Below are 288,358 nucleotides of genomic sequence, written 5' to 3' on the forward strand. Positions count from 1 at the left end.
TACCAGTTACTGAGAAATATTAAAATCCCAACCGAGATCAAATTAAAGGTTGTGGAAGTTGAGATATGAAAGTGTGTGAAGGGATCATTTCTACGGTGAAGATGGTGAGACCCAGAATTTGCAGAATGATCATTACCTGAAAATCGACAAACCTTTCCGTGCAGTCATTGAGTCTGGATTCTTTCTGAAGTGTGAATGGTAAGGTCAAACCTCCTCTACTGACCTCTCTTCAGCTCTGACGGGGTTTATAGTTGTTACTTCAATGGGGACCAGTAACCTTGACAGTAAGGATGGGAGGATAGAAGCGACTGACTTTCTGATAGTGATTTCCTATTGATGTTAAAAGAGCACTATCAGATGCATCGTTATGTTGGGACAACAAATTAAAACATGCAAGGGCTAATTCTGTCAAGCTTAATTGGACACAGTCTATTAAGTACTTCGTCATGCTCCTTACAATCTAATAGTGCAGCTTTCTATTAAAACATTTACTGTAGCAAATAAAAACTTCAGTGTATTACAAAACAACAAACATAACATGATGAAATTATATTTTATTCATATGCGAGCAGGTTAAATAGCCAGAATGGCACTTTTTAAATCTAAAAAAAAAAAAAAATAATCAAACATTCAAACTGTACATTAGTAGACTTGATAGATACAGATGTAGAAAGCCACACATAATTTCTTTCTCTTTTGAAGCCATGCTGACAGATCAGCTTAATGAGGTCATGAAATGCAAGTCAGTCTGGCAGACGGACAGAAATGTTGCCAAACTGTCAGTGTTGGTCTCTTTTACATAACAAGCGGAACTTGATGTTTTTCAAATGACATTTGTGCTCCCAAATAAGTTGAAATTGCTCCAAAATGTATCTACACAGATGACTCTATCTGTATTTCCTGCTATTGGGGTCAATGCATCTTTTTGGCATTAGATTCTAGGCAACATCAAAAAGGCCATATAAGATACTGGTGAACTCAATCCCTTTGATTGCTTCATTTTAGGAAAAAGGACATTACCTTTAAAGTTAAATGTGTCACCAGGAAAACTGGGATGAAAAAAACTTCATGCTAAACTCTAATGAGAGTTGCATAGCCTTGCGCAGACTATCCAGGGTCACCTTTGTGCCTTGCAGACTGATCAATAAACTGTATAAACCTGGATCTTCAGCTATAATAACTCAACTACACATGTACCCGAGGAAAGAAAAAACTGCAAAAACAGGCTGCATGTCAGAAATGCACAGACACCTGCACAATGGATGCTCAAGCTTCATATGACATGAGTTTACAACACAGGTTTCTAGTTGATTATATATCCATCCTCTATACACCGTTTAATCTCCATTAGGGATGCAAGAGTGGGGGGTGGAGCATATCTCAGCAGACTTAGGGCAAAGGCAGGGGACATCCTGGGCAAGTTATCAGTCTATCACAGGGATACACAGAGAGACAAACAAGCATATTCACATTCACACCTACGGCCAATTTAGAATCACCAGTTAACCTCAGCATGTCTTTGGATTGTGAGAGGGAGCTGGAAAACCCATGCATGCATAGGCAGAACATGCAAACTCTGGTTTGCGTCCTGACATGGGCCTGGGATGCGAACCGGGGATCCTCAAGCTGCAAGGCGACAGTGCTAGCCACAGAATCACTGTTCAGCCTTTCTAGTTGAATATGCAACAGATTATTGATCGTGCCTTCATTCAGGTGTGGCACCCTACTTCCGGAACACGTGCACGAAAGTTATTAGTGACGTCATTGGGAACACCTGTGTTTTTACGGTTCAAGTTGAGAGGGAACATTTACTTCACTGTTTGTAGATTTTTTTTTTCACTATAGCTGTTTTGTATTACTTTTTAAACTGTTTTCTGTTACTTTTCTTCCAATTGTTTAATTATTTCTCCATTTATGCAATTTTTGCAGGAAGCTCAAGGTAGGAAATTTAAGCCAGGTAACTTGGGAGAGCAAAGTTTTTGCGCAGTAGTTTGGTTAAAACCCACCTGGTTTCACTGACTGACAGAAAGACACTATATTAAATGCATGAGGATGGCTTACCTTTTTTTTTTTTTTTTTTTAACCCTCCAGAAGTTGTTACTTAGTGGCCACGTTTCTCGCCTACACGGTGTTCGCGGTCTGCCTCGGAGCTCCGTCAGCGCAGGCGTGGTGAGCGGAGCCGCAGGCAGGGGGCGGCAACATGGCGGTGACAGCAGCAACAGCAGCAGCATCGACACGGAGCCGCGCATCCAGGAAAGCGGCACACACGCACATCTACGCAGCTCCGTGAACGCAGCGCGTGTCAGTCAGCTCGGTTAACCGGCTGCCACCGACAGCACGCCGGGCTCACTCACTGGAACTCTCCGGAGTGGATTTTACTGACAGAGCGTGCTTTTTTGTTTTGTTTTTTGTTTTTCTCCGGTGTTTATTATTATTGTTTTTTCCTCTTAATGCTCCAGAGCAGTGGTTAAATATATTACACACACACAGGTAGAGAGAAAAAAAACAACAACAACGGGAAGCTTCTGGGGGAAATGACAAGCGAGAGACCGGTGACAATGCCGGGCTCTCTGTCGCTCTCGGACCGACAACCTCCTCCAGGTCACGGGCAACGCGCGGCCGCAGTGTCCGCTGCTGCCGGCGAGACGACGATGATGTCCGGCTCAGGTTCAGTGGTCCTCCCGGCTGGGATTATAAACCCGGCGCTTCCTATCCGGAATATCAAGATGAAATTTGCTGTTCTCATCGGACTGATCCAGGTTGGAGAGGTTAGCAACCGGGATATTGTGGAAACGGTGCTGAATTTGGTAAGCAAACATTTTTTCCTTCCGTCACATCATTGCCTAAAAAACAAAATCTGGAGTGATGTGATGCTGGCATGAGACAAACTGTTAACATCTAGACTGTGAGAATTATTTGCAGCAGCATTGATAGAGGAAGCCTGGGTGCCCCGGGATATGTGAGAGTGGTGAACATTTAAAACTCACACATGCACACACAGGGTGCACTGAGGAAAAATAAAGCCACTTTTTAAGTTTTGCAGTCCAACAAACTTCCCTGTGTTTTCCTGACTCGTGTAAGTAAGGGTGACTTGCACACTTGGGGAGATTTAAGGAGCAACGTGAGTTCTCTGTAGCCTTCCTGGTGCACTAGTTCAGATTGCATTTAGGTGGAGGTGAATGAGCAGAGGCAGCAGGCATGTGTGTGTGTGTGGGGGGGGATTTCAGTGGGCCCAGACCTTCCTCATAACATGCCAGGCTCTATAGCTGCTGGTAAGCTGCTTTCAGGGAGCCCAGAAGTACCACAGCACCCCTAATAATTTGATCAGTGCAGCTCCTCAGCAATGTGGTAAACAGGATGAATATTCTGGTTCTGCTCATAACTAAAGTGTGCACTTGTGTAATGATGGCATTTATTTTGACCCACGGGGTATTTGTTTGCAGCCGTTTCAATCCCCCTGTCTAAACAGGCCTGAAGAGTCCATTCTCATAATTCATTGTTTATTATGGCTGCAGCAAAGTGAGTCGAGAGCGAGAAGTAATGATTTCAGTACAAGGTGTCTGGGGATTTGAACCCGTAGTACGACCAGGGTTGGTAAATGAAACCAGTCATCTCACTCGGCGTGAGCTAACACGGAATAAAGAGGCTGTGAAGCCAGTTCATACCTTTTGGCTTTGACCATCTGCAGGGGTATTACAGAGCCTGTTTGGAGTCGTTGGCCTCTTCTTGTTAGTACACTGGAGATTAATTACAAACCGTTCTGGCACAACAGAGATCCACTTTGTGGAGCAGGACAAATTGTAGCCTTTGGCATGTTCAGACATGAGAGTGGTACTCTCTCTGACACCTTGCCCCCTAACACTTTGAAGTGCTATGCTCATAGGAAGTGTGCACAGGGCAAAAGGAATAATACGCTACACACTTGTGTCATTTCAATACTGATTCTCCAGACAAAATTGCACATTTATACACACTAGAGACTGATCTTTTAGTCATTTCTCTACGTTGCTTGATTCTGTTGACCTACTAATTGCAGATAAATTGTCATGGCTGCCTTGTGCTCCTTGGTGCATGTTTTCTTTCAAACTAATTTGTCAGTGCTCTTCTATGTAACATACAGTAGGATGCTGTGTATTCCAACAATTCCTAGCTGCATACAGGTCACAAACTTTTGAATGACAGAATTAATTAACAGAGTGCACTGCTGTGGTTAGCTATTTAGGAGATCAGATCAATTTGATTCTGCTTGACTTGTTTGAGAACAAAAAAATCTTCTTTAATCGAAACAATGTGCATACAAATAAACTACAAATAAAGCAGCAATCTTGGGACCAGACGACACAGTAATTGGTAATATATCTGCCTCTTCATCTAAATTGCATCACAGACTGTGCACTAACCCGCCTGTCTGTCAGATTCCATTAACAGGATTTTTGTGTCCCGAAAAGTTCAGGTTGGATTTCAAGTGCAGAATGTCTGAAGATTCTGAATGATTCCAAACTGTATCTCATCGGGTCCAATTTATGTAGTAATAAAATAATAGTGTTTTTCTTCATCTCCAAAGTACAGCTCAGAAAAGAAATTGTGGTTTGAAGATTGGCTTGAACATTTGAAAATGTTTCTTATTCTGTTATTTTCTGATTTTAGAGTAGTCAACCTACTGCTTTTTCCAAGATGAGAAAATAGGAGTCGATAATTGCCACCTAAAATGAGTCATTCAATGAACGGTTCTCTGACAGAAGAGAAGGTCACATTACTCAGCCTGCATCTTCATAATCAAAGTCAAGTATGTTCTGATGGATAATACATTAGAGATTGGCATTAAAAGAAGCTGGTGTCACCTATAAAATTAGGGAAATGCTTTCAAAGCACATCTTCATCTTGAGCTTGACATTTGGGATTAACAGGGTTCCTGTGTGCTGTCAACAGATTGTTGATATTAAAGCAAAAGCATGACATGTATGCCATGTCAGGTTAATTATCACAGCTTATTTAGGCCTAAATAAAGGGATGCTTCACCCAAATCCTGTGTTTTTAGTATCAAACTACAACCCCCTGCAGGCTTGCAAGGTAGGCTTTAAAATATTCCTACTGAGCTGTCATCAACTTGAACTTTATACCAGTTGCATCAAGTCCAGCAATTTTTCATCTCAAAACACTCATTGAAATCTGTAACATAATCCACTTACTCTCTATATTTGTATGCTCATATTTTACCCAAGGAAGCCAAACTTTCTGTTTGTAGCTCCTGCACTCAACAGTTTGTGTTTGCTTGTCTCAAGGTCTTGTCTTAAGCAAAGCTAACAAACAGGTGAAGTATTTTTCAGCAAATGATTTTGGCTTTCACTGTGTGTTAAAGGAACATGAGAGGATAAAAATGCTGCAGGACTGGCTTGATTCTGAAGTACTGATGGGACTGATGAACAGAGATATGCAGATCTGAGCTCAGGCTGACCAGAAGCGCAATTTCCCATGAAGAACAAAACTGCCAATATGGCCTTTCAAGCCTACAGGGGGTGTTGGATGCTGAAAAGATTTTTGGTGCGTTATCACTTCAATTACATGCTTCACCTTGCTGGCTCTATAAAAGGGGCATGAAATCCTCTACCAGCTGCCAAACATAGGGTTTTATGAAAAACATTTTCAGAAAACTCTTCTGCTAACAGAAGTAGATTGCTCTTGCTACTGCAGTATTCCCTTTCCATCTGTGTCCGTGATTTTACAGTAAATTCTGTTACTTGCTAAGTCCTTACTGTAGGGAGGCCCACTTTTTGCTTATTTAATATAGCTTTGTATTGTCAGCTTAGACGGAGAGCACAGCAGCATATGTTGGTGTTATATCTGTCCTCAGTGCTTTATTAAATACATTATTGATGATAGTTGCCAAATCAATTATCACTAGATTAATGACATTACACATGCTACTACAATTAACATTATGACAGGCGCAATGATGCACACTGAACTATACTTAGTAATCACTGATCCTCGCTGTTTCTGATTCCAACATGCTCTTGAGAACAATTTCCCAGAATAGGAACCATATAAAGAAAGGACATGCATTACTGTTCAAAACCTCTAACATGCTCAGCTTTTGAATAAAAGCAGTGCAAGCTGACACACCTGAATTGTGTGAATGCTCCAACAGAGTGGTGTTATTATCTGGAGCTCAAGCAGTTGCACTAAATAGGACTTTGTCACTCTGCCTGTGATAATTAAGGTTCCACAAGTTCTAACTTGTTTTGGTTTGTAGTACTCACACTCCTGAGAAGTCAAGTTTGCTATATATATGCTAAATACAGGTAATTTTCTTTCACAATGACATAATCCACCTGGAGATTTTTGCACAGCAGTTTTTTTTTTTCTTTTTTGAAAGCTCAAGACTGTTACAGCTGGATCTGGGGTTTGTAGCCTGAGTCCCACATGTGATTAGCTTCAGGAAACAAAAGCTCTTTGGTCAAATTTAGAGAGCTACTGTGGTGTCTGGTAAACTTTATCGATTGTTCTTTAGTGGTCTTTCCTAAAGCAGCTTGAGGTCACAAAATAGTGTATGAATACAATGCCAAGTCCCTTTGCTTGTCATTGCAATACATGTTTTTATTTATTTTTTGTGCCATTTCTTGCCAAGTAGTCTTGATGAATGACTCCCTCCAACTGAAAAGCTAAAAATGTGTAGATAGGATACATGACATGGAGTGCGTTTATATGTGATCCAAAGATATAACGTAAGAACCAAGTGCTGCTGATGACTGCATATAGTTTACATCCATAAATGAGTTTATTAATGCTGTAGTCATCATAACAAGATACAAGATTGGATTTTTGAATAGAATATATTGCCTGTGATATATTCTGTATAAAACATTTCCTCATGCTTTTTGTTTAAAATGTAATCTGACTGACATTAGATTTCTGTCAAACATGTATTTTGTGCAGGAAATTAGTTGAATCGAAAAAGTGGACTTAATTTCTCTTTGAATATGAATTATGTTTTGGAAAATTGTATTGAATTTATTTCCTGAATTGCTCAATAGTTTTGGCACGAGCCAGCAAATTTTAGAAGTATGCTATAAATCTCTTTTTGAAAGTGTTGTGTCACTGGGTAGTTTTAATCAGACTGCAACGGAGCCAGTTGGCGTTCTTTAGGGACAAAGTGTGAAGAGGAAAACACTGTATCTCAGAACCTTCACATCCTTTTTTTGAGAGGCTAAGTTCTGTATGTCACTACAGGATGCAAATCGCTGCAAAGAATGTACAGACGGGTGGGAAATTAAAGCAAGGACCCTCGGCCCCTTCAGCGAGGTGATCCGGTGGCTCTGTTATGCTGTCGAGGGGCATTTTGTTGGCATGGTTTGGATCCACTTGTACCCTTCGAGGAAAGAGTGACTGCAAATCAATACCAAGCAGTTCTCATTGATCACCTTTATCCTGTGATGAAATCTTTCTATCCTGCTGGTATCTTCCAGGGTGACAATGCTCCCATCCATAGGGCACCAGGGGTCACTGAATGGCTTGATGAGAATGATGTGAATCACACGCCCTTGCAGTCGCCAGATCTCAACCTATTTGAAAATCTATGGGAGATTTTAGACCACTGTGTCAGAAATCGCTCTGCACCATCATCATCAAAACACCAATTGAGGGATTATCTTTTGGAGGAATCCTGTTCTTTTTCCCCAGTAGAGTGTTTGAGACGTAGAGAATCAATGTCAAGGTCCGTTGTAGCTGTTCTGGCAACACTTGGTGACCCAACTAAGACACGTTCTGCTGCTTTTTTCTCTAATTATTCACCTGTCTGTATATGAGAAGTCATTTACCCCAGAGGCAGTTGGCTTGAGCAGTTTTGAGGGACTAAGTTTTGATCTCACCTCTGTATTGTATTCAATTACAGTTGTGTGTGTTTAAAACAATAAGAAATCTGTGATGGGGAAGTGAGCAGATGTCACCTCACATCTGTATCCAATGCTGCTGTTCTGCCCACTGTCCAGATATTTAGTTAGAGCGAATGCTTTAAATTGCTCATAGATGTGAGGGTAAGTTACTTTCTGTCTGAGCTGGCCTCAATCATGGGCTCATGATGTGTCCAGAGACTGTTTGTCCTCTGCCAGCCAAATAATAAGACGGGCTGCAGCCTCCTGCATGTGAAAACAGACCTAATGAGAATGTTCTGTATGTTCCATTTAAGTGATTGATTAAACAGCTTGGGGAAACATCCGTTTGGCACATCAACAGACACTGTTTCACTGTAAACATTAGCGAGTTAATGAAGTAAGAGTTGGACATAATTGCCCCGCATGACCCCCAAAAATCTTGTTTGTGCAATTGAGCAATTGAATGAGCTAAACACTACGATGCTCCAGTTTTTGTGCCACTGTCCCTTATCAAAACTAATTAAAAGGGGATGCCATTAATCTTTCATGTACAGTCAGGCTCAAATGAAAGCTGTAATTAAGATAATGTGTTATAAGACAGGTTGCAAAGTCCTGCCTTCAAGGTTGATGTAATTCCACAGGAATTAAATACAGTAACAAAGGGAAGCTTTTGCTCTGCAATTTTGCCTAGAGACATTATCCTACTTGTATCTATGGAGTTTGTCTTTTGCATGTCACTGTATATTAGATATGCATCAATGTAGTAATGTCCCTTGATTTAAAAAACAAAAAGAAAAAAGCCTCTGTGGTGTTTGCCTGTCTCACTGAGCAAGGTAATGTATTCTACAGCACTGGAAGTACTAAGAAAATGGATTGCTTAATAATCTTTGGAATAATAAGTAGCCTGCCTCCTGTGATCTGAGTGTACGTGGTGTAATATAAGGTCTGAGGAGTTCTGCAAAATAGGAAGGTACTAATCCACCGAGAGTTTTGTTGGTAATAAGTAGCAGTGTGTAGTCTGACCTGGATGAGGCAGGAAGCCAGTGGTGTGAAGGCAGAATTGGTGCTATTATTTATTTATATACTTACTTATTTTCTTTGAGTTATTTTTCTTTTTCCTCCTAGTAAGACTACATTATGTGCCAGCTGGAATTTCTCAATGCTACTAAGACCTGAGAGAAACATGTTGCAGATGAAAATAATACTGCTACCCAGACTGAGAGCTGAATTTGATAAATGTGATTATGACAAACAATAATAGGCATTTTGGCCTTGGATTGTTGCCTGCATCTGAAAAACAGATGTGACATAATTTTATCATTGTGTAAACTCCACTTCATGTTGGCACCACTATTACTTTTGTTCTCTGCTAACTCATAGCCTCATTATGTCGCTTGCTTCCATCCACGTAAAGTTTGTAACAGCTTGTCAAAATTGCTTGCAGTTGTTAGATGATATTGCCAACAGCTAATCTGCCAGTCGCTAAGAGACTTTGTTGAAATATTGAACTTCTTCCACTGAAAGGAAAGCAGACAGTGCTGGATCAAGGGAAGCTTTCTGAGGTCTCAGTTTTTCAGCTATAGATTCAAGATTCGACATGGATTCGGTGCCGTTCTTGTTAAGAAGCAAATGTCTTCTCCCCAAAGTCAAGCCACTACTTTAATATTCTCTAGATAATTACTAAAATGGTGTCAATTGTTTGACCTCATCTGAACTTTTGAAGTCCATCACGCGTGGCCTCTTCGGTCATCCTGCCTAACGCTGAGATCTGCTTTAAAAACCACAGATAACATGCTCATTTTATGCAACAGCCTCCTCAAGCAATCACAATCTTTTATATTATTATGCAACAACAAAATGAAAACAATATAATATTTATTATATTATTAATTAAGTACGTTTTCTCTTTGATACATCATCCTTCTGTTGAAACCCTGATAGATTGTAGTTCTGTTGCAAAATGCTGATCTCTGACAGATGAAGAGAACATCTGCCATTCCAATAAATCAGCCACTGATGAGTATTTTAGTATAGACCATGACTCAAAGGAAGACTTTCAGTTCCTACTCTGTGAAGGCTGTCTTCAGAAGCATCTGGAATCCTTGTTGTCCTAAGCTGAAAGAGGTGATGGTAATTTTAACATGTATGTTTTTTCTTTGGGGCAGTTGAAAACAGTGTTTATCAGGCATTGCAAACGAAATGTTTTGCATATGGATATTAATTAGAAATACCCTCGCAAAATTAATTAACTTTTCTTTCACAGTGTTGTTGAACTGAAATCCTTGCCAGAGCAAAACCTTTATTTCCCCATCTGCCTTCCCAAAAAAAACAAAAGCAAAAAAAAAATCCCTGACAAATAAGCAAAACAGGACCAAAAACAAACAAACAAATAAGAAAACTACTTTAGTCTGCGGCTCACTTACTGTCGAGGGACAATCAGTATATCTGGAAATGCATAATAGATGAAAGAGAAGAGCTGAGACTTGTGTGTGGCTTCAGCTGCTTTCAGTTATGGTTGGCCGACACTGTGAGGGTCCCTCTGCTGCTGTTCAGGCAGTTGCACACTTTGATCAATCTTGAATCAATCTGACCTCTGGGTGCTGGTACAGTTTTACAGATATCACACTCACTCCATTGTTTGTGTGTGTTTTTCTAGAAATATTGGCTCGTGAGATCCTGCCTTTTTTTTTGCTTTTACCGAAGGCTCACAGCATGTATGGCATCCCCCTTAGACATACTATGTAATTGATTTACACTTCATTTTCCATTAGTCCATTTTTCAGAAATTCTGCTGGAAAAAATACAAACAAGTCTGCAGTGACATGAAGAATCATTCTGAGATCGCAGTCTGCTTTTGGATTTGTTCAACAGAATAAACAATTGTAGAAGTGTCCTATTGATCTGTGCATTGTATCCTGCCGATGCTCTCCTGTAGTTGAATACATTCAGACCTCTGTGTGGAGTAGGGTAATGAGAGATCATTGGAATACATGGATTTAAGTATCATATTAATGCTGGTGATACACCAGGAAAAATACCAATATGCTACATCCTCTATATGATAATAGAGTTAACTCATCATTCATCAGGAGCAGCTGTACTTACCTTCCTGAATTCTTTACTGAGCCTTTCATATTTTTCAGTTTGAACCACATGCACTGTAGGGAGCTATAGTACAGTAAAACTGTGCTTCTGTAGTGAAGTTTATTTTCTACTAAGCCATCCAATTTCTGCCAACAGCAGTTTTCTCTGATCTACTCCATGATAATCTTCTTAGGATCTGAGGGAAAATTGAAATTCTGATTCTGTGCAAATTTGTTTGTTTAAAAGTGATTTATCTGAACTCTCAATTGAGTCGGGGAGTGTGCTGATATGCACTTTCCTGTCCTCAACCAAGGACAAAGCGAAGGACTGTACTTTTACCATTTTTTACATTCTGCAATGTCAGCAAATGCTTCTTCTTTTAATATCTAAGTAAAACAGCCTTCTTAATTTCCATGAGGTCTCTGCAGGTTTTGTAAAACGTTCTTGTTGCCCAATTCATCTTATTTTTATCACTAAGTTATTTTTTGTTGCACTTTAAAAAAGAGATACAGTGCTTACAAGGAACAGTAGTATTTGTATTTTTAGTTGTTGTTGTGAACACTGTCATAGTCATTATTCATGCAACTCCTTGGGCTACTAGCATACTTTTACTTGCCAAATTAAGATAAGAGATACGAAAGATGAGATACAACTCTATTAATCCAGATGGAAAATTCTATTCCCAAATATTGCTCAGAAAACAAAAATAGATGACATGAGAAATGCAGTGCCTAGTAGAAAAAGCAAAAAGATGTAAGCAGGATACATTACTGGAAATGAAAATAAGTGACTAAAAATAGGACGTGAATAGAAAAAGTATTAAGTAATACTAGGAACCATACTGAGATAGTAAAGCCTCACAAATGATTATGAAATATTGCACATGATAAAGAAATTTTGCTTATTAAAACAGTACTACAATGAAATTTAATTCTCTGTCTGTTCACTTGTGCTGAATTAGGAATTTAGAATACCTGTGTAAGCCAGCTTTCATTATGGCAACATCAGCAACATGGAAATGCTGTTTTTTTCTTAAATGGTTCCACTGATAACAGCCAGTGCAGTAAGGAAATATTAAGAGAAGGGTCAAACGGCATTGAAAAGGCCACGGGTCTATTTTCTCTCTGTTGTCCCTTTGGCCTTACTCTTCTCCCGCTATTCATCCGTCCTACTTGTGCACTGTTACCCCAGAGAGATGCTGATAGTATATTATTTGGCTGCTGCCTACATTAGTGTCAGGATGCATTCTAGCATGCATCCCCCAATTCAGTGGGGTGATGTTAACCAGGGACACAACTGAGTCCTCGGTGTGGGGACTTTGTCTTTCAGGGCTTATTCTGATGGAAGTGTGTTACTGTGTTACAGTACATTATGATGTAGAAAAGTGTGGAAAATGTTGAGAGAGGTGATGATTAAAAAGGACTGAGATGGCAAAAAGCCCTTCTTTTGTTCTAAGTAATCTTTTCTGCTTCCTTACTATCCAGGACATGGTATAGTAACACCTACATGCACTTGCACACCCACTAAACTGAGAGCTGAAGGTTTTAGGTTGAGCTGAAATTTAAATTTGCCTGCTCGCAAAACCACCTTAAATCTGGTGGCTTTCTTACCAAGTATTACTGTATTTGCTCATTTATTTGCGCGTTTAGCCATTTATTCACAAGGAAAAATCATATTCAGATTTCAAATCTTATTCATTTCCTGGCTGTGCTGCATAAAAGTATTTCCAACAGCATGCTGCTGCTTTCTTGCCAGATGTCTGTTTGCGGTTGTGCTGTGATGATAATTCTTTGTTACACTGAGAAGACATTCCATTGATGTTTGATCCAATTTGGCATCACTCATCCTCCTCCAACCTCCGAAGGGCATATTGCAAGAAAGTCCATGTTACAGTCTGCCTGTAGAGATTAGTCTGTGATGAAGTTAGACAACTGTACATACTTTACATACTGTATATATATATGAATGAATTCCCTCTGTTTTTGCTCATCTAGATTAAACATATTTTTGAATGACATAGGTACATTTTACACCTTACATGCCAAAGTCACTGACAGAACAAAATGATCTTTATTACATATAACACACTGTTAGCCTTACTCAACTGTGGTCACTTACTGCACCATTGTTACCAAGACTTGTTTACAGCCAGGGACAAGTGTGCTGGATCATCATCATCAGTAGCAACAATGTGAATACTCAAGCTCTCTCCCTGGTGGAGCTGGTGCTGGCAGTCGCCCAAATCCCAGCCTAGGTGTTAATGTGTCGTCTCCCGCCGCAGGGACAAAACCCTGCATACACATGCTCATTTCTATGGAGATGAGCTGCATCTCTGATCAGGCAAACATGCAAAGTCATATTGCTCGCTGCAGCAGAATAACAGCACTGTAGCAAAGTGTTCACATCGCAGTGCAGATGCAGCAGAAGCAAAGATAGAAAGATTTGATAACTACAAAGCGAAGGTGCTAATAGAATCTGTGGCCCTGTTACTGACAGTCATTATGTGTTATAGTGGTGCTTGAAAGAAACAAAATCTTTGTGTAATTCGCACATGATGAATAAACACGCATAGGATTCATTACAGATAATAAAAGCCAGGACATGTCCTCATCTGCTGTAATGTTGGAAAACAGCCTGTGCATTTGTATTGGATGTGGTAGGAATGAACTTTTTTCACATGGAGGAGGAAATGATTACTCGGCTTTCTTACTGTCTTTGTAACCAGGTGGTGATTAGAAAGGTGATGAACAAAAAGTGAGTAAAGTAAAACATGCACATAATGTATGGTCTAGGGGTGAAAAAAAACATTAAGATCCATATGCTTGTGCCCCTTATGTTACATTTTGTGGAGGCAGTGAATGAAAGAATAGATCTGTCAGGATTGTGTGTTCTAACATAAGTCATCGTTCTGAGTGCTGTGCTTTCAGAAATACAGGTGCTTGAACACATGTTCACTGTCATACAACAGGAGTTTCCCAGTGAGAAGGCAGAGCATCTCTTCTCTCCATCTCTGCTAGTAACAGAGCACATACAAGACAGAGGGTAGCCCACTTTATTGGTGGAGCATAAGGAATGATGTCCGTATTACAGGAAGTGACAGATTTATAATTCTCTGTTGCACACGAGCCACTAGGCAGTTAATGATGTGTGCTGTGAATACAGATTTCTACATTATGCCTGACAAAGCTGGCATTGTTGATGGGATGGTTCTGTTTGGAATATGTTATGTTTTCATTTACACTTCATTCCCTTTGGTCTTGAAGTGCGACAGCACTGTTGTCTGCAGGGTGTTAACATTATGTCTGAGAGGCCGGGATGCTGCATGTGTTCATCCCGCCGCAATACTTTTTTAAAAACCTGTGAGGGTTTTTCTTTTGATAAAGGTTAGTGTAATCAATCTCCTAGATGTTTATATTTATTGCTCCAGTACAGCTGGGATGTTTCCATTTCCTGCTGATATTGAAGCATGAAGGACTCCCTAAGAGCCTGATCATACACTGATTTAATGTAGCTGAAGTAAGGGAGAAATAATGGAGGGCTTAGTGAGAGTTAGAGGTTTGGATTATAATTAATACTAAGGGATCGACGTAATGAACGAAGACTCCATCCATTTTTATGGCTCATTATCCTTCTTGCCACATTCTAACTGGATCTTTTTATGATTAGTCACTTGGACATTGTCTGCTGTCTGCTTGACTTTCCATCTGGTTCAGTGAGCCAGCTTCCAGATTTTGATAGTCTCTCATCGTGTGCTGGTGCATATTTAGGTATACCTTTAATGAAACATCGGTGGAGCATAACTTCAAATTCAAATGCCATTTAACGTCAGACTTCCTCAGCACAAAAGTCTTGCTCATGCATATAAACATGAGAGACTAATGGAAAACTACCTGTGTTCTACTTCCCTTCTTTAATTAAATGAATTGGAAATGGCAACTTCATTTCTCTTATTCAGGTGATCAATTCAGAGTGTGCTTATCCAGTTAGAGGTAGCTCAGTGTTTGTCCTCTCTCATCTGGGAGTGCATCATTAACTATGGACATAATAATAATGTGTGGTACCCTATAGATATTTTTTAAGCTTGTTTTGATTTGCTTTTGATGTAGCTGAAACCCGTGTACGGTTGTGCTTGCTGTTTACTTGATCGAAACTATCATTTGGAGAGGGAAAAATGTAAGTTATATGCAGTCAAAGTATCAAGGTTACAATGCTTAACTCCATAGAACAACAGAGAGTGAGTGCTGCTCATCTCAAATATACTGAATAGTATCTTTAGCCTTCCTCCATGCTGCAGTGCGCATCAGTTATGTAGCTTTGGGGATTCAGTTCGCTCTCCGTATGTTGTATCCATAGGCATATTGAAGCCCAATTTCAAGCAAAAACGAGATGCCGAATGTGTCTCGGGCTAATGCTATTAGTTGTGAGAGCTGGACTGCTTTGAAAGGAACATCTGGCTGGAGAGCCTCACTGTTGCTCCAGAGTCTCAAGCAGAGACGGATTACTGCCGTGGCATTTGGTTGAAGATGATTTAGCATGGAATTAGATGCCCTATATGGAACATGGCTTGGGACAGTGTGACAGTCTTACTCTTCTTATTAATATGAATACAGGGTGTTAGGAGTGGTAAAAGACTGCTAAGATTGCTGAATCCAAGCATCGGGCTTCAGACTGATAATACAGGCTTTGATTCATATTTAAGTTGTTTATCTCATATTCCCTGATGTTGGGCAGAAAATCCTCACTCTGGACACAGCTTACATTCACTTGTTTATATAAATTTTGTTGACAGGATTTTGTTTCTCAGCAGGATGTAGCTTTTCCTAAGCTGCAGGCTGATTTTTGATATTATCTGTCACAGTAAATGTATCCCACCTCTTTATCCCATCTCTTCCCTCAAGCTTTACCTTTACTTGACAAATCTTACAGGTGTACGATATAAAAAACATTTAAAGGCAAAATAAATGAAAAAATTGAAACAGCTGGTTTGTAAGAAATAAACAGAACTAATCAGTGTTGATAAGGTTTTCCTCTTTTGGGCTGACATTAATGACTGTTTTCCAATCAATTCATTTCATTGACTATTCTACCAATTAGACAGAGAATCTAAATGGTTAACTTTCCTTCAAAGGCAAAATGACGATTTAATTTTGTTTTGACAAACTGTTTCATTAAATAATGAACTGTAAGGGTTAAATTACGAAAATGTAGGGTTAAACTGGAAACTCCAATATGATAAAATCAATTTTAAAAAGGGCTTAATATTCAAGTCATTTGTGAAGTGAAATCTCTTAACAAAGTACAACATGGACATGGAGCAGCTAAAGCAACCTCTTTCTCCTTATTGTGTAACTGTTGTAACTGTTCTGACTATACATCAAAATCCACTGCACAGCTATCGACTTTAACTCATTGATGAGTGGTCAGTTGACATCGTGGTTAGAAAATCTGGATTTTATAACCATGGAAATTGGAAAATGACTGGTGGTTCACGTGTTATTGAACAGCATTTCAGTCACTATGTCATACCGGCTCTGCTGTCTGATGAGAGAAATGGAATAATATGTACATAAGAACAGCTTTATTGTGATTTCAGCTGTGGTAAAATACAGTCTGTATGAGCACAGAGAGCAGGAGAGAAGCAAACATGTCAAGTGCCTCCACATCAAATAGCAGCTTTGTCTCTCTCTTATTCTGTTCACGCATTGCACTGTGCTGTTGTGGTCTGCTACTGAAACTCCCCACAGTTTACAAACCATGCTTTTGTTCTGTGACCATTTGAAGTACTCCCATACTTCCAAAGGGGTCTCTTAAAACCTTCACGCTCAACTGAGTGGCACCCTTTTTTTTTTGAGGAAGTTAAAGAAATACATAGACCTGGTAATGCTGACCATGCGAAATGGCCCCACATCATAATTCTAAATTCCAAGTCACTCTGGAAAGATTTTCTTGGTCCCTCTGGAAACTAGACAGTGGAATATATTATGTATTATTATCTTGTTACTGCTGTCAGGTTTGTGACTGAGAAGTGGACTGCTCTCATTGAGTGAAAATAATAATCTGTGCAGCCCCATTGTTATCCTAAGGCACTTAAAAATTAAATATTCACATCAACATTACTGCATTTAGATTTCCATTCAGACTGATATTTAAAGTGAATGAGGCCACAGCCACACAAGAACTGCAGCTATGCGTCTTCAAAAGAGGATAAAAATCCTTAGTGAGGAGAGTGGTTCTGTATCCCAGGTGTAAGTTTTCGGAGGTGGCATATTTTCTCCTCGAAAGCACACTGTTATTGTGCTGACCAACCTCGCTTTCACAGGTAAATATGGGGCTCCACGTTCCTGGAGAGAATCAGGCTGTACTATTTATATTACTGGTGTCACAGTATTAGAAGGAGCTTGTGGATATGTCATCACAAAGCTAAAGTAGTACTGCAGGTTTTCACTTCGACCAAGGCCAGAATTACTTTCACTGAGCGTCCGAGGAGTGTCATTATGTCCAAACTGGGTGACTGGAATGAATAATTCAGTTTGGCAGATACGAGCAGTGTGACAGCTAAATTGAGCCTAATTGTTGACCATGAATACATATTAAATATTAATAAAATGAATGCATTTAACTCTCCTTTTGGTGCAGAGTGATGCTGCTTCAGAAGAGAATTATGCTGTCTGGCTTGTTTTTGACAGCTGGTTTTACAGTTCTGGGTTTGGTCACAGCGGTGTAAGCATGTTTTTTGCTTTCTTCTTCAATCGTACATGGGCAGGCATGGCTGATACAGGGCTCTGCTAACCTTGGAAAAAGCGCTGTTTCACCACATGGGGGTAGTAGATGGGGGATGGGTAGTGAGGTGAGGAGCAGTTCAGGACAGCCTCAATGCTACTCCAGGGCACAGGAGGACAGCCATGCGAAATCCATGTGGCAACTGCATCTGCACTTTATAGCAATGTGTTCACAGCTTCGGCTTTACACTAGTTAGATTATTCCAAGTTGATCGTCACGACTAAGAATAGGAAGGTGTTCCTGTGGCCATTGTTAACATTTTCAATCAAGCGTGCAGCTCTGTGTCTGTGGGTCAGTTTTGATATTTTCCTTTCTCACAAATAGCTCTTCAGTACTATCCTTTCTGTAAAAACTGCATTTTGTTTACACTTGATCTGTTTTCGACAATCTCAAAGAAACTCTGTATGATTGAGTTTAATAAACACGGTTTACGTGCACGATCTCCTCAAGTGTCTGTACACTCTCTGTGGTCAAAGCTGGTCTGCTCTTTCTCTGGAATAGTTTTGCCTGGTTTACTTTATTAAGAGCATTGAGAAAATTATTGAGCTACTACTGATCCAGAAATGTCACTGGGGCTTGAAAGTATTTATACTGCCAAGTCTAAAAAAGTCATACATCTTTGTACAAATCAGTACAAGTCTTCCAAAAATCCCCAGTGATCCTGTGCCAATGCTGACCACACTATTCTTTCTGTCTTAGACCAATCTGTGTTTTAAATTTGGAGCCACTGTTAGGTTGTGAAAGCTTAAAACAGCAGTGTGAATGTCATATTCTGAAGTTGGGCCAGCTAGCATATACTATGAGATACAGGGAGACTGATTACATTTAAATACGTACATTATTGTTAACAGTCTGCCACAACAATCAGATTCTTAATTATTAGTCTTTTTCATGCAAAAGCACATCTCGACAGAAATGTCAGAGCAAAAAAGTCTGAGTTACTTTATCAAGTGTTTGTTTCTAAAATTCTACTTGCATTCTAAATATTTTGTCTTATTACAGCCTTTATTCAAAACACAGATTATCAGTGAAGCATCTTGGTTTCTTATATTAATAGAAAAAAGAAAGAAATCTGCCCAAAATCACATATGCTGCAACCAACCCATTTTATTATAAAAATAGTCAGACTTTTTGCCTGATCCCAGATAAAAGATATCTGCCTTTGCAATGTCCATTTAATTTAATTTAATCAGTCTGCCTTAGGCAGTACTGTATGTTTTTTTGTTTTGTTTTTGTGCTTTCACCAAATTTGACTCTGCTGTTGCAAGGTTTCTTATTTCTTAAACAATCTTTTGCTGTAGAGGATGTTCTATAAGACAGCAGTTGGATGTTTTTTGCCGTTCTTTGTGCTATAGATGCCACAAAGGATTTTTTTATCACTCATTATAAACAAACTAAAATGTGAATCTTTTCGTGAGAAATTGGTCGTGCTTGTTCGCATTTCACACTACCAAAATACATTCCAGCATCTCAGCTGCATATACTGTATAGTGTTCCTATTTTTGAGTTTTCAGTTGCCGTGTTATGTCAGTGAATTCTTGTTCATTCATTCACTCTGACAGCTGTCATTTCAGTCAGTGAGTGGGAGTGATTTTACTGTGCCTCTAGCAGTCAACCATATTTCAGGTTTTGGCCAATGCTTTGTCGCTAGTTTAGAAGACTGAGCGTGTGACCTGTTAAATGTGAGGTCGTCTTGAGTGTGGCAGGTGGAAAAGAAGAAAGTAGCCTGAGAGTCACAGGAAAACAAAGTTGGCAGTAGTCATCATCACACCAGAGGCTCTGGTTTGTAACTCCATCAGTGTGATGTAAGTAGAACCTCAGTTACAGCCCCACAAGAACTATATTAATGCATATCATTGGTATATATTCATGTGAGCTGAAAAAATTGCTGGAATGTTTTGTTTTTCATTAAAACAAACACAATATGCACAGCATTCATTAGCATTAATGAAGTTTGCCACTAGTCCACAGAATGATTGTAGAGTTTCTGCTGGCTCAGAATGAGCCTTTGTTGGGGTGAATATGAACAACGGGAAACACAATCAGTCCGGGTACAGTGAACACAGTGAGTATGTAATACCTTATTTGACAAAAATCTTTGCCTTTTCCTTTTATTTATTGTGTGCTTGAGAAAAGTAAACCCCGATTAACAAAAATGGTTAAAACTTTGAATTTTGTTCTGTTATCATTTTGACACTGGTGATTTTCCTTTGGTTCCTGCTAAGACCTCTTTGGTGGATGCCAAAAATCCCTCTATGCAGGAAAAATCCTGCCTTGTAAATTGTATAATTTTAAATGAACAAAATTGTTGAACTGTTTCTGTGCAAAGTATGAAAGATCTTTTTTCTAAAAAGTGAATTCAGAATGTAACACTTGCTCTGCTGTCATATTCAGCTATATTTTATTCCTTCAGGCAGTATGTAGCCCTTTCATTGGCTGGGCCCCAGTGTCTTCAGTTAATTTGTCATCTTTCATGTCGGACTTGAAATTAAATTATGGATCTAAACACTGCATACATTCAATTACTGGCAGAAATGCTAAGTTACTGTGGGATGAGCAGCTTGTCTAATGTGTTAATGTTGTCATTTTAATAATGCTTGGTAATGTCTAACAAAACATCTCTCTTGGGTATGAAAAAAATGAGTAAACCTCACAGTCTGTCCTGTGTGCTGTGTTTTTGGAAAACACTCAGTTAGGCTCTGTAAGTCACCATATGTGAGGACTTGTTTCTTGTTACCATCAGAATATAAACAGGACTGAAAAATGAAATACAGTTGGCAGAGACATTATTTGCCAAAAATGAGATCAGTGAGCGTTTACAGTTTACAAGCTGATGTATCGCAGTATGACTTCATCTCCATAATAGCAGTCAGAGCTCAACCGGGTTATACTAAACAACTTGGCATTTACACCCTAGATTACCCTACAAACCAGATTAAGGATGGAAGTTTCCATGCCTGTGAAAGTGCCCACTGATTGAATCAAATCCTCGCTTTTAATACTCACAGTTCAGCTGCTCAGACCTCTCTGTCTGTAAATGCTCCAGAACGACACTTTGGGGGGGGAGAGACAGTCGGTCCGTCAGTACATTCAGTCTCGCTCAGAGGGGCAGCTGCTGCTTCCAGGTCTGTCACCGAGTCAGGGGTGTCGCAGACCATGCGCCTGTGTTTCTGCACTGAGCCGTGTGATTGCCATGTGTCAGAGAGCATGGCCAAGTCTCACTCGGGGCATCTGCTGATTAGTGTGTGTGTTGCATGAGTGACTGTGTTTCTTGGCCACCCCGTCCTCTCCTCCGCTTTCTTGTCCTCCGAGTCTCTGAGATACTGGCCGGTATGGCTGGCTACTCTTTTGTTTGCCTCACATTAGTGTTAACACAGCACCATTTGGAGTCCTTCAAAGTAATTAACTTGTGCTGCTATCACAAACATTTGCCGCATTGGAAAAACAAAAACATGCTTGCTAATGAGAGTTTGTTGCATATTTTTATTGTCCAACACTTTGTCTGTTTTCTCAACACAAGAAGAAGAACTGGGTATTTTGGCATTTTTCAACAGACAGTCTGGAGAAACAATACTGGAACACTGTTTACACAATGTTTGAAAAGTTTAGTCTGAAATCACCCCCAGCTACATCTGCATCTAAAATAATGATCAGCGTGCACATTTTTCAGCCAATAACCATTCTTGTTTAGTTTTTTATTTAATATGTTTTATTCATATTAACCCGACTGTCAAATTCAGCCATCATTAGTTTGTGTTAACTTGCCTGTATACCGGAATAGACACAGTGGACTCTTTTGTGCACAAGTAACCTGTATATTTAAGAAAACTAAAGCAGCAGCGGATTTTCTGAAAGTGTCAATATGCCGTTTGAATCAGAGAAAAAAAAAACAACGTTACACCTGTTGCAGCGTTTGTCTAAATGTTCTCAGCTGGCAAGCCATGTTACTAGAGCTAAGCTGGATTTCACTTGTTTAGTTGGTGATCTTTTGCCCATTATGTAATTATGGAAGCATACTTTGGCTTTTTCTCCTCCACTTCTGGAGGTAATTGCTGTGCTTTTTGAGGATGAAGTGAAGGGCTTCACGCTGTGGGCATACTCCTCAGTTGGCACTGTAGTGTGACTCTGCTGTTTCACAGCCATCTGGCTCCACTGTCTGTCTAGACTCAGGTTGTTCACCACACCCTGCTCCATCTATAATTAATGAATGTCCACATGTGCTTGTGTCCATAAATTCTGCAATAATAATTGCTCTTGACTTCCATCCTTCATTTGCAGTAATACAGATTGGTGTCTTTGCTGCCATCAGTAGTATTCTCAGTTCCTTGCTAATTTCAGGAGCATGTGTGCATGTAATTACCTTGGATGAACATTGCTTTTTCGCCTATTTGCCGGGTCATGAGTACAGGAGCACTTGAAACTGAAGCTCTATCCATAATGGTGTGAGAGTGCATTTTTCTCTTGTGTGGTGGTTTATAAAACCTCTTTCACATATACATTCAACAGCATGCCAAGGCCCAGGCAGTGGTTTGCAGGCATTCACACATACATGTAAATCTCATGCATAAATAATATGCTTGTTTGGTTCCAACATATCACATAACTGTATATGGGGAAAACAAAAAAGATGTGGTGACAAAGCTGGGTAATACTTCTCATTAGTCATGTTCCTAACCTGGGAAATTACTGTGTCTTACATGACTCCTGTTTATGTGTTGAAATGTGACACTGAGAGGAACTTGTTTTTGTTTTCTTCTGTTTTTGTTCAAATGACTAATTTTGAATAATGTTTTTTGACAGACTAAAGCAAGTTACAAAGTAAATTACTGCGTTGCAATGCCATTCAAGCACTGTGTGGTAGAAATCCCTTAAGCTAAAGCATCAAACATGATCAGAATAATTACCGTGCCACACTTTTTTCTGTCTTATTTTATTTGGTTGCTAATCTACACGCTTGCACCCATACGCTGAACAAACAAACCTCACATTTTGGCCATTTGAGTGGTTAAGTCTGGATGAGTATGGATGTACGCCGCAGAAAGAATTGGAGACGGTGCTCTGTCTGCAATTCTGTCTGGAATTGATCAGCGTATGTGAATGAGAGGGATGCATTGTTGACATTACTCCCACTTTCAGTGAGCAGCATTCTGCTCAGCGGCCTCATGACGTCAGGCAGATTGAAGCTGACAGATTGTGTTGATGCAAGTAATTACACAGTAGATCAAATAAGAGCATAATAGAGCCATCAATCACTGTGCTGCAAACATACCACAGCCATGCAGTACACATGTGTGTAACCACACAATAAGAGCCATTTTGATAAAATGACTGTAGTCATTTAGGCATTCTTTCTGAAAAAATGGCAAGTATGTGTTTGTGATATCCTCTGTTTTAACCAGCAGCCCTGTTTGTATCATTTTTTCAAGCATCTGTTTGCTTACTGCCTGAAATACAGTTGTTTTTTCTGGTTGATTTTTACAAGTTATTCCTTCAATGCTTCACTGCCACGAGACTGTCAATAGAAGCTTTCCATGCAGGTGATTCTGGCTTGTTCTTGCTGTCTTGTGTTTTTGGTGTTTGATAACATATTTGACATTCAGCTGGAAAGAAAAGTGAAAAGCACTTTGTCTTTGACTGATGTAAACCGAGCATGGCACTTGGTTGTGTTGTTTTATGTTGCCGTGGTTTGTTTCATGGCAGCTTTCAGAGCTTGTAAAAATCTCTCTTGCAGAGAATCGTCTCCTACTGCATCTCTGTCCACTAGTAGTTCAGTTTAATGGGTTGTATCAGTGAATATCACACATTCAGGTACAGTCCTGCAGCAGACTGCAAAGATTTTGTGTTTGTGTCTGAATTCTACATATTTGCAAGCTTTAATGCATATCCATACTTTGCTTTTCGCCATAGAGAACCCAGGCAAAGCTTGAATTATTCATTCTCTTTTCATTTTCTCCCAGCATGAACATGACAGTCAGGGTTGAGGTAGAGGTTGCAGTGAGCTAAGGAAGCATTCTTCTTTTTTTCTCCTCTTCATTTTATAAAGTCTCACTAAGTGAATAAAGCATTTTGAACTCTATAAACATTTGAATAACAATAATTTTGGTCCACACTGTTATTACTGGGGAAAAGTGAACGCACATTAACTAATCTAACAAAGTATGGACAACATTTTTCCACCACATCAAGAGTTAAATATTTGCAAACTCTTTTCTACTGTTGATGGATCCCCAGTATTAAGGTACAAAAATGTTTGGACGGATCAGGAATATAATTCTTTGAATTAACCTTTTATTTTTGTCAAAATCTCCTTTTGTCCAGGGAAACTCTTCAAACTTCAATCTGGAAGCTGTTCTTTTTACTTGTATATGTAATATTTTTTAATATTCTACAGCAACATAGCTATAGAGTAGCCAGACAACAAAAACACTTTTGTGCAGCGTGTAATATGCTTTTTGTGTGAAATTGATTTTAGTTAAAATAGCTCAATATAGTTATAATAACAACTCATTACATGACAATGTGGCAACACCGACAATGTCAAAAGGGGCTGTCATGGAGATCTGTAAATTCTGGATGTGTGAATAAGCAAGTCTTTGCCAACAAGTCCATCACATCGATGTAAAATGTGATGGTGGAGTCGTAATTGTATACTGAACATACTGCATGCAAATATATTTTCTAGACAACATGCTGCTTCCAACACAGTGCGGTATGCAGTCCGTGGAAGTTACCATAGAGTACTACTTAGTCACATGACAACCGGGCTTATAAGATCATCAGCAGCCATAACATGAGTCAACTGACAGGTACAGGGAAACTTCGGGTCCTGGTATTAATATGGATGTCACTTTGACACATACGGCCCAAATCGACATTGTTGCAGCCCAAACACACTCCCTTATGAAAAATTTTTCAATTTCAGTATCCTTAATCAGCAGTTCAGCGCACCCTACCACAAAACGAAATCTGCTCAGGAACGGCTCAAGGAATGCAACAAAGAGCCCAAGACTTGCCCTCCCAACTCCTTAGAGGTACCTCATCAAAGCAGCTTTTAAAAGTAGCCACTTTGATTATTACTGATTGATTATTTTTCTTACTTGTGCTGTTTAGTTGTTTTTTCATTAATACAAACAATGTTGTAAACATAGTCTTTGACATATTACTGTGAAGGTTTCTATTAGCTCACCAGCAACATGCATCCTTTTTGATTTAGGAATATTGAAGACCCACTGTGTGTCTATCCTGCCTCTGTTAAATTCTACTACACTGATTTTGTATTCTAACTGGCAAGAGAGGAGAATCAGGGATGATACCAGCAGCCATAGGTAAATCCTTTTCCTCAGTCTCCTGTAAATACTCGCATTGAATACATGAACAGTGCTGAACATTGCAGTTAAATAATTTTGCCAACTTCCACTGTTGTTGCCTTGGTACTGTTTTCCCCAAAAGCATCAAGTGGAGCAAATGGGGTCCAGCACAGGTTGAGATTTGTCCTTTTGTCTATTGGTAATGGCCATGAATTTTCCAGGACCGACAGGCCAGGCAGCTGGGGCAGGCAGCAAGGAGTCAAGTAATTACACTGCAGGACTAGAGGGGGAAAAGGCAGCGCTGCAAGGATTCTGAGGTGTTGAGATTGGCTGAAGTGGCCGGACCTGCCCCTGTGGAGGTGACACAGTGGTGAGAGAGGGCAGCTGATTCTTGAAGAAACGACAAGCAGTGAGGCTAGAGACAACCAATCGGTCGAACCTTGTAGAGGGAGCTTATTGGAAAGACAGTATTTGACAGTATGCAGACGGCCAAGCGACGGCTTTACTTAACCACTGTCAGTCACAAGAGATTGCCATAGAGTCCCAAAGAGTGGAGGAAGGCATCTAATACCATGCTTCGACACCTCGTTGCTCTTAGCACTTGCCTGTGTCACTGTTTAGTTTGACCAATAGAGTGAAAAGATGAAGCAGCCCAGCAAGTCCTCCAGATTTAATTGGCCAGTGTATCATGGCTATTGGACTGTAATTAACAGCATTAGATGACAGTAGAGTCCTCCCTCCTACTAGTCCAGCAGCATGCCTGGACTGGAGAGGCCTTTGAAGCTCCCATGAAGCTGTTAATGCACCTGCACTAAGAGACAGCAGGGTATCCCTCTTGACCCCTGCCTCATTCTGATGTTGAATATGCAAAACTGTGGTGCCGCTACAAAAGCACGTATAATGAGCTTGAACCTCTCATTAATTGTCCTCATCTACTGGTTGTTAGAGCATGCTGTAACCTGGGATCTAGTACATAATGATGTGAGGACAACCAGCATCTTGTTTCATTTAATCTTCACCTGCCGCCCCTGTGTTTTGTGTGTGTGTGTTACCATTGAATGATGCTATAAGACTGGCTGTACACTCACTAGAAAGCCCACACACTCTTAAGCAAAATGCAATTTTCTCCGTAATTACAACTGAGACATTAAACCATTGCCAACATGCTTTATTTTTATTAGTCTTTTTTTCAGCAATTATTAAAATCTGCCTTATGAAAGCTTGTGCTATGAAATATCTATATTTCCTTCATCCTAACCTTTTGATGGCATAGCAGGGAAGAGGTCTTGTAGGTATTGTGGACATTTTTGTTGTGTGTACTTAATTTCCGCTGTTTGTCAGGTGGCTCAGATCGACTTGATGCGAAAGTCTCGGTTGGTTGATCACGTAAGACATCTCCAGAATGTGAAGTAAGGCCAATGGATGGATGGTTGGTGGTACATTACAATACAAATTACATTAAAGGGGAGAAAGATTAAGAGGATTTAAATGTACATGCCCCAGGGGAGAATATGTGAGCGTGGGAATCAGAGTCTAAAAAAAGAAAAAAAGGAGAATGCTTTATGATGCTTATGCGTGTATTAGGTGCTAAAAGGGTGAGTGTGACAAGTGCTCTGTTCTTGTTTACGGGCTCAAAAATGAAAATTTTGCCCTTATGAATTTTAATGAAGAAATGTATCCTTTCTTTATTTAATTGGCTAATTGTACATAAACCCGGTGGGGAAATGGAATGTTACCGAAGTACCCTGATGAAATATTTGACTTGCTATCCAGCAGAGAGCTTTGGCTTCAGTAGCTACAAGTGTATTCTTGTGGTTTTCGCTTTTTGCAAGGACTTTCAGTTTGCAGGAGGAAAGACAGCTCCAAACTCACAGGATGTGTAATTAGTTGCTCATCGTGGTTAAGAAAGAAAGCAGTGGGTTGACAACAGAGTTGACATTGTTTGTATGTGTGTTGTATGCTTTAAGTTGGCATTACTCCTCTACAAAAGCTTATATTTTTAGGTTTAACCTAAGTGCATTGCATTTGCATTTCTGCCATAGAAAGGAAAACTCAACTTAGGGACGTTTTCTAGCACATTTATCTTGCTTTATTTTTTTCTGCAGAAGCAATTACTTTATGTTTAACACTGTTACTGTCAGGGTAACATATTTCATTTGACAATATCATAATCACTTATTGAAAGAAGCCAGTGTGGCTTGCTGTCAGAGCGTGATGAATCGTCTGTGAGGAAACGGCTTCATTAGAGTTGTGGTCAGAAAGAGGAAGTGGGGAATTGCTGCAGTAAACACTGTGGACTGTCTCCACCACTTTCTTGCTCTCCCCTCATCAGTTCTGTGACCTGCATACTGATCCCTGTTTTTAACCTAGAGGACATCTTGTCCCAGTCCGAGCCTGGTTGAGAAGTGACACTTTGATGGTCTGGAGAGGACAGATTCAAGAGCCCTCGACTGTCATACTCGTTTCATCTTTTGCCGTTCTAGCCTTCTAAAGGTCTACCTCAACCCTGTTTCTGTTTTCCGTCTTCTCTTTTCTATCTGTGCCTCTGGTATCTGCATTGCAGTGCACTTTTCTTCCCTCTATCAAGTAAGAGATGTTTATATCAGCAGTGGGCCTTTAAACTCATCCTCTCCTCTCCTCTCCTCTCCCCTCCTCTCCTCTCCTCTCCTCTCCTCTCCTCTCCTCTCCTCTCCTCTCCTCTCCTCTCCTCTCCTCTCCTCTCCTCTCCTCTCCTCTCCTCTCCTCTCCTCTCCTCTCCTCTCCTCTCCTCTCTTCTCCCTTGCCTATCTTCTTCCTATCTTCCTCCTATCCTTTCCTTATCCTCCTCCTATTCTCTTCCTTTCCTCTTCCCTCTCCAGATGGAAACTAGCAGCACACATATCTGGATGGATGCGCTTCGTAATATATGAGACATCAGGAGAACATATGTTTTTTGACAGCACTATTCAGCAGGAGGAAACTGTGCAGACTAATCACAAAAAAATCGAATTTTTTGTCTATCCACCAGCTGTCTACTTTATCCACAGCAAATCGGCAACTTGACGTGTTTCAAATGTGAGCTTGATTTCAACCAAATTGTATCTCAAGGTCAACGGGGTCAGTACAAGCTCACAACTGTTGCTCCGTATCTAATGTGCCTAATTAACTGGGAATTAGAGGAGCTCGGTTGGTACTTGTGTGTTCAGAGATGGAGAGGGAGATGCTTTTGTTTGACTTGACCTGTTCTATGGGATTATATCACAGGACTTGGCTCCATCAGCAAAGGCATGCAGAGGAGTATGCTGCAGTGCAGAGAACAGTCAAGGTGACCACCTGTCTTGGGTCAAATTTATAACTAAATTATTGTAGGTGCCAATTTACTCAGGTGTGTTTTTTTTATAGAGCAGCTTCATATCTCTGCAGCGTTTCTTGCCGGCCCTGTTCAGATGATGTACAAAATATTTCACTTTTTCTACTGTTTGATGCCTGTGGTGCTAAAATTGGCCAAGAATCCTTTATTGACAAAGGCATTTTCAGAAATTCGACTGCATTTTTTTTTTCTTTCCTGGGTCCTTGTCAGGTTATAACTAAAACTGGATGATGTCTGTTCTTTGACTAGCACTATCATTCTGTCGACTTTCCTGTTAGCTATGTTCACACAGCACAGTTTTTTTTTCCTTTTGCAAGATATATTTCCTGCAAGATTGCCTTTTAATTTTCTTCCTCTCCCCCTCTGGAGAGGTGAGCACTTCTCCTGTTTGACAATTCCAAGCATTTCAAGGGATTAGAGGAGCGACCACATGATACAACCCACCAGAATAGTAAACAGGCCTGTGTTGCCACACAGTAAGCTGCGAATATGAGATAGGAAAAGCAGCGTGGCATTGGGAGTTTTCCCCCCTTGGACTCAAACTGCTTTCTGACTAACTGCCCCACTGAGTGTGGCCAGCTAAAAGGTGTGATTAATTAGTGGAGTGGAACAAAGGCAAAGTGTTCTCATAGTCTTTCCTTAAGTGGCATTCAAAGGCAAACAGACCATCTTTATTGGGCTTTTATCCCCATTTTAGTTTGTATCAGTCAGGCTGCTTTAAAGTTCCAGACTGGCCACAGATGAAAGGCCTAATTTCTATGTTCATTGGCCGCTCCGCATGACAGGGTTTGGCATGGAACTGAGGAGCTGAGGGTAGACAGTGTAGACACCACATAAAAGCATTTTACACATTCATGAATCCATAGAAAGTGAGAACTCCATGTTACAAAGCTAAACCTGTCAGTTTCACTTAAAGCGGACCTTCCTGTGTGGCACGTCAGAAGTCTAGCGCTGATTCTCCACTGTGTTCCACAAGAAGGGAGCTGTCCTCAGTGCTGAAATCAAGACAGGCAGCTGGTGTCAAGGGTAAGAGCTGCGAGAATCTGCTGTTCAACTGCGTCTTTATCACGGCGGTAATCAGCCATTTTCCTGTTTTCCACGTTGGAGGAATCTTTCAGGACCCAAGTACTTTGCCCTTGAATCGAAGTCTTTCCTGATGAGCTTTAAGTATGTGATCTGATGGCGAAAACTTTGCAGGGTCTAATTTAACTTCATATTCTGAAAACAAGACCTCTCCATTCCACTGGTCTCCAGTTTTACCTTTTTTCATTTAAACACTTCCTTGCTAACTGTTAGATGGCAGGTTAAAAGCTGCTGAGAATGTTTATTATACTGGTTAAATTCTCAATAATCACATTACATCGTTCGCCTTCAAATTAAATAACTGCGCATATTATGAAATGGGACATGAGACTAAATGGTTTCACCACACCTGACATATATTTCCATTTATTCCATTCTCATAAGATGGTAGATGGAGTCATGCTATTAATTTAAGCATGAGCAAACAACCCAATGATTTTACCGTAAGCCGAGGCAGCTAGACAAATTGCACTTTCTGTGCCTTTTGAGATTTGCCGCATTTCATTTTCCATTTAATTTATTGGCAGAGAAGATGAAAACAGTGAGTTCACATCTTTCCCAAGGTAAGGTCTCTTGACAGTGGAAGGGGCTGTTAATATTCAGGTCATGTTCCTGTACTTCTGTGGTCTTTTTGTGTGATCACATATTCCCTTCCTCTTCAATAGATCACAAATACTATTTACTGAGGGACTGCTGATTTGATATACTTTTCTCTGTGACTTAAACCGTTATAGCAGTTACGTCAGTTAAGGGAAACATTTTCAGGCCTGACATGATTTTATTTAAGATATTTCGTGTGAATGTGTGAGAGAGTTGGGGTACATCTGAGTTTTACAGGGTTGAGGTTAAAATACAATGTTTGCTTGTTTGACAGCTAGTTTACTTCATGTTCTTTCAGTTTAGTGTTTTCCTTTTTCCCTGTTATTCCATCTTAAAAGTGAAAGCACATATATTGCTGATGTTGTAGCAGGCAGAAGAGGCTGAGACATTTAATACAGCTGTACACTGTCAGGATGAAGATGAGATGAGATATATGAGGTCCCTGTGATGCATGGTGGGGCACAGTCATTCTGCTGTGCACAGAGGATGGGTGGAAGATCACATGAGGAGATACACTGCTCTGTCAACCATGTCTGGGCCTTATATACATGATTTCTCTCTGGCTTCTCTTACTATGAAGTCTTACTTATGTTTTAAATTTTCCGCCTCAGTAGTAGTTAGATATGTCCCCTCACAGACAGCTCACGGATTTGAACCCCCCTATTTAAAAAAAAAAAAAAATTTGTAGGTTTTATCTGGTCTGTTTTTCTGCCTCTACACCAGTGCATGTGTTTAAGTAAGCAAGCAAACAAGCAAGTGAAAATGAATCAATGAGTGGAATACAAACAAATGCGTACAAATGAATTATGTTGTCTCCACTTCACTGTCTTGTCCCTGTAAGTCTTGCTTTTCTGTTTTTGTCTCTTGTTCACACTCTCCCACTGAGCTGCATGTGACTGCTGTTCTGTCGTATCTTCCGTCAGCTGCTCTTTTAATGAAATCCCCTCAGTAAACATATTGGCTCATGGTACTCTTTGCCAGCCTTATTTCCACTTCACTCACAAACAAACACAGTGTATCTCTCTTCCTCTAGTTTCCCAATCTTAGGTCAGACAATTCAGACATAAAAGCTGGTGTTTGTTGCTGTTGAACATCAGCAGTTGTTTCAGAAACTGTTGGAGGACAGATTGACTGTCAGCTCAGGAAAATGAAGGATTATGTGGCAGATTGTTTGTGTATTGTCTCAGAATTTGTAAATTTCTGCAGACATGCTCAGACTGATCCTCTGTGGCTACGCTAAGCCCAGCTCATAATCAGAAGGTGGAAAGACAAAGTTTTCGCTAAACTAACAAACAGGTGTTTACACAAAGATGATAAATTGATGCTATTCTGAATGCAATTAGGAGAAGCCAAGTAACACGACATGACTGTGTTGGCTGTTAAGATTTCCAAAATCCTTGCTGATGGACTTCCTGTTAGATGGAATGATTATGATACACCTTTCATCTTTAGTTTCCTTGGAGGCGTGTTAACCACATCTGTATGCTGCAAGCATCCACTTCAGTGAAGCATAAACACTGCAATCTTTAAATCTTTAGCAGTGTTTCCACAAACAATACAGCAGCACCTCCTGACGTCTCTATCACAGTGTGGTCACATGCAAGGAGTTAGTCAGTTATTCAGGTCACATTCTCTCCAGGCTCCCAGTGCTTACTGGGAGGTTTATGATAATCTCTAAATGCAGTCGATCAGTGAACCTTCCTGTTTAGGTTTGTTTTATAAATACACCTGTAAGTCTCACTTTTTAGTGTGGAAACAGTGGTTTTTGAAGTTGGTTACCCAGCAACTTAAACACTGCTGTTTTTATTAGTTTCTTTGCTTAATTTAATTGCATTCATTTTTTGCTGTTTGAAAGCACATTTTCTCTCCATTTTATCCCTGTTGAATGAGCTGTGAGAAAAACAAGTGTTGGCAAATTTGTCCACCACCGTCAAACATATGGATGTCAAATATAGTCTCACTGTGTATCCACACTCTGACTGTACATGGCATGAAATGTACTCAGAAATTCAGACATAGCAGGTGGCTGCTGTCTAGTGGCTGTGAGACTGAGTTTAATTTTTAGTGAAGGCTCTGCAGGTGTCACACAGAAGGCGGTGGACATAATACAGTAGACATTATGTAGTTTGTGTCCTCTCACCTGTCTGTTTAGTGCTCCTCAGTCATGTACTATACTCTCAATTATGACACACACATCCGCTCTGTAGCCTGTAGCAAAATGAGAAATAATCGGTTCTTACTTCTGGCTGATGCCTGTTGGTGTAACTGGTTGATTTGCAACAGTCTCTGGCTGTGTTTGTTATTGTTGTAGCATGAAATCAGAGAAGAGTGTGTGTGCAAGATCCCTGCGTTGTTGTCATTCAGTAATCCACAAGGCCAGTATTAAAATTTTGGCCCGAGTTAAATAGATGCGGTTTTCACATGATTGCGTGATGGTGGCAATACAAATATACATCATGATTACGCAGAAAAAAATGAGTAAATGTTCCAGACTCTTAAGCATGTGAGGAGCAAGATATGGTCCTGTGCTGCTGTCACATTTTAGAGACTTTCATATATATATTGCAAGTCCTTCTCTCTGTGTCTCTGTATTTTCCTTTGTTTATCTCTCCACTCTCTCTTTTTCTTCTTTTTTTTTAATGAAGCGAATTACAAATTAAATTCAAGACAACTAATATATAAGCGCGCTTCATTTGCAAATTCATAATTAAGTACAAAAAGCTCTCTCTTGGCATGTTGTCATAGAGTTCATTATTTCTGTCACTTGTGCCCGTTGTTATAGGGCATCTTGTTCACGAGGTCCCAGGGAACGACTTGACCTTGTTGTGAGCTGATCCAGATACTGCAGCAGTTTTCCAGATTGTTTGATTTGCACTTGTAGTTGAAGTGTGTTGATAGATGAGTCACAGATGGCAGTTGTTCTCTCCTATATTGAGCAATATTCAGTGAGAAAGGGGGGAGGCAGCTGACAATGTCACTCTAATTTGCACTAGTCAAAGACATATCCAGCTGGAATTATCTTGTCATCACTGTACCTTGTCTGACATCATCTTTTGTAAGTCGAGCACCTTCCATGTCAACATGCAAACAGTATTTCACAAAGAAAAACTACATTGTGAGTTATACAGAATTTGGAAAAGTTTGAGCCTGGTGTTTTTAAAAGTCATTACATTTTTGCTCACGATTATAGAAATGGATATCTCCCTGTGTTCATTAGACAATTATTACCTTTTAAAGGGAGAAAGAATAATTATTTTCTCACTTTCAGCCAGTGTGCAGCTCTGTCGTGTGCTTAATGGATAGATAAGGCATTAGTGTGGTCATTAGCATAGTTCAGCATTGGTGTGAAGGCCATTCATCAAACTTAATGGAACCACAGAAGCAATAAACTGATTTCTTATATATTTGACACTCTCTTTTCAACGTTCTGCACCCTTCTGCCTTAAATGGCTTGACCTTTATTTTGGTGACATTTTCAAACTAAAGAAAGAATGGCCCCGGCTAGACTTCCAGCTTAACACTTTAGAATTGTTCCCTGCAGTGGCAGTTCCATTTTGTCCCAATGCATGCTATTGTTTACATAAAATCTTCATACATTTTTCTACAGTCATGACAGCCTGGAACGAAATGCAAATACTGTCAAGTTAGCTGTTGGGCTCTGGTTTTTGCATTTTTCTTTTTCTTTGTGCATTTGCAAATTGTCTTACATAAATGTTTTTCCACATTAGTTTGGCTTTAAAAAAAAAAAAAAGTTTTGCACATGGTTCTCAGCACCACACTTTCTGTAGTTGCTTTATTAATTAGCCTGTCTATTCTTATTTTCCTGGCAAGGTGTGAAAGAAAAATCTAGACTGCTCAGCCTTAGGTCTATGCTTCAGTTGGTTCAGGTTTTCAATTGCTTTGTTATAATTACATGTTTTTTGACTGAAACATGCCCAAGTTTGCTTAGTTTGGTTCCAGAAGTAGGGAATGCTTTTTACCCCTCTGTGTAATTCTATTGTTTTTGGTTTTAATGATGCACAATTCAAAATACAGGTATTTGAAAAGTATTCATTATTTTTTTTAATGTCAGATTTCAAAAAGAATGCAGGTCTACATCTTTAGTTATTTATGCTGGTGTTTCTTTGTGAATATATTATGTTATCATCACATAACATTTCTTTTGCACTTCAGACACGTTCATGGGCCCTTGATCATTGCTGCTTAAAATACCCTATTGTGTAGTGAGTGTTAAGGAGTGAGCAGAGTTGTTACAAAATCCAAGTATTCTGTACGAATATTGTGTTTTGTGTTTAACTCCCTCTGGTGCTGATAAGTACTTGGCTGAAGACTGGTCAGTTCATTGTTTCCTCCTCTTAACTTCTGTATACCACATTTTTGCAGCGTACTTTATCCCTTTGACTGAAAGGGTTTTACAGTAAAAGGTAGCTGCAGGCTTTTCTGATTCTGTAACTGAACTTTAGCAGAGTTTCTTCCAAGTACTGGTGACACTTTTGCTAGAAAAAGCCACCAAGTCATACTGTCCTTTTGAATACAAATAAGTTTGTTGTTGGTTTAATTTTTCTGGACTTCTGCTTGTGAATGCAACACCGAACATCATATTTATCGTGTTTTAACCGTTACTGAACACTTGCCTCTAATCATTTGGTGCAAGTTCAAAACAATCTCAGCTGGCAAACCATAGATGAATGCAACTGATTTTTTTTTTATCCATCCAGTGTATTCTCTCATTGTAGAACACCCAGTTTATTGCAATTAGGTGTAAAAACTGTTTTTTGAAAAATGGGAAACACATGTCATAATAACAAACTTCACTATCAACAGAATGGACGTTACTTCTGTCCACATCTGCTGCTCTCCAGCGGTCTAGTTGAGTGTGTCTTTGAACCAGCAGCACTTTTCATTTTAGAGATATCAGGGAGGACATTCCTTCCCTCCACATCTTCTGCCAAGGACTCCTTCCCTGCTACGTTCACACTACACCAGCAGTCTTTGTAAATAGGACATCAGTTCTATTTATTTTCACCCAATTTAGTGGCCACTGTAGGCTTCCTTTGGAAACTGTCTCAAGTCCAATCTTTGCTGCCCATCACCATGGCGACAGCAAGCCTTTAGCTGTGGCCTAATCAGAAGCAGCTGAAAGTGGAGGGATTCTTGAGGGCTCAGATGTAACTCTCTTAATTCTTTGCCTTGTGGCTATGAGACATAAATGTTATTCTTTTTAAAAGGAAAAAAACCCTGCTTGATTGAGGCTCATAACCCTGCTTCACTAAAAGAGTGTCCACTGGGGTAAATAAATGACTTAAGCACACACCTTAATTGCTTTTACATAAACAATATTTGGTTTTGCTGTGCAGTAAAATAAATGCATGCTTAGTGGAGTGTTATTCCCAGCACAGTAAAAAAAAAAAAAAAAAAAAAAAAAATCCCTGACATAGCTGGGCTGCTTTCATTTCCTCCAGCTCTGCTGGGTTATCTGTAATATCACAGGATCTCGTTACTGCCAAGGCAGCCAGGTGAAAGCGACTAACCTCATATGTTTGTGAGCAGCTGAGTGATCGCCCATTCTGCAAGGGTGACTGAAAGACGTTGTTGCTGATCTGGTTTCACCTGTGGTTTGTGAATGGTAAGGTATTGTCTTGGCGGTGAGTCTGAACGGAGCTCGCTGTCACTCAGTCCTGCTGCAGTCACCCTGACATCTGCCAGCTTGAGCTGCACAGATACCAGTTAGAGCCTAATTTAAGTGTTACTACTCTCCTGCCTCACATTGGGGTGTTGTTTCTGTAACCTCCCTCTCTATTTTGCAAATCATCAACTCGCAGTTCCACTGAGCTTCTGGGCGTCTTAATAAGCCAGAGCAGATATTCTTAATTGAAATTATATGATTAGCCGTAGCTACAGGAAGCAGGTTTCCTCCTTCTGTGGGCCGCTCTCCTGGGAACAGGGGAAATGGGTTAGCTTTACTGCCGTATGCAGAACCCTGATTAAAACCAGCACATGGGTACTTGCATCATACAGCATGAATTGCTGGCTGCTGAATTTGCTTCTCTCACTTACATTTCACTTCCACGTGGCTAAGATCTTCTCTAACAGTGTGTGTGTTTGTGTGCTTCCACCATTCAGTGCATTCACTCTATGTTGAACTTCGATGCCCCTTTGATGTTGAACCGCGGTGCATTCAAAGACGTGTCGAAAGTTTTAACTCCATTTGTGTTTGAGTGGAAACATCATGAATGCAGATTGGTTAAATGGGTGTGCAAAGACTATGATAAATGCTTAAGCTGTTGACTGACAAGTCGTTCTTTGCTACGGCTGCAACGCAGACCTCAAACATTTGTAGCCCCTGAAAGACGCTACAAATCCGTCATTTTTCAATTTCCTCCCCTTAGTGAGATACTGAGACAGAAAAGAGAATTATGTTTATGGAATCATTAATTGGATAAGTTGGATGCTCCAACCACATATAATGAAAACATGGAATTGGTAATCTCTCCCATGTGGATGAGGAAACTGTGATGGTGTCATTATATTATCAATTAACTGTCTACAGACTGTGGGCTGTGGATGTGATGATCTAATTTTGTTGATGTATTGTTTTTACTTGTAAAAAGATGACACTAAAATGATTTCTGCGATTTTGTTTGTGATGTATCAGACATACTTTTCAGTATTTATTCATGAATCAAGCAAAGTTTTAAATCACCACATAAAATGACAGCTATGAACAAGAGAGGCACAATACAGATTTACCAAACACATTCACAGCAACTTTCTCAACACACATACACCTGTAATGAACGCCTACATAATTTTAAGTATTGTATTGTACTTTTCCAAAGACAGACTGCTCGATTTACAAACCATTTTTAACACACTAGTACCTTTTCACAGCTTGTTCTCAGTCATGAGTTATGAGTAATCCCTGTTCATTTCCTTTAATATCTTGTAAAGTTCTTCTTTTCCCCACACAGTCTGATAGCAGTGACGGCCTTTAATTAATTCATACATTCACTGAGGAGCGCACTTATCTTTCAGCGCATAGAATTACAAACAAATATAGCAGCACTTTCTACTATAAATCAGTACAGTGGCCCAGTACTAAATGTGGTATTTTGAAATATTGTTAAATTAACCTCTTTCTTTGAACGTCCCGCCTCATTTGCATCTGAATTTATGGCCCGTGCGTCTTAGAGAAAGCTGGAGTTTTATTGTGCAGATTGCTGATAGTGCTATCATCTCTGAGTGTCAGTGAGAAAGGATTTAGCAGAAGAGCTCAGCATCACCACCACACTGAGCCTCCGCTCAGTTTAGCTGTGGTAAACAGACCAAGGCTAGCAGTGTTCTGTCATCAGGAACCATCAGGGGTAGAGAGATAGGCGCAAAATAAATTAGTGTGCAGCCACATTCTCTCACTGTCAGTGTTTCCTGCTGTTGTTGGGTCCTGGCGAACCAGCAGGAAGTGAGAAGGAATATGAAATATTTAATTTTGACAGTGGAGTTTTAGAGGAAGAAAAAATTTACCTTGTGGCCACTATTGAAGATAGAGTAATCCATTGCTTTAGCTGAAATGCACCACATCCACAGAAAGTCTAACATTTAAGTTTTACGTTATGGGAAAATACTAAAACTTTCACGCCACGGGAAACTTTAAATACATAGCTTTTGCAGACATATTTTTTAGTAGCTGTAAAGTTAAAACATGTTTGAAATGATACAAATTCAGTAAAGCGCATAAATGTCTGATTTGCTTTGGTATTCAGACTCTTTATTACCCTCCAAAGCCAACATTTGCAGCAGACACACCTTTAGGTTATGTACTTTTTTACCGTCTACCACACTTTTTGTGCTGTTTGTGCCATTGTTTTTGTGGAGTCCCTGTCAGCTCCCGGCAGACTGGATGGATACAGTGAAAGGAAAAGCCTTCTTCAAGTCTCTCCAAAGATTTTTAAACAGGTTTACCTCCAGGTGCCAGCTGGGGTCTTGGCCACTAGACACTCAGACACGTTATGAAGCCTCTGCAGCATTGCTTGTGCTGAAAGGTCATTGTCATACTGAAAGGTGAGTCCTCATTGTGACGCCATCTGCAGACTTTCTTCAAAGACCTCTCGCCTTTAAGCTTTGTTTGCTTTCCTCAGTCCTCTTGGTTATGCTGCAACCATCATTATCTGCATTGTTAGAACAGTATTAGCCGGGTGATGAGCCGTGCTGTTCACTTCATCTTAGTTTACCTTGTGATATTCAGGCCAGTGCTCCGTTTTTTCTTACTACATAATAGAATATTTTCTTTTTATGCTGTCATGTCTACTGTCATTAAGTAAACCCCAGGCAGCCTGCCATCTGCCTTTAATTTAGGAGAGGAATTTATCTGGCTATTCTCCCAAGAAGCCCTGATTAATGGCGTGTTACAGAGATCTTTCTGGCAGGTTCTCCCTCTTTCCAGCAGAAGCTGTTCTCATATAATCCTAATCTAACAAATCTGAGAAATTGTTCGGATAAATTCTAGTTGATGCAAAGAGTTTTTTTAAATACCTTTTCCCAGATTTCTTCCATAAAGCAAGCCTGCTAGTATGTAACGTTTGTTGAGTGGTAAAAAGGATTTCTAAAACTCTGATGCAGAATCACCACCCGACCATTTCACCGGCAGAAGAGGAACAAGTCAAACACCTCTGCCTGACCCAGTTAAAGCTGCAGTCAGTTTAGTTAAGGGTAGTTTCACATGCAACAAAGATCTCTGACTCCTGGAGACAATATGGTTTACATGCTCAATGCCCATATAAATTTAAAAAAAAAAAATAGTTAGTTTATTTAAGCATGTATATATTGCATCCAGTGTGCTTCCTGAAGCAGCTACATATTGTAAGAATTTATTTAACCACTCATGGAATGTGCTGGCGGAACATGAATTGAAGTTTACAGGCTGCATTCGCGATGTAGCAGCTATGTTTGCTCTGCTGTACTGTGAAAGATCAGGCTGCAGCAGTTTGTCCCTGATTTTGGTCATTTGCATTGATTATGGGGTTTACATCACTTAAATTAAGTGGTATTCAAACTGCGCATTGATTTTATTCCGTCGAATTTTTGCGTGGCTCTGATAAGCTCTGCTCTCCAAGTGTAAAGTGTGTAATCAGTGATTTAATGTCTTTATTTACCTCTTGTAACATAATGGCTGAAAATTATTCTGGGGATCTGAAACTGCAATTGCACCACCTCTCAGGATTGTGAAATGCCCGTGAATAGCGTGATTAATGGCAATAGCACTGAAGAATGATGAGGTTTCGTCGAGACCTCATGGCTCTTGCTCCTTTTTTCATGTGCTGTTGGGTGATGACTGTCATTGTGGCTGCAACAGGGGGAGCGTTTGTCTGTTAATAACTTCCTTACAGACGAACAGCCTTAAAACCCAACTTAAAAAGTCTCTCCTGTTATATTAATCAGTTGATGTTGAGGTATTCTTTATGCCACATGGTGGTTAGTAAACTGTGGTGTGTACAAACTGAGTTGTTGCCGTTGTTAATTCATAAAAGAAGGGAATGGGGCAGTTTACTTCATAGTGCTGTCAGGTATTTTTGATTTTGTTTTGTGCTAGTCCATTATATATGAGTGTGCGTATGTGGTCTACTTGTTTGACAATCTTGATGCATTATTTGAATTATGTATGTTTTGTTAAACACATGCTGAAATGTCAGAGTGAATTTGTAAGATGTGAATAAAATGTCCAGTACTGTAATAGTCCTTCGTATGACCAACCAGACCTTTTGGCATGATTGGGGGTTTAGCCACCAAACTGCTATTGTCGTGCAAAATATAATGCTCATCCAGTTAGACTTGGCCATCAGATGCAACCTGTTTTACCCAACAGAAATATGAAGCAGTAAAATGCTGCTTTATTGGAGTCTACGTTTGACATTCTGCAGCAGGAGATGCATCGTGGCATCAGGCAGGTGGTAGGAGGAACCGGTAGTTTGGCTTTGATAATTGTCTGTGTACCGATAACAAGCTTTCCACCAGTCTGTTAATTTTCCATACCAGTTAACATAATGACTATATTTAGACAGACTTGTTACAGCTTGTTTGGTTTTATAGAAGTCGTCTGCACATTTTGTCCACTGAGCCGCCTCAGACAGCGTATTACCTGCACCCCATGAGTTTTCAAGCTCTGAATTCCGGTTACTGTTGGCGCCTCACTGAACAATGTCTCTGCTCTCTATGCTCACTGATGAAGATGTCTGGTTTTGGGCAGAATGTCAACGTTGGGATGGTTTTCAAAATATTGGCAGCAGCTTTTTCTCTTTATTGTCTTTATAAGTGGCTGAAAATATTCTGAATCTAGAGTAATTCTGTCACTTATACCGTCATGAGGACCACATGATACTGAATTTAACTGACATGGTGGTATTTTGTTTTAACAGTATATATTGCAGAAGGAAAAAAATAAGAATTTTCACCAGATGGCTTGAATAAATCTATGTGGACATAATTAATCACTCTAGAGTGAATTTGTAGGGGGAATCATTTACATAGAAGCTAAAATAATCATTTGAGTAAAGCTGTTTTAGAGCCTTTCTCATGAGGTGAGGAAAGGCATCCAAAATAGTTTTTTGCTTTGAATAAAGTTCAGATTTGGCTTTGCACTTGTCATACAGCTTTGTGGTGCTGATTTAAGTGGTCAAACAAATTAATATCTGACATGTGAGATTGTTTCTTTTTGCAACTCTTTTTCAGTGTTTCTTTTCCTGTTTCCTGCTCATTTTGCTCTGCAAATGTGCAGCCTGCATGTCAACAAATTCCATGTCTTGTAAATAAAGTTTAACCCTCATCAGTACATGTGGCAAAACCTGTTCATCTGTACACTTAGGATCCAGCTGGACCCCAGTAGTATTTCATCTGTTTCACATTTCTCTACCTGTATATATCCTCTTAATATATATTTTCGTAAAACGTGTGTCGTCTGTAGATACAAATATGAAAGAAACAATGAAACTTTGGTGACTTATGATGTTTTTATTCAAGAGTAAATGAAATGAGAGTAACACAACATTTTCACTATTTTCATACTTTTGTGATTTTTGGTGCAGAATCATGTTCAGGAAATGGAATTAACATGTAGCATTATACCTCTGATGGTACAAAGTAAGGAGACATTAATCGTTCATAGTAGAATAGCATATATATGGTCCTTTTAATTAAAACTGCCCTCTTTGCCACTGGGGTCCAGGTGTGAGTGTGATTGTTTGTCCTGCTTTAAGTTACTGTATTGTTTTTAAGTTATTCTCTTGTTTTTCACCGTGAAGCACTTTAGTCACCCTTTGGGCTGCTGTGAAGGGCTGTAGAAATAAACCATAGTTCAGATGATTACTATTAATGATTACTGATGTGTATTGCTTACAATATTAATCTAAGAACTCCTGAATTGAAATGATCTTTCTGCATCTTTCTGCATGGAGTTTGCATGTTCTCCCTGTGCATGAGTGGGTTTTCTCCAGGTTCTCTGGCTTCTTCCCACAGTCCAAAAATATGATGAGGTTATTTGATTATTCTAAATTGTCCGCAGGTGTGAATGTGAGTGTGATTGTTTGTCTGTATATGTAGCCCTGTGATTGAATGGTGACCAGTCCAGGGTGTCCCCTGCCTTTGCCCCTAGTCAGCTGCAATAGACTCCAGCCCCCCAGAGACCCTAATTAGGATTAAGCGGTGTATAGAGGATGGATAAATGCACAGTCTGGCTGGGGTCCGCATGGACCCCGAACGATTTTTTTATATAAAACTCCACAAACCTGGTTGGAATCAAATAAGCTTTGGTTTATGTGATAGCAGCTAAGTGGGTGCCAGCTACCTAAAGGGACTGAAAAATGCAACTTGCAAATAAAAGGATATTGGAGGTACTGATGAGGGTTAGTAGAAAAACTTTATGTATTCGAGAACCTTTAAATCAGAGTGAATTATATTCTATAAGACTTTCAGATTAGTCATGGAAAATATGAACTGTGCAAGTTTTCTTTTTGTATCAAGCAGCAAATAAGTTGTAACATAATGTGCTTGAGTTCATTTGTCTTAAGGCACATTGCACTTCCTGCCATATGACTGTTGTGCATGTGTACATTGCAATACCTATACTATTTTGATATATTGCGCAGCCCTAATCTACATAACCTACAACAGCAGTTGAATGTAGATAGCACAGCACTTTTCTTTTTTTGTGCCCATTGATGTTTGCTATACATCAGCTTTACTCTATTTTTATCAGCACAACCACTTCACTCTTAGCAAAGGCTGTCTCTCAGATCTTCAAGTCCAAACAGCGCAGTGATATACATCATTGTAATGTAATTGAGCCGAGATCTGATGATGGTTGAGGTAAGGCTCGATTCATATCTCCATGGAATAGTCTCCTGCTGCTTTAGTCTGCTTTTGCTCTCACCTAGCTATTACCTGTCAATCACAGTAATGTGCTGTGGGTATCTAGGTCCATTTTCCACCTGCTTGCTTTGATGCCCACCAGCAAGTTGTTGTCAGTAAGCTCCATATATACTATGCACCTCTTTAGAGGGCTAATTTCATGCTTTTTGGACTTGAGGAATCGCATTATTGATTGTTGTTTTCTACTTTCTTAATAGTGATTATCATTTGTGATTTAAAAGGGGCAGTGGGGCTATAGGGACTCCATTTCCCTCCTCTTTTCATTAAATGCTAGACAGTTTTATTTTCATGGGTGTTTAAATTCAGATCAAAATCTTACAGTATTAAAGAGATAGCCACTTCTTTCTTCCAGTGCAGACTAGCCCCTTATGACTGGAGTAGTGACCTGAATTTTTTGTGAAAGGATCCTATTGGTTAATTCTCCCCATAGAAACAGTCCTAATCAAGAAGAAGTTTGAAAGCTGGATCCCACAGCAGTGCTCTGTGTATTAATTAGTTTAATTCAAGCTACATCAGCATAACACAGACTAGAATTTAACCAGCATGTGACAGGCATAAAAATGCAATCTTTTCTCACGTTTGTCATCTGTCCCACCTTTTTTTGCAGTTGGTAGGTGGCGAGTTTGATCTGGAGACCAACTTCATTATCCAAGATGCAGAAAGCATCGGCTGCATGGTGGAGCTGTTGGAGCACTGTGACATCACCTGCCAGGCCGAAATCTGGAGCATGTTCACTGCCGTCCTTCGAAAAAGTGTCCGAAACCTGCAAACAAGCACCGAAGTGGGGCTCATCCAGCAGGTGCTCCTCAAAATGAGCTCAGTGGAGGACATGATTGCAGGTATGATAGTGATGTGAGCAGGCCTTTATTTTGTTCAATAGGAGTGAAAGTACAGGTGTCTTTATTTTCAGATTGATTGCTACCATGTGATTGTCCAGCAATTATAGTTATGAATTCTTGGTTCGGGCTTTCAGTTGGGCTAGAAAGCCGTCTCTATGTATCTTTTAACAGATTTGCAGTTTGACCATGAACTAATAGAATAACAGTATGGATTTTAGAAGGAAAAGGTCACTCTTCAGCAATCAAGGTGACTTCTCCATAGTAGTCATACACCAAAAATCTAGATTATAAAAGAATATGAATATAAAAAGTGTGGTTTTAAAATTAGGTTTCATTTAGAACTATTTAATCATTGTCAGTCCCTTTCATTTTTTTTCCAGTAATTCAATCAGTTCTTTGAGACAGCAGTTATTACAGAAAAAAAATATCACAATGGCACTTGAAAGTAAATTTTAATTAGAAGTGAATTTCAAGTGTTAGCACTGTGGGTTTCCATTAATAGTTAGTCATCTAGCTTTACAAAACACTTTCATTTATACAGTATATTTCAGTTATATTTAATGCAATATGACAGTTATCTCCCCCCCACTAGTAGCAGAACCTCAGTACTTCTTTTGTCAAGTTTCAGACACATTGCCATGAAATCTGGCACTGCCATCAGGTCAGAATTTCTCCTTAACCAACACCGAGGCATAGTAACAAGTGCTGTAGCTGGTAGCATGATGGTTTCACACAAGGGGACTTAGAAACAGGGGAGGTTATGAACAACACAGTCTGTGGGGGAGAAAAGTTGAGGCTGAGTTCTTTATATGTTGCTCATTAAGCTGTTTAATGATACCAAGCTGCAAGTGATGGATTTTAAATGCATTTTCACTGCAGTGTTTCAACTTACCATAGACTAGTAGATAGTAGTTATGTAGTTATTGTCCATGTAATTGTAGCAGAAGTGTTTTTGTATTAAATACAATAGAGTTCTACGGACAATGAACTCTAAGCTAAAGTGAAAGTTATCTCAGAAGTTGAGGCATATGAATACTTTTCCCCATGAGGGTCTTCTGTGCAGAGCAGATGAATTATAATAAATCTAAAATGCGGTTGTGTTTGATGATTGTCCGCCCTCTCCTCTTTGTCCTCTTGTTTCTCCTTGTGCATCTTGCTTTAAAGACTTGCTAGTGGATATGTTGGGAGTGCTTGCCAGCTACAGCATCACCGTGAAGGAACTGAAGTTGCTGTTCAGCATGCTGCGAGGAGAAGCTGGCCTCTGGGTAAGTGATACCAGGTGTGTGGCGGTTTGACACCGTCACTTGAGTTGCCTCCAGAGATCCATCAACACAGATTTGTTTGGGGCTTGTTCTGTAACAGACTAACTGCAGAACGAGTGAATGAGGCAACTGATAAGGTATTGAGTGTCTACGGTCCAGCCAGTCTAACAGAACGCTGTGACTGTCTTGTTAATGCTCCTTTTATCTTTGCCACTTTTGCAGCCGAGGCATGCCGTCAAAATGTTGTCGGTGCTGAATCAAATGCCCCAGAGACATGGTCCAGATGCCTTCTTCAACTTTCCTGGTCGCAGCGCAGCAGTAAGCTTTCATATTTTTGAGTTGTGCATTCTGATGGGAGAATTGCCTTTTTACACAACCTGACAGGTTACCAGGAAAACATTTGGAGACTAACAAATTGACAAAACAAGCAATCTTAACTCATACAGCATTCCATGTCAAAGATTTGTATTAACAAGTCACAACCAAAAACACATTTATACACATCCAAAAAATGTGTCCTACACACCGTGTGCACTCTGTATAGTTGTATACTAGAAAGTTGATGGCTATGTTAGGACAATACACTATCAGGCTAAAAATGTGTGACATATTGTGCAGTCCTTTTTCCCCACTATCCGTTACACTTTGTTGCATCTTTTTCCTGCCTTGCTGCACTTTTAATCAACAAGTAAATGAACTATCACAGTAATGTCATTAAAAGTAATGCTTCACTCATGGTTAAAGACCTGTTTTAAACAGCTTTGTCCAGAATCTTGGAGATTAACAGCAAATTTACTCAAACAGAAATGTACCTAGAATCATCGCTGGATTTCTTTCAGAGGCTGGACACTTGTCAAAATAGAATATTCTGCATGAGAAAGAATCACAATGTCATCAGCTGGTCTATAACATCATGGATTTCACCACATGCTTGCAGTTTTACATCACTTATTGGACCTAACATAATAAATCAACTAGAATGTGCATATTTGTATAACCTAAACATTTTTCGCATTAGTTACAAAAGCTGTATGAAAACTCATATGAAAAACTTTTTGGGATTTGGATTATTATCTTTATTTGTTTGTTTAGAAATATTGAACACATTAGTTTTTATACCCTGACTTTGGTTGATTTCTATAATGTGCATTAGTGTGTATTACATACGTAACTATAAACTAACTGTAATCCAAAGGCACTGTAAAGATCTTAAAATTTTCTCTCATATTACATGATTTAGTCTTTTTCTGTATTTTGTTGTCATAGGCAATCGCTTTACCTCCTATTGCAAAGTGGCCTTATCAGAATGGCTTTACATTCAACACCTGGTTTCGAATGGATCCTTTAAATAACATCAATGTTGACAAGGATAAACCATATCTCTACTGGTGAGTATACAAAAACATATGTTAGTCCTCGGTAGGCTCACATCGCTCTCTCGGATTCTGTAAATCCACATTATGACACTAAAGAGAGGAAAATGACACTTTACTGTTTTTCATCAATCTAATTGCTGGAGCTTTGTATGTGAAATCATGTCCTCTCTGCAGAGACCTATAAAGCTACCAGCAGCTTTATTGACAAAGCAGTATGCTGTCTGATATTCTGTGACCTACAGGGATTTTCTCATCTAAGCAGATTATGACTGCAACTTGTTTTTCAAGGTTAAATTAGTTTTAAAGACACTATTTTTCACACACTGGAAACACTTATGTAATGTGGTTTGTGAAAGGGCTTCATTTTTCCAGATAATGTTCATGAATTATAATGGAGAAAGAGGGGAATTAAGTGAGATTATTGAGATTAAAACCCACGGAGGCATGAACTACGGCTGGAACTGTCTGCTGTAGAGGTGGATTGCTGCAGTGGGAGACACTATAGAGGTATTAATTTAAATTTGAATATCTGCCACATAAGGCTCACATAGCAGCTCTTGCAGGAGGCTTATGGATAATTAGGGCTAAAATCAATAACCAATCAATAATAAGTGTAGTGATAGTTACCTGCCACACTTTCTGTTTGTTGAAGGGAACTTTGAGAGAAAAATCACAGGATACAATGGCACATAAAAGAGTTGTAGAAGAGAATGAAACAGGGAGAGTGGATAATAAAGATGAAACAGTCGAGTTTGCTTACGGGGGAGACTAATTGGTTAGAAACAGTTAGTTTGGTGTTTATCATCTACTGGGTGCCATTATTTTATCTGGATCTAACAGTCTGAATGAAAGAATCTACTCACCTTCGAAAGACTTTTTCTGTTTCTCTGATGTGCAACATCAAAAAGGAGAAAAGAAATATTGGCTAAGCTAAGATGTTGGTATTCATGTGGCAGCTATTCCGTACTGACACAGTCACAAAAAGGGTGAGATATGCCAAGCTAATCCTGTTTATGCACTGCTCCGAGTGCCTCACAGCACAGTGGCAGGGCATGTAGACAACAAAAAAGAATTGTATCTTCAGAGTGGGACCGAGCTTGTCCACAGGAGCGTCTTGGCTCAGTGGTAGCTAGGTGTGGGTCTCTATATCTCTCTGGCCTCTCAACCTCCCCACAGAGTAAGAGCCTATACTCTCTTTATCTGCCTTGACAAAGAGGTCTGTTTGTTTTAGATGATCCCAGTGGGTGGTGGTGGAGGGGGTCTTTGAAGTGGGAACACTGCAATAGACCTAAAGACTGTAGGAGTGTATTGAGTACGTGTCAGCAGTAAAAAAGATGTTCAGTCCAAGCTGGGAAAGAACGGGAAACTATTGTGGTATTGCAAGGTTGTGTGCACAGAGTGTGGGTTGTATCGGGTCTGCTCATGTTGTGTACGGCTTGCATTTCCTCAGTGCTGATGTTTCATATGTTTTGTGGAGTCAAGTGTATCAAACTGGAGGGATTAGACACTGGAAGCATTACTAAAGTGTGACCTTCCTCATCACCAAAGATGCAGATTTCATAACTCGGTAGTCAAAATCCTTCCACCTCAGTTGGTTTGGAATTATGTTCTGTTTGTGGATAAATGAATTAAGGTTCCATTTTTGCAAGTTTACAAGTTTGCACCTCATGATATGAAGCATGCATGTGTCTGTTTACAGTTTTCGCACTAGCAAAGGCATCGGCTACTCTGCGCATTTTGTTGGCAACTGCTTGATTGTGACGTCTCTCAAGTCTAAAGGAAAAGGTTTCCAGCATTGCGTGAAGTATGATTTTCAACCCAGGAAGGTAAGCTGTGGTTTTCAGTCAGTTTTTGGTTGGCTTTCAATATTTTGCAGCTATTTTACAATGTGATTATGTATGATATGTTATCCAAACATACACGTGTATCTCAGACAATTAGAATTTAGGAAACATATTTATTATTTTCTTATTAAGTTGAAAAAAAATATTAAAATAAACAAACTGAAGGCCGCTATGAAAGCAACCTGGGCTTCAGTAACACCTCAGCAGTCCCGCTGGCTCATCACCTTCACGCCACACTGCATGCATTTATGCATTCATTCATGGTTATGGAGCCCCAACCAAGTATTGAGTGTAGAGATGAACATAGTTTTCAGAAATTGGACATTTCTGTATAGTAAATTCTCTTAATTGATTGATATTGTTATGAAATATTCCAATAATTAGAGATCATTGTGTTCATCATAAGCTATGATCATCAAAATTAAACAAAAAAAGCTTGTAGTGTTTTATTTTATACATAATGAAAATAGAATATAGAAAATTTATACTTTTTGAATGAAATTTCCCCCAAAAAACTTTTTCACAGTATTGCAATTGCTTGAGCTGCACTAGTATGTCATTTTTATATACCCATGGACTTCATATTTATTCTTGGTAATTATTATTATAATAAAAATATCGTTCTATCTTTGGATTGAAATAGTGGAGAATCCAGACATATGTAGTAGCTCCTTTAAATCTAAGTTAGTCACATATAAACCTGAATTTCATTGTGTTAGCCAATCAGTGTTAGATTTGCAGATTATTGTGGCTTGACTTTAAAGGGATGAGATAAAGGCTTTAGATTTTATTTGAAACACACAACACATATGCTGCTCTTTTAAGTCACCCTATAGTTTTGGCTTCACTTACCCTCGACTCCCTGCCCACCATCTGTTCTTTTACTGGCATTGGTTTATTTGTAAAGGCTCTATATCTACATATAGACCTGAAGTGATTGTAAATCTCTGAGGAGTCTTACAGGTCTAATTGGATGTAAATGTAGCTGAGAAAATGAAACTTAATTTAGCGTGGTGTGTCAGTGTAGTGTACCTGTCCCTGCAGAGAAGGGAAACTGTCTCAAAGCATGTGTCAAACAGTTAGAGGCTTCAAATAACACCTGGGGGCTGCTGTTTCTCATTGCAAGCATCACAATGCAGGTATTGTATTGTTTGAGCTCTTGGAAGATAAAGCATGTTGAATTAAGTTTTCTAATTGATTTTGGGCTCAGACATCTGTGGAGAAGTGCAGTTCTAAATTATCTCTTGGCAGCTTGCGCTCCTCTCCCTCCTCATAGCCATGAATCCTCTTTTAAGTGTCCTTACCTTTGTGTGTAGACAGCTGTAATTCTATTAGACTGCTCACAGCGCCCTTCATGGGTCAAACCAATAAACAGTGGGCACACAGTCACACAAGAGACGAACAACCTATTCCTTACTGCTGTGAGTAGTAGCCACTCTTACCCAGCATTCATAATGTGAACAGCTTGTGTGTGTTTTGAGTGGTGAATCCATGTAGAACTCTGAGGACTGATTTTTTTCTTATGTCTAGCTATACTGTTTTAATGAGATTGCACTGTAACAGCATTACTCAGACTGCACTTAACTTAGGATAATATTAAGAGAATGTATTTTTAATAAAGCCTTTAAAAAAGCTAGCAGTGTATGTTGCTTATGTCCGTGAAACACAAATACTCTGTTTTGAAAAGATGTCCTGAGAACATCTGAGGCCTCTTTTTTTAGTCAGTATACTTCTACAGTTGTCTATATATTGGTTTTCTACACGCACACTGTTTTTTTTTTTTTTTTTTGCTGTACCACTGAAATGCTATAATAATAATATGTTTATATATTAAAGTTTAGTTATGGGATGCAACGGTTTCTGCATCACTACTTCTGAAAGACTCCACATTAGTATTTGAAGCAGGGACCACAGTGGTTTCCTTTCACTCTCAAAGTTTGGACTCATGGCTAAACTGAAAGATTCCTTTTTAACTTAAAAAGAGAAAAAGGTTCAAAACTGCATAAAAGCATAAACACTGACATGATGAAGATGGGATAAATCGTATTCATTTTATTTTATTGCTATATAATACTACTGCAATAGATTTTTAGTGGTAAAAATGATGAGGCAACAACAACTACTGTGCATGTGCAAAAACAACAAAAAACAGGTATTAATCTAACTGGGCATTTACTGTCCTCCTTTAGTGTTATGTATTATATCGTCCCCTTTTGTATTTGCTGTACTTACCTTAAATTATCTAACAACTGTATATTCACAAGCAACAGCAACATCAGCATTTTTTTTTTTTTGGACTGCGAGCAGGTGAGCCTTTGCCTCACTTGCCCAAAATTGAATGATTTGTTATTACATACAGTAATTAATATAGGTCAGTGGTAGCAAATATAGCAGGTTTACTCCAGTTGATGAAAAAAGATTTGGGAGAGCTGTTATTAAACATGTCAGTTTAAATTATTACAGTGACTGTATTTTATTCTCAGTTTTTTTAGTGTAAGAGCTCCATAAACACAAATCAGTTGCAGTTTACATGTTCACATATCAGTAAATATACAATTTTTAAGAAGTATGAGATTTAAAGTCCCTTTGTGTTTTCTTCTCCTAACATACACCTGGTTTAAGACCATTGTTTCCTTGGTAGGGTGTCTTTAATGTGATTTTTGTACCTACTTGACATAACAGCTTTTCAAGTCACCTCTCTGGCTTTAGTTAGTGTTTCATCCCTAAATAAGCTGGTGTCTGACGTGGCTTTGTGCAGAGTGAAACATGAGTTCTTCTGATCTATTATTCACTGTCTTCCATTTCATTCGATGTTAGAACATTAGGTAGCAAATCTCACTGCTGTGGTTTCTAGTATCTTTAAGGCCCACCACAATTTCTTTGTTTAATAAATAAATAAAAATATAAATAATTGGAGTACTGACTATGGATATTAGCTACTCCTCTGAAGCTTTTTTTCTATTTACACAAGAAACATAATGACCTATTTACTAAGTGACATGTTCTGTGGCTCACATACTAAATCTATTCCATCTTGCTCCCTGCTCTCCTTCAGTGGTACATGATCAGTATAGTTCACGTCTACAGCCGCTGGAGGAACAGTGAAATCAGATGCTATGTTAATGGACAGCTCGTTTCTTATGGAGACATGGCATGGCACGTCAACACAAATGATGTAAGTGCTCTTCCTTCTTCCTCCTCCTCACTGTTGTCACGTTGCCCTGGTTTTGATGTATATTGGCACGAGCTGCCACATCAGTGTTTTGCATTGCGTGTAATTATGAGGGTGAAGAAATGTACACATCTTCAGTTCACTGAGCAGAATCAGCTTCAACTTACCAACATTTTCTCTCAGAAATGTGACTGGAATTTTGGTGTTAAGGTGAACATTCATATGTCAAAGAGTTGCGCTGCTGTAGATAGACATGAAGATGCAATATGAAACATTTGAAGAACACATTTATGCATAGAGTGGAAAATGACTAAATTGCAGCAGCTGCTTTATTTAAGTGTGTATAGACTGGCCCACTCCTAAAGAGAAATTTCAGTGTGAGGAGCATTATGTAAATATATTTTCATGTGATGACTGCAGGAACAGCTGCATCACGCACACACAAGCACACGCACACACACACACACACACACACACACACACACACACACACACACACAGAGTAAATTTTAAATCAGATTGGCCTATTTCAACCAAGTGAGAGGCATGTAAAATATATAGGATAAAGCTGCAAATAATGATCACACCACCATCAGTAAATCATCTGCACATAAAATACTGGGTTCCCACGCGTCCTGGCAAACCTGGAAAATGATTGACCAATTTTCCAGTCATGGAAAACATATGGAAAATGAGAAAAAAAGGTCAAATGTCCTGGAAACAGTTAACTTATCCTGGAAATATATTTATCTTCCCCCTGTCAATGCAAACGGGTTAAAAGTTATGTGCATGCATGTCTGTTGTCACCTTATCTTCTGGGCAACATTAAGGCATATAATATATATATATATATATATATATATATATATTTAATTTTGTGTGTGTGTGTGTGCGTGTGTGCGTGCGTGCGTGCGTGCGTGCGTGCGTGCGTGCGTGCGTGCGTGCGTGCGTGCGTGCGTGCGTGCGTGCGTGCGTGCGTGCGTGCGTGCGTGCGTGTGTAATCGCTTCTCTCTGCTTTTAGCCAGCACAGCGCCCCACGTGACGCTACCAGCCAATAAAATTTGCATTTCCACTTTGAGCAGTTCTGCAACCCAGTTCTTCCAATTGACTACATTTAGCAGCTTTTCAGACCCTGTTAGGGACTTACCGCCTAGAGACAAAACTAGTGACTGTAAGTTGAAAAGTGTGGCTAGTGTTGGTCCACCAGTGTGAGGGTTTTCTCTCCCGTGGACGGCCTCAGGCTCCTCTCTGTCCTCCGTTGAGTGACAGGCAGAGGAGAGTTCTAGTGGGCGTATCGGTTACTGAGTTACCTGTGAGCTGAGAGATGCAACATCTCTGATTTCAGCACAGCAGGAGCTGAACAGGTAATCTGAATGGGCCACGTTTCACTCAGTAGTTCACACTTCTTTTATTGTTTGACAAAAATGAGGAACATTTTTATTAGAATGACATTGCTTTGTTTTATATTGACCTCATTGCACTGCAGGATAAAGTTTTATTTTGATATTTTAGTTATATTTATGACAATTTATGATTTGCTTGGGTATATTGGGAGTAATTTTGATTTTAATTATGTTGGTGCCAGGTGTGTAAAAAATCTGAGTTGTGCAGTAAACTGACATGAAACAAAGGAAATAGTTTTTCAGCGATTTATTGAAAATATACAAATATTTTTAAATGAACTGCACCAGAGAAAGTAAGAGAGAAGAGAAAGTTGAGTTGGGAATTACCCAATTGAACACTGTAGCTCCAGTTTGTCATGCTAGTGCTACGCTGTAATCTGTGGGTGTGTTTGCATTATTCTATGATACATTTGTCATAATTATTTTTCATAGATAAATTATAGCCATAGACTGCACATCAAATGCCTGAGTAATAAAAATAGAAACAATCTGGGTAAATGCAAGTTACAACTGTAGTAAAGAACCCGTCCAAAGAATGAGGGGGACGGGAATGTATTAGTGTATGACGTGATAACGTGTCTGTACCGGCTGAAAATGTCCTGGAAAAGTCCTGGAAAATAATTTCAGGGAAAGAGTGGGAACCCTGAAATATTCTAAGCTTAAAGCTATATAAATGAGATGAACAAAACTAACAAGTTGGATGAAGACATTTCTGTACTTCTGTAAGGTCTGCAGAAAGATGTATGATTTGTATTATCAGCATAATTTCTGTTTCTGTACATCTACTATTTCCCTACCATTGTGGCTCAGCAGTCTGAAAACTTGAAATAAATTTTTTTCCTGTCATACCCTCACTGTGTCTTTAACGTCCACACTTTCAAAAATATAGACCGTCGCCATCCTTTTGCTCTGGCCTACTTAAAAACAGGGCTGACATTAAAAGTTTGGGTAGCATTATTTTACATTTTACAGTTCTATGTAGTAATGTGTATTTTATTCAGAGATGTTGCAGTGTTACATATTATTTGCATTTATTTATTTTTTTCAAAATTAATCATTAAATGCTTGTCCGTCACATACAAGTCTGGTTGGATGAGATTTGCTAACGGGGCAAAATGTGTGAAAAAACAGATCAACTGAACAAAGCTGATGGTTCTTTTGACAGTACAACTTGTGTAGGTCTTTAATTTTTACAGGATTTACTGTGTGTATATATGTATGTATATATATATATGTGTATATGTGTGTATGTTTATATATGTGTATATATATATATATATATATATATATATATATATATATATATATATATATATATATATATACCACTATTACGTACGTTATATTGAAGTTCATATCTATGTAAATCAGAGCCAGTAGGATGACATGGGACGTTGATGTTTTGGATTACTAATTTGAATTTCTAGGCCACAATGCAAAAAGTAACCCATCTGCAGAATCAAAAATTGCATATTTTACCATTTCCCCTGTCTATTTCAGCTGTGTATTTTTTATTTTTTTTTGTCTCTTTAGTCCCAAACTACCAAATGATGTAGCCTCTTTTTCTGTGTCCCTCTTGCAGAGTTATGATAAGTGCTTCCTGGGGTCCTCCGAGACAGCCGATGCAAACAGAGTATTCTGCGGGCAGCTAGGGGCTGTCTACGTGTTCGGTGAGGCCCTCAATCCCGCACAGATATTTGCAATTCATCAGCTCGGACCAGGCTATAAGGTATGTGCTTGAAGGTGACTAAGTTAGATTACATGTAAGCAGTCTGCATCACCTATCCATCTGTGAAATCAATGAGCGGTGTTGCCCTGCCGTAGTTCCTTTGCCTTGTGTCTGCATCCTGCTTTTCCTCCCAGATAAACGACTGCATAAATTACCTACTTCTGGGGAATAATAGCACAGTACACAGAGGGAAGCAGCAGGCACTCGGAGGGGATAGAGTCCTGAGCCAGCTTATATCAGCTGCAGCAGGTGTAGCACTCCCAAGCTTCTCGACAAAAATCAAAAGATGAATGCGAATGTAGAAAGATGCTGACCTGCCCAGAAGGGGATTTGACTGTGAATGTTTATCATCTGGTGACAAAATATAAGTTTTTTTTTCTGTGGTATTTGGCATTTTTCATTGAAATTAGTTGTATTTATTTATACTATATCACAAATATTCCGCCTATCTTGAATATGATACAAAATGTGCTTGTTTATTCCCAGATTCTTCTTTCTGCATCTCACTGTCTCACTTTTTCACCTGCTATCCACAGTGTTGCTGTTTCTTGTCACAGATAGAGAAATGACACGCGCTGTCAAATCAGCTCTGAACACAGGATGTGTCTCAGCGAGTTTACAATATCTCTGGCCATTTTATGCCACCTCTGTTTCCTCTCATGCTGTTTTTAAGATGAAATTAGACTATTTTATGCGAGAAGGGGAAAGTGGTCCAAGTAAAACTGACATTGTTGGAAATGATTTCAATCAGGTCTATGAATGCCTCAGGATTCCTGGGAGAGCTCATTGTTTGGTCTTTTTTGCTAATGACTGGTGATTTTCCGCTCCCCTCCTTAACTGCGGTTCTGGACCTTCTATTAACACACAGCGGAGCAGTTGTTCAGAATTCTTGTAATAATGAAGAGCGTGTCCCGGGGAGGTAATTTACCTGAAGCTGATGAAGCTGTGAACAGTGTGTTGTAATGGTGGATATGATAGAACTGGACAGGTGAGTTGAGGAGAAAGGTCAGAGAGTTTCCACCAATTGGTTGTTGTAACGGGAGCTGCTGTCGAGGTGACGAGAGATCAGTCTGTGAGTGCAACAGATCGCAGCATACATCTGTTAAAGCACGTGCACTGGACTTATGTCTGTTTAAACTCAGCTCAGTTGGAGAAAAACATCTGCACTGATGTTCAGTGTAATTTATTTTCTGAACCATGGTCCTCTCATCCATGTTTGATGTTTGACACGCTTTCCCTTGCTCGCATAGTGTATTGGGTATGGCTGTAACTTCTGCAGTTAGTTTAAATGCACAGATTATTGCTGCCTAGGGTTACCATTTCTGCTGCATGTTATGATTTATGGCAGTAAATCTGACAGACCAGTTAGTAGAATCTGCTCCCCAGGCTCTTTTCATATTGCGGTATGTGAAAATGTGCTCTGACCTAAGATGGACTTCTGGTTATTTCATTTAAAGCACCAACAAACAAGTTTTGCTTTATATTACCAGCTTTATGACTGAACCGAAATGTTCCCACCCATTCCGGGATGGCATGAAGTGGCAGTAGGTCTGCAGACACTGAGGTTGACAGAAGCAGACTGTAATATCTTCCTGTCATTCATCGCTGCTGTTTTAGCAGAGTTAATCCTTCGTCAAAGTCTAAGAAATTGTGGGCTGAAGGTTTCATGCAAGGTAATTGCCTCCCAGTTTTGTGACATGGACACTGTATAAACACCACAATTTACAATGGATTCTAGTAAACACCACTTAACTGTTTTAAAAAGCCCTCTTTGCCTACTTATTCTTCATACATATCCTTTTCTAGCTCTGGGGAATAGCCTGGCCATAAAGTCACATCCAGCACAGCAATATCCAGAGACGGATTCTCTGCACACCAAGTATTCGTCAATGATTTGACTAGTCAAAACAATTAAGCCGTGACTTTACGTCTTTTCATATGATGCACTTAGAGTTATTTCTGTCTTTGCCCTCTATCATCTCTACCATATGTGTTCTACATGAGGCAGATTAGTCCATTGAAACTGTGCCAACACTGCTCTGCAGCATGCACAGCAGATTGCCCAAGAAGAGAATGAGGGAGTTTCACAGCTCTGGTGCTCCTTTGTCAGGAAAAGCAAATATGGAGGATACACAATACCTGATATAGAGCATCTCCCAGGTATGAAAAACTTGAGGTATACTATGCAGGCTATCTTAACATACATTTCTGGCAAGTGAAGATGCTTTAAGAAATAATGTGAATAGCTTTTCTGTGTCATTTATCTTTATCAAAATGCAGTAAATAGAAAACCCTGAATAATGTTGAGATCATGTTCCTGAATGATTTTCAACAGATCAGATGCCTTTCTGATGGGATTATGTGAGAATAAGTGTCTAAACACCTAACAAGTCTAAAAATATTAGAGTACCTTTTATAGCTGCAGATATTGGTGTATTGTAGTAAACATACCTGCCCATTAATGCTTGTGTGCTGTCAGTGTATCAACAACTTTGTGTCATTCACAAAACTAGGGAGTTTGTAATGCCAACAAAGCTTGACAATAGGCTGTTAAATTTTATTTGTTGTTTTCATCTGATTCAAAGTAGACAATCATTGGATTCATGTGGATACCTTCTTTTCAAGTGAACGGAGTCCTGATAAATTAAATCAATTCTCTATTTTGCAATAAACTAACTGAAAGCAAAATCCTTGACAGTGGTAATGAAACAGTAAAAGACATGGTTAAATTCAATCAGCATACTGATGTTCAGTGCAAGTTCAGCTTTAAACATTGAGTCAATACTAAGAAAACTCTTATCTGTTCAGTTTGACATCATTGCATCATTGACTGTATTGTTTTAGTTTGAGGTCACACTCAGATCACAGGTAACAAGGGAGTGTCTCAGTTCTTCAAATGCCCGTTTGTTGCCGGGAGATGTGGGGTTGTCCCTGGTCAGTGACAGCGTTTGGCTCAGGGAGAGGAAGGAGGAACTGTGCTCTAATTCTTTTCTATGACTGGCTGGTCTGTGGAATGATGCTGTCATGCTACAGGGTTTGATAGCCAAAGCCCATGAGATCATTATTTTCTCTCTGCGGCGCGGCTCACACAAAAGTGTGGGGCACTGGAGCTTGTTATTTCTTGCCACTTGGGTTCCATGAGTAGGGACTTTTGAAGGATGTTAGAGAATACACGATGAGATGCATGATGGCTGCTGTGTGGACTTGATCATAGCAGATGAACAGAATATCTCTTATGCGTTTTTATCATCTGACTGGAAGGGGATATGCCATTAAATGTGGCTCAACCCTCTCGGTTTGTGGACCTTCTTTGCAAAATTCCTGCTAAAAAGCTGCTGTCAGGAAACTGATGTAACACCAGCCAGTATACAAGGATATTGAGCAATGTCATTTGGAACAAACAACAGGATTAACTTGCTCATGGCAACATTTGAAGCACAGGGGATAAAGTTTTAGGGTCCGTGTAGCTTGCTGCAGTACTTTGTTCAATTCACACCATCAAAATTAATCAAATGAAAAATGGGTTTGAAACTTTTCTAGCCTTTTTTCTTCATTTACTTGTTCATTCATTCATTTAGGCTGTATTTCAGGATTTGTATCATTACACATTCGCACCTTCCGGGTCAGTTGTGGGAAGATGTGGGGATTTGGGGAGAAGCACACTCGAAAAGGTACTTGAAGGCTGCTACTCTATTCAATATCAACAACAGGAACACTAATAATAATGCTTTGGCCTCTGGGTCCAGTCTACAGTATGAGTAATGTTCACATACATCCCCAGACCCTCCCAAAATAGAGAAACCAATAAATTATTGCGTTGTCAGATATGCTACATCTATAATGCGACTGCACTACAGAGTCTGTCACTGGCTTTAGACTCCCCCAGGATCTTACGGTACAGTCTAATCACAACCACAAAATACAGAAAGAATGTTTCTTTTTTTTCTTATTCAATAATCTAATTCTAAAGCAACAACTCAGATATAAAGAGTTACAATTGATTATCCATTTATGAAATAATCAAGAAGAAGAAAGGATGACAGTTTCAGACCCATTTTTATTTGTTTTATTCTGGTGTGGACTGAACAAAGCCTGCAAAGCATTTCTGGATCCTCAAAGATCAGAACAGATATCATTTGAAATGATTCAAGGTGATTTCATTGTTGCATTGTGCAATATTTGTAGCAAGTGTCCAATATAAAAGAAAGGTATTAAACACTTGATGCTGTATGTTTCTTCTAAAGGTTGCTGCCCACTTAAAATTCTGCACTTGAGAGGCACTCGGAATAGAAGCACAATCATTGTAGAGTTGACATCCTGAGTCAGCTCACCTTTTTTATCCATTTTCTCTCTCAGTGAAAGCAAGCAGCCCAGATTTAGATGCCTTTTAGGCAGGTGCGTGAACCCTGTTTGCTTGTGTTGCATAACATACTGTATTTATCTACAGTCCCTCTAGGAGCAGATGGTTGTTTCCTCAATGTTCCTCCAGCTCTTTCTACCTCTCTTTATCATATCGCCATCCACTTGGTACCAATGAATAAGAGAGGGAAGGAAAAAAGCGTTTCTCTCATTCATTAATAATTCAGCCCTACTGATTAGAGAAATTGATTTCGGTATTAAGCATATTCAATTCACACTGCATTGACACATTAATTCAGCTCATCTGTCAACAACTAAGTGATTGAGTAAATTAAGGCTAGTCTTTTATCGATCAGCAATTTATGTAAGCCACATTGAATGTGTTGCTGAGCCACTGACTGAGTGAACCTGATTGTTTATGCAGCATCAAAATGTCCTGAGACATGTTTGTGAAGGCATAATAAAGACTTAAATCATCATTGTAACTATTAAATCAATAGTGTATTTCACTGTCTTTGTGAGAACTAAAGACAAAAATGGTCAGAGTAGCATATATATGATTTGCCAGTACATTTTTATAGAAATCTCAGCAGGGTGTAAAATTGTCATAGATTTCTCTCTCTCTGATTACTATGGATGTGAAGCGACACAGTAACTCAAAGGTAATTTGTAGACTGCCAGCTTTAATTGAAACACGTTTTCAGACATATTGGATGATCTTTAATTTGCTTCTGTTCTATGAGTGTATTTGAACAGAAAATTACTGATTCTGTAAAGAAACCAATGGTAAATAGCTTATTTGTGTGTTAAGTTAAAGACTGCTCTTATGGTGCACCCTCTGAGCCTTTTTTTCCATTTCATTGTCTCTTTATGAGAATTCAGGAGTGACTGCTCTGCTTGAAATTGCTCCAGAACAGGCAGGAGTAAATGACTTGGTTAAATTAATGCAGGTAAACAATCAGCTGTGGTTTCAAAGCAGCTTTGATCCTTATCGTCAGCCCCATTCCTCCTCATAATTGTACTCTGCTGCATTAGAACTTGAAGATTTTCATCAATGTTTCACAGAGGACAAAAAAGAAAGACTTTCACTCAAGCAATCAAAGTAAAAGAAAATTAAACCAACTGAAAAAAGATTTGCAACTAGTATCTACATGACGTAACCATATAATGTCATATGCCTGCCTGGAATCATAAAAATGATATTATTAAAATGTTTTAATCTTTAAAATGTGCAATAATATTGAATCATATGTCTCATTTAGTGGAAATGAAATTGCAGTCCATGTTTGTCTAGCGTTCTTATTTAAAATGTAGATTTTCTTCTGAAGCTGCTGCTCCATTCCGCTGCTTGTGTGCTCAGCTGTTAATTGTGTCAAGAGTGGTTTGCATCACTAAAAAGCAAATAGTGTTGCCTTTTGTTGTTGATTGCAGCCATACAGCTTGATGGAAATGAAAAGGACAGCTTTAATCAATGGAGAAAATGCTTTTTTTTTTTAAATGTTGCTAAACTGTAACGCACTTAGTGTCAGTCATTTTTCATCCTTAAATGGATATTTTTTCCATCAAGTTGTAATTAAAAGATAACACCTAGGAGACACTGATAGGGTGCATGTGCAGGAAGGAGCTACTCTATCACTCTTACTCTCTCCATCTCTCCCTTTATCGCTCTTGTGGCTTTATTTGCTTTTTTTGAGTGGGGGTATTTTTCCATTATTTGATAGATAGAGCTGAGGGAGACTATAGGGGAAGAAAGTGGGGGAATAATGGCATGCAGAGAATAGTTTGTCCAGATTCGAACCATCGACTCACTACTCAGAGTTTTCCCCAACACACTGCTATTCAGCTGCCTTCTTTTTCTTTTTCTTCAGAGCACATTTAAGTTCAAGTCAGAGAGCGATATCCACTTAGCAGAGCATCACAAACAGGTATTGTATGATGGCAAATTAGCCAGCTCCATCGCCTTTACCTACAACGCCAAGGCTACCGATGCTCAGCTCTGCCTGGAGTCCTCGCCTCGAGAAAATGCCTCCATTTTTGTGCACTCACCGCACGCCCTTATGCTACAGGTCAGTCACATTACTCTGCCTCTGTGTACACTACCTCGGGCACTGATTAATTTTTTTTATGCTGCACTGGTTTTAAAGTTCAGTCAGTATAAAGTGTGTTTATGGGTTTTATATTATCCTCACAGGATGTGAAAGCCACAGTGACTCACTCCATCCACAGTGCCATCCACTCCATTGGTGGCATCCAGGTGCTTTTTCCCCTTTTTGCTCAGCTGGATTATCATCAACTGAACGACAGCCAGGTGGAAACAACTGTGTGGTAAGAGAGAGAAATATTGTTACTGTAAAATGCAAATTTACCGTTTGCTAATCTGAGCTAATGGAGGAAAAAAATATACAGCTGAAATTACAGGTGACAAAAAGCTGAATATGGAGGTGTGAATTTGATTATTTTATGATCCTTTGAGCACTAACTTTTATAGATTTGAGTGTGAGGTTGTGTTTGTAACTGATGGAGAGAAGAAGAGTAAAGCAATGCTAATTAGCTTTTCAGAAATAAGAGTAGATTTTTCTGTAAATGTATATGATTATCTGTACTGTCAGGCTAAAATAAAACGGCTGCAGAAGGCAAGTACCTAATTTCTGCTAATTAAGATGTAAGATGTAATTATCATTTCTATGTTAGTGGTGTTATGGCTAAGGAGTATATATCACAGAAATGCAAGTGATGGAACTAGAAATGTCTTCAAAACAGCAGCAAGCGTTGGTGGCGGTGTTTGAATAAAGACGAGTAGTCACTTTGCTGATGTCATAGTACATAACAGATTGCAAATAAAGTCTCAACACCCATAATCTCAAACAGTTGGACAAATAATATGGAGTTTTTTTTGTATTATACACCAGCTTTGGTAAATCTGTAGGCCACTTTTCATTATTATCTATACTCCCTGGTTCAGACTTCTCTCATTTCCGTCATCCTGAGCTGGTCTTCCCAAAGCTTCCTAAGTGTTCCAAGGGTGGAGTCTGAGCCCTTCTCTAATCCTGTGTTAGTTCAACGACATGGATGGACGCAGGAGTGGCCACATAGCAGCACAAATCCCTGATGCCCAAAAGCTCTCTGCCTCTGTAGATTCCTCTCATCTCAGCTCGCTCTCTTTTCTCTTTCTCTCTTGCATGTTGGGGTCTTTGGCTCACAGTGAGCAACTCTTCCAAACACTTTGCTTTGTCCTTGCTGTGGCTTTTAGACTGAGTCCTTCTAAAGCCTGCTGGGCTGAGGAGTTCAAAGCTTCTGCAACAATTAACTCCCTGCAAGGCCTGCTGATCTGTTGTGGTTGTTCTCAACAACACCCTCAAATACAGACTTTTAAAAAATCCTTTTAATAAACATTTTTCTTCATGTTACTCTGCGCCACCTTGAATTCCCAGCAGGGGTGATATAACATCAGTCACTACTGCTTTGCCAAGTTGGAAGGAGTCTGAGCTTGCAGTAAAGGATCAGAGGATAAAGCAAGAACACACAGAGTTGAGCGTCACCCAGTTCTGTATGTTTTCACTCTGAGTCAGCTACAGTGAAGTCGGAGCCGTAGTGAAAAAGGAACTGCAAAATGACAGCGCAGACAAACAGACACACATCAGATTGAAGTTACCAGTGATTGGATGAGTTTGTATGCATGTGGTGTATGTGCACTATATATGGGCAAGCCTGCACAGGAGTGATTGTGTCCTTGTGATTGTTGCACTGGAGTGGAAACCACTAGAGGATGTGAGGGAAAGCCGATTAAGAAGTGTCACCAAGCACCACTGTCACTCAGCCAAAGGCTTCAACTGAAAAGCCTTGCAACAAAGAAAAAAAAATGCCTTCACTGCACTGCACTGCCCCCTTGAACCTTCTTCCCTCACACCCCACACGCAGATGCATACACACCCTGTTACAGTTCACCCCAAAGACAACTCTCTGCCCCTAGAGAACCCGGTGAACCAACCTTTTCTTCTGAATTTGAATAGGGATGAAAGTGGCGAGCGAGCGCTCCCAGCTGATTGCTGACATCCTCTGAAAATGACCTTCTTTTTCTCCTCTGCCACGCTGACTTTTCATGCTGCTGTAGTTTATAGAATACTTCTTCACAATCTTATGAGTGTGTGAGTTGATGAGTATTTTATTCTTATATGAGAAATTGTGTCTCTTATTTTTCACAGCGCCACTCTGCTGGCCTTTCTGGTTGAATTGCTCAAGAGCTCTGTGGCCATGCAGGAGCAGATGCTGGGAGGAAAGGGCTTTTTGGTGATTGGATATCTGTTAGAGAAGGTATCGTAGAACCTCTGTAAGATGTTGTCACTGTTTCCCAGCCAGACTTACACATCACTTCTCAGAAATTTTCCAAATCAGCCAGTGTCACTTCACCCATATGAATACTGTTGTATGTCATGCAAAAGATCCTAATACATATGCACCAATATGCTAGGGCTCACCTCCATCTCTAATTTTTCTCATTTTGAACAGTGATTTGTAAAATGAATATGTCCAACTCTTCATTTCCTCTGTCAATGAAATGATGATTGGGAAATGATGTGCGTATTATTTTTCTTCTTCTTCTTTTTTTTTTTTTTCAACAAATGTTTCACTGAAAAGCTGCTTTAGAAACTGCATTGACTGTCCCCGCTATCAAGGTACACTGTGTTTTATCCGAACCCTCAGAGCCCTGTCAGCAGTCTGATCTTCCATTGCCTGTAGCAGAGTCCTGAATGTGTTTGTGAACCTAACAGAGCTGGAAGAAGAACAACCTCCATCTCTTTCTGCATCAATCTTTATTTACCCATTTTGTGATGCGGATCTAGCAGCAGGCATCCCCAGAGTGCTGGCTCTTTTGGAGCACTGAGAAATGACTCCACTTTGTCACTCAGTGACTTCCCTGCCTGCTGGCTTCAGCTGCTGTTAACTAACAGCCAGGCAGATTCGGCACCTGAGAGCTGCCGTTCTTTTTTTTTCTTTTTTTTTTTTCTTGCTTTCTTCCTGCTGCCAGGTTTCACACTTTCACATATCGCACCATCTGTTCATTATCTGTTTATGCCACACCTCCCCTTCTTCCTGGGCCTTCATTTTCCCTCTCCCCTGCCTTCACCAAGTCCCCACCTGGACAGAGAACAGGTGCCAGACAGGAGCGGTGATGGTTCTCATCAAAGTGGAATTCACCGCAATGTCAGGACAACTTGACCAAATTTTATTTAAACATTTTTCTTGGCTCTGTAGCTAGACAAAATGACTGTGTGTGTCTATTTATCACCTATACTAGCTACACTACTAAAATAGAACAACAAAATATGTGTGCTTTAGTGATTCTTTGAGTTCACATATAGAGGAGATACTGATTCTCGAGTGAAAATCTATTTTTTAACCTTTGACCGTATCGTGTTTCTTATATGTAACAAGACATATGTAAAATTAACAATCCGCAGCTTATCTAAGCAATTCCACCTTGAAACTACAGTAGGCCTATACCAACGACAGCCTAAGGAACCAGTGTTCAGGGTTTGGCTTTCCATTTAAATATTCTTCTTCAGAATCAGTCTCTGGTTTGAACATGTATGGTTCAGTTACTTCAGTATTGCAACTAACTATTATGAAAGTGTATAATACACTGCACAGCCAAAAAAAAGTTGCACACTAATATTTTGTTGGACTGCCTTTAGCTTTGAGTATGGCACTTATTCGCTGTGGCATTGTTTTGATGAGCTTCTGCAATGTCACAGCATTTATTTCTGTCCAGAGATGCATTAATTTTTCACCAAGATCTTATATTGATGATGGGGGAGTCGGACCGCTGTGCAAAGTCTTCTCCAGAACATCCAAAAGATTCTCAGTGGGGCTGAGGTCTGGACTCTGTGGAGGACAATCCATGTGTGAAAATGAAGTCTCATGCTCCCTGAACCACTCATTCACAATTTGAGCCCCATGAATCCTGACATTGTTATCTTGGAATATACCCATGCCATCAGGGAAGAAACACTTAATTATTGAACTTAATTATTAAACATTAATTGAAAGACCTGGTTATTCAGTATATTCAGTTAGTCATCTGACCTTATTCTTTGGGAATGTAATTTTGCTGAACCGAACCAACCCCAGATCATAACCCTAACCCCCACAGGCTTGTAGGCACTAGCCATTGATGAGTGCATCACTTCATCTGCCTCTCTTCTTACTGTGATGCGCCCATCACTTTGGAACAGGATAAATCTGGGCTCATCAGACCACATGACGGACCACATTTGTTCCTGGAAGATGATGGTTCACCACTATCCTTCAGGTTTTAATAATGTGTTAGACGTTGTGTTCTTTGCTTGATGCAGCCAATAATTTCACACTCCTGAGACAGATTAACATCTTTTCCATGACCGCAGGACATGTCTTCCGACATGGTTGTTTTAGAAATGAGAAGCTCCTCACTGCATCAGCTAGGATTAAATAAGTTGTTGCAGCCGAAACATATTCATCACTGCAGTAATTATCCAATGGAAGGCTCTCACCTATTTGCTTAATTAAAACCAGGTGGCGACTTTTTTGTGTGCGTACAGTTACATTTAAGCCATTCTAATGCATCAATGGATTATTATCATGGAAAAAAAAACATCTAAATATGTACTTTCAATACTCTGAGATGAGATATTTAAGGTTTAAACAATGGCCGGGGTGGGTGTTTTAATAAGTCTACCTATAAGGAGAATCATGGTGGTGATGGTGATGGTGATGATGACATTTCAAGAAAAATTACTTAAACATTTAAGGAACAAAATTATCTTCAATTTACCTGTTATAATACTCATTAATATAATAATATTTTAATTGAAGTGCATGCAACAGAAATGCACAAAGCACACACAGCTGGCCAAAACATTAAAAGCATATAAAAAGAAAATACACACATAATGCACAAAAATTAACATTCCCAATTTTGAAACATAGGATTTTTCATACATCTGTGTATGTTGTTCTATCGAAAAATCTAAAGCCTTCCTCCTGTCTTAACCATTTTATCTGTCCATTCTGTAAAGATCACTACCTTTGTGCTTTTCTGGTACTTTTAAGACCAACTTTAATGTCATACTAGAAACTTTAGGATTGGAAATTGCAAAAATTTTTCTAATGTGAGTCATATTTGTCTACATGACAGCTACCAGCCTTTTTTGTATCTCCTACCTCATTCAACTCAAAGTGACCCAACTTTGTGACACTGTTAGGGATGCATTTCTTCACTTTGTGACACAAGTTTCTTTCTTCTTCTGGGTATTGCAAAGATATTTCATGAACAGTTACCATGGGGATTTGCTCTACACAGTGCAGTCAGCATCAGGAAAGATAAATACATACTTACAGCAGAGTAAGTTTGGCAATGCAATTATTATTCAAAATGACTTTGTGCTTCTTTCTACAGTCCTCACGTGCACACATCACCAGGGCTGTATTAGAGCAATTCCTCTCCTTTGCAAAGTATCTGGATGGTCTGACACATGGAGCTCCACTGCTGAAGCAGCTGTGTGACCACATCCTGTTCAATGCTGCCATCTGGATCCACACCCCCGCTAAGGTGAGCTTCTGCAGGTAACTCTGGCTGAAGTAGATGCAAATTAAGAGCTTTCAACCACGCAGGGCTTCAGTAATCCTTCACCACATCATCGTTTCTGTAAAGATGGGAATAGAAAATCGCAAATCCTCACACGTGCCTGTGTTTCACACTGGTTTCAGTTTTGATAAGTTTCACAGTGATGGCAAGTGTTTGTGCAGGTGGCCATAAAACAAACTAACGGTTAAATGTGATTGCAAATGAAACAAAAATATCTACGCACATTTTTCTGATATTACAAATTGTCTTAATAAGAGCCAAATGAGAACTATGTTGGCTCTGTCAGTGAAGTTGCTAAATGAAAGAATATTATGTAGTTTCACTCCAGACAGTGCTCAGGGCCGTTCAACAAACTATCACTGTTCCAGTGTGTTTTAAATGTTCCAGAGGTTTTTCTCGCTCTTTTTAAATAATGACCCATAAGAAATGTGATGAGGTATATCAAAGAAGTTGAGTTTGTGTGGCAAATACATTTGCCTCAGGACTGCTGCTGGTGGGGCCGAGCCATGAATAAATAAAAGGAGGAAATAAATACAAAAGTGTCTGGAGGCTTGCCTGTGACACTCCTCCAAAATAGAGCGTAGAGAAAGAGGGAGGAAAAAATGAGAGAAACAGCTAGGTAATGAAGTGGGTTAGAGCACTTTTAGCTACACGGGGACACAGCAACACTGGCTCCTTCCCTTAGGACATGCTACAAAGGCCACATCTCTTCTGTTGCTATCCTCAAGCTGCAGAGTACAGAGAGCCAGCTGTGAGCATGTCCTAAGGGACAATGAGCATGAGAGCATTCAATATACATTAATTAGACTGGACCTGTGACCTTGTTCCAGTGGACAAATATGATTTTGAGAGTGTGTTTTACTGCTCTGTTCTCATGGAAATTACATTACTGCTATAGCTATAATGTGGCATTCAGTTATCTCAGAGGCCTTAAACCACATCACATCACGCTCGTATCATAATCACACTGCCACCTTTCTGCATGGCTCACATATCACTTATTGCTGTCCTATAATTTATGACATATGGGGGAAAAAAGCCCTCAGTATTTAGTGCGAGAATGGCTGTGGTGGGATTAAGGATTCTTGTCAGGTCTGCTGCTAATTACGGAGGACATGCTAATCATCGTTGAACAGTGGAATTGAGTAATACAGGATCAGTAGCCATCCCTAACATACATCTGCAAGGATAATGGGCTCAGTTAGTGCAAACCACAACAGGAAATGTCTTGGTTAATCTAAAAAGAATCACTGGATAAGGCTGCCGTTACATGTACTTAAGAAGTAAACTTCATGGTGCAGTTTGTAACATCAATACTTGTATATTTGTGTGTTTCCATTCCAGGTACAGCTCTCTCTGTACACGTACCTTTCTGCGGAGTTCATTGGCACAGCAACCATCTACAACACGATTCGTCGAGTGGGCACAGTGCTTCAGCTCATGCATACGTTAAAGTACTACTACTGGGCCATCAACCCTGCAGACAGCAGCGGCATCACGCCAAAGGGTCTTGGTGAGCATTTTGGATGTTTTTGAACACAAGTCAGGCTAAGCTAATTTGTCTTTTTTTTTTTTTTTGCTGTGGAATATGATTTGATTTGGGTTGTTGTTTATGTAAACTGTTTGCCATCCATCTGAACTCTTATCCAAGCGACGCTCAGTGATTTGGAAGGGAAATCATTGGGAGTGAACCAATCGCAATCATTGTGTGCAGCCACAAGCCTGCTATCAAAGTGTCTTCCTGAAATGGCAGCAGCTCCCACACATTTGAAATGACTCATCTCCACATGGAAGCGCTTGCCTGTCAGCTGTTAGGACTGTCGCCATCACAGGAGATGACAGTGAGGCAGACGCACCATATCAATATTGTCATCCCACTAGGGTGCTTGGTTGTGGGTGTTAGGTCTCTGAAACCTGGGCCAGTAGTATGACTGGCATCCTCAGTCTTTGAAGCAACAGCACGTTCCCAAGCAGGCTGTGCTGGAAGTGAAAGTGTCCTTGAACTGTCATTTCTTTTTTGTTATCCATTATTCTTTTCTAAAAGTGTCCGTGTCGTAGTATAGGAGTTGCTTTATGTTAGTTCTGAAAGCTCACTTTATGCTGCACCAAGGCACAATGAAATTTACTTGCTGAAGGTTAAAGCTTGTATTCTGACAACATTGATGTAATACTCGTAATATCTGAGGGCATATCTTCCAAAAATGATCTTTCTTTACCTCTGCTATTATTTCCTCCAGCACTGATGATTTTTATCACAAGTGAACTTCACATTTAATAACGGTGCAAAATGAGAACTAATTCTCATGGGCAGAGTGAGTGCTGGCTGAATATTGCAGCATTTTAGCCTGTATATTCCACATCAGGGCACTTATCCTGCAGTCTTGATGTGTTAGAGGTGAGAGCGACCCTTACTGATTTTCCTCTAATAGTGGTATTGTCCTCTAGACCGAGGTTAGCTATAATAATATTGGCTCTTAGACTTAGGTTAAGTCTGCCCATAGATCTCTCATTCTCACCTTTCCTGACTTTACCTGGTTCCTCATCCCACCTGCCTGCAGTAAGCAGCATCCCATATACTCACCGTGTACTCTCTCTGGCATCTAGGGGACATTTCTCATAACTGTATATCTATCATATCCACCACCGCTGGACACTGTGGGTTTTTTGTTGCGTTCACTGCTTCTAAATAATAGATCATGATGTTGAAATCACTTGTTTGGGAGAAACGTTTGTTTGTTGCCTCAGGTGCTACAGTATAATACTGCTTTGTATAAAACATTCCAAGTAGTCCTCTGATTTGTCTTAAGCTGTCTTTTTGGTAGGGATGGCACTGTAACTAGTGCAGGACACAGAACAGGATTTAGGATTTTATCTCTGTAAATTGGGGGTGACGAATTTCTGTTGGCTTCATCAGTGTCTTCCTGCTTGTGGGTATGCTGTGGTAGTTGAGCAAAATATGAAGTGGTTAGGATTAGAGCCATTGCCATGTCTGAGGACTGCCAGAAAACAGAAAATTGCTACCTTTGGGTAGCGATTCGCTGCCCCAAGTGAGAGGAGATCAAGAATCTCAGGGTTGCGGGAGTGCCATGAAATTTGCAAAAACCATGAGATAAAAAGGTAAATGGGTCAGCAGTAATGCAGGCGTTGCTCAGAACTCCCATGGTGAGGAGTGTGCAGGGGTTGAGGAAATAGCTCTTGATTTTCCAGTCTGTCTCAAATCGCGTCTTAGAGGAATGGGGTTTTTGCTTAGCAACTGAGAAAACTGAACGCCCAAATGAGGTGTTTGCGCTTAAGGGGAACAACACTGAAGTATAAAGGGGAACGTAGGAACAAGGTGATGAGCGCTGACATCCAGACAATCACTACTCTACAAAACTGTGACTATATAGACAGTTTTTCCAAAAGTGTGACAAAGAGACCTGATGGTATGTACTTAATACCCAAATTTTCCTAGTGTTTTTGATTGCAAAGAAGTGTGCATACATATACTGGATGATACTCAATATTTGTTACCTACCATCCACCACTGGAAAGTCTACATTATTGGAAAAGCTAACCATAACACTCAAAGAGAAGGGTACTTAGAATGCTTATTGTTGTTCACTGGTTGTAATGGGCTAAGAAAATGACTGAGTTCTGGGAAAGACATCTCAAAATGGATCACCTTCCTGTGGTACCTAATTTTCAGAATGAGTCTGGTTTCATTGATCTGCTCTTGATTTGGCAGCTCAGTTTTTCTCTCTGTCCTTCTAAACTGAGAAATGACCAAACAAAGACACATACAAAAAGGGAGAGAGCCAAGCAGATAATGAAGTGTTCAATTATAGGACACAGAGAGGACGTTCAAAACGGATCTCCTCCAGCTGCTCATTCTTTTTCTGCAAGCGCCGCCTCTTTTTTTCTCCCCTGGTCTTAATAGAGAGTGCTATCAAATTAAAGCCATGTGTCATTCGGTTATACACAGAATCAGTGCAGGCACTCATAGAAAGATGCTCATTTCTCAACTTCTCCCAGCCTGTGACATGAACCCACAAGCCAGCACATAATCTGTCTCAATCTCTATCACTCTCCTTTAGTCTCTGTCTCTGCTCTGCCTCTGTTTTACTAAATAATGAGTAATGAGATGGGCAGCACAGTTGCTTTGCCAGTCACCACGTTCAATTCAGGCGGCTTCTGTCTCATCCTCATTATAGGAGAAATCACCAGTGACAGACATAGAGGGGTACTTCAGAGGAATAATCTGATCAAGACCTGTGGGTGAATCGATTTTTGCATGCGCCTTCATTCTGATGAATTAATCGCATGTAGGACACAAATTACTGATAACAGGGAAGTCGGGTAACAGTTTGGTAAATGTATGCTCTTCTTTCAACACTGTCTAATATCACAGAGCACGTTTACACCTGAGAAATCTACTAGAGCAAATGGAGGTTAGGGTGGTGCATTAGAAAAATAGTTGAATGTGACATGGGGATCTTACCTATTCACTTTTGATGTTTATTTCCTCATGTGTGACCTGCTATATCTTATGAAACATTTGATCATTGCAGTTCAAAGTCCCCATACGCCAGCTATTCTAAATAAAGGAGAATAACAGACAAATCATGCATTAACTTGAGAAGAATTCTATAAACCAGCCTTTGCTACTGAAAATGCTTATGGGAGAGTTTTTTAGTATTTGTTTAATTTAAAGCATTCAGGGAGTAAAAATATATTTATTTTTGTTTAAAGGCTTCTTCAAGTATACAAGGATGCATGTTGTTGTGTATGCTATGACTTTATTATCATCGGTCATAAGCTGGAATAAGATTCCTGCATTAATCACATGGACATTAATCGTTTTTCAATAAACTCTTTCTCCTTGTGCCCTTGGGATGCAGGAAGTAAAGCAATCTGTGAATGAGAAACAAGAGCTGTGCCGAGCTGCTGAGCATAATTGGTTGTGAATAACTTAGATGCAGTGGCTGCGGTAATAATGTTCTTATCGTCCCTTCCATGTCAGCCTCTGTCCCTGCCCTGGGTTTTCCTCTCTCCCTCTATTAATCAGTGTCGGGATGCAGCAGCACTTGCCATCCTCCTGCAACCTCAGGGAGCCTCGTCATTGATTACATTGACTGGCTGCTGGAGAAGGATGGTCAGCTGCTGTTGTCTTTGTCATCATGACACTGTCCTCATTTCAAATGAACATGTGTCCAGCCAAGGTGGAGGTTGGAGTTTATCAGGGCTGAGAGGAAAAGAGAGACATTGAGGAAAGTGACCAATTTTTTTTCCTGAAATGCTCTTGCTCTTGTATTCACACCGTTACTGTCATTTAATACGTCTGCAAATGCATAAGATGTTGTCAGTGTGTTTATACCTGGTTGGCTGCACAGGATGAATAAGAAATGAATGTATACAAGGTTTTACTGCCAAAATGGAGCCTTTGTGCTACAGTGAGGGTGCTGCTAATCCTAGGAGGATTGGTTTGTATTGTTATAACTGGTAATGTATGCCATATCCTGCATTTTCTGATGTGCCTCACTGAATAGGTCTGTACTGTATTGATCTGCCTGTTGCTGCAACTCATTAGAGTGTTTGCTCAGTGTACATGAAAGCATTTTTTGGTTAAAAACAGTAGAGCTCAGCATACTGAGTAGGATCTGATTGTCTCACATTTAATTCTTGTGCCAACCCAGCCAGTACAGCAGGAGCAGCTCTTTGATGTGACGGTTAATCAATGTTTTCTGTCATATTCTGGCATCCTTCTTTATTTGCACAGCAAATGTACACCGGCTGACACTGCTCAGCTTGTCAAATGTTGAATGAGGTTCATAACAGGGGTGGATGGCAATGTGAGGCTAACTTCAGAGTGCCAAAGTGACCTTAAGTTGCCGAAGCATTCTGGGTAGTTTTAATGAGATGTTGGCCAGTGTGATGGGCAGGTGTGGCTAAGGTGACCTTGGGCTGGCTGCCTGGGCATTATGTTGTGGCCAAGGCTACCTGTGATACACACTGAATTTGGATGTGGCATGAATGATAAATATATTTGGGATTATTACTTCAAATGATCCCTCCTCAGCTTAAACCATAAAGTATTCAATCAGCCACAATATTGAAACCAACCGTCTAACGCCTCTGACCCTACAAGAGCTTTAAAGGTGTTTTGTGTTATCAGGCGCTAAGACATGAACAGCAGATCCTTTAACACACTCCGACCTGGAAAAAGTCAGCCAAGCACATATTTTCTTCAGGCTCGACTGCTGTAACTCCCTCGTTTCTTGCACAAACCTAAAGTCACTCTCTCACCTCCAACTAGTTCAGAATGCAGCAGCTTAGCTTCCTACTGAATCTAGCAGATGGCATCACATCACCCTAATGCTGGTTTCTCTCCATGTCTTCCTGTTCATTTCAGAACTGATTTTAAGATTTTACTGATTACTTTTAAAGCACGTCTGGGTCTGGACCAAACCCAGCTCACATTCTTGGACTCTCAGGTGGGGTATTTCTAGCTATTTCAAGGTTGAGGCTTAAATCTAAAGGTGACTTTGCATCAGGGCCCCTCGGCTTTAGAGCAACGTGCCTGAGGAGATGAAACCCGCAGAATCAAGGACTTCTTTTAAATCACCTCTTAAAATCCATTTTCATAGACCTGTTTTTTATGTGATGTGATGTTTATATTACTTTACAGTTTTGCTTTCATTATTAGTATTTATATTGACATATTACATTTTCTATTTTTGCCTCTTTTTCTTAATTTTCTTTTGACTTTACCTTAACTATACATTAATTTTGCTGTGTTTTGTTTGACCTCACTGTCGGGCTTTCTCTGGATCTTTTGCTTTGCAGAGTTAAGGCAGTTTGTAAACTATTGTTTTTCAAAATGCTGTTTAAATAAAGCTACTATTACAATTACCAATAATAGTTTTTTAAAGTGCTTCAAGGACAGGCCAAAAAAGGAGAATATTAAAAAAAGTGGGAAAATATGAGTTAAACACAATAAAAAATACAAAATGCAAAATACAGAATTTCAGTATGTGAAATATATAAATAAATCAATACAACAAGCACCAATTGATATAATTAAAACAGCACGATTTCACATTAGAAAAGGAATAAATTAAATTTTAAATAATAAATTGTAAAGCCATAAAAACAAGGAGAAATAATAATAATAATAATTATAAAATGAAGTAATTTAAATAAGTAAATCAATGAAAAAGAGAATACAACAGACTAATTAAAGACACAAATATTATTGTTATTAAATTCCTGTAGACTGTAAGATGGAGCCTCCATTGAATATGACTTGTTTTTCCGGCTCAATTGGATCGACGTGGGGAATTTGGCGGCCAAGTGAACACCTTGAACTCTTTATCGTGATCCTCAAACCACTCCTGAATAATGTTTGCAGTGTGACAGGTTGGATTTTCCTTCTAAAAGAGACCATGAAGAGTGTACGTGATCTACAACAATGTTTATGTAGAAGTTGTCTGACAGAGTACATCCACAGGAATGCCAGTACCCAAGATTTCCAGTCCAAACTTTGTCCAGAGCGTCACACCAGGTCTGCCAGCCTGCCTGCTTCCTGTAGTGCATCCTGCTTCCATTTTGTTTGGCAGCCAAATGACCCACATCAGTCCGTCGTTGTCTTTGTTACATGCCCATTGTAAGTGCTTTCGTTGTTGCACAAGGGTCAGTAAGGGCAATTTGAACAATCCATGGTGATGCATACACAGCATAGCCGACATGAAAGTTTTCAGCAGATTTTTGCTACAGTAGCTCTTCTGTTGGAGCCGACCAATACACGCCAGGTTTCGTTCCCCATGCGTACCCGTGGCCCTGTTGCCACTTAACTGGTTGTTCTTCCTTTGATCACTCTGCGTTGATATTAACCACAACACAGCAGGAGAACCCCACAAGACCTGCTGTTTTGAAAATGTTCTGATGCAGTCATTTAGTTTTCATAACGTGGTGTTTTTCAGTTGCTGAGATCATTAAGCTTGTCAGTTTTTCCTGATTCCAACACATCAAGTTCAAGAATTGATGGTTCATTTCCCATCCCACCTCTAAACAGGTGCCATTGTAATGAGATAATCAATTCTGTCCACTTCAGTTGAGAACGCTTCTACTGTTGTGGTTGATCTGCTTCAATCGTGCTAAAGTCTAGGAGGAGATTGGCTCTAGCTTTCATGCTTCCTGTTTAGGTTGATGAACCCTGTGATACAGCAAAGAAAACTGAAGATGTCTTTGAAGGTGTCCCTGTTTTGTCTGCTTTCTCTCAAAAGCTCAAAGAAAGTGAAATAGCAGGATTTTCTGAGACAAATATTTCATTATCATCAAAAAAATATTACTCAAGCATAAACTTGCCAGTGAAACATTAAACATAGAGATGGGACTGGGAAACAGACAGCTGAAAAAAGAAAGATATTTTATTTGGTTCCCGTACTACTTTTCTCATTTTCACCATCTTTCCAACTACAGATGGTCCAAGGCCAACCCAGAAAGAAATAATTTCTCTACGGGCATTCATGCTTCTCTTCCTCAAGCAACTAATCCTGAAGGTACATCCCACCTGTCGTCATGCCTCACAGCACCTCACATGGTTGCACTGAGAAAATATAGAGATCGTCCCTGTGTTGTCCTTTGAATCGTTCTAGTGGTCACCTCCTTAATAAATTCAGAAACCAGTTTAATGAATCCATTATTTAGTCAAGAGAAAATTAAAGGATAACAGTTTTGATAATTACATAATCGTTTAGATGAAAACCATTTATGGCTTCCAGATTGATAAATGAGACAAACTGCTGTTTGTTGTTGATTTGGTTAATTGTAATTGACCACATCTTGGTTTGTTTACAGTTATCAGATGATGTTCACGCTTTTAAGGCAACACTCTTGGTTGAGTTACTGATAGCTGGGTGACCAAAAGAAACTAATCATTAAAAAAACTAAAAAGATTCACTAGCCATAACAAAAACATTATAGTGCTAGAATACATATTTAAATCTTAATTAGATTTTTATGTGTTTTTCTCTCGTAGTTAAAATTGTTGTGTTGCTGCCCACATGCCAGCATGTTATAACTCTGCAGATAATTATCCTGCCACAGCCTGTAACCGGCTTCCCATGGCAAGACAGAAAAAGAGGAATTTTAACACTGGGCAGAATACAGAGTTAGAAGCAAAACTTCTTAGGCTGGCATGTGTTTCTGCAGCAACACAGACTGAACCGCCAAACAACGCAAGCGCATCAATTGCAAACTCGGTCTAAACACAACAATAAGAATTCATACACATGATGCCAAAACACTTTTGGAAGAACCGATACACTGTGAGGCTTTCTGTCATGATATTGGTAGAGACTGTTCTCCAACTGTTTGCCTTGTACATCATTTAATTTTTTATTTGCTTTCGTATTTTTGAATTCTTCCAGGACCGAGGTGTGAAGGAGGACGAGCTACAGAGCATCCTGAACTATTTGTTAACAATGCATGAGGTACATGACAGTCTGTCTCTGCTTGAAGTGAATTTACTCAGTGGGTTAGTGTTCCACTTTCCTTCTCTGAGCATCAAGGTCACTAATCATTTTCAGAATTAATATTCTTGGAGAGGTTTATTTTTGAACCCTTAAACTCGGTGAATTAATATTTTTGACTGCCAATGCACTTTCCATTGTGCACTAATCAGCTACTGCCCATTGTACTGTCAGGTGTACCAGGGGCCCAGGTGTATACAGCAGGGGGTACATTTGAAAGACACATAAATTATATCTTTGCTGCACTTACAGCAAAGAACAGAAACAGTATTTTCTATCTGCACCTGCTCCCTTTTCTATCTTTCCATCTCTCAAATTGTCTTTTTCCTCGGGTTTGTCTACAGGATGAGAATCTGCATGATGTGTTGCAGCTGGTGGTAGCCCTCATGTCCGAACATCCCGCCTCCATGATCCCTGCATTTGACCAGAGAAACGGAATACGGTAAGTCCCTCAGGGGAAGACACTATCTCTTCGCTGTTCAGGCACAAAATGAAGAGGTGATTTCACAAAATAAACCTAAGCTCCTAATTCTTGTGCTGTTGCTTGGTGCCCTATGATGCATGAATAATTTATATCTTCTGTGAGAAAAAAAAGCTATGCATAGAAAAGTAACAATATTACCATATTGATTTCATAATACAAGATGATCAAACTTACCCTATGTGATCCTATGAAATATAAATGCATGCAGTGTAACTCTGCTTGTGAGTTCTGAGGAAAAGACTGCTGTTTTCATTATGACATTCTAATGTTAATGCAAATTCATTCTGAAGGAAAGCAGTTGTCAGCTAACCAGTGTGGGGTATTTTCATCCACAGGGGTGTACTTTGTTTTGCTAAGACCGTGTACAGTTGCCAATTTTTGTTGTTTGTGCCTTTTTTCCAGGGTAATCTACAAGCTCATGGCCTCGAAGAGTGAGAGCATTCGCGTACAATCCCTTAAAGTCCTTGGATACTTTCTGAAACATTTGGGCCACAAGTAAGCAACCCTTTCCAGTAGCTGTTTTGTAGCTTCTAATTACGCACTCTTAAGTGGTTTTATAATGAATAATCCAAAGATTAATGGGTCTAATACATGCCTAATGCTGTAATCTACTCTATGTTGTTGTTTTTGGACTTTTCATGTCCATGTAATGTCCATGTTTACAACATTTCATAGGCTAGTAGGATAGAAACTGAAAACTCAGGCTCCACATTTAGAGGGAAGAATCATCTGTTCCTTCCTCACAAAAATTAACAGACAGCTCTTGACTAGATGCCAGTTTTGCAAATAGGGGTACACTTCCTGGTAGAACACCTGAATTTTTTGGCTTTCTGCCCTAAAGCGATTAATTCACAGAAGAGAAGGGTGGATGAGGCCCAAGTTACCATCCTGCAGAGTAAAATAAATAATAAACTTCTCAGTAAGATGTGAGCATTTCATCTGTATGCTGCACATTAGGGAGACAGAAAGCCTATAGGTAGAGAGCTTATGGATGAAAATGCAGGTTGCAGGCATCGATGGAGGAGATGTGGAGGCGGTGCAGAGCTCACAGTGGTGAAGCACCAGGTAGCGTTACTTGTGTTTGCTGAATGTAGAAAAAGGGGCAGGCAGATCCCCATGCTAGACCACCTCCAGCACATGTGAACAGTTCATATCCTCAAGGTTTTTACTCCTCACTTTAATAGCTTTCCTAGATTCTAGTTCACTATGAGCTCCAGTGCAGCTCATAAAGAATTAAAAAGGTTTCTTCAGTGCTTTGTTGAGGTTATCAGTTTTTGATAATTTAATTAATTTATTGTACTCATTAAGACAATGTTGTTGGATATTGGTAATTCTGTCTAGGTTGATATATCAATCTGATAAACAGATTTATTTTACAAATTAATATCTTCCGGGTGACAAAAAACAAAAATTAATAGGTAGGAGCAAAAAGATATTTGCCTGAAATGTTCATTTCTAGTTTAGCTTTAGTTTAATTTCATTTACTTCCACCATAATCATAGAAATGATGATAGCTGAGTGATTTTCCAATATTTCCTGTCTCTCTGCCTTATCTCTCTCAATAAAGGTACCACAAAGTGCCCCATTCCAACAAAAAAGACAAAAACCATAATGAATATGACATGCCAGGTTTATAGTTTTAGAGCTAAATGTGCCTCCTGCTGTATGATTACCTTATCTCTCTAATAGCTGGGTATTAAGTCTTTTCACACCGAATAGCATATATCCAATGTTCATATTTTAACCAGTGTACCTTCATTTTTATATTGTCCAAATTGTTAATCGAAAGTATAGCCAGGGAAGAAGAGAGTGACATTGTCTTTACTCTCATGAAAACATTTAGAACAACGCATGTCCTCCTCCTTCATGTCCTTGATCAAACAGACTTGTACTGTAAAGCTGATCTTGCGATGCATCATCACTCTACCCTTTTCTCCCTAATTTCCATATTTATACAGCTGACAGAAATGTTGCCCTTCTCCTAAGTGTCCAATTTGCCAATCTCTGAAAAATCCAAAAAGAAAAAAATGTCGACTTATTAGGAAAGTCCCAACTTGTGTAGAGGCAGTGGCAGCAGAGTAGAGCAGCTTTGGGTTCGCATTGTGACAACAGTCCTTACACTGCTTGCAGATGCAGTTTGTCACCGCCGAACCTATTCACCTGTGGTATGCCTCTGTTGTATCTTGGTGCCGTTCCTAGTGACAGGCTAACTTCGTTATCCTACACACCTCCAACAAAAATTCCCCAATTTATGACAGCAGGCAGTTCCTGACACTTGCCTCCAGAGCTTGGCTCCCAGTGGGTGAGAATGGGGGAAGCAAGCTGACGGCACTCACTGATCCTTTCAGTGGCTTAGGGAGCTCTAAACAAGCCACTTTACCATTATGCCTGGGTGTGTGTGCGTGTTTATCTGCAGGAGGAAGGTGGAGATCATGCACACACACAGCCTATTTACTCTGCTGGGAGAGAGGCTCATGCTACACACCAACACTGTGACTGTGACGACCTACAACACTCTTTACGAGGTAGCAAAACACTTTCCTCTTAAACGTCCTGGCATTACTGCCACATTGGTCTTTGTGTGCAGAAGGTGTGACTGACGTCTTCTCTCCACTTCCTGCACCAGATTTTGATAGAGCAGGTGTGCACACAGGTAGTTCACAAACCTCATCCTGAGCCCGACTCTACTGTCAAAATCCAGAACCCAAGTAAGCCTGTTGTGTGTCACATAGCCTTTTTTAAATCCCTTGTATATCTGTTAAAACTGACAATATGTGCATATATTTTTATTTCTATGTGGTGATATCAGTGATTCTCAAGGTGGTAGCAACTTTATTGAAGAACTCCTCCCCCAGTACAGAGCTGATGGAAGTTCGGCGACTCTTCCTTTCAGATATGATCAAACTGTTCACCAACAGTCGAGAGAACAGACGGTGAGCAGAAACTTAACCACCTTAATCATCATACTAATTATTGTATCAAAGAAAAAGGAAAAAATGCACACAGTCCCCCCTCCTTTTACTAGGTTTAATAGGCTCATATTGATGCTTAATCCTCTCTAGACATGCACATGTTCCCTAGCAGATGTTTCTGACAGTTTTTGACAGTTGCTCATTCTGGCTTTCTCTTTTTTCACTCTCACACCGAAATCTTGCCTTCTGTACCACACATATACAATTTAGTCATATAGAAATTAAATTATAGGTCTTAGCAAACCTCTGACCTGAGGCCACAACATGTTGGCAAAAGTGCTTTGTGTTGTCAAATTGTTGAACTTAAAAACAACACTTAATTACTTTTTACTTGCATCTCTTTTACTGTCTGTCAAACCCTGTTCCCAAATTAATAAATAAATTAACATATAAAGTTATTTTGGAGGCCCAACAGCATCAGTCAGAGTGACTGCTGATTGAAAGTTAAACTTTTGGTAAACTTTGCTACATTTGCATTTATTTGAATGTTGAATAATGTACGTTGTCCCTTTTTGAAGTAACAAATTGAAATTGAAGTGGTCAAATTAATCCCAAAAGTCTGTTGTGATGTGATTAACAAACTTACAAATAGCACCGGTATGTTCCAAAGAGTGACATAGAACTAATAATTGGACTAAATGGTTTTTAATCTAGTCCAATTATCAGAAGAGTCATACCACAAATAATGATTATAAAACCTGAACAAAAGCTATAGATGGAAGGATCACAGTTTACTTCAGTCACAATGTTCTGTTGAGCTTTCTGGAGGTTTTATTTGTTGATTGGTGATGTGTGTTTTGCAGGTGTCTACTTCAGTGCTCCGTCTGGCAGGACTGGATGTTTTCTCTTGGCTACATCAACCCTAAAAACTCTGAAGAACAGAAAATCACTGAGATGGTGTACAACATCTTTCGCATTCTGCTCTACCACGCCATCAAGTATGAGTGGGGAGGATGGCGAGTGTGGGTGGACACGCTCTCCATAGCCCACTCCAAGGTGAGTACTGTACAGTACAACAAAGAGGAAACACTGACCTCTGCTGTTGAGGGAGACATTTTTATATGCACTGCCTCCTCTTAACTGATTGTCACAGATGTTTGGATTATACATATGTGTCTGATATTGTCTGTTACATTGATCTTTTTATAGGTAACATATGAAGCACATAAAGAGTACTTGGCTAAGATGTATGAAGAGTACCAGCGTCAGGAAGAGGAAAACATTAAGAAAGGGAAGAAGGGTTTGGTCAGTACTATCTCTGGTCTATCTGCTCAGGCCTCTGGCATTCAGGGTGTGATCGAGATCAGAGAAATAGACGACAGCTCCCAGACACCAGAGAGTGAAACAGACTACGAGAGTGCTGACTCTCGAAACCTGCTGGCTGAAGGGAAGGTGAGTGAAGAAGGTTTCAAAGGAACAGAAGCTACAGTAGATGGAGTCAGGGTCGAAGTTCATGACCTTCTGGTGGATATCAAGGCGGAAAAGGTGGAGGCTACAGAGGTTAAGCTGGATGACATGGACTTGTCCTCTGAAACTTTGGGAGTATCTGAGAACGGAGCGCTGGTGGAGGTGGATTCTCTGTTGGATAATGTTTATTGTGCTGCAGTGAAAAACATTAACGGTAATGTCAGCAGTGTGTTGTTGCCAAAGGGCAGTATTGATGACCAGAACGCAGCCCCTCTCATTACGCTAGATGACGACAAGGACAGCATCCCTCACAGCAACAATTTCCTGTTTGGAAAGACGACAGGCAGCATTGAGGACAAGCTACTGCCTGATCTCAATCCAGCTCAGTCTCTGGTCCTTCCCAGCCCAGAGCTGCCAGTCCACAGCAGCGCCAGCAATGAACTGGGCCTTCTAGCTCACATGACGGGCAGCTCCTTACCCAGCATCCTGGAGAAGGATGAGTTTGAACTGCAGACAGTCCTGGAGGGCATAAGCTCTGCGGCTGGTACTGAGGCTGATACCTCCTCCAAAAGCCCAGAAGACACTGAGGGCAGAGCAGCAACAGAATCTGAAGGGGACCCGTTGGATGGTAAAACCGGCAATGCAGCTGATGCAACAAGCAACGTTTCAGACACCGAGAGATCAGATGATGACAAAGACAGAGAGATGAAGAAGATTCAGACAACAGCCACCACACAGGTTAGTCTAAAACTAAACAACAGACTTATGAAGGAAATGGTAGAGATTCACCATAGTCAGAATAATTTGAAAGCTCTTACTCAAAAGGAAGTATAATAATAGATGATCATGAATATTGTAAAATGTCAAAGAGTCAAAGAGAGTAGAATGAGGAGGGAGACTAAGGTCATGGTCAGGATGTAATGGCCCTTAGTGAACAGGTCTATATTAACAGAGCCACAGAGATTTTCATTCTCTTCCCAAACTGCACATGTAATGGGGACAGGAAGGCCCAGTGCACATCAGGCATCACTCCTCTGAGACTCAGGAAACTGGGCTGCTGGAATAGCTGGCTGTGCCAACAGGAGGGAAGAAATAGACAAAGCCTTATTCTGCAACAATCGCCCGGGATTTGTTCATTGCTCCCCTCCTCTCCTATGAGCTGTGCTCTTTCTCAGAGGTCAGGCTCTTTCACCTAGACTGGGTCACTGATGGAGGGCCAGTGGGAGGCAGAGTTTATTTTTAAACCTTTCTCTGCTGTTGCATAATTGCTCATGTTGAATTCATTGCCACTGTTTTTTAAGCAGGCTTTTTGTGGCACCTTGCTGACTCATTCATCTTATGTTTCGAGGTTGCGTTGAGCTTGTTTTCTCTTCTGTACTCGCAAGCTGGAGGAGGTTATCTGAGGACTCACTTTAAACTAGCCATTTATCATTCAAAGTGAACAGTATGACAGTAGCATTTTATCTGATTATGGATATGCTACTGATCAGAGAAATAGGATTAGCACCTAATTTTGTATGCATTATTTCACGATGGACAGCGGTTGTATATGTGATGCCAAATTCATTAATTGTAATCATTAATTGGTTTCCTGTCAGAGTCTGCATGGACGCCTAGTCACTCAGATGGAAAGGGACATACGTGTGGACCTTGGCTTTAGGGGGACGCCCATGACAGAGGAACAGCGACGTCAGTTCAGCCCTGGCCCGCGCACCACCATGTTCCGCATCCCAGAGTTTAAATGGTCAGCCATGCACCAGAGACTGCTCACTGACCTGCTGTTTGCTCTGGAGAGTGACGTCCATGTCTGGAGGAGGTGTGTAGTGATTTATGTGCACTTAGGGTGAGCATGGTACAAGTAGTGATACTCAGAATACCCCTCAGTATCAGAATGAACACAAGGTGTTATTGCTGTTTCAAACTCAAATGGAATCTATTTTATACATTGTGTTAATATTTTCTGCTTACTGCACATTGCAATGACCTATTGTATATATAATGTGAAAAACACTGGCATCTCTAATAACCTTGTTTTTCCCACCTTTCTCTGCAGCCACTCCACTAAATCTGTCATGGACTTTGTTAATAGTAATGAGAACATCATTTTTGTCCACAACACCATCCATCTCATCTCTCAAATGGTAGACAACATCATTATCGCTTGCGGAGGGATTTTGCCCCTTCTCTCAGCGGCCACCTCTCCTTCTGTAAGTGCAACACTGACTTCACTGAAGGAGAATAATGCCATCTAGTGGTAGTTTGTTATAGCTGCTGGATCTGTGTTGTCCTGTGTTTACAACAGTACAGTTTGTACCAGTGGGAAATACGGCTTGCTTGTGTTTATTGATTGGGGCTACCTTTATTTGCTCAGCTTCAATCTGCCACAATTAATGCTGAGGACATTACTTTGGTACAATTTTCTATGCTTGTAATTAACTTCCCTGTGTGTCATTTATGTTTACTTAGATCAATCTGCTACAATTATCAGATTTCATTTGCGGTCTTGAATTGAAATTGATTTTAATCATCTTCTTTGTGTATTTTTTTCTGTGCATGTCTAGAGTACCAAGGTTAGTAATTATGCTATTTTAATTTCACTCTCTTAATTTCTTACTGTATTCACAATAAATTTTTACTTAGTAGTCATTAAGTAGATCTGAAAATGAGCCATCCTCCCTCTGGATAGGTAAAAATGGTTTTCTTATCTTGATTTTTCTTTAGAATATATCTGCTTTTGTTCAACCTCCCCCATCAAATAGCACATAGAAAATTACGTATCCCTTTGGGCAGAGTTTGATAGTCAGCTGAACTCAGATCAAACTCTACACCAGTTTCCATAATTGTGCTGCTTTCTCAGAGACCCTGCTCACACTCACACAATAATAATGGCCCATATTGCTGCCATCTTCTGACCTGTGTTTTTGTGTCCTAAATTCAGCAGAAACCACTGCTGTGTCTATATGCATAATAAGCCTATCTTTAAAGATTTTATTACTATCTTAATATATTTTATTACACGTTTAAGAATAATTTAATCCCTGCTAGATCTGAAAATGTGTCAGAGAAGACATTTTACATTTGCACTGTTGACCTATATGTCTTGTTCCCTTCTTTGCTTCAAGACGGAGTTAGAGATCATCGAGGCGACACAGGGCATGTCCTCGGAGACGGCCATCACTTTCCTGTCCCGACTCATGGTTATGGTAGATGTCTTGGTGTTCTCAAGCTCCCTCAACTTCAGTGAGATTGAGGCTGAAAAGAACATGTCCTCCGGTGGCCTGATGCGCCAGTGCCTCCGACTTGGTAAGATCTTGATTATATATTTTCAGCCGCAGATGTAAATAGCAGTCAATGCAGAGGAAGAGTGAAGGAATTATAGTACCTTTATGTGGTGTTTGTACACAGGAATATGAATGAGTTGGAAAATGCCGTGATAGTATTCTCCTCACACGTTCTAATAATGCGTCTAATCCCTTTTGATCAGCCAGGCTAATTAATTAAAGAATCCCGTGCTAATTGTGTACTGCAGTGGAGAATGAACCGGGTTTTTGCTGCAGTTTCTGGCAGTGAAAACATGGCACAATCTTAATTTTAGAATTCACAACAAGCAGAGAGAATCATTTGCAGTGCAGTCAGGTTCTCTTTGCAAATGGTAGCCTTTTGTGTCTGTCATTAGTGTGTCTCATAGGACTCCATGATGTCCTCTCTGCCCTTGTGTGTGTTTGATTGTGTCATTGTATATAATAGAGGCCTGTGGAATTATATATGTTGAAAATATTTGAATGAAAAATAAATGTAGAATTACTAAATTGTGGACTAAGATCCACTGAAAGTTCAGAATTCAGTTATTTTGATTGAATTATTTGACACATAAAGTAAGGTGGTGTCTACATTTGTTTGTGCCCATGGGTGTGTGTGTGTGTTTACAAGCCCATGTTTGCTTGATGGTTGATTCCAAGTTGTGCTCTGGGGGGATGTGAAATAGCCTTCAGACTTCACAGTGTCCTTGTTGCAAACATACAATTTCTCATCACTGGCTTCAGTGTGAAATCAGTCTGGCTGCTGATTTTGCTTCTGCCCTCTTTCCCATCAGCCTTGAACAAATAGTCATCAGAGATAACTGATTAGTTTTAAAGAGGTCATGCATGTTATCAACATTTAATTTCCATTTAACTCTGAAATGAGAGCCTATTTGTGTGCTCTCTCTCTGTGTGTGTGTGTGTGTGTGTGTGTGTGTGTGTGTGTGTGTGTGTGTGTGTCTGTGTGCAGTGTGTTGTGTGGCTGTTAGGAACTGTTTAGAATGCAGGCAGAGACACAGAGAAAGAGGAAATTTGTCTTCCATTCCCAACAACAAGACTCAGGAAATCTTGCAAAATGCTATGACTTCCAGCAAGGTAGGATGTGATATCACATGTCGCCTGTCTCAGGTGTCCATAGTAATAAACTTTATTTCTATTGTACCTTTCAGAAGTAGAATTACAAGGTGATTTACAAAAAAGACAATAAAACATTAAAATTATTTAGGTTTCTGTGACTCTTGTTGAAAATTCAATCCATGCAGTCATAATGGGCCCTAAGTAGCAAAACAAAAACAGTTTTCCCCTTGTATATGTCATCTGTTCACCCTGTGATACCAAATCTGTCTTTGAACCCATTATGTCTGCAGAAAGATTGTTTCTCTTCCATCTCTATCCTTTTTCTTATCTCTAAAATGATGAAAAAAGAAAAGTAATATTAAAAGCATGTTAAATTTGGCTTTCGACTGAAAAGAGAAGCATGTTATATTGTGTTATCTCTCTGCTTTAGACAGCCATAGAGACTGTCCCTAGTAACCTGTCTCCCATCAAGGACCCAGATCGCCTTCTGCAGGATGTGGACATCAATCGACTTCGCGCTGTGGTGTTTCGTGATGTGGTGAGCCAAGTCCGTGTGTGTGTTTGTGCGAGACATGCATTGTGTTTGTCACAAAGACTTGACTACAGGTAGCAAGGATGAAAATAGGATTAGTTTGGGGTTTTTTTGACAGACATGCAGGTGTGCAATGCAACACCTTTCCATCAGTAAGTGAGATACCAAACACACCCTTTGCATGAGTATATGTCAGTGTATTTTAAAGCAAGTATTAGAAATATGGTATTTTACATCTGTTTTGCATGCATTATGCAAGGTGCATTTGCTGTGAAAAACCATTTCAGGCAGCAGCAGTGGATTGTGTGAAATGACAGTCTTCTGAATAAAAGCTGTTTTGTGATTGTTCTTCACAGGATGACAGTAAGCAAGCCCAGTTCCTGGCTTTAGCTGTGGTGTACTTCATCTCTGTCCTCATGGTCTCCAAATACCGCGACATTCTGGAGCCCCAACGTGAGACTGCCAGGATAAGCAACCAGTCAGGCCTCAGCATGCGTCAGGAGATCAACTCACCAACCAGCACAGGTGTCGACGGCTATGCTCTGCCTGTCTTACATCCATTCCTCTTCACACCTATTCTAAGTTTGAGATGACTGTACCTGATATGCTCAAGTGTTAAGTGTCCTTGGTCTGTTCTGTTACTCTGGTACCAGCGTGCAAGAGCTGAGAGCTCATTCAGTAAAATAACAGGGATACCCTGCCTGCACTCCACTGGCTCACCTATGATTTATTCATAAGCTCTGCTAATTGCACCGCACAGAATTAAATGTGGAAGCAAACAGACTGGTGCTGGAGATGGTGGTTTTGAACTTGAAAAGGCATCAATGTTCTCTCTGAAATAAAAGGTTGTATGTGCCTCAAGTCATAAATCATACATTAAGTCACATGAAAGGAAATCAGTGGATGCCTACAAAGGTTTAACGCAGTGTCTGCTGCAGTGCCAACTTGCTATTATGAAATGCATAAGTGAGCATACTTTATCAACTTTCATTCAGACAAAAGGTGAAGTGGATAAAAGAAAACTAGAGGAAGAGGAAGGAGGCCAAAGGAAATGTGTAAATGTAATTTATAGAGCTCGGAGCGCAGAGAATGAAGAAAGAGAAGATGAGCAGGGAGAAGTTGAGAGATGAGAAAGCAGCAGCATGTTGGCCAACTACTGTGGGTTTTTGGGGCAGTGGAGCCAGGCTTGCTATTTTCAGCCCCATCTGTCAGTGCCCATTAGGCAAGCAATCCACCAGAGGAGAATGGGATCATAGAGGTTGCTGGGAGGAGAGAGGCACACTGCTGCCTTCATAAATTTCTCCAGAAAATGGGGGAATTTTCCAGACGGCATGTGGCAGACGATTGTCTGATGGATCAGGAAGCCAGACGACTTGCTGGCTAAATCAGGCCCTGCTGACCTCGTTAGGGCGCATGTGATGAATATTAATATGGTCGCCCTTAGATGTAGGTAACCATTCGGTCAAGATGAACCCAAATGTTACTGGAAAGGCACCTCTGCAGTTTTTGGGAAAAATCTGCAAACGTTTGTTTGGAACGCACTGATTACTATGTAGAGCCAATTTTCACTGTATGGGCAGACCGAATGTTGCAGACTATTATAAGACTCGGTCCTTCATAAATAAAGAAAGGAATGGTGTACGGTATATTACGCCCTTGAATAATAGAGCAGTGTATCTGTTTAACTACCTCTGTGTCTAAGCAGTTACAAGGATATGGCTTTAGGCGTGAGGAAGCCGAAGAAAAGGACTCATGTTTTATTAGTGTAGAAGGAGAAATACAGAGAGATAATCTCACCAGAGAATCAGAGCTTCTGGAGAGAGATCTAAGAAGCTGCCCTGGCATGTGGTTCTCTAAACATGCTAAATTTACTCTTTGGCTAGAAATGTAATGCTAGCTCTGGAATGTTTTTTTTTTTTTTTATTTACTGTCATTGGTATCAAATTATTTAGTTTTGATCCCCATTTTTCACTGCTCTTCACAAATATTCTGATCATTTTAAGATGGCATGTAGAAAAATGACAGAGAATTAATTATTGATTTTTATTTTAAGCACTAAACTCATTCATCCTGTAAAAGCACCAAAGGTTATAAGGTTTTTAACTTCTCAGATGTTAGGATTTTATTCATATAATTGAAAATTTGATAATTTTGGAGACTGCTGGTAAGGTAGAAGTTTTAGTTTGAAGACATCTCTTTGGACATTTTACTGCTTTTTTCGAGTAAAAGACTTCTGAAACAAAATGGCTATGTGACTAACTGCAGTCTCAGTTACTACATGTTTTGTATGTTTTTTCACAGAAACACCCTCTGTATTTGAAAGCACTAAGGGCCATCTTCTGCCATCAGAAGACCTCCAAATGGGAAGCTCTCTTCCCCACACAGACTCTGGGATCGGAGAGGAGCAAGTAGCCAGCGTCCTCAACGGCTCTGACCTGGACCACTGTGTGGGAGGACCAGGCGCCATGAGCGAGCTCATATCTACACTGTCATCAGAGGTGAAGAAGTCTCAGGAGAGCCTGTCCGGATCCCCCAACGTGGACACCATCATCAGCACTAATCAGCCCAACAAGGGCATCAATGTCAAGGAGATTCTAAAGAGTCTGGTAGCAGCTCCAGTGGAGGGCATGGAGGCTGGGCTGGAGCCTGTGTCCTACCCAGATCTTGCTGCCAAGGCCCACGCCATGCTGCCAATGCAGTTTCACTCTTTTGACAGGTGAGGAAGTCTTATTGGTTAGTTGTTTGTTGCTGCTGAAAATGTCTGTTACGGAAAAATAAATTACACAGCTTAAGTTTGTTTGGTTAATTTTAATGGACAAAACAACCTTTGCATCACTTGCCGTTGCATACAAAAACCGCTTAGTTGGTTTTTGTATGCATGTTTCCAGTTATTCCAGTTATTTCTTTACAGTATGGAAATCTGTTAAACTCTTGACTGAATGTTTAGTCAGCATACATTTTTATCAGTCTCATTTTTATCGTTGCTTTTTCATCATGACTGGGTGAAGCATGGAATTAAAACACAATGACAATAAAAATTAATTCATGGTTAAATTGAGCCTGCTAATAGATTTTCATACTTCACAGAAATGATCGGGAAGCCAGTTGTTTTCTGAAATGGTAGTACATTTAAATTTATTTTTTTAACCTTTAGCTTTGAAGAACTTTAATTTGTAATTATATCTCTGAATGAATCATCAGAGCTTTACATCTCTATATCACGATAACTACCCAGCATTTAAAGCCACAAAGGCTGTGTGGATGTGGGTGTGTCTGGCAGTGAGCAATCTCTCAAGTGATTGTAGAATGGTGATGTTAATCCTCAGGGTTTATCTCCGTTATCCAGTAGACCACTAATGGTTTTTAAGTAGCCTGAAACACATCATTCATTTCAGGCCACTTATATTGTACTCATTCCCCAGAGCGAGGAATTCCTGTGTTTGAAAGGGTCTCTGAAGCGCCGTGGTACTGCTGCAGTTTATTTACATTCCTGGATTAGATAAAACCACACAGTAATCTATCTGGATTTGGGTGTTTACAAACCTGCTCCTGCAGGGATTTCAAGCTTCAGCTCCCCCTGATCCCTGCTTCCTATGGCTGATAATGTTTTGAAAATCATAATTTTTCTTAAAGTAATTAAAGTTAGTTTGGCACAAAGAAAAGCTCCTCGTCCCCTCTGGACAATGTGGATTTGGTTAGAGTTTTCATGTCCTTCCATGTAGTCACTTCAGACCCAAGAGGAAAGGCAGAGGACACAGTCAGTCAGCCTCAACAATGGGGCCTCCTCCTCTTCAATGCATGCTGCCACTGAGCTGGGCTAAGGTGAGCCTGATGAATAGGGAGAAAGATGGAGGAGTATGTGGGGAGAGGACAGCTGAGCGGGTGGGGTCTCCAGGGCGTTGATGACAGATTGAACAGAAGAGGCCACGCACCAAACCATGGCCAGCCATCGTCCTCACTGCTCGCATCCATAATGGGACCTGGCAGCCTGAAATGAGTCGCCACGGCGAAGTGTATTATTTTTGAAATGCTTTCACACAAAGCCTCCTGACCACATTTACAACTTTGTCTCATGCTTTTCATGTCACTCCCCCCTCCAGCCTCTATTTGCTGTGTCTAATTGTTTGCCACCTGCCAGCGAAATGAGCTGCCAGCCATGGACAGGCCTTTCATTTGTCTGTCAGGGCAAAAATAGATTGGGAGTGACAACATCAAAAAAGAAGGAGGGAAAAATGGCTTAAAGTGGAGTGCACAGGGGCAGTTGTCGCAGAGGCCTCTCTAGTAGGGACTTCCATAGAGCTGTTTAAACAGCTCAAAACCCAGGTTTCCATCAGACCAGATGGGAATACAGTAAAGAAATACTTGACTAATCCTCAGCTTCCTCCCTTTCTTTCTGTACAAAAGTCTCCAAATTTGCTCTGTGAGATATTGTTTGTCCTTACATATTTGAGTTTTCACATGATGGAGAGCAATGATAACTCTTTTTTTATTGAATTGGTTTGTGGAATGTAAGCACAGCAAATTCTCCCTGTATCTGTATTTCTGAGTAAAGGCCTATTAGATTAGATTCTTATTTTGGATTTATAAAGGAAACATTTCTTTGGTTATACTTTACATTGCAGTCATATCCCACAGCCGCAGACCTCATTAATATTCATTCCAAGATTAATCCTTGCTTTATTCTCTGCAACTCAATTAAGACAATCCTATTAATAAAATATGCACTAGATAATCTATACATGATTCATGAGCACTCTGCTAATGAATTATTCATTAAAAGAGGTTCATGTTTTATCAACATCCTGTAGATCTAATGTAACGTCCCAGCCATGCCAAAGCACCGCTGGAACATGCGAGCAAGGGATAAATTTGGAAAGCAAGATTAAATTCACACCCAGTTCCGACCATCAAAACACATTACTGATGTTCTGAAATCTGTCAGTGAGATTTCACAGAGGAGAGCAGTACGAAGATCTGCTAAATAAATGATATTTGTCATCAGCGTTCTTCAGAGCACAGCTGTATCCCTGGAGATATTAATATTTCAGCAACCTTTCAAGAAGCTTTTCAAGCTTCTTGTGATTGAGCTGATTTTGATCTGTTAAGTTTCAAATCTTTTATTTTACTACTATTTTTGGTATTGTGTGTTTGCTAGGTGGTTGTCAATGTAGCAACATTGTCATTTTATGTGTAATATAATCTACTTTTTTGTACATTTCATTCGTGGAGAGAAACTGAAGTGCTATTTCATCTGGTAAATAAAACATCATAGCTTTGAAAATTTTGAGATAAATCAGTTGCACAGCGTAAAAGGGTGCAAAATAATTGACCAAACAGCCTGAAATATATCCAGGCCACATTAGGATTGTTTCCCGTGGCATGTTTTACGTGATCTATGAGACGGACTGGACTGTATATATAAAATGGTAACAAAAGACATTAAAAGTCTGTGTTGTTTTCTTGAGGAAGGATATCTGGGGATTTGCTTCAGATGACAACAGGCTTAGCTTGTGACAGAGCAAAGGCCTGGCCTGTGTCACCCAGAGTAACTGCAGGAGATTGGACAAGACATTATCTGGCACCTTCACAAACCCAAAGGCCAACTGCAGACCTGATAAGGACAAGCTTCTCTTCTCTTTTCTGTCAGGAAACTCTTGCAGAGCCAAGTTCACTGAATCATCTTTAATCCTTGGCCAATCAGATTGCATGTGAACAGAGGTCATGTGGGTCAGTGGCGTGTCTGTGCTTTTCTGTCGCCACAAAATCATACTTTCAACTATCAACTTTCATCTCAGGCCTCCACAAGGTTTTCTTTACATGTTTCATTAATAAGTTCTGTCCCTTCCCTTTTATTTTTTTTCCCCACGTGATGTTTTGTGCAGTAGTTTCTACATTTAAAAGGGGAAGCCCCGTTATTTTTAGATCCCCTCTTGACTTGTGTATGTGTATAATTATTCATGGCTTATTCTGATATTTGAAGTACTTGGTGCTATTTCTAGCATCTTTCCGTTTTTTCTTTCTTAGCAAAAAAAAGTGCTTTGGGGACATAATAGAAATTTCTGCACTAAAGGCCATCATCTGCAAATATGTCAACACTCCACATATACTCGCTGACAAAATCAGATTCTGCCCTGTGTGTTCGAACAGAGCAATGCCAGATTGAAAGGTCTTAAATCTCATGTTCAGTAAGGTGTAGTTTTGTCCGTTGGAACACAGGAGCTATGTAAATACGTCAGTAACTAATGCCAAGCTGCTCCTGGAGAGATTCTGCTTTGGACTGGGGATGTTTTCAGCTTTTCCCATCTGAGCAGAGAACAGCAGAGGACCGCCGCTGGCAGGAGGAGATGTAAGTGAAAATCTAGTAGCAAGTTGGCCAGACCTCGAGTTTATTTAGTTTAGCTTCTTGTGTACACGTGTGTGTCTGTTTGCCTTTCATGCATTACACTGAATGATGGAGTTAAAGGTCAGGATGTTTACCTTTCAAATGCACTGACTAATGTGTGGGCTTCCTCATACTAACAGGGCCTGAAGGCAGTACGAGACGATCAGGACTATTCATATTCTCTTTTTTCTTTCCCTGAAACTCGTGAATAAATTTTAATTTATCTGCTATGCTCTGGAGGCGTTTCTAAAAGGCAATTACAAGGACAAGAGCTGAATTGAAAGTACTGGATTTTCAGTCCCTAGAACTGAAAAGCCTTTGTTTACGATGCTGGCTCTACTGACCATCTGTTTTATATGGACAACAAGTCTGAGCTCACCTGTTGTATGACTGGTTATAGATTTGTCTTAGATTTGCATTTTGTGGCTGTCAGTTAGCTCAAGTATAACCTTTTCACAAAACTAAAAGAAAGTGTTTTTACCCACATCTCCAATGTCATTTGTATCAGTAGCATAATTCAGGTTTTATAAATAATTCTGTGAAGTTATGACGGTTTGATTCTACAGTTGCCACCTGTGGTTGCCACAGCACCCTGAGACTGTTAGAGGTTTAGTGTTTTGTTCCAGTATTTTTATTTTAGATTATACTTACAGAAACATGCTCTTTATCTTCTTAACTGTGCCATTTTTCTGCCCCTGTTGTATCCATCTGACATTTGTTATTTAATCTTTCAGAAATATTGTTTTATTTTGAATATTTAAACTATTCACAAGTACAATTTTTTCGTGTATGTATGAATGAAATGTCTTCTGTATGTGTTCCCTGCAGGAGTGTGGTGGTGCCTGTAAAGAAAACCTCCCCTGGCAGTCTAACAGTTAACATACTGGGAGGCAGCAGCAGCAGCAGCACCTCTCCTGGCCTGACAGCTGGCAGCACCCCCAACATCTTTGCTGCTGCTTCCGCGACCCCGAAAAGCATGATCAACACTACGGGTAGGCCATATAAAGGTCACTGGAGCATACTTACACAGTTAAAATACTACATTCAGCCCTTGCAGTGTTCAAATAATACTGCCTCTGAAAAATTTGAGAGTACTTAATTTGAGCAATTTATGCTCATTTTAATGACTGTTTTGTTTTTCTTTCATTAATTCTAAGCCAAGAATAGAAACAAAGCATCTGTCCTCTGCCTGATCATGTGATCCTGCATGCCCTTGTTGTAATCACTAGATGGCCCTCTTTCCCTTCATTTCACTGTCTGTTTTCTCCAGGCACTGCCAAATAAAACCGCTGTCCTTTAGCAACTAGGATTCTTTCTGATTCCAGTTTTAATGTGCCTGAATTATACAGTAAAACAAACCCCCTATTAAAAATAAAGATGAATTTGCATGCTTACTTTCCCTTTGTAGTTTGCATTCCTGTTTGATTGACTGCTTGCCCTCTCCCTCCCCCTGCCGTCACGTTGCTTCTCCTGGGACTGTGCTGCATTGAGCCAGTTATACCTCTGGACTCATGTAGTCTAGGCCTCTGAAAGGACCCACTTAACACCAGGAACCATTAGGAGCTCCAACACCTTTTTAATGTTCTCTATTAAAAAAAAACTCTCCCTCTCCTCTCTGAGCCCCTGTAAAGGAATGTGAGAAATGTATCCAAGTGAAAGTGTGCTTTCAGCTAAAGCCACAGACCCCATGATCTCATTCTCACTGGTTTGAACCTCTCACGAGGACAGTCAGAGTGATTTTATACTTGTGCTTGGCGTGTGCATCCAAGAATATATGACTCAGGGCCCACCTCTGAATTACTGTTGTCACGATATCCTAATTTGTCTTTGACTCCAACACTAAGTGTAAAATGTTTTTTTAAAATGATACCTATATGTTTTCATACATTCGTTGGTTCTTTATCTTTGTTGTCTTAGTAAACATAACAGTTCCATATGTTGCTACTGGCATGAATCTGAACCGTCTTAGGTGCACTTGGATTTAGTTGAAGTGCACAATTTGTTTTGCTTGGTGGAAATTTGTGCTGAGGTGTACTATTGGGAGCCAGATTGTGGCTGGCTTAATAACTTCCCACTCCTTAGTCGTCTCCTTTCAGTCATTTCAGTCTGTGTACTGTTGCTTAAGTAATTAGTCTGTAGATTCGAGTATAATGCAATTTCAGACGACAAAATTCAGTATTGTGTTTAATCTTTGACAACAAAAGTATTAACATGCTAAAAACATTGTTTTTGTAATGTAAATGTTAATCCTTACCTCTATGTAAAATTATTTAACATTACTAAAAATATATATATTTAAAATAATTTTTTGCACTTCATGAATGTTGCATGCTTTTGTTGGTCTTCTTGCAGGAGCCACTGATGCTGCATCCTCGACCTCCTCTTCGTCCAGTTTTGTCAACGGAGCCACAAGTAAAAATCTGCCGGCAGTGCAGACGGTAGCCCCCATGCCTGAAGACACAGTAGAAAATATGAGGTACAACAGGGCTGCTCTGTTCAGCCAAACATATTTACTGTGTTACTGAACTCATTTATTCAAATTGTGCCACTTATGTGTAAAATCCGCTTATGCACAAAGTTGTCTGTGAAGCTTATCTTTAAAATCCATTTTTAAATGTTTTCACATTTTCTTTAAACACTGACTTCTTTTACTTGATTGAATGGGTAATTTCTGTACAGTGTTTACGTCCTTATCTTCACTGAACAGTGGTCCTTTTGACCCACTAAATTCATTTTCATTTTCTCCTTGTCGTCGAAAAAAAAGGGAAAAACACAAATGAAAAACAGAGGTGGCTTTATATGAGCACTGTGGCAAAGTTTGGCCTAATTCTTTATGTACATGTGTGTATTTCTGTGTGTATATCCGGTTGTGACCTTGACTCATCTCCCCCATTTGCTCTAATAGTTTGTGACAGACATCCTTAGATCTACTCTCCCACTGACTGCAGAGAGCCCAGGTCTTTCTCCAGAGTCTTTCTTTCTCTTTGCCTCAGTGTGTTCTGCTAGAGGAACAGAGATTCAGTTGCCATGGCAGCAGTAACCGACATCACTTAGCGTAACTGTGAAGTCAATGATAGTAGTATCTCGCTGCAGAGCCTACAGATGCTTCTTAACTTATGTTTTAGATGAGAAATAAGCATCCAAGCTGATCCCATCTACTGAAAATATCAAATATGATTAAAATTATCTATTTTATTGTCATAATTTATACTTAGTTCGTGAGCCCGAAAACACATGACGTAGCTACTGCCTGTGATTTCTTTTTTCTCTTCATTTCAGTGCCTTTTGTGAAGTGGACCAGAATCCACTACGTCAGAGACTGACTCCTCCCGAGCTCAAACCCTTTAGCTCCCTGACAGGATTACAGGCAGCCTCCAGAGGTGCAGGCCAGTGTCTTAGGCAAGGACATCTATGTTAGCCTCCTAGACCCCCTGCATTCTCCGTTTTATGCTAGTCTGTCATGCCTCTGCTACGTTTTCCCAGGTTGCTGGGAGGCAGATTAGGCTACACATTCACACAAATCCTGAACCAAAACATTGTGTCTTCTCTCTCCGTTTTTTCCCTTCCTGCTGCTTTCTGTCCATCTTAGTTGGGAAAACAAGCTTCAGCTCTCCTCTTGTTGCCTTTTTTTTTTTTATCTGTCTGTGTACACAATGGAGAGCAGAGATATGTTGCAGCTTGAGCCGTATCTCTGCTCGTATACAGTCTGAGTTGTATGGCTGCACGATTCCTGCTCATAGTCTTTCTGAGGTGCTTAGATAGTGTCAAGCAGAGGCATGTAGTGAGTGTGCAGAAGATATGGAACTTCGTTTTCACTGCTGAACGACTGTGATCTCATGTGCAAACCTAGTAACATATCACAACAAAGAATGCAAACAACCAGTGAGATATGTGTTCATGTGGCTTTTAGACCTTCTCTTATTGACATCTCTGGTGATAGCAACCACACTCTGGCTTGGTTTGCATCCTCTGAAATGCGTGGGTTACTTCTGCACCCACCAGGACTCTTGACAGTCTGGCTACACACTGACTGCTGTGAGTTGTTCACACTGGGTCAGCTGTGGGGCTCTCACTGCTCTTTTTCTGCCTTACCTTTGCTGGAAAGATACAGTACCTCCTTTCCCTTTTTTTTTTAAAGCTCTAATTCAGGTGTCTCCTTTCCTTTTGTGATTTGTGTTGTGATATGTTCTCTTTGACAGCATCACTACAAAGCTCGAAAGGGCCTTGGAGAAAGTGGCACCCCTGCTGCGAGAGATCTTTGTGGACTTTGCACCTTTTCTGTCGCGCACCCTGCTGGGAAGCCACGGACAGGAGTTGCTCATAGAAGGTACAGATGTTACAGAGGACATTTTATTCTCAAGGCTCTGTGTGAAGCCCTGTCCCCATCGCCCTGATGTTGTATGTACTGCACTGACTGCCTCATTGATGGATGCATACGCAGTAGCAGGTGTTGACAGGAGAGTCACTATTTTGCACACAAGCTGGGGGTCTGTCACAGTTTGATTAAATCTGCTTTCCTTTTCATTCATCTTGTGGCGTGTGTGTTTTGTTTTCTTCATGCTTCATTCCACATATTGAGGATTATTCCTAGGTGTAGTATTTTTAAACATCAGTGTTTCATAGTCACAACAAATGTCATTTTGAAATGAACGTTGAAATAATTGGTGGCCTTTGCCTCCTGCTAGTGATATTTTTAGTGCTAAACTAAGATTGCATTTCCAGCTCACCCCGTTGCTTATTGCCGGAAGGGGTTTTTCATCTTTCCTTGGTCAAATGTTGCTTTTTCATTTTAGAGTAAACTTAAAAGAAGTGATTGCTCTCTACTATTTGCCAATATGAAAATATCTGAAGGCGTTAACTCTGTTTGTAAGAACGTTGTAAGAATGCCCTTCTTCTGTTCCATGCCATACAGAATCCAGCAGATTTTGTGAACAGTAAAATTGAAATCCTTTCAGCTGGAGAGTAAAATGAACTGTTGATGCTTACGGAGACTTTGTTGCATTTTTCAGTAAGGCCTCAGAAGTACTACTTCTAATGGCTGCTGATAATAAAATAATAGCACTACTAAAACCTGCAATCTTGTGTGTTTCAGCCCAGACTTGCTGCTCCCTGTCACATTTACACAGGCTTCAGGTTGAATGACTTATATTTTGTTTAAAACTCCATTACAGCAGTCACCTTGCAAACAGTTAAAGAGCTGTGCTGACTGGTATGGTTGTGCGCAGTGTTTGCAGAAGTATGTGATCCCTCTGCTGCACTCCACTCTGGTTTCTAGACTGATTTCTTGGTGGCTGTGTGAAGGCTTCCAGTGCCTTGCTCAGGTTGGCAGCCTCTCAGAGTGCTACTTGTGCCTAACCTCAGGGACTCTATGCCTGCATGTGTGTGCACTGCCACTCTGTTCCCCAGGCTTGTTTTGGCTTGTATTCACAAGAACACCCTGCCACCGCATTCAGCACACGCATTTGTGAGACTGTGTGTCTGCAGACGTTTGTGTGTGTGTGAAGTGCAAAATATATGTGTGGCCTCCAATCTCTTCACTTGCAAGCAAAATGCTATATTCGCCTTTTCCCCTCGCCAAAGTCTTTTCTTTTAACCGTAAGCGAAACTGATATTAATTTCAGAGGTCTATGCAGAGAATGACAGCACGCTAAAGGAATCCAGTCCCGTGACTTTATTAAAGCCCTTCCGGAAAGAAGCTGTTTGACACAGTGTGTCCACTTTCCAGAGCATAGCTTATATGTGAACTGTTTACATTACCAATTAAGTTAAAATGGATGCATTCTGCCATTGCCAGTATTATAATGTTTTAATTACCAAATATTTGATTTACTTCTCCTTTGCTTTTTTTTTTGTAATTTACCTGCAAGATCTGAAATTCAATAGATATTGTATTAGGATCTTTTGCTGTAATTTAATTATGCTTGAAATAATTACCTTTCCTAAGTTTAATCCTGAACAGAGTGTTATTTATTTTACAGAATCAGTCTTGTCAAATGGTGAAATGGTGCATTGCATTTTCTTCTACAGTTATACAAAGGACATTTAAAGTATCACTAACTGCTTTTTAAAATGTCTCCATATTCAGTAGTTAAGTTTGACAAACACTCAGGTTTTCCTTTATGCATCATACATATACTGTACACATGTGTAAACAGACTTGTGGGTGTGCTATGCACATGTGACTGAGGCTACTCGCTTAAAGTCAAGAGAAAGGAATGAAAAATCAGGTAGCACAGCCTTGACAAGTGTGAATATGTCTGTTACCCTTTCACTCAAAGTCTGTCAGCAGACTGACCAAGCTGACAAACCAGAGCTGATCTCAGACTGCAGACTGTATCCCCACAAACAAGGTCGAAGATAGACAGCTAAAGCCTCGGCACTCTTCACCAGACATGTTTAACCCTGTCTGCGTCTGTGAAATGTGAACCCTGACATGGATTAGACCTGGTTTATGGGAAAACATAAATACATAGATTTACCACATGCACTTGCACGCCTATATAATACTTAATTCTGTTGAGCCACTCTCAGTCCATCCCTGTTGCAGTGTGTTTGTGGTTGAACTGATTTTGCTGTTCCCCTCTCTCTTTCTACTTTTCTTTTTGGCCCTTCCCAGGCTCACAGTTGAAATACTGTGCTGTAGTGCAAAGGCGCTCCATTTACTAGTAATTACCAGCCATCCATCACTCCTTAGATTGCCCGGGGTCAAGCCCTCCTGTACCCCATGTGCCCCTTTGCCTCACCCTATTCCTTCACCCCCTCTGCAGACATGTGGTCACTGCAGCAATTATGTTGAGTGCACCCTGAGCTTTATACTTGGAGTTGGTGGGTAAGGGCTGTGTGCGAACACTACTGCTCTTGTGATGCCTGCCGCCTGCTTGTTGCTGTCCCCTGAGTGGCCCAGCCTGCCGGCACATCACCCCACAATGCCACATTCACCCGTGCCTTAACCCTGCCCTGTTTACAGGAAAGGACTGGCAGGCCGTGTTTAAAAAGAATGCATTTAGTTTGTCTACCAGCACAAGGCCAGGGTCAGTTGGCCACCTGACTCCTGTGTCAGACTGGACTGACTTATGGCTGAGCATGTCACTACTATAACAAGAGGTCAACCGTGGCACTCTGTGTACAAGAGAAGGGTCACATCCTCTCAGAGTATTTACAACATGTTCCCTTGGACAGTCTCTGCTCTTGAATAGAAATAAATGGTGAAGCTACAACCAAAAGATCCATCAATCCACTGTTCTGAATGTTTGGCATTCTGTGCTACATTGTACAGTATTCACACAAGCAAAACTTTTTTCATTAAATGTTGTATGGTTGACCTTTATGGCCCTATATATATATATATATATATATATATATATATATATATATATATATATATATATATATATATATATATATATATATATATATATATATATATATATATATATATATATGATTTTAGAATGTATTGATTGTATAGCAGCAGATTAAACATACTCTCCTTTCATATGGTAGATATTAATATGCAGCACAAATCTCAAACACCATTCATGAAATTAGGGTTAAAACTTAAATTTTAGATAAGGAACGTTTTCTCCTCTCCTCTGATTGACATTACAGTCCATGAAACAATAGAATCTGTGTGGCATAGCGTTTGCTTTGCCCACCTATAATGAATCCTTGAGAGTTGCTTTCTTTTCTTTATTAATAATTACACCTCTAATGGTTCTCACTGAGTACAGCAGAAGGGGCTGGAGGTGCAGAATACAAGACCAGTTGCAGCCATTGTTTCTACAAATGAGCTTTTCACACCTGCCCATGTTTCATTAGAGAGTTGTCTGCTTCGGTGGCTCACAGTCTACAGAACGATATGTGGGAAGAATCTGTGAATGTCTTCTTGAGAGTGTGTGGCATGTGTGAAGGTGGATGTGTGTGTGTTCGTGTGTAGGGAGTCTTAACATGTAAATATATTGCAGATGTTTTTTTTTCTTTCAACCATTTTTTTGACAGGAAAATTCAGATTGCAATTTTCGAGAATTTTTCAAAAATATACTGAACACAATATGTAGTAGTTCTGTCCATTTGGAATATAGGGGAGTCACTGCTACACTATAGACAATAGTCTCTACTAAATATTCTCTTGTTTTGCCTCATAAATAATAAAATAACTGTTGATTATATTCACTGTTGTACACTCGTGCTAACATGTATGTTAATATCCATCCTGTTCATTTGCTGTGTCTCCAAAGGTCTAGTCTGTATGAAGTCGAGCACCTCGGTGGTGGAACTTGTCATGCTGCTTTGTTCTCAGGTGAGCTTTTTTTCCCCCCTCATCCTCTACACAACCCTCTTCTCAGCCTCTCTTTGTCTTTTTCCTTTTTTTCACGTGTAATATGCCATTCTCTGCTATGCTTCTCTTGATAGCATATTTTGTTCCAACGGTATGTGGAGATGTGGAAGAACCTCATGTCAACTCCGGTGTAATAAAAATTGACACATTGCACTGGCAAAAAATCCACTGTCCATGTCACTCATCTCTCACTTCAAAATCTAGATTTAAATCACACATTACATTGCAGATATTTTGTAAGTGTATATATTTATGATGAACCTTTGCTTAAATATTCAGGGTTCTGTCCTCTATTTATATTTCAGAACAAGATATTTAATCTCCTCTGGAGCTTTGCTTTCAGTTTATTCTTTTTGTAAAATTCCCCTTAAATCAATTGTCTAAGCAGATTATCCCGACACGTACAGCACTCTGAGAATCTTCTGACTTTCTCACTACACCCCCGAGCATCAACCCCAAGTCCTCCTTTAGAGAATGAGCCCCACCTCATGCAACCCTGCTGGTGACTGATCACCTCTGAGCTGACCCTCTGAATCTCTTGTTAAGCCCATGTTTTAGAGAAGGTCAGAGCCCTGATGTAGCAGTTAGAACAGGAGATATTTAACATACCTTCTGTCAGCCCATCAGTCTTGCGTCGGGAGTCCATAAGGAAGCCATTACTTGGTGCCTCTTTGTGGATCCAGACTGCAGGGCCAAAGCCTTGAGGAGGTGGATTGCCACTATGTGTGCTCCATGGTATCCGCAGTCCAAAGCACTCTTCAGCAGGGAGCTCAGCCTATGTTATATGGAGGCCATTATTCAGGGGCTTGCTTTAAAAAAAAAAAAAAGTACATAAATGGGGGCAGCCAGCACTGAATTATTGTTTCTCTTTTGATGGTTTTTGATGGGCTCCTTTTTGTGCTGCTTTTCTGTGTGTAGAGTGTCTGTGGGAAGTTGCGTTTTCCAGCACTAGGATTTATTGCAGATGAGAGCGTCAGCATGCTGTGAAGGGTTTGAGTCCACCCCCCCTTTACACAGATAGCATTACTGTGGCTCCAGAGGTTCCTGCCATTAGGGGCTCGAGGGATGAAACACAGGCTGAGATATCGATCAGACAGCGAGGCCTTGAAACTGGACTATATAGCTTAGTATCCTTCTACAACCTTTAAAATAGACATGAGCCATTGCTTTGCATTATAATACTGCAGTATCTATAATCAATCCAGCTATGTTACTAGCTAATATGCTTTAAAAATCATAATATAATGATGGATGATTATCAGTTTCTTTTTACTTCTTTCAGGTGACAAAGCTCATACAGTACATACAGAGTTGTGGTATCACAAGCAAATATGTTTATTCTGACTGGTAATTACAGCGAAATGTACTCCTAATTAATGTCTTTGGTAGCACACTGCATCTCAGGTGATTTTAAAAAGCACAACAAGTCTCCTTGCTCAGATGCAGGGTGAGCTTCAGCTGACATCACTATGAAATGCCAACTTTGACATGTCCCTCACATATTTCAACATTAATGTTTTAAGACAGCAAGGAGGGCACTTAGCTGACCTTTAGTCCCTTTCTGTTTTGTGACCTGTCAGTTTTATGAATAAATTAGTGCTAATGATCTGCCTTTTCTTATTTATGCATACTAATCACAGCAATCATCGTGTGGCTGGCCACAGCAGCAGACACTGTGTGTCTCTCCTCAGCCCGGGCAGCTGAATGAAAAGGTCAAGCAGCTCTGTTTCTTGTAACAGCTTAAACATACAGGGGGGAGATCCAGAGTGGAGCCACAGAGATTTAGTGATGGAAGGCCTCCAGATGTGGAGAGTATAACAGAGCAAAGCAGAGCAGATAAAAGCAAAGGCTCCCGCACATTGACAGGTTGGATTGAAACACCACAAATACTTAGTGCCCTGCTGAATTTCAGGAAGATGAAAGTGGGAAGAGACAGATCCTTCTCAAGGCCAGCAAGCTGTTCATTGTGATGGGAGTTGTGGGATTTTAGATGGTGGGTTTTTCAAAGATAGAATGAAGAATGGCATCATTGCCCCAAGTGAGCCTACAGCATTCTCAGTGACTGGCAAGCATTTGCTAGTATGGCATGTGTATGTCAAAGAATTCACCTGCTCTTTAGCATTATGAAGATCTCAGCCATATTTTTTTTTTTTTTTTTTTACACAATCTATATTCTTCAGTTTCATCAGTCTCATTAACATTGTTTCTAGCATCATAAGGCAAATGTTTTCAGCATAAAAGCTCAGGTGAATGAACTGTATACCACTGCATATACAGTGTTAGCTAGCAGCTTGTGAAGTCATTTTTTCATGACTTTGTAGAAACTAAATTAAGCTAAAAAAAACAAGTGACTACAGGTCTGCTACAACAACAACAATTATTAGCTTACAAGTTAACAACAAATAGTGACAGTATGTCAAAGCTGTTATTCAGTTCGTTATTTTACTCTTCAGTCCCCAAAAGGTCAAAACCTCAATTAATGTTTTAAAATCCAGCTCTTCATATCCAACCTACTAAACAAACTTCCAATGGCCAGAGGTGCTGCGCTCTGTTCATGGTCTGCATTTACATCAAGGATCACATCTCTTTTTTAGGGAGGTGCACGTCAGGCATAATTCCCTTCAAATGGGCAGCAGAGGACTTTTTTAATCTCTACAATCAAAAGCAGCCTCCTTTGGGAGTTCTGCTCTCCAGTTAAAAAAAAAAAAAAGCAGACAAGAAAAGAGATTCTCTGAAGTGCTATCTCAGCTGTCAACAAGCATACCTCAGACAAGATACAAATTTGACTAGTTCATGCTATACCTCCGCTGACCCGCTGCCACTTTCCTGGCATTGCACGAGTGTCACATCTGCCTTGATTTCCGTATTTATGTTTGTCACGTGAGCACGGTGCTAGTGGAACCTTCGAAGACCGGCTGTACATGATCCCTGTCCAAATCAACAACAGCCTATTCCAGGCAGATACTGTAGCAGAGGAAAGGGGTTATGGGGAACATTTGGAGACCAGATGCTCAGCAGTTTGTCAGCACCATCTCTCTGACTTAACGCATCGTAGGGTCAGGCTGTGTACTCTTGCGTGAACCAGTATGTGTCAGTCACGACAACTACGTACAAAAACACGTGCCCATACATAATAATGTCAATGTCAGTTATTCTGGTACTATTCACAACAAATGCTGCTTACCTTGTGCAGACACTGACTGAAAATAAACAGTGTCTGTCACTGTTTTGCATGTGGATTACGTATCTGCATGTTATCTGTCAATGAATTATATTAACTTGCAGTATTATAGACCATGTTCAAACACTTCCTGTATATGTGAATAGCTTTGAGTTGCATATACATTAGTAGCCTTTAGGACGAAAATCCTTTTCCTTTCATTTTCCTTTCATTTTCTTCTTTTGAACTGTGGCCTTCTCTGTTTTCCCTTCCATTTGCACCTCCGTGAGGTTACAGAGATCTGAATTTCCCACAGTGAAAGGCGCGCTCTCAAACTGCTTTTTAATCATTTCCAGAGCATGTTGTGAGACAGCAAGTGCTGGCACTCTGGCCCAGGGCTCGGATCCCTTCCAGGCGTACACTGCAGGGCTCGGTGAGCCTGCTCAGTAATCTGTCACTGTAAGGGACAGAGGAAATGGCTGTATTTAAGCGAGAGGATACAGTTTCATCCCACAATTACATCTCTCCTGTGTTTACAGATCTTTTCACAGAGGAAGAAAAGATGGTCTCACATGTGGTGCAGAATTTCAGCTTTTTATAGCCATCATTTTTTTCTCAAAAGATATATCAACTAAATGCTTTCTTTACCTACTTGAATTACTAGCTATGAAATGTAATCTAAATTACAGTTGAAATATGCAATTTGCATGGTGAAATGTGATTCTTGTCATACATTTCTGAAAGATCTTGTTGCATTTCAGATGAAAATGGAACTTTGATACTATGCTCTATTTTAACCGTTGGTGTGCTTTGCAAAGCTGTCTAAGAATGCACTTTCTTCATCACCACATTTGCTTCACAGTATCTCTTTTTTGGGAAAAACTGGCGATTCTCACATGATTTTTTTTTCCTGAAACCCACATCTAATACTTAATATAAGGATTTTATTATGTTGTTTTTTTTTCTTCAGAACTTTTAACTAACCACCTGCAGCCCAAAAAAGCAAGGCTTGGATGAGTTACAGATCTCTCACTTTTCATTTCAGGAGTGGCAGAACTCTATTCAGAAGAATGCTGGCTTGGCCTTCATTGAGCTAATAAATGAAGGAAGGTAATGTATCAATTCACTGGAATACATAAGATTAAATCACTAGGCCCAGAAGCTTATTTATCCTTCTATCATCAGTATCTGTATTTTATTATTGTTTTCCCCCTGGCAGCCAGGAAAAGGTTGTTGCACTCAGTGGCACAGTGTAGATTAGCTCTAAACCTCTTGCCCCTCTTTGCTGCTCTGTTGGTGCTAAAGGTAAATAAGATTGTTGTGACTGGTTGAAGTCAGAAAATCAACACTAGAGTGCGGCCAGTGTCTTGTGCTGTCTGCCTCTGTCTGTTTTATTGTGTTACTCTTTCTGTCTCCCTCCTTCTTCCTCTCTGGGTGTGGCCAGACTCCGAGTTTTCTGTAGAGCAGATCAGGGGCGGCTCAGCCTCCTTGCCCATCTGCTGACCCATCTGGCCTCGCCTCCTCTCTGCCCAGGCTCTTGCTTCACCCCAGCCAGGCTTCTCTGAGTCCCCTGCTGGCCCTAGAACAAAGAGTTTCAGTCAGAAGGGCCACACGGCGCTGTCCAGGGTGCTGCTGACAGACACATAATTTTCCAGTCTTACTCAAGTCTCTGTACACCTACCCTGCTTAACTAGACAGATCTAGAGGTAGCCAGAGTCTGGTAAATCTGTTTGCTTTACAAGGCGTGGCTGACACAGACATCGTATCTGTTGTGTGTTCAACAACACAAGCAGCAAGTAGTTGTGTGCTGTTTCTCTGTTTCATGCAGCTGTTTGAATGCCAAGCCACTATCAGACACACTAAAATGCAGTGGTTGTGTGGGAGAGTACAATATATCATTTTATCAAAGTTTATCACATGATCACATCAGATCTCCAGTTTGGAAGCGATCCACATTTCATAACAAGAGAAAGACTTTATTAACTTAGTGCTGCATATTACCAGATAAGACACAAAGCTCACAACCTTGTGGGAAAGTAAAGCATGTTACGAGTTTCATGTCTAATGCATTTCATGAATTAATTGTCCCTGTATGGGAAAATGCCATGGGAAGGTGTTGATGAGATGAGAAAAGCTGCTGAGCTGAATGCACTGTCAGGAGATGCACTCCAGTCGATCACTGAGAATAGCTGATCTAAAACTAAATCCACCACAATAATTAAAAATAAGCTCACAAAACCTTACATGGAAGCAGTCTGTGAGCCATGATGGATAAAAAAAAGAACATTTTTTCTTCAAAAGCACTTTTAAAGTTACTGATGACATTACATTGATTGTAGAATTAGAAATGTTACTGGTTTGGTTCTCACATTCAAAATGTTGTTGCTTCTTGGGTGCTAAGGTCCCTCAGATGCCTTTGGAACAGCTGAACACCCCCTAGCTTCTCTCTGTTTTGAACACTGAATTATCAGCATTTAAGATGCATGAAATATTACCATAAAATATGTCTTTCTTCCATCTCCAAATATCACATGTCAACTTGTTTGCTTTGCTTATCTATTCTTGGTTTCATAACAAAGCTTGGCGTTGTCAGCCTCTGTCTTTGAACAGTGAACTTCTGTCTATTAGTGAGTGCTTGTCATCAGTTAAAGAGGCAAGAGCAGCTGATTAATGTAGCCCCGGGATTAGTGCCTCTCCTTGGGACAGGAGGGAAAATTACAATCTGTATCAAGCACTGGAGAGGAACACGGGCTGTTTTAATTAAAACAAAGCTGGCCTAATGGTGTGTAAAATGGCATGTAATCTGCACACAATATCTAGGGTGTTTTCACTTATTAACTATACCAGAATTTAAATGTGAATGTGGGTGGAGACCAAAGAGCCTCCGGAGTCAGCCATGTGAGACGTTGTCCACGGCCAGACTTGTCAGCAATACGGGCACCAGGTTGATATTCTGGTCAGTGGGAAAGGATGCTCGGTCAATCAGGAGTATGCCAGATAGGCTTCAGTGCTCTAATGACACTATTCCCTCCTTAATGCTACAGAGGGATCTGTCACTGACCTGCAGCCTTGCAATATAACACAGACAAATGATGCTGTTTACTAGTCTTCGCTTTCAACACGCCGAATGTTACACGAATCTGACAAGCTATGTGTGCCTTAACCCTGCTCCATCTGAAGGAGTGTCATTACAACAGATTTTACATAATAAAATTTCTGTATTTTCTCATTCATTACATGAATGCAAAAATTAAGACTTCTGCATTTAACTGTGTCTGCAATGTTAAAGGTTGCTTTGCCACGCCATGAAGGACCACATCGTTCGAGTTGCCAACGAGGCTGAATTCATCCTCAACAGACAGCGAGCAGAAGACGTCCACAAACACGCAGAGTTTGAGGTATAAAACATGCTGTCCTTTCTAGAAAGTTGGGCACAGAGGCACACTACTAACAAAATATTGCACAAAAGTTAGTACAATCAGCAGTGAATAGCACTATATTAAATCACCAGTTCTCTAAATTTCACCATCTGCTGTGAAAATAGAATTTGTCAATCTTCTAATGAGCTCTAAACAAATCCTATTAGTATAAAACAGCCATTAAACTTTACATGCTCACTAATCGTGTCCCTCTGTGTCCTCATGAGGATTAACTCCTCACCCTTACAATTCTTAGAAAGGAATTTAATTACTGGTTGCAAAGGGATATCCAAGCAATATTAATTTAGGATTTTGATTTGAGCTTTTGCCAACCAACTCAAGGGATAACCTCCTGAGTCAGTATTTAGCCCACCCCCATCAAACCACTTCTATTTGAAACATAAAAGGAAAAAACGAGGGTTTGAGCAACGTGTGAACAGTAATTTTCTTGCAGTAATGAGTATTAAGCTTTTATATTCTTCTAATTATTCTATTTCAAAAGAAAGCAAAAGAAAAACACGACCTTTTATCTTTTCAGTGAAAATTATTCAGAAAAAATAGCGCATAGAGTATAAAAAGCCGTGTATAGGTTCAGAGCAAAAATACTAAAAATTCTCACTGTATTAAAATTGTTTGATTGGCTATAGAGCATTAGAATGTTTGTGTTTGTAATCATACAACTCCACCACGCACACATTCACACACACACACACACACACACACACACACATTTCTGCTACCATCTCAACAGCTTGTACATGTGAGGAGTGATGAGTTTCTTATCTGGGAAAAGCAGCCATCCTCAAACAGCTGCTTGATATACAGTTCTAAAGGATCCTTGACCTGCTAGATAAACTGGAAGAGACGGCTAGATATGCAATGTCAGGTGAAGGGGGAAGTGTACCTGGCCCCATCCGATCTGTCTGCCAACTCCAGACAGCCTACACTTTTCATCGAGGTCTGACATTACTTTATTACCCACTCTCCAAGATTGAAGATTCAGGACGCAGATAAGACATTTTTACAATTAAGTTGGTGTCAGGGAGAAGCGTCATATGCTTTAAAGTGATAAATAATGTTTGATATTTGTCACAGCATCACGTGGTAATGCGAGGTGACAAGCAGAGATTGAGTTATCCGCTTTATGAGGAATACGTTGAAGTATAATATCTGACAGAATTCAAATTTAAAGCAGGAAATTCAATTAACTTCCAGCTTCTGTTAGCAAATTAGATTGTGAATATTAGCAAGAGTTCCCCCAGGGTGGCCGAGTAAGACAATCTTGTTTTAGCTGCAAAGATAGTCTCACATGTGCTCCTCTAGTTTACTTTTAGCCACCTGGAACATTTCTGATGTACTGAGTTTTGGAAAATTGATCTAGAATGAATATTGGAAAATTTCTACAATCAATTTTTAAAAGTATTTAGTTGTATTATAATTATATTTACCTATATACTTAATTAGATATTTTAAATGTTTATTTCATATCTGCAAAGTACAGAATGCAGTGTCCTGCTACATGGTACATTTTGTTAAAGAAAACAGCTGCATATCTACATTTTGCACTATTCATATTCCAGGGGACAACTCACATTTGTTGATGGCAGTGTAGCTTTGTAAGCCTTGACACATTATATTCTTGGTGGATCTATTAGAGTGTTTTTTCTTCTCTTCTAATAGCACCATCCACAGCTACCTAGCAGGGAGCCTCATCTGTCCGCAGTTAGGGAATGGACTGCCTTGCAATGATTTACTACACTCCTCTAAGGGAGCAGAAATATATCTCTCAGCTGTCCACTAATATCTTTATGCACTCAAGTGTGTTGAATGAAGCCATAACATTCTTCAGTGTGACAAATGCTCCATTAGAGGATATATTTTATTCTGACTTTATACAAGTAAAACATTCTAAAATGTTATTAGTACAATGTCAGACATCAATTTGGCTGTGGATACTGTACCGACATCCATAAATATACAATGAGGTTTAATCTATGTTTCTTTTTTCCTTTTTTAAATTTTTAAATCTCAAATTAGTCCAACTGTGCACAATATGCCGCTGACAGAAAAGAAGAGGAGAAGATGTGTGACCACTTGATCAGCGCTGCTAAACACAGAGATCATGTGACAGCCAACCAGTTAAAGCAGAAAATCGTCAACATCCTCACCAACAAGCACGGTGCCTGGGGGACGCTGGCCCAGAGGTAAGCCCTTACAATTACACAAGTTCAACTTCGGACCAACATGGGCCATGTTAAGTCTTTATTGTGAACCGTAGCTGCTCGGTGTTAGGTCCAGCCCACAGGACAAAAGTTACCTGTTCACAACACTCAGCAGTGAAGGGATAGGACCACCAGTTAATGTCATTTTCCCAGGATCCGATAGGGTCAGCAATCGGGTCAGCAAACGCAATTACAGTGCGGAGTGGCTTAATCCCCTGGGGACAGCTGATTGGCCAGTCATCCAACATACTGGGGTGGAAGAAGGGGGTTGGGGGTGTTTCTGCAGCGTTGTCCAGGCATTCATTGACCCTCTCAGTAACACAGTCCAGCACCTGGTGGTAGTTGCAACCTTCCCCATGGGCCCTGTTAAAATAACCACCAGCTCTCCGGCTCTGGCGCCCTCCTCTCACTTCAGTCCACATGATCCCACAGATAGAGTCGGGTGGAAGGATCAAGAGCTAGTTATATTAGACAAACAGAGGTGTTACAGCATATTGTTTGTATTATCTGCTATGCTCAGAGTTTAGAGTTGGACCGTTTAGCTTTTGCCACAGATGTAACCATATGTATGCAATTGTCGTAATGGCAGAACTAGGAGGCTTCTGCTGCAGGTAAAGCTGTAGTGAGTTTTTATTCTACGGTTCTTTTCTGTCTACCAAAAATTGGCATCACTGGATGAAGGACAGATGTATGGGAAGAAAGTGGAATGGTCACCGTAACAAAAATCGTTAGACCAGGCACTTAAGAGGTTGTCTGCCACTTATATGCAGCCAATTGCTATGAATTTGCTAAAATGTGGCCTCTTTGCTAAAACTGAAGCTTTGGATTTATTGTAAAATTTTAAAAGTCCAATGCAAATGTTCTGATAGTTCCTAAAATTGGGTTTGTTTCATATCTTAAACCATATTTACTGTTGCTAAGAAAAATATTGTAGCAACTGTGGTAATTACTTTTGATGGCTTTATTTTATGTCTTTGACTTGCAGTAACGTTTAAGGAATTTCCACCCAAAACAGCTGATGCCAAAAGCAGCTTCATTTGAGTTTCTTTTTCCATTAATTCATAAAACTTTGTGCAATGTTAGTAGTTTCTATTCCATGATATGAAATGCATGTGCATTGGCATTGTCATTTTCTATTTGCATTTTAAAGTTTTTTAAGAGGCAATTAATGTATTGCAATTAATTTCAGAACTGCTGCCGAAAAACCGAGCCTGTATAAAAATAGTGTTAAGTATTATGCTAACATTTTGACCATGACTGAGAGGGTCACAGTATCCAAGTACAGTGCAGATTTTCCTAAAACTGACTGAACCTTAGCAACCCATGAAAATCTATTGGATTGAATTCTGGGCTTCTGTTCAAATATTTATGGAGCCCCTCTCAGAGGCATAGCATTTGCATTGAAACAAAAGGTTATTGAGCGTGGGTGCATTGTAAATGATACCACAAAACTTCCAACAAATTCAAATTTAATGGTAACCTGCTGGTGAAGAAAAATGATGCAATATGCTCACAAGCTCAAGGCAGTGTTGCAGTTCAGCAGCTTAGTCTTATTCAATGCTACATTAACTTTCCCATTTATGCTGCTCTTGTAAAATATAAAGCCCTCAAGCATTTTGAGGTGGCTGTCTGTTATGTCTGTGCGTGTGTGTGTGTGTGTGTGTGTGTGTGTGTGTGTGTGTGTGTGTGTGTGTGTGTGTGTGTGTGTGTGTGTGTGTGTGTGTGTGTGTGTGAGAGAGAGAGAGAGAGAGAGAGAGAGAGAGAGAGGAGAGAGGGAGACAGCCTTTAGTTGTTAATGTTTGTTTTCACCCCCATACACAGAAATTGCTTTGCCTTTAACTCCTAAGTTCTGCCTGGAGACATGCCAAAGGATATTTATCATTAGTCTAGAATATTTTATTAACAGAATTATTCTTTGGAAGGCAGTAGACAGAAACTGATGTCACATGTTCATATTTTTCCTTTACCAGTGTGTACTAGTGTTTACTGTGCTCATTAGATACATATTTTTATTTCTGAATCCCAGACATCTGCAGGTTATCTGCATGTCTGAAAGGCTCTTTATTTTGAGCTGCTGTTCTCGCTGTAGCAAACAGAAAGCTGTGTTTCAGCATGTAAGGCAACAGCCAGCAACAAGGAAATAATCTGTGCAAGCCTTGAAAACAGCTGCTCTGCAGTCACGTGATCTGACTGAAGAATAAGCAGATCAGACCCTATGGTGGCCTGTTAGATCATACTATATGCTTGCTTGATGATGAATGTCCCCCTGTATAGAGTCAGCATAGAAAAATCAATACTGCTCAAATTGAAACAGTATAGGGTTGTATTGATCTGCCGTGCTAAATCAAAATGAGGAGGCTTTGATACATCTCTCCAAGACAGCTCCCTGCTCAGTAATGACACACTATCAATTTTAGCTTTACACTGATAAATCAAGTTGAAAATTGGATGTCAGAGTTTTTTCCAGGGAGAGAGTGATTTTCTCTGCCCTCTGGTCCCCTCTGCTGTTGACCTCTGAACCCTGCCAGTGGATTATAAAGTTCAGGCTCGTCTAAAGTGAAAGTAGATGTCAAGGCGAGCCTGATGAATTCATCGAAGGCTAACGTCCACCATTTTTGCAGCGTCGGACCACCATGCTGTGACAGTGCTATAAATTCTCTCTCATTCTGCAGCTCTCTCACACCACAAAGCACTGCTGAACACTAAATTAAGCTGCAACTTTATTTCATGCAGCAAAAATCTGCACCTCATTTAAACTACACTATTCAACTAACATAGTGGCAAGTTGTCATTCCAGCTTCTGGCTGTTTTTATTGATTAGTGAGTTTTTTAATGGTATTATTAAAATGCAAAAGTATTATATTAATGTTACTGCATCACAGAAGTTCTTTTACTTCTTACACAGGCACACAGAGATGTAGAGACACTTTAACTTCAATAACCACAATTTGAACTTGAATTTCACTTGCGTCATACTCTACAGTTCATTTGCCAGCATTCTTAAGTTCTAACTGATTGTACCCAGCCAACCTAAAGCAAATGGAAAAGGGGCAGAGGCATGCAAACCTCTCTTTGTTCCCATGCAGGTGTCCGTGTTCAGTAGCATCTCTGACAGCTGACGGAGGAGCCTCTGCTGGCCTCCGCAGCAGACCTTAACCTTACCTGACTAGTCTATTGATTGTCAACATTTCTTCTGTATAATTACTTTTTTGTAGCAGAGGAGAGAAAGGAAAATGGCGGCATATATTGATCTGTGGCAAGGCAGTGAAACAGCCGTTTCCCTTGACTAACAGTGAGTTTCATCTCTTGCACGTGATGAATGGTAACAATCTGCCCGTGGATAATAACTTTGTGATGGAATGAACCTTTTTACTCACAATGTGCCCGGAGTATTTGGTCTTGCCTGAAAGAGTTATCAATTCTAATAGAAGTCCACTACCACAAGGGGGGTGGGCACCTTTAGAGGGCTTTACAGCCTCCGAGGGTTAGAAGTCTGATGACCCCTTTGGGGCAGAAAATAAAGGTCAAGGTCTCTGGTTGAGTCTGGCAACATAAACAAAATCTAACCTGGTAATATGCCAGATATAATTTAAAACTACAGTTATTTTTGACATCCAGAGCAGCAAAGTGTTATATCATCTTCTTCACTTTAATCTAAATCATTCTGTAAAAGACTTACTTTTGTGTGAAATTAGCATGAAATTTGTAGAATTTTTTTTTATCCTATAATATAATTTTAACATTAGTCAACCTCTAAATGCCCTTTTCTCCTCCAAGGATTGCATACAGACTATATAATCTGCCCACTCTGCCAAAGCCTTTTCTGTCAATATTGTTTTTTTATGCCTAGGATTCAATAAAATACATCTCTAAGTGGCAATATTGTTTATTATTTAAAGCATAATGGTCCTTTGTTCTTGCACGGTGATGTTCTCTCTACTTGCATGTGTTCTTGACCTACACCAGGCTCTATTCCTTTGGGGCACTCTTAACCTTGTACACTGTGCTAATTATCTCTGGAACGAGGCCCATTCTCACAGTCATCAATTTCATTGGACGTTGAAATTGAACTGGGCATGGCTTGGCTGTGCCACATTTCCAGTGAAAGATGGGCTGCACAAAGCTGGCAATCCAGGGGAGTTCACCATCACTACAGTATGGCTCCTCATCCTTCGTCTGATCTCGTATGTCTGTCTTCATTATACCAGATGACCTGGAGTTAATCTTGCTGCTGCTGTGTTGTTTCCCTTTTGTCTTTGGCCAATACCCATTCTTCAGTGTGTCTCCTCTCTATCTCATAATCTACAAAGGAAAAGTCATATTCAATAACCAGAGGCATTTGGATCTTAGCTCGGTAATCTTCCTTCTTCAAGAGTCTTGAGTGTAGTGATGATAAGAAATGGTAAAATTAAAGAGATGAAAGTCTTGTGTACCATTTGCAGCCCTCTGTGATAATCTAATCATGATGTTGGCCATACAGTCACTTAACACTTGGCATCTGACAGACACATGATCAAACTTGATGTGTTTTATAGAGGAAATTACTGTGTATTTTTTCTTTATAGGTTACTTTGAAAGCAGTGGGCTCATCACCATATGGTTGCCAGTCACCGCTTTTGATGCACAGTTTCTTTTTTGCCGATATTTTTTCTTCCAACAGCAGTATGTAGAAAAATGTGGCACAAAATGGGAAAAAAAGAATGTACTGGTTGACAGAAAATGTTTTCACATTTCTTCACTTTGGTTTTTAGTCTTTGCTGGCTGCCTGATGGTTTTCATAATGTGACATCCCAATCATTACAGGGTCACATATTTGCTTGTCATTTTAATGGGACCTAGAACTGGTTCAGTGAATTATTGTTACTTAGTCAAATGAGAGGTCATTACTTTTCCTGAACTGAATAAGTTGTTGAATACGTTTTTTTTTTTTTTTTTTTTTTTTTTTTTTAAGTTTTTTAGCACCACTGTTAGATGTCACGCTTTGACTCCATGAAACTCCTCATTTTGTGTCTCATAACCAGAGCCTGTTAGGGCAGCTGAAAAAGGAAGAAAAGCCCACTTGTCCTTAGAATTACAATAAAAACTGATGTGTGTTCACTGTCCCCGTCTGTGTGTGTGACGAATACCAGTCACTGCCTCTTTGAATAGAATTGTCGCTGATTACTGGTATTTATTATAATTACCCCTTACTCATGTCACCAATGGAAGCTTTTAAAAGGAGTATAATGCTGTTTTATTCAATCAGCATGTCGTTGTCCTTCCTATTGACCGCCTCACATAACTCCCCTCTGAGCTAAAATAGAATCAAAAGGAAATCTTTAACCATGAGAAACTCATCTGTCTGCAATCCTGCCCTGTACATTGCTGTTCTAGTTTGAGTAACTTGAAAAACATTAAGTTAATAATTGGTTTTGACAATATGTTTCTATAATGATTAGTTCAGTGACTTTATCTTATTCACAGGGATTTTTATTTAGTTTGCACATGTAAAGTTGCAGGGGAACAGTGTGGGTTTCAGTGAATGCAATGCACCGTCAAACAGCTAGTCTGTTAAGTATAGTTTCCGTTGGACAGAACAGGATTTTCCTTGTGCATTGTACAAAAAAATCTGACAAAATATGCGGAAACAAAATAGGGTCTATAGAACAAAGGTATAGTTTCCTCTATAAATGTTATCAACCCTTTTATTCACCCCTATTCTTATTTAGAATTATGCCTGTCACCTTTCCCTTTCCTTGTGCAAACAAAACACACCGACTCTTTGAGGAAAGATGCACTTTAAATACCTATTTGAAAGAGATGAGAATAGACGATAGTCCTCTTTCACATTTATCCTACTGCACTTAGCAAGTCTGAAAGCCTCCATAAATAATGGTGCTCCTGTTTCCTGTAGGTTATCAGTGCTGGAAAATTAGCTTTTAAAATGCGGTTTGAAATCCATTTGGGTGATTGATGGGTGATGGGACTAATAAATTTTGCCAGTTTCTAGAGGGCCGGCTCACAGCAATTTTTTATGGTTGTCATGAAGCCAGACACATTCGATGTGTAAAATAAGGAGGTCTCAAGCCAACTCTGCTTAATGAATGCTATTTGATGGACAATTTGTTATACAGACAATGCAGGCGACTATCTTTCTCTTATTGATTCTAAAGCAGGAATTGTGTTTTATCACCTATGTTAAAAATTGATTATCGGAAGCATTAAAAAAATAAAGGGATCAGATGTGATTGTTAGCTTTTTTGGTATATTAACTGGCACAAATGTTTGCATGTGCTCGCCAAGACACATCTTAGTATGAGTCCCATGTGAGTGAGGATAGCAGTGGTTTTGACTAAATATTACATTTATTGCTAAATTCACACAGTGTATTTAAGAAATGGACGTTCTTTTTGGTGTGTCAATGCCATCTTGGGAATCCCAGATAGAGATCCCCTGTGGAGGTCTGCAACTGGGAGCTCAGGATTACCCAGCTGTAGATCTCCATTAGGAGTGCAGTGCTCATGATCAGGTTTTGGACCACCCTCAGAGAGGAGGATACTTCAGCGCAGTACTTTGGCAAAGTCCAAATCCTGTCTAGCACTGACCACATAGTCTAGAATATCACAGGTCTAACTCAAACAGCAGAATACCACATTCAAACTGAAACCATCTGCACAGGACAAAACAAGGGGAAGATTTGTCAAAATGTTGGCATCCAACTCATTAATCAGTCATTGTACCTTGAGGGTTTGGTTTGTCGTGCTTTTGTTTCCTGTTAAAAATGAAGATATGTTATAAACCAAAGTTGTGCTCAAATGAGCAACCTTAAGCAGACCGTATAAATGAAGCAATTGCAGTTAATACTGTTGTAAGGAAATCTTCAAAGTAGCGGATTTATCCCCCACTGGCATCTGCTGTCTATTTGCACTAAGAATTAGGGGATATAATCTTCAACAGTAATCGCCCAGTTGCCTACAGTGGATTTACATTTTTCACACTGCGTAATCTTGCATTTACAATATCATTTACGTGGGTGTCTCCTTTCCACCCACTGACAACTCTCTTTTCCTCTGTTAAGCTTTGAGGGAGATTGACAGGGGACAAGCTCAAGGCGTTCAGTCTTGCTTTGCATACAGCAGCTCATGATACTCGGTGCATACAACATGTGCACGCACACACACACACGCTCAATTTTGATTGATACTTAACTGAAACTGAGCTCTTGTTGCTGTCAGAGCTCTGCTAAGTCTCCTGAGCCTCTTGATTTCTGACACCGGTAGATATTATATTCGTGGAACAAGGAGGCTGTATTTTGTGATGTGATCCCCTGTAACACTTTAATCTGTTTAGACTGCTTCAATACTCTGGCAGCGAAGGGGGCAGAAACTATACAATGAAATAGACAGCTGCTTGCCAAGGTTTTACTGTATTCAGTACACACTGAAAAATCTTTACTTTGATTTTAACACACAATACCCAATCCAAGGTTTCATTCTCAGCTTTGAGTGGCTGTTTCTAGTACTTTCCTTTTTTTTTAAAGACAACATTTTAGACAATAACCCAAAAACATCTGTTTTCCTACAGAATATTTTGTTTGTGTAAATAGCAATACAGCTGTCTCTATGAGTTAAAGTGCGTGGCGGTTGAAGTATTATTCCCTGTCTTCACATGCTGGAGTTGTTGAAGTTCAACAGCATGAAGCAAAGTGATGCTTTATTCGCTCACATTTGGCTGAAAATGGTCCACATGTGGGCTGATGTAATCAGCTCTTGTCTTACTGTCAGCTACAAACCAATTTTTTAAATCATCACTATTTTTTATGTGGTACTTCTCCCTGGTAAAGGTAAATTAAAGCAAGACTTTTTTGCTGTATATCCCTCTAAAGGAAACATAAAGACTTTGAAATAGCTCCAGCTAGTGCACAGTTGGAACAAGCAGTACTTAGAAACCTAATGCTAGTTCTGGTACTTAATGGTTTGCATTAGCTGCAAGCAATAAAATTATCCCAGGTCCTCACTAATGTTGGAATAATCATTTACAAAGATGGTTACCACATGCTGGAACTGTTTTCTTCTTTTTCTTTTTTTTTTATGACCCTAATTCGCTGTTATTAATAATGAATAAAAATGCAATTTTCTGTTGGGTTGCTGCAGGGCTCTGGGAATCATTTCAATGAATATTTCAGCACATTATTTTAATCATGGCTCCACATACGCAAGGAGGGGGCTTGTTTTATAGGCTCATGCCTCAACCGCCCCAAGACCCTGATCATTAAACCCCACGCTGTCTGCGTTGAGGTTCCTACCTTTGATTTACAAGACTTGTTAAAAAACATTGTAAAAAAAAAAGGAGGCAAGCTGTGCCATTTATACTTGTAATTTGATGCTGTATTTGTTAATGGGAGTGCCTGTGATTTATGTCTGCAGCCGCTGCTGCTGTTCCCTGCTGTTCTGATGCTATAGGCTTTAGCAGAGCTGACATTACTGGCCACTGCAGAGCATGCCAGTACTCAGCCTAATAAGTCTGCTATCTATGGCCTGATTTTTCTCAAGATGTTTTCCCCAGATAGGACAGTGGCTGCTATAATCAGACCATTGCTGAGGAGTGTTTGCTCTGTCTAACTCGCCTGTCTTCTTGTCTCTATTATAGCCAGCTGCATGACTTCTGGCGTCTGGATTATTGGGAAGATGACCTGCGGCGAAGGCGGAGATTCGTCAGAAACCCCTTTGGCTCCACCCACTTAGACGTCATGTGCAAGTCACTGCAGGACTATGGTGAGTTGATCATTTCTCTGTGCAATCTCTATTTTTATTTTTGTTTTATCACAATTAGGTCACTGAAAATCCGCTGACATCATTACCACTTAAATGCTGAAATTTCAGTATTACCATAAAAGCATTTTTGAGAAATGATTAAACGTTTAACCCCAGCTTCTCCATACAATTCAGCATATTGCTTAGGAGAAGATTTATAGGTAACATTATTTATGAGTCCTGTGGATTGAACATGACACATCCATTTTATTGCACTTTTTATTTCCATCACAACACATACTCACGAACAAATTGGGGCTCTCTCTTTATTGTTTTCATGTCTATGCCTGAAACCTTTCTTACTGACCTCAGCAGGGTTGCAGTGCAGCCCACCACCTTGTGTCAATTTTGCCTTGTATCCTGCAACACTGACTTTTAAAAGAAAGCCGCTTAGTACTATTAGATTTTCCTCCCTGTCAGAGAACAGAACAGTAATGGTAAAATTTGAATATACTGATTCTGAAATTTAATAGACATGTAGGCACCTATTTGGCTTTAGAGAAAACAGAAAGTATTGTGGTGAGGCAAGCCTTTTTATAATGTCTGTGGACACATGCATGATTATGACAATGTTCACTGACCTCATTGTGTCTCAGTGTTGAGCTACTGAAGCAGACCGTTGGCTGCGTTCAGGATGTCATCTGGCTACTTTCAGCTTTTGGTCTGCCGTGGCTACTATATGTACATCATGGCAGCTCTGTAGATAAACGCATGCCAGCTGCTGACTCTCCGGCAGGTGGTCCACATATAAGACACAAGCAATAATTGGACCTTCTGCTTTAGATTTTGTGGTGCTTCCAATATTTTTCAGCTACAAATTCTGTGGGCTTTCAGTCATGTGTTCAGTCTTTCCTATAGTCAACAAATGTTACTTTAAGGGCTGCTCCGAAACATTAAAGGCTTTTAAGTACTTGAGTATCTTTGGGAAAAAGATTGCATTGCATTGCATCAATATTGCCTAAATATGTAAATACGTACTAGTAAACCTGTAAAATAGATCAACACAGCAATAGAAATCTCTCCTCCCACTCCTGTAGCATTCTGTGCAGTATTGTATCCGCTATTTCCATCCATTCATTTCATTATAACTATTAACATGCTTTGGCTTCTGCTTATACATTTGTGGTCTTTGATGTAATGTGTTTTTGATGATTACTAATTATTTTGTACTTGTTTAGGCTGTTTATTTTTCAGTCGCAATATAAAAAAATAAAGATCAGCTCACCTCAGTTTATTTCTAATGAAAAAATAAAAATTAAAAATAAACATCTGAGGTAAGTTTTATGCAGTAAAGCAACACAGAAGCAGTGTCTTAAGCTATGCTGTTAAAATGCAGTGACTATCTTTGTCATCTGTCTTCCAACCGTAGAGACAAACTGGGTATGGAATGTCACTACAGTTATTATTATCTGATTGTATATACATAGAAAATACTTTAAACCATTTTTTAAAAATCTGTATGAACATGGAAGAGAAGAATATACTACCAAATCAATTTCTTCCATTTTAGTCGCTCCATCTGCTAGCTTTGTCAGTTAGCATTGCTCATTGGCCTCATAGTGTGCTTGATTTGGTATGCATGTCTCTTATCTCTTTTAGTGACTTAAGTGTCCACACGTACCACAAATGCTTATCGTGTTATTTACTCCATCAATTCACCAGAATATATTTTTGAGATATCAGTTTTGTTACCGCTGTTTGACATTGGAGACTCGGTGTAATTGACTGAAGACTTTGTTGAAATCCTGCTGGCATGCGGTGGTTTTAATGAGCGGAATAATGTATAAACTTGTCAAGTGAAAGGGAATGCCTGCAGTCGGATGGCCCTCTTGCTCTCTGCGAGAGGTGAGCTACACTTTGAGGCTTTTTCCAACAGGCTTTGATGCGTTTGCACGGCGGAGGCCAGGTTTCGTTATGGCTTAAAAATGAAAAAGATCTTTTTGTTCTTTGTTAGAGCTTCAGTAGACTTTGTTGGTAGTGACAGTTGGCAGTTTTTGTTTTAAATGCATTACCGCACTTTGTGTTTTTTTAAGTATTCACTTTTAATTAACGTGGCATTAAAGACGGGACCTGTCTTTGGCAGATAACCCTGCTGCAGAGGTTCAGAGGTTGGATATTCATTTGTCATAACATTCAGACTTTGTTTCTGAGATTTGACAGGGAGGCTATAGAAGTTTTTTGTGGGTTGCTGCCTGCATAGCACCATAGTAGAAAAACAAAGACGCTTGTTTGAGTTGACCCCGGAGAGTCATTATTAAGGCTTTAAAATCTGGGACTACTGGAGAACCAGCAGGTTGTCCAAAGTGAAAACACAGTTTCTAGTATGACAGCAGGGTATGACGCTATATGCTCAAGGTACCATCCTGAGTTTAAAGGGCGGCAGAATTACATGGTTGTGTTCATAGTAAATGGCAGCCTTACTAACTTGAGCAAAATGAAAGTGTAATGAAACTGTCTTTTTCATTAACATTTCAGTGAGTGGCTTTGATGATAGGTGTTGCAGTTTTATTGTAGATTGTTGTTATAATTATTTTTTGCCATTTTGGAAGCTGAAATAATTTCTTTATGTGCTGTTTGGATTTCCAAGAGAAATTACTTTACCAATTATTTTAACTACTTTAGTCTTTTTCGAAAGATGATATTAATATTTTAGTACCAAAGTTGCCAATGGCAGTATTTTTAAACTTTTAAAATGTGACCTGCTTTGCACCAAAAGTTTCAATCAAAGACTTCCGTACTTTTCTCAAAAGGATCGAGTCGATATATTGGCAAAACCATGAGTGTAACTTTTGTAATGACCTTTGTATAATGCGTGTGTCTGAATGTGCGAGAGTGTGTAAAATCATGGACATGTGATGTGAGGTTAAACTCTGCCTTAAACTCTGCCTCGTTGTCTATTAGCAGCATTGACAGCTTAGCCAGCACATTCTGTCTCTGCCCTCTGCCTGTAATAACCTGCCGTGCTACCGCCAGCCTCCGCCCAGTATCAGACTATATTGTTAGGTGATTGGAATTGGGCAAGCATGAAATGGAAGTCACGTTAATATTGATCCAAATGTTTAACGGGGTGTTTTACCTCCAGGTGTCCTTGCTGTCTCATTTCAAGTGAACAGCTTCTCTCAGAGCTGATTGCCCCAGGCGGAGATCTTTATAGCTCTTTACTGCAGCAGAGGCGGCCTCATGATGTGATATTAACCTTCTCCAGCTTTATAATCACAGATATTAAAGTGTGACGAATGACAGCAGGGTATTTGCTAACATGCAAATCCAGACATTTGAATGCAGCCTTTCAGAAAATGCATCATATGCTGAGAAATGGTTATATGGAGCACATACCGTTCAGGTCCAGATGTGGGGATTATTAGACATTGTTCTCTCTGTTTAGATGGAGAGAAGATGAGATTGTTTGTAACCTCTGGCAGCACAGTAGACACGCACTGTACATCCCAGGATATTGGATAAAGATCACCCTGAGAGGAAGCGCCTGCACTGTATAAACTCCCCTACATCAAAGTTATGTTTACTTCTACGGACTCAAAACACATACGGATGGCTTGCATCACAGGAAGTATGAAGCTGTCATTTTTTTTTCCCCTCATTTCATCTTTCAGTGCAGAGTAAATAAAACTGAAGAGACAGAGGGCAGAATTGCATCGTACTAGCCGTAATGCAATCCTATGAACAGAACTCTTTCTCTCCATGTGGAATGTGGAGCCTGTGGAGAGGGAGTGTAGGAGCAAGATCTGAAACAGATAGTCTGGGAAACGGAAGACATATATTTAAAACACTCCATAGAGCTCACATTATATGAATGCTGGAATGACTGCAAAGAACACGGATGTAAATTATAGTTTATTGCAGTGATAGTGTAGTAAATAAGCTGTGCAACTAATGCATGCTATCCACACAGATGTTACAGACTCAGACATAAAGCAGAATAATTCCTGCGCAAAAGCCCTTGAGTTTAAAGTTTGTGAAGTCTATATTTAGAAAGAGGTCAAGATAGCAGTGCATTTAGCCATTTCTAAAACTAGGGGTCCACTGATTAACGACCAGACTGATTATCGGCGCCGATATTCTCTAATTCCCCAATTATCAGGAAATTACCTACCAATTTTTAACCAATTCCCAATAAATTGATTTCATAATCTGCTACTTTTTGCTCTGTTGCATTCTCTGCCTGTAGTCATGTCTCTAGTCTTGAGCAATGTCCCGCCCACAACACTGTTTGATTGGCTACACAGTACAAATAATAGCCTGTCAACACTGAAGGCTAAATATTCAAAAGATCTCTTCAAAGCATCTATAAATAAAGGCATTTTAACAAAGTTTTTGCTATTCTAAATTTTGACACAAAGATATGAATTTATACTTCAAATCTATGTATCAGTTCTAAATATGTTATTAGTCTCCTTGATTACTAATAATCAGTTTGTATTGATTTTGGAATGACAAAACAAAAAAAGATATTGACAGCCCCTAAATAAAATGTTACCCATCATATTAATTATCAAGCATTGAGTGATTTACACGTTTACCCTTTTTAGGTATACAATCGTCATCTTGATTTGCTGATTAAACCACTTTATAAAAACCTTTATTTTGTCTTTTATTTATAGCATAAGCAAATAATTTGTAAAATGTGCTTTTTTCCTTCTGAAGAAATGATACCAATGTAGCTTTGCTGAACCTTAAGTAAAACATGATGTTGTGGATTTGTTTTTGAGGAATGGAGTGTAGTGGTTGAGGCAGGGTGTATATATGAGATGTACAAAAACATATGCTCACCGGCTCTACTGGGGCCATAAAAGCGAAAAGCCGCTGCCACAAAACTCTTCATGTTACCATATATTGAACATTGACCCTTGGCAATATTCTTATAGCTGAGTCAATAGTCTTTCAACACTTATCTATCCCACATTGCATAGTAAAACTACTGAACAGTGAAATAAGAAAAAACATGGGCCTTTATCTAAGATTATGAACTTAGTTTGAACTGAGCTGGGTTTACTTGACTTTTATCTTTTTGTCTTAAAATAGGAAAATATTGCTTCACAGCCATATTATTGTTTTTTCTTTTTTTACACAACTCATGGTATTCATGGTAAAATCACAATGGAATTTGCAATTTAAATATCTGGAAAACTGTTACCATTTGCACTTAAAGTTTTCAATTTATTTTATCTCTGTGCTCCAAATATCCAAACAGATGGCCTTTATTTTTAAATTATTTATTTGTTTACATTTTAGAATTATCTATCATCGTGCTATATCTTATCAATAGACCTAGCTTTTTCAAGAATTACATCACATTAAAGAAATAAAGAAGGTATTTGTCTATATAAGGGATCACAGCGCCTTTTTATTGATCTCAACATTGCAATATGAATAAACTGAACAAAAATTTTGTAGTATGTAATTTATTAAATTCTTTCCATTCTTTTTAACACATAGCAATAGCTATTTGTTGTTCCAGCACACAGCTTCTCTACAACAGTAAGAATTTGTATACGCTCTTATATTAAAGATGAGAGTGAGGTCATTCAAGTGCCTGACTACACCCTCAACTGACATGCCAGCATCCAACTGCTAACAGGCCATTTTTGTCTTTGTTTTGTCATCTGTAGCATCGTGTCATTTAAATAAAGCTGCATTTTAAAGTGGCCGTTTATAGTCACTGGTCAAAAGAGTGTCTTTGCACTGATCATCACCCTTTAAAGCCACACCTGACTAGAAGATTAACTCAGTGGTCGAGAACTTGTCGCCAGCTGAACAGCTTGTGGTAACCATTTTCTAAAAAGAACAGCAGAAATGACATTTTTCACTTTTTTCTCAAAGTCAATGAAGAAACGTACTTGTATGCTACATTTACATTTATGTTCACTGTCTATGTCTATGTCTATGTCAATGACCATAAAACACACAATTTGATACATGCATGATAAGACAGATGATACATGCAAAGTACAACTAACATGGAAACTGATTATAGTTTACTGCTATGGTGTACAGCTCTGGCATTAAATATACTACATATATAGCTGGTGGTAAATTCAAAAATATGTAGAAGAGCAAATCAAGTATAGTGAGGGCAATGCAGAGTAGATTGGTGGAAATGGGCAGCTGGAAGCAGTGGGCTGGAGGAAGGTCAGCAGCAGCATCCCACAGATGGAGATTAAGCCAGTTGGTGGGAGAACAACCACAGATCTGAAGCATCCAGCTCTGGGAGGGACACTCGGAGAGAGGACACAGGGAGAAACAGAGTGAGTGTAATGCGATAATGGTATATATAGTAAATACATAGGTAGTTAGAGAAGGGCTCAGTGCATCAAGAGAGGTCCCCCAGCAGCCTAGGCCTATAGCAGCATAACTAGGGGCAAACTAAAGGGACGTCAAGAGGGGAAGTCAGTTGTGCAAATGAAAACACCAGCTCACCCCCTCGGAGTCCCCCAGTCAGCCCTAACTATAAGCTTTGTCAAAAAGGAAGGTTTTAAGCCTGGTCTTAAAAATAGAGAGGGTGTCCGCCTCCCGAACCCAAACTGGGAGCTGGTTCCACAGGAGAGGAGCTGATAACTGAAGGCTCTGCCTCCCATTCTACTTTTAGAGATTCTAGGAACAACAAGTAAGCCTGCAGTCTGAGAGCGAAGAGTTCTGCTAGGATAATATGGTACTATCAGGTCTTTAAGATATGATGGAGATTGGTTGTTAAGAGCTTTATATGTCAGAAGAAGGATTTTGAATTCTATTCTAGATTTAACAGGAAGCCAGTGAAGAGAAACCAGTATAGGAGAAATATGATCTCTCTTGCTAACTCCCGTCAGTACTCTGGCTGCAGCATTTTGGATCAGCTGTAGATGTTTCAGAGAGCTTTTGGGACAACCTGATAATAAGGAATTACGGTAGTCAAGACTAGAAGTAACAAATGCATGGACTAGTTTGTCTGCATCACTCTGAGACAGGATGTTCCTGATTTTCACAATATTTCTCAGGTGGAAAAAGGAAGTCCTACAGATTTGTTTTATGTGCGAGTTAAAGGACATGTCCTGGTCAAAGATAACACCGAGGTTCCTCACAGTAGTACTGGAGGCCAATATAATGCCATCCAGAGTAACTATATGCTTTGAAAGCAGTTTTCTAAGATGTTTGGGGCCAAATACAATGACTTCAGTCTTGTCTGAATTTAGTAGTAGGAAATTATAGGTCATCCAGGTCTTTATGTCCTTAAGACAATCTTGCAGTCTGGCTAACTGATTAGTTTCATCTGGCTTCATAGATAAATACAATTGAGTGTCGTCAGTGTAACAATGGAAATTAATACAGTGCTTCCTAATAATGTTGCCTAAGGGAAGCATGTATAATGTGAACAGTATTGGTCCTAAGACAGAACCCTGAGGAACTCCATGATTAACCCTAGTATGCTCAGAAGAGTCATTGTTGACATGTACAAACTGGAACCTGTCTGATAAGTAGGATTTAAACCAGTCCAGTGCTGTCCCTTTAATGCCAATACAATGTTCTAGTCGCTGTAATAAAAGTTTGTAGTCAATTGTATCGAATGCTGCACTAAGGTCCAATAAAATAAGTATAGAGACCAGTCCATTATCTGACACTACGAGAAGGTCATTAGTAATTTTCACCAGAGCTGTTTCTGTGCTATGATGCACTCTGAAGCCTGACTGAAACTCTTCAAACAAGCTATTCCTTTGTAAATGTTCACATAATTGATTTGCAACTGTTCTTTCCAGAATTTTAGAGAGAAATGGGAGGTTGGAAATTGGTCTATAGTTGGCTAAAACATATGGATCTAGAGTGGGCTTTTTAAGTAAAGGTTTGATTACAGCAACCTTAAAAGCCTGTGGTACATAGCCTGTTACTAGAGATAGATTATTCAGATCTAACATTGAGGAATTAATTAAAGGTAAAGCCTCCTTGAACAGTTTAGTTGGGATAGGATCTAAAAGACATGTTGATGGTTTGGATGTAGAAACTATTGAAATGAGTTCAGAGAGATGTATGGGGGTGAAAAATTCTAAATATCCATCTGGTCTTACAGCCAATTCTAAAGCATCTGTACTCAATGATACATATGATATCACAAAAGTGGTCCAGATCTGCACCAAACTTTTTGAGTTCTTTCTGTGCTCCTGCATCCACTGAGTTTTATAACATTCAGCTTAGTAGTTTTAACAAACAGGCAAACAGCACTGATCTCATACCTCTGTGTTGACTCTTACCTCAGCTGAGGAATAAAAATGATATATTTAGATATAGCAATGAAGGGAGTTTGTAAAATCAGCAAAACAACATGGCACTTCAGCAACAACCTATTCAACTGAGTAACACTCTATAACAATAATATCTCTCAGACCCCGAGATGAAACAAAATCTGAAAAAAATGATTAGTCCTACTATCAGCATTGTGTGAGATAATGTATTTTCCAGAAATGTGTGCACAGTGGACCATTCCTAAATAACCTTGAAGGAACTCAGGACTTTGCATCCTAGTTGAGCCTCAGTGATGAGTGTTCAGCGGCGGCCTCCGTAGGTGACAGCAGGCAGGTCTTCATCAGCCTCCAATGAGGTCACGAAAGCTCTGCAGTGCACTTTACTGAATGTAATTAGTGCACTCTGTTTCAACTCAGTGATTGAACAAGAGGACCCGCGAGACTGGTGATCGGTGGCTTCTCCTGGCACTGTTCCTGAAGAGCTTGAAAGCAAACATGAAATGAAACTGCTGTGACACTGAGAAGCCAGTGACAGCAGCTTTTCATAGTTTGCTGCCTCTGTTAGGTTAAATAGATATATGCTAGTTGGTGTAGCACTACTATAATACAACAATTCTGCATTGGCAGCATTAATTACAATTTTATTGGGGGAATCTTTGTTGCAAATGCTTATTTAATATGATTTGAGAGAGTGGTTTGATTCCACATCTTTTAAAAACTGACACATACATCATATATCTAAATGTATTGTTTGGTAATTTTGGATATTATAGCACAGAACCAACATTCTAAAATTAGTTCAATATTTATTTATCATATTTTTTTCCTACAATTTTATTCAGTTTTATTCATATGGTCAAATACAAATGTAGAATAAGAATTTCAGCTTTTCACACCATGAATTCAAAGACAGACCATTAAAGAATTTTAAAATCCTTCAGTAGGTGATGATGCATTTTCTATCCCAGCCTTCACTTGTCTCTTGTTCTTGTTAATTTTAGTCCACTCGTATGAGTTATATTAGATTTTCAAAGGATCATTCTCTTTGTTTTGCCCTACAGTGGTCAAAGGTAAACACATGAAACGCTTTCTGATGAGTCTGCTTCGACACCACTGCACAGCAAGTTCTGCAATAGTGACAAACTGCAGCTCTTTTAATACAGTGGTGTAAGTCAGAGGGCCATCTTTCAGCACTTTTCATGTCAGCATATTTTCTCTTTCATGTCATAGTGCTTCGTTTCTTGTTATTTACAGTCCTGTTACTTTTCTGCGAGATTGCATTGTGGGTAAAGCTGAGTTCAGCCCTCTACTCTGCATATTTGCCCCCCTACAACAGTGATGCTGGTCATTTGCGTGTAGAAATCAGCATAGTTTATTTGGTCTACTCAATCCTGTCCAACTTGCCAATCAGATCATCAGCCCGTCTCCTGAGTTTTCCCTCATTTACTTGAAGCGTAATGATGGTTTACAGAATTACAGTTTTAAGTTTCACTCATTTCGCTTTGATTTCTGACCGCTGGCTGGCTTTTCCCTTTAACATTACACAGAATTCATTTCCGAAACGCTCAGACTTCTTCCTTCGTCTGATGAAAGCACTCCAGATATGAGACAGAGCAGGAAGCAGACTTTTTTCTCAGTAGCAGTGTTGACAACAGTCAAATGTGACCTCTTCAAGACAAGGTACATGTTCCTCAGGGGAGGGAGAGGCGAATTAAGAACTGTGCTGAAAGGAAACATGTCAGGCGGGTGTCAACCACCTCCCATTTCTTGATATGTGTTCTTCCTTTCTCACACGCAAATTTCTCCTCTGGTTATTTCCTACATTGGACTTCAGAAAGAAAAATTCACATAAACGTTTTGAGCAGCTGTGTGGCAGGCACATGTTGGAGATGGGCTGATTTAATCTGATAAATGTGCTGAGACCTCTTTGTTTTTCAGGATGTGTGAACACATCTTTTTCAATGAACGTGCTCAGCTATAGCCATATGATGAAGTCCTGGTGTAAGCAGCCTCCTAATTGTGCTGTCTGTTCAGTCTCACTCTTGTCAAATCTCCAAAAGCTGCAAATGATATCTCTAATCTACTGTGAGCTTGAGATTTATCCCCCAACTCAGCTGTTGGTCTTTTAAGATACCGATAGTGTTTCATTGTTGACCTTGTCTAAAAATAAAAGCTGAAACCCCTCTGATGTTCAACTACTCAAAATGTATTCAGCGAACGAACGTGTACTCTGACATTCTTTCATATGCTATGGCAAGTACATTAGTGTGCATCTCATGTCAGGTTCATCCTGCATATTATTGTGTATTTCATGCCGAGATTCTCCGTTGCTTATTTTTCTTTTTTTGTACTCTGCTAGACATTATGCATATTCAGAGTGTATTTGAACAAAATATTTTGCTTGAACTTATTCTGTGCAAGTATTTTTTGTCTCATAATTTTAAAATATAATCTAAAAACGTTGCTGTTTTCTCACAATTATGTCTAGTTACCGTGAGTGTGTGTGTGTGTGTGTGTGTGTCTGTACTCAAGATCTGTGTCTGCATTATGCAGGAGTCATCGATGTATCTGGGTGTGCGGGTGCTTTCTTGATTTCTTTTTTTTCTTCCTATAAATGCTGCAGCATTATCTGGTACTGTATTTTATAAATTCTAACCTGAATCATATAATAGATTGTGATTTAAATTACCCAGTCTTGCTTTACTTTCAGCGCAACCCTTTACTCAGTCAGTGACTATAACTGATGAACATCATTATGCTTTATTTCACACAGATAAATGGAATAATACTGTATTGGTGAGAAGAAATGTGTCACTGGAAACCACTTACAGAAAGTGGCAGGATAGGAAAAGTGATTTGATTTTGCCAAGGAATAGACGGGTGGTAGACAAAAATATTTAGTAAAATTGTAGAAACCTGATTGCTTACACCTGGAATCGAGCATTGTCTAGTATTTCAGCCCATTTAGACACAGTTACCAACACTAATCTGAGCTTTATTAGACAAAGTACAACATTTAGTTATCTCCTTTCCCATATTTGTTTTTACAGGCACAGACGAGGACAAGGTGGTCAAGTCTAAAACAGTCTTCCGCAGCCCAACTGTAGCCACTCAGAACCCTGAGATAGAACTGATGCTGGAGGGAGACGAAGATGCCGTCAGCCTGCTGCAGGAGAAGGAGATGGACAACCTGGGTGGTAAGTCAGAGCAGCAGCACTTCTATTAACCCCCAGTCAACATCATCTCTGCAACATCAACGCTTGTCTTTTATATATCTTTATCCCGGTAGCTGGCATAGTTCATGATTAACATCAGTGCTGTTTGGATCCGTGTGCAGCAGCTTTTAATGCTCATTAGAGTACACTGTTAACAGTACAGCTGACAGAGAAAGCTTTTAAATACTTGCTGCACTTCTTATTCAGAATCTGTTTATGTTATGAATTTGAGGTCTGAGTTTAGTGGTTGCGGTCTGCAGTTCACCTTGAACAGTCAAATACTTTGCCTCAGTTTTCAGATCTGGATAGCTTTGGTTAAGTTTGACAGCTACATGCTGTTTTTATCTGATAAGTGTCCTTCTCTGTTTTGTTTTGGATCCCTTTAGCTCTGTTCCTTCCTCGAATGTTTATCTCCAGAGGCAAGTCTTCCAAAGTTAAACTAACACCGGAACAATGATCAATCCAGATGTGTCACAATTCATATTTAGGACTCTTTTAAATCAGTCAGTAATTAGGATTGATAGAAAGGGCTGCTCGCTAATGCCCTTATTTAACCTGTCTTTCGGCTTAATGCTTTACCATCAATAGTGGGATGGCAACATTCAAAATCTTTGTATAAATGGAGTCATTTTATTTCATATCGTATAAACTCGTATTGTGTTTTTTTAAATACTAACCAAGTATTAATATAGAATAGTGTCACTTATTGTAATCAAAGTGACTGCAAAGCCAGCTTATAACATACACCATATATTGTATATAATCTTCCAATGATACTGATGAAACACTAAAAACTGAGTGAAAATCTTAATAATGTAAATACCATTCCTTGAAGAATCTAAAATTATTGCAATTACCTTTGCTCATTTATACAAATTAGTGTGACATTTTAGCTGAACCCAGAACATTTGCCATGAAAAGTTCATATTGTCTGCATGGATGTGAACACTTGGAGGTTAAAAATGAACAAGCAACAACTGACCCTTTTTTGGGATTATTTAATGCCATAAAGCCCAGGAAAGGCAAATATAATATTAAAACTTGTTTCATGTTTGATATATTTTACAAGTGTGATTGTGATGTTAGTTTTTCATTTGATATCTTAAACCAGCCGTAAAGATTTATTTGATACAATTGAGTTAAAAGAACAACTTACTGATGGTTGCCTGAACAACCAGCACCATCGCGCTTCACAGTGTGATGGTGGCTTTAAAGGTAAGTTATCCAGAGATTAGTTGAGTTTTAAGTGTAGGCCAAGAATGCTGCATTACGTCTTCATCGCTGAAACCATATCAGTACATGCTTTTTATTGGAATATAAAGTAATACTCATTCCTGACGGCCATTCTCAACTCCAAAAACATTCTCAATAGTCCAGTGACAAAGAGAAAATAAAGAAACCGTCATTCTTTGTTATCAGCTTTTAATGTTTTATTTTTGATCACTGACTCAGATCACGTAAGGAAACATTCACGGCTCCAATAGTGTGCAGACAATTTAGTTGTTAGGCTAATGTGTGTTAGAAATGTATTTAAATTATGTCTGCTATTACATTTTTTCCTCTTTTCAGAAACTTACCTGATACTTGCTGGATTATAATCATAACTAACAAATCTGAGCAGGAAAATTGGAAGGCGTTCTTACTATGTAATTTAATGGAATATATTTTTGTTACCAGGCCCTACAGCTTAAATATTCACCATCTCCAAGGCAACGAGGTGTTTTAAACTGGGTTTTGACAGAAATGTCACAGGTGTGTTTGCATAAACCCTCTAGCTGACATCTGTAATTTTGCCAAGATGTCTTTACTAAACCTGTAAGACCAAGGCGGCTACTGAAATGCATGACTTATACGTGTAATTAATTCATTCCAGGTACAAAAAGTGATTGAAAAATGTACAGAAAAATATGTCCTGAAACCGTTTATTGCCTGAAGCTTAAATAAACACCTCTGTTTCATAGCCATACATTGCCCGGTTAGCATGGCTTAGTACATGAAGCTCAGTCTGAACCAGGGCACTGCTGAGCACTGAAATCCCCTCTAAGATCCCACAGATGAATCTCAGAGGAGGAGACTAACCCCTCCTTTTTGTCCCAGGGCCAGCAGGCAGCCGAACACTCCATGTGTGTCAGATGAACCCTTCACCGGCCATTCTGAAGAGCAGAGCAAGTGCCGAAATACAAACAGAATGTTATCTCCTAAGAGAACTAATAATGACTTAGTGCAAGGCAGATATGCTGAGATTGAATATTTCTGATACATTTATGATGTGTGAGTTGAAATTATGAAGGAAGCATTGAAGGTTGGACACTGACTACGAAGAAAAAGTGTTTGGATTTAAGAAAATTTTTTTTTAATTCCCAAAATTCAGGTTTCTACCAATAGGGGGGCTCCTTCAGGCTTTAACATTTGATTATTTTTTTTTATTTTTATTTTTTTTACCAGGATGCACTGACTGCATTTGTCTTGTATCTAATCTCAGGCACCAACAGCCTTAATGAGAGATCTGGGACTAGATCCTTGTCAACAACAGAGCTCCTCCTGCCAGCCGCTGGGTCAATGCCTGCTGCTGCTGCTGCTGCCAAAGGGGCGGCGCTCCACTCATGGACTCAGGCAGTTGTGGTTGCTGAACCTATAGTTTCACTCCCCCACAAACACTGGAAATGCTGTCTGCGCTTCGGCTGGCAACAAATGAACGTTTCTGTATGCATATATTGTAACCAAAATCGAGTAAAATAGAGATCGCCTGTGAAAGGAAAGAGCAGTGGAGCCTGAGCCTCGCAGGGCATTTCTCATGTCAAAGAGCAGTCTGTAGATTTGACTGTTCGGCAGGCGTACCGGAACCATGTTAGTATACCCCCGAAGTGTGGTTTAGCAGCCACAACCATTTTGTTTGGCCTTAATTTAGCCTTTCTGCATCCATTTTAAGTCCCCATTCAGAACACTGATCTTTTGAGTGGTGACATGTTTATAAGGGAGTAAAACCAACACAACATTTCTGAATGTGTAATCACGAAAGAAGTGAGAGGAAGACGATGGGCGTTATCCTGCTTTTTGGTTGCTCCTCAATTCATTTTAAAGGTCTACAAATCCTTTAATATAAACACGCATGTCTGTTTATATCTATGACATGTCAACATATACATATTTCATAGTAAATGATACTGCTCATGTAGGCAAGTAACCCATTTCTACTTGTATTTCTCTCATAATGTAAAATATAAAACCACTAATCAAAGCAGTCAACTAGATGGATTGTGGGTAATAATATACCCATCTTCTCATCAGTTCTCCCAAACTCCCACCATGCTGAAATGAGACTTTTCATCACTTCATTAAATTGGCCTGTCATTTCAGAAGTATTTGCATTTTCATTAAAACAAAGACCCAACAGGCGTATATTCCCAGCTTTATCCTATATACACTCTTCATCCTGTGTAACTCATCCTGTGTAACTTGCCCCTAATTTCATTATTCTCATGTAAACATTTTAATGCCATATAGCCTAATTATGGAAGGATCCCTCAGGGGATTACTGCCTAATCCTCTTCCTGCCTATGAGCAATGGATGCTGTGGCTTAATGCTCCAGGCTATAGTGCCTTTCTCTCTGTGAAGCCCGTCAGGGACAAAACACAAAGCTTCAGCCCTAGAAGTGTTATTTTTAGTAAGAGGTGGATTGACCTATAATTTAGTGAACATAAAGACAATCTACTTGTATTGTAGCTGAAAGTGTTTGTGCCACAAGACAGGCAAATTGTAATAAAAATTAAATAACAATAACACAATGCTTTCATTCTATTACCGGTGTTGTTTTACATAAATACTTTCTCTGCTGTTGGATGTAATTTTTTGTGCTTCTTTCTCTGTTCTGTTTTGCAATACACTAAACGTTATCAGACATGCAGAAAAACAGGCTGAGGGTACTTATATGAAGCTTGTAAGCAACGTGTATCGTCTGAGCTGATAGCATCAGCAGATAGGATCACTGTTAATGGACCCGAGCAACGCTGAGGAGGGGGAAAAAAACAGAGATCCAGGGAGGGCGGTTTAACGGTGCAGCCTGCAAGAGCGATGAAGGGGCGCTCTGGGAGTTGAGACCGAAATCCACTTGTATTCCTGTAACACAATCGGCCATAATTGGCCGAGGAACGCAGATTAAGATTGATGAGACATTACAGTGGCTCTTTGGAGTTTAAGGGATCGATAAATATCCTGGTTTCGAGAGCCTTCGTTTGAGAGCAGACAAATCACTGTAACGGTGCTCCGCAGCGACACTGATCTGAGAACATGGAGGATGAAGCAGAGGAGGAGAGGGAGGGAGGAGACTGAAATAAAGATGTGATCACTATCAGCTGACTAGGTCACAAACCTAACCTTAACATTTTGGAAAATTATTTGCTCTTGAACCTAAGTTTTATTTGTATAGTATTAGTTTTTCCCTACATCTATTTTTGTATCTTTATAGTTTTCCAAATTCACTCATGTCTGCTTTAAGGCAGTCTTGTATAACAATGATGTTCATATTTTGCTCCTGCAGACTAAAGCAAATACAATACAATGATGTAACAGCGCGTGTAAGGGAAATGAAGTATTATTATATTTTATTTACCCTAATGAAAACATGTTTCCATAATGGAGTTGTTTGCGTGTAACCCTCAGACCAGACGGTTAAAACCTTTCTGTAGTCAGCGTGTCGCAGATTTTCAAACAGGTACATTTTTGTACGTTATATGTTTTGATTAAATCTCTGTGACCCAAATAACTTCACTATATTCGGAGCACATACATGTGTGCAGTACAACGAAACAAGCTCTGGTCGAACGCCTTTGTTTCGTGGCGCCATAATTACAACTAAAAATCAAGAGTTTAACGGACTTGACATAATGCGTGTTTTGTTGCTCACCTCCGGTTTGTGAATTTTGAATTTCCCAACGTTCATAACCCGCGAGTGTATCTATATAGTCATGTAGCAGCTGGGTAACCTACAAACAGGCCGCTGGCTTTACGCACCGGTATCGCGCTGAACAGTTTTACAGACCTAACCTCCGCCTCGTTTTATTTCAAATAATTATCACCTGTTTTGCATGTTACTGATCGTGCTGCCCCCCTCTGCTCTCTGCAGGCCCAGTGGTTCTGAGCAGCCCGGCCCAGCTCGTTGCCCCTGTCCTGGTGGCCCGCGGGACTCTGTCCATCACCACCACTGAAATCTACTTTGAGGTGGACGAGGATGACCCTGCCTTCAAAAGGGTCGACTCAAAGGTAAGTAACCTGCAAGCGAGTGTGCAGCTCAAGTTTAACGCGGTCACTTAGAGTTTATGGTGTGTTTTTTTTTGCCCCACAATAACTGTCAGACAGGTATCAAATACTGACTAAAAATTTTAAATACACAGTTGTTGATATATAAGGAAAAACCGAGCCTTTGCGCATGTTTTCAGAAAAGTCCTCTGCGCTTCTGTCCAAGATGCCTTTTTTGTTATTTAATTGCAATTTTTCGCCCTTATTTTTCTCTTAAATTATAATCAATTTTTGTTTTGTGTGTTTTAATTTGCTCTATTATTTACGCGTTTTAAAACCGTAATTCCCACCGAGGCCTGCTCTTCATAAAGGCTGAACCGTCAGACAGCTATGACAGGTAATCCACCATATGTTTATCCGCCCAACGCTAAAACAAACGACGACCTTTTCTGAGGTTGGGATCTAAAAAAAAAAAAAAAAAAAATCCAAGCTCGTCTGCTTTGTAGCGAATCTGTTTAAAATGTTCTGTATGGAAAATATTCCTTTGTTATTTTTTCAATTCTCTTTTTAAGGCGTTAAGTGTAAAACACCTCCAACAGCCCGAGACCCCAGAATTAAACATTCCATTAAAATATTACTGCATTACATTAGGCCTACTTTACTCTTAGATACACATTTAATAAAACCATAATACCACACAAATATAAAACAGCTCGTTTTATTAGCTCTTTAAATTAGATCAAGGACAGAAATAAAAAAAATCAGATCACAGATGTTATAATCCAGTGTATTTCAAGTGCATTTTTTCCAATTAAACTGTAATATATTTATTTATATAATATATATGTTATCATTTTTCTTTTTTCATGTAGGCCTAAGCATGGTAGAGAAAAAAAAACAACTCAAAAATGTTTGAGTACCTTAAATAATAATTCAAGTAAATTGATGGAATGTTTTCAATGTAACAAATGTGGTACGCCTACCATCAAAATGTAAACTTTCAAAAATTAGAAAATGTCCACTGAAACAGGTGAATCAGACTACCACTGATGCAAGTATAAATTAATAACGTTTCTACCAGATAAAGAAAGAGTTCAGAAGTAGATTTTAACAGGTGGATCCTATTTACGTGTCACAGAACAACATTCACAATTTCAGACCACTTGAATCACAATCTATGAATGTATTTACAGTATAAAATGTACAGATGCATGTTTTTATTTTTCCAAAGTTTGTCACGGGGCTTTATTTTAAAGCATTTTAAGGAAATGTAGGATTTAGGCAACCGTGTGGCACGGAGAGAAAAGAAGCCACTGCTGAGGTGGCCTCTTGGATTAATTGGGGCCAATATTTTAAAGTTGCTCCTAAATATCGACACCGCCAAAAGGTGCACGGGGATGAAGTCAAACTAAACTGTTACAAAAAATCATCTTGAAACAGGCCTGGCCAAAACATATTCAACAACAGAGGACAGTCACATTTCACAAGACTTTGCAAATCGGTTGGCAATATTTTTCTGTCCGTTTATGAGCTCGTTAGGCCTCTTTAACACACTTTTTAAGACGAGGTGAACTAACTTTGTTTTTTTGTTTGTTTTTTACCTCAGAGTTTCTCCAAGCTTTTGGGGTTGGTCAGTATTTCTCTTGCCAGTCGCCAAGTCTGTTTGGCTGCATTCTCGAGAGCAGAGTGAGGTTTTCCTTGAAACAGGTCTAAATTGGGCAGGAAATAATGCGGGCACCTTCTGCACTGCAAACATGAAATAAGCTGCAATAGTATCCCGTTCAGGCGGTCGCCGAGGCAGTTCTCGTCCCAGTCCGACTCCCTGGGATGCTTCTCACACTCGTAGGAAACCAAAGTTTTCATGTGGTAGTTGTTCAGAGGTTGTCCGGGCAGTTCGAGGTGACGGTCTCTCAGCGCTTTGAGCACTGACAAGCATTTCTTCCTGCATCCACCCAGCAGGAGCCGGTTCTCGGCCTCGGCGAACTGCAAGACCCAGGCGTCGCTCTCTGCTGAGCTCTGCTTGCCGTTCAGGGAGTAGCACTCTTTGGATAAAAGATTGAAACCTTCCGCTTTGACTTCGGCCACTCTGTTCGGTCCCGGCCAGGGGATGTGAGGCAGAGGCCAGTGCGCAGCGCTTCGTGGCCAGATGCCAGTGCACTTGAAAGCCGGCGTGATTTGCACCACATATCTGTCTCTAATACGCAGCTTCACTTCGCTGGTGTCAGCGACCATTTTGACAACATCTCTGTAGCTGCATTTGTCTACTGCCTGCGCCACCAGCGTCTGAAATCTCGATCGGATCTTGCGCGCCGAGAGGTAACCGGAGGCTGTGATGAATTCAACCCAGAGCGACATGCTTCTCTTGCGGCCGTCGCTGAGTTTGAGGACGGCGCAGCCCGGGAGAGAGCCGTCATCCACAAAGTTGAATACTCCCATCTGATTCAGATAGAGCACAACCTCGAACTCGGTGGGGGAAATGACCTCCAGCCCCTCGAAACGATTATCCATCTCGCTGAGAGAGCTGATAAAGCGGGGCTCCTGCACCTCGACCTCCTTTAGGACATCCGAAACCACCTTGCACACCTCTCGGATGGTCTTGGAGATGGCTGCCTTTCGAGACTGACATTTCTCGTTGTAGTATTTGTTTAGGTGATACACCAACTTTGCCTGGGCGGCTATCATATTAGGGCAGAGATCCGGGTTATACACCGGAGTCTCGCAATAAGCCGAGGGATCCAACGCGGCTGTTTGTACGGGAGCCAATTTTAGAGAAGAAAGAAAGCTATTTAAAAAGAAAAAAAAGTCTATTTATAAAAAGGAACTACTCAAAGCTGTGCTCAGAGCACATGCGTAATAATCAGATCACAACATTCACAGCTGTTGTGCCGTAAACTGCATTGAAGTGCTCGAAGCAAGTCCTCGAAATAGTCAGGGTGTCGTGATTAAAAGTCCATTTCAACCTTGTTCAGTAGCCGGAGAAAAAAAAGAAGCTTTTTCGTTGTCCTCTGATCACTGTGCCAGTTAAGAGTCCGCGTAATTGCGCAGAGTGGAGTGTGCCCTCCTGACGCAGACGCCCGGTGTTGCTGTGTTTTACAACAGGGAGACACACACACTCTCTTTATTATAAGGGAGGAGTTGAAACCAAGATGTCCAATCGCTGTCCAATGCGTCACCGCAGTTTATCGAAAACAAATTCATTCCCGGGTGTTATATACATGTAAAAAGTACAGGTACTGGTAGTATATCGAGGAGCGCAAGTACACCTACGCATTTGGAGAGAAGAAAAAAAAAAAGCAGCATTTTCACTGCGTTACGTTGCTTTTTTTCTTGGACTTTAGCTCCTGCTTTTTTAGTCCGCTTTATTGAATCATAAATGAAACCGTAGGTAGGTTTAGAATTGTTTAGCGATTATGTAGTGTGATAATTAAACATTTAAATTTGCGATATCATTTAAACCTTTTTTTGTCTGCAGTGCTCTAGATCTAATTCCTCCCCAAAAAAGGCACATCTGATAAATTTAAATTGGAATGGAGCAAGTAGCCGAATGTGCGCAAGCCTTTGTTTGGGAAAATACATTTATATTTAGTATTTTTTGTACGGTTTGTTTTGAAGGAATACATTAATGGAATCGTCGTATTTTAGTGTATTAATGAGCCCTCTCATGGTTAGTTAAAATTTATTGAACAGTCTGGTAATTCACAGATTTTTTTTTTGTGAAAGATTACAAAGTTATGACGCTATTTATATTTAGCAGTGTTATTATATCTGGCACGATAATTGATATGGTGGTGAGAAATAAGCGTTCGTAGCTCAAGTTCATATGTCAATTTTGCGCCTCAACGTGCTTATTGAGAGGGCGTTTTTGTTTTGCCATTTGTTTCTTTCGTATTCAATCAGCAACAATTTCGCTCGACGGTAGTTTTCAGTTACTTCATTAACACTGTAAGAACTCCAAAATATATACCTGTAACAGTTGTAATGTTACCATAATTTTCTTTGTTGCATTTTTTTTTCTAAAATTAAACGATATATGCTTTTTTTTACTGAACTATATTGCAATGTTTTTTTCTGTTGCCCTGCAAACGGATAATGTGTAAAGGGGTGAATATGTCGGTGTGTGTAATGTTTTAGTCTTAAAATGCTTCTCATATTGATTTTGGTGAAATTATTTTTGTTTCTTGTCAGCAATAGAAATTAATTATTATAATAAATAAAATGGTGTACACTCTGCAATCTATTTTTGGTAATAATGAATTTGATTCAACAGCTAGATAATAAAATGATAATAAAAAGAAAAACGTACATGGTTTTAGTGTTTTGAAACAAATAAAATAAAACAGCTAAAAATGTAATAAATAATTGTAGTGATTAAGACTGACACATGGTTGACCATTTTATAGAAAGTCCCATGATTCACAATAAAGGAATCTTGCATCTGCACTAAACCTTCTCTGGCTCTCATCATTGCGCTGGCACTCCATCTCACAAAGGTACAGTGCACACTTTGAAGAGGACTTCAAAAAAATGAGATGCTGCACAGATCAGATAAGGAACACAAAGGCATTTACACTCATCTCTGCTCTAGACAGAACGGCATATGACCAGACGTTATGAGGGCAAACCGCTGCTCGTCAGCCCCAACTCTCACTACATGGATGCGGCTGAGCAGGAGGTGGTGTGTGTGGAAAGGACCTTGATAGATAGGTGACTCCCATTATCATCACCGCCTGTCATGAACACACTGCCAGTAGCTGCTTGGCAAGTCCCGGTGATAATTTCACACTGTTACCAGGCAGAAAGTGCAGATACGGAGTCTCTTCTTTTTTTCATAATTGTAATTGTGGGTTGTGATAGATTTCTGTAAACTTTTAGTTTTAAATAATACAGTTCTACTCCTATATTCTAGTTCTCATCATATCAAGGCGTGTGTGTAAATTCACAACTGAAAATTTTTGTTCTTATTGACATATTTCTAGAGGATATGGATGACATTATGGAAGGTTTTCATGTGGTGAGAGGTAGCTAAAAGCCTCTTCCCCTCTCAGGCTTTGATAGTCTTTTCTCTCACTCTCTCCCACTGTCTGCGGCCCAGCAGGTACTTGCCTTTTATTGAAACCAGACTGGCCTCGCTTTCCAGGCTATCTTGCTCCAAGTCGGATACCTCCGAATCCAGTTGCGCCTCTTGAGTTTGTGCTCCAGCCTTTGGCCATCCCTATGCGTGATAGAAGGGGGGATTTTCATTGAGATTATCACCTCTTAATCTAAAGCATGTGGCTGCAGATCTCACAGTAACTCAACCTGCTCTGCGGTCCCATGACTCCAGCAGTTGTCAGGTCTGGCCAAAGACAATCCAGTGTTCTTACCCATATCTTTACCATTACAACATTACAATCTTTGTTGCTTCATTCACCATCCCGCCAGGCTATTGGAGGCCCTCCAGTGTGATATATGGGGTTGTGATTCCAGCACAGGCCTATTTCTAACCCAGCAAAATGCATGTACGATTGTGTAAATCAATACAATGACTTCTACTTCCCCTAATTTTGCACGAACATGTGACCCTGTTTTGAAGGCCTCTTTGTTTCCAGAGCATGCCTCAACACTTATTCATTTTTTCTCCTCCATTTTTCTTTTCCTTTCTTCTTGCAAGACTGATCGTCCTGTTAACATGGACAGGCATAAGTTCAGTGGTACTTGTCTGATGGCATAATTGGCCTTTGATGGTACCAGTAGTGATTTGAGGGACTTGAACTTGTATTCTAGCTAAAGTTGTTAAGCGCATCTTGTTTTTTAAAAATTTGATCTTCAAAGCTTTTCATTGTGTCTGAAAGTGCAGAAATTAGCAACATATATGTATTTAATCAATACATATGCGTGTTAATGTACAAGTGAGTGAAATTGTATTAAAACATGATTATTTTTATTATATGTCCAAAATAGCGCGTAGCATCATGCATTCAAAAATATTGTGCTCTATAAATATGGTTATTGATTGGTTTAGTTGACCAAGACAATCATCTGTGGTTCTGACTAGACTGTATAAACAATATGGTTTTACAGCAACACTTACATGCGTTGTCTTTAAATTTTCTTTTCCTGTGTTATGTCTTGACTTAAATACTCAGTGATGTTAAGCAAGTAGAGCATTTAGCAGCTTTTAAGCAGGATCATGACACTTGTGGCCAGCAATCCTCTAACTGGCAATGTAATTTTGAATGATGTTAGTAATTATTTTAATAATCCTGTTAAACAAGAACAAGTCCACCATATGCTTTTTCATTAAATTTCCGGGGTTATTTAGTTTCGAGACTCTCAAGCTTTATCCCATACAAAGGAAATTTACCAGCTAGCTCCCAAGTTAATGTGCAGATTAGTCAAAGTGGGCTTAATGGGATGACGTGTCTGTATAAATCAGATTAAAAGCAGTGACAATTCAGAGTAGTGACATCACTGGCTCTCAAAGTCTGAGAAATAATATACTCATGGGATAGCCACTCACTTTGACACATTTTCTGTAATTTTGTTTGTCACAAAATGAAATTGTCATTGGGATTTTTAATAATGGAGCATTATTATTCCACCCAATATGGTGTCTCTGTAGGAGGCCAGTTAATTTTGGGGCCTGAAGCCTCACTGTGGACCCCCTTTGGATTGTGTCCATTCATTTGTTTTCTTCTCCACTGTGTATCAGCAACCTCATTTAGATAAGTCAGGAAGCTAGACCACATGACCAGAGGCACTCAGAGACCCTTCATCACATCAGCATTCTCAGTTCACTATGAACCATCTCCCATCACGCACAGAAATCACCAAATGTATTGGCTTGATGAAAATTTTTAAGAAAAGAGGGGTAAAGAAAGTGTAAATTATGAACCGTAATTGATTGTCTCAGCTTCATTTGGCCCTTCACCCCTCCCCTCTGCAATATGGTACGCTTGTCAGCCTTGGTGATAAATTACATGCATGTATTTGCATGAATTTAGCCTGAATACTGTTCAGTTTTGTTGGCCAAAGTAACAATCCAGAAAATGTCTGGTTTGCGTCACCAAAAAGACAACACTGACTTATGTAGTGTTTAGTGCACCTTTTCCTGCACAGGTTATGGAGTTGGCAGGATGCAGTGAAGGTGCTGCAATGGTGCTTTCTGCTCATTTTATTAGCACAGTTTAGCATTTTGTTGTTAAACATTAGATATGCTGAAGCTGGAAATAAGATTATGGCTGGTTTTTGCTGCTACTTTATTCAGGGAGATTTCTTTAAGCTAATTTGTAAAAGTTGGACTGGCTTAGATTAGTCTCAAATAATTGATCAGCTAAATTATTTACATTTAGTATGCAGCTATTTATCTTTTCATCATCATTCTTCTTCTTTTTATTATTATTATTATTATTGATTCCTGCCTTTTTTGTCCTTAAAGGCTACATTCAGCAAAAGCAATGTGATTAATCTTAATGTCTGCAAGATGTCTACCATCTAAAAGTGGGTGCTGTAATCATCTGCCCACTGACCCCATGATGCTTGTATACAGTCCTCTTCACAGCCCTTGTGTCTGATAAGTAATTTCAAGTCTCAGATTGACTGAACTAAAGTCTGCCCCACATGTCATATGATCTAAGAGTACATGAAAGCACAAAACAAAGGAAACAGAAGAATTGGGGGAATATTCTAGGTTTGGGGCTGTTGGTAATCAAATGCCGCTGGGGAGGGGGGCTGTGATGAAATTAGGAGATGTTGCCTAAATAAGGGATGAAGGGTTCATAATTGCCAGTCTTAGAGATCTGAGGTGCCGGGTGCCAACTGTCAGAGCAGGGCTAATGATGACAAATGTCTCTCTATGCAGATTGCTGCAGCAGCACGAGTGTGCAGCTGAGAAAGAACAAGAAAAGAAAAATGCAGAGGGCCTAACAAGAGAAAGCTTGTGTGCACATATTTAATGACCTACATGGAAATAAACCTCCCTAGCTGATGGGCTGCCTTTGAAAGTACTAAAGCTTGATGCTCTTTAAAGCTACCCCTGCAGTACCTATGACTGATATTAGTAGTAATCAGTCTCTTACTATGAAGAATCGTTGCTATCTTTTCCTTCAACTGATACATTGAAAAACACTAAAACTGTGGATTGCTGAAATTTGCTTGCAAGCTTGTCAAGATGATTTAACAAAAAAATAATGTCATGTTGGGAAGTTTAGCTCTATATTTAGCCAAACAGTCTATCAGTTCTAGAAGAGAATACATGAAAGCAAAAGTATCAGCGTTGTCCTTGTAGTTTTCCTCATTAGCTTTTCTTTAGCTGATGCTTTGGCCATCATTGTGCAATATGGCAAAGTGTAGTAAAAAGTGAAACGGCTTGTTATTCCGTGGCTCATGTACAACAGTCTGGTCCTGGTTAACATAGCTAAACTGTTGTCGGTTAACATGGCTTTAAGTTTTTTTCCTAAAAGTGTGCTTGATTTTTAACCACCTTTGTAGCAGAGAGCCATAAATCTGATTTCACTTACTGTGGCGTAAGGCTCATGCTAATAAAAGAGCAAACCCAGAGTGCTGCATGGCCAGATTTCCCCAATTTGTTGCATGAATGGCTTTTGAAAGGGGTCCCTCTTTGTACAAAGGGAGTCTCGTCTTTGTTTGGTTTCGCCCCATCTGTGTCATCTGGTGGTCTGTGCAAGAGGGTGGTGTCTTGGGGTGCTCCCCAGCGGCGTTGCCAGTTGTTTTATGGACTCGTTGGAGTGGTGCGGGGAGTTCATAAGTTGGCTGGCCCATTGTGCTGAGCCCAGCTGACACGTGTGAATTGACTCCAGCATATTGACAGATCATTTCCATTAATGAATCGGAGGAGTCTGCCTTGTTTCTCTCTGTGATTTATGCCCTTGCTTCATCATCCTCTGAGCTCAGGGTTATCTAACAACCCTCAGAATGACTCAACCACTAATTGCAAGATGAAGGGAGTTTGTTTTGTTGAGTAGCTTTATGCATGGTTTGATGTTCTTTAAGTGATAGTTAAATATTTTTTTAAAAATTACATTGCAACTCCAATCAAAAGAATGTTTATAGCCCAAAATCACGTTTTTCTTTGGGGATTTTATAATGTGTCATATCTTCTATTGTTAGGCTCGCAGCTAGAATCACCTTAGCGTTTATATATTGTGTTTATGTACTATAATATAGCAGCACCTATATTAAAATATGAACTATCGTTATCGAGAAATTCTTTTGATGATGTTTTGTACAGTCAGTTATTAACTAAGCAACAAAGTTTACATTTATCAAACAGCAGAAATTTTCTGCTGGGGGGTGGGTGGGCTTTTTCCTGATTTGATATTGAGCGGCTTTTGTTTGTTTGGTGTCACATGAGCTCGCCCCTGATCCTCCATGGCGACCATCCAGCTTGTTCAAAGCAACAGCCACACACTGCTGATAGCGCTGGCCTCAGCCTGGCCTGTCACCCCCACACTGCTGCCACATGGAAGGCACATTTGCTCGCCACAGTTTTATGCTGCTGTCACCCTCCCTTCAAGAGCGAGGGGAAAGAGGGGAGGTGAAAAGGAGAGGAGGGAAAGAAGGAGGCTCACCCTGAGCGGATGCTAGACAAAGATGGCAGCAGAGACATTTTGTCTACTTTCATTAGTTCTGGTGGTGGTGAGCTGTGCTGAATATTAGCCTGTTACTGGCAAAGCCACACATTGTGGAGCACAGACAGAGAGCATGTCACAATCAAATCTACCCCACCTCATTTCCATCTTCCTCACCGCAAAAGTGGGACATATGGGGCAGGATGCCAATTGCTTATTTTATATGGTAATTAACATCTCTCCAACCATGTTATGTGGTAGGTGTGACCAAATTTATCCTTCAAATTTACATATATATTCCCAATAAGGTAAGATATTTTAGGATCTTCACTGCCTGCAAAGGTTAATGTGCAATATGTCATTAAGAAATTAAGTATATTAACTTTACTGGCCTTTACTCATGTGTTGTAGTTTTGTTGTGGCAGTGTCACATTGAGCTAAACTCTGAACCATCCTAAATCAGAGCTTTCATTTTCTTGAGTATCTACTATCTGGTATCTGGCAGCTTAAATTGGGGCCCTACCTAAACCTGTCCACACATGGATCTGTGTGCTGATGCCTTTGAGTGAAGGACACTTAAATATGTCAGATGTTTGCACAGGCCTGTGATGAACTTGATTGTTTTCTGTTGTTTGTGATCAGCATGACATCTTCAACCACACCAAAACTCCTTTTTGGAGTTCTGCCAAAGCACAGATGCTTCATCTGGTTTACTGTTCTCCACCCTGCATCTGATTCTTTTGTTTACCTAAGTAACAACATTCACACAGTGAGTCCCAGATTGGTGCCCCGGTGTGTGTGGAGATGTATCTGGATGTTGCTTTGTCCTGCTGGGCTTTCATCTGTTAGACTCATTATAGTTGTCATCTCACTGGGCTCTATTAGAGAAGCTCTAGAGATGTGGTCCCCCATGAAAGAGTCATGATGGACGAAGAAGTGCTGATGTGCAGGTTCCTGCCTCCAGGCTTTCACCTGCTCAGGAACAGCCCCAAGGCAGGGAGGAAAAAAAAAACAGGCCTCTCAGTCCAGCCAATGAAAGATTGAAGAGCTAAACTCAAGACTTTGTTAGAGTTGCTTAAAATGAGCCGAACCTGGGATTTTTGGTGAAACAAAAAGAAAAATTTAACTAATTAGTCAGGGAATTTTCAGAATTTTTTTATGCTTTAAAAAAAGGTGATTTAAAGTACCTAAAATGGATAAAGTTGTGCCGTTCTACCTTGTTAAATTTCAAACAATTTTATTAGTGTCAGCTCTGTGGTCTTGGCAGGGCTTGGGAGGTGTCTGAGCAGGGAGTGCAGCGGCAGGGTGAGAGCATGTCGGCTGTTGACACCATCTAACGAAGGGGGGATTAGGAGTTTACAGAGGCAGTAATATGATAGGTCAAAAAGAGGAGACACTCCTCCACAGCACTTGGCTCTGTAATGAATGATTGACTGGAAAAGGAGAAGCTGCCACTCGCCGGCTGAGTGCTCATCTTGACGCCTGCCGCACCGCTCCACAGCTCCCCTTGATCACGTTTCGCTGCTCCCTTCTCATCTAAGGCACCAGTCTGCAGGGAAAAGCTGCTTTTCCTTCTTATTTTTCTCTCTAATTTACACATTTAAGACATTTTTGTTTGCTTATTTGCAATTCCTTTTTTTGTCAGTGAGCCTCTCTCTATCAGTCCCACTCCCAGCCCTGAAACCAGCCCCCACCACACACACACACACACACACACACACACACACACACACACACACACACACACACACACACACACACACACACACACGGACACACACACATATATACACACACACACTCCTTCACGTACAACCTTCCCTTTCTCTTCTGTTTGCCTTCAGGCAATGAACTAATTTCAGGTTCCGTAATTGCGGTGTGTTGTACACCTGTCTGCTATTAATTCTCCCCTGTCTCTCATTCTTTTTCTTAATGAGATATTATTGCAATTATTGTCATTATGCTGTTTTTCATAATGAACTTGATTGATGTTGTTGTTATGGAACTATTTATTCTCTGTAATTAGTGTAAATATGTGGGGAATTTCTGCATGCACTGGTAGTCTGGGACTGTGGTTGTAAGTGAACTCAGTCCCTCATTCGCTCATCAGCTGACCTCAGAGTTCCCGCTTAGGGTGAGTTTGTCTTGGATATGAAGAAGAGAACTGAGCAGCCTGGTCACCGCTGAATAGTGCCCTGCTTGTAGCCACTTTAAGACCATTACAACAGTGAAAGGCTTTACAATGGGTAGCGCTGGGCTTTGTTTCAGCCCGTCACTTGCCCCCTGTGAAAATCAAATACTGCTTTGCCTCAAAGGAAAAGGTGAAAAAGGTTTTGCCCATACTCCCATTTTTTGGAAAATCTGGTTGTGTTTTGAAAAGAAAAAAAAAGTTTTCAGTGACATGAGTTTGAATGTTATTGTTGAAGAGGCAAACTACTGGGAGGAATGTTAAAGAAAATCTTAGCTGAATGAACAATGCTAATTTTTTTTTCTTAGTGGCTCTCAATCCAATTAGGAGTTTAATAAGGGTCACACATAGGAACTTCACGCTACAGGTTGGTTCCTTTAAGGGTGCTTTTGGAGAGAGGGATGGGGCTGAGGTTCCTGAAGGTGCTGACTGAAGGCTGGACTCTTTAATGTGTGGTGAGGGGTCTTGTGCCCTGGTGAGTCATTGAAACTGTTTGGGGTGCACAGATGATCTTCTCTGTAATTCTGAAGCCCAGGTCGCGGGATAATCTGACACTGTGGTTACACTGGTTTCTCAGGTGGTACCAATTACCTGATCCCTCACATGTGTTTGCTTCCCCCTCTCACATGCTGCACTGGTGTTGTCTAATTTGCCTTGAAATTTTTCAGAGAATTATAATCTTTATAATATAACATAATATATGTAAGATGGTGATCCTTATACTAATCAAACACTTTATTTCAATCAAAAATGTCCTTTTTCCCAAGGTTTTACTAGGTTTAGTTGCTTATCTGGAAAGCTGTAACTCTTCTTGAAAACTGGAATGTGAGTAAAGATGCAGAAAGCCTATATGGGTCTTTAAAGAGGCCTTAGCTGATCTTTAATCTCTCCCTATGAGAGGGAAAGTAGGTAGGAGGGCCCTAGTAGTGGACTTGTGCAGCCTTTGTGGGTTTGTTCACATGCTGGTGTGCTTTGAGTGTCTGACAGCCGTTTAACTCCACACGACCTGGTTCTCAAGCGCCATCGTTTGGGCGCTCTTGAATCCTGTTAGGAACCATAATTACAATTCATGCACTCCCTGCGCTTCTTTGAAGAGGCATTGAGAGAGCAAAGAGGGGTGCATAGAGCCTGAGAGACCCCCAGCAGTAGTGGCCCTTCACCGGTGTGAAAACACCCTGAGACTTTCAGCAAACTGCCTGCACCACCACGCTAAGCTACAACAGGATTTTTATAATATGCAGTTCCATAAAATGATAAATAACTGGTTTAGAAAATGAAAAAATTGTGTAAAATATGTATACAGGTAATGAGTTTCTTCTATTTACAAATTGTCAGGAATGGTCTCTGGTAATCAATTGGAAATGTAAATTTTGCAGGGCACATTTCATAAAATTGCATTCTTTCAAGTATGCAAACAACTTGTGAATTGTGGTACGAGTGAAGTGAAGCACATTCAATGACTTTCAAAGGAAAAGAGAAGAAAGGGTGAGCATAATGCCTAATAGGTGCTTTAGTAATTTCTGAGTTTTCATAGCTTAATCCGTTCTGAAAAGCTCGGGAGAAGAAAGGCTGCAAATGGCCCTCAGTATTAATTTGATGTGACTTCTGTACAATAAGGGCTGTGGATCCCAGAAGCCCATTTTCAAGCTTACCTTCTTTCATCATCCTCAGCCTTTGGAACTTTTGCCTAAATGTTTCATGAAACTAAGGCTGTAAGCCTCTTTGGTATTCTGTCTTTATAACGCCTGGTTTAAGACTATTATTACACCGTGTTCAAGGCAGAGGAACACATACAAACATTGAAGCTGCCTCTCTATTGTGCAAAATTCAAATTGATTTGGTACAATTGGGAGAGGACTTGTGTTAAAACACACATATTCTATGGCTCATTTCCCCTCTTTCATTTTGAATTTTTACAAATGCAAATTAGGGTAGGATTCTCTCATTCTTTCTACAAATAAGTATTCTTTCTGGCTGTGTGAGTATTATTTCCTCATTTTAAAGGCAGATCCAATAATATGTCTTTTATTACTTATATTAATCATAGATTTCAACATGCCATTTCCTCAGAAAAACACTTGTGTAACTAAACCTCACATGAAAACAGTGTCACAGTATTTAGATTTCATCCTGATGTTTTTCTTAGATAAAAGTAAAATTAGAAGTATTTTTTTTCACTGTTGTTGTCAGCATGTGGAGACCCTTCTTAACTTTACCTCCATCTGCCTTTGTGAAAAACAATTTTGTGAACTCTGATACTTCTGTGAGATTCATAAAAAGTTATTTTTTTGTGCAGAGAGATAAAGCATGCGAAAGATTTGGTGTGTTATCAAAGAAACTTGTGATGATGTGCCTCGGGAAAGTACTGACTATATCCCACAGCTTCTGTGTTGTGGATGCTTTGTTACACTCTTTCTCATTATAAAGATAATGTCAGTTATATAGACGCATGTTCATAGTTTTGCAGTTTCAATAAACAAACCAACTTTTTTTTTTCTTGTGCACCTTTTGTTTACACTGAATTGAGGGAAACTAGCAAGGGAGACACTGGGTGGGTCAGTGACCCTGGAGAAAACAGCTTGCATTAATATGGTCTAATCCAGTGTAATTAGTCAAATTACAGCACGCCAAGCAGCTTGTCAGGGGCTGTCGGCTTTGGCAGGCGCACAAGATGGCCTGGAGTCCCACTGGACAACTGAGAGTCCTCAGAAGCTCTGCAAAGCCACCCTCCTGCACTTACTTAAACTCTTTTCAGTCCATTTTACATTTTCTCCTCCATTTTTTTCTTGACAAAAATGAGAAATGGTTCTTTCAGTCATGCTACAATGTTTTCACCTCTTCTTGTGTTGTCTGCCGTACCCCCAGGCTGCTAGCTTGGCTTCCTGCCTGCCAGCTAAGGTGGATCAAAATGATAGGAGGATTCATAGCACAGGCTACAGAAAGTCAGACTAATTATATCAGTGCTGCACTCCTCCTACGTGATTTTGTGAGAGTCGGATGCACGCTAACTATTGCTGCCATAGACACAGTTACGACACTTCCTCATGTCGCAGGATTAGCATTGGTAAAAAGATTTAAACTATATAATTACATGAGGATAAAGTACAAATTATCTAATGCACTCAACAGCCAGATTATCATCCCCTGCAAGCCCCGTTCAGCCCCAAGGGGTGAGCCTGGATGACAAAAGGCCCTCATTAGCATAAATTTACAAGCCCTCTCGTTCAGAGAAGCCGATAAGAACCTGTTCCACCTTTGCTTTGGCCCTGAATGGCTTGTTGTGCTTTTGGCAATGACAGATAAGTCAGGGTAATTCCACTTTATGCCTGAAAAAATGATGCTCCAGATTCTGGCTGCATCCCGAAGGTGTCACCCACGATAATCCTCAAACAGCGTCCGGCAGAAAGGGGGCTGTGTGTTTTCCAGATGATATACTACAAATGACAGAAAGAATTATATGAAGGAGGACGAATCTGTAACATATTATTAAGCAATTCCCTGTGAATAACAGGGATAAAAGGATAATGGATGAGGGTGTCATTATTACCTTGGTGCCAGGGAAGCGCCAAAGCAAAGGTAGAGAGACAAGATTAATTGAGGACGAGTGAGGCGCTCATTGCTCATCAGGCCCTCTCGTCTAACCACTTGCTCTTTCTGTCCCTCTTCTCCTCTGTCTCTCCGCCTCTCCATCCTTGTCTCATTCTTTCTCTTCTACTCTGTCTTGCTCTGAGCCCCTATTCCTCCCACACACGACCAAAAAAGAAAAAAAAAAAGAAATGTGGGATTTAAAGCGATCAGCTTGGCAGTCTCAGCAGCAGCCAGAGGAAGCTGGTACCCAGGCGAGGAAGATTTCAGTCATCTTAAGGCTGACAAGTCCCTGAAAACGTCCCATTAGGAAAAGCTTGCTGAAAAGACCCAATACCAAATGACTGCATCCCTTCTCTCAAGCTCCTTAGTGAAAGCATCCTCAAGCTGTTTATCTGGATGATGTGCTGAATAAGTATATTGATATATGTTTGTGGAAGTGGCTGTGGGTGGGTCACAACTTGACCACGTTCATATGTCACATGTATGTTTAAATGTTTGTTGGTTTTGCTCACAAGATGGGAGACGACAAAATAATGTACATTTGATAGAAAAAGACATGAAATTCCTAAGTAACTTTATTACCCATAATCACTTCTAGAAAGATTCATATTAGCTCAAATGCTAATTGTCATCACTGACAGCTTAAAAACTAATTTAAAATATACGCTTTGATATCTGTTTTTCAAAAACACGGGGATAACTAATGGAACCCAAAATATCTGTTTCCCAAACTTATTTCCTTCTTAGTATATTCCAAAAATGAACAGTCTGTGCACAAACGGTGTCTAGCCTGGATGCCACTATTGTACATCACCTCAAAATGTACAATAGTGATATGATTCATTTGGAGTTGTAATTTGACCTCCCCTTTCAAGTGCCCTTTTTCATGTTTTAACATTTTGTATGCCCACTGCATGCATTGTGCACTACTTTATAGCTGTAAATGTTAAAAGCTTTCATGTAATCTACACAAGCATCCAAACTCTAATATCTATGTGCTTTAATTTAAAAAATGCTTGTTTTAGTTACACCTACTTTATGAAATAGAATTATTGAATATCTATTTTCCTACTGCACTCATATACCACATAGATAGCACACTCCTGATATCAGTAAAATGATTGAGGAAACACATTGATTTTGGATAGTTTCTTCTGACCTCTCAGAGGCCTTTTGCTGCATCTTTTGGCTCAATGCCACACTTTCTATAACTGCCGTAGAGAAACACAAGTCTAAGTTACTGTTTGGATTTTTTTTTTATTGCATTTCTTGGGGCTTTATATTTTTCACATAGACAGAGCCTTTACTCTTTAAGAAGAGAGTGCATACTACGAAAACGGCTCCTCCCACCTGTCCTACCATGGCAATGTTGAAGACAGCGCTGCAGGGCCTGCTAATGTGCGTGAAATACTATCCCTGACATGAATGTTATTGACAAACTTGGCTGGACATTTGGGGCAGTGAACTGCCAGCATATTTAATGCATATTCATCTCCTTTATCCCACTGGTCTTGCCAGAGCACCCGAGCTGTGTCATCTTGCCACACTCCAGCTACCACCCAAATGTATAGTGACACTGATTATGCAAATCTGTATCTTGTTTTCCCCCAATACCTGCATTAGGAGTCTGCTACTTTATTGAAGTTGAGATACGGGTCTCTCGGAGAGGAACCAAGTGGAATGCAGATTTTTTTTTTTTTCATATATGTAATCTGGGGGAAATCTTTAACATATTTTCTACACATCATAACAGTTGTCACATGAAGGAAGGATGAAATGAGAAACATGCTTTGATGCTCAAGCATACATTATAAATCTTTGCAGGATGTAAAGGGATTAAAGTTAAAATAAAAATGTGGATTTGGGTAGGATTTCTGTCTTCATGTCCTTATAAAGTTAAATGTGTTGGTATTAGTTTCATTTCAGTGTGTCGACTCACCTGAGTCGCTTGCAGAAAGAAGAATATATACACTGTGTCCATTCCCCCTTTTTTCTTTAAAGGTTCAGTTCACCCAATTTATATAAGGTTATATGATCTCCTTTAATCCAAGTGCTATTTTTCATGCACATTGTTCTGATTTAATTTACCATTTGAAATTAATTTTTAAAAATATATATCTAGATTTCAGTAAAATACATACAACAACTGTGAACACTTTTCATGGGAACTACTTTATTCTGCTGACATGGAAACTGTTACTAACATGCACTGTGCCTTAATCAGAGTGATATGGGCATTATTTTTGAAAAGAGATGATACTTTTGTATTTATCATGCCATTTTTTAATCATTCGTGTAAGCACGGTTACTCAAAATTCAATATATGTCCACTGTTTTGCAATATAGACAGAAATCTCATGGGATGATATTCCAAAATTATAATAAAATAAAAAAATAATAAAATAAAAATAATAAAACAGTTCATGCATACTAGATATAACATGGGGTATGTAGGAAAATATTATTGTAATCTGAGTTATTAGACACTTTAAGTAATTTTTTTTTTACTGTGTTAAACATTGTATGTGTTTGAATTTTAGCCAAAATATGTTTTTTTGTGACCCAGTCTGCCATGTTGCCTTTGGCTGACGATGCTCTTCCACTTAGCTGAGAGTTGTTCTCTGCTCTCACCGTTACCAGGCTTTATGCTTTTCCTTTGCCTGCTCTTCACAGATTTGGCCCATATTGCCTGGGGTCAGCCATTGAATACAGTATACGCAATGTGTGCTGATCCTCCAAATTGCCATGTGTGAAATCCATCCCACTTGCTCCTGGGGGAGTAGTCATATCACTCAAAATGAAACTGCCGCTCGTATCCTCCCCTTATTCTTCCACTTCACTGTTCTCTGTGGCCGCCTGGGACCATGCAGTTTTTAGGCTTTATTGTGGAAGCCTATTAGACAAATCTGAGAAGAATGCAGCAGAGGTGCTGTGATACCAGGTTGTCAGTGTGCTCCACAGTCTCATATAAATATATCAGTCATGCTGGCTTGGAGGTCTCACTGAATTATATTATTTTCTTATTTTGGTCTAAATGCAGTGGAGGGGGATTGCATTGTTCCGTACGGGCAAAAATTGCATCAGGTTTTAGAGAAAATGCTTCGTTAGATTTATTAATAACATCTGTCATTGTGTCTCAGTCAATATGGTGGTGAAGCTATTCGGGAGTCAAATATGATTAAAATCTATTTCCTTGCATGAAGTGGCTTCCTATCGCTTATAAGCTTGATGCGCTCCATTTGAGCATCTGCACATTATTATATATGAGTTTCAGCCTAAACACTGGTGTCACCTGTGCCTTTCCTCATCTCATCTGTCACAATATTTTCCTTTTTTTTTTTTTCTCCTGTGATGTTCTACAGGCAGAATGCAGCCTGCCCTCTGTCAAATCAGGGAAAGAAGAGGAGAGGAATAAAGGAAAGGGAGGACAGAGACGTTAAATTGCATTACGGCTGTTATACTGGAGAGGTGTATCTCCCTGCAGCTGGTAGAGCAGCGCATGCGCCTGTGGCTCCTAATGAGCCTGCATAGAGGGACCTGTGTGGAAACAAAAGGCTGTGCTTCTCGGCCATACCAAACCCCTTCACCCACCCCCTCGCTGCTCCCCCAGCCCTGAGCGTGACAGACCAAGAGCAGAGCGCCGGTCCCTTCCTGGTGGCGTGATTAGATTGGGGCCGAAGTCTCCAGCTGGCAGGCCTGTCTGTGACTGGAGGCGGCCGTCCCCAGCGCTTGTCACTGGCTGACACCTCTGACAGGCAGGGGACAGCTTCAGCAGACAGGTTCATTAAATGGCATTTTTTACAGCTGGGCCTCCAAAAATGAGGGCTGGGCTTTGTCAAATCCCCAAGTCTACAGGGGCCCCTGCATGTTGGTTTAGACCAAAGCTTTGTTGTTATGACAAATTTTTTGATCTCGGTGGTTTGAAATCAGCTCTTTTTTCTCCTCTTTAGCCTCTCTTTTGTTGACAGCTAGCCCTTTGGCCTGTACTTTGTCATGGCAGCAAAATGTTCACGTTAGCTGCGTAACAAGAAACAGTCCATATTAAAATATTATATTGACAATCAATTATGAGCTGCAGTATTACAGCTGTTCTAATATACTTTGCAATACCAAAGAAGCTGCAGTACAGTGTCTGTTTGACAATCCCATGTAAACTACAGTTTTATTACTTCCTTGGTTGTTGTAGTTATAGTATTTTTAGAGTGCAGGATATAACAAACGGAGACTTAGGGAGGTGCTGTTGAATTAATGAAATAAATAGAGACTGTGGTGAAAATGACAAACCATTCAGAGTCTCTAGACATCAGAATAACTCAATATGTATTCAAATAGCTCACTAGTCCCTTGATGGAGTAAACTATTGTAGCCTTCCCCTGATGCATATCTGTATGACTTGCCTTTCAGCATCGCACTCAAAAGACTACTTCCAGAACATCTGGCTACAGTGTAGGGGGGGGATAAAAGAGACCCTGCTTCCCAGTGAGCTGCTGCAGGCCCTCAACAGTGTGCCTGCAGCTCCATAGCTGTCCTTCCATCTCACCTCCCTTCCTCTCTATCCCCATTCCAGTCAGCACGCTGCCTCCTCGGGGCCGTGCTGTCTCTATGACAACTGTTTGAGTTGGGGGTTGCAGAGGTGTCAAGCAGGGGCATTACTGGTAGGAGAGCACTGGAGATGCTGTGCCGCACATCCAGCATCTCCACCTAATCCAATTTTAATTGAGCTCCAGAGATTTTGGATGTGGCACGGAGGTCGGCCACGAGCTATTCCAGGGAGAAATTAAGGCAGCCCGGCTCATGCTGCACTCTTCCAGCCTGTCACTATTTTAAATGAGCATTAGCATCAGACCTAACCCAGCTCAACATCTCACTCTGATTCCCTCCCTCCCTGCCTACTCCACTACGATCACCCCACCACACACAAACTAATGTGCTGTAGGGCTTCACCCCCTCACTGCCCTGTTATATCTTTATTCTCACACACTCTCTCTGAACTGAACCTATGTGTGATTATAACCTGGGGAGTTGATGAGGTCGCTCCCTGGCTCTTACTGTTGGACAAAATTGTTCAGTGAGAGGGAAGTGAGATGGAAAGAGGGGAAAAGGTGTGTGATGGGACATTCTCACCTGTCAGAACAACTGTCTTGGTTTTCTGTGTGTGGACCTGCAGTCCCAGCAGTGCTGCATACACTAATGATTCTTTGTCTGCTTTCTCCTTTTGTTGGAATTGTGGTTTTTATTGATTATTTATGTCTCTGATCCAGAGGGTTGTTTCTTTGACCGCTTGCCTTTGCTCCAAAAAATGTGAAGCATTCAAAAGACCTTCGAAGAGCTTCGTGTTCTTTAGATGCATGCATTATAATATCTCACTCATTCTTTGTGGCAAGTTAAAGAAAGAAATGAATGGAGCAGGTACTGGCATGATGCTTGTTGATTGAATTTTGCTGGTGAAATTTCAGGTCTGAATTAAAGCAGGGTGCCTTGACCCTATTGTGACTGACTATAAGTCTAGTAAAGTTGTTTTCTGTAGTCTGCCATGTTGAGGAAGCAGCTTGCAAGTAGCAAAGGGAAACAGCTGCCATTTAAAAAATATTAAAGTAATAAACAACAATATACTTAAGAACTTGCCTCATTTCAATCATGATAAAGTACTGCAAAGAAATGAAACAATCTAAAATCCTGTGAAAGTTGACTTGTCTGTATATCTGGAAAGCACCATGCTGACATTTTCTTGTTTTCTTCTATGCTTGCTCTTGTTTTCATAATTTCTTTAACATTAACCAATAAAAATGATCAGTAGTTTATATCACCTGTAACCTCATACACTCTGGTTTAATGCATAACCAAAGAACATTTTTTTCTTTTCTCTGTCTGCTGTTAGGTCTTAGCATACACTGAGGGTCTACATGGGAAATGGATGTTCAGTGAGATTCGGGCAGTCTTCTCCAGACGCTACCTCCTACAGAACACTGCAATGGAGGTGTTTATGGCCAACAGAAGTAAGTAAAGTATCAATTGAAGTGTTATAAAACATCAAAAAAAAAACTTTGTACCATTAAATGATGTCTTTCACTGTCCACAGCTTCGGTCATGTTCAACTTTCCCGACCAGGCCACAGTAAAGAAAGTGGTCTACAGTCTTCCTCGAGTAGGAGTGGGCACCAGCTATGGACTTCCACAAGCCAGGTGGGTCAAAGGACACCAAAGGAACATCAACAGAACACTCTTGTGTATTTGGGATGTTGTAATTCCTTTATGACCATTGTGGTGCTGCATCTGTGCAGCCCGGCCTGTAGCGGAGTCATTTGAGGTCCCATTGCTCCAGTCATTGAAGTGGATGTGCACTGACCCTGACTGAACTGACCTAATTCTCTGACAGAAGACTCTATACAACAGGACTGCAGTCAGGCCAGTTACCACAGGAAAAAAATAGAGATTCCTTTTACGCTCTTATAGTGCTAACAGGCCTGTTTATATACAGCAAAACAAGCACTCATACATTATTTAAGAATGTATAAAGCAAACCGCCCTGAATTAACACTAAGAAGATTAACTGTGTAAGGGCTCTTAATTAACACCTAGCTGTCACAGTGCTACTCCAGTCAAAATTGTGAATATCATTTTGTTTGGTTTGCAGCTTGACATCACAGTGTGTTAACTCTAAAACTGGCGTGGCAGACATCAAGCTGGTTAACAGCTGCCGATATCACAGACCAGTTTTCTATGATGAAGAAAATCTTTTGAATTTAAACATAGCTTTGTCCAGTTTTTTTCTTTTCCATTTTTACAAATACAAGTTATAAAATATCCAAAACTAACACCAACGTCATGTGTCTTGATTTGTTCTTTTTCCAGGCGCATCTCCCTTGCCACCCCCCGGCAGCTTTTCAAATCTTCCAACATGACCCAGCGCTGGCAGAGGAGGGAAATCTCCAACTTTGAGTACCTCATGTTTCTCAACACTATAGCAGGTAGCGATTTGTAATACTCTAAAATTCTGTGATTCCCAAGTGAAATTTTATGTTTGTAAGTTGGAAGTAGCTGAAGGTATGGAAATAATATATTCTCTTTTTCCGCAGCCATCAGTTAAACAGATTGATTCTGATTTGTTTTTTTCCTTACTTGGGTAAAATGTGCAACTTTTGAAAGTTTTAATCTATTATCCATGTGAATATTTTCACCATTAGAGTCTTGTGACTTTAAGGTTTACTATCATGATCAATAAACTTTATGTGTCAGTGGTACTGAAAACGTAGTGTAAGTGGCCTCAGGTATGTCGTATTTGCTTAAGAATCCTTGGTAGCCTTAAGCGGTGCTCAACATGGTACACTTCACTGTTCACCGAGTATGCTGTTTGAAGCAAAGAGCCGGCACAGCAGATTTTGCCAGATAATTAGTGCCTGGCTTTGTGAGAGTGTACACGTGTGTGTCTGTGGAGTTGAAAGGTTCTGTTGTCGGCTCTCTGATCTGAACTGCAACTAACAGGGAAGGCAAGAACGACTGCACGCTACTCTGCTCAGAGAGGTGTCATCCTCTCTCTCGCTGCATATTCATGCATATTTATATTTAGCTTGTGCTCAAGTTCGATACATTATTGTCAGCTAATTAGATGTAAGGCAGACAGAAAAACATGCCCAAAATTCATTAAAAATCCCTGGTAATGACCCTGGCTGCCAGGGATGTCAGAATAGTGTGGAGCGGCAGACAGGCGGGGGGTGAAGTGCTGGGAAGAGGTGCGAACGGGAAGTGGTCTTCTAATTAAACACTATTCCACTGTTATTAACATGCTGCCACCCTAACTCAGGCCTCAGCACCAGTAGGTCTAACCACACCAACGCTCGACTCATCCTCGGCACTCAGCCTTCTGCTTCCTTTTGAGTGTGTGGCATTAACCTGGATAATTATGGTCTCTAGCTTCCCCCAGACCCTGGCTACTCCGGAGAAGCCTTCTCACTGACTAGCCTGTCAGCCGTTATCACTTGCTCTGCTAGTTTTAGATTCTCAAATGCCAACCTGCTGCAGAGGCACACCTGCTGGACTGTTTCCGTTTAATAATGTTGTGTAGGTAATCATTTAAGACTTGAGAAATTCATTTTCATTATATATTCTTATTTCATCGTATCGTATAATATGATAATTCGAAATGCGTTAGCTTTCATTTTGCTATGATAAAACTGCTTATATTATTCTGACCCTAGTTTTACCACCTCTTAATAATTAATGCACATTTACCTTAAACAATGAATGTGTTAGCATTTGCATGATGATAGACCAAGAATGCAATTCTAAGAAGGCAATGTGCTCAAAGATACTCTTGGTTTATCCAGCTACTTCATGAATATCAATTATGAAAATGTAATATTATTGATGCTAATGTGTGGAGGAGTGTTTCATTTCCAATGCAGGTTGTTGGATAATAATGTAAGAATGTAACTCTGACATACTCTAAGACTGGCATCTTAGAATGAATATTTTGCCCTGTTACTATTTTTCATAGAACAAATGTTTTTACCTTTTAACTGTCAGTTTGCGTTTCAGCCAATGTTTTCAGCTCGATTTATTACCGACAGTAAAAATTTCAACAAACTCGTCAGTAAAAGCCCTATTCCAGGCCCAGATTTAAACTGGCCCCCACCTGACCTCACAGCTGTATCAGTGTCATCTTCAAAGGGAAGGTAGAGCATTATCGACAACATTATACAAGCTTTTTGCTTTTCCCAGGGATTTTGTAGGGCACGCTTTTTCCATCTGAAAATCATATTTTCACTTCTTGAATACACAGGAAGTTCAAATCTGGCCAATCAGTGGATCATGCTTGTAGTGACATTTGAGGCAGTTGGAGTCATGGACCCCAGAAGGATCTATCTATCTGTAATTACATCCACTCCTCACTGCTTAGAGATGCTTATGTTCTCTACAAACTCAAAGACAGTCCTCCTGTAACTTGCACAGCTCATGGGAAGCACAGAAAACATTCTCTTCTATTAGTGTATGTGTTTCCCTGGCAGACTCTGTAGGGAAGCATGGAAGGAAGTTCATCTGATTGAGGGCTCTGAGATTCGGGGCTTGTTGGAATGTTGCATGTTGATCCCCCAAAGTAACTGAAGCCTCAAGTGTACCCTGCCCTGCTCTCAACCCTTATGTTCCCTTCCCAACCCTTCATCACTCAAAGATTTCTGTCTGCTCTGTGTGTCTAGGGAGGACGTACAATGACCTGAACCAGTACCCAGTCTTTCCTTGGGTCCTCACCAACTATGACTCCGAGGAGCTCGACTTGACCTTGCCAGGGAACTTCAGAGATCTTTCCAAGGTACAGAGGCCTCTTGGCCATGCACCTCAATAGGATGAGAAAAGAGGGGCAAGCGGGGTCAGCTGGATCTAATGGCAGGGGATTTCCTTATTAAGAGTCAGATTGTAAAACAATATGGTATTTACTGGCAAATGAATCATGTGCAGTCTAAATTCATGACATGCAGAAAGTGGAAAATGCTGACCTGCACTCAAATACCTTCTGTAAGTTTACTCCCCATTTATTTCATGCTGTATTGTTGAAACACATATTTTGCACTGTTTACTTTAACTCTAACCTTAAAATGGTTTTGTGGTTTCTTTATTTAGAGAGGCTTAAGTATTTTTTTTTAATAACCATCATATTATAATTTTATGATTTAAGTAAGCCTTAGAAGCTTCATGTAGCCCAACCATTTTTTGATGGTCTCAAAGGTCAGTTGATAAAATAAATGTGTTTAAAGCATTATCTTAATATGAGTTGTAAAGTATTTTCTGATAGCCATATACGGCATTACAATGTGTGCAAAGTTACTATATAAACCAATCAGACTAACGTTCAAAGATATGGATTGTGTTTGATACCAAGCTTAATGCAGTATGTGTATGCAAAACCTGCAGTAGCTAAGTTTTGATAATAGCTAATAACATATAGCATAAATTTGAGGAGCATTCATGATAAGATAAAACAAAGTCAGATAAGTAGTAAGTACAAAATGTACACACAATTACAAATCACAAACCTTTTATTTTCCAGGATAAAGCACAGCATAGACATATTCTTGATAGTTGTTTTAATTTCTTAAATGTCACCATCTATCAGTTCAAGTTTCTGCTCTGAATGCAACTTTTTCAAGGTTGATGAACTGACAGCGTTGCAGTGAAAGGTGTTGTAAATGTGGCAGGTCAAAAACACATCAAGCTGTGCAATAACAAGAGTCCTGGAAATGCTGCCAAATTGCAAGCGCTCAGACACAACGTCCCTAATGCCCTGCAACCCTCATAGATAAAGTTCAGCATTATGTTTGCTCTGTCTTTGACTGAAGGGGAAAACGCAGCAGATCACTGTACCACAAACTGTGGCCTGGTTTATGGGTTTACCACCCCCCTTCTGTTTCTCTGTCTCTCTCCGTCTCTCGTCTATGCACACTGCAGCTCACTGACCTGAAAACAGCCGCATTCCTGTCTGAGCTCTCTCTCTCTCTCTCTAACACTTTATCGCTGCCTCATTCCCCCGGTTTCCCTCAAAGCATTGCAATTCTGACTAGGAGCCTCATTTTGCCATCTCAATTCTCAGCAGTTAATATCAAGTTTCATTTCTCGTCGTGTCTGTTTGCTGTTTTTTTTTTTTTTTTGCAACAAGAGAGAAGAACTTTAAAATCAAAAAAGAAAGTTGCTGTGAAACAACTGTGGATGAGTTACAGCGTCAGGAATTTGGAAAATGAGCTCCCACTGCTCTGGAGCACCTCTCCGCATTTCACCAAGCCCCGAACGTTTTGGGCAAACAGCTCAGTTGCGTGTCTTGCCGCCGTCATTTCAGCATTTGTCCACTTTACCTGTGTGATATCCAGGTGGGCAAAGAAAGCCACAGGATGCGTTGTGTATATGCATGTGTGTGTTGAAGGGCCTGATCAGAGCTGTGCCATGTGCAACCCTTCTGCCCCGGGGAGACAGTTATGTATTGTAATGTATTCCAGTGACATCCTCCCATGCTGTTTACAGGGCTGAGCTGCCTTCATTAGCATGAGTTCACAGCCCGTGTCTCCTGACAGTTGTCCTTGGAACCCCAGGGCTCTTACCTCCAAAAGTTCACAGCTAGTGTAGCAGCGAGGGACAGAGGCCCCCACAGTCGTCCTCCCTGCTTGGTCTGCCCTTTTGTTCAATTATGGATCAGTGGTAGTAGCACAGTCTCTGGAGACTTGTTCATTGTATATTAGGACTGAGTGTGTCTTTCTTAGGTGTATGTCTAGTTGATGTAGTTGTGTTCCATGAAGACTGTGTGTATGTGGTAACTGGATATCAGTTCACTTTTTTGAGACAGTATTTGTGTTTTAGTACCAATACCAATATGATCTAAATGAATTTTTTTTTCTGATAAATCTTCCCAAATGTACAGCGCTACAAATCACCAGTTGAGCTAAGTCAAATATGCTACTGTTTCTTTTCAACAACTGTCTGATCAAGGTAAAGAAATTTGCACATCTAAACAAGCATATAATGCCACTTTTCAGTACTTGATAGTTTTAAAACATGGGGATACAGTTTCTACAAAGCACACTGATTCTTGTGGTTATTGCATTCCTATTTTTAATTTCATTTCCTGTTTTAATTTGTTTATTTTTTTCCCCCTATGGTTGGATAATATCAAATCATTCCGTATGATATCATCTGTCCGCCCAGAGCTCAGTGAGCTGCAGAAATATGAAAATAAACCGTCCTATAATTGCTTGTAGGTTAATCCACTGGGTATATTGGAATTGTGACAAAATTACAGACCAAAGCATCGTTAATCCTCATTAATTCTTCTCAAATTATCTCATGCTGGAACTGCACAATTTTGGAGGCTTTCTTTCCCACAGATCAGAGTCATACCTGAGACCTGCTTGTCAATTATACATGACTGTTACTTGATGAACAGCATTGTTTGAACTGCTTGAGGTCTGTGCTGATCTGCAGATAATATCCTCCCCAACCTGTACACACCTACAATTACCTGCTGGTTGGGCATTCATTCAGGTGTAAACAGTGCTATTGAACACTGCATTGCTTTGCCTCGAGGCCAGAGTTCTGCATATTTGGATGTCAGACACATTCATGCAGTGAAGTGTTTCATTAGATTCTAATGATTATTTCTTGATGGAGTGACAAGTGGATGACAGATAGAGGGAAGCTAATCTTCCTCATAGCTGTTAAATGATGTGATGGAAATTCATTTCATTGCATAAAAAGCAAAAGGTGCAGATGTGGTTCAACACCATACTTACTTCATACGTGGACTAAAATGTATTCTGTGTCTTTTGTAAAATATCATTTCAAGAGACAAGTAACACCAAAAAGTGCATTTCCGAACCCATCTAATTCTAAGCATTTACATACATTTTCGCCTTAAAGAAAGTTGCTGATATTGTAGTTTTTCCCTTTAAGCATATTTTGAATGAGCTGTGCTGAAACAGAGAAACTTATTTTAATCTGTTTTCTTCTCAAATCATTTTCTGTGGCTGTCTAACCTGAGCATCTCAGAGAGAAAAACTTTCAGTATCTTAGACAGCACTTGGCTGCTACAAAGCACCACCTCCATACTTTTCTTTCCATAATGGAGCCTCTTTCACCCTCACTTCCACTCCAGTCAGACTGTTTGGAAGCACATCTGCTTTATCTTGAGTTGGAGCAACTTGATTGCATCAGACTAGAGCTGCATGCAGCCTTGCTTCTGACAAGGCAAGCAAAAACGACTGCGACTTCTCCTGACAGAGCGCCATGGCAAGATACTGTAATGTAATTTCTTTTGAAATATAAAATGCAATATGCGTCTCTTTGGGAGGTAGCTTAGATATAACCAAACAAATTGAGACACTCTCTGCACACACACTCACCAAGAGCCACGTTCATTTCCTGCATCTTTGAAGTGAAACACCAGAAATGATTCTGATTGAGTCTGAAGCCAATTTTAAGTTTGATCATACTTTGTTTAGTTGTGTTGATGTATTTCACTGGGTCAGGTGCTATACACGAAATAAACACAGAGAGGAGAAAGTGTGGAGCTGTCTGAGGTAGTTTTCATTGTCCTGTATCTGCGATCTGTATGATATGCGATGTAACAAAAAGCGAAGAGGTGATTAATCTTTGTTGAACAGAGGTAAGCAAAGCCTGATTTGGGCTGATCAACAGATGGTGAGTACGACAGGATTAAAGGACCACTGAAGTACTCAGGCTATCTTATCACAAACGGATTTTCATTTCTTATTAAACTACTAACATCTGTGGCAGTTCAATGCCTGGTTTCTCCATGTGCCAAAATGTCTTTAGGCAAGACTCTGAACCTCAAGTTGCTCCCAATGACGTATTCTTTCAAAGTCAAAACAAAAGCATATCTGAAGCAGTATACATTGATTTTGGAATGAGTTAGTTGACCGGAAACTCTACTTTGACTTTTCCATACATAAAGCACAACATGTATTGTCTGTCTAGCTAAAAGAACACATCAGGGCTATGTGGAGATGTACAGAATTTGAACTAACGTGCAAGTAGCCTTTTACTTTATGCTTGAACTCTCCCAGGAACAACAGTGTGGAAGCTTCATTATGACAAGCTTCCATGTTCTTGCAGCTGAGTGCGATGTCTTGGCAAACATGCTGTAGAAGCAATGTCTTTTTCAAGGCCGCCTATAATCATTGTATTACAGTTTCACGTGGTTTCTTTTATTTGTGCACTTCATTTCACTGCCTTCATGCCTATAGCACATTTGACACATTTGTTACTGGAACAGTGACAGTTGAGACAAATATTTCTCTCAATTAAATATTAAATTGTAGCTATATGCAGAAATTTTGAGCTGAGACTGTACTGATAATCATCACCTATTTTAGCCACAGCTGCAGTCACGACTGTTGTGCAGATATAGCACGACGAAGTCATGCTGAAAAATAACAGGTATGCAAACATGTTCAGCACACAAGGAGTCAAGATTTGTTAAGACAAAAAATCCCACTCAGCTCTATATTCTACAGTTCACTTTGGAAGGATAAAGTGAGCTCTGTCACCAAAACTTTTACAGTTTACAGCCTCATCTTTACAAATGGTAGACGACAAACCAGCTGTACAGATATAGTTTTTTATCATCTCTTTATCTGTCTTTACATTAATTTTTATCTGAGCTATGTATATATGTCTCACCCTATGCTAGCACTCTTCTACATCTATACATTGAATTCACTTTGTCATTATTATTTCCATCACTGCAGTTCCATTAACCTGAGACACAGGCCATTTGTATGCTTTATTTATCCTTACCTTGCTGTTTCTTTTGCATTTCAATGAATTTGGTGTACATCAGCTGTACAACAGTCCCAAACTATGTAGTTTTGAACATTTGGCCAGGTACACATTTGCTTTAAGATGACAGCATCCTATGAAGAATAACTTCTCCGATGATATGGGTGAAGTGATGTCAAGTTTGCCTTGCAGTCAGTATAATTACCTGATCTCTCCAACCGCACAAGCTCTGTGGAAAACAGAATAAAATCATTATTACTTCTGCACTGCACTAAAAGTCACATAGAAAACGCCTTATTATATTTATGCTTATACAGCTGAACAACTTGGAAACAGAACATTTTTGTTTCCTTTCATGTAGAGCCCAATAGATGAATTAACAGGAAATACCTTGTCAGTCAACATGTTTTTGGATTCCTTCCCTGTTACTTGGTGTTTCATTCAAAATGTGAGTATGGTTATAGTTTAGGCACAAGAAAAGGTAGAGATGATTGTAGCAGTGAAGCTGAGTACATATTTAGATTTTGCCTGTGCCCAAAATGTAAGGCTTACACTGTAATATTAGTTTATACTATCCCTTAAAAGACAATAACATCCTTTATATCACTTATTCTTGCCTGTAATAACATGTTTAAGTTCATTTTCTACCATGATATTAAAATGAACAAGTAAAAAGTAAAGCACATATGGTTTAATCAAAATTATAATCTTACCAACCAAACATTTTGTAAAGTTTGGTTTTAGTAGCTGTTATGTGAATTGTTTATTCCTGTTTTACATTCATTAGTGTTACCTGCAGCTGTCTTTTCCTCCCTCATTTTCCTCTGTCACATGCATTACCTGGATGTTTTGTACAGCTCTAACCTGCATTAGTCACACTAGCCACGGTTTTACGGACTGTGAGACGGCTTGTGGCTTGCACCCTGATCCAGCTGGGCCAAGACGTCACATGCAAGGCTATTATCACCCCATAAATCTATGCAGATCTCAATAAACTTCTCTTTCAGTCTATTCAATTGTGCTAACACTGATGTGGACTGCCATTAAATTTTAAGGAAGAACCAAAAAAAAAGACCCCATTTACTCTTGACTTAGAGCTTTAGGAATGTCCACTGTGCCACACACAGATACCACGGTAGTCTTTACAACGAACCTGAAACTTCACCCGTGACACCGAGGCTGCATACAAATCATGTTAGAATCATTTTTAAGCATGAATCTCTGACCATTTTGAAATGAGGATTTTCATTTTATTTCAAATGACCTCTGAGCTGCAGCTTTCAGGTAGAAACTCTGCCATTGATTACATTACCAGTCTCCCTTCCCCCTGTGTAACTGATTCAGTGGTACTGAGTATATTAATATTGACTGCCAATATGCCTCTGAGGCTCTTATATTGGATGGGGTGATTGAAAAGGCAGAGAAAGCAATTTATTCACCACTAAACGTATGCTTAATGGGAGTAATTTTGTTGCCTTAAGAACACATGAAAATGAAACAGCTGCCAAAGGGCAAAAACCCAGTGATGGTGTCAGTACAATATTGAAGTTATTACTGAGGCTGCGGTTAAATAATGAACCATACTAGCCAAGGTTTGGCCTAACTATGGAATAATTGGATGGATGTCAAATAAAAATAGCAATGATGTTATATTTTTATATCCTCACAATCATGAGGCAACGGTTGTTCAAATGCAGCACAATGAATATGGGAGTTTTTATGATTTCTGACATTTTCAGTCTTGACACTGCATTCATTGCTCATTTGGCATGGTTCATTTGGCATTTTGGAGAGTTTCAGGGTCAGGTATTTACCAGTACATTTCTGGTTGAGGGTTTTTGGGTATCTTGGTTTTCTCTTCTTCTTGTATTAATAAGAGGAAAATATGAAGGTAGCTTTTACAATAACAATAATCCATAAACGCTAACCAGTGGTTTTTTTCAGTCTCTGAAAAACTGATATGGCCTCACTTCTAGTGATTGATAATTTTAACACTTTTGGGTATACTATTAGATTTTACTATATTGTATTGGCTCTGGTAACTTGCATCAGCAGCACCCAGTAGCATAGAAGGTATCTGAACACAGACAGTAGTAGCAGTGCTGAGTAAAGTGTTTGGCTTGGTGGGTGTGTTGGGTGTAAATCAGGTCAGCCAGGGTTAATCCACATGGATTACACACAGTATTTAGCAGGAGACGCTCATATCGCCTGCCTCCACCCTCAGCGAGCCATCAGGCTCACCCCTGCCAAAATACCCCTTTAAATTACCGGCAGAAGAGAGAGCAACAGGAACATTTAGGGTTCACAGGAATAATGGGGTCTCACAGACAAATCCCGGAGTAAAGCTCCCTAAACTCTCCACCAGTCTGTCTGCCGGCCTCACTACATCTCTCTCTCCAAATACAAGTAGCAGAAGGGCAGGTGATTTGCACCGTGCATCTGAAAAAAGATTTTTACCTGTAAATCTAAGTAGAGGTACTGTAGTTTCATTGCCTGTTATGGTCTTAAATACATTTCATTGCAGTGAGTATGGACCATCACATCTCCTGCTATGTATGACGTATAGTCACCAGGTATAAACTGGTCTGGTCTACATGTTGCTTCTGCATGCACTGTATAAACATTTACAAAGTATAAAGAATGATCGTTTCCAATAATCCTTCCATGACTGAAGAATATCTGCATGAACAATACAGTTTCATTTCAAAAGAAGGCTGCTCATGAGACCTCCTGCATCAGTTAGTAATTCATGGCAGTCATTCAGGAAAAGCAATGAACTTGCTAAAAAAAATACATCAATTGTAGTGTTGACTATAAGTCAGATGAAGTAGAAGTGTGAGTAAGTCCACCTCAGCTTAAGGTTTAGTTCTGATTTATCATGTCACAATTTACTAATAATAAACATTATATTATATAATAATAATAATAATAATAATAATAATAATAATAATAATAATAATAATTATTATTATTATTATTATTATTATTATTATTATTATTATTATTATTATTATTATTATTATTAGTTTATTTTGGAGGATATAAGATCTGAGATGGTGAATATGACTCTTGGATCACAAAATGATGCGCTGACCCACAAAATTCTTTAATGTGAGCTGACCGAAGGCCAAACTCCCAAAAATTCCTTGTAGTAATAACCTAATATGCATTAAAGAACTTTACAGTAGCACAACTGACTTGCAGTTAAAAATGATGCTGAAAATGAGAATGGCTTTTGTTTCCAGTTTTCTAACAGACCAAATATTGGAGCAGCTAAATTCTGTGTGTGGAGCTGCGATGAGAAAATAAATAAAATACTAAAAGCAAAGAATGAAGCTCATGCCACTTCTAAGTCACTCTGCTGTACAGCTATGCATAATACAGATTTCAGAATAAAATAAATAAAATTGTCTATAAATCTCTTGGAGTTGACTGTTTTACTACATTGTTAATATGCTGCAAGGCATATGCCTGACACAGTCCTCAGACTTTCTGTTGTTCACTGAATCAACTGAAGCTTGTGCTTTTTTAATCCAAACCCAGAACAGTTTGAAGACCATGAGATCAGCAATTGACGACGTTGCCTTTTTTTAAAAAAAACTTTAGATTGGTTGTTACTATTAGGATTTATTTTTTTGAAATACTACTATTATCAGCTGTTTATCAAATGGATCAAGACTGTCACTATTTGCTTTCTTTTATTTGATTTTGAGTTCTCCATTTTTAGCTTTTATATATCTTGAGCATGGTTTTGAGCAAGTAAGAAGAGGAAGACTTGGTTGTCTTAAGTAAATATGACCCTCAAAGTTAAACAGAGGTTTGTTAGTAAGATTTATGTCAATATCCCAACATGTCATACATACAGTATGTTTGGCTGCTTTGACTGTATACAGTAGTTGTGTGTGTCTTTTGTCACTATGGATAGAAAATTCTAGCCTTTGAATTTACAGTAATTGTAGACTGCCTGTTGATTCTTTGATAAAAAAAAATACGAAAAACATTTACTGTAACATTTTTGAATGTTTTATTACTCGTTTCAATGAAAATCAGCCCAGCTGCATTTCTTTTACATGGATTTTATTTTCATAGCCAACTTATTTTTTAGTTGTTTTTGTTTTAACTAGGAGATTGTCTTGTGAGATGATGGAAGCTCACACTTTTCTATGTGATATATTGGGCACATTGTGTTTGTTTGGCTTCACAAAGCATACATTAGGAGGCTTTTATAATTGCTTAGGGCTGCCTTGAGATTAAAACTTTCATTTCACTCACACTGGTGAATGAGGAACAAATGACTCCACTGCCAGAACTACACCTTTTCTTCTTTACTTTCTTTTCAGCCTGTTGGTGCATTGAATCCGAAGCGTGCAGCATTCTACGCAGAACGCTACGAGACATGGGAAGATGACCAGACGCCACCTTGTCATTATAACTCCCACTATTCCACCGCTGCAACCACCCTGCACTGGCTTGTCAGAATAGTGAGTAAAATCACTCCTTCAACCACCCTCACTCTCATTATAGTACTACGTTCAAAATCTCTGAATTAGTCAAGTATGGGAATAGGAATGAAGTCAAACCCAGACCTCAGACAGCTTTTCATTTTTTTGTCTGCATTAGTTGATTGTCACTTGTCAGACTTGATGATGCTGTTACTTTGAGGTCTGTCGGCTTCTGCACAGGAAGCAGCCCGACATCTCTATTTGATTGGGCCTGAGTTAGACCAATGGCGCTCAGAAAACACATTTCACAGGCCAGTAAACCAGCATATGTGAACTAAATAAAGAGTGGCTGGGTAATGATTTACAGAGGCTGCTGTGACAGGTTTATGTGTTTCAGGCAACCCAGTGAGCGCTGGAGACATGTCCATCAAGGTTACTGAGCACTGTCCTCATTTACTCTGGGAGAGAAAGCACATGCTCTTCTAGTCTGTTGCCCTACAAAACGGGCTCCTACAGCCTACACAGCCTCTTAGAATTGGCGGACTAGTGATTTTGAAGAAGCTTACAAATTTGAAAGAGCTTTATGGAGAGTTTGTACTGTATTTCTCCTCCCCCCCATCATTAGTAGAAAGGGGCTGATGAACTGAGGGAGCTCCCTTGACAGCAGTTAGATTGGCCTCAGTGGGTTTGTTCCCACAATCCCTTTCTTCCTCTGGTGAGTGATCCATCCGCTCCAACCGGCAATGGTTGCCATCTCAGTCTGAGAAAACCAAATTTGAGCCAATTATCATTATGGCTTACTGTACTCAGGAAGAACACTAATTAATTCTCCCTCAGGCTTGGATACAATGAATGACTGATCTCTGCAGAGATCCTTTAGTCTGCCATAGTAAAAATAACATTGAAATAATGCACGAAATTCAGATTATTTGCATGTTTTTACAATAAGTATGCAACCCCTCAGGTTTAAAGCAACATTTAGATTTGCCAAATGGTTGGTTATGAATATTAGAAAAAAGCATGCTTTTAAAATTTAATCCTTAAAATTTGATCCTTCCTTGTGATGTCTAATTTTGTTTCTCTGCAGGAGCCCTTCACCACGTTCTTCCTCTGTGCCAATAGCAACAAATTCGACCACCCTGACCGCACATTTTCAGGCATTGCTCACTCCTGGAGAAACTGTCAGAGAGACACGTCTGATGTAAAGGTAAGAGTCACAACAAAAGCAAACAGTAAAACGTATGGTTTAGATCTTGCCCTTAAATAAGTAGAACTATTATGTGTTCTTTAAGCTGGTGTTGTGTTCTTGTGGGTGTTTGTAATCCAATTCTAACAAAATATTGTTCAATATGTAATGTACCAGCAAGATTGCAGCGATACAGTCTGCATGTATAATTTGCCATATAACCATGGCAAGCCTCTCTCTTTTTCTGCTCCTCTCCTCAGTATGCTTCAACACTACAGCAAAAATATATACCATTAATTATAAATGCCTCATCCAAACAGTGAATCACAAAGACGCGTAGTGCATTGGAATACCTGGTGCGCATTTGATTTATCTCACGCAGCAAGCAAACAATCTCAAAGGTAGACTGATCTTGAGTTTGAACAAAGGCTGCATCTGAGAGAAAGACAAAGCCTTCTCTCTGCAAATCCAGAGAGCAGTCACCGAAAACGCTGAACCCTGCTGATTTGCCTCCATTTTGCCCACTGCATAACACGCAGCAGGGATACGCACTGACCTCAAAGTGTCATATATTTCTAGCACACCCTGCATCGGGTAGTGTTGCCCCAGGCAATTAATAAAGCATTAATGACAAAAGCTATTTAAAATGTAGTCTTTTATGTACAGACAGGGCTTTTACGTGCCAGGATCTGGGGGAGAGCAGCCAACAATCTGTGTGAGGCAGAGGTAGAAAGCTGCGAGCCAGTGAACAACTGAATAGTCAAACGCCACCCTGTTAACAAATATAGTCTACTTTCAACTACTTGTATGTCTGCATGCATTTGTTTTTACACACATAGAATGGCTACTGATCTATTAGCAGAAGCATTGTACTTTGCAGGACAATGCAGGACAGCTAACAGTATTTCATTATGCATTAGAAGAAAGAAAATATTGCATAAGAGCTTGTTTGAGTTACTTGTAATGTAGCAGGTTAAAATGAGTTAATGCCACTATAATAATGGGTTTGATTATAATGTATGGTGGTCCTTTTCAAATAATCTCCATGTTAGTTTTTTAATTTTTTTACAAATGAATTTTTATTGTGTTTTATAATAAAATCTTGAACGTCATTTATAATAAAGGACATCGTTCAACATAGTCATATCCAAAATATTATAGCATTCCAAACATATAGACAGGCACAGAAACGCCATACAGCCTCCACAGCGAGTGAAACACAGCAGAAAGTCCAGGGTTAAGGCCAGTTTCGGACCAGTATGCCGAGCAGGCTGCTGGGCCTCTGGTTTAAAGAGAGCTTGTTTTTACCAGGGTCTCTCCTTCATTAACCCCAGCCTCCTTCAGCAGTAATGACGACAAGACCAAGGGAGTCTGAACCCCTGATGGGGATGACCTCCTAAAAGAGCAAGTCAAATGGAAACAACCCTGCACCGACCAAGCCCTCACCTCCCCGACCACCCCATCATTAATGTTAATGTGCACCCATAGCTCTCATTTATTTCAGTGTGCGCATGCAGTCATGTTAAACTGGCACAGCCACTCATGGGCAAAGAGCAGCTGATTTTTTTTTTTTCTTGGAAGTAGTGGGCATACATACACATATACTCTCACACGTAACTGACACCATTTTGTCTGAAGGAATCCAGCAGCACTCCACTGGTGACAGATTTTGACGAACATGTCATTAAGGTGACACAGTGTAAAGCAATGGAGGCTTGTGTGATTGACTTGTTAGCCCATTACGATGCTGTTGCGGAATTAATGGCTACCATGGGAGGGTGGCTTGAAAACGGAGCTGGCAGTTTTAACGGCTTGGCGGTGAGTTACGGCAGGAAGTTTACAAACGAGAAAGAGGAGGGAAAGTGCGGTTGTGTGTATGTGTGTGCATGTGAGAGACGGATGGAAAGAGAGAAACGGCTACTTTACTCCCTTCCCTGTCGTGTGCACAGGGTGAAATGTGACCAACAGCAGACCGGGGGTGTTATTGGCCTGTACCTTGTCATGCTAACTCGCTCTCTGAAAACCTCGTGATTTATGAGTGTCTAAAAGCTTTGCACGTTATGTATCCCATAGGCAATGTAAAAATCCATAGTACCACTGAATCTGACAAACGCCGCATTCATAAAACAAGCCTGATATAAGGAGTTAAGACACTGACTTGCAGCAACATTTGACTTGTCTTGTGTGTATGTTTTCTAATTAGAGCAGAGTGGAGGATCTACATTCCTGGTGTGCATATGCCTGATTGTGCAAAGGATTGACTCACTTATCCTCTGTTACTTGTATGATCAGAAGGATAAAGGATCACAGTGGGGCCTGCAAAATGGCAGTTTTCTGAGAGAATTTCTTAAATGACAATATCAGTAGTTTTGCATTTTTAGTCCAGTGCTTTGCTAAAGCCACCATTTATTTTCTATGGAAGTATCTCGATTTTAATTTTTTTAAAGACAGGTCATCATTAGATATTGTTTTCTTTGTTTTTATTTTTACGAAGCACTGAAAAGGAGAGCACTGAGCCATGCACACTGCCATCTTACCATCAAAAAGTGTGTCCCTGGTGTGGTTAAGTGTGTGGTTCTCTTCTTAGTTGTTATTTATACTACGTTTACATGTTATTTATAAGCTCTTTTAACTGACTTTTTATACAACTGAGGGCTGCACTCAGTCTCTACAGCAAGCGTCTTACCATTTTTTTGGGCTGAATTCTTAGAACATAAGAAATCCATCTAAAAACCTATATTATGCATAGTCTTAACAGTCAGCAGCAATGTAAAGTATACGTGGCGTGAATGTACAGGGTTAAAATATGGAGAAATACCAGTGAAGTCATTCAACACAGGAGAAACCCCTGTAGGAATAGTCTTGTCTTAAACTTGGATAAATATTTGCTCTCTTCTTCAATGTAAGGAATCACACCAGGCTTTACATAGGGGGCTCCTTTACCATGCTGACTTCCCCTCCATTGCAAGGTCCTGACCCCATCACAAGAACCCAGAGACCAGGGAGAAAAACCCAACTCAGTTCCAGTTTCATTTAACACACCTAACACCTCTGCCTGGAATAACTGGACTAGCACCTCTCACCGCCTTCTCATGCCCTGCTGTTTAGTTTGTTTGTGTTACCTTTCCCCTTGAATTCTCACTTCATCTCAGTGGGATACACAACCTTTTTCTCTGTTTTTGTGGCTCTGTCTTCACATATGTTATTTCTTGCACTTGGCTGACTTGTTGGGTGGTTATATGGTGAGGAGTGTGGTATTAAACATTTGGGCCTTGACAGTCGGCTGTAAAACATGAACATCTCTCTTCCTCAGGAACTGATTCCTGAGTTCTACTACCTCCCAGAGATGTTTGTCAACAGCAATGGCTACCATCTGGGGATGAGGGAGGACAGGACCATGGTTTGTGACGTGGACTTGCCAGCGTGGGCAAAGAAGCCTGAGGACCTTGTCAGGATAAACAGGATGGTAAGTTTTAGCCACGTGTCAAATCCGGAATGTCACGGTATCAGTATGGTCTCCAAAATGATCCATCTATATTATATTAGCTCAGTTATTACATGAAAGTAAAAGTATATTTTAAGTAAACCTTAAAAATTTTATACCTCCAAATTATATTCCGCCATTATCAGTTAATAATTCAGTAATAACAGCACTAGAAATAAAAGTATACTCACCAATTAACCTTTTTTTATACAGTTCAGTAGACACATTTCTTTATTTGCACCCCCATAAGCTTTTCTAATGTATCAGCTCCCTTTCTGTGGTTCATAGGAAAATATAGCAACTGCAGATTCATGAACCATATTAACTGAAAGCAATTGAAAGTCAGATTATATAGCTATGAATACATGCAAACATATACATATAAATACATTTAGCTCACATGTAAAACAGGAAGTAGGAAAAAAAACATGGAGCAATACAAGTATGGTATCATATTCAGGATTATGGTCTACAACTACCCATTCTATTTTATCTTTAAATTTGACTAAGACTAGACCAGGACATTTTCTTTGATCTATAGTTTCATTAATGTTCTGTTGTTAGTAATAACGGATTTCATTAAGATTTTTTTGCATATGAAGCAATGGGTATATGTAACGTTTTGATGAATGATTTACTTTTAGAGTTTCTGTCCCCTCATAGCTGCAAATAAATCAGTTTCCCACTCTTCTTTCTAACCTTCCCATGCATCGGTGTCTCCTTGTCTTATTCATGAACCATCTAATAAAGGGCATCGCTCAATACTAACATTGTACCTCCCTGACCTTAGCGATGTCACTAAAAGATGAGGCCGAGGGCGAGTTTGTCCCATAGAGTTATCCTCTGTAATGCCAGGCCCAATCACTTGCAGTGTGCAAGGCATTTTCCGTCTGCATGCGTGTGCACATTTACTACAGACAGCCTATCAACATGTAACTCATGACTTCCAGCAGATTTCAGGAGCAGCACGAAGACAGAAAATTAGATTGAACCCATTTCTTAATTTCAGACCAACTCTTCTTTTCTTTTAATCTGGAATCACATACTGCAGAAATTTAGCAGCTTCCCTCCCAACTAAACCTAATGAATGAGAAAACGAACAAATCATACCAAAGCTAAATGATGAATAGCCATTGTATGTGCATACAACAGTGCTAATGTATTTTAAACACATTCATATATTTTTTGAACAAATGTTGACATTCATGACATTCAAAATCAAGTCAGATTGTTATAGCTGGGGGGAAAAAAGATTTTTTGTGACTTGATCAAAATGATCAAATTTAATAATTAATTCTCAGTAGTCCTACCACATTATAAATACAAACTTTCTGATTACTCAATACCAAAGGTTGAGAATAATAATAATGCAGATTGTATATGGTTGCATTCATCTGTTATGTGAAATCTCCAGCAATATAATCTAATTTGAGCAAAGTGGGTAGATTTTAAATTTCAGTACAGAGTGATGAATCTTAAATGTGGGTTTAATGAGCAGGTTCTTCCCTAAAGCAAGAGCAGCAGCAATACTACTGCAAGAAGACACAAAGTTTCCTGCATGCTATATATCCTGAGGTTAGGGGCCACAGCGTTTTTCGGACCGGAGATAGAAGGAGGCTGTGGGAACACTCTTGACCTTTTCAGCTGGAGTGACAGAGCCTTGCTGGTCTTATGCAGGTGACCTTTCTCCATGCTCTACCCGCACTGCCTGGTTGAGCTCTATCAGGCTTGTATACTGGCAGAGTGAGGGGGTGGAAGGGGAGAGAGAGGGGAGAGGCTAGGAGTTGTTACGGGCATATCTGCATCTCCAAAACAAGGAGGAAAGATGACTGAAAAAAAAAAGATTAGAGTGGATATTTTCTCAGTGTGAAGGATGCATGTGTGATGTTGCCTCGCATTGTTAGATTCGCAGACCAGTGTATTCACACGCCCAAAAAATCCTAGTCCTCTGCCTCTATTTTTTTGTCTTTCTTTTGTTCTGTTCTCCAGCTAGCCCACACTCTTGCTTCCTCTATTATTTCATTTCTGTCAGTGAATCTCTCTGACTGCCTCCCCCTCTCTCTCACTCGCTCTCTTTTTTCCTTCCCTCCTTTTCTTTCTCCCTCCCTTCCTCCCACTTCCCATCTTTGCATGTGCCACTTTCAATTGTAGTGATATGCCCTGTGGCAAACTCTGCCTCTGTGTGCTCGAGCAGGCTTTGTTGGTAATGGCTGTTATTCCTGACGCGAGGGGAGGAGTGTAAATTTCTCTAGCAAAGCCTTACCCCTGCATGCATGGGAATTATATTCTACTATATTCTGGACAATACAGCAACACCACACTGTATGGCTCCCATAGCTATGTTTACAATTATTATCAGTCTTCAATCCTCTTGTAAATCTGTCCCAGAAAGAAATCTAGTCTCCTTTTTCACACTCACAAGTAATTTATCTCTGTGTCTCCTGCAGACGGTTTTACACTAAATTGGATCTTGTTAGTATTGAACCAATTTCTTTGTCTCTGTGCAAAGATAGTATTTTAAGTGGACAGAGAAATATGAGATGGGAGGCTTGCCCTGACGGGAATTCGGCTTCTGTCTCTGGATTTCTTCTGTAATCTTTATGCCTAGTAAAAAGGTTAAATGCTTCAATTATTTAAATGTCTGAAAGTTATTTTTCCTTCATAGCACTTTTTGCAGTTATTTTTGTGATGCTCAGTTGTGATTTAATGTACCGGTAGGTCCTCTGTGTACAGTATGTAGGTTGTGTTTTGTTGTGCTCACTGTTGTGTGGAAGTTCAATTTGTGTTGTCTTTTGGCCATTGTGCTGTGTGCTGCTGGTATGCCTCTCACCTCTAATTGCCCTGTACTCCTCTGACAGGCCCTGGAAAGCGAGTTTGTGTCATGTCAGCTGCATCAGTGGATTGACCTTATTTTCGGCTACAAGCAGCGAGGCCCAGAGGCAGTGCGCGCCCTCAACGTCTTTCACTACCTGACTTACGAGGGCTCCGTCAACCTGGACAGTATCACTGACCCTTTGCTCAGAGAGGTAAAACACATGCACACACACACACACATTGCCATGGTGACCAAGCCCTTTTCTCTCTCTTATTCACCATAGGCACAACTTCCTGTCTCTATTTGTTTTGGCATGTGCTAGAGCTCCAGGAGCTTTCGCATCATGCATCTGTCAATCAATTATTGTGTCACGCAAATGTAACTCGTGAGAGAATCGGGCAGAGCTGCTGACTCATGGAGATTGCTTTGAGATAATGTCAGTTTGTGATGACTTTAGTTTTTAATTTTTCTATGTCAGGTAAACTGTAATCACTTAATTTCCTTCCATTTTATTCATCTCATTGTTGTTAACATCACACTTCTGTCTTTTCTTTTTTGTGCTGTACATTTTTTTAGTCTGTCCCTTAATCAGATCAATGAATCTGACTGCACTCTTTGATCAATCACCAGAGGTCATTCAGTCAATAGATGAAGGAGTGGATCCTCTTGTTCTTAACAAATTAATTGAATAACTATTAGCTCGACCGTACTACTCGTGAATAGCGTAATTGCAAGGGGAAAGGGGACCAGAGACTGCAGCAGCTGGCATGCATTGTGGTATTTTCCAGTGTGAGCTCGTCTCTCCCTGTGATATCCACCATCTGCTGTCTGCAAAACAAGTCATTTATATACTGTCACTTCCAGGGGCGCCTTTATTTATCAAGTGACCACTATGCAAATCACCTGCAGAAGATTTGGCTGATCTAATTACCAAACCATATTGTGAAAGGTTGGGTTTTCATCATTTCAAGAAAGATTTTAGATGATGCCGTGTTTATTTTGCGTCAGACTGAGGGGTTTTTAGCTGTCTTCCACCCTGACTGTTGTTACTCTGAGAGATGACAGTACTGTTAGTTAGCTGCACATTAGGAAGCCTGCTATTCAAACTCCCTAATTGTACACATTTGATGTAGTCGCTATTGTGACATGTGAATGTATTTGTGCTGGAGAAAGAAATTGGCTCAGCTAATTGCAGCTGATGTAATTTTGATATGATGAGCACTAATTAAGACAAGCCTTCATATCCTCAGTTAGGGTTCTCATTCCAGATGGATTCTTTTTGTCCCTGCAACATAAGGTACAACCTTCTGTATTTAACTTCATATACTAATTTTTTTTTTTTACAAAATATTGTAAGAATGTATTAAGAATAATCTATTTGACTTGGATATTAAAATGTGGCTATTTTATTTCATGACATCAACAAGTTGCAAAGATGGTTTACTGGCAATTCCAGAGCAGGTCATTCAAACCGTTTCCTATGTAGTACATGTTATCATTAAGAAAACTTGGTAAAGTGATTGCTTAGTGTTTGTTTGTGCTGTTATTCATATGCTGTTTACTAATCCTATCTCACACAGGCTAGTCTGTAAATCTGCCTGGATGAGTCAGTAAGGTGCAGCATGGAAAAGTGCCCAGTGAATGTCTCTCTAATATCTGCCCTAATGTGACGATTGACTTCGGGGTATTGATTCATTCTAGCCCTGACAGGTGAAGCTGCCGATCTGGCATTAGTCACAACAATTAAGGCATTTGAAATGTCAAGAAATTAGAGGTCATGAGAGATAATTTCCGCCCGTGTGTCAAATGAAAATGATGACACCTTCTGACATGCTGCCGGGCCTCTGGTTGAGGGTGCAGTGACAGCTCTACTGGGCACACTGCCGGAACAGCAGTCCTTCGCTGTGATGCTTCTCCTGACAGCCTTCTCTTATGGAAAAACATGACAGCAACCCCTTGATTCAGACCCCACTGTGTCACTCAGAAGTAAACAGACAAATTATTCATCAGTGGGACTCTATTCCTCCTCCTGCCATTGCCCCTCCTGCCCCCTCTGAATCAACAAAGACAACAAAGTGTGCTGTGGCTAGCCAATGAGGGGCTTTGAAGCAAGCGTTGACATACTTTAAGTTGATTTCACCTTGATGTTCTCATGATGATGGTATACGAGGGTTTAAATGCTTGACCTTGGGATTTAATGTACATTATCTGTGATGATGCCTGCATTAGAGACAATCACTTACTGGTGGACACATTGTTTGAGACATTCCTGCTCTTACATACAGTAGTGCACATGTCAGCTCCCAAGCTGTCACTCAAGAAACACCCTCAGGGCAATTCTTTGTTAGTATTTAAGGATTAAAGTCCAGATAAGCTTGTCTTAAACAAATTTCAACTGGCATGTAAAGAATGGGCAGCAGTTACACAACATTTCCGTAAGTGGTTTATTTATATCTATTTGCATGTGATTGTAGGGTTTCTGTGCTGGGTTTATCTGTTTTTGTGATCTATTTAAAGTACTTAAAGCATCATTAGTTGTTAGCAATTTGCTGTCTGTAGTCTATGACATTGATCAAAAGGTAAAAGGTGAAGCCTCTTCATATTTGTAGTTGCCGCCGTTGATCTCACGTGTCGTGACTCAGCATGATCCCACACTGCTTAGTGGGTCAACGCAAGGCCATGTCTGCAATCTGTGTGACAGAGCTGTTGCGTTGCTGCATTGCATGAGCGCACTGGAGGATGCTGCTGGATGATCATCCTCCATGGAGTCTCCGTCACCAGTTTGGGAACCATGCAGTAGGTAGAGAACTGCAGCCACTCACCTCTGAAGCCTTTTGCTAATGCCAAAATTGGATGCGAACAAAGTCTGACAGACAGACAGGCAGACATGGTGCGTTACGATGGATGTTTGGTGTTCACCCAAGCAAGGTGGTTTTCGCTGGGAGGGGAGCTCATCCAGATGGCTTTGGCAATAAGTGTCACTTATCAGCCAAAAAGCAGAGCCTGAAGTGACTTAAACTAATGAACTGCCTGTTAAGTGCTCTCCATCTCAGACTGAGATTGAGATAAGTTTCTGACATACATCAGTGAGGATTTGTGTTTAAGCACCTGAGAGATATTGGCATGTTTTGATCATCTAGTGAAGAACATGTTCTTGGGTTAACCTTCAGTAAGTCAGACACCCTCCCCCGAACACACAAACACATACAGGTAAATTCTCCTTTTTGTATCCTGGAATAGTTGTTGGTGGTCAAAGTTGTCTGAAACTACCAAAATGGGACGTGCAGCAGCCCAGTTTCCCTGGTAATAGAATCATCGTAAGAAATATGGTGATGCTTTCCACATGGCCCTCTCAGCCTTTCTGATCTTTGTATCAAATTTCTTTATGTGAAGAGTCATTGTGACCCTCAACCCAAACCTAACCTTAAATAGCCATAATGTCAGTTGCTTATTACTTGACAGACTGCGCTGTAAAGAAACACTGACTAACACTTAATGGTTGCCAAATGTGCTCACCAACTCACATGAAACTTTCACTGCTATGTGACAGCACTCAACTGTGTGGACAGCGCCTTTTTTGGTGCTGTGGAAGATCGGAAGTGATCGGGGGGTGTTGGGGGTGACTGTTTGCCTTGCAGGTGGCCTGTCCTAATTCAGTATCACCTCCAAAGTTCCCATGCCACATCTCCCACTGTGGCATGTGCTACCCAATGGGTCCTTTTGATAGTGAGTAGTCTGTACAGGCTGAGGAAAATGAGGGCTAGTCGCCCAGGCAGTCAGAAGGGCGGGCGAAAGGCTGAGCGATGTATGTTCCATTGTGCACAGTGGCATTGACGGACGTCTACAAGCTCCCCTCTGATGGTGGAAGTGGCTCCAGTCACATCAATCACTCCCACCGTGGAGTGTCCCACTTTCAGTCAAGCTCAGCAGCTCTTACTGCTTGTTTTATCCTTTCTCACTGAAAGGATACAGGCGAAGGAGATCTTTTGTCTGTTTAAATGAAAGTTATTTTCTAAGAACAATAAAAGCTTTATTTTTTTTGTCTACTTATTATTACTCATGATAGACTTTCATGGCTGTTTTTCAATTTTTCTTCTCAGTGACAAGTGTTCAAGCTCATATTTTCTACCCCATAAATCATCCTTCATCGAGGTACCTTTAAGCAAATCGCCATGTCCTGCTTGTGTGATTTTATGCCTCTGTTTCATACGTATGTGTGTGCATACACATGCTTTTCCCCTTTGTTTCAAGCACAATAACATCTAAAAGCACGCCGGCCTGCTGCAGTCCTAGCTGGATGTCACTCCAGGTTAACGTTTGTGCAGTTGGGGCCCCTGCTCCTGGAAATGGGAATGGTTAACTGAAGCATGTTAATAGGAAAAGGCTTGTCTCTTCCATACTAACACTTGGATGACTCTGCAGGCTGAGGGGGGAAGGGGGAGCACCCAGGCGGATTGGGAGTGCACCCCTTTCCCTTTACCTCCCCCCTTCCTCATAGGCACGGCTGAGTTAGGATTTGCTTGCATTGTCAAGTAACGCATTGACCCATCACTTTGATGCATATTGATTGTGACAGCCGCTCTCTCTCTCTCACTCTCTCTCTCTCTCTCTCTCTCTCTCACTCTCTCTCTCACTCTCTCTCTCTCTCTCTCCTTCTCCCCTCTCTCTCTCCCGCAGGCCACAGAGGCGCAGATCCAGAGCTTTGGACAGACGCCATCTCAGTTGCTTATTGAGCCACATCCTCCACGCAGCTCCGCCATGCACCTGGTGAGAACAGTGAGCATGCTGGGAAAATTCCCTGCACCTCTGGTGATGGTGTGTGTGAGCACAGATGTGTGGACCTGGCCTGTGTTAGTGTGAATGTGTTTGTAGGTAGACACAAGATTGAGAAAGATGTCTCTGATTTATTCATTTTTTTGTACTTCTATGTATTTCCTTTAATCCTCTTTTATAGCTAAAGGTACATATTTTATATGTCCTACCTCATGTAGGTCACAGACCCTCGATATTAGAAACAATTTTAAGTACCAGTAGTCTAGAGTGTTTTATAGCTGGTACTGCCCACTAGCAGTGTAGTTTAAAGGGAAGAGTGCTCCCTACTGGCCTAGTAGCTCTCCTCCTTTGTGCTGAAAGCTACTCTTTCCTGTCCAATCCATGTAACAACTAGCCTTGCCCTCATTATCCACACATGGCTCACTCTGTTTCTCTCTGCCTACAAGAAATTGAATGGCAGACCTTTTAGTTCAGTTTTCTACGTTTGCAGTGGATGAGAATGTTTTCATCTACTTCTTTCAACAGTTTCCAGAATTATAAAGATTAGAGTTAAAACAGTTATTGCTTGTATCAGTGTCTTCTCTATTGCTTATATTTCTGCTATACATGGAATATAACTCTGTGTTTTAACAGTTGAGTTGAATTTTGCTGTGGAAAAGAAAGAATGAAGTACTCTTACAATCTTTTTCATTGCTTTTTTGTGGACCAGACTGGATCTTTCTGATACATGTGTATCATATATGCATCATCTCATATGTACAGTCTATTTCATCCCAGTTTTTCATGTCTACCCCTGTCTTACCAGTCCCTTGTCTGACTACTGTCCCGAGGAGGCAGTGCATGAAGCTCTCCTCTGTGTGTGAACCTAGTTTTTCCTCCAACCTCCACACTAATTGCCTTTTTCATTCTTGTTCTCTCATCTTTTCATATCTCTTCTTTTCATCTACTCCATTGCCTTCATTCCTGCTCCTTTTCCCTTGTACTCCACCTCTCCTACCATCTCCCATCATATCCTTCCACCCTCTTCCACACTTTGTCTTTTCTCTCTTCTACTCAATAGTGTTTCCTTCCACAGAGTCCGCTAATGTTCAAGGACCAGATGCAGCAGGATGTCATCATGGTGTTGAAGTTTCCATCGAATTCACCCGTGACCCATGTCGCCGCTAACACCCTGCCCCATCTTACCATACCTGCTGTGGTTACTGTCACCTGCAGCCGCCTATTTGCTGTCAACCGATGGCACAATACTGTCGGTGAGTGGAGCCAAACTCACATGTACGGCGATATACTCAAACACACACATACACCCCTGAGAAAAAAGTATGCCACCACCACATGTGATACCTACCACAGCAGTGGGCCTGTAAAATCACTTCATCACCGTCACACAAAAACCTACCCACTGCTCATAATTGAGCTGTAGCCAGCTGGCTATGTGAGAGGCTAGCACCTCCCAGGTAAGCTGACCATGAGTGTTTCCACATGTTCCTTTTCAGACATGTGTGAACAACATTACCCACGGAGCCCCTCCCTGAGAATCAACCTCACCTCAGGGTCAGAGGGCCAAAGCAATGGTTACTAGGAAATTAGGCCGCAACTGCACCACATTCTCCTCACACATCCCCATCTGTCACTGTAGAAACATATAGAACCCAGGACCAAAGAGTCTGCACTGTGTGGCTGCTCTGGCTGCTCCCACACTAATGAACACAGCTGCAGCAGCCTTGCCATCCTGTTGGAAAGGAGGGAAATGTGGTTTGACTTTTCAGAATAATGATGATAATAAGGCCTCCATATTTTCAGGCATGTTGCTCTTTCAAAACTGGCTCCAGATATTCTCTCACATGGATGAAATGTCTCCATTCAGTTTGTCACTCTGTAAAAAAAGCCCAGTAAGACAGATGGACCTCCAATGCTTCCATCTCCTGGAAGAGATTATCACTAAACTTGGCTCTGAAAAGGGAACAGGTGTCTGTGTGTGTTTATTTCTGTAAGAATGCACATGTGCAGTCTTCAGAATTAGAATCATGTATCTCTACCTGAATCCAGGTCTCCGAGGAGCACCAGGCTACTCTCTGGAACAAGCCCATCACCTGCCCATAGAGATGGATTCTCTGGTCGGTGAGTAAACTTGAATGGAAAATACAGCATCAAACAAAAAAATGCATGATTGGCTATCTGTCTCAGCTGTATTGGCCTTACTTTATAACTTAAAAATGGCTTGTAACACCCCAGGTATTGAGATGTGTTCTGTTTTTCCATTTTTTTCCTCAGCCAACAATACTGGAAGCAACAAGCGACAGATCACAGACCTAGTGGACCAAAGCATCCAAATCACCACACACTGTTTTGTGGTGACAGCTGACAACCGCTACATCCTGGTGTGTGGCTTCTGGGACAAGAGCTTCCGTGTGTACTCCTCTGAGACAGGTAGGTTAGAGTGTAAACTATTTCCTACAGAGGTGTGCACTGATGTGTGGAGGACTGAGTGCTATGACAGTAATGGTACAGTTTTGTTTCCACTCTTTCCTGACAAGTCCAGTGAAAAATGGATGAATATATAATAATATACTGAAAGGACAAAACATTTTTGTTAATTCTCTTCAAACTGATTAGGTTCTAGTGGGACCAACATGATGATGTCTCCAACATACCTGTTTAAATATGTAAATGTTTATGACTGCAGCTTGATAAGTGCAGTTTACTTCATTGGTCCCAGTGGACCCCCTCAACGGGCTCCAGGATGAGTCTGAGGATATTTTTAAAAAAATTTTATTCAACCTTTATTTAACCAGGAGAGATCCCGTTGAGATTAAGAACCTCTTTTTCAAGCGAGTCCTGGCCAAGATAGGCAGCAGCAAATACAAAACACAGTTATGAAATTACACAGTTAAGACATGATTAAAATACGAAAAAAAAATAATAATAACAATAATTAAGTTTACAAGCAAGTTATAAAAAACACATTGTGGAAATGGCCTCAAGAACTCGCAGTTTTGATTTAAAGGCACTCAATGAGATTAACTCAGTTAATTTGAAGTCTTTCTGCAACATATTCCAGGCAGAAGGTGCAGAATAAACAAAAGCCTTTTTACCCAGCTCAGTATGAACATATGGAACTGAAAGCAACAGATGATCTTGTGAGCGGAGCGAGTGAAGATCACAACTTTTCTGTGCCGTTAAGGAGCAAATGTAGGTAGGCAGAAGTCCAAGTATTGCCTTGTATATGAAAATATACCAATGATGGGTCCTTCTGGTGGCTAGAGCTGGCCATTCCACCCGAGAGTTTAACTCGCAGTGATGTGTTGACATTGTACAGTTCGTAATAAACCTCAACGAGGCGTGGTAAACAGTGTCAACCATTCGAAGACTTTGAGCAGAAGCATTCATATACAAAAGATCTCCATAATCCAACACAGACAAAAACGTTGCAGCGACAAGCCACTTTTTTACACTAAAAGAAAAACACAACTTGTTTCGAAAATAAAAACCAAGTTTTAGCCTCAGCTTCTTTACAAGATTTTCCACGTGGCTTGAAAGTGAGGGAGTCATCAATCCAGACACCTAGGTATTTATACACCTGAACCACCTCTATTTCATTTCCCTCTAGTGTGGACACAGGGAATCATTCGTGGACACAAGAGGATTAAAACATATTTTCTCTTTAAAAATACTGGATACTTTTACTTGTTCAGACTTTTTTTTAAATCCATAAATTACACAAATTGAGATAGAAAAATCACTCTTGTGGGTTGAAATCATAAACTTGTGCCACACTACCAACATGATATTTGGGGTCACAACCAGATACTGTTATATTTTAATGCATTACAACCCAAAAAAGGCTGGAAACCACTGATTTAACTTTCGGAAATATTTATTCTTGATCTGCTTCTCTCTGCTGGTAGTAGTTTTTTGCATTGCAGGATTTTGGTGCAGTTACCAACACTTACATAGCATACCATCTTTTTCCTCTTTAGGCAAGCTCACACAGATAGTTTTTGGCCATTGGGATGTGGTGACATGTTTGGCTAGGTCAGAGTCATACATTGGTGGGGACTGCTACATTGTCTCTGGGTCCAGGGATGCGACCCTGCTGCTGTGGTACTGGAGTGGCCGACACCACATCATTGGTGACAACCCCAATAACAGTGAGTAATAGTATGAAGTGCCCTGCACACACACACATACACAGAGTATATAGTATAATCACCCTCTGAAGAAGGCTGCAGAAATCCCTTTTCTCTGTTTAGTATTTTATCCTTGAAATACTTTGTGATGTAAATTACAAAGGTGCTTGAGTCTTTTTTTATATACTATAGGAAGCAAGAGTCTTTGATCAGAGCAGGAAAAAAACATTCCTCCAAATAAAGTAATGTGGGTAGACAGGGAACACTGCGCTGTAGCTGTGATATATTAGTGTGATTCACTGCATTGTGCTGTGCTGCTTTCAAGTGGAGGACTCCAGATGTCTTGGCATTCAAAATGGTAGACCCCAGTGTGTCTATTCAAGACAACCCATCAGGGTGTGTGAGCAGCCGTTTTACACTGTGTGCACAGTTAATAGGTAAATGAGTATTCTGTCATGATATTCTTGCCATTATTTCTATGCACATACTTCTGGTTCAGCAAAAGTTGATCGTGACCAGATCAAGAAAAGGTCAGACTCCATGAATGGAAGGTTCATTACTGCAAGTTACTGAAAATTGTATTTTTGAAAGGCTAAAAATGTCATTTGTCATTTTTTAATTAATTGTTGCACTTACTTTAAAAGATATGAGAATAATCAAGCGAGTTAGGGATTTCTTTTGTAATTAAGTTTCCTAATAATTCTACACACTGATCTACTCTACTGATTGTTCACACTTAGACTGTATACATTCAGGCTCAAGAATCAGTAATATTTGGATTGACTGAGAGCTTTACATTTGTTCAGCAACAAAACAACTGTTAGCCTAATAATTGTGCACACAGTGTATTGCTGTACAACCAAGAAGCACCACATATTGTATGCAGTGGACTAACTGAAGATAAGGAACAGTGAATGTTTCTATTTTCTTTCTGGATAACAACACAATGTGTGTGTACCAGACGATCTTGTGTTTCCAATTGTCATAGATTCTAGGAGCTCCAGATTAGTTGCGAGTGTTCTCTAATTAACTTCACCGAGGCTCCGACAGTTAATTAAGAATTTCAGCTTGGATGCCTCCAATTAGCAAGGGGCAATAGCACTTGTGTTACTGCAGCGGGAAAATAGTATTCCCCTGATATTCACACTACTAGTGCTTACAATGCATCTTCAGTGGACAAAAGGAGAGAATCAGGGACGCTGGAGTGGAAAATGATTTAGAATCAGCTAAAAACTTACTTGCATTCTATATGCTGGATACAGCTTGATACAAATCTATGAAACCAGCCACTAAACCTTTTCATATATCTTCCCCATGGAAGCCCTCAGACCTATATCATAAAGCACACAAAACAGCAGAGTCCTCTTTATTCTCTCATTTACTGGCTTTTTCACTAAACGCTATTTTCCAAAAATGTCATTCTAGTGATTTCATGCCTATTATATTATCTGTAATTCTGGCTGAAGGTTGTGTTAATATGTAGGAGCAGCCTGCCGGATCACTATTCCGTCATCCAGCAGATGTGGTGCGCGCGAGAAATTGATTTCACCCAAGCCCCAAAAGGGTGCATGTGTCTTAAATGTGTAATAATTAAAATAACTTCCAGCTCAATCATGGCCTTGCTTTTCAGACTCAGTCCGTCACACTGGTGCAAGGAGGTATTTGCACCAGGTTAATTGTGGTGGCTGAATCTGGCTCGTCCCAGGGGCTCACACAGGGTGGGGGGTACTCGGTGCAGGGTGATTCAATCTTTTGTTGGGTAGGTGAGCTCCCTTTTCCCCCTGGAGGCTTTTTCTGACACTTGTCCTATTCAGCCCCCCTCAGCAGCGGGTGCTGGGACTGACAGCCCTGCTCAGGTCCTAGTCTCTAAGGGACGATGCTGCATCGATCACAGTCCAGCTCACTGACTGGACTGCTGCAGCTATGCAGGCAATATGCCGAGCTGGAGGAGGAGATGATGGTGGCGGTGGGGCCTAACGCATGTTCACATCATCTATCAGGATGTTGCTGTCATCCAGGTGGATAAGAAAACTTTTACTGAATTGGCTGAACTTTAAGTCACAAGTGGACACTAAAAGCCAGAGTATGTACAGTGTGAGGTTGTTATTTGACTTAAATTTGCCAGTAATAGTACGCTGAAGGGTGATGATTACACTAAGGGCCCACACAATTGGCAGCAGAATTATTAGGAAAAAACACATGGAAATGAAAACATTACATTCAAAAAAAAAAGTATCTATTCAGCTTTTATGCTTCATTTGCCCTACACCCCCGTTTTTTGTTCAACGCAGATAATCACTGGAAGTTAAAAAATTGAGTTAAATGCTTTGTGTGCCCCTGAAATATATTATCAGAATTACCAATGCAATGCTAAAAAGAGAAGTCAAGCTTTCTTTATTGGTGATCAGTGTATTTTAGAAGGAACACTGCTTTCATCATTCTGGCAGTGTTTGAGGTCGGCTCCAGGTGCCATGAAACACCCCTCACTAACCTCTCCCCCGGCCATCATCAATCATGTGACACATGGGATGAAATCAAGTGCTCGGCTGCCATCACTGGGCATCCCCACATTTACATAACAATTCAAAGGGACCTCTCTGCTAGCAGATGTATGTCACAATCACAGTGCTGGTGTTCATATGATGTTAGTGGTTGATGAATGTTTGGTGGTTGCACAGAAACCCCGTGTACTAGCCACTAACTTAGGATTACCAGTAGCATGCCATTCAGATTGCTTGAGCGATGTTTTCGATGATAGATTTAATCAAATTAACCGAGTCATTTGTATGATGATATTGTGTATCTCATTTTTTTAGGTGACTACCCAGCACCACGAGCAGTTCTGACCGGTCATGACCAGGAAGTTGTGTGTGTATCAGTCTGTGCAGAGCTGGGCCTAGTCATCAGTGGAGCCAAAGGTCAGTGTGTCTCTCTGTTTCGTACATGTCACTGTCATCAGAGAGAAAAGAGGATGTCAGGGACACTCGTGCTTTGAGCTGGCCCACTTGTACACATACAGTAGGTTACCAGTCTATTAGTGACCCATGCAAACAGACCAGATAGATATAACACTCTAGACCTGCATGAACCCAGCTGAACCAAATGCAAATGCCCCACTGAAAATAGCAGGACCAGGAATGTGAGCATGCTGCACTGTAGAAATAACACTCTCCTATTTTATAAAGACAAGATTTTTATTTATTTTTGCACAAGTGGAGTTTGCTCACACTTGCATGTTTTGGTTTGGCAGAGGGTCCATGCCTCGTCCATACCATCACAGGGGATCTGTTGCGGGCTCTGGAGGTGCCTGACCATTATCAGTGTCCACGGCTCATCACAGTGTCCAGCGAGGGTCACTGCATCATCTACTATGAGAGGGGCCACTTCTGCAACTTCAGCATTAATGGAAAACTGCTGGCACAGATGGAGGTCAACGATTCCACCAGGGTAAGCTGACTTTTTGACATCAGTGTACTCCATGAGGACGTGCAGGCATTTTGCTTATCTGCAGTCTCAAGTATTTAAGATTTTAATAGTAACAAATCTTTAACCGCACGTGCTTCGGTTCAAATACTGGTTCATTTTGCTAAAACAAAGTTGACTCACTGGTATTTTCAAATTAGATTTAATGAAGAGAATGTTCTACTGGATGTTTGAAGGTTGCCTAAATAAAAAAATATGAAGGCCTGTTAGGAATTTAGTGGACAAGGCAATCTGACTGATACAGTATAATTGTGGAACACGTACTTCTACATGGGCGAGGTCATAGTATACAGCCAAAACCTTCTTTTCAGGAGAAGTGTATAAATATTTCTGTATAATTGTCAACAATTTTGATACAATTATCCATCTTAAATTGGTACAAAACTTTAATTGCACATCACTTCTGCATGTCATTTTCATACTTAACGTCTTAAATTCCAAATGTTGGTAAGCATTCTGTGTACGTAGTCTTTTATTTAATAACATATTTTACATGCTGCAGCAACACAACTCTTTCCCCGATGGGACAATGAATGTTTATATGAACGTGACGTGTTGAACTCCCCTCTGACTCTCTGGAAGGCAATCCTCCTGAGCAGTGATGGCCACAACCTTGTGACAGGTGGCGACAATGGTGTGGTGGAGGTGTGGCAGGCTTGCGACTTCAAACAGCTCTACATCTACCCAGGCTGCGACGCAGGCATCCGAGCCATGGACCTATCACATGATCAAAGGTAAGGACAAGCAGTTGTATGGCAATATTGTCTCCCCGTCATATATAGTTACATTTATTCAGTTAAAAATGCCCTATGAGTAAGTGAATCCTGGTAATATACATTGTCCTGTAATAATTTCCTGTAATGAATCGGCATCTAATCACAAAGAGGTATGTGCCACCCTGCCGTATACTGTGTGGACCCCCTTCATGCTACCAAAACAGGTCTGACTCATGGAGTCCACAAGACTTCTGTCTGTATGTTGTCATATGTGCAAAATTACAAGCTGCTTCCACATTGTCCTAATGTTGAAATGTAACAACAGATGCAGCGTTTGCCTTACTGAATGTTTGCATACATATACATGAAATCAACACATATCACATCCAGTTTTATTTATGTTTTTATAGCACTTTCTATGATGTGTTAAAGTAAACATGAGATTTATGGTGATATCTAAATGTGAATAGTGTTCATTTTACATACATGTATGGAAACATTCTGTATAACAAAATAAACCTCATTTGGTATTAAATTTTAACATGAAGCAACTTTAACTTGATGTATGACAATAGACAATAGACGCCTACAAGTTTTTGTGGTCGTATTAATCTACATCATCATTTTGGCACAACCAACCCAAAGACTATTTTAGGAAAAATGGACGTACAGGAACATTCTGGGGCTGAAATACTATTTTGGACTTTCTTTCATTTTTAAAAGTCAATAATTAAACACTTGGCCCCTCCTTGACCCATTAAATTTTTTTCCAGAAAAAAATAATACAGAACTTAGTTTCTGAGTTTGAGTTTTGGGTCACAAATAAGTAAACTATGTACTGAACTAGCGTACCCTTTTAGTCCTGGAAATTGTGAGGTCGGGCCACCATGGATCGGACAAGTTTTTCAAGCACATCCTACATATTCTAGATTGGATTGAGATCGGCTCCGTTGAAGCTCTTTTGGATGCATGAAGGGAGGGTACCTACACTATATTAGGAAGGTGGTTTAAATGTTGTTGCTGATTGGTATATACCCAATCGGTGCAAGCATGGCTAATTGGTGCAGCTAAAGCAAACAAAGCTTGTTTCAGCGCTCTCCAGGCAATAAAAAAATAAAAAAATCCTACGAACTGATACCATGTCAAATATGAATGTGGCTTAACTAAAAACAGCTGATTGTCTCACCTCTTATTTTCCACAATAGTTCTTGTGTTCCGTTGTGTTCAAGTTCTATTTTCGGAAATCATTCACTGATTATTTTGTTAATGCCATTTCTACCATATATATATATATATATATATATATATATATATATATATATATATATATATATATATATATATATATATACATATGAAAATGGAATTTTCACCACTGGGTGTCTTTAAGTCAAATGAGTTGCCGATTTGCACATTTTAGCATATCGAGCATGTCTACATTTCTACAGGCTCTGTAGAAATATTGTGTGGGATATGTATTTATGTGCATACATAGGCTTGCATATGTGAATCCATGTTTGTGCACATGCACATCTAACTGTTCCCACATGTTTAATATAGTAGTCTGTAGGTTCAGAAAAACAAACAAAAAAACTTGTGCTGCCTGTGCTTCATGGTTTGTCAGTGCATATTTTAGTTCAGGGAATAGACACCATCCTTTTTCTTTAAATAGAACCTACAGTTGCCATAGAGACAAAAATTGCAGGGGTATCTTTTGCAAATGCACGTATTTTGGATAACAGCAAGTACGCAATCATACTGCAGAATTCTATTGGCAAGTCAGATGCTTTTTATTAATCAAAGTTTGCATTCTGCAAGATTTATCAGGAGTCACATAATAGGTGCCTGGATGGCGGCTCAGAGGCAAGAGTTCGCTTTGGGGCTATAAGCCTGACGTCAACATGTGACCCTGGCAGTCAAGAGAGGTTAGAGTCTGAACATTCATGCTGCATGTTACGGCCACAGGCCAAATCTCCTTCAGGACTTACAGTCTCATCCAAAAACAGAGACAGAGGAAATTAACTGCACCAATGTGAACATCTGCACAGCCTGTTAGTCAGATAGGAGGAAATTTGTTAAGGTTTAAATTAAGTTTTATATTCAGTAATTACAATAGTAAAAATATCAACATTAAGGTCTAAATCCCTTTTAAAAAAAAAAAAAAAAGAAGGCAGTTAAACATTTTAAGAACCTGCTGATTCAGTTACCATCTCTTGCCTCACAGAGTTGACACTGGGTGACACATATGAGCTGGGCTCTAATTCTACTTACAGAGGGCTATTCTGTAGCATCTCTGTTCATTGTGCTTGAACATTTAGGCCCTTGGGGTGTAGCAGTAAAAGTCGACCCTGTGAAATCAGCTGCTTTTTCTACATACCAGCCAGATATGGACACAAGGGCACAGGGGTTGCAGAAAGACATTGGGACTCAATGGTCAACTTCAGTTGTAAGAGGAATGAGTAATTTACTGTCACAGCCCCTGATGACCTCCTGTACTTGTCTTTTACCACTATAGTCATTTTAACAAACTGTTTATATGAATGGAAAATAATCTTTAACATGTAATTGCACTGATTGCACTCTACTAGATTTGTTAGTATAAATCAACATGAGTTTGTTTTGCAGTTATTTTAAAAGAAGATAACAGACTTGTTTGACATAATGTTAGTTTCAAGCCAACTCCGAATAAATGTTCAGTAAATGCAAATATTAAGATCCCCTCTGATGAAAATCTATTTTTTTTTAACTTGTTAACATGTCCATGCGGTGTTTTTGACATGCTAAAGGGTATACAGTATAAGTAAAATGGGCAATGCCATGACTGAGCATTTTCATCCAAAATTGATACTGCCGTGTACTGATGAGTGCTTCAAAAATCACAGATCAGACAAGGTTTCAAACCTAAGAAACAGTTTTGTCAACTTGCTGTGTGGGACTTTGCATATCACTTTTCTTCAGAATTGGTATTCATTTTCAAACGCAGAGATTACCCAAATCTGCACATTCTGAAGAAGGCAATAGTTTAGAGTTCCATCTAAGTCATATTAAAGCACAAATATATTATTTTTATGACAACAAAATTAAGATATGTAATTTTGATACAAAGAGACCATTTTTTTGGGTTTAATTACTGCACAGAGAGGGAATTTAAATATGTTTAACCTGGCAGTCTGTATTAGTTTCGGCAGCTTCAAAGTTGCAAAAATGTGGGTGTATTCACTGGTAGTCTGTTTCTCCCACTGCCTAAAATAATGCATTAATCCCAGTAAGCACGTTTCTCCTCATGATAGTAATGACATCGATTGTCTGACAATATGAATTTTTAAGGACATATCGACCAACTGATTGACTTGGACACTGCAGTCCTTATGATCACACCTTTGCAATCTGCATATATATAAATTAAGCAGATTTTTTTTTTTATTTGACCAATATGTTTATTCTAACTGGAAATTACATAGGTGACACAAGACTGGAAGACATTTGTGCTTGGAATACTGCTGACATTTTAAATATTTCAGTTTTTTTTTTGTTTGTTTTTTTACATTACTGCAAATGGCCAAAATTATTAACACCCCTTGATATTAGTTGCAAATTGAGAAAATGCAGCTTCTATAGCATTCTAAATGGTCACTTGCAGGATGGGAAAAGGCTATAAAGTCATATCCAAGTGTTTTTAAGCACCAGTGACCACAATACAAAGCATAATAAAAAGTACAAGTAAGGTGACACTGAAAAATCTCAAATGGAATGGCAGGAAGCCTAAAGTAAATGTAAATGTACCATTCTTGCTATGGCAAGTAACCCTTGCCATAGCAAGAATGGTAGTGCGATGTCAAGAAGAATCCAAGATCAACACTACAGATACCATGAGAAGTCAGAGCAAATGTTGTACCAACATCTTATGGAAGACTGTTTGGTGCACAGCATTGCACAGACCTGGTGTCCATTGATGCCAACCAAGGAGGACTCTACTTCTCCAAGAGAAAAGCTCAACTGAACAAACATGAAAGCTTTTAATGATCAATTCTGTGTTCTTCTGTGTACAATCCCAACTGTCAAGCATGCTGGTGGCAATGTAATGCTTTGGGGGTTTTAGGGGCAGGCAACCCTGTCAAAGTAAACGGTATCATGAGAAAAGGGTATTATATTAATATTCGGAGAAAAAAAACATCAGGCAGCCTGCAAAACAAACTGTTAGCCTTGGGCAGCATTGGACCTTTCAACAAGACAATGATCCAAAATATAAAGCCAAAGTTTAACAAAGACAAAAAAAAAAGGTTAAAAGCAAGTGAAATGAAATCAACATTTCGGAGTAGCCGAGCTGGAGTCCAGACCTGACTCCCACTGAGAAACCGTGGAGAGAATTGAAGACCAGAGTAATGATAAGAAAGCTTTTCAATCTCAAAGGCCTGGAATTTTTTTTTTTTTTTTTTTTTTTTCAAAAAAGGAGTGATCTTAAATCCCAGTGTAGACCTTTAAATTTGATTAAACACCATTTGATTGCTGTGGTGGCTTTCAAAGTGATGACTCAAACAGTACAAATAATTTTAGACATGGCAGTGGTAGCATTGTTAAAAAGGCATGAATAAATTCATCGTTAACATTTTAAAATAATGTGTCATTGTCTTTCCAGCCAGGAAAAAAACTTATTAGTCAAATTAAAAAAAACAAAAAAAAAAAACAACTAAAAAATCACTAGATTTAGCATGGGTATGAATAATCTTGGACTTAATGGTACATTAAATAACCAATCTTTCTATAGTCCATGTTTTGTAATCTCACTTCTGACACTGGAATTTCATGGTACTTATGCATGGTTTTGTTGCTCTTCAGGACTTTGATCACGGGAATGGCCTCTGGCAGTATAGTGGCGTTTAACATAGATTTCAACCGCTGGCACTACGAGCATCAAAACAGGTACTGAAAAGACGGATACACACAGCAGAAGGCTAGTGTGGAGGTTTCAGAGGAACACCTCCCAACCAGCGACTGAGCTGTGCTGCAGAGGATCCAAAGAGCTTGGAGGAGATCTAGTAAGCTGGAGAACATGAGCATGGCAAGGAACTTACTGTTATGTGCATTCACTTGGCCTCTGAGGTGAACATGTTGCCATTTTTCTGCTGCTAAACAATCTGGACGCATTGTTGGTTTTCATGTCTTACCTGACCACCAGCTGAAGCATTTCCCCAACTGAGTCAATCAGGTCTGTTCTGGATAAAGAGAGACTCAGATCAACTTAAATTAACACAATTACAGTTACTACAACATACTTAATGTTCCTGTTTCAAACTGTGAAAATAAAAAAAACAATAAATCCTGCATTAGGAACATTTGTACAACATTTGTATGGCCGTTACTTCGAACTGTTTTCTAGGGAATAAAAAAAGTTAAACTGTAAATATGGACAGTCTAAAGTGTTTCTTCTCTGTAAAGGCTCAAAAAGATCTAAATGCTGTTAGACTAGCTACCATGTCGTCAGCATTTTCATCATGCAAGCCATGTATAAATGTTGAAATTGTCTTCATTGCACTCCAGATATTAGTTGGTTAGTTACATGTATATGGCCATTGTTCGTTCATTGTTAAACAGTGGTCAAATGTATGTGTATGTGGAAAAAAAAGAAGTTAGTTTTTCATTGTTAGTTTGCTGTGTTTGAATGTGTATATGGAAGAAAAGTCTAATTCAGTGTTAACTTAGTCCTTTGTGAAAAATGTTTTTCATCATGTCAGCAAAAAGAATAAATCATGATATCCTCATGTTTCTTTTAAATTCCGGACCATGTTGCTGATTGACAGCAAACACCCGATTACTGTCCGACTGTAAACTGATTAAAGTAGGACCTCCATTCATATTTACAGATATTATGTTGTTTCAGTTCCTTCCAAAAACATATCCAGAGGATAAAATATCAGATTTGTTGGATAGTATCTAATGATTGTTAATGTGTTTGTGGTAAACCTGTTAGACATTTTGTAAAAGGAAGTGCCATTTTACAGATGTTCAGCAATTGCTGGCACTGCAAACATTAATACTGTTACTTGTGCATCTCCCATTTTTCAGTTGTCTTATTTTACACAAATGTTTGCTCATCCGTTTTAAAAATGTGAATTCATGAAAACCAGTTCATGCTGTAACTTCATGCATTAGTAAGCAATATTATGACTTGGTTGCTAAAAAGGACTAAGGAAAGTATGTGACAAAATTATCAAATGAACTATTTTTGGGATGATATGAAAGTTGTTAAGTCTACATTTAATTGCAGAAATGAAAAGTCAGTGGTGTGAACTGTTGACTTAAATGAACAAAAATATGCAAATAGAGATGGAGTTAGCATTTAGATTTTTTTTTTTAACAGGTGCTACAAGACACCATCCAACCCAAAGTTGACATTCTGCATGCTGAGAAATTCTGAAGGGTTTACTTTAGTTTCCCGAGAAATAATTTTCATTGTGAATTCAAGTTTGAGAGAAATACGTTTATTAATGATATACTGAAATTAAGCAATGGGTTTTGATTTCATGTAATATATTTTACTATGTTTTGATGTATATATATTTTAGTTGTATTGCCACTTGTTTCTGCATATTTGAAGTAGGAAATGTTTGGAGATTGTGATTACATCAAAGTTGGTAACTGTAAATTCAACTGCTTTCATTTTTTGTTGTTTTTAATAAAACTGAATAAATATACAGGTGTCAAGACAAATTTTTGTTAAGATTTTACTAATGTGTCAACTGCCTTAAAGATTTATGCATGTGTTAATATACAATAAAGTATGCACGATGTACAACAGTTGAGTAAATGCATGCCATTAATTAGTAACTGAAGGTGGACGTCTACTTATGAAGCTTGTGTTATTTGGTCATACTGCCATCTGCTGTCTGAAATTGTTGCTGTGGCCCCACTAAAATCCAACTCTCAAAGTTACCCACTGACTCAGTAAAATAAGCTGCTGACAAATTAAATCCATTTTAATCCCAGGTTTGGTTTCTTTGCAGAGCACATGGTGGAAGTTTCTTCTTTTTTTTTTTTACCGTGACAATAGATATTTTTTTCCAGTTTGTGTTGTCATTCAAAAAAATTTTCTAACATCCTTAACATTAATGGAATATGGGTGAATATAATACAACATTCACATTCTCCATCTGCCAGCATTTCCCACCCATCTGCCATCTGAAATTCATTTTGTCAAACTGTATGTAAACATTATATGCTTCTCAGATGATGAAAACAGATACAGTCTTCACAGCAAACACATTCCTTAAAACTTACTACAACTTGTTTTCCTTGTGCTTTTTGGTTCACTTCCTTCTAATCAAACACATAAAAGCCCTTTTACAACAAAATCAGTGGTGTGAAGTTACATTGCTGTTAAAACATATATATACAAATCTAAACTCAGCTGTGGTATGACTATAGTCTGCCTTGATTGAAATCCATTCATCAAGACAGCACATACAATGACAACAGGAATGGTTTCATATCCGACAGGTGTATATCCAACGTTAAAAGACCAGAACAACTGATCCAGGGTGCATATTTGCACACATGCAAGTTACAGTCTCTGATGAAAGGAAGCGGGGCATTTACGAATGTGAATATTTGTTCTCTGCTGAAACTATGTATAAAGTGGTAAGAGGACACACAGTACATACAGTCTAGTAAGCCAGGCTTCTTAGTTGTATTGTTCGACCCGATCATTAAAAAGAAAAGTCCAACAAATGTACTGACTAAATGAGCAGATATTTTAAAAAATGATTTTTACTGGAAGCACTGTTGTGTTGACTAACATTTAACTTGTTTCTTATTTCAGTGTGTGAAAAGTATCCATGTTGCACCATTTGCCCCTGTCTGATAGAAGTCAGTCGGCTGCCAATAACAGCAATACATCCTCACTCATGCGAGCATCAAGGACATATTTGATACTGTGCTCATTGGGCAGTATACCTAATTGCACTTAAAACCATCTGTGCCAAGGCAAGGCCTTAAACATGCACGTACTACCAATTACACAGCACTGACATTCATCTGTACCACACTCGAATTACAACCACTCTCACAGACATTTAACAATACTACTTCAGTTATCATCGTCAAGCACACAGGTAAGCTAGACCATCAACAGTCGAACATTAGTACCTATATTCTCTTTATGAAGCAAGCTACTACTTGGCAGGACAGTATTTGTCCCGATAAAAGTTCTGTTTGTGCCAGATAATGCTCATGGTACAATATAGCAGCACATCTTTTGAGTTTCTTAAGTCCTGTCAAATAATGTGTAAAGTTTATGCACCACAACTTCAAGTACCACAGCACAAAGTAACCTAGATGTCATACAGTACAACAGAAAGTTGAATCTTACTGTTAATATTGTATTGACTGAGTTATTAAACATCTGAGTTCAAATCAACATGATAAGTGATATGTACTGAATATTACACATCACAAAATCATGTAATATTTAGAAGCTATGGTTTCAATGTTTTGCATTTACACGTCCATTACAAAGCAAAGCAGGCTGTCTTTCCTGCAGTATACAAAATAAACCAGCAGAAGGCTCCAGAGTACTACAACAAACCAGTGCTTGCCAGTAGGAATAAGGCTTGAACAGTGCAGTGGCTTTTTTTGAAATAAAAAAGAAGATACATTAACAGGGGACATATCATGCTTTTTAGTTTCTGTCATTTCTATACTGTTAAGTCAGAAGTCCATGTTTTATATTGTCAAAGTTCCAAAGCTCTGAACCAGTCTTTTGCAATGTTACCTCTACTTTCCCGCTGAACTGATGTCATATTGTTTGTCCACGCCCACAAATAGACTGTTCTCTTCCCTTTGATGTTAAGTTTGTTCCGTGGGTTCTTTGCGTTGTCGACTCACATCCACACTTTGGTTCAGATTTGGGTTCAAACATCCAGATGTATTCGCAAAGTTGACATTCAAAAAGACAAAAAAAAGAAATCTGACTACTCGTGTTTTCATAGCTCTGGAGCCGGCAAAAGTCTGTGTGGAGGGGCAGCTTCTGGGCCAATTAGGACAGAGTGAGCTCATCAGGAGGAGGGCTATGAATAGAGTAGCGACAAAACAGCCTGTTTCAGACAGAGGTTAAACTGAAGGACTGCATAAGTGGCCAGTGTAGGATGAATAAGGATATTTAAAACTGTAATTCATGCAAAGATATAGCAATAGAGCATCAAAATAAAAATATAGACCTCAAAATTCATGATATGCCCCTTTAAACACTGTTGCATGCTCTTATGATGGACTAACTTGCCACTTACTGTGAACACTGCATTTATAATTATAAAAAAGTACTATGACTAGGGTGAAATTAAATAGGTGCAGGTAATTATGCAGTCTGTGAATGTCCAAGACAGCAGACTGAACCCAGTAATGGGTTTTTCCCCCTCTCCCATGGTTTTTTCAGAAGAGTGGACGGTGCTTTGACCTCAGGAAGGCCATTAGAATGGAGAAGTGGGTGAGCGGACAGTGCCAGCCGAACTTGGGGAAATGTCTTCAGACTCAGCGGGGGAGAGGGCGGGGTTGGCACTGTGGGGGGCGCTGGCACCAATACTGTGTGGGAAGTGGGGAGTGGGCCTTACATCCTGGTGGCGTCTTCGTCGGAAAACTTGCTTCTCCTTATCAAGTGGCGTGGTCTGAGAGAGGGTGACACAGCAGCAACTGTTAGGTTCTCTACAAGACCACAAAGATGAGGAGTGATATTCACTCACTGAGGCATGGGGTAAAGTTTATATGAGACAATGTTAGCATGCAGTTGAATGTGAAAAGCTGCATTGGCCTCACAGCTCATCTCCTGAGAGAATGACAAAGAAAATCTTACTTCATCTAATGCAGCGGTCAACAAAAACCAGGAAAAGCAACAAGATAAGGTCTGCCAGCGCCGGGTAAGTGACATTTTTATGTCTGTGATAGCACTTCTTGTAAAGAAACAGACACACTCATCGTGTGAAACAAAATCCAGTTGCTCAATGAGTCACATGAACCCTCAAATGCAGCTTGCATTGCAGAAATATAACTTATAATTAAAGAGCAAAGTGAACTGGACAACCAGCTGAGAAGAAACAGCCACAGCACTAGCGAGATAAAGTAACATGATAAAGTGATGGAACTGATGAGGCATGAAAAGGGCTTGATGGGCAATGAATCAAACCCTTGGCAGATGAGAAATGGAGACTGCCAGCACTTTGCCATGGAAGCACTCACTGCATTTTAGCACTATGCTGTGTCATACCTTATCCAGTACAATCCTGGATGCTGGTAGTGGTCCAAAGACCCTGACTTCTGGATGGTAAAGTCCTGGTCCAGCTGAGCAGAGAGAGATGAACGCAACTCAGGGGATCACCTTGAACTCAAAGCATCACTAACCCGATTAGCATTAAGGCAGCTCTACGTCTAGTTATAACTGCTGTCATGAGAAGCAAAAAAAAAAAAAAAAAAACTGGCAGAAAAATGTCATGTTACTGTCAACTGACATTCTGTGAAATGTCAAGCATATTTCCTTTTGGCAACTGAGCGCTAAGTTTACCTGCAAGAAAACAGAAGTTCTATACACTAGAAATATACACTGGAGAGGAAAGCAACCGAAAATAGACATCTGACTTCCAGAATATAGTTATTTATCTTCTGCACAAATGCACTTCAAATGTAAAACTATTCAAGGTTAAAATCCCTCTTCAAAAATTTTTTAAACCTCTAAAAACTCATCTCTGTGTATCAAAATTACACCTTTTTTTCATTAAAACACCCCTCAGCTTCACAATGGCTTTGATGCAGCTCTACAGCATTGCTTTCTTTAGAATGGGCCAATTTGTGAAATCTTCACCATCTATTTCCACCTACTCCTCTGCCGCTCATTGCCACTCAAACACACCAGCTCCCCTTCAATTCTGCTCAGACACTGTAAAACTACTGTACGCGACACGACGGCAAGTTGTAACATTGGGGTAATTCAGCCATGCATGCTTGACCTTGAAACAATTCTGAAGAATAATGATATGGAAAGCCAACCCCTTAAGTTGGCCGCTCCTTTGGTTGGTTGCCCTGGATGATTCCATGTTTTTGAGATGGCCATCGATACGCTGCAGTTTCAAGGCAAAAATACTCCTATCATGAGTAAAATAAGCAGTCAATACCATGTCTATCTTCTGGCATATGAAAAACACCATATGTAAGGAAGTTTTAAAAAAACTAATTTGATTTTCACCAGCTTTAAATCATCTCTGCTGAATTCTAGTCATTGTAGGTCATTGTACGGTATTTGCAAGATCTCCTAACAAAAGTGCTGACAGTCCAGCCAAAGAGGAGGATGAGAGGTTAGAGCAAATACAAAGATCTAGTAACAAGACACAAATGGATGAATGGATGTGTACACACAATAAAGCAAGGGAGTTTCTATTTTGCAGAAGCAAACAATGCAAGGTTTAACTAAAAATGACCCCCAAGGCATAAAGAAAATGTTGTAGCACATGGTAGGAATTAAGCAGCAGACGCACGAGGAACACTATGGTTGAAAGTTCAAAACTTAAGTTTTTTTCTCTTTTGAATGACATTCAAATGTCATCACTGAAGCATGTTTATTTAAAAGAAAGAGCACAAATGTAATCTATTGAAGCAGAATTACATGCAGTGTCAGTGTGTGGAGGAGAGCAAACAAGTGCTTACTGTAATCACTGACACTCCTGCTGTAGTGCTGTTGAGCTTAGGATTGGTGTTGAAGTGCTTCTTGATTTTACCAGCCACAGGCAGCTGGTGCTTATTCTCTGACACACCATCATCCTGGAAAATACAAAGAGATTTGCTTCAGCAACTCTACCAGCTCTATCACACTGTACATTCTTCCTTACTGGTACATGTATGTGTACAGGTGATTCTGGCGAAAGGATTGACTTCAAAAAGCTAAACTTACATTGACCCAGGGGTGATCAAGCACCTTTACAGCTGTGTATCTTTGATCCGCCTCTACCTGCAGCATTCCAGTGATCAGAGCCTAAAGAGAGATGTGTTAGCCGTAAGTATCCAGTACAATAATGCAATATTAAACCCCACTGCAAATGATCTCTGGCAGATTGTGGTGTTTTATATAGACCACAATCATGGCAGATGCGGAGAGCACTTCCAGACACAAACCTTGGCCATCTCAGAAACATTGTCCCAGAATGGTGCAGGGAAATGAAGCTGTCCCTTTAAAATCTGTTCAAAGAGGGCCTCCTGGTCTTCACCACTGCTGTTGAAATGAAATAAGTTCTCTTATAAAGCTCAAACTAGGTTACACATAATAATATATAGAGAAGTGTTAATCTATGTTGAAATACTTACTGATATAATTTAAACCATTTAAGCAAGTTTATGTTTTTCGTAAAGTAAACCTCCTGATACAGGAGCACATACCCACGGAAGGGAGGGAAGCCACATAGCAGAATGTAAGTGATGACCCCAGCAGCCCAAATGTCCACCTTGAGACCATATCTGTAATTGAAAAGGAAAATATCAGGCATCAGAGACACTAAACACTTCTGCATGTAGCAAGTCTTACTGAAGTGCTCGATTCCTGGTCCTAATAATTATGTCGCAGATGGCTAAGGTGATGTAACTATTCTGACTCACCCCGTTTCAGCAACAATCTCTGGTGCTACATAAGTGGGTGTCCCACACACGGTGTAGAGGGGTCCATTGACGACGGTAGCCAAGCCAAAGTCGCCTAGCTTCAGAGATTTACTGCCATCGTTGTGCTCATACACCTGTGTAACACGTGCAGTAAGGGAACATAAGAAAGGGTGGGCAAAAAAGTCACCATTTCATACTCATCAGTGTGGTAAAGATTTAATTAGTGTAAACAGCTTGGTGCAATAGTAAAATTAACCCCAAGTACAAAGACTTCACAACCAAAATGCAATAAAACAGCAACTGCAGCTACAGAAGGTCTCTATAGACAAAGAATTCTGAATATGTAAGAAGTGACAGAAAAGAAATTCACTTGCAAGTTGAATTACATTTGAGGTGAGGTAGATGAGTTTTAATCTTGGACCTTTAATTACATTTTAGAGTTAAAAGATACAATTTTTTTTTACGCTAAGATGAGCCATTTAAAAAAAAAAGGAAGTTTTATAAGTGTGTCATACTATCACAGTGAGAAAATCTAAAAAATGCCTTGTGTACCTGTGTCATTTCATTTGTTATTTTCAAGAATTTCATTGATTTAGTTGATGGATGTTCCACATCTTATTGATCTTAGCTTTAAATGCAAGCTTGTATATATTTATAAACTTTGTCACAAAGTAGCAATGAAAATGGGAAGGTAGGGAAGGTGGACCTTGAGGATTGCGTATGGAAGCTTTTACAATGTAACTCCACTTGCTGCCACTACAGAAGCTTTGTATAGTCATACTTACCAACAGATTTTCTGGTTTTATGTCTCTATGGACAATATTGAGACTGTGCAGGTACTTGATAGCACTTGCCAGATTGAACAGCATACAGCTGGCATCTCGCTCTGTGTATTTGTTGGATGAGGTAATGGCATCAAAGAGATCACCCCCCTAGAAGCAAAAGTACTTAGAATGTGACAAAGAACGTTTTGGGGATTTGATATGAAGACATTTCATTTAACAGAGATAATCAATTCTATATTAGTCTACAACGTATATGCCAAAGTAAACCGCTAGTAAAAGAAAAAAACGACTTTGACAGAACAAATCTTCTTGGAATGTACTTTGGTTTTTTGACAACATAAAACTTTCCCATCAATTCAATTCAGTTCAACTAAAAGTGTTTCCATACTATTAAGAATTGTCAGAATTAACAAATGTATAGTACCTTAACCAACTCCATTACAAGATAAAGCTCATTGTGAGTGTCCATTTCCTCAATTAAAAGTACGATGTTGGGATGCTTCACACGCCGAAGGATGGATACTTCACTCTGTATCATGTGCTCCTAAGTGATAAAAGAAATTTGAGTAAATGAGAATCTATCTACACTGTGCAGTGAAAATATACATATTATTGAAGTGTGAGACTGGGTAGCCCTTTTTTTTTCTTTTTAAGAAAATATGAAAGCCAAACCAGTTTCAGAGAGAAATACTTCTCCACTAGGATCATCTGATGCTGTTATTTAAACATGAAAAAAAAAATCTAAACTCTGCATTTCGATCTCAGAGGAGACAGCACCATCTGCTGACCAATGAGGGAAATAAAACTGAACTAGCAGCAGATGACACACCACTGGTACATACCAAAAAGAACAGTAATCAGTTTTGATGGTGTGATACCTGAAGTCAGCACATGTAGAGTCAGGCTCACCTTTCCCCTGCATTTGTCTTTGCTGATGATCTTGAGAGCATACTCTCTTCCAGTGGATCTCTCCACACACTCTCGAACCACAGCAAAGTTTCCATCCCCTAAAGTCCTCCCTACTTTGTACCTTTCTGCTATAGAGGGAGGAACTGTGGAGCAGTCATCCATTGGCTCAGCTGTGAAGTCAGACAAAAGAAGATATTTAATGTAGAAAGTATTGTATACAGTGGCATGCTTGGGCATAATTTGGTCAAAATTCCTGTCAATAGCTAAGCAAGGAAAAGATGTCCTGATTTCCAAAAGGGATGAAGCCCACATATTTTTAAAATATTTAAAGCAATTTTTTTTTTTTAATTTTGTTTTTTTGATTACCATCCTTTACAGTATGCTTTGGCCAGCTGGCATGGTCACTTCTTGAGCAAATAACATAGCTTGTAAATGTTTTTTTTGTGGCCCATATTTGAGTTCTGCTTTCTGAAGGATTTTTGCTCATTCTTCCTTTCAAAAGACCTGTATTTTTTTCAGATTATTGGACTGTACTACATGCACTGCTATTTGGAGGTCTATTCACAGATTTTGATGGTGCTTACATTGAGGGCCTTCAAAAGCCCTGAAAATTTGCAGATATCTAAGTGAATCCATTCTTCCCTCTCCCAGTAAAGTATTCCCAGTGCCACTGGCAGCAACACAAGCCCGAAGCATGATTGATCCATCTCTGTGTTGAACAGATTGAGAGCTGGTTTTTCATGTATTCAGGACCCTTTTTTTCTGTGCGCATCTTCATTCACCGCGGGCAAAAAGTTCAATTACAATGTCATCAGTCCACAGGACTTGTTTTCAAAATACATTAGGCTTGTTTAGACATTTATTTTGTGGTAAGGACACAGGAAAGTTTTGATTCTGATTAATCTTCCATGAAGGTCATATTTGTGCAGGTATTGTTGCATGGCAGAACAATGCAACACTGCTCCAGAGTCTGCTAAATCTTTCTGAAAGCATTTTGCAAAGGGAGTTTTGATTTGCCTTTCTAGTAATCCTATCGACAGTTATCTCAACAACTGCCACCATTCCTTGCTAACAGTAATTTCCTAAATACATCATGAATATGAACTAACGAAGTTCACTGAAAACACTTTGCTACCTTCTTATAGTATTCTCCTGCTGCGTGGCAATCAGTTATTTTAATTGGTAGGCTGCTGCTTATGGAAGCCCATGACTGCTAATTTTTGGAACAAGGTTTGAAGAGTCAAAGTATTTATACGGCTTTCGGGGGATTTCCATCAGCTGGTCTTTCCTAGCAATGACTGTTAAAAAATACAAGATAATAACTATAGCCCTAACGAGATAATTAAGGTCTAAGAGCATGGTGAAAGTTGTCTGACAACTAAAACTGTTTGCTCAGAAGCTTGAACAGCGATCCCGTCTTTCTCCCCACTGTAATCTGTGCAAAACAAACAAAAGTTGCCACGTATTTTGCCGTTTCATCTTTAACTTTATGTCTTTTGATAATCATTTTATCATCTCCTAAAGTATTCAGAGTAACAGAGTCTAACGGTGTTCACTGCCATGCATGCCACTGTAGAAGTCTGTATGTTGCAAACAGTCTTGTTCCAGTATGTTAATGTCTTATCTGATATCTTACCCTCAATGCCAGGCCCATCTCCTTCATCCATTGAGCTGCATACCTTGGTAGAGGCTAACGAGAGTGAAGACCCACTGTGCTGAGATCCCTGGAGAGAAGAGACAGCTATAGTGTGAGAATGAAATGAAACACTGTTGCACTTGTTTTACACTAACTTTAGAGAAGGCAAAAGCGTGTAAAAATGTGATTACAGCCAGCTTACACAAAGCCCATTTGTTCCACTCTGCTAGCCTTGAGCATGCAGTCTGAGATGAGAGAAATAAATCAAGCATGGTGGAACATTATACTAATCATTTCACCAGTGTAAAGTCTGGCATGTATTTGTCAAAAGGACAGAGAAAATAATATCCTCCACCACAGCAGTATCACGAACTCCAGCCAGGCCAGTGGATATTTAATGATGGTTTCACTGATAGTAGAGTACTACACAGTCTCAGATTTTGCTATCCCTTCTTCAGATTCATGACAATCACAGATAAACTGTCTTGCTGCATTATAGATAATGTTTCATTCAAAAGATATCTCAAAAGATTATGCTAGTTGTCAAATTAATTAGGAAAGCTCCAAATCCAGTGTCATTATGGCGTTCCGTTTATTATATTAATTCACTATAATAAAGGCTGCAGGTGTAGAACTTCGCAATGCTTTAAGCTTTTTCACTGTAATAAAGTTACTTTCTGGTTAATAGTACTCTGCTTAAGTTGTTTTCGATTGTAAAAATTGATGGTTTAATCTGGCTTGAAATTTCAAACATTGTTATACTGTCATTCTTGCTACTACCATTGTTAATGCATCACTATTACTCATCTTTTTGTATTCATATATATGAATATATAATTGGATGTTTGAGACATATTTTACTTAAGAGAAATAACAGAAACCAACACTGAAGGCATAGGATGTGCAGCATTAACTTTTGCATGTTTAACGTTAATGTCTACACCAGTTGAGTGTTCACACATGCATTCAGAGGGGCTTTATTTTTGATATGCATATGGAAACACTTAAAGTCCAGTGGAACTACCAAGGGATAAGATTTCTGTAATTTTCCTTTATTAGTGACTAAAATAGTGTATGTAGAGAGCATATGTTTTGGGTAATATAGCTCCTTGAATTTTCCAGCCTTGACAAAGAAAGAAAGAATGTAATTCCATGTTGTCTTCAGTAAAATAGCAAGCAAGGATTCTCATCTTCTGGCCACTTGTTGTAGGACTGTGTCCTTATGTCCAGACAGGGGAGACAGACAATCAGAAAATGTCAAGAGGGACAGGTGTGAAGTGGGCTGTGAGTATAGTTTTTACACAGTTACATTTGATTTGTTTTTTGGGGGAAGCCATTTTTAGGGTGAATATCAATAAAGCATTGAGGTGTGTAGGCTGGAGAAACAAACTTGATGCATAAAAACACGCTTTGAGACATGGCCACAGTGCATGTGCAAGCACAAGTAAAATGCAAGGCATGACGCCTTTGGAAGACAGTTGTATTGATTAAAATAGGAGCTATCTGTTCCATCAGACCACTGTGAGATGGACGTCTGAAAAATGCCTTCGGTGTAGACATGATGTGAGAGACTAAACAGAATTGAGACAGGGTCCTTAGAACTGACTCAGGGCATAGCCACTCAAATTATCCATATTTACACAGCCCGTTTTTTAGGTTGGAAAACTAAAATAGTACAGCATTCAATACAAATGCAACCTGTGTTAACGGAGCAATTTTTCTGGACTCATGTTTATAAGAGCCAGGATTTACATGTGTAGAGAGAGAAGTCAGTTTCAAATTACACGACTGCTAAACAAGAAGACCAAATGGTGAGGTAAATAAGTAGCTGCAGTTATTATCTTGTGAAGGCTGATGCATATTTGCCTGGCAATATTTGGAAAATTCATTCCGGTCAATAAAGTTCGATGTTTATGTTTAATCTTATTGGGGTACAATACTATTAAAATGGTAATTTCTTCATAAAGCCTTTCTGGTATGGCATGTATACATGACATCATACAATTCTTTACCTTACTACAGACGCATCGATTTTTATTACCTGTCGTCTTCGGAGGCTAGCTGGACTGGTTGGAGAGGGGCTTGGAGACTTTCCAGAACGAGGTGTGGACAGCTGACTGCCTGCAGTGCCATTAGCTGTTTGTACAGGAGAAATGGAGACATCAACACAATGATTAAATACTATAGAATAAACCAAAACATACTTGTTACACACAGTGTATACATGTACTCCAATAAGAACACAGTGTGAAACTTAAGAACACAACATATGCCTTCATTTCTTTATGTTAAGACATAACGCGCATGCACACGTGTTTATCCTATTTTCTTGACATATTTGCCTTTATTGGAAAGTTACAGTGGAAAGAGACAAGAAATATGGGGAGAGTGAGCAGGGGAATGATGCAAAGTTGGGTCACTATGCACACACACTTACCTGAACCAGTAGATGAGGGAGATTTGCTCCTGCGGGACATACCGCCACCCCTTGGGGATGAAAGACTGTGCCCTGAAGGGAGCCGACCATATGATGCAGACTTTGCCACTCTGCACTCTGTAAAGAAAGACAGACATAAACATGTACACCTGCAACAGCAACATCTTTCCAGGTTGATAAATGGTTGCTGTGACAGTTTAAGGTTCTGTTATTGTTCCTTCTTGTAAACATCATTAATAAGGACCGTTTTCTCTTGGGCCTAAAATCAGAGCCGCAAACTGTGATGGCATTTTGACCTGCACACTCAACATACAAGCAACTAAATCCACAAATGAACAAAACTAGGTGAGTTAATGAAAGTAATGCTATGGTTTTTCATCTACACTCAGTGTCAAGCAAATCATACCAAATGGAGGTACAAATGCTGTATTTGAGCTGTATCACTGCTCTGCCAAGACTGCAACCCCTTGACATGGACAAATGAAAAGTGAAGAGGTGTAAGTGGAAGTAAGTGCATTAGCAACTTTTAATAGAGTGACCTGAAGCGGTAACATCAGAAGAAAGAATAGAGGTATGTGTAAACACTTGCAAGAAGCACAATGATAATCGTTCAATATGTTTACAACGTTCAGCATTTTCTTGTGCCACAAAGGAAAGTGGTAAAACAAAACGCAATATACAACATAAATACTAAGGAGTTGGCATGATGCTGTATTCACTGAGCAATTCAAATCAGAGCAGTACACTTACCACTTTCATCCAAGTTGAAGTCATCTTGATATCGGAACTTTTCAGGGCCACAAGCAAAAAATATATCATCGTCCCCAAAAAAGTCCTGAAGGCAGGTGACCTGGTAAAGATAACGTTTTTGTCAGCTTTAGTCCACAAACAAGCTTAATAAAGGAATCCTACCTGAGCACTACTAAGCATAATACTTTTTCCAAACAGAGTACCATTGTCTTAAAATACCTCACACATACTAAAATAGAAGAACAAAAAAATAAATAAGTCTTGAAAGCAGCATCGGTCTTGGTCACACATGTGCAAACTGACACTGTGCTGCTGAACTTTCAAGCTGATTTGGAGGAGAATCAGTATTTCAATGTGGGAAGGTACAGTATGTATAATAGTACAACAATGGCAACGTGGTGAACGTTGACTATACAAACTGACTGAATATTGACATTTACATGTGACATCAATCATGATAGAATAATGACAAGTTACATCTGTGCATTCAAAGGATACAGTGACTTTTGTAGTACCATTTACAGCATATGGATTATTATGGGTAATTGTGTCAGATCAAATGTTGTTAGGGGTAATTTCTGAGATTGAAAATGGAAAATAACATTTTTAAAAATTGAGAAAGCCAATGAATTGAAGATATAGGACAGCAGTTAAGCAGACACACAAATCACATACTCAAATTGTCCAGAATACGGAGGAATAATGAATGCTCCAGTGTGTATGGCATACGAATAATGGAATTAATTTCTCGTATTACTCTTGTAACAGCCTGCAGATGAATGTGTCTTAAGGGTGACTACTATGAAAAGCTCATTTTAAACCTGTTGGCACTCAGTGACAATGTCTGCCAATCATTAATAACTTTCGATCCCTGGTGGGAGAATAAGTTAATTGTCTTCTATTGTCATGGATTATTCAAGATAAAAATCATATTACACAATGTTTAACATACGTCATCCATTCAGGGGGCCGATCATGTCAGCACACAGTGGCAATGTTTCTCAACTGGAAGCATTTTCACACTCTACTAGATTTTTTTCATATCAAGAGAATTCTTGTTGAAATGACTTGGTTACCACATATTTGATGATCTCAATAATAACAAAATGTAAATTGCTACATTTTTGAAATAGACTGAGTGAATGCCTCGGTCGCGTTCATTAATCCAGATTCCCATTTCATTGACTGCAGTGACATACATGAATGCAGAAGACTCCTGATCTTCTCCTAAAAAAAGGCTGTTGGTGACTACAGCTGTGCACTAGAGAATGTAGAGCTCCTCTTTTCATTGTTTTCTACAGGATGGTGGACTTTGCAAAACAAAAATGTGACCCCATATTGACACCCCTACTTTAGTATCTAGTCTGTAAGATCACAGATAAAAACTGTGCTGCTGCACAACATCACATGTATTGTTGAGCAAGTGCTGGCAGCTTATTAACACAATGCTTGCTAAAGAGCAAACAAGAAGCAGCAGAAGCAGTGTTGTGCAATGTGTTTACTTCAAGTGGGTTTTCTCCATCAGCCTGGCAAGTAAGAAAGCTGAGCTGCATGTCAAATACAGCCTGCAGATTCCCACAGACATATAATTAAAAACAGATGAAATATATCAAATGAAGACTGGGAGAATGTTTTACAATAATTTCTCATAAGTGACTTTAAATGAGATACTGGATATGTGAGTGTGACGTTCTGCAAAAGGTCCAGTTGTAGTAGTGCCACCAGTAATAATTTAGATACAACTAACTGAAATTATAGATTAAGTATGAATGATAAATAATTCAGAGTGCTAAATGTTGGTATTTATTCATTATTAATTGTTTCATCATCAAGAAGCATATCAAGTTCAGCAGGAGTCTAAAATGATGATTAAAGTGCTGAGACACAGCAAAGAAAACCAGATGAGAAGCCAACACAGTCTCTCAAACCCACCATAATAAATGTCATCAGCCTTGTTATCATCCATCTTGGTAGTGGTGTAGCAACATTTTGGTTTCCACTAAGAAATGTTTAATGTACTAAGAAATGCACAATTTTAAATTAGGAGAATAAATTATACACTTTATCCTAAATATTGAAGTGTTGGCTTACTGACTGCACAAACAGACTGGTTTATCAGTATCTTGCCACCAAAGCACATTCAGACATCCAAAGGTCATTCAGTCACAAAATCTTAAAATAAACACTGAGCACAAAGGGGGGGCTTAACATTGCTTTTTTCACTGCAAATGCCCCACTAACATCCCCTGCCCCCAATTTCTCCTCCTCTTAAAAAAAGGACTGCAAGATCCCAAAGGGAGGAGCTGCACAGCTGTTGCCGAGGAGACCAAACAGAATCACAGCTTAGTTTGAGACAATGAAAGGGACATGGCTACTTTACCATCCACTGGCAGATTATATCTGGAGCTTCGAACTGTGCAAAATGCAGACAGTAATTACAATGTCACCATGTGCTGAGGTAAAAATGGAAAAACACAGAGCACCTTCTTACTGTGGCCTGAGTCCGAATCTGGCTTCAGTACTTTGGTAGGTGCCATCTCTTGTAACTCCCAATCTTAAATTACTTACTAAAAGTAAACGTGTCGTAACTTAAAGTTAAAATAAGCAATATTCAAAAGGCGTCAAAGCTACTGACGGAGAAAATATAGATTACTTTATCAGGAGGTCAGGAGTCAAAAGCAGTTAATGAAATTCTTCATATACTGTGCATTTTTAATATTTACCTTTTAAATAAGAGTCCAAGGAAAATAGAAACCTCAAACTCATGATGGAGGAGCATAACTGGGGTAATTGTGAATGTGATGCTTTATATTGATTATTTCTGGCTCAGTGACACAGCAGCTCCATTAGGTGTACCATCCGCCTAACACGCACGCACGCACGCACGCACGCACGCACGCACGCACGCACGCACGCACGCACGCACGCACGCACGCACGCACGCACGCACGCACGCACGCACGCACACACATACACACGGTTCAGAAGCATTCTGTGCAAATATTGATCGCCAGGTTTGTATCTATGGTTTCCACAAGCACAAGTGCTGCCTCTGACATTCAGTCCAGAAAAATCTCAATGGAAGGTATGCATGCTATAGAAGCTAATCAATGTGAGCCGCAGGAAAGATTATGTATTACACATTGAGAACAGAAATCTGCAATAAAACAACTATGCCTGTGGACAGGTGGAACTCTCCAGGTTGCTAAAGCTCCCTTTGAAGAGTAAGACTGAACAGAGCCGCCAGCCAGAATGAAGACTAAGCCTGACTTGTAGTTTTCAAATGGTTCTAGTCTCATTTTGCATTAGCTGCCTTTATTTTTAGTTTGTTGTACCAAGAATCAAATCAGGTCCACTGCAGAAATTTGTGACGCAACTGCAGTTCATCCAAAGCCAGATCACACCCACAACCTAACCACAAACCAACATGTCAAAAGTCTGTTATATCACAAGCAGATGATCATTTAGCTGGATTATCATTAGCTGAAAATAAAAACAATAAATAAATAACTGCAAATATGGTACCACTACACCATCGGAAACAAATGAACATATATCTTGCATAAATACAGCTCACAGTATTCATTTTAGGTGTTGTTAGGTTGATGCAGAATTCTACATTCAAGCAAAAACAGCAATGTCCACTTTAGTTGAAGCATAATTTGTAGGTTGTTAGACCAAAAATATAATAAAAAATAATCTTCTCTATTCCAAACACAATGGCACACTGAGCAAGTCACTGCTTTGTGTTTATCAGCCAAGTCACAGCAGTAGGTGAGAGCAAAGCCAGACAGTCTCCCAATCGCTTTCATCCTCATTTCTCCTCTTCAATTACAGAAAGATGCTTAAAAAAATAACAGGTTTTAAAAATGTCCCTCAGCAACAAAAATACCAGTTGACCGTGATTGTATTTTGTTTTACATTAAATAGCATTTCTTCTAGCAAGAAAAGCACAATTCATAGTGCTAAGGTTGCACCAAAAGACATTTTATTTTTGATAAATATTTTCAATACCATTTTTGTCAGGCTTTCTAAAACAAAAAAAAATCCCAATATTCCACTAACATCACTAAATTGTAGAAGAATGCCACTTAATCCTCATTTCAAGACAATTTCTGACAGAACACTTCATTTTGCAGTAAGCCACCATGCACTGTGCAGACATTACAGCTGTGGTATGAGCAGAGACCAAAAGAGATTAATTGTAGGCATTGAAGGCCAAACCAGGAAATGGCAGAGTCAAGGTCAACATGAAGAAATGAATTGGAAAACATTACTTTGGTTCTGCTCTGTGGCACATAGGGCACCATAAATCTCAGAACCACTTCCACTCTGCATCTAATTTCTAAAGCATGAATGGCCTATATAATCACATCTACTGACACATAATTTTAACATGGAGGATTAAGCCTCTGCTTTCATGCACTGATGTGAAGCCAAACAGTCCTCGGGTGGTTGTTGGCATCTATTTTCAACAAGAAGTGTTGACTAACACACTGAAAAGTTAGCAGCACCCATAATACAATTACAGTGCAGAGCCATATCCATTACAAAGGGGATGGGAATGCCATGTTGCAGGTCTCCATAGACCTACTCAGTCACCCTTTGCTCTATCTCACAAAAAACAACAGGGTCACAATAGGCCGAAAAATGTTTTCTTTCCTCAAAGGTAGTCTGTGGGTGCGGGTTTCTCATTACTCTGTTCTCTGTACCTTACAGTATGTTCTACTATTTTCAGCACGGATGATGTTTTATTAATATATATTCAACCACTCATTAAGGCTTAGTCCATCCCTCGAACATTAACTTGGTTGCGTCAATTTGGCCTAGTTAAACCTGACTTCATGGCAGAACACCATTATAGAGTGACTCGGCAGTATGGAGGGATCGCAGCCATCAAGCAGAGCCACCGTTAAGCACATCCACAAATAGGAACACAACCAGGAGTCCAAAATACATTTCTTAATTAACAACACATCATAAAAATCTGTTCATTACTTTTGCAGAAAACAAAACAAGAAGGATTTGACAGAATGATATCACAAAATAATAAGAAAAAAAATAAAATAAAAAAAAAAGACAATGCGACCGCAATTGTACTAATACGATAAACAAAATATGACAAACAGCTACACTTTTATAACTACATGTATATAGGGATAATCTGTTAGCCATGTATGAATTTTTTAATACACTGAATTTGAAAACAAACTTGCTAAATTTGTAATATTTGAATATCAACATATGGAATAATCAGCACTTAAGTATAATTTTATTTTCTCCTGATATTTTCTACATGTTCCTACTATCCCCTTTGCTGCTGTAACACTGCAAATTTCCTCACTGTCTCATAAATAAAAGCTTACCTTATCTTAATTATTTCAACTATCAGAAAATGTCTGTTTCAGGACCAAATGCACAAGCAGGTCATTTACCAAAGGTTAAACACCCATGAAAACAGGCCCTTTGATGCCAACGGGTGCTTATTTGGCCATCTGGAGGCACAACATGGCACAAAGTATAAAAAGCAGAGGAACTATGGCTCAGAGCTACATTACCAAGGACATACCACACCTTATATTACATCAAACCAGTGAAATAAAGAAACAATTAGTCGAACCAAAGAAAGAAATCTCAATTTCCCAATATCTCATAGTATACAGGGTGGGCATCTAACTTTCATCTATTGCAATTTTATGACCATCTTTGTTTTGCTTAACAAGCTCTATACCTAAAGTAATCTAGAGGATTTGTGAAGGCAGATTTGTTTGCTGGTGTGAAAATGCCCAAATGTTCCACAACATTACACAATGGGTCCGACCCTGAGATTATACATCAGCCATGTGCTCCATCTTGCTGCCATGTGTATAGTAAGGCTGATAGACCAAGCACTGCATCTGTGAGCCCTCTCACAATACACCTACAGTTCTGACATCACTACTGCACTGCTCTGCCGCAGAGGCTGTTCCTTAGCAACCAGCTCAGGAAACCATTTCACCATAGAAACTGTCACAAAAAATATTTTTTTTTTGTCATAACAATACTAATATAGCATGCACATGATAGAGTTTTTGAATATATTTATTCAGAGAGCTGACTATTCGTGTTTGATGTTCAGTGAATTCTTTCTGCAGTCACTATTACAATATGAGCCCTTAAAGCAAAGCATATCCCCATGACAGCTGTAGTTTCCAGACAAATGTTGATTCAAGTAGTGTAGTGCATGTGTAGACTAAGGTATACAGTAAGAATAAGGTTCTTGCACCAAGAACTATCAGTGTCAAATAATGTAAATAAAGACTACTGTGCAGAAACTTTGATTTAATCCATAGACATTGGGGGCCAAAAAGCACACAAGTAGCTTGTTATTTAAGTGTTAAGTCATCGATCATATTGCCTGTCCAGTAATAACACAGTAAGTGAATATATTTTTAATAGTGTGCTACTGTTGGTTGGAACATGAGATGAAGTCCTAGAAACCCACTTCTCATAATACATTTAGCAAATATTCCCAGCTGACTTTTAACCTACTGGGCTGCCTCCCTCTTTGGGTAAGGAAGCAATCTCAGAGACATGAATGAAGAACAGACCATCTCCAAGGTCAGCTGCAAAGTTCATTTTTGTCTAAACCATAGGCAAATGTGTCCCATCTACCTCATGTGGAATGTTGTGAATTACACAGTAAAGAGACAGTAACACAACCTGGAAGTCAGAATGACAGAATATTTAAAATCCAATCAGAGAACATGTAAAACCTAAGCAGCAGAATACATATCTCCACACCCACATTCATGATATCTAGGTATTGCACACAGTAGAGCTAACTCATTCACAAAGGCCATTCCACTCTCATTTCACTTTAGTCAACAAAAGCATCCTTCCATCTCTCCCACTTGTGAGCAATTAATGTTTAAGTGGTGGACGGAAATGCATAAGCTAATCGCACCCTCTCAGGTGTAGAGCACTTACAGTGGTTCTGCCTGGCTTCCTTCCTTGATTTTTAAATACAAACATTCAGTCTCAGTGCTTTAGCTTGAATTAAGAATACAGTATACATCAGACTGTGAAACAGGGTAACAATTTAATTTCAATGAATTGAATTTACTTTTTCAGCAACGTAGCTTGCCACACAAATGTGCAGCCAGCTCGCCAATTGCAAGGACAACCAACAGTTACATAAGACTGAATTTAATATAAATCTAGCACATTACACAACTTCAATAAACTTTAAGTGTTTGCCACTAACTGGTTCCTGAAAGGCACAGTTGTGTGTTGTATGGGACTCCTGAGATGTATGTTTGCTTATCTTTGAGTAACGACAGCACTGAAAGTCAGTAAACAGCTTATGCTGTTGCTATGAGACGAATTTCCCAAGACAAAATCTATCCCCTTACAATGAAAGCTTTTTGGTTATGTTTTAGACTCCCAACATCACTGGATAATTTGAATGTTCCTCTTATACTGCACTTGGCAACATGGTTTTACCAAAACTAGAAGACTTATAAATGAGCACACGTGAGTTTCACAAAATCACCACTTTGAATGATAATTTAACACCTACCGGTTTGCCGTCAACAGTATATAGTCTTTTGACGACTCCAGAGTCCAGCTTAATGGCATCTGTGATGTCAGTCATGACTTGCTCAAAGGAGTGTGCGGTCTTCTTGTTGAGCAAGACCCGTACGGCCTTGCGAGGCTTAACTCCACTGCGGACAATTGTCACCAATTTGGGCCTAATGAAGTCCTTGTTCTCCCTGGTTTCTGGGGATCCAGCCTTAGCACTGCCAAGGGAAGAAGGATCACGGACAGACACAGCAGTCCGAGCACCAACTGACCAGTTGGGATTTACATTCTTTGTGTAGTCCAGCATCTTGTAGGGTTCTATGGATGCACAAACATAGCTCTCTCCTGCAGAAAATCAAGACACATTGACAGATTTTCTATCAGACCCGCGCTGTATAAAAAAAGCAAAGATCACAATATGCTGCAACACCAGCTATCTATACTATTTAAGACTGAGGACTTTGTATATTTAGTTTTAATTATGCTTTGGCTATTCTGGTGGCATTAGTGACATATGATCTTGTATTATTTAACATAAAAATATGCAGGCCAAAATAACAAGTACGCAGGAACACTGCTCACCTTCCACCAGCTGGTCCATGCTAGTAATTCTTGTCGTCCCATCAATAGTATATATGGTCCGCACCCCTTGGGGCAAGTTGACATTGTCTGACAGAGATCTTGTGAGGTCAGCCAGGAGTGCTTCAATGGACCTAAATCTCTCCTGAGAAATGGCATACACAATCCCTTTGAAGTAACGGTCCCCATTGCGGTAGAAACGAATCTTCTTGGCCTTCTTTTCTGAGCTCAGTGCTTGGAGTGTCCTGGTTCTGTACAGGCTGCAGTGAGCGCTATGAGTGGGACTGGGGAGCCCATTCCCCCTTGAGCCCCTTCGGGTGTATCTCTGTGCCTTGTCCCGTTCATCAAAGTGCTCCAGCTCCATGACTGCTATTACACTCTAAATAATACAAGGAGAATGCTTACAATTTGAATAAGCTCTTTAACTTGCACATGCATGTTTAATTAGAGCAATTATCTTCTGTCAGTCTAATTGCTTTTACACCTGATACAGCACTGACACACGCTTTGATGCTGCAACTGCTGCTCATAAACACATTATGAAGTAACATGTCACACCCATTTCATGCTCCATGCCGTGTCTCAATACAATCTTAGAAAATTTACATTTATTTGCAATGCATAGTACAACATTAACAACATATGCCTGTTTGGGGATCTCGCATAAGCTTATTGAAAGGTAAGCATCAAAAATATACATAAAAAGAAAAAACGACAAGGAACCGGATTCTTGGTATCGGTGCAGTCTCCCTTACCTTTGAGGTGAGGACAGATGCAATCAAACGCGTTTCTATAGGCGGGACGTGTCTCAGATAATCTTTTATTTGTTTGATGCCTCGGATGAACCATGCGTCCCTTTGTTGCCCCTGTGATGCTGCTCTGCCTCCCTGCCGTGTGTCTACTCTGCTGTGTGCTCACATGCGGATTGGAGGCAGGGCTGTAGCCGGTGTCCTCCACCCTCCCCTACTCCTCTTTCATTGCAGTGATTTACCGGACCGCTCTGGTGTCAGTCTTGCGCGTGCACGGTTCCGCGCACTCACAAGCAGAGAGATAAATGAGATGCGCGTTCACGTTCAAGTTGTCCTGCTTGAATAATCCCGCAGATTTTTGTCATATTTATGTCTTAATAGAAAGTCAAAAATAAGACTTGTTCGCTAATTAATTGAAATAAAAGAAAAAGGGTTGAACTAGCTTGAGGCTATCGTTGCTGGTAAGCTAGCGGGTGTGCGTCACCATGGCAACAGGACGGGAGCGCTACGAACTAGCTAGCACTAACTGAAACTACAGCAGGTGAAACACACATTTTAAAATACAGTGAAACATTAACTGATTTCCAGTTTTCATGTGTGTTAACTCACCTTTTCCACCGATGTTGAACAAAGATGTAGCCAGCTAATTGCCATTTCGCAGCTAAGTAAGCTAACGTTAGCCTACAGCTTTAAACATCACCAGGGGGTTGTTGACATCCACGTCATGTATCTTTTTTCTTTTCTTTTTTTTTTTTTTTTTTAGCTTGAATTAAACTCCAAACACAGATTGAAGAGCAGACCGCATTTACTGCTAGGTATGGAGCTACTAATGCACTGCACATTTGGTGTTGCTGTGTTCTGTGACCTCACACAGGTGTAGGTAATATTTGTGATTAATTGGTTCAGTGCGAAAAGCATGTGAGAGGCGGAAGGACGCCTTCTACACAGATCTTAATAAGCACCACTTAAGTATGAGGAGAAGACCACCTAATGGGTAATTTGCACATTTTTATATCAGATCTTCACTGCAGGCTGTCATGCTTCCACGGGTCGACATGCATAAATAAATAGAGAAGAAAGTGTCGGGCACAGCCTTTAACTTTTATGGTTATCAGCATTTTTTGTGTTTGCTCAACCAGATGCCAACAATTACATTATTATGGGGCTTGTGTCCAACTGCCTTGCTGAAGGCGCAACTTTGTTACCTTTAGTTAGTTTGCTGATCACGTTAATCCAACTTAAGGGTCTTAAATTAATTGGACAAACTTGTGACTCCTTGAAAATTTGACTTACTTTTCTTGCTACAAAGAATTTTTACACATTTCTTGAAATATTATTGTAACGTTATGCTGTTTTTTTTCTCTCTGTTTGTTCCTCCATTGCATGAACTAGAACTACTACATTTTAAACCTTGGATGGATAGATGTTCCTAGTCATTCTCTTATAGGTTTTCATTGAATATTTGGAATTTGGTTGTAACCTGGGCCTTTTTTTAAATAGACAAACCTGGGAGCAAATCACTCCAATCATATGACACGTCAGCACTTGAGCAGTAAGAAGAGGGGCATTTTAAAAAAAAATCCACACTTTAATATGCAAATGAGATGTTTTGAATCAAAATTGTGTGTTGTGAGGATTCAGGGATGTGCTTCTGTTCAGACTGAAGGATGAATTAAAAGCTGACCCCACTAAAGGAAAGTGCTGCCCCTTTTCTGCACAGAGAAGTTAGCCTGAGACTTCTCTTCATTCTCCCAATGAGCAGACACTAAGGTTAGACTTTGTCAAAATTCTTTACATGGGGAATTTTGTATATAATCATATTATTGGGTGTGTCCTTATCCTAATTTTGGGATTGATTAGTTGAGTGGTGACACTAATAATCTGTGGCTCATTTGCTGTACACATTTAGATAATCTTATGCAATCGTTTTTATGGGTTCCCAGGGTCCAAATCAGAACATTGTGTCAACGTTTGTGTGATCTTCTGCCCTTTGTCGATGGTCAGTTAGACCCAGCAACCACACTGGAGCTCACTGTGAAGTATATAAGCTACCTGATGGAGAGTCTGCCGCCAGATATTCTGTATAATGTAGGTCTAATGCATTCTGATGGCAACACTAAGCGTAAAACTCACGCAGTGATCACTTTAAGGACTAATGATGTCTTGTTTTTCTACAGGTCAATCTAGCAGTTAAGAAGAAAGTGTGCAGTTTGCGGAAAAACAAATCACAGAAGAAAAGGTACAGACAGTCCTAGCCATGGACTTATACCCTAAGTTAATATTTATGTTTTTTTAAATCAAGTTTTAAATCGCAAGAGTGTTAAGCTGTTTTTTTTTCCTCACAGAAAGACAATCAGGCTAAAGAGAAATATCATACAGAGAACAAAGCAAGTCAAGAAGTCTAATAAGGGTATTGTTTACTGTTTTTACATTCATTTATCTCTTGGTGCAGTGTGAGTTTGTTAACATAATATTTCATGTCAAATTACGTCTCAGGAAGGAGCACTCAGCAGATCTGTAAACAAGTAAATCAGCCAACTATCACAGTAACCTATCCTCTGACGATGAATCTAGTGCTTCCTCAAGCTGACAGCCTGACCACAGTGCATGCTCCACCAATATTGTTGGACAAATCGACCGTTCCCCGGGGACAGATGCTGCCAGTCTGCCAGGATCAATTTCTCTCTGCCTCGTTTAAGTTTGTGGAAAATAACTGGATAAACCAAGCCTCTGCATTTACCAACGCCGCTTCATGTGCTTTCACGTCATCAGCGATCAGCCACACTTCTTTACCACAGATGGGACAAGACCCGTCTTCAAGCCATATATTATGGGATGTCACTTCTAGCCAAGTGGATCCTGTGGCTTACCCATCAATTAATTCTGGTCCAACTTACAGCCCACCTGAACAGAGTGTTGCAACAAATTTCATCATACCTTCGGTAGTGGACAGTCCAACTGATTCACCTCTGCTTGGCCCAACTGACAGCGTTTCAGTAGAAGATTTTATAAACGAACTATTCACCCCACCATCAGTATTTCAAAGTGCAACTTCTGATGACCTAACCCCTGAAAACGGATCTCATCCAGCATTAGAAGCTCTATGTGATCCAACACTTGTCCAGCAGAGCGATCTCTGCAGCAGTAGCTCTTTGGCTGACGGTCAGTGTGACCTGGTCAGTCCCTTTTGGATGGATTTGCTTTTGGATAGCAGTGATAACTTTTTCTTCCCTGATGCTAATCTTGTAGACCTTGTGCTTTCAGGGTCCACCTAACTATGTGGTTTTACTTAATGAAACTATTAATGACGTGCTAAATAATGCAGCATATCTGCAGTTTTGAAATGCCAACGATTACAGAAATAGATGTGTGTGTGTATATATATATATAAAAAAGATTTTTTTTTTGGATTACATCTCATATTTGAATGACCTAGTTTAGCATTGTTGTAATTTGATTGGGTTTACACACAGTAGGTTAGAATGCATTGCAATACATGCATATTGTAAGCAAAGAGAAATAAATACAGATAAAATATTTAGCTCATATCAACAGTGCAAGGTCTATTTGCAGCTTAGTATGCAGACCTCATTTAAATGCATTTTTTTTTTAATCATTTCCATCTAATTTAGTTCAAGTCCATGCAGATCCTCCTTCTCAAAATGTTAGAGGGCTTTTCAAAGTATTAAAAGCACATATTTAATTTTTCAGCAAAACAGTGGAAGGATTGTTTGATTTCTGATCAGTCATGTATTTTCATGTATTTTCCATGGGACAATTTTAAAAGCATACATTTCATAAATATTTGTGTTCCACAAATGGGAAATCATTGGAAGATTGCTATTTTGTCTTGCAATTAAAATATTTTGTTGAATTCAGTTCAGAATAATAAATGTATATAACCAATGTTTATCTTGGATACAAATTGTAAAAGCCTACATTTACTTGGTGCTTTTTTTTTTTTTTTTTTAAATATGTAATGTTAATCTCCTCAGACACACCAGAGCTATTCAAGGGGCAGGCCTGACCATCAAGACCAGTCGGGGTTCAGTGTATTTCACAAATCACACTGGACATGAAGACAGGCAAAGGCTCAAACTGAACCCTGTAACTGGGGCAACTTGTTGGACTTAATGAGCAATAGTTTTGATTAAATGTGTGGCAAAAAAAAAAAATGTATTTGCCCCTTAAAAATAAGTTATCTAGAAATGTTTTGAAATATGATTTTCTCAGATTAAAACATTTAACTCTGAGCTTAATTTGAGTAACCAGTGATTTATCCAACCCTGGTTGCATAAGAATTGAACAAATAATTTTGATGACCCATTTTCTCTATTTTTCATCTAGAATAAAGGACATTACAGAACTAACCTAGACTCTTGAAATATTATTGTAATTAACGTGGTTTAAAACACCCAGCCACTAGATGGAGGTATTAGGATTACAATGTGTTAGAACTGAGTTTGTTGTAGAATAAAAATGAAAACCTACTTTCTTCCTGCTTAAATCCATCCAGCTCCAATGTGCTTCATACGGTGCAAAATATACTCGTGACCCCAAAAAATGTTTAATTTTGTCTCTCTTTATTCAAGATCAGTATTTCAGTAGGGAAAGAAATCTCAGTGCTCAACTAGAGATAATTTATAAGCCATCTGAAAATTATAATTACCTGTTGACTTCAAAAAAAAAAAAAAAAACACAAACCGGATCACTCAAAGTTTAAACAAAGTTAGCATCACACTTCAAAATTCTCATCTTGTTAAAAGTTGTTTCACGCATCACAGTGAAGAAATCTAGATTTTTGTGAAATACTATAAACAACATTTTGAAAATATGTCACTATAAGTGAACCGGAGTACATTAGACAGCACTGCAGATTGTAGCAGCTGGACACAAACATTTTCAGTATTTTCAGTTACAGTTTCACACTTGTCATATTTGGAGTTGAGACGTGTTCTATACTGAAAATCTAACAAAAATCCATTACAAACCATGAACAAGTTTTACAGCGTTAAGTTTACAAAATATTAGATTTTTGCATCATCATTCGATATGTGTAGGCACAATCAGCAGTAGTGATTACTTGACAGTTAAAACACCACAGCAAAAGACAGTATAGCTGATAATTTGTCTGAAACGTTGGTGAATTATATGACAGTGATACTGATACACACGTTTTTTCACCATTCATTTAATGTTATCATACCAGGGAAAACACACAGATGTTTCATGAAGATTATGAAAGACTCCTGCATCTACTCGAGAACAATTTAATGCTTTAATACAAACGGTGTTAAACTGCTACTTTCCAAGTTAAGTGATACTACCTGAATATTATATTGTATATCAATATATTGTATAAATTAATTTTTTGGTTTGAGTTATATAATCTCCTGTCGGTTAACATTTAGGTCCATCTACCTTATATTAAAAAACATTAAAGTGCTTACGAGCTGTATCAAACTACAGGATATGTATATAGCAGTATTTATCTAGTAAATATAGAGTATGCTTTATAAATAATTACTCTTAAATATAGATTTATTTCATAGAAAATACAAATTATCTTTTAAGGCATTGCTGAGAAAGTGAGGCAGGACTCGACGAGCTATTTATCCAACTTCTGCACCTGCTTCCCGTTCTCTGGTTTTTCCTGAAGCTTGTAGTCTTCCAAAATGGCCTGTGCTGTGTGCTTGCCAGTCCTTTTCACCACAGCTTTGATCCCCAGGTTGTCAATATTGAAGGCAGTGAGACCGACATTGATGGCAGAATTGACGGCGTGGTCTGTGGCTTGTCCGGCTGCAGCCCCGTACCTTCATGAGTCAGATTGGGGGAGAGGTCACAACAAGAGGCGGGAGACAGAGGATTTGGGGAGAATTAATTAATATGCAGTGCAAGGATTGCAAAGATGCCATGCAGAATGAGAATTACAATGTGAGGATTAAACCCATGCATGTGCACAACCTGGAGTACAGACATTTCTGACCTTCAGAATCTGATTTTGATATTTTATCTCCATAAAATTCAATTTAGGAGCCAATTTAAACATATTTGCTTTTGGTTGATTTAGTTTTTAAAAATGCAAGGGTAAATTAAGGTTTCTTGTAGATACCCAAATTCCGGTAATTTCCAGTTTTCTATAATAAGGTCCTGCTTATTGATTGAGAATGATTGAGCAAATTAATATCATCACACTGTATATAAAATAATAATTTAGAACTTTACAGAAATCAGTAGTCAGCTCTGTTGTCTACATATTTGATCATCATTGGAACATGTAGCAGCAGTCCATAGAATAAGGGATTATGTTAAAGTCAGGCAGGACAGAGACATTGTCAACTGTTAAATCTCCATTAGAGACACTTTTAGAAATAAGTGAAGCAGCACCCTAATGTGAATTAGCACACAGGCAAGGGAAGGAAACTGGTACAGCACACAATTCAAGAATGCTGTGCGAGAGCAAAGTCATTACAAAAGAGGTGCTCTTGTCATATTTGTGATTAGTGGTGGGAAGAGTTAAAAAGCGGTGCACAATTAGAATGAATTACACTTCTTCTCATTACGTGGGTCAAAGGTGGTCTGTAGACCCCTAAATCTGCAAAGCAAATCGAAGAGGAATGTAAGTGAGAGCACATTTGGTTTTGCTTTGTATAATGAAAGAAGTCATTTGCAACAAACACATCAAACCTGTCTAGCAAGCAGTGTGTTGCAAAAAAAATTAATAGCTGTGCATTCAAGCAAGTGATAGTGGTCAGACAACAATTTAACACAGACGGGAAAACTTACTTATGTTTTATGGTGGTTACTGTCTCTGTTGCTACACTTGTAGTTATGTCCTTTGCTGCTGCTTCCAAACCAGTCCACATGGTTGCAAAACCTGGGCAGATATGTTGTGTGTTAGGTGCATTTTAACACACCTTACTCTTAGAGAATCTAAAACGTGGGTTCAGTTTACCTTGCACTCCACTGGCAGCTACCACCATGGCTCCATCTATGTTTGAACGCCCATCCTTGTCTTTCTTCATAGACTCTGGGATCAGCTTGCCTCCATGTTTTTTCACGTGTGGAGCTAGCTCTCGACCCACACAGCCAGCGACAGCACACACCCCATCCACTGCAGTAACACAGCATTACTCAATTAGACGTCCACTGCCAAATAACCAACACAAGGTCACATAAAACAGCTGACTGAGGATGTCTTCGTCACCTAGAAATTGGCTGACTTTGACGGCTCCTCCCGTCGCCTGCTTGGCAACATGGAGGCCTTTGGTGACTGTGGGGCTGACTTGGGCGGGTTTGTCCTCCGGGGTGATGTGTTCTCTGAGTTTAGATGCTCCTTTGTGAATGGCCTTGCCTGTGTACTCGGCTCCTTTAACCAGACCCCAGCTTAACCAGGACGCACCTGAAAGGATCACACCAGGTGAGTCACTCTAGACTGCTGAGCTATATTCATGAATAAATCCAAATGAATCACTAACAAACTAGCACAAGGCTATTAAAGTCTAAAGACACAATGTGGCCTCACCCGTCAGGATCCCACTTGCCACTTTTTCACTCCATTCGGGCAGAGGTTTTTCCTCCTCTGTCTCTGCCGGTGCAGTCTCCTCTGGTGTAACGATAGACACCTTCTGGCTGAGATTAATGGTTTCTGCAGCTTCATCTGGAGCCTGATCATACAGACACATTAGTTAGCTACTTTAAGATAAAGAAAATGTGGGCTGAAAATAAGAATTACTCATCTATCACTTTATGCACGTTGTACACATTTCCCTTCAAATGTTTGTCTCAAAGTAACCCTCCCCAAAGCACACAATACCTCCTTTCATTCTGTGCTGCTCGTTACAATGCTCTATTTGTTAGCCCCAAACAGTCTGAAATGTCACTGTGCAGCTGAAAACCTCAAACCGTCTACTTGTTCAAAAGTGAAATTACACAAAAGTGCTTACTTTCTGACTGGATATCACGTCCATCAGTGAAGATGATTAGCCTGACTGTATTCATCAAAAATGACCTTGTCTGTCATCACTCTGAAGTAGCGTCTCTACCTGCATCATGACTGAACTGGCACTTGCACTTGTCTTTCCACCGAAGCTCTAAGTGCTGCAGATAAGAGCATTATAACTGATTAATTCTCCTCACCTGCCTGTGTCAAATCCCCACAATGCTGAGGCAGGGGTAACTTTGGGAAGGGTGCCAGATCAGAAGTAAGCACCAGCAAGAGTTTCATGCCAGGCCAGGTTTACCATTGGTTAATGAAAACTTTTGAAATCCTTTCAGTCTGCAACCTTAAAGTACTGTGTTAGCAGCAACTACATATTTAATACTTGCACTGTTTTCTATGCTTGTAGAATTTGTTTGCGATCATCAACTTGAAAAAGCGTGGAGAATGTTTGGGGATTTTGCACCAGTGTGGCACACGTGTTTTTTCAGGCGGCGCTTTCAACTCAATTTCAACACAGGACATCTAAACACAAAAGTATCTTTATGTGAGGGCAAATTCATTTAGGTGGCTACTCAAATAGATTATTAGCAACTGAAGCCAGCTTTAAAGCATGAATAATATTCAACAGTCGGACATGTGATCATTAGAGAAATTGCAAAATGAGGATGAAACCACTTCCACATCCCTAAAAAACTACAAACAGTCCACAGTGCTCCAACTTCACAGTTTCATTTACTTACAATAGCTCTCTGTGTTCTCTGTTGGCACAAGAGGATTTGCCAAAAGGTAATGTGTAACCATTCACTGGTGACTTCAAATACTTACTTTGAATAGTGATAACAAACTCACAGGCCATTATATCAGGTGAACGTGTGGGATCTAATGCAATCCAATACAACAGCTCTGCCATCAATTCTACTTTTGCAAAGCTTATATGTTTTCAGTTCTTGCTGATGTTGCCAAAAAGGAAGAATTCTACTTTATATTTATTATTAAGATCAGAAAGGGTGGTGGTTTTGTGCTGGACTGCATTACATTTAGGTGATCTGAATATTTTGTCCCGATGTATCTCCATAAAACTGAAAATGCAGAGGTTTTGTAAAAGTAGAATTTATGGCAGGTGTACCTAATAAAGGGGTCAGGGAGGGCATATTTCAGAGAATACCTTCTCTGAGCATTTGATCAGGGAGAAAAAAACACTGGCTGCACATGACCTGTATTATTGATATGTGCCAAACAGCTATAACATTAAAAAGTCAATAATATTGATTATCTCGTTACAGTGCAACGTTCTGCAGGGAAACAGTGGCTCCTGGCCTACATGTGGAGGCATTTTGACATATGCCACCCATCTAAACACTGTTGCCGACTTAGCAGCCCCTCTCAACATCAGAGACATGGTTTTAATGTTGTGTTTCACAGGTGTATATGCAAAGACCATTGGAATATCATGCCAGGCTGTCGCAGATCTGGCTAACACTAACCTGAACCCTCAGATCTGTCATCTGGGACAACAACTCCTTAAACAGCTCTCTGTCTGCAGCAGGAAGCTCAGAGGACAGCACCACACCCACATAGTAGCCTGGAGCTGGTGCCATCATGTCCGGAAACATGAACACACCAGTGTTGCACAGCAGCACTGGAGAGTCCATGGCCATTAGAGGATACAGCCAGTCGCACACCTGTCAGGAAAAACATGAAGAGAAAATATGATTAAAAATAGGTGGATGTGTGATGTCATGACTATGGGTGTATTTTCTACAAATGTTCTGATTTATAAATATTGTTCCTTAATTTTTAGAATAGGCAATGACTAGTACATTTATCTAGAAGTTAAATATGAGAGGGAGAAGAAAGAGATCAGCCAAGAAATGCTGGTTTTCAAGTGATCTGATTAGTGCAACACAGAGAACCATCTTAGAGAAGACAACCCAGAGGACACTGTTGTCCTCTGACTGCTGCATGTCTAACAAGATTATAGGACATAACAGTGTAAGCAGGGTTTATGTAATTACTTGCGCTCATGTGAATCCCTGACGTCACCCATTGGCAACAGCACCTGGGAAATTCCCCAATGAGGAGTCAAATCTCAAGTCTCATGACTCTCTAATGTCAATAAAGACAGCAGGTCAAAGTATTGTCGACACCAAAAATGATGAAAACTGGACGTACTGGAAAAGTCAGATAAGGTCTTGACAGTCTCTTAACAAGAGCCCAAGCTGATACATTTACATAGCTTCAATTATTTTCTTAACTTACCACTGCTTGTAATGTTTACGCATAACCTCCATATTTACAAAGGAGATTAGTGTTTCCATGAACTGACAAGCTGTGCACTGGCTGGGGACAAATTAAATTTACATGTTGTTTGAGTTGTTTCTGTGCTTTTCGACTCAAGTTTTATTTTATTGTTCCTTTTCATTGACTAAATGACTGCTGGGTAGAAAAAATTGAGAGATATCTCAAACTAATCTGCTGTTTTTGGAGCAACAAAGATTCATGTGTCATAAGACAAATTTAGCTTCTCGTAGTGCAGAATACTGTCAAAGTGTCTGCCCATCTGTAACTCAGACTGTCCCTTCATTGATACTTTTTAAAGGTAAACTTTGTTGACTTTACATCCTTACCAAAGCCTGATGTCATAGACTGTAAAATTCTAACTTTAATGAGATGCATTTAATGCATCACTACCAAAAGCAGAACCCTTCCAGAGTCATCACAACAGAATGATACACTAGTTGATTAATGCAGTCTATTAACAGCATAGTTCACATTACTACCAAGATGTTATAAACGTTCCGGCTCAGAGTAGAAATAATGGAGGACAACAGTTGCAATAATTAGTTGATTCACTGTTCACTACTGAAGTCACTGTCAAGTATTTTGGCAATCAGTTTAAGTACATTTTTAAGAAAAAGAGGCAACAATTTCTGATTCCTGCTTCTTAAATTTGAAGATTTTCTTGTCTTTTTCGGGCCCTTGAACACAAATATATTTTCCAATTAGAGAGTTGAAAAACCATGCTGGTCACAGTCGGTGTTTCTGTGTTGCAATACATTATCTTAGGGCTGCAAATGTTTATAATCATTTCCTGTAATAAAAACCACGACTCATCACTGAGGTACCATCCTGTTCCCACTTTGAGCCAGACCTGATCCCTGTCTGGGATTCCACGGGGGGTGACATCACAGCTATAAACCCAGTGGGATTAGGGCATGAGGTAAGCAGCGCTCACATGATCATGTCCATTATAAAGATCATTAACAAGCCTATCTCCTCCCACTGATGACTCACGGTCCAAGAGAGCCTGATGAGCTGTGCAAACATCTTACAAAATCAGGTGAAAGGCCACAAAACAACTAAAAGGAGCCGGTGACACTGCAGTGATGACATCTCACTTGCACTTATTGCATCAAACAGGCGAGTATGGCTTATCTGTTCCCTTCAAGCTGAAGTTTTTTTTTTTTTTATCTTACCTGAAGAAATGCTGGCGGCCGAGTGGTTTCTCTGTCAGAGGGATTGCTGGTAAACTTCACCAGCCGCAGGTAGCCCGGGTATGATGGGGCGCTCACCTGCCCTTCAGGTGTGACATAAAATATCTGCACACCATGAGGAATGTACAGCATCTCCTCTCCATCTTCACCCACACTCTGAAGAGATGGTGTCGAGTTAGATGTGCGACTGTAGAACTCATCCCCCACCAATGACATCTCCCCTGACTCTGTCCCATATGAGATGGATAGATGGCCATCAGCTGCCTGAGGAGAGTAAGCTGGAGGCTGTTCCGTTGGAACCACAGGGGAGAGACCACTTCCTGCAGGCCTGCCTCCCACAGCTCCAGCCAGCTGGCCATTAGCAGAAAGCTGGTTTATTGGAAGTGGCCTCTCTGCCTTCTCTTTGGTTTGTAGATTTGGGTAGAGACCTTGTGCAGACATGTCTGGAGCACTGGGTGCAGACGGCAGGTCAGAGCTGGTCTCCAGTATGGCGAGGCGGGTGGTGATGTTGTTCAGTGTCTCCTGCATCTTCTCCTGCATCTGTCTGGCTGATTCCCACGAGCCACCGACACACTCATCCCCCTGCGAAGGCACACTGATGGCCCTGAGAAGGTGCTGTCGTCCTCGCTTATAGAGCTCCATGGCCTGCGTCTTGTCTCCAGCTTCGTCTGCTGTGAGTCCTTTATTGAGGCACTCAAAGGCCCTCTCGTAGCCATCTTTGATCACTTGGAGTCTGGCGTTATCAAATGCATCTTGTTTGGCTTTCTCCATTCCTTCTGAAACAAGACTTGCAATTAGCACAACTGATTAAAAGCTACATTCAAAACATTAATCTTACAGCACTAATAAGGAAAGAAATAACACAAGTAGAGCACTGATTGGCATTTTAAAAACCTGAATGTGACACACTTCTTATTACTTTGCAAACAGGCCACAGGTTATCTTATCTTCACTTTACTGCTGACTTTACTTCTTCCTCAGACTCACCTTATCCACACTCAGAAGTCATTTAAACCACTCATGAAAAACAGCACATGTAACTGAGCTGTACGGTCTCCATGAATGTTAACTTGGCTGCTTGATTTTAGTTGTGCGTTAGTTTATCTGTAGTAAAAACGGGGTCGCTACAGCAAGCGGGTTATAAAACAGGCTAAAACAAGCTAATCCCCAACAACAACCAACATTCCTGCTCACACAACTTCAGCTGTTGTGCCATAAAGTCACAACAGTAAGAACAGAAGCATAAAAACAACACTGACAAGTAGGTTGACGTATCGTTAGTTAGCATTAGCAGCTCCGTTATTAGCTAACGGTGCCTTCGCTTACCCCAATGAGCGACAAATTCCGAAGACCAGCGTCAGTTGGTTCTCCGCTAACTAACGTCTGTCTGAGCTGTCGAGTAGAGCTAACTTTAATTATCAACCACCTTCCTGAATAAAGTGTGCTACGCCAGCAGGTGACTCCTGAATGTGGACTAATGATATTACTACACATCACAGCGTCGACCTTTCAAAGTTAAAGTTCGGCGACTGGACGAACAGGCGCATGGACACTTGGTGCAGCAACACTTTGTGTTTTATATTGAAAGTCTTGACCGGAAATACGTCTGTGTACGGTCTGAAACCGGATGTAGTAGTACGCTCCCGTTTAATAACTTCACTATTTCTGCTGTTCGTCAGTCATATATAATATAAAGCAATATAATGTAATGAAGATAACTTTATGTCTATGGCGCCGTTCAAACTTGAAGTTACAAGGTGCCTTACAAAAGAAAGCAGCAAAGCACATTCAAACGATGACACAATTTACAAACACACTCACACACACACACACACACACACACACACACACACACACACACACACACACACACACACACACACACACACACTAAAAAACAATAACAATAAAACATTATAAAAGAAAATGTAAAACAATACAGACACGACAAGCTGCACAAGTGTTTTGTTTTTTGTTACAGATTTTTAAACAGACGCCTGCTGTGTTTTGACGGGTGGCCCAAACATGAAAAATATTTTTTAAATACTTAATAAAACCTTTTATACTGAACATGGAACACACACATATATATATAAATATATTTTCGTAAATATAATATAATATAATATAATATAATATAATATAATATAATATAATATAATATAATATAATATAATATAATATAATATATCACATATCACAAATGCAATATTTATGAATGACAATATCACATATCACAAGTGCAATATGAATGTCAGTGCAATTCATGCCATGTGCAATTTTGTTCTTATATTGTGTGTGTGTGTGTGTGTGTGTGTGTGTGTGTGTGTGTGTGTTTTAGGTGTTTTTTGCTCATGTTTTTTTTTAGGTGTGTTGTGCTCTTAAGTTGCATATGTTTTTTAAGGTATGTTATATAGACTATTTTTAATGCTGCTATTCGGAGAGTACTAAACCGATTTTCATTATTTTTCTGTAACAGTAACAATAAAGATCTGTTCTATTCTATTCGATTATATTCTATTCTACTTTTCTATATAAAACTAAAGGTGACTGTAGTTGTAGAATCTGGTATTTTAATGCCATCTGCTGGTCATAATAAGAAACTGCAACAGCTCAAAATTTTGTTTAATGAAAGTCAACGTAGCAGACTATGTTTACAAACGGCGAAGGATTATCCTTCCGAATTTTTCTGTGGATATAATATAGAGCCGTAATAATAACACCAATTAATAATCGGTGGCCATTAGAAACATCAGTGAGAGTTAACTATATGCAATATTGTAATATAAACCACGTAATAATAATGCAACGCAATGCATTTTAAAAAAAAAAAAAACAACTTTGTGACTGTAACCCTAACCCAGTTAAAAAGATATTTTATGTATTCGAGTTCTTTCTTTACATTTAAGTCACTTGTACTTCACGTTTTTCACCGTTTGTCATGAAATCGCAGGTGACGGTCGGGAAAAACAAGCATTTTACTGCCATTTTGTGGTTAAAAGGTGGAACTGCAGCCTATTACAATTAGTCAAGTTAGCGTTATTTCAGCCACTATGAAATAAGAAAATATCCGGAAGTTACTTTCAAAACATAATCCCCATAGCAGAAACCATCACAATAACTGAAACTCCACATGCCTCAGCAGTAATAATGTAGGCATTTAGTAATAATAATACCGACGCGTACTGTTACACTTGCTGGGATCATATTCTTAAAGTGAACGTGCCCAATATCTTCCTAGTAAGTAAGGGAACTAAGAAATATCCTTCAGAGGTGTTTAAATGAATTTGTCTCTAATGATTATAATAAAATAGAATATACAAAAATAGTGAACAAAAACGAAACAACAACAATAATAGCAATAATAAAATTGCACAAAAAATAAATGCAGTATTTCTATACATCATTCTTGCTTTTATTAGATCGTTTTGCTTTTGGCATCTGATAAGTCAGTCGAGCATTTAGAATAACGAATTTTTACTGCAAAATTAAACCCTAACCCTAGCCATCTGTCAAGACACTGGAAGCAAATATCTAGAGTATAGCATTCAGGAACAGACGGACAATAATCATTAAACTATTCTGTTAAATGTTCTCAAATGTCCAGGTTTACTAAAGTTCAAACTAGTTGGGGGAAAAAACAACTCAAATGTAAAGTGGATTTGATTGCATTGTTCACCCTGATATTTCAGTGGCTGGATACAAATGATGAATCTTTTGTTGGTATCCCTTGATCTGTTAAAAAAGACACACACACACACACACACACACACACACACACACACACACACACACACACACACACACACACACACACACACACACCTTGTTGCCACTAAAAACCTTCAAATAATTACTTTAGAGTTCATTGTTACTATTGAACAGTCTTACATTGAAAGTAACGATCGGAAGTATTACAACACCCATTTAGATAACCTTGACCATCTTTGCAGTTCGTCAGTGTGTCCACTAGAGGACAGTGAGCAGCCATTCTATATGTTATTAATCAACAGTACCTTTTTCCACAACTGGTGTTACGTTGTCTTTTTAAAAGCAACAATAAGACATTAAAAACAACAATAAAGACAATAATGTAGAGATTTTTTTTCCCTTGACATTACGTTTTAGAGCAGCTGCATTCAGTCAAGAATCCACATCTAACAGTAAATATGGACTAATTACAACTATTCAGAGTAAGGTAACAAAAACATTTGTATTGGAAATTTGTAATGTACAAAATACACCATGTAGAATACATGCAAAGTGTAAAAAATGTGGAAAATCTAGAATGTAAAAACATACTGTGACTTATAGAAAGTAAAACTAACAAACAAATAGATGGTGTAGCAATAGCAATTGCTTATCTGTTGTTTGTTCCTCCCGGACATAATTGAGTGACGCACCTGATAACAAGTGTGCCTACCATAGATATATATATATATATATATATATATATAGAAGACTAGATACGCTAGCGCGCTGTCGCAGCCGGCTAAGCTACATGCCTATGAGGCGGCCATCTTGGAGGGGGCAACGTTCCCATTAAAAGCAGTCCATGCACATTGAAAATGAATCATAATTTGTTCATTTCTCAACCAATTTTCATGTGGTTTACATTATTGTCAACGTCAAAACATGTGCTACTCATACAGAACATTTGATAAAAAATAAAAACAGAAAAAGGCTTTCTACGAATGTAGCCTGCAATTTTAGTTATCTTATTCTTTAGGTCCAGAGGCCAGGGAATCTTTTACACTCAGCCATTAAATATATAAATGTAAAATTTACATTGTAAATACTTAGATATATAGCTATATGAACAAAAAAGAGAAAGAACGATAAAAAATATATACATATATACAAAATGTTTTTAGATCAAAAGATTTAATTGTAAAGGTAATCAAATAATTTATATTTATCTCTCTCTCTACAGCTATAGGCTGTTATATACATATAATATGGAGACAGAATAGAACAGAATCCAGATGTGAAGTTGGAGCACACGGACAAGGTACTTGTGATGTACAATAAGTCAAAGCTGTGTCCTCTAGGCAAATGCAAAGTTAAAATGACAAACCCGAGAAATCAGAAAAAGTATAGAATTGAGTTTCAAGTTGTTGGAGAAGACTGTAAAACACCATTACTAGGCCGCAGTGCTAGTGAAGCAATGAAACTCATTCAGGTCCAATATGACAACGTTTATGAAGTAGACTGTATTGTGACAAAAGAGCCAGTGAATACAGACACTCTGCAATTGGAAGAAATAAAGACAGAGTTTCAGGACGTGTTTACAGGCGACGGCAGCCTACAAGGTGAATATAAACTGGAAATTGACACAACTGTGCAGCCCTTCAAACTACCCAAGCACAGAGTTCCAGTGTCAATGATGAAACCACTCGAGGAATTCACAAGTCTTGTGGACAGACAGATAATAGCACCTGTGGAATGCAGCACAGAATGGATCAGTGGCATAGTGTCAGTACAGAAGCCCAATGGCAGACTGAGGATTTGTATTGACCCAAGACCACTTAACAAAGCTTTAAAGAGAAGCCACTTTCTACTTCCAACAATAGATGACCTGGCAAAAGCAAAAGTTTTCACAGTGTGTGATGTGAAGCATGGCTTCTGGCACGTGAAGCTAGATGAAGATTCGGCCTATCTAACGATATTTGCAACTCCATTTTCTCCATGGTCGTTTTCGGTGGCTGAGAATGCCAATGGGCATCAGTCCAGCACCAGAAGTTTTTCAGCGTAAACTAACTCAGGCGCTAGAGAATCTGCCAGGCACCTACATCATTGCAGATGACATTTTGATCACAGGAAAAGGTGACACAAAACAGGATGCCATCAGAAATCATGACAAAAACCTAAGACTTTTTCTAGAGCAGTGCAGAGAGAAACATAAACCTGAATGCCGACAAACTCAGGCTTAGGAAACAGGAGGTCCCTTACATTGGTCATTTGCTCACAGCAGAGGGACTCAAGACTGACCCAGAGAAAGTGTGCTCAGTTACTGAAATGCCTGCACCAACAAATGTGAAAGGTGGTCAAAGCCTAGAAGGACTAGTAAACTATTTGTCCAAGTTTTACAAGCACCTGTCAGATGATTGTGAGTTACTGAGACAGCTCACACACAGAGAGAATCTGTGGGAATGGACAGATGTGCAGGAACAAGCATTCAAAAGAATCAAAGACAAGATAACACAAGTGCCAGTGTTGACATACTACTGCCCAGAACAAAAGTTTACATTACAATGCAATGCAAGTGAAACAGGGCTAGGAGCAACTCTAACACAAGAAGGAAAACCAGTGGCATATGCAAGTCATGTGCTGACAATGACAGAAAGAGGCTATGCACAAATTGAAAAAGAATGTCTGGCTGTAGTCTTCGGCATGGAAAAGTTTCACCAATACACCTCTGGCCGACAAGTCAGAGTCCAGTTAGACCACAAGCCTCTCGAGAACATTATCAAAAAACCACTGGTAAATGCTCCTAAGAGATTGCAACGCATGCTACCGAGATTACAAAAGTATGATCTGAACATCACATATGTTCCTGGACGTGACATGCTACTCGCTGATACTTTGAGTAGGGCTTACCTGCAAAACGCCAACAAAAGTCAGACTGAGTTGGAGACTGAATGTGTTGATTATGTGCCAATCTCAGCTGAAAGAATGGACAGTATTCGCACAGCGACAGAGTCAGACCCCAAACTACAGACTTTGATCAAAACTATCCAACAAGGGTGGCCTAAAGATAAAAAAAGATGTACCTGTTGAAATAACAAACTTCTACTCTTTACAGGATGAACTGAGCACCCAAAATGGACTGTTTTTCAGAGGCGAGAGAGTTGTGATCCCAGACTCACTCCAAAAGGACATCACTCAACAGATTCACTGATCTCACCTGGGAACAGAAAGATGCCTCAGGAGGGCAAGAGACTGCGTTTATTGGCACGGTATGAACAACCATATCAAAAAGCATGTTGCTAAATGTGACACGTGTCGATCTGTGGACATAAAACAACAAAAAGAGACACTACAGCCACATGAGATCACTACCAGACCATGGGCTAAAGTCGGAACGGACTTGTCCAGTCTCTGGAAGGTGGACTACTTGTCAGATACAAAGTCAAACACAGTAATTCGAAAGCTGAAAGCTCACTTTGCACGTCAAGGGATTCCGGATGTTGTCTTTTCAGACAATGGACCCCAGTACAGTTCTGCAGAATTCATAAATTTCAGTCGCAAATGGGAATTCAAACACAAAACTTCCTCTCCTGGATATCTGCAAAGTAATGGCAAGGCAGAATCAGCTGTTAAAACCGCCAAACAGCTGATGAGGAAGGCAAAACTAGCTGGACAGGACCCGTATCTCACCATTTTGGATCATCGCAACACTCCTACCCAAGGTTTGGACACGAGCCCTGCACAAAGACTCTTGAGCAGGAGAACAAGGACACTTCTACCAATCAGAGACAGCCTACTGGAGCCAAAGGTAATCAACAACAGTTCAGAACTCAGAAGGAATCAACAGAGACAATCAAAGTACTACAACCAAACAGCCAAAGACATGGACTCATTGAAACCAGGTGATGTGCGAGTGCAGCCTTTTGAACTGAACACCTTGTAGAGAAAGGCCACAGTGAACACCCCGCTTGGTAACAGATCCTATGCAGTCGAGCTGGACACAGGCACTGTTCTCAGAAGGAATCGCTGCCATCGGAGGAAAGCTGTGGAAATATAACCGGACACGTCAGAACAATCCCAAACTGAGACCAGGCTTGACCCAGTGTCCCAAAACACTGCTAGCCCACAAACTACTACGAGGTCGGGACGTGTGATACATCGTCCAAAACACTTAAATGACTGTGTATACTTAGCTTCAGTGATAAAAAAAAAAGGGGAGAGGTGGACTGAAGTTTAAGCAGTAAACTTTTGAATAAAATTATTGAATGTTCATACTGTTAATGTTCAGACAAATAAGCTAAAGCTATATTGTGTTTACAATGTTGAGACAAAAATGCACTATTTTGTTTAAAGCTGAAGTAATAGGAAAAAAAGTTTATGCACTGTGAACCTTTATGGTAAAATATTTGTTTTGCACTATGAGCTAAATAAGAACAAATTATCAAGTTTTTGAGGTTTTGAAAGTAAATTTAAAATTGACAATTTTTGAAAAAATATTTACAGGGCATGTTTTCTTTTGAAAAGAAAAGGGATGTAGCAATAGGAATTGCTTATGTGTTGTTTGTTCCTACCTGGACACAATTGAGTGATGCACCTGATAAGAAGTGTGCCTGCTGTGTTGTGTAGCCGCTGTTAAATAAAAGTTCCCTGTGAGCAGGGGTAATGCTCAACCACCCAGTTTGTATAGTCAATGTGAGACAGAACAAGCTGAAACAGATGGCACAGTAACACGTGTATAAAAAAACATTTATACACGTGCATAACACAAGTTTTTCCTGTACATGGATTACAGCAGGGTTAGTTCTAATTACTGCCTATTAAACAACCTGATGGTAGCACACAATGAATTGCCTGAAGTCTTCAGTCCTTCACCTCGGTGGAATCAGTCGTTGACTGAAGTTGCTGTGCTGAATCACCTGCAGGGTGTTAAGTTGGTGTGAGGGATTTCTCCTAATTGACTTCAGTTTTGAGAGCATTCTACACCTCTGTCACTTTCTGGAAAGTGTCCACTTCAGCCCTGATGATCAATAAAAGTAAAAATATACATTAAAAAGGAGCAGCAATAAAATAAATAAATCAAAAGGCTCAATAAAATGTTATTTAAATATTAGGGGTATTTCAAACATTTTTCAAACCGAGGCACTAACTTAACTGTTCTAGCAGTAAGAGGGAGCTTGTTAAAGAGTGTTGGGGCATAAAGGGTAAAAACTGTTTTAATTCTGGACTATTTTAACAGCTACTGATTTTCTGAACTCAGGCTCCAGATCAGATCCAGGAGGTTAAAAGTTCTGAGATGTGGAGCCAGACCATAAACAGGCTTAAAACTGCCCAGAACGAGAGAACAAACTTCCATCCATAAAAATGACATAACTGCATATAGCAAACATTCAACTCTTCCGGTCTGTACTTTAAAAACACAGTGACTAAATGGACACATTAAGAAACAAACTTTTTACAAACTACATTTAGCTTTTCTTGAGCAGCTTCAGAGAGACTGCCACTCTGCTTATCAATTACTAATCGATAGCCATCATTAGAAATTATAGAAAAAATATTTACATTGAGCGACCTATTTTAATACAAGCATGCTATTCATTTCTATACCTAAGAACTCAGGCCAGTCTTGAAGAGGCTAACAGGTAGCCAAGCTAGCACGCTAATGCTACATGTAACAAACTTTTTTGGTAGTGATGTCTTGCCTGAAAATATTATGACTATAATGTTACCCTGGCAAATAAGCTACTTAATATACGTTCTTCATATTTAGACTACTTTTACCTCCGTTTTTATTTCCGTTTGTCCTGTAAACACGGATGATCATCGATAATTACATATGTTGTACTGCCCTCTTGTGGCCCAAAACCAGAACTGCATCTCATATCAGAATTAGTCATCAATTTAGGCAAAGGAAAAACATTTCCAGAAAACACTATCAAAATACAACATTCTATTGAAAAAATTACCACGTTATTTTTTCTTTATGAAACTCCATTTTTCAGAGGTCATAATGTAGATATTTAGAAAAAATAATAATGAGGGACCCTGTTCCACGTCATACATGTCAGCATCTTCTCAGACTCAAAAGTTACATGTATTGTTCTTTTTAAATATTTTTTTGTTTTCAATTTTTATGATAAGCCAGTTGAGTATTTACAATCATGTCCAGTCAGCATTAATGGACATGTCAGCAAATAATCAAGCTGAACTAATCAGAAACAAACTTGTCATGAAATGACTCTTAATTTTTCTCTGCCTGGTTTTAGGTTTAAACCAGCTTCTTTATTGGCAAAATACTGAGAAATGAAACAAACACAAAAAAAGAACACACAAAAATCAAAAATCCTCATGGAGAACTCAGTAAAGTGGGTATGGTTCCATTGGTGTCCTCAATGTTTAAGCAGTAAATATGATAACAGTATTATTGGTGTTACAGTATTAGTGTTTTCAACAAAAATGGACCATCAGTAATTGATTAAAAACAACAGCACTGACACGTTTTGTAAGTTTTTGTACATTCCTGTGCTGATCTCATCTCAAAGAACAGCCCAGCTGCTGAGAAAGCTGCTGACCAGAACATTGGCCTGATTAATTTGTTCAGGAGGTGACCACTTTAGCACACCATGTGACCTTTCTCTGTTTACGGACCACCCACAGCAGGAGTGGAGCACAGAGTTCCTCTTAAGAGGGTTTGAATGAGACAAATTCAGACGAGCCAAGGAGGCAAACGATGACCACTTTGCTCAACATTTTGATCCACCATAATTCACCATAATCCACAATTATCTGATGATACTTTGAGAGTGAGACAGACGAGACTTTTGGACATTTTGTCCTTCTATTAAATGTCTCATAGCTAATGGCAGCTTATTTTGGAAAATTCTGACGTGATGGGATTGTGCCACCAAGTCAAATAAAGAGTGGTTGGAATTTTTCTACAAAACCACTGTCATGAAGAAAAAAAAGATTTGTTACAACTTGAAAAACAGAGCAGGCCATACTGATCATACAGACGTATGATTTATTATACTTCTCATCTTTACACGTGTCCTGGAAAGTTCAGAAGTTGGTGATTCTTGAAAGTTTAAATAGATATCACACTTTGAAATGTGAGATTGTACTGAGAGATACAATCTGCAGAGGGCACCCAATCCTATCACAAAGGCAATGTGGAGGAAAACCGCATGGCTTTTCTGCTATTTTGAGTTCAAGTTAATCAAAACCTTTTATGTGCCTCATAATTTAAACATTATGTCCAAGCCTGGCAATGATTAGGCCTCCAGCTTGGCATAAATGTGCCACTAATGACCATTAAATTGTTATTTTTAAGTATATGGCCATCAAACAGAAAAGGCTACAGACTTTAAAAGCCAGTAGTGCAAATCAACATGCATAATTAACGAAGAAGTCACTTTTTCACATTCTTTCATGTCCCTGTTTTATTATGCCGACTGTCACCAGTTTGTTCTGTGATAGTGGCTGGGAGCCTGAGGAAAGGCATGCAATAAACATCAGCCTCATCTCCAGTTTGACAGATTCCCAGCATTCATCATACACAGATATACAGCACTGGAACCAGACTGGACATGCTCCTCACACATGTGGAGTTAACTATGACTTTAGCCCACTTTCATACACGTTTAACTCCATCATACCCAGTGACATTTTTTCACCAGAAACAAAGCATTCTGATGTTGAGATATGCAGCTCATGCATACTCAGTATCATAACTCTACATGCATGTCATTGTATCATATGTTTAAAGCACTCTGTTCCTTTATTGTATGAAAGTGACACCACAAGAGCCGTACTGTGTATATTGTAAATATAATGCATGGTTTCATATTGTTGATTATTCTACCAGATGAAATTCCAATGAGGAAGTTGTAAATTATGCTTCTTCATGGTTCAACACCAGCTAATGTGTGTGACTGAAGCAGGATGGTAATACATGTCTTCTGCTGTTAATGCTGGTTCACATATGAGCAACATATGTGCCCTCAGAAGAGTGATTTCTTTGAGGTGCATCTATAGAATCACAAATGTGGTTTTGGTCAAAGCAGCGTTTTTGCCAGAATACATGGTCATTTTTTCCCTGCCGGTGTAGAAGACAGCATCCATTATTACTACATGAGGCACTAATGTAGAGATATTTTTACTTTTCAGTTTGTTGCTATTCTTATTTTTCAGTTTTTGTTCTGCATCAACAGCTGCAACATGTACGAAGCCGCATTAAAATTCACTTCAAGCTAAAACAGCCCATTTGCATTCTTTGAATGAGCAGACTTAAGTGTTTCAATGCTCACGTACTACAGAATCAGATGATAACACAATGATAAACGAGGAGCGACAACTTAGCCAATGTTCAAATGGTACACGTGGTTTATTGGTTTTGCTGATCTCCAGCTACTGAAGTAATGTGAATTCAGTAAGTTGTATTTTAATAGTTTTAATTTGGAGTTTTCTCCACTATTCTGTTGTTTAAACTGTAGATGAACATATATTTAAATGGCTATAAATGTTAACAATTTACTTATGGAAGAATTTAGTCAATGAAACCAGACATGAGCATGTAATGAATGTACAGTTCTACTGGTTTTTATGGTCTGCTCTGTGGATCACTTCCACTCCACTACTATTAGCTTTAATAATGTTCATTTTCCTCCTTAAAAAAAGTTCACAAAACTGTTTTGTCCCAGTTTCCCTTTGCCTGACCTCGTATTTTCCTAGACTGCTGGTCTTCAGTTTAATCACAGGGCAGATCAAAACATACCATTAATTTTAATGATTAGTCAGTTACATGTCACACACTTGTTTTGTACTTCTTCATTTTATTTTATTTTTTTTGTTCTGTGTGCCATATTTCAGCTATGGATACAATAATGGCAATAGTTTACTGCTGTCTTTTATATGCTGTTTTACACTTTGCTTTGTTGCAAAGTAAATATGTGTTCCATAACTTACTGTATGCAGTATGAGCATGTTGTGGTCTGTGCTCATTGAAAGTAATTATGGTCAAAAATGATTCACGATCACTTCACCCGATGATACAGCTCTACATTGAATCTCTTTGAAACTAGGACAGGGTCAGTAAAAATAGGGGGGTGCAGCGAGAGCTTCAAGACTGAAGAGCTTCTTGCAGTTTCTCAGGTATTCGTTTCATCTGTGTAAACCAGTTCCTGCTTGTGTCCTGAAAACATGACATTTTCTTTCATTTGAAAAAATAACACTAGCAGATTAACTTTAGTCAACCGTAAATGTGATTTTTAGGTTCAAAGATTGTTATTATGCTGCTCTAAAGTCAGCTTTTGTAGAATGTTCGTGTGTAATTTTTACTTACTGCTACTGAGAACAATACTGCTGTTTTCCTTTAGTGCATGCATGAGCTGCTCTGTGTGAAGTTATCTTACATTTGTGTGCTTAAGGTGAATAATGTTTGCATTAACGCATTTATAGCTTCTTGGGCAAGCCTGTAAAATAAGCAAACACTATAACAAAGAAGCTCTGCCCCTGCAGTGCCATGTGATTGCTATTAACTAAACATTGCAGGCTATTTAGAGATGTTGATAATAATACAGACTGTATGTTGTCAGGGAATAGAAATTTCCTCAAAAAAAAAAAACAATAATATATAATGTGTACTTGCATCCCATGTGTTTCATGTTCCTGAAATGAACAGATTTGTTCAAGGGTAATGATTGTATGTTCATGGTCTACAGACAGAACCACATGGAAAGTATGCAACTAGGACAAAAAGTGGGGAAAATGGACAACACATGATTCCAATTAATGCTAGTGTCAAAACTCATGTTGCCTTTTTTTTCCTACTGAAGCTATAAAAGAAGAACAAATCAGTTGTGGCCCACATTTTGTTATTTTTGAGATATAAATATGTACCTCTTGTGTACACTTAATAAAACCCATCTGAATTAATACAGTTCCCAACAGTCATCAGAACCTTAGGTCACAGTTTCCCCTGAACCCTCCACTGAGGCTCATAATATGGGAAGTTATTGTACTCAAAGTGCATAGAAATACAGGCTATAATAATTCACTCAACCAAAAACATGCTGTGGTTTCAAGAAAAGCTTTACCCTGCAACAAAACTGTTCAAAGTCATCTCTTTTAAAAGAAAATTCCAATTGTATAGTAATGTTTTGTTCTTTTAGAGAACTGAAAATTAACTTGACACACTTACTGGAATATAATAGTCCTTTATGATATAAACGTAAAGAAAAATGATCAGTGTCAGACTAAAGTTTGGGTTTACGTCGGATTTGTTGCTCCAAGTAAGTTCCTGGCTGTTTTTACTGAGTTTCTCTTCGAAAAGGTTTCATGAAAAATCTGAAGACACCACACTAAACAGGGCGCAGGCAACACTGACAAATAACAGATGAGTGAGTGTCTTGAGCTTGAGGACACTGAAATAGTATTCTGTTCTCTTACTAAACGAATGCTCATTGTCCTCAGATGATATCCACACAAGTTACAGGAGGCTGATTAGAAAAAAGGATGAAGAAAGTAGGGCTGGATCGCAGTGCCTAGTAAACTTGTCTCATCCTATGATTTATAGGTGGAGAGATCCTGTTCTTTTCTGACTCCAACAAGCTGTGGAGTCTTGAGCTATCGTTCCCGAGGTGAAACAAGGCTCTAATATTTGGAAAAACATTCTGTCCCCAGCTTAACCACTGTATTTGCTGAAAGGGGGCTAAATATGGAATGGGGTACAACTAATCGGAAACAGTCTTATAAGTGCAGTGATCTAGCATAACATGAAGGTAAACCTTTAAGTGCTCCGTCACAGTGAAAAAAAGTTTCCTAAATAAACCACCCAGCTGTTAAAAAAGTTATTACCTTTACCAGAGGCTGTAGTAAGTTCTTCCAGCAGTCTGACAGTACTACATGCATGAACACTTTACCTCAGGAGAAATGACTGAGAAAACTGAGGTAATTTCCCCTAAACTAAGGTATTTTAGCTATAAACCTCAGCTCAGGGATGCTGTTGGGCCTGGACATAGTTTACAGTTGAGACATTTCCCTTTGTAAAAATCCTAAAAATCCAAGGTGCCAGAGTTCAACTTTCTCCCTGCTGCTTCATGTTAATGTGTTCTCACATTTTTAATTATCTTAATAAGACTGAAGGGAGTGGCAGGTTCAGTTCTGGCTGTGCACAGCTCATCCACTGAATTCTATTCATGTGGTTCTGAAATACTGTCAGACTAAAGCACATTCTCCCTGCAGCATTAATGCAGCTTCATTACATTTAGATAAGATGCATCATTCTGTTTATACTTTCAACCCACAGAGCTCAGTCCGTTTTGAGCTACTGTAAATACACGTGTAATGGCTTTGCTTTCAGCTTCTCATATGAACCACATTTTATTGTGAAAACTAAAAGCTGCATTAAAGATATCTCCCCTGCATAGTATATCTTGAAAATAACAATACCATTTAAAATAAATACTAAGCAAACGTGCCTCTGTCATGGTCATGATCGTGTTTCATAGTCACGCCTGAGCTACTAATCTTGATAAACCAGTATGTCAAATATCATGTGTGTGAACCTAAAGTGAGTGACCATATTTGCAGTGGATGAGCCATACTAATGACAAAGCCAGTAATGGAAGATTCACAAACACATGCAGACATCACTGGTGCGGTTTTCCAAGACAGTAAAATATCACTGGCAGCAAAGCGTGGGAGGATGGCCAAACATATTGGGGCTGCTGCATCAACATCAAAGCAGCCAACGACTGATGCAAGAGATAGAAAACTGCACAACATATTAAAAGTTTTACTGGAATTTAGTTTTGAAATTTTATTTAGATGTAAATATATTTTTATTGCATAGCCAATTAAAAAAAAAGATGCTTGAGACAGTAAAATGTGGAAAACAGATGGTAATATTTGGGAAAATGACTGATGAGGTTTGAGAAATGATTGCTAAAAAAACATGATCAATGACTCACGGGGTTTTGGCATTTGTTTTTGATATTAGATGGATATCCTAAAAAAAATAGTCAAGCATAGTCAAATAAGTGATCTACTTGTGTAACATAGCCCACAGTGAAGGTAAAACACCTATTCAGTCTTGTGTCACTACTTGCCTTGACACATTATGACTTACAGCACTTTTGGCTAAATTTCCAAAGGTGGAAAATGGAGCAGTGTTCAGCATGCCGGCACAGATAGAGGAATTCATTAGCTGCCTCTAGGTGTGGCTCTGCTGTATTGTGTTATGTCAAGCCAACAACTAACAATAAATTTCATTTCAGGGTGTTGAAAACAGAACATTTAAAAATGTGATAAATTTTAGGTAAATGAACAACCTGGAGGTATTGTACCCCATGACCCTATGAATACACCAGTTTTAAATCACATGCCATTATTGTTTTAGTTCTTACCACATGCACAATCCTGAGATGACAGAACTTTCTTTAACACCATTAAGAAGTGACTCTTAAGACTTCACATTAAAAATAGTTTGACTAAATTACCCTCTTAGTAAAAAAAAAAAAAAAAAAGGATTTGTCTTGTTTCACTTCACTTGGATATTTGACCTTTACTGTGCTGAATTATTAATGTGCAGTTTGACAAAGTAGCTCTCAAAATTACCTACCAGAGGCATAGGATTATTCCATGCTCATATCATCAGAATTAATCAAACATGATTATTTGGCATCACAGCCATTTTTCAGTGTAAGAACTTACAGATATGTGATGTGAAAACATGAAGCTTCTATGCTGGTGGGACTGTTCAGCGATGTAGGAAACATTTAGCGTTTAACTTTTGCAAACATGTTTTTTTAAATGATGGAGAAGGAGTAATGTAATTTTAGGAATTTTTAACCAAATAACTGTACTGTTGTTGGTGCAGAAACAATATCAGACATGAATTATCATCCAGATTAATTATTTTTATTTGTTTTGTTCTGTTTGAACTCATCGCGTATTTTATCCTGTCCACTGCTTCTCAGTAAAATCTTCATTTCCAAGTTACTACTTTTTATGGACTTGACTATTGCAACACACGGAAAATTCAAAATATCTTGTGTAACATCTTATACACATTTTCCTGTAATCTATTTTGACTTATCCAGTTTCTTTGGAGACTCTGTCTTTGGGTCAAAATAAACTCCTGTGGGTTTGAACCATGCTTGAAAACATTACTAATGATGGACTCCATGGGGATGATGAGGTAATATCAGCCATGGCCTTGATGTAACTTTTCTTCTCTAGAGATGCAATTTATGCTGCACATGAACAATCAGCTTCTTTCACTGAAGTTTCTCTTCCAGAGAAAATGACTACCATGGAATTTCTTACATTTCTTCTTGTGTTTTGTTATATAATTAATGATTCAATTTGCTGGTTTTCTAAGACTATCATGTTGTTCACATTTTTGTCAGTAACTGTGAACTCTGCCTCCCTGAATTGACGAGGAAACACACAGAGGAAGGTCTCAGAACATTTCACTGACTCTGGCTGGACGGAGCGGAAAGAGAAGACTGGAAATTTGGACCACAAAAGCACAGGGGATCCCATCTACGTGGCTCATGACTCCCAGAAACTGGTGGAGGAGGGGAGGTGGAGTGTTGTTGGCCACCAACTAACTGAACTTGATGGAAAGGAGTGAAATACTGTCTTTCTACTCCTGTGACCAGAAACACAAGCAAAACTATTATATGTACAATGAAAAAGATTGTGCCGTGACTCAAGCATGCAAAATCCTGCATTTCCCACAATGCTTCTTGATCTGCTATCTTTTGATCTGGAGTCTCCCTTACCGCAATGTGTTTTTCCTCCGTGCCCTAAGTTGTAATGCAGGCTTTCTTTCTGTTGAACATTTTATAATACCCAAGCTGAGATAACCATCATCACTCAGTCTATTATGTCAGTCGAGACAAAACTTGTTCCAAAACCACAAGCACCATTACACATTACATTTACAGAGGAGAGTCAGGCCAAAATTTAAAGGCATTGTAACTTTACTGGATGAAGCTATACAGTTCATTGTTGGTTTCGGAAAGTAAACCTATAACTTTCAAAAACAGACAATCTGACCCAAACGCCCGCTTCATGCTGTGATTGTCCGAGAGAAGGTGAAAGACAAGTGTGGCATTAAACTCCTCTTTGTGGCTCTCTTTTTCACTTGCTATCCCGCTATTTGTGGCACGTTTCATGTGTACATCCCAATCCAACAATATGACTAGCTTCCTGGAGAGACTAGCTGAAAATTATCTCCTTTGCATCACACACCTCCTTCCCACTCCCTGTTGTCTACTGATGTCATGGTCTGAAAAGCTAGTTCTGGGAGACTCTAAAACAGGTCCAAGCAGCAAATAGTTGACACAAACTATCCAACGTCAGAAAGTACCAGAGGGAGAGCGTTTCCAAATGCTCTCCAACCACACAAAATATAGTTCAATCATAACATAAGTCTTCTGTATTCATGCTGTAACCATGAGGTATTGGCATGAATTGTTTTTTCTTTTACCTTAACCATATTGCCATACTGCAATGAGTGGGAAAAGTTGCATTCCCAAATTCAGAAATGTGTTGCCAAAGCAAACACAAATGCTGAAATGTTGCAAGTAGTACAGACAACAGCTGAAATGAATTTCAAAGCAAATGTTCCAAAGGGACACTAAAATATGATGGACACGCCTTGATATGTTTAGATGTGGCTGATGTTGCTATGGTTTGTGACTAATAAAGACTTTGGTGTTGTCAGTGATGTTGGAAAAGGAGCTAAAATGTAAAAAATCATTCAACTGCATGATTCGCATATTACTGCACACATCTGAAATTTAATTTGTGGTGGTGTTTTCTCACTTTTCAGTATTTTGCATTTTGTTTTTCTTTCATTTGCTTCCTTGCTGAGCTCTTAGGACCACTGTACAGACATGTGCACGGTCTGCTGGTTATACCATTCAATCTGCACTTTCCCCATAATATTAAATATTCTCTTAGGTGTCACTCAAGCCAAGAGCATACAGGTAGATATCCAGTAAAAATAAAGTGTGTTTTGACACCATAGTTCAATATACGGTATGTGTGCGATAAAAGAGGATTGTTCTCCAGAGGAAAGCAGAACGCGACATCCTAGACTTTCTAAACTCCTATTTAGACAAGTGACCACATTGTTCTTGGAAGCACTAGAGTTACACTGAAAAACTCTTCCCAGCTGTTGAACTTATTTCAAGGTTGAAAAGACAAAGAATATAGCCGAGTAGTACTAGGAGCAGGAATACTGTCATTCTATTTTGAAAATTCGCCAATAGCTGATGTACAATGACTTATAGTAGAAGCTAAAAGGTATCCGTTCTCTGCTTCTTTAATATTGCAGCAAGGTTCTGAGGAGTTAAAATCCTCACTGTGTCAAGCAAACAGTCCTGCAAGCCAGGGCTCATGATAAGTAAGGAATCTGACAGTATTTGGGTTGGCCCAGGTAATGAAAGGTACTGAACCTGAAAGTGATGAAGGGAATATTGCATCCTCAGGTGTCTTTGCATCAGTACACAGGGTCTGTCAGCTGTCAGGTTATAATTCAATACAAATCACCAGGTCAAATGTGCAGCTGCATATAATACATTCAGTAGAAATGCTTGAATGGCATCACACAAATAAAAACCAAACTGATGGTCTGTCAGTGATGTCTTTGTATTGGCACTGTGCAAACTAACAGAATAAACCACATACTGTTTCTTAGAGCTTTTACGGTCAGGGGATTTTTTTATATTTTCCATAAAAAAAACGAAGATTACAAAGTCTTTTCTATCCACCTGCCTGTGTTGGACAAACTATCTGGGAAGTTGTTGAGTGCTGCTGATCCCTCTTGTGCTATGGGCCAGCCATGGGATTTGGGAACATGAGACTGCAGCTGCCGGTGGTAAAACTGCATGTAATATATTTTTTTAAAATAATGCTAAACTGTGGTTCAACATCGAGATAATGTGTTAATGTCAGACTCACAGTGACATCTTCAAAAGGCATTTATGACAGCAGTTGGAAAGCACAGTTTGGAGAAAAGATGAGATGGGGAAAAAAGAATTATCTGTGGATAAAAGGCTGACTTTGAGGGGAAAAAAATTGCCTGTAAATCTATTTTCTTTGAATTGTACAAACAGGCCTGTACATATGCACATTTAACTTACATTTCCATGGAAATATTAAGGGTTCAGCAGGCACCTGGTAATTTATGAAAATACTTTTGTATCTGCATGTTGTGTATTAATATAAATTACTGCATCATCAATGCAATGGTTGCAAGTGTTATTAGCGCCTGTACGACAAATACAAACCTATATATTATCCACAAACTATGTACTGCACAAGTGCATCTCAGAAAATGGAAAACAGTAAGTCTGAAATACAGTAGTTTTTTTCAATATGAAAAAAAATTAAATAACAAACAATAAATCACACACATGATATTACACAAGGTATGATGAAACAGAAAAGCACATAAAACTGCACAAAATAAATGTGCACAAAATATGAGCAGCACAAACTCCAGCTATCACCATTGCAACTCACAACAGTAGATGGGATCATGCTACATAAACATTCACAGCTTGGCAACATCAGACTGAAATAGTGTTATATAATATTCCAACAGCGACAACTTTGAACCGCTGCCCACATTATATATTTTGTCAAGCAGCCGCTGGTGCAATTCTTACATGATTGAAGCAGAGCTTTAATCCAGCACCGCAAAGGCCTGAAGAGTAACTTGTTCTTGAACTATTGTTTAGTGAGTTATTGCTTCCATGTGGCAACTGTCCAGTGAATTTCCCAGTTGTTGCAGATGTCACCCAGTCCCCACTGGACGTTTGAGTATTATTGGTTTAAGCAACTGTGAATAGCCTATTTTGTGTTTTTGTGCTGTGTCATATTTATTTCAAAAAAACATATAATTTAACCCACATGTGCTATTTTTCCGCTTTATGCAACTGTCTACACCAGAGCCAAATCTCATTTTGAACCTGCATGGAGAAATTTAAACCATGACATATTTCTAACTGAAGAAGAATATTGAATAAATCTAAGGACAGACATGTGTTTTCATTAAGTCGATACAGATCTATTTAGTGCAACAAATATGAGTGTAATAAACCCTGTGCAGCATTTGTTTATTGTAAGGCCCAGATGTCTGTTTTATTTTTTGTGTGTAATATTTGCTCATTATTCTTGTGTCTGGCAATTTAAAATAGGTTTGAATAATGAGTCAATTGTTTCCCCCAAGTTGTCAGTGCAAAGCCAACAATTAAAGGTATATTTAAAAGCCTTTCTGTTTCTATTTTCATGAGATTTTTAGCTTGGTTTTAATTAATTTGATTAAATAGGCTTTTGCTTATAGAAGATTTGTCAATTTCTTCACAAAAAATCTGCAACCTTGGTAAACAGCATGCATTGCTACTAGATTTTCAAATACCTTATGTCAATGAATACACCTTTTATGTACATGATATACCTGCCTTATAAGGATAAGAGAAGAAGAGTCATGAATATAAATCAGGCTTGCTCATTGCATGCATGAAGAAGAGTCCTATGGTGGAGTGGTCTCAGGTTTGAGCTATGTGTCCTGGGTTAAATCTGGAACTAATGGGTCATCATCACACAGTGTTCCAGACCCTCTGGCAAAACTGAGACTGTCTCGCTCTCAGCATGAACATGGACTACTTTTTTTCAGTGAAGGCCCTTGTAACTTTATTATTCTATTATTTTTACTGTCTTTTTGTGAGTAGCATAAAGGGACTAGAAATAACATTTCACGATGCAACCATGTGCTGTAGAATGATAAATTAATGACCCTGGTACCTTGAAAATCAATGCATTCTAATAGTAGGTAAATTTTGCCTTCTGGTAGTTTTCGGTATACAGTGATCACTGGCAGTTGTAGGGTCATGGTTTTCTCCCAGGTAACCAAATCCTTTCATTAGTTTTCTTGCAGTGTTTTGTTTTGTGAGACTCATAGAGGAAATGTAAAAACTGGTGTTGTACACCAACCACAAAGCAGGAGTAAAATATCCCAATTAGTTTGACTGAAGGGAGAGTCAAGATATTGTGGAGCACCTGCAGCTCCACTGCTTAGTGGCTGAATGAAGGTTGGTGAAACTTTGTACATTTTTGTCAGTCGCTCCCAGAAAGAAAGCATGCCAGCCTTGTATGTGGAAAAGTCTGTCATGTCATTTGTCGAACCATAAAAGGCCACATTTCAGTCATACTATTGGCAGCAGAAGCATGTGATTAACACAGCATTGCTATCAATCTAATCATTTTCCATCCATTATCTATACACCACTTTATCCTCATTAGGGTTGCGGAGGCCCTGGAGCCTATCCCATCCAACTTGGGGCTAAGGCAGGGGACACTCTGGACAGGTTGCCAGTCTATCACAGGGCCACACATAGGCACAGACATCCAAGCACACTCACATTCACACCTACAGACAATTTGGAAACACTAATTAACCCCAGCATGTATTTGGACTGTGGGAGGAAGCCTGAGAACCCATTGAAAACTTATGCTGCAAAGGGAGAACATGAAAAACTCCACACAGAATGATCCCTTGATCTTCTAGCTATGAGATGACAGTGTAAACAACCTAGCCCTACCCTTTAAGTTGAAAAGCCAATTCAAGCTTTTGCTAATTTGCATGATAATAGCAGTAACACTCATTACAACTTGTGTTTCTGGGTACCTGATGACTACAAAGTCTATATTTACCCATTTTTTAGCTTCAGTTTTGGTCTCTGCCAACTCCTGAGATACATTTCTGGTCCCATATCAAATAAATTGTTAAAAGTTTTTTATATCGGGCACCAAGGTAGCTCAACAGGTTGAGCAGGTGACCCACCAACAGAGGCTATAGTCCCCAACACAGCGGCCTGGGTTTATTTCCAGTTCACAGCCCTTTGCTGCAGGTCTTCCCACCATTTTTCCTGTCTGCCTATCTAATCAAAAAAGCAATTTTCAAAAAAAAAAAAATTTTTTATACCTTTTTGCATCCTTTGCCCCTAAACGCTCTCCTATGCTCAGACTACCTGTGTTAGACTGATATTAGGTGATAAGCAATTAGTATTCAGTCGATTTTAAGATCTGCCTGGTATAGCTGAAAAGCGCACTGTGAGAGAGGGGACAGTGAACTAAAATCATAAAATTGCAGGCTGGACAGCAATAACAAATCAAGTTTGGACCTTCACAATTAGACAAGGAGTCTCAAGTCATCAATAAAAGAGACCCCATTTAACATTGAAATCAAGACAACAACTGATGGGTGCTTATTACAGCATTGGTGTGATATATGTCCTTTTAAAATGCATTCATCTAGTGTTGACAAATGAAATAATCTTCCTGTCACGCATCTTTTGAGCAGCCCAAACATTATGTAATGTCTTGGCATTCGTCAACATACAGAAATAAGGCTATATGCGTCTAGGATAACTGGCTTCATTATTGTTGACAATGATGCTGTTGTGTAGACATTCAATAAAAAATATCAGAAAGAGCTAATCAAACACATTTGTGACTGGAAGTACATAAAAGCATATTTATACAACACATACAGAGAGATATTTTTTATCCATGTAGCAGTAGAGTAAATAAAATTCTTGGCAAAAATGTTTAATAAATTGTCAGTTTTGAACATAGAGAAGATCATTTATTAGGCCCCATTTATGTCGCTCTGGCAATTATTCCTGGCATTCTGTCAGAGCATGACTGATTATGTAACTTTTGAATCTGTTTCTCTTTATGATGCATACCACAAAGATGGAAAAATTAAGTCACTGCACTCTACAGACTTTTATCAACTATATAAAATGGTAAATGACCTTGATTAGTATTAGGGGTAAATGTGTTGTCATTAAAAAGCTCTTGTGATACCAGACCTGATAACGGCTCTGCAAACATTCAGATGTTGACAGTTTGTGGAACTGGTGAAGCTTGATGAGAGACAATAAGCTTGTAAATATATTTCTTTGAACTCAGTGATTCTTTTGGTCACAAAAGACATCTATTGAAATGCAGTGTCCTTGGATGTCTCCTGAAAAGGCAAATATATCACAGTGGATCTAAAAGAGTGGAAATGGGAGTAGAACCACAGGCTGGAAAGTGAGTTCTTGAAATGTAAAGTTTTTGGTGTCTGATGCCAGTTTCACAAAACCAGTTCATCATTTTGAGGTTATCATGAGGCCTGCGTTAAGAATAATACTAATGGGACAATGTTGCTTATTTGGCTTAGTCAATACAGAATTTTTCAACTCAGCTATGTGTAGACTCACATCAGAAAGGTGCAGTTGATAACAAATAGCCAATGGAAAATTGCTGCCCCTAAAATTAACCCAAAGCAAAGCCAAAGTTCTTGATTCATGAGACATGCTTGCTTAAGTAAACACTGAGATCTTTGCGTTGATAAGCCACAATTAAATAGATTATTGACTCAAACCTCTGGAAATACGTACACTAACATTTGGTGTTACAGAGCAGTAAAAACAGTGTTTTATTCATATAAATACTACAGTATATGCAGCATTTCAGGCTCAAAGGTCTCTTCATAAATTCACACAACTTGGTTTTGAAGTACAAAGTGTTCACCTGTATTCACCTTTGCCATGTGGATAAGTAAAGCTTTTTTTTTTTTTTTCCTTTTTTTGCCAAGTCTATACATGATGGCATTGCAGTTAAAACTCACCAGAGCATAAGCACACAGCCACTATGCCAGAAACATGTCAGCACTTTGGAGTCAGTGCTGCATCCACACAATGAGTCACTTTCATACAGCTGCATTCATGGCAATGCACATGTTACTGGACGGGAGTGTTCTTCTGGTATGCTTTTGTGATTAATATGGGCCAATTAAAAACAGATGACGTCTTCCCTGAATCCATATTTGCAGGTCAGATAAGATATCCTACATTGTACTGTTCATCACACTTTTACTTATTACAAATGTAACATTCCTGCATTTTGGAGTTTGATGGGATACTGAAATCACTACTTTGAGGTCAGCTAAGTTGATTATAACAATAATAGCAGTTAAAACCTTTTTGCAAGTGAATATTTTAAATTCTGACCTGCAATGAACTTAAACTGTTATAACACTGACACACAAGCAAAGCTGGAGTTCTTTTTTTCTTTTATTTATAAGAACAGCACACATTATCCAACATTTCTGTAAATGTGCCAGCTGGCTAATTTCCACCTGCAGTTTTTTGGCTAAATGTTGTGAGAACCATGAAAATGTGGTTCACCCCATTTCTATTCCTAAAGAATTGTCAGGTATTTAAAGGATTAGTGAACATTTTTTGATATTCTGTCTGGCCTTTACTCTGTCTGAAACAAACACACATGTTAGTTATCTAGCAGGACTAACATATGTTTAGTACTAAGGCTGCAGCCGGATGCACCTCCAAGGGGCTGATTCATTTCAAGCATATATAACTCACATTATTTGGACTTGTCCACGAAACTGTGAACAGCAAAAACCTGAGAGATGACTGAAAGCTTATTGAACATAAAGGCGCTGTGCATGAATTTGCAGCCTGCATGGCTTCACTTATGGGTCAGAAGACAGCTGCCGCTTGGTGATGAATGCTGGAAACTGTCACGCCAAGTCAAGTGAAATCTGAGTCTGTTGTTGGTGATATCAACAGTCTCATAAATGCCTTAATAATTGATTGTTAGATCACTGCAGAGAAGAGCATGGAAAGTCCCAAACCAAATGGAAAAGCAATAAGAACCTACAGCAGATGTTTTCTCAATTCTCAGAAAATGTTGTAAATGTATAAGATATTGCCTGTGTGCATCTGACTGCAGAACGTATTCAGTCTCTTAAGATTTGCATGTTACTGTAGACGTTTACTTAAATAGTTGCTTAATCTCTGCTGGTGCACTTTGCTTAACAGTAACTGAAACAGTCTGAACATTTAATAGGCCCACAGGGATTTTAGTAATGGGCAACATATTTTTTAAAAAAACACAAACAAAGGATAAATGATTTATTTCTGTGCCTTAATTCCCAGCAAACCTCCAGCATTACAAGCTGACAACTTAAAATAAGTATCTTCATAATGCCAAACAGCATGCAGCTGAGAATTTTTCACTGTGTAGCGAATTCGGGCCAGTAATGACAACATGACCTTAATCACACATGACAAAAAAATTAAATCTCTTTGGATAGAACACAAAGTTATTAAACAGTAAATGGAGGTATGGTATCTCTTTCTTCGTCATCACCGTGAAAGATGTAGCTAGACAGTATTGGACATGTGAGTTAAAGTTTAGAAAAATGCTTGCATATGCTGACAAGACACCAAATTCAGCATCATATATCCTGCATACTGTCATGTCAAATATTCAGTAATGTAGCCTGTCAGCTCTACATGCTATGATCATCCATCCATCCATCCATCCATCCATTATCTATACACCGCTTAATCCTCACTAGGGTCGCGGGGGGGGCTGGAGCCTATCCCAGCTGACTCGGGCGAAGGCAGGGGACACCCTAGACAGGTCGCCAGTCTGTCGCAGGGCTACATATATAGACAAACAATCACTCTCACATTCACACCTACGGGCAATTTAGAATAATCAATTAACCTCAGCATATTTTTGGACTGTGGGAGGAAGCCGGAGTACCCGGAGAGAACCCACGCATGCACAGGGAGAACATGCAAACTCCATGCAGAAAAATCCCGGGAAAGCCGGGACGCGAACCAGGGACCTTCTTGCTGCAAGGCAAAAGTGCTAACCACTACGCCACTGTGCAGCCCGCTATGATCATAGATGTGCAAAGTAACCTCATCGGAATGTTTTGACAGTATGTTACTGTGAAAACAACCACAGAGTACAGATATGAACATGTTTATGCCACAGGGTGCAGGATTTTTGGTCTATCATATCTGTTTTTTTTCATACACAGCTGCACAGTGACTGGTCTTTCTCTATAGAAAATACTAAAATAATATTTTTCTTCTTCCTTAATTCGCAGACAAGTTATTTTGATTTTTCAAAAACTTTTGAGTGGATTAGCAAGCAGAATGCTTCACTTAAGATGACATTTAAAGTATTATTGAACCAAGCAGCATGTAAATGGCAGCCCTCTGATAATTAGTAGGTTGACTTCACCACATCAGGTGAAGCAGCTGTCGGGCTCAGTAAAGCTTATTGTAAAGTCCTGAGAAAAACAATTGACCAAATAAACTGTTTTGACATCTTGCTGTCTTCATGTTTTGTATGTTGCAAGAGTCTTGCTTTGTATCTTGGCAGTTACTCTGGTTTTTATCCACTTTAGTTTGTCCAAGAAGCCATAAACTGCCTTGAAGAATTTTGCACTTGGGCCAAATAACAGAAGCTGGGCTTGACTCAAATGTCTGCACACAACAGCTCACATAAGGTCCCTGTAACCTCGGGGTAAACATTTTAACTGGCGGTATTGTTACAAGCACAAGCTTACAAATGATTTACACATTCATGACGTATAGTAATGCATTCATTGTTGTTTGATTTAGTAATAACCTCTGGAAATGAATAATTATTACTGCTGCTAAAGTAAGAATAAATGATATTTTTTTCTTTAAATAATTAGAAGTCATTTGTATTTTTATGCAAGCTTCACATTGTATCTTAGGGTTACATTCTCATCTTGAGAAAAGGAAAGAGAGAACTGTTTTTTGAACCCAGATTGATGTAGTTTTTGCATTTCTTCCTCTTGGACATTTCCAGAAGAGGGTGCCAGGCTGCCTCTTGAACCAACAGATGAATGACAAGGCTACTGAAAATGATGACTCAGAAACCTTAGTGATTCATTTAAATGCTATGTATGTGGAAATACAAAGTGCACACTTACACGCAGATTTAGATTCGCTATTTGATATTTTAGACTACCTTTTATGAAGCAGTGTTTACTACTTAAGAATGTTGTGAGGACATAGAAATGACGCCAAAACAAAATCTCCTCAGATGTCCTTTTCAAACTCACATATTTTTTCTCAACAGAAGCACTTTATTGGAACATGTTTGGAAATTAGAAAACTACCTGCATTTGGCTTCATCATTCCAAATGATACAAGCAAAGACAAAATTTATAGAAAACCTTAAACAACTTACAGCCAGAAAAGTCAAAATAATATAACAGTTACAGTCAGAAAACACATACTTTTCACTCTTTATCATGCTGAGATTTAGAAATCTTTCCAAACAGCTTGTAAAATCTCTTTAAACCTTCACTTCTAGCAAAGGCATAGAGATGTTTAAAACCGAAAAGGTTTTATTGCTATTCTAATGGCTTGGATTTAGATGGTTTTATTGCTACCCTGACATGCTGTGTATTTAAAGTCATGCCAAAATGTTCATTTAAGCTGTTTACATATTCTGCACCAGAAGACTCAATATACAGTATACACATTCAAAGCACCATTAAATTGTTTATGAGCATAGTTTTATTTGTTTCAGTTATACCTATTACAGTATATCTGAAATCACTGACATTTTAGGTGTATTCCCTGTTTTCAAACACCTGTTTTAACCTTGGGGTTTGGTGTTTCTCTCTGCCTTTATAAGGGAGATATTGTCATCCATCCATGCTCAGTCTCTTCCTCTTCTCCTGCCGCCACCTGGCAAAAAAGAGGTAGAACAAAAAATACATGTCAGTCATATGGAAAAGATTGTAGTGTAAATGTAAAACATGTACTGTGTTGAGGTTTGGTGCCTATGCTTTGATCTCATCACTCCCCACATGGAAACACCAAGCCTAGCACAGCAAGGAGTGGGAGTGATGATGGTTCCCCCACTGGGAATTGTAAAGACATAGAGCTCACAGGTGGATGCTGGCGTGTAGGTAGGCCTCATGAAATGTCATATGACCAGCAGCTGCAGTGGCATTAGCACCAAGTTACAGTATAGCTTTAAGTGAGCATTGCGGCAGCAAGCATGGCAGCAAATGAATTAGCAGCCCACAGCTGGCATAAAGGAACAGGCTGACATTTTGGGAAATATCTTCTTGCCAAGAGTTAGATGAGAAGACTGATACCATTCCTGTGTCTGCATGGAAAAGATGAAGCTACAGTGAGCAGCTGGCTGGCTTAACTTAGCAAAAGGACTGGAAACAGAGGGAAACAGCTATCCTGGTTGTGTCCAAAAGAAACAAAACCCACCTACCAATAGCTCCCAAGTTTATTAATTCTTGTTTGTTTAATCTGTACCCAATCTGTACTGTAAAAACAATACATAGTGGTTTTGCAGTGAGTTGTGCGGAGGATTATTTCTTGGCCAGACTATTTGCAGATCCTTGCCATCACAGTAAGGTTGCCAGGCAACCACTGCAGCTCCAGGAAGTTACTAACCAAGAAATATTCCAGCACATAAGCCCAGTAAAACATTTTGCCTGTGATTACAGAAACAAGATATAATGTGTAAATTTGTGTGCTCCAGAGGTGATAGTGGGTAGATTTTGTCATCTTCGTAGACAAACCCATGTTTTTCCCTCTTTCTGCATTTGATGCTAGTTAAGCTACTGGCTTTCACATCATATTTACCATGCATACATGAGAGTGTTAAACCATCTCATTTAATTCTCAGGAAGACAGTGAGCAGAATAAGAAAATTTCTCAAAAAGTCAGACTATTGCTTTAAGTACACACCCCATGACTGAGGGGGCGTGTTGGACATATGATGAAAGGAGAAGAGTATGCCATATTAAATACAGCAGCAGACTCAAACACACAGCCTAAACTCACTCATTTATTACAAAGGCAGGATTATAATTTAGGCTGATGATTTCTTTTTTCTATTTTTTTTTCTTCATTTTACCTGACACCCGTCGGGAAGGCTTTCCTCTATTGCCTTCTATAATGGCAAACAAACAAATAAGTCACACATTATTTATGAACTATTTTCCAAGTCACTCAGATGCAAAACAAGGTCAAACTCACTTTGGATTAATTTGGTAAGTCTTTCACTGTCCAAGTTTGCATTCCCTTCAATGGTGGTATATTCTGAAAGGTCAGTTCCTGATGGAAAAGAAAACATATTTAAAATTAAAGGGATGTAGTTCAACCTTAAAAATATTCAGGTTACATTCTGGTTACTTTAACCTTAATAGACATCGGTGATAACACATCGCACAGATTGTACCTAAGCATGTTTGAACAGCTAGGATTTCATTAAATTTATATATTAGTTGAAGTCAATTGTTTATATATAAACTCACTCCTTAGTAATTATTATATTAAGTCTGAGAAATCCGTTTTTAGTTAAAAGGGGTTTTTTTTTAATCTTATGAGGGAGTTGAGCAGAGATGAGCAATAAAATCAGTCAATGATCACTATAGTCACACACACACGGAAAATAGCTCTCTATGTTCAAAAGAACAACAATTATTCTCAAATTTGTGTTTTCAAATGTGTATTAGTTTTACTGACCTTCCAGCGCAATGTTGCTGGTGCCAGTGCTGACTGAGTATTGAGGGCCTGGAAACCAAAGCATTCATGAGTTTTTGGGGAAGATAAGTGATATGAAGCCACTGACACATTGATTCTAGTAAAACGTGTTTATCTGTGACAAGACTGGTGACTGTGGTGATGGAGGGTTCACCTTCAATAACCCTGGTAACCTTGGTGACAGATGGTTGACCTTCAATGACCCTGGTAACCTTGGTGACAGATGGTTGACCTTCAATGACCCTGGTAACCTTGGTGACAGATGGTTGACCTTCAATGACCCTAGTAACCTTGGTGACGGAGGGCTCCCCCTGGATAACCCTGGTCACTTTGGTAACGTCAGGAACTATAAAAGCAAAGAAGGTGTGTTTCACTACATTGAAATTACAGGCGCACAGCATTGTCCTTCGATGCTGAGAATTTCCCACCTGTATTCAAGTATTTTAACAAATGGACCTTTCACTGGATCAGAAATGTTGCGTTCACAAAAATGTGATTCATAATCATATGATTTCTATATCTAATATGTAATATACAGTTGTTTGAGTTGTATAGGTTGTGTTATTTTTAAATTAAGTTAATAAATATTTTAAATATCAAAATAGCAGGTTTAGATTATTTTGCTGACTGGTACTAAAATTATCCAATGGATATTTTTTTGGTTACTTTTGCATATGCAACTTGTTTATTATTGACTATAATCTGTCAGGCTTTAGTGATTAGGAATCACATGATGATGATACTCTAATCATCATTACTGTACCTTCCTGGACGACACGAGTGATGATCCTCTCTAACAACAGGAGACATATAGCCGTTAATGACAATGAAGAAAGCATCTTAGAGGATTAAAAATGCAGCACTGCAAAGAATAAAATAAAAACATGAACAGATTGATAGCATAGTAACATCAATACTTACTCATGAATGTAAGAGGGATTTCCTGATATCTGAATCCTGAAATGTACTGTAAAAATTTGAAAAAAAAAATGCTATATTTACCAAAATGGTGCACAGTTTCACAGTATACAGCATTTTAAAACCTAAAAGCAGCATAACATCTCTGTCAACCAATTAATTCTTGGCACACATCATTTTCAAGTAGGTTCTTGTCCTACTTGTACTTTATGTTTAGTTATCTAAAAGTGATTTTGCCAGTCGCAGAAGGAATAACTAACTGCACACAGCAAACCAAACCCTACCCTTTAAAAACCTTTCAGCTTTAATCACAAGAAGTCAGTCTTTAATATGACACCTTGATTTGCATGTAAGAGATGAGCCTCTTCAATAGCATGAGGAGATCCTGGCTTCCAACAGGGATATCTGGAAGAAAGCGTAGGGAGTTAACCACAGTTAGGCTTTTACAATGATTATAAAAACATTACATAAAATGCTTGTCTTGACAGATTTAAAAAAGGAAGAGAATACAGCAGCGTTTACTGGATGAAATGTTTACCTCCAGGATACAAAACTTGGTTGATAAAGTGAATGACTCCATTTGTGGCCATGATATCAGCTTCAGGGACTTTGACAGAATTCACTTGCACAGTGTTGTTTGCCTGAGGTAGGAAAACAATTACAGAGGAAAAAACAAAACATAAAATGAGGGACACGAAAGAACCGGCGTTTTAAAATATTCGTAAATGTCAGTAGCTTGCAGAATTTCAAAACTTTATATATATATTTAGTTGTGCATATGTATGCACTAAATACCTACAAACAGCACTCTGAGGTTGCTACCCTGGAGAGACTTCAGGAGGTTTGTCACTCCAGCCTCCAAACCGCCACCAATGAAGACACCATTATTGATGTGATACAGAAGGATCGTTCTGAGAGCATTGATGTCACCTGAAATCCAGAATGTTATTCATATAAACATATCAGTTTCCTGAGCATGATTCTGAACCGGCAGCACATGTGTTTGAAGCATATTAAAAGAAGAAGGGAGTCTGGTAGACCTACTCTTCAACAAGTTCAAATCACTGCTGCTCAAACCAGCAAAAGCCTTATCGCTTGGGGCAAACAGAGTAAAGTCTCCCTCCTGTCGGAGAACGTCAGTCAAGCCAGCGGCTTCCATCAGAGACAAAAAGATCCTGAAGCAAAGAGAAGAAAACAGTAACTTGGCTGTGATAGAAACCACTGAGGGCTGACATACTGCAACAACAGCACTTTTTCATTCCCTTATGTACCACGTGGATTTAATGGAAAGACACAAAGATGTGGTCTGAGTATTATGCTGAACCACAGTCCATTTTCATTAACATGGCACTGTACTTACTTGAACCCTCCATTTTCAGTCAGGATCTCGAATATAGTTTTTTCTGCAGGTTTCAACATAGTCCTCATGAGATGAAGGGCCCCATTGCTTCCCTCTTTACTGCCTCTTATTAAGCAGGCATTCTCAATGCACACAGCCTGCAGATATAATACACAGGTTAAAGGCAAAGCAATTCATGCAGTGCCTCAAAGATATAAGATGTAAAGATTGATGGTTAAATGACAGGGGTAATGCATATAATGTGTGTTTAGTGGTACTAAGCCACAATTTTGGGGCATAACTCCACACTGGCGGACATACTGAGCGATAGATGAAAACCCTAAGAATTTTTCCACCAATGGTCTCCAGCCGCTGGCCATTGTATAGTTGTCCCAGAACAATCTTGTTCTTCAAGACATGGTTCTCCAGGATGATTTTTAGTAACCTCTGATCCATGGACATCACTTCATCTGCAGGGAAAAGAAATGGTTTTATATTTCTCATTTAAAATTAAAAACACTGGCAACAATACACATTCTCATCTAATGCACTGGCTCTTGTAACAGAACTTGCATTAATATTCTTATTCTCATTATCATAACAAGTCCCAACAGGAGCGGTTGCAATATTCTGAACAAAAAAAGGATATCTGCTATCATTGACTTGACAGTGCTGTCGGTGGACCATGTCTAATTATCTACAAATAATTAAAAATGACAGAAGAATTTATAGATTGAATGCACTGTTGAAGGAACTCTATGGTTTACTACATAGTGACAGAAATTTATCTGCTATGTAAGAAATGTATGAAAAACCAGTAGCAAAAGTATCACAATAACGACATTATAGTAGAAATATAATATGAAAGCCAACATCAATAGTATTAATAGAAGTTCCCTCGAAACCCCATTGAGCATTCTGTACATCACTGAAAACAATATTTTTGTAAAGTCAGAAGAAGAGAGATTTTTCCTCAGTTACTTGCACTTTCTTGTTTTTATTGCATGTCCACTCCCCTCAGGTGAAATCCAGGAATGGTCTCCTGGGGGAATAGCTATTTGCTCTTACATGGCATAGAGATTCTCCAGTGGCCCAATAATTCCTTAATTGCCCTAAAGCTTCATATATATACTTATTTATTCATTTATGAGTCAGCATCCGAGGGGAAATGAAAGTATCTTTCTTTATTCCAGACTGCAACTGAGTATAGAGCAACCATCATTCATATTTAGCCACCTACTGAGTGGAAAACAGACAAGTATGCATTATATAATGAGCAATATGTGACTCACCAGTGAAGGCATCATTGAGGGGAGCCAGCAAAGTGTACTCAGCATCTGCTCTCATTTCACTAGAAAGGCCCAGCTCAGACACCATGTCACCAAAGGTTGACTGGGAAGTTCCCAGCAGTTCCATTACCTGCTTAGCTTAAAGTGAACAAGATTTCCCAACACCTTTAAAATATGAATTAGGCAACAAAAAATATATATATATTTCTGTAATGATTAAATAGGAAAAAAGGATATGGGAGTCTAACCTGAGTCTGGCACGAGCACGTCGTCAATAACATGGATAACACCATTGGTGGTGAAAATGTCCTTTTTGCGCACCATTTTGACGCCATTAACTGTTAAACTTTCACCATCACAGCCAATTTCAATGTTGTTGCCCTCAAGGGTTTCATAAGAGCTGCCAGCCATGATGGCCTCAGAGCACTGGACTGAGTCCAGGAGGTGGAAATTCAGAAGAGCTGAAATGAAACAAAGTTTTAAATTAATTTGTCGTTTAGTTGAATGGCTTGATGTTAGTTTGAATGCATAGTAGCTCAGTTAAAGCATTGGCAGCTTTATGTTCTTTCTCATGTTAAACTGCAGCTGAGGAAATAATGTCCAGGAAACCTGCAGACCCTTTGGATCCCTGGGGTCCTTAAGTGAAAAGACTTGGAAAGCTCTGTTTAACTTTGTGTGGAGTGACCTCACATCAGAAAGCAAGCTATGGGCAAATAAAAAAAATGTTCTGATATGTTGCCAATTAGATCAGCTTGTTCAATGGAGCAGCTGTATCCTGCCTCTCAGTGTTTAAGAAAAGAAAAAAAAAACACAACGCTAGTTAAAAATGTTCAAACTTTGTTCTGTCAGATTTGTTTCAAGAGCTCAGTGCCTCTGTACATTTTAAAACTTTATATACAAGGCTTTAAGGCTTTATATATAATTCTTCAAAAACAAAACCAAAAAAAAAAAATCAACTTCCATAGCCCTAACAATTGGAAAAAAAACAACTATCAAACTATGTGTAGCATTGTTCAACTTTCCACAAACAGTTTAATGCATAACTTGAAACTAAAGATTTTCTTTTTAAACTGTACAGTACAACTTTTTCACTTAATGCTAAATGCATGCAAGTCCTAGATTCACCGTGGCTTCGTATGTTTTGAATTGGAAGAACCTCAACATGTGAGAGAAAAAAAAAACTTTTTATGTAAGATTTGGTGCAGAAACCATGGTGCCAAATATAAATATGATCCTGTTACAGTTAGTTTAATTCTTCCTTTTAGAGTAAGCCCTTCACGTTTAGTTGGATCTACCTTTGAGAACCTCTTTATCGCTCTGAACTCTCTCCAAGACATCACTGCCGAGCTTGTCAAAGGCGTCGTTGGTTGGGGCAAAGAGAGTGTAATGTCCTGGCTGACCCAGTTTTTCCAACAGCTCAGCAGTGGTAAATAGATCCTAGAAGATGATATCACCAGCACGATTATGTTTAGTGAAGTTCAATATACAATAAAGTACAGTAGAAACGTGCAGGAGGCAGCCATAAAAACTGCTAATTATAAATAACTTAACAATCTTAAATATTTAGTAGTATATTGGCACATTGGTACATTTACTGTTTTGGTTAGCAATCCCCACGATGCAAGTTGAAAGAAAAAGTAAAGAAACATGATTTGTTTTCTTTGCTCTGTTATTTGTCTAACATTGCCACAATAAGCCCTTTATCAAAACTGTGATGCAAATTGCTGTTAATCACTTCAGTGTGTACAAGTTCTGAGGTCTATTGATTGGTCTACCATTGTGTGTACTCACAGTCAGAGTTGTAAAGTCATCATCAACTTCAAGGGTATCTTGGATGGAGTTTCCAACAGCACTGATGACACGGTCGATGACATGCACAACTCCATTGGTGGCAACTTGATTTCCATAGATAATCCTGGCACAGTTCACAGTCACCACCTACACATAACATTAAATTCAATGTCACACACTTGACAAGTGGTTTTAGTACTAAAAGTTGACTCTTTTAACAATACTTAATGACAATACTCACCCCATTGGAGTAATGATTAATGTGGAGACCAAGGTCATTGTACATGGAAGTGACTGTCAGTCCATTCTTCAAATCTTTAGTCAAGTAGCGTTTGTTGGCCATGTGATAATGAAGAGCATTGTACAGCTCAATGTTGACGTTGCTGACCAGTGCATTCCTCATATCCTGTTAGATAATAAAAATGAAATGTTAAATCATCACAGCTGGAAAGGTTCAAAGCTTTCTGTTTTGTCCTGACTCACATCATCCAAAAGTTCCCAGGCCTCATTGCTAGGAGCGAAGAAAGTGTACGATCCCGATCCCTCAATCTCAGGTCTTAGCTTAGAGATGTCAGAGTATCTTTGTGTTGAGGTGGCCTTGACTATACCCAAACTGCCATACACATTATCAATCGGGGCAACTAGAAAAGAAATGAGCACTATTAGATATCAGACAGTCCTTCTGAAAATAGAAACAAGAAATCTTTGAAACATTTGTGGCTTGAAAAGAAAGACAATGTGTCGACAATATGTCATGGCATCCTCTTTTAGTTTATTTGGTCTGCTTTCAAAAATAGCACACAGCTGTTCTACAGGTGGAGAATATGGCCTCATCTAACCTTTATACAATGATAACATTGTAGCACAGACCGTACCTGCAGGGCAACCACGCATGCCCTCCAGCTTCATGTACCCAGGGCAGCACTCGTAAAGTACAGTCCTGCAGGCAAAGCATACACGTTATAAATGTTGGTATTGTGCATCCTATGAAAAACTGTTTGCAATAATCTTTCAACAACAAATTTGGATTATTTTTTTTGGCTGCCATGTTTTGAGCTGAGTCATCATTCATGGATATGTTGGTGTTTTCAGTGTTTCCAGATGTCACTCATTATCTCTTGCACTACCCAAACAGACCATGTGATCCAACAGCTTAAGCCAAAACCTAATGGAAAGGATGCCTTGAGGCTTATGCTACCATTACAGTAGTAAATTTATATAACAAAAACCTCCTTTCTGTAGCTAAACAATTAGTTTGGACTTTACTTGGCAATGGACTAACCACAAAAACATTATGATTTTGGCCTTGAAAAATTACAGTGTAATAAGATGAGTTTTAGGAAATTTTGGTCAACATAGCAAACATGGGTTTTGATAGCCTGTACGGAAAAAGTTGAGCTAATCTGAAAAACAACATTGTCCCGGGAGGTTTTACAGTTCTTTAAAAACAGAGAATTGGTATTATGATTTATGTTTCCAGAAATTAGACACAAATGAGAAATATTTATTTGCTAATAGACAGACATGTGAAGCAGTGTCTTCTCTCCAAAGAGCCTGACACCATAGCCTGAGGAGAGTAGTAAAATTTGAAGTTTGGCTGCAAGATGAAAGCTTGGCTTGCGTCAGCAGGTTTGATCATGTTGGAACTATAGCACTGTCTCCATCTCTGGGAAAACTAGACATTCAGAGATGTACCGTTCACTTCAAATGACTAGCAGGTATTCAACAATAAAAAGACCCACAAGACATAAAGAACACCACAGATGTAGGTTTAAACAATACCATATGTGCCCAGAGTTGGCTGGGGAGTTCATTGGGGTAAATATACGATTTTTATGGTTAGAAAAGAGGAGAGCTGCTTCTTTTCCCATTTAAGTCCAACATTATTAATCATTGCCAAAAGTAAGAATAACCCCAAGTTCTTTAATTTTTGTAAACTGATTACTTACAGTAGTATTACGTTGGTTATGAATATGATGGTTCTAGATAATATTAAAAATCAGTTGAAGAAAAAAGGATGTTAATGAGCTGACGTTTAGTAGCTCCTCTTCACTATCAATTTCACTGTGAAATCTGCATTACAAGAAAGCATTATATGTGTGCGATCTGTAGTTCATATGGTACAGGCATTTAGGCACATGGATATAATGACTGATTTAGAATCAGAAATAAGATTCAAATGCATCACAAACAAGAAAAACTGCATCAGAGTAGTTAGAAATCACTGCTCACTGATGACTAAAAACCAAGACTTTCAGACTGTCAGGAGACAAGACTTCACAAGCAGGGAGTTTTCTGTAGCACTTTGTTCTTTTATTCACTGCTGATGTTTCAGACAGAGTACAGACTAATGCTTCTGGGTCATGCTTAAATGCACCTCTATAACAGCTGTAGCTGAATCAAGGTTGAAAGGAGTTGCAGGGGCTGGGATGAGATCACACAAGCCCCGTTGGGGCTGAGTCAGCTTAACCCTCATTACATTGCTTTCCCACACTGAGGGATTGTGTCTGGCCATGGAACTGGAAACTTTTGACTTGTCAGCATGCAAACGTACTGTATTAAGAATCATGATAACTTTGTCATACTAATGGGTAGTCTTGAAGTTGGTAGTACAGAGTTTTCTTGGAGACAGAACTGGTCTGGAAGTCAAAATGCTTTCTCAGTGGGTGAAAACAAATACTTTGGCTGGTTACATTAATTTAGACTGAGCTCCAATTGCAACAAACTGAAAAGCAAAATTTAAACCGCACCGTCTTAGACCATCGTGGTCAGCCAGTTAGACTGAAGTATTTCATATGATCAAGACTGCAGTAGTGGCCTTTTAGCTTATGCTTCTTTACCTTTCTTGACATTTTGGTTTTAGTTTCCACTAAGGTGTTGTAGTCCTGGTCCATGGTAATCAGTGTGAGACAAACTTGTTGATGTTAATGTGCATATGTGCTTTATGCAAATGTACTGCTATGAGCAACATTTATAGCAGACTGTCAAAATCGCTACCTTAAAACAGCACTGCTGAAAGTTATGACAAACAATTATTTCAAAAAACAGAAAATGTTTATTGTTTGGAGACGGCTGAAAACATCTGGAAAGGTTGGGAAAGACAGGCTTGGGGGAACATGCGCTGAAAAACAGGTTTGATGAAGACAGTAAAGACTTGCCTAATGCACTCAGAAACACTATAACACAAAGTTAAATTGGTCTGCTCATTTTCTGTTTTCAAAATCCATCTTAATTCAGATTAAAGCTCAGTTTATGTCAACTTAACCAACTAATCTAAGTAAATTTTAATGAATAACAGGAATATTTCCGCACACAGTGAAGTTGTGCATTGAAAAAATATTTGTGTATGTTTTTTTTCATTGTTAGAGTACACGTCAAACTTCACTGAAATACACATTATGAAATGCACAATATTTCCAACATTATCACTTGCCAAGTTCACTAAGCAGTAAGTATGAGCAGTGTATTCATCAGTAAGGCTATTTAAACTGCATACTAAGCATGATTTGGTCAAACACTGAGGAAAAACTCAGTATATGCGCTGCATGCACGTCCATGTGTAAGGGAAAAGAATAAGGGAGACTGCAAAATAGGCATAGCCTTGATCAATGTTTTAACTAAAAAGTGCTGAGAGAGCTGGAACAATTGAGCTGATTGAGCTGAGCACTTTTCCATTCATGAATACAGTCAACATTTTGCAGCCACATCATATCCTGGAATCAGTGGTTCACCGCTGTGGCATCCAACAACGACCAGGCTTCTTAAGTTATGAAAACTGTAACTTACAGTTTATAGGACCAAATGGGACTGCCTTCATTACAAAGAGTTTAGGGCTGCTTCCTCAAGTGTGTTTTTCATTTTAAGTGGTAGAGTAATTCAAAGTTAGATAACAGATGTCTATCTCTACGGAAACATCCAAGTTTCCATGAAACCCCTTCTAGAAGAAAGAGCAGAAGAAGAGGGAGCAGACAGTGAAGAGACATGCATAACTGATACTCAGGGTAAACTTTTCAGCCACTAAATTTGCGTTTAATGTCCGTAAATGGAGAAACAACTTGTCCCAGTGGATACAGAAACAACACTTACGCTTTCCTTCCACAGATGGCCCCTTGGTACCAGTTGCGACAAGTGCTAAAGTACTTCTTCTTGGTCCCCATGACTTGCTGGAGTGCACAGACATTGGGTCTAATGAAAATTGATGGTAAAAAGGAGGCAAAACATTAATCAGCAGGTAAAATCAGAATAAGAGTCTATGAAACATTAAATAATTCATGTGTAAATGCAAGAAGCAGCCCTACTGTATAAGACATCAGACTGTCAAGTATGAATAATTTTTGGCAAGTATGCCTGCTGCCTCTGAAACCAGATGGCCAGATATGAATAATGATATCAACGCCTGCTGTACATAAAAACTCTTTTGAGTTATGGCTTAACAGCTATTCCCTTGCTGGCTTATACATTTTCTCACTGAAATTAGTATTCTTTTATAACACATCTGAATAAATAAACAACTGATATTTGTGCAACAACTGGGACTACACTACAATATAGAAGATTTTGTCTAAAAATAACAAAGATACAGGTGGGCAGAACTTATAAGAACTATTGATGCTTGTTATGCTCAAAGTTCATGCATGCACAATAAAATAACACGAAATCACAAAAGTGAAAAAACCCCTCAAAGATTAAAGTAATGAAACATATTGATAAGCTTACCCTTCTTTTCTTGCCCTGATGCGACTGTGGGCAACTATTTTGTCATAAGCTGAGGAGTCAGCATTGTCAAATGTAGAGAGCAGAAAGAGAATAAAGGTAGCTGCAAAAAGGAGCTTCATCCTTGATTCCTTAGCTAGCCCTTCCAGACCCAGAGTAACCGGAGCAGACTCAGAACAGGAGTTTATATACCACAAGTCTCACCCTCCACTCTAGGAGGATGGCAACATTTCTTACACGTGTGGACCACCCAGATTGTTTCAGAAACCATGTTTCTATACACAAATATAATGGACTTTATTATTTATTCTGTTATACATTATGAACTACAAATCTTTTTATTTGAAATATTACTTTCTATGTGAAATGAGATTCCTAGAGATTAGTGAGTAGTAAAAGTAGGACCACCATCACATTTGGTGTTTTGTAATCAATGCCATTCCTCATTTGTATGGGTTTGAAGCTATACATACTTTTAATGTTTTTGCCATAAAATAATCTGTTATTTTGAAACATTTTAAATTAGTTGTTTTTACTTGTTTTAGAAATTTTCTATGAATTCTAAAAGTCACTTATTGACTCAAGTCTAAAGAAACAGTTTTGCCATTAAATTCAAATGTAATCCATTGCACTGCACTAAATACAAGTACAGTTATTTGGATACAATGACAAACTTTTTCAAATTCAAGATTCTAGGGTTCAACATGCATTCTCAGTACACTGCTGCAAAATAACTTGGTGTGTTTCAACCTAAAAGCTGTGACACATTACTAAATATGTGAACTGAGCAGATAGGCTGAACTCTGCATAAATGCACTCTTGCCTATAAAAGTGTCATTTATTTGGACTGCAAACAAAGAAACATTGCTTAATCTCTGCTCTGAACAAATGCCAGAGCACTAACTGTATAAATCTTTCAAAAGGCAGTTTGCTCCACCTAGTGGCTGGGGGGAACACAAGCAGTGAGGATCACACTTCATGCACATGTAACGCGTCACATATTTTTAACAGGGGAGAGGGAATAAATACTGATGTAAATAATTATTTGAAATATCAGTTAAGAAGTCAAAAACAAAACAGCTTAACCAGAGCACCCAAAGACAAGTCTCCATTTTGCAAGATTAGGAGTTTAGAAATTTAGTTTAGCATGTATCTGTATACTTATACATTTAACCTGGATGCCCAGCAAATTATATTTATCAAATTGCCAAGTGTTATCTCAATGGAGCCATGCTAGCTTTTTAAAGCTGCGAAAGACAACACTAAAGTCAAGTCTACCCTTAGGTGTTCAAACGTGAGAACACAGACGTTTGTAATTTTATGTTAACAACAGTATCTTAGATACAACCTCACAGACACAACAAAACACAGGAAACAACTGCCTGTGAAACGTGTTAGGTATGCATAATGTAATATCCCAGAGCTGTTACAAGGAAATGACAATAAGCTGCAATTTATAAACAGTGTGAGCACACGCGTTAAACATATGAAAGCAGGCACTTTATTAAAAAAATCTTTCTAGGTTCCTGCAAATTACAGTTTATCTCTTAACTAATAAGAAAAATGATCCATTGCATTGGTTGATGAAACACTGCATAATTCTTGACATGCAAACACCATGCATTCTAGATGTGTGGGCTTTGTTAAGCTTAACTGGTCGAGGTTGTAGGATGGATGCATATCACATGTTAGACCTCGTGGCTATGGCCACATGTTCCAAATCAGATCAGCAAAGTAATGTCTCACTGGACATCTGAGTCAGCAGATGATAAAAAAAACAGATACAACCCAGAACTGTGGGATAGAATGGTGTTAAGACCGAAAGCCCAGAAAGCACTGGTCTCACTTGCGCCTGTGCGTTATATGCATATTTTTATGTATATAACACACAGTGAACATGAAAGTAAAAAACAGCATACCTCATGTCCAAAAAAATGACACTTTGAAGTCAGCAAGGCTCCTATGACCCGAATTCAAGGCTTATTCTAGGAAACGTACATGCACATAAAATCCACTAAAATCCCCAAATACTGCGATACATTAACTTTGCAGTCCTATTATACCATGAAACAGACCATGTTGAAACTAAAGACTGTGCTTGCTTGCACAGAAAAAGGATTGGCATAAATTAAGTCACAGTGATAATAAATGCAGTGTGGCTTTGGCACTTTATTTGAACACACTCTGTCTGAGTCAGTCTCTTTCACACAGACACTGAGACAAACACCACATGTGCTACAAAGAACATACAAGTTCTGAGCCCAAGTATAATCTCTGCTTTCTGTATATTTCTTGGAATCTCTTTTGAAAGCTGAAATGAAAGGGACAAAATGCAACTGCTAAACTGCATAAGCTGCAGTAGTAGTACAAAGCCCAAAACAATGTTGACTGGCTAGATAGCGTGGCTACTATGGTAACAGAAACTGACTTCATCCAGTTTCATCCAGCATCCATGGTTGTTTGAAGTTGTGCAAATACAGAATATGAGTATAGCACAACACTGATGAAAATCATAACTAACTGCAAGTTCTGTTAATCAAAAATACTCTTATTTGCATGATTTCCCACAGGTTTCGAAGTTTTCTACTTTAAGGAACATGATTGAGTGTACGATCCCTTCATGTAGCCCACTGCACAAGGCTCTTGTGCTTACACATCAATAGAGGGCGCTGGATGCCTGGTTGGTAGTTGGCACTGGAACATCTCTGACACAAGCTCATTTTTCTTCCAACCACATAATCACTTACATGTGATACTATATTTTAAGAAAGGGGGGAAATAATGACATTAACAAAAAAACTCTTAGACTTTTGCAGTACTTGGGGCAAGGTTAGTATGAAGTAGGTTTGTGGGTTAATAGTAAAACTTTAACCCACTCATGATTTCAGTGTTGTATTACTGCGTGATAATTACTGACGCATTAAGATTTAGTATTACTAACCTATTTCACTTCAGAATAATTAACACATAGCAATTCCAGTTTTATTATCAAGCTGTTAACGATGAAGCTAATATCAACTTACAGGTTTTTGACTATAAACCATTATTTGCGTCCAAAACCTTATTCAAGCTTATTTTTTCAGAGACATTACCATCATTCAGGCTTTCAGACCACCTAACTCAGGGTATGTCTTTTGTAACATCAAGTTGTTGTTGCTGGTTTTTATTTTTAGCTCTTTTGGATAGCTGAGGCTGAGTGTGCATATTTGCAGCATCAGCAAGACACAGCTATGTCCAGGTCTTCGAGGTCTTTAGTTCCCTCCATCACAATCTTTGCAATGACTTGATCAGACATTATGGCACCTCTGGTTACAACAGTCTTTATCGCTTCATTTGTAACATCTCCACCATACTGGCCTTACAAGAACAGAATTAATGTAATTTTTAAGTCATATTATTGAAAAATGAGAGTAGCACAGTATTTCTGACTTTTCCTTTAGAATTAAAAAAGTTTTATCTCATCTGATCTTGAATTCAGTGCCTATCAAGAGCTCTTTGAACAAATCCTCCTCTCCTTTTCTCTAACAAGCAACCGCAGACTGCATATAACAACTGACGACACCTCGCTGATGTCACCCACAGTTTTCCAGCAGCAGTATCAAAACTCAGTGTGACGACTTCAGCCGTCGCCATCTTGGCAATGCCTCCCTCCTATTAGGGAATTTCTGCGATGTGGAGAGGATTGAGGATGCAGACTCAGAGACACTCTGGAAACTCAGATGGCTCATGTTGAGAATAAGGTTTATTGATATCAGGAGGAGTGATACAACGAGCAACAGTGATATGAGCACTGGCAGCATCAATTCTGAGGCCCTTCTCTTTGACTTTGGCTATATAAGGAGTTGGGAGGAATGCCATATTTAGATTACAGGCCAATATGGAGACAACTTGTCTGCTCAGGAACATCAACTAGACAATATCTAACCAAGTCATGTTTTTCTTACAGCAGTTGTCTTTGCAGCATCTGCCTTCTCAGGGTCATATTAGGGACAGAGAGGGCCTGAATGTGCTTACAGCCTCAGTTTGGGGGAAGCAAATAGGAACAGAGGTCAAAGGTGATAACCCGTAACATAATGTGAGGTGACCTATAGGTTCTACAACTTGATTCTAGGTGACTGCAGTTGACAGATGCAACCTGCATGATATTCTGGGATGTCTTCAGCTAACAGCTGCGAGGAAATACCTCTCAAAGGGGAAAGAGAGTAATTTTTCCATGACAATTCCAAACTCCGAAGGAGAGGTTGAGCTGGAGCGGGCCATGGATGTTCTATGACAGTATTCAAATTGTCACTCAAAGAGACCACGCCCAAATTATGCATAGTTATGAGCAGTGATAACATTTAATCAGGTGAATTAAATAAAAATTACCCCTTGTATAATTGTTATTATTCCCTTTAAACCACAGGCAACTGCAACAACAATGCAAAATATGCTTTAACTGTGGTTTTGACAGAGGTGCCTCCAAAAGGAGGCCCCATCATCTCAGGTGTTCAATAGAATTTGTAACGAATCAACCAAGGCTGTACAAGTTTAGTGCCAGTTAATGTCTTCTGGCAGCCAATGCAAAATGAACTATCAACTTTACAATTGCTAAGTTTCCTTGGAACAGGCTATAATTTCAGTTTCAGGACTGATTAAAAAGGATTTCTCGTGCCAAGTGCTGATACAGTTGGCAGCTGTTTCTAATAAGTCAAAGCAAAACCAAATATTTACCAAGTAAAATAGCCATAAATATTGTTTCTCTGGCAGCAATCTGCAAAACAATTTGGGGAAAATTAAGCCAAGTTTCAGTCAGTTTTTAAAAGATGTACACTAAATATTTAGGTTGTCTAACTTAATGGGCTACATTTCTTCTTTAAGTGAAGGCAAAACAGCGTTGCTCAAATTGATAAATTAATAAATTAAAGCATTTTTTGAATGTTCATTTTGATTGACTTACATTAGGTTATCAAATGACTAAAACATGTAGCTGTATGTAACAAACTTTACTGCATTCCATGGTTACTTATGGTGTACATCTAATCAGGTGTGGAGCAGGTTATTGTCCAGATCCACACGTGTTAAAGCACATCGCCTACTGACCAATCAGTTCTCTTACAAAATAGTATCATCGTTCCTAGAAGATCTCACAGAGATAGTGAGAGGGAAAAGTATGAGTTTTATAGCTGTAAGTAATTTCAGAGTCAATCCATTGTTCTATATACCTTTGTAGAGCAATATAAACTTAAAACAGAAGCAGTTATGGTCTGCTTTGTGACCTTATGAGATTTGCTGTAAGCCTTTACTGGACTGAATGATGTTTTTATATATGCTTTTTACTTGCTCCCGACTGTTAAACATCACCAGGACTGCAGCTGATAGAATAAGGCTAAAATGGATCCTACAAACTTTAATATAAAAATAGTTCAGTTTTTAAAAGTTTTATTCTTTTGTGTGAATAGCATACTACAGCTCTAGTTTTATCTTGCAGTCTTGTGATGCATCATCATAAGTACAGAAAATCTTAAATTGTGAACAAGAAACCGACACTACCAGTGAAGTGTTTGGAAACACCTTCTCATTTAATGGTTTTTCTTTATTTTCATGACTATTTACATTGTAGATTCTCACTGAAGGCACTGAAACTATGAATGAACACATATGGAATTGTGCAGTAAACAAAAAAGTGTGAAATAAGTCAAAACATGTTTTATATTTTAGATTCTTCAAAATAGCCAACCTTTGCTTTCATTACTACCTTCAAAAGTCAGTCTGTAAATAAAATAACAATAAAATAAATAAAATCACCCAAAAACTTTCTCAAGCTGTCATTACTCTTAAAATCCCAGGTAGGCAAGGTGGCATTAAATATATCTGAGGGGATTAATGTTTGTTACATTTTCCACAACCTATTTGCCAACATCCTAGTCAGCGACACAAGAAACAAAAATTAAGATGACAAAATAGACGTTTCATTTCAAGGGCGGAACAGGGAGAATTATTAAAACGCAGGGCTACCTCCTGCCGACAGGTAGATAAACACTATTCCGGTTCGGTTTTGGCGTTTTCCTTTTAAGGAAAGCGGAAGATACCGGCGCTTCCTTCTCCACCAATCACAGCAGAGCATCGCTCCCACTACGTCCCTCTGGCTATTATCGGCAGCACGAGTGAAATGTCCCTCCTAGACCACCGTACAACTAATTTTGAGAGGATTTTTCGAAATGGGTTCTTTTGGTTCCTCCTACTTCCGTGTTTCGAATTTGTTTAGCCTAATAAAAGGTGCACCAACTTGTTCTGTGGTGCTTGCCTCAGGAAAAGTTCTGGTGAGTGAGTTCTGCTCTCTGTTTAGCTTTACTCTCCTGCTCCATACTAGACCTACTATGAGTATACTATTAAATGCGATTTTGTGGTGGACCTTCCACCTGGGTGTTGCAATAACCAGACACAAAAGGTAAATCAAGTGAGTTTATTTGTATCACGCCTTAAATACAGGTTATTCAATGTTCTTTACAAGTAAATATAAAAAATAAAATAATCAAAAATTGCACCGACAAGTTGGGGAAATTACACACAGATTTAAAGGATCATTTAAAAGATTCAATGTAACAGCAAAAAAGACAAGTGATGAGAAAAATATAAGCATTTTAGAGATAACACATGTAATAAAAAAATAAACTAAAATTCTATTAATAAAAGTGCAGACAAGTAAACAGACAAGTAAAAACTGATGTTACACTTAACAGGTACCAGGAAGCTCGGCCTCAAGAAATATTTTCTCCCCCTTTTTGTTTATTTATGGTCAACATTCAGTAACACTCTCCTCATGTGCTACACACTTTGTACTGTGGAGTATTTTTAACAGTCCTTGTGGATTTTAGCCAATCAAATGTAATAAAGTTAATGCTTTTTAATATTTTAATTATATTGTGTAAAGGACTAATACTGAAATCTTGGAGATTCCTTTGTCCCTCCACCCTTTTCTATGACATACTGTTGTAACAGATCTTGACACTTTTTAGCTGATTAGAGGATCAGTGCAACCTAAAATGAAAAACAAACCACATTATGGCCTGGCAAATCACAATACCCCTCTGTTCTTTTTCACTCTGTGCATTTTCACAGATGGTTGGGGAACACTGACAGGCACAGCCAAAAGAATCCTCGGCAATGAGAGATCCAAGGCTCAGCTCTCTTTGTCTCTGCTGGGAAGACAGCAGATCTTTGTTGGACATGTGTCATGGGACATTTGCTCTTTGTGAATTCACGTTATTACAGAAATTTCCACAACACTGAGACTTCAGCATTCAGTCTGAGTTTCTTGCTCAGCCCTCTTCCTCTATGCTCCCTTTGTCCTGACAGATGATGGTGGAAGCCAACTGGTCATTGTCTTCACCTGAAACCCTTCTTCTACATGCTTTACTTTTTTCCCCCAAGGAGGAGGAGAACGTTCACATCCACTTACAAACACATCACCTCTATTATATAGCATGCTGCAACCTCCACTCTTTTCCTCGTTCTCTCCTTGAACCAGTTGCCTCTCAGATAATTTTCGCAACACGATGAAACTATTCATAGCCAGTCTAACATTTGTTTGAGTGGTCTGCTATGGTTGGTTTATGTATGTAAACTTGCCACTGTACTAACAGGTTACATAAACTTGAAATTGTGTGACAACCATGAAAGTAAACACTTGCCTGAGTCACAGGTGCACTCTGGTAGATGGCACAACACCTCTGTCAGTATCATCTTAAAAGTGTCTTGAAAGCTTACCTTTATATGAAGGTAAGAGACACAATTCAAGTTTATTGACAATGCACACAACAGCACAACAAAATGGAGTCTGACCCGAGCTTGTTAGAAAGCTAGGGTCAGAACCATATATATATATATATATATATATATATATATATATATATATATATATATATATATATATATATATATATATATATATATATATATATATATATATATATATATATATCATACATCATCATACATCTTTATATACAGTCTATAGTCAGAACAAAGGTAAACCATGATGAGGTGCCCCTGAAACAGATGGGGTTAAGAGCCTTGCTCAAAGGCCCAACAGTGAGGCTTGAAATTTTGACCTTCTGATCAGTAGCCTTAACAATGTTCCAACACTATATCTAAGGTGTTGTTGTAGTTGTTTTTCTGGTCTTATCTACCTTTCTTGTATCACAGGTTTTTATTTATGTTGTGGATTTTAATTTACATTGCATTTGACTTCCCCTTTCTCCTTTAATGATAATAAATAAATCACTTCTGTTACCTTGGCTTATATTTGTATATATGTATCATAGTACTATAAATAATATTTCTGTACTGCCTTTACATTTTCAGTACTGAGCAGATATGAGATTTGGCTTTTTTCTAGTACCAAAAAGAGAGACAGAGAGAGAGAGGGAGAGAGGTCCAGGGCTATTCATAAAATATTTGTGACTAGTCTTGGACACTTGGGCCAAACAACGCGACTGGCTCCAAGAATTCATTTTAAGTTAATGCCAAAAGCAGAGTTAGTTTAAACCAAACTAAACTTGCAGGATATAAATCCTGTGCCAAATTAGTTTTGATTCTGCAAATAAGAGTGTGCCTTCAGTAATGTTTCTCCTGTGACAGGTCAAACAGTCCAAGAGAAAAGGAAACATGTTGATGTAAATTGTGCATCTAGTTCATTATGTCAGAGGGACAGCTGTATACACAGTGAGAGAGAAGGTAAACTATTTACCGGATCCTTTTCTCTAGTAAACACAAGAGATTTCGTCAGTAATGAGAATAGTCAGTTCAAGTGCGACTCGTTTGTTCAGTTTATTCCTACTTTACCACATCTGCCCTAATTTCAGTTTTTAGCATCAATATGCATCATTTTCAAACTAGAGAAATGGGAAAAAAATGTTACTTCCAAGTTAAGGGGGAGAGCTACTTTGTTGTTGATGAGACCAAAAAATGCTAGAAACACTTTTAGTTTCCACTTTTATTTAATCACAGAGTAAAATCACAAGTTTCTAAACTGCACAGTTGTAACATATTTCTAGGAGGTCCTGGTGCTTGCAAGTTATAGCAGCTGATATAAAAGCACATGGTTAAGGAGTAAATCCTGCAACAAAACCTACCTAGATTGCATTGCCCCTTCTGCTACAATAACATCAAGATTAAGACTGTCCTTCTTACCCTAAGCATGTTAGGGAGGTAAAGGAGTAAAAGTGAAGCTGCCTCTGATCTCTGAATTAGCTAGGTGCTGCATTGCTCATTAATTAACTAGATAATAACATGAATGAAATATAAAAATGTATCAGATTTTGAATGCAATTAATGTGTTTATAGTCATATTAGGACTAGTATTTCTTCTATGGAACATTAAGCTACATTATTTCTGCAAATTACAGAAAAAAACAAGTTTTTTTGGGAACATAGGCAGCAGGGTGTCAGGACTTCACTGCTAAAGGTATATCATGAATTACAAACCTCTTCCACAATTTCCTGAGTGTGAAGTCAGCACTGAGATCAATATTTGCTAAACATTTCTGTATTGTTATGCATGTAATATAATGTTAAAAAAGAAAACATAACGTTATTAAGCCATTATACACATGACAGGATGCATAATGATTTAAATTGAATATGCACCACATGACACTCAGGGTTACACTATCACGGTGCAGGGATAATGTCTCCAGTCTGGGATCGGGAGACATATTAACAGGGAGTAATGGGGGGATCTCACTAATATGGCCTCACTGGTGGGACCCGGCCCCCTTATAGCTATGGTGTGGCGGGGGTGGACCATCATCCGTGTTGCTGTGGCTGGGGGGTCCCCGGGACCTGGGGGCTGTGGTCGGGGGGGGTTCTCCTGCGTGCCCGACGGGTCCGGGCAGGTGCGATGGCTCTTGGTGGGCTGCGGGGGCTGGATTGGCCGTCCTGGTGGGCGCTGTGGCTGTACTGCGGGCTGGTGGCATGTGGTGGCTCTGTCCTGGTGGGTTGTCAGGGCGCATTGCGGGGAGTGGGGGCCCTGGGTGTACTGCGCTCACCTGGGGCCTGGTGCGGGGGGTATGCGGGGTGCCTCCCTGTCGGCGTCGCCGGGCCCCACCACACTGTCCATTTTTACCCTCTGGACTCACATCGGGTCCCGGCTCCGATTTCCTCTGGCCGGCTCCCGGTGGTGGCCTGCCTTGTGATGGGCTGGTTGCCATCCCTTCGGTGGGCCGCTCGGCCCCTGTGTCTGGCTTCCTGGCTGTGTGGGGCCGTTGGCCCCCTCGGGGGAGGGGGGGGGGGGGGGGGGGGGGCGGGTCGGGGGGGGGGGGGGGGGGTGTGGGGGGGGCGGGGGGGGGCGGGGTTAGGGTTTGGGTGGCGGGTGGGTCCTCGTGCCCCGGGCCACCTGGGTCGGTCTGGGCGCGCAGGGGGTGTCAGTAGCTGCTCCCTCTTGTTCTCCGGGTTCGCGTCGTTCACGGTGGCCCCGGTGGCTCTCTGGGGGTGCCGCCCTGTGGCTCCTACGGCCCGGGGGGAGGGATGCCCTGTTGACTTGGCCCTGCCTTGCCGTGACTGCTGTTCTGGGCTTCGGGGTTCTTCACACTTGCATGTTTGATCAGGTCTTGCCAGCTACTGCCGAGTCCCATTTCAGCGATTGATGGGTCCCGCCAGAATGTGCTGAGAATTTCTCCAGTCTCTACCCTAAACTCATTCTCTCTCGCACTAGTATCCTTTTCTGGCCTATTCTATTCTATTCTATACTATCAAGACACCCACAATTATGGTGCTCAGTACCATTTGTTCATTTATTATTGAATCTCTTTTTCTTTTGTGTTGGTTTGGTTTTCTTTTCTTTTTTCAAATTTTTATTTATTTATTTATTTTTTTTATTGATGGGCAATTAGTAGTTGGGCATAACACACCACCTTACAATCTTTAATTGCAATAGCAACGCCTGTTATTTTCTATCCCTGTTCATCCTGTTCGTCCTGTTCGTCCTGTCCAGTCTTTGTTTCCCCCACACATCACTGAGGTGTAGCACTGCCCTCCCTGGCTCATAATAGGGAATTCTAATAAAGAATATCTGCTTAGCTTTCAGGGAGGGCCGGTGATGGTCACACACATGCACTAAATATTAAAATATTTGGCTGCAAGACTAAAATATGCATCAATCTCATATAATGTTGACTCCCCTTTTGTGGAGTTAAACAATGAGAACAAATGCAGACAAAAATAAATAAATAAATAAAAAAAATAAAATAAATTGAATATGCTATTTAACTACAGTACTGTTTAACATGAGTGACCTCTTTACAATAAACCAGACTGACTGGTAAATGAATAAATGAACATTTAAAAATTAAAATGGAAAATGTTGCAATGGCATGATTTACATTTTTCACTTACTGACAGATTAATTTTTATACTTTTTAGGTCCATTTTTCACTTTCTTCGCACGTTCTTTGCAAGAATGTTCAATCGTCTGAATGTCCTCCACTTTCTGGAAGACTTCCACAATATGTAGTTGTTCTTGGTTCTGTCCACCTGATTCTGAAATACCTTCTTCTGACAATGAATTTCTTTCATCATGCTTCTGAGAGGGGAGTTTACTTTGTCTTTGAAGGCATGCAGCATTTGAAACTTCTTTGGATAGCTCGTTCTGAGTCTTTCCTGTTATGGACAAAACAACCGAACCATTGGCTAGCCTACTAGAGCAAACAGAGCTGGTGGTGTTGGCGGCTCCACTCTGCAGGGTGGTGGTGGTGATTACATCAAACATGTTCAGATTTTGTTGAGATTCATCAGTAGGGAATTTGGGAGAATATTTGAATGAGTTTCCAGGGTAAGCCAAGGTAGAGCTTGCAATCTTACTGGCCACACCATGAGGTCTTGTCTTCATCATTCCCAGAACTTCATAGCGGAAGCTGGAGATATCCTGCTTAAGCTCCTATTGATTATTGAGAACCAGTGATTAAACAGCAGCACAGATTACATGGCAAAAACAGAGTCTTGGGTGATTAAGCGTCAAATGTTGAATAATTGCATTCTACCTTGAAATTTTCTTCTGTCAACCCTTCTTCCGTCTTGGCATCTCTGATCATTGCAGCCACATACCGCTTCACAAGGTTCCTCAAAACCTCCTAAAAACATAAGTTATTTTTTAAATAAATGTTTTAATTTAGTTATAGTTTAGTAGTTTGAATAAAGTTTCATCAAGGTCAAAAGCAAAACATTACTGCTCATGATGGCCAGCAAAATGATACCTGATACTCATGGTTTAATCTCACATTTTCAGCTGCACGTCTCTACAGTTAAAGAAAGAAAAGCAAAACATGGAATTTTTGTTGTCAGTGGTAGGGTGAATTTTTTTTCTTGAATTTCCTTATGATTCACATTAACATAGCACATAGCGTAAGGTATAGTTATCAAATTTAATCCTAACTCAGGTATTGAAAATTAATGCAATGCTACTTACCCCCAAAGTTCCAAAGGTTTCAAGTCTTTTTATGCTTGGTCTCCGAAACAAATGTTTCTTAACCCATCCAATTAGATAATAAACAGACTTTGGACTGGGTATTATATTGAATGGAGATGGCAAAGTTCCTCCTTCTTCAAAATAGCTCATCCATAATTTTGTTCTTGCAAATTTCCACTCTATATCTGCATGATCCTAAAAGGGAAAAACTATTTATCAAAACCTTTTGCAAAGGAGAACCAGACAAATTGGTGTGGTAAAACTATTTAACAAAAAGGATAATATACAACACTCACAGCAATGTGCTGGTAGGAGTTGTTCATCATCGCAATTAGCATGTTTAGAAGCACTACCAGGGAGATGATATTATAAGTACCAAACATGGTGCTGCCCACAAATTCTGTGAATTTATGTTCTGGTTCCACATTGGTCACATAGAGAGAAATCAGGCCAAATATAGACCAAAATAATGACTGCAGTGTTTCAAACAACCTGAAAAGCAAACAACCATACATCATATTATGCCCTGCTAAAAAACAAACCTATTAATTACTAACAATACCACTTTGTCAGAAACAATTAATTAAGAAAGTTGAACTTGCGTTGAGAAAGCGTTGTTTTGCGTACTACAGCGAATACCCTTGCATCCCTTCTTATCTGTGTCATAGTAAAAGTAGAGCTGATTGAGACCATTGGCAAAGGCTAACAGCACCAGACAGTAGATGAAGAGGAATTTCAGGATGTCCAGAAGCATGCGGCCCAGTGAAATCTGTAAAGGCCCCAGATGGGAGTTGGCAGTGAAAAGGCAGATGAGGCGCAAGGAGCTGAAGATGTTGGCGATGGCAAACAATGCCTCTGCCACCAAAGTAGGGTGCCACATTTCCCATGTGCCTCTGCATTTCTCCCCATTGTACTGTTGAAAATGAGAACAAATACACACAATACCATTAAACATAGAACTTGCGAAAGTTTCAGGTTTTCCAGCACACTAATTTATACTGTGATATGCTGTGATATACTAATATCTTTCAATCCGTGCCTGTCAAACACCTTCATACACATTACCTTTGCATATGCAACAATCTTCAGAGAAATGGTTGCAAGATACAAGGAGTTCATAATGAAATCCATCAAGTTCCACCAGTCATCTATGTAATCCTCGAAACCACTATCCCACATCTGTTTGATCTCAGTCCATATAAAGCCTGGGAGAGATGAACAAATAACAGATGTTCATTTGTCAATGTAACACTGACACTGACCAACAGTGCTGACAATACATAACAGTGAATGCTAAGAAGAGAATTAACAGCAGTCTCTTGTGTGTATGTGTGTGCATGTGTGTGTGTGTGTGTACTGTTACCAAGCACCCAAGGCAAGATCATCCATTCCACAGTGGTGGGTGGTGGGCCTTGAAGGTTTCGTTTTGCAGGAGCAATATGCTGCGAAGCCAAGAACAGCAGGAAGAGGAAGGTCAAGTAAGAAGCAGTGTGACAGATGAACTTGATGAAGGGCTTCCGGATGAACAAGCCATAGCGACTCTTTGGGGAGATCAGGTAGAGGATGGATAACAGTGGAAAGAGGAGGCCTATGAAGATACAAGTGATGAGCTTTGCTGCCCAGTGACGCCTCCTCCAGCCAGGGAATTCATCATACCACCGAGACGCTAGCAGCTGCTGGCAGTTTGGCTGAGCAACAAACTGAGGGAAAGAGAGAAAAAGGAAAAACATATGTTATCTAAAATTAAACTGAGGTATAGTGTCATTTAAGCAAGAAATGGTAAATCAGAACAAAGGGAATTAACCTTTGACCAGCTTTTGCAACCAGTACGCAAAAACTAGATTATACACAAAACAAAAGTAAAAAGGAAGACTGTAAAGGTTGTATTTACATAGTGTCACCCCAATTCCTTATGTTGGCATTTGAAATTTAACTGTGTGTCTGAACATACCTTCTTTCTCTTTTATTTAGAGATGTGTCAAATCCAATTACAAGAGTAAATACACAATATATGACTCATGAGATCCAAAGTGAGTAACAGGAACATATCTTGTACATGCATGCAAGACAAAGTTTCAAGAGGACAAAAATCTCATAAGTGTTTTCTAATTCTTGTTAAGAAGTGACTGTCAAATCTGTTTCCCATACACATTTACTCAGCCTTCTGAGATTTGATATAAACATCTGTTGGACATCTGCAGATGGGGATGAAAGGTAATTTCAGCTTAACCAAGTTATGGCAAAATGGATCTCCATTATGCTACAATATGGCATGAAGGTATGGGTGATGAAGCCATGTATCAGTGCAAAGTCTGATATTTTTAAATTTCTCTTAGCTGTCCTTGTGAGATTGTGACTTGACATAATATGACTAGAGGCAAAAGGTGGCATCTGGAAGGAGCAGATTTTGTCAGAGGACATTTTTGGACATTTTTAGAAAGTCAAAATGACCCCAGCCACATGTCTCACCACAATTTCCTTGTATTAATTCTGTCCAAAGGCACATGCATAGTGACAACATATTGTACAGAGCAAATTGATTAAGCTAATTAGTGACATGTAATCATTTTAATCATGATCTGAATTTTCACCAAAAATATCCCTCTGTTGCCACTTTTAATAGACAGCATTAGAGACAGTAAGAAAGCTGTTTATGTTCCTTACATTTATAACCATACATGTATGTGATGCTACACTGGTGCAGTGAACAAACAGCAGAGCAAATAGGTTTCTGGTCTGCTGGTGTCATGTGATTCTTAATTAAGGCTGAAAATGACGGCAGTACTAGATTCAACTTGTAATTTTCACAATGGCTGAACTTAATTCTTTACATAATAATTGAATTTCATTCAGCAAATTAAAAAAAGACTTGTGTTTTTAAATCAATCAAAATGTGTACTTTACAATTTCTTTGTCAAAGAAAATATTAGCATACAAGATTTTTTCAATATGTGAGAACCCAGGTCAGAGAAGAGGAAATTTTGATATGAATATCATGGACAAGCAGTAAGTGCTAGTGTTCTTTGTAATCAATTAAAACTCTGTGAGCACAGAGATCTTGAGAGAGCTCCATATCTGTAAATCCTCCAGAATGGCACAGCTAAAGGACATGTGTTACTTGCCTGGCTGTTAACAGAACTGAACAGATGAAGAACACAATGCACTAGCAGTATACAACAACCATTCACTGGCCCTCTCTGTGCATTCAGGGCGAGTCAGGACAAACAATGGAAACCTAAGTATACATTTTCTTGTCTTATAGTACTTCCAGCATTAATTAACATGTTTTGGTTGCAAAGAAACTCAATGCACTGTGCAGCTCTCTAAAGCATCTAATTGTCTTTGTCTTTAATAATTTCAAAAGTGTTCATATAAAGTTATGCTTCAAACAGACAAACCTCTTTGAGAGCAAGTCCAAATCTCAAGTTATTCAAGATTGGTTCAACTGAAATCTAAAGTATGTCACAACAAAATTCAACTAACCATTACAACTAGCATTACATTTTTTTTAAAGCTTTCCTATGTGAGTTTTTTATTTTATTTTATTTTATTCATCTAACAAGGTTTCAGACTATGTTTGCAGTGGCCCTGGCCCACAGAACAATAGAAGAGCATGGATTTTAAATATTATATCCTCATGTGCAAGATGTAATCACAATGACCATAGGACACATTTTTAAATTGAAAAATTCAACTTATCTTAGTATATATGGGGTACAAATAACACACAATTTATTAATTCATTCAATTCAACATAAACAGTATCTTCACCATTTGCCTGAAATGCAATTCAACGCAGTGGTCATCCATGAGCATGAATAAGAACTAGCACCTAGTATTAGCCACGATGAGATGCACAGCTGTTATGAGGTAAATAAGATGAGTGAGGCAAGGACCTTGAAAACACAACCTCAAATGGGAAAAGCATATTTTTAAATAAGATGTTGGTGTTATTAAGTTATTTTTCTCTAGCCATCTCCATTCCAGCTCACATAGGCCAAATAATTAAATACATAAGATGATACATAAGATGAGTAGTTCAACTGTAAAATCTTTTCCATGGAGACCAAATGCGGCACAAATGTGGAGTTGCTGACAGTCACACTGGTCGTTCATTTTCACATTGCCAACTGTGTGATATAAATATAACAGAAAACCCAGAACACTGCCTACAAACTCTAAAATGTTTAGTGCTTGGACTAGATTTAGATGTACACTGTTGGCATGAGTCATTAACTCTGCAAATACTACTCTTGTTGTTGTATACAACTGCTGTATACAAACAAGGTCCAAAAGCTCTGAGTAGTCTTTTTAATGAGTGGAACAAACAAAAGACACCCGCTGAGTGTGGACTTTTCATTGCAGTCTGTTATGCAGGAAACAACAAAACAAACAAATTTTGAATTTCTAACTCAGATTTTCTAATGTGTTGAATTGAGAACAAAGTTATCAATTTGTATCAACTTTCATTGCACCCCAGTAAGGCATTAAGCAAATATCCAAAGTACTTATGTCTACAAATATTATTCATTATAAGTTGAATTGTTGTTTGGTTTATATGAAACACGGATGACATATCTAATTCTGTTACTGCCTTTGTGTAATCACAAAGTGTAATTTGAACTGTTGGCATTGTATCTAGTGGAGAAATAGTCAAGAAGATGTTAAAAACCAGTAAGAGGTTTCCTCCCCAATTAAAATATTATGAGTTTGTATTTCAGGAAATGGCCATTACTTCTTCTATCATTATCCCCAATTATCCAATCACCCTGGGACTGTCTAGGAGTAAGTGCTACTGTAATGTATTGCTAAGAGCCAGCCTGGCGATTTCATGTTGTTCTAAACTCCCAGAGGATATCTCCACCCATCTCAGGCCATTTACAGCCCATCTTGGCACTTTTCTTGTCATCCAGTCCCTGTTGTTCAAATACTGTAATTCCTACTCCTTGTTCAACGTGTTCCACAAGTGTCAGTTTATACTCTCAGTTCTCATATGCCTGTAAGTGTACCAATATTATCAAACTATATTTCTGTACTTTTCTCACTTTTTATTTTTGTTATTTTTGTTACTTTGAAGATGTCCAGAAAAAACTGCTCTTACACTGCTGGGTGTGGTGTAGCAGTCGTGTGACCAAGATGATATCATAATCAACAAAGAGCTTACCTCTTTCTGGCAATATTTGATTGCCAGCTTCAGTCGGGCCAGATCATTCATGCTCTCATCCAGCAGTGGGTTGATGTCATCACGATAGTTGAGGATTATCTCCAGCTCCTTAGAGCTTCGGGTTTGGTCCAAGAGGTCCTTTGCAAATTGTTTACATGTCCGGGACAGCTCCTCATATTCTGACTTGAACTCATTCTCTACTGTGCTGAGCTCCTTCAGTTCCCAGCTTAGCTGAAAAGCAGTAAGGAAAGGGTCCTCACTGGAGAGGGCGATGAGAGATGGGCTGGCGAGGGCCTTGTAGATGTTAAGACGAGAGCGTGAGTGACGCAGGCCATCCACGTCGGAGCTGGACGCACATTCCACACAGTTGCAACGCACTGCATGAGGCTGAGGTATCGAAACACCTCGCTGCACAAGCAGTTTGATGATTTCATAGTTGTTAGTGTGAGCTGCAAGGATGATTGGAGTAATGTCTGGGGTGAAGTCTGAAAACTGTTTGTCCAGTAGAATTGGTGGAACCTTTTAGGGAATTCAAAAGAGAGCACACAACAAACAGATGTAAGAGAATGCATTTACAGAACACAAATATTTTATCAGCTCACAAAAGACTTCTATACCCCCTCATGAGAACTGTCCAATTTCACCTGCCTTTGGTCCCTGAGCATCTTGTCTAACAGCAAGCACACAACTAATGGCTTGTGGTTCAGCTGCCCTCAAACCACCTTCATGCTTGGAAGCAACAATACTCTTTTTTTTCTTTTCCTTCTCTGCACAGAATACACCAAGTTGATTACAGGGAGACAAGCAGTGTCGGGAAAAAATAATTTACAAAGATGTCAAGAAGCTGAACACAACAGGGCATTTATCAAAGTGCCTGACACACAAACGGTGGGAAATGACTTTTTGTTGTGAAAGCTGTGACAGAAAGACACACAGACACATCAACTCTGTAACTTTTGAGCAGAAAATAGTTTGATTTCTAAAATAAACATGGTCATGCTTGTAAAAAAAAAAAAAAAAAAGAAGAGGAAAACACATCATTATGTTGTGCCTTTATTTCTTACTGGTACAGTTCAGTAAGTTCAGTCTGACATAACACTGACATAAATGGCTTGTGCTGTCTTAGTAGCTTACAATCTACTGTCCAGCTTGTACTGGTGTTTATTAAAGCAAGGCCTGCCCGAATCTCAGACCTACTATTTTTGCTCTTTGGGGTTGTGGAGCACTAGAGTGTAGCCTGAAGGCTACACAGTTTACCAGTGTATCCCAGGGATGGCTTTTGAACTACATGAACAAATATGATCAGTTGGATGTGGACTTAACTTTAAAACACTGCTGGAAATCTACTATGGAAACAAATTTAGCTTTTTATATTTTGTGTGCTGAGTGTGAAATATTGCTCTACCGTGAAACTGATCCATGGAACATGAAAAGAACCCAATTTAGACTAATATAATGACAAATTAGCCAATATGTTGTACTTGTTGTCAAATTGAAACATTTAAAAATGTTCTTCATAGAAGTATACTTGTTCCTATAGTGAGTCCTTTTTGTTTTTACTGGCATTGACATAAGTGCATTTCACACAGACATAATGAGAAGATGTAATGCAGGAAAACAACCATTAAAAGGGAACCACTAAATAAGCCTGGTTGGAATCAATAACTTCATGTGAGATACCAGAGGGACACACGTCTGCCTGAATGCAGCCATGTTCAGTATTCACATAACCTCAACAAATGCCTCAGCAAATTCTGTACATAAATACAGTTAGTATAGTGTACAGAACAGTAATCCCATGAGGCATAATTGCGTGACATAGTCTGTTGTGTAAAAGAAGCTCAGATAAAGTTTTCTGAGCAGCCTAAAAATTTAATAAAAACAAAGTTACTGGGTTGAAAGGTCAGCAATAACTGCATATGGGATGTTATCATGGCTTATGATAGTACCTGTTTCTCTCCACGTGGCTTCTTGTGGTTGAGCAGCAGCTCCACAGCCCCCACTACTTCTTTGCGGATGGCATGCAGCAGGGCATCACCCACATGTGCATTATAGCTGAGCAGCAGCTCAATGATCTCT

General features: G+C 39.4%; 7 protein-coding genes and 1 long non-coding RNA gene across 23 annotated transcripts in view; 2 read left to right on the forward strand and 6 right to left on the reverse strand.

Annotated features, from left to right (window-relative positions):
* Positions 1–1,965: 1,965 nt before the first annotated feature.
* Positions 1,966–195,713, forward strand: nbeab (neurobeachin b). Of its 5 annotated transcripts, none has more exons than XM_035944771.2 (57): positions 1,966–2,807; positions 43,099–43,330; positions 44,495–44,595; positions 44,815–44,910; positions 45,859–45,980; positions 47,668–47,794; positions 50,868–50,987; positions 53,970–54,116; positions 60,344–60,541; positions 60,667–60,800; positions 62,678–62,786; positions 65,911–66,063; positions 67,444–67,612; positions 74,560–74,639; positions 75,510–75,572; positions 75,956–76,053; positions 76,498–76,590; positions 78,512–78,620; positions 78,722–78,803; positions 78,905–79,028; positions 79,871–80,063; positions 80,217–81,212; positions 82,073–82,290; positions 82,528–82,681; positions 83,597–83,777; positions 84,744–84,868; positions 85,281–85,388; positions 85,739–85,907; positions 87,684–88,098; positions 92,593–92,756; positions 94,117–94,240; positions 95,044–95,163; positions 95,964–96,091; positions 100,002–100,063; positions 104,308–104,372; positions 106,552–106,660; positions 108,719–108,885; positions 117,532–117,656; positions 128,971–129,117; positions 134,259–134,395; positions 155,595–155,712; positions 155,796–155,898; positions 156,568–156,683; positions 158,910–159,022; positions 168,333–168,473; positions 169,522–169,641; positions 172,934–173,086; positions 175,963–176,130; positions 180,597–180,686; positions 181,753–181,945; positions 182,742–182,813; positions 182,967–183,122; positions 184,673–184,843; positions 187,639–187,740; positions 188,073–188,269; positions 188,888–189,039; positions 193,858–195,713. In XM_035944771.2, the coding sequence occupies exons 1-57, from the start codon at positions 2,535–2,537 to the stop codon at positions 193,946–193,948; spliced, it is 8,793 nt and encodes a 2,930-aa protein (XP_035800664.2). In that variant the 5' UTR covers positions 1,966–2,534; the 3' UTR covers positions 193,949–195,713. The 5 variants fall into 5 exon arrangements, with proteins under 5 accessions (XP_035800664.2, XP_054868119.1, XP_054868120.1 ...); XM_055012144.1 differs by having other exon boundaries at positions 181,768–181,945; XM_055012145.1 differs by having other exon boundaries at positions 85,323–85,388.
* On the reverse strand, positions 93,936–101,074 carry LOC129349303 (uncharacterized). The gene is made up of 2 exons (XR_008602259.1): positions 100,712–101,074; positions 93,936–94,215 (listed from the first exon to the last, which is right to left on the reverse strand). It is a non-coding gene; the product is annotated as an uncharacterized LOC129349303 (long non-coding RNA).
* On the reverse strand, positions 135,074–137,471 carry mab21l1 (mab-21-like 1). Its single transcript, XM_023262889.3, has one exon. It carries the CDS (start codon positions 137,051–137,053, stop codon positions 135,974–135,976), a length of 1,080 nt encoding a protein of 359 aa, XP_023118657.1. The 5' UTR covers positions 137,054–137,471; the 3' UTR covers positions 135,074–135,973.
* On the reverse strand, positions 188,434–217,854 carry LOC111563678 (serine/threonine-protein kinase DCLK1-like). Of its 5 annotated transcripts, none has more exons than XM_023262876.3 (17): positions 217,663–217,854; positions 216,308–216,683; positions 215,724–216,070; positions 208,163–208,262; positions 207,413–207,529; positions 207,017–207,111; positions 204,976–205,063; positions 203,340–203,509; positions 202,855–202,974; positions 202,431–202,577; positions 201,646–201,779; positions 201,430–201,507; positions 201,169–201,265; positions 200,948–201,028; positions 200,704–200,817; positions 194,187–194,234; positions 188,434–189,022 (listed from the first exon to the last, which is right to left on the reverse strand). In XM_023262876.3, the coding sequence occupies exons 1-16, from the start codon at positions 217,705–217,707 to the stop codon at positions 194,220–194,222; spliced, it is 2,124 nt and encodes a 707-aa protein (XP_023118644.2). In that variant the 5' UTR covers positions 217,708–217,854; the 3' UTR covers positions 188,434–189,022; positions 194,187–194,219. The 5 variants fall into 5 exon arrangements, with proteins under 5 accessions (XP_023118644.2, XP_023118642.2, XP_023118641.2 ...); XM_023262880.3 differs by lacking the exons at positions 188,434–189,022; positions 194,187–194,234 and adding exons at positions 198,473–198,677; positions 199,274–199,347; XM_023262874.3 differs by lacking the exons at positions 188,434–189,022; positions 194,187–194,234 and adding an exon at positions 195,980–198,677 and having other exon boundaries at positions 201,169–201,262.
* Positions 217,855–217,944: 90 nt separating this feature from the next.
* LOC111563686 (uncharacterized) lies at positions 217,945–221,381 on the forward strand. Of its 2 annotated transcripts, none has more exons than XR_008602258.1 (6): positions 217,945–218,047; positions 218,713–218,823; positions 218,997–219,141; positions 219,231–219,292; positions 219,399–219,463; positions 221,049–221,381. XR_008602258.1 is itself a non-coding variant. In XM_023262893.2 (6 exons), exons 3-6 carry the CDS (start codon positions 219,109–219,111, stop codon positions 220,326–220,328), a joined length of 939 nt encoding a protein of 312 aa, XP_023118661.2. In that variant the 5' UTR covers positions 217,945–218,047; positions 218,713–218,823; positions 218,997–219,108; the 3' UTR covers positions 220,329–221,020. The 2 variants fall into 2 exon arrangements, 1 of the variants encoding a protein (XP_023118661.2); XM_023262893.2 differs by lacking the exon at positions 221,049–221,381 and adding an exon at positions 219,550–221,020.
* Positions 221,382–221,624: 243 nt separating this feature from the next.
* Positions 221,625–229,993, reverse strand: spartb (spartin b). Of its 5 annotated transcripts, none has more exons than XM_023262883.3 (9): positions 229,816–229,993; positions 228,472–229,265; positions 226,480–226,677; positions 224,579–224,720; positions 224,261–224,455; positions 224,009–224,167; positions 223,840–223,930; positions 223,617–223,648; positions 221,625–222,866 (listed from the first exon to the last, which is right to left on the reverse strand). In XM_023262883.3, the coding sequence occupies exons 2-9, from the start codon at positions 229,258–229,260 to the stop codon at positions 222,760–222,762; spliced, it is 1,713 nt and encodes a 570-aa protein (XP_023118651.2). In that variant the 5' UTR covers positions 229,261–229,265; positions 229,816–229,993; the 3' UTR covers positions 221,625–222,759. The 5 variants fall into 5 exon arrangements, with proteins under 5 accessions (XP_023118651.2, XP_054868128.1, XP_023118650.2 ...); XM_055012153.1 differs by having other exon boundaries at positions 223,602–223,648; XM_023262882.3 differs by lacking the exon at positions 223,617–223,648 and having other exon boundaries at positions 228,472–229,262; positions 229,816–229,991.
* A 26,146-nt stretch (positions 229,994–256,139) lies between these two features.
* postnb (periostin, osteoblast specific factor b) lies at positions 256,140–268,836 on the reverse strand. 3 transcript variants are annotated; one of them, XM_055012151.1, is made up of 23 exons: positions 268,674–268,836; positions 268,044–268,142; positions 264,833–264,897; positions 264,441–264,598; positions 264,199–264,363; positions 263,958–264,104; positions 263,462–263,603; positions 262,415–262,627; positions 262,170–262,304; positions 261,199–261,347; positions 260,899–261,035; positions 260,583–260,713; positions 260,338–260,468; positions 260,077–260,179; positions 259,876–259,943; positions 259,542–259,587; positions 259,384–259,413; positions 258,833–258,966; positions 258,775–258,793; positions 258,603–258,650; positions 258,114–258,191; positions 257,992–258,027; positions 256,140–256,796 (listed from the first exon to the last, which is right to left on the reverse strand). In XM_055012151.1, the coding sequence occupies exons 1-23, from the start codon at positions 268,790–268,792 to the stop codon at positions 256,768–256,770; spliced, it is 2,382 nt and encodes a 793-aa protein (XP_054868126.1). In that variant the 5' UTR covers positions 268,793–268,836; the 3' UTR covers positions 256,140–256,767. The 3 variants fall into 3 exon arrangements, with proteins under 3 accessions (XP_054868126.1, XP_023118636.1, XP_023118638.1); XM_023262868.3 differs by having other exon boundaries at positions 258,775–258,966; XM_023262870.3 differs by lacking the exon at positions 257,992–258,027 and having other exon boundaries at positions 258,775–258,966.
* A 10,144-nt stretch (positions 268,837–278,980) lies between these two features.
* Positions 278,981–288,358, reverse strand: part of trpc4b (transient receptor potential cation channel, subfamily C, member 4b) — a 10,254-nt gene continuing 876 nt past the window's right edge. The window contains exons 2-11 of the mRNA XM_023262866.3: positions 288,229–288,358; positions 286,280–286,798; positions 282,479–282,815; positions 282,181–282,320; positions 281,718–282,028; positions 281,412–281,607; positions 281,116–281,310; positions 280,904–280,945; positions 280,691–280,780; positions 278,981–280,587 (exon numbers count right to left, since the gene is read on the reverse strand). The exon at positions 288,229–288,358 is cut by the window's right edge and continues 283 nt beyond it. Coding sequence (XP_023118634.2) covers positions 280,054–280,587; positions 280,691–280,780; positions 280,904–280,945; positions 281,116–281,310; positions 281,412–281,607; positions 281,718–282,028; positions 282,181–282,320; positions 282,479–282,815; positions 286,280–286,798; positions 288,229–288,358 — 2,494 coding nt within the window. The 3' untranslated portion in view covers positions 278,981–280,053. The remainder of the gene's footprint in view (positions 280,588–280,690; positions 280,781–280,903; positions 280,946–281,115; positions 281,311–281,411; positions 281,608–281,717; positions 282,029–282,180; positions 282,321–282,478; positions 282,816–286,279; positions 286,799–288,228) is intronic.

This window comes from Amphiprion ocellaris, chromosome 7 (assembly GCF_022539595.1).
Source record: "Amphiprion ocellaris isolate individual 3 ecotype Okinawa chromosome 7, ASM2253959v1, whole genome shotgun sequence".
NCBI classification, from domain to species: domain Eukaryota; kingdom Metazoa; phylum Chordata; class Actinopteri; family Pomacentridae; genus Amphiprion; species Amphiprion ocellaris.

Bases quoted from the DNA above. Each gene is read 5' to 3' on its own strand.
- nbeab (XM_035944771.2), top strand. From the start codon at position 2,535: ATGACAAGCGAGAGACCGGTGACAATGCCGGGCTCTCTGTCGCTCTCG. The intron at 47,795-50,867 runs GTAAGCTGTGGT...GCTCTCCTTCAG, and splicing joins ATGATTTTCAACCCAGGAAG to TGGTACATGATCAGTATAGT. The intron at 74,640-75,509 runs GTACATCCCACC...GAATTCTTCCAG, and splicing joins TCAAGCAACTAATCCTGAAG to GACCGAGGTGTGAAGGAGGA.
- mab21l1 (XM_023262889.3), bottom strand. From the start codon at position 137,053: ATGATAGCCGCCCAGGCAAAGTTGGTGTATCACCTAAACAAATACTAC.
- LOC111563678 (XM_023262873.3), bottom strand. From the start codon at position 217,707: ATGGCAATTAGCTGGCTACATCTTTGTTCAACATCGGTGGAAAAG. The intron at 216,071-216,307 runs GTGAGCAGTGTT...GATTTTCTGCAG, and splicing joins CATGGACCAGCTGGTGGAAG to GAGAGAGCTATGTTTGTGCA. The intron at 203,510-204,975 runs GTAAGATATCAG...CTGACTTCACAG, and splicing joins AGATGGGCCTGGCATTGAGG to CTGAGCCAATGGATGACTGC.
- LOC111563686 (XM_023262893.2), top strand. From the start codon at position 219,109: ATGGAGAGTCTGCCGCCAGATATTCTGTATAAT. The intron at 219,293-219,398 runs GTACAGACAGTC...TTTTCCTCACAG, and splicing joins AACAAATCACAGAAGAAAAG to AAAGACAATCAGGCTAAAGA. The intron at 219,464-219,549 runs GTATTGTTTACT...ATTACGTCTCAG, and splicing joins AGTCAAGAAGTCTAATAAGG to GAAGGAGCACTCAGCAGATC.
- spartb (XM_023262882.3), bottom strand. From the start codon at position 229,260: ATGGAGAAAGCCAAACAAGATGCATTTGATAACGCCAGACTCCAAGTG. The intron at 223,931-224,008 runs GTAAACTGAACC...ATATCTGCCCAG, and splicing joins AGCTGCCAGTGGAGTGCAAG to GTTTTGCAACCATGTGGACT. The intron at 222,867-223,839 runs GTAAGTTTTCCC...TGACTCATGAAG, and splicing joins GTAACCACCATAAAACATAA to GTACGGGGCTGCAGCCGGAC.
- postnb (XM_023262868.3), bottom strand. From the start codon at position 268,792: ATGAAGCTCCTTTTTGCAGCTACCTTTATTCTCTTTCTGCTCTCTACA. The intron at 264,599-264,832 runs GTACGGTCTGTG...TTTCTTTTCTAG, and splicing joins CATGCGTGGTTGCCCTGCAG to TTGCCCCGATTGATAATGTG. The intron at 258,967-259,383 runs GTACAGTAATGA...TTGCTTTTATAG, and splicing joins CACTCGTGTCGTCCAGGAAG to TTCCTGACGTTACCAAAGTG.